Below are 288,358 nucleotides of genomic sequence, written 5' to 3'. Positions count from 1 at the left end.
AGCTCTTTTGAGATGAGGACATCTCGATTCCTCTACTGGCGAAAGGATGTAATGACCTTAACTTTAAAACTTTAGCCTTTGCTAAAGAAACATCAAAAGCCTTTTTTTTAATCTCACGGCCCATCACTAGTGTTGCTAACATCATACACATCAATCTGCCCCATCATCATCCTTGATGCAAAAGGCATATTGATCTTCCTCATCGTTATCTAAACTCCTCCATAAAAAAGCATCCCAAAAGTGTCATTGTACTTACAATTATCACTAGGAACATGATTAGCAGGAAAAGCCAGAATGCATCGTCATAGAACATGCTTAGTAGGGAGTGAGGCCAAAGGCTACAAAAAGCCTTAATCATAAGGCTTGAACTATTTGTTATTTTCTTCTAACTGCTATGAGAGAGAGAGAGAGAGAGAGAGAGAGAGAGAGAGAGAGAGAGAGAGAGTGTGTGTGTGTGTGTGTGTGTGTGTGTGTGTGTGAAGAGAGTAAGTGAGAGAGATAGAGGGGGAGAGAGTAAAAGAGAAAGAGAAGGAAGAGATAGAGAGGGAGAGAGTAAGAGGTAGAAGAGAGAGAGTTTTAGGAATATAGAGGGGAGAGAGTAGAAAATAGAGAGAGAAAGGTATAGAGAGAGATATAGAAGAAGAGAGTAAGAAGGTACAAAGAGAAGAGAGAGGAGAGATTGAGAGTCATGATCATGGATTTTCATTGCATCTTCCTCCTTGCAAGTTCCATTTCCACATCTCCCTCCATCTACCTACTCTAAGGTCAAATTCAACCCCTATATCCACCTTCTCCATGAAAATCCCATAAACCCCCCTTGTCTTCCTACTAAGCCTACTCTCATAAGCCAAAAGTTCTCTCTACTCAACCAACCTATACTTCCTTCAAGCTTGTCCTTCCAACCAAAATCCTTCATATTTTCTCTCATCTTGCTACTACCAACGCTTATTCCTCATAAGGCAAACTTTAACCAAACCTTGGAGCTTATCATTCTACCCTTGACGATTCGAGGGAGTGCAAGTCTTATAAAGACAAAAGAGAAGCAAGTCAAAGAAACACTCTAGCAAGATGGCCCTAAAGCAAAGAAACATTGGAGTTGGACGAGAGATAGCACCACATGAAAGCACCATCCCGATCATCCCAACTCAAGTCCAAGTTGTTTCCCTCATATTTTGAAATAATCTTGATGAAATAAGAATAGAAAATTGGATGAATAATATCGATAATCTAGATCGCAACTACTAGGCATTCCAAGATCCTTATGTATATCTGAGATGTCAAGTAGATGGACAAGAAATTATAAGTGCATATGAGGATATTAAAATTAAAATGCATTTCCATCATGGTAACCAATCCGTGTTTTAGAATTTTCAAACTATGCGATTTTTAAAATTGTGATGATGAAATAATTGATTCACCGAATATCAGAATCAACTTCCATTTTTGAAGCAAAATCTTTAAGGAAGCTATGATAATTAGGGATATTAATTAGAAACTACTCTAATTATCCTATAAAAATCTATTAGTAGGGAAATATCTCTTGAGCTAGCAAGGTTTAGGAAACATCAACCCTTTTTGCTAGGAAATTATCTAGTAAGATATCTCAATAAGTATCTCATTCTTGGGTAGAAATATAAACCTTCTTGAAGTTGATACAAAAAATGACTTTGGTCTTTCTAAAAAGATAGCCTTTGATGCTCGAAATAGAAGCATCATCTTGTTAGATTGAAAATATATCCCAATGAAAGGCATCTCATCAATACAACCCGTAGCACAACTACATCGCATGTCTTGACATCTTTACCTGAATATTCACACTCGTAGCACAACAATGGGGGAGGACACTAGCTCAAAGGTAAGATGTTGTTTAGATTCAAACTAATTGTGCAATGTACTTAATTCTGGTAAAGCCAATCTAGGCTGTAGATAATTGTGAGCCGAAGATTAGCAATCAAAATCATCCAACTTCACTTTTCCAAAAAGTAATTATTGTAGCAAATGCATGGCATCCCATTACCTTAAAATGGGAAGTCCTTTCATAGCCTCACTTACATGCTTTTTAAGATGGCATAATAAGTCATATGATAGCCTGGCCATATCCTAGTTTATCATTGCCTTAGCCCATTGAATTGGAATATGAACATATAAAGCTCATAGATAAGAACAACGTTAATTAAGCGAAAAAACCATCGATGTTGACACTTTTTTGAAGTTTTGGATCATGAAATCACACAAAATGCTGGCACATTGAGTCGTGTCATCCCTACTTCATAGGATTGCAATTGGTGGTAGTGTCACTTTAATATACTAACTAATTCAGTTGTTCCCTTCCTCTACATCAACTCCCCCCCCCCCCTGGTAGCACAGCAGTGAGATTGGTAGGTCCTCAGCAGAAACACGCAATGGAAACCTCTAATCAAAGACACCGGTGCATTCTATGAGTGCCCCCAGTCAAACACCTTGTGCGTCGTCTTATCTAAGGAACATCTCTTAATTGTCCATGCCACAAAGCTGAAGCTTAAAGAAACAGTGATCTTTGGTCAAGTAGTAGGACACTCCCCATCCAGGGCCTAGCTTTGGGATTGGCTTCACTCCACGTTGTGCATCGGCACATCGCAGATAGTGGAGGCAGCTCTAATGGGTCAAGGAATCTTCATGGTACGACTCACCTCAATAGATGTAGCACGTGAGCTATTGGCTAGCTCACCCTATGCCTCCACGAGGGGGGTCATCCATATGGTTCCCTAGTACAGTGGCTTCACAGGGGAGGCATTCGTGCTCCACAACAATTTCCTTAGACACCCAGTCACCCTACTCTTCACTGAACTGGTGATAGAGTATCGCTAGCTTGTGGAAGACTTTGGATGACTCTTCGGTACTATCCTTCCCGCCTCTTTTGCGAACATAGTGACAATTGCAGGAGTCTCAAAGGTACAGGTGGCAATGAAAGAGATAAAGAATATACCACAGTTTCTAGAGATTGAAACAAGTGGACACTCCTTCAAGCAGCAGGTCATTGTGACTGGGTAGCCAAGGCAGTGCCTGTGTTGCCATGACTTTGGGCATCTGGCAACAGAGTGTACGCACTTCGAAGTTAAGGCGGCTTCGTTGATAGGCCCACAGGTGGATGCAAACGGCTTTACATGAGTCCAAAGACGATAGAGAGGGAGACGACATGGGGGGCCGCAGTCAGCCCCTCAGGCACAGCCACGGCAACAGGATGCAAGGGGGCGAGCGTTGCCCCCCTAGTAGAGCACCACATGGCCCCCCCCCCCTCCCCGCTCCACCCAATAAGATCACAAGCCTACACATCCAACCCCACGGAGGCATCGCAAGCTACCTCACTTGAGGGCCCACATCCCCCTCCCCATGGCTCCCCCCCCCCCCCCCCCGACCCTAGTCCACAATCCCCCCCCTCCAAATCTACCGCCCCCCCCACACCCGTCGTGTGCATCCGTCCGACCACCCCACCATCCCTAGATCCTCCCCCTCCCCACCATCACCCCCACTGACCAACCCCCCTGATCACCATCTAGCACTGGTGACCCCCCAGCCATCCACCCCCCCCCCCCCCCACAGGAGGTGAGGAGCCCCATACGCCGACATCCTCCACTCACCGACAGTCTAGTCCCCCCTTCCCCTCCCCACACAGCCACCAGCTCATCTATCCATCCATGCTGCCCATCACATTTTCCTGAGACAGGCGCAGCTGCTACCACAGGAGTTTTTTCGTAGTGGGCCATGGTCTTACCTAAGAGTTGCAGAGCGCGGAGAGTTCCCACTACCCCTGGAGGTGGGAATCTTCGTGGTATGCAAGTCAAGGAGCGGCAAGGTACATCTACTAACACCACCAAATGGACCAAACTATGCCTTCTTTCTTCAAACCTCTCACACAAGAGACCAGATGACAACTCAAATAGAGGAGGTGAAGGGCCAGGTGGCAGACCACATCTCCCAGTGGATGGGAGAAGGTGGACTGCACTTTATTCCCAGTAGTGGCCAAGTTGCATGATGGATATTAACTGGTGGACTGGGGCTAAGGTCCCACATCTAAGCATTATCTTTCGAGCCCCTCCGCAGTGGAGAGCTTCGATGGATGTGATTGAGTGGCCCCTAGCACAAGTAGCCCATTTCTACCAGTGTACAGAGTCTCACCTCTCAACCTGGTTGATAGATGTTGTGGTGGTACCACTAGGTGCATCCATCACCCCCATGGTCCACCCGAGGGAATGAAGTTCACTGTCCAGGCCGGCAGTGAAGCGTATTCGCATACCTCATATCTCCTCTTCTTCCCCAACAGCTTCCACACCGAACAGATGCTTGTTTGGTTAATCATAGGTTTCCCTATGAGTTTACATCTTACATCCTAGAATGTGAATAGCCTCCACTATAGTGGAGCACGTGGTTCCAAGAAGTTGATTGTTCGGCAAGAGCTACAGCATGCCCTTGCCAGGGATGGATCGACATCTTACTTCTATAGGAGCACAAGCTCACTCCCGCCCAGGCCCAGAGGGTAGGGAAGGTACTCCCGAGCAGTTCACGCACATACTGGGAGCACACCATCGGTGCCCACGATAGGAGTGGAGACGTATACACCTCTATTGACCTGAGTCTCACCGCTTATGTACGAGACCACGGGACGATAGTGGCAGGGAGGGTTCTATGGATTAGATTGGATATTGGGGATTCATGCCTTGGAGTCCTCAATGTCTATGCCCCCACTGAGGTTAGGGCACGCAGCAGGTTCTGAGTGGAGATCGTAGCAAGACTCCCGTAGGTGGACTCCTGGATTGTTGGAGGAAACTTCAACAATCTGAAGGCCTTAGAGGACCAATAGGGCAAAGGAAAAAACTACTAGGGCATGGCTAGGGAGGAGCAGGAGGCATGTAAGGACTTTCTACTGGCAATAGGAGCACGCAATGCTTGGAGAGACCCAGCCTTCCATAGGAGGGAGAGGTCAATGGACTTCTCTTGGGGATACAGGTGGCTAGGTGGAGTCCTGCTGGAGCGATTGGACAAGTTCTATATGGGAGAGTGGAAATGCTCTTGCGGAGGCCAAGTAGGGAAATTGGCGAGCACCACTTTGTCCGCCGGTTCTCCTGACACTCGATCCCCCAGCATCTTCCCTAAACACACGATCTTGTCGGATCCCTGACTCAATTTATAGGAGGGACAAGATGAAGAGATTGATTGAGTAGATTTGGACCAGGGAGGGGCAGGAGGGACCATATCGCATAGGAGGTTGCAGAGGTTCTAGCCGAGTTGAGTAGTATCTGCCAAGAGGCAACCCTATAGGCCAGGTAGCAGAGCTAGGAGGAGAGCTAGGAGGAGAGAGCACTCCTACGGAACCTTGTAGCCATGCAGAGATTACTACATGAGGCACCAAGGGATCCCACCCTCCACGCACAGGAGCACACGTGAGTAGCCATCGTCGGCCTAGAGAACAGGCGCTCGGAGTTCTCATTCCCCGCATCAGTAGCCTTCTAGGTGCGGAAGGGGGACACGATGTGCAGGGAGTTTTCGGGTGCACTAGCTCCGCACCTCAAGAGAGAAAATACGCAGCCTTCGGGATCAGTATGGGAGGACTCATTCTAGCCCAAACGAGGTGATGGAGATTGCCACCGACTACTACAAGAGAAAATACGCAGCCTTCGGGATCAGTATGGGAGGACTCATTCTAGCCCAAACGAGGTGATGGAGATTGCCACCGACTACTACAGACACCTTTTCTAGCAGGAGACTGCCTTAGCTAGAGGACAACAATGTAGACAACATGTCTGGGATCACATCCCGTCCCTCGTCACAAAGGAGATGGGACACTCCCTCCTAACCCCCTTCACAGAGAATGAACTAGAGGAGGCTTTCCATACACAGGACGAGCAAAAATGCCCGGTGGCCTTTCTAAGACCTTCTTCACTACCTACTGGGAGGTGGTGAAGGACCCCTTACTACTGGCCTTCCAAGAGATCTTCACTTCAGGATAGATGCTAGAGAGTCTTTCGGCAAGTCTTATCAGTCTCCTCCCCAAAGGGGAAGACTGGTTGGAGCTATCCTAATGGAGACCAAACACCTTATTGTCAGTGGCCTATAAGGCACTGGCAAAGATGATTGGTAGGCGACTCCGCCCTATGCTTCCAGACATCATTCATGACACAAAGATACGCTTTGTCCAGGATAGGAGCATCCTAGACAATGTATTCACCTTCTTTGAGGCAACAAAGTGGGCCCAGCACAGTGGTCAGGGTCTAGCCATACTACTCCTGGACTTCGAGAAAGCCTATGACAGGGTGGATTGGGACTTCTTAGAGGGCACCATGGTGAGGTTGGGCTTCCCCCAAGCATGGATCCACAGGGTCTTTGCACTTTACAGATCGGATACCAGCAGGGTTCTCATAGGTGGCAAACGAGGGGAGGAGTTTCGGCTAGAGAGATCGGTCCAGCAGGGCTGCCCCCTGGCCTCGTACCTGTTCTTACTCTTTGCAGAGGCAATGTCTCACTTCCTCAAGTCACATGTGAGCGGGTTACGCGACCTCAGACTTCCAGTGAGAGAGGAGACAAAGCTGTTAAACTCAGAGTATACAAATGATACAACTCTACATAGAGGATGATGAGTTGATGTTGGAGAGAGTGAGATTAGCCCTCCAGGTGTTTCGTATTGTAGCAGGAGCGAAAATCAACTGGTGAAAGTCGGTTGGTTTCCTTACATACCCGGACTCTAGCACTGAGTGGAGCATCCACCTGGGATTTAGATGGGTGTGCAGAGGGCAAACCGCCCGTTACCTAGGGGTCTAGGTGGGACTCAACATCACTCCCACCCAGCAGTTTCTTCTAGTCCTCGACTCTATTTGGAGAAAGCTGACCTACTAGAGTACTGCTCGCCTTTCCCTAGCAAGCCGAGCCCTGGTGGTTAACCAGGTCCTCTTAGTGATGGCTTGATACATCGCCTCATGTTGGTGCTTCTCCTCATCCTATGTAGTTCAACTTCGCCACCTAGTGCGAAACTTCCTTTGGGCCAGGTCAGACAGTTCCAAGGATTTCCAAGCCAAGGTGGCGTGGGCGACCATCATCTGGCATCGGTCAGAGGGAGGGCTTGGGATCTTAGACCCAGAGTATCAAAGTATCCCCCTCTTGGGCAAGCTAGTAGTTCACGGCCTCACACCACGAGGGCAGACGTGGAAGGTCATACTGCAGGAGGGCCTCTAGGATTGTAGACCGAGGCTTGGCAGTGATTGGAGACCGTCCCTAAGATGGATCTTCACAACGGCCCAAATCACCCCCCCTAGATACCCCTTCCTACGCAGCCTACTTCGTGTGTGGTAGGGCCTCTGTAAGGCCCTAATTCAAAGCCCCCAAGCTACCAGCATCCTCTGCCGTATAGCACCCAGCCTTGGATGTATCTCATGGGGAGTTTTCTCCTGGTAGGCAGTCAACCAATGCCGTCATCTTCTCTAGGCTGGGATGCAGGACACGATAGTCATTATTGAGACAAGGTCATATGCAAAGGTCAGTTTGGAGGCTCTACCCATCCGCCAGGTACTGGAGCCCCCAACAGACCACTCTGAGGTATGGGAGATCATAGGGAGTCTTACCGGATGGCATGTCTAGAAGGCGTGGTGTCAGGAGGTTTTTGACGAGGAGAGACTTTCGGTATAGGCGACCTTAGCAGAGCTCCGGACCTCCATCATCCACTCCCTCCGAGGACGATGGGACTAGGTGCAGGGCGAGTCTCGAGCTCGTCAAGAGCTCTGTTTTCATTTCATATGCACTTGGGCGGCCAGGACCTGTTTTTCGTGATGCAGGCAAGCAGCCCCAAATGGTGATACACCCCCCCTCAATGGCTTCTTGCTCCCATCCCCCCTAGACTGCCTTGAGAGGCTTGTACACTTGATATATCTGTGACTCTGCATCAGCTCCAGCTACTCTGTTGAGCATGAGCACTTCCTTTGTATTCGGGGTTTTTTTCTGAAGTATAACTAGCCACACTTTATTTGCAACAAAAAAAAAACTAACTAATTACTTTGTCCTTGCTTTGCGCAACAAAAATCCTTTCTACAAAACAAATTGATGTTGAAGTCAATAGTACACCACTTTAATACTTTAGCAACTGTTGTGCAACCAGAAATTGGAGGGCGGTCTCCATTAACCCAAAAGGGGCTTTTGTATTATCGGCATTTATTGCACAAGGTAGGACAAACGCTTCAAAATCCCCTTAAATTAGGGCATGTGTGGGCATTCTACAATCTACCACATTCATTGTCCACATTCAATCAGTCTGCTCTGACTGTGATCCTTTCTTCTTGGCATGATGGTTGCTATCCACTAGAGTTACTGCTGCTGCCCATGTTCAGAGCTGCCTAGAGCTGCTGCCCTTGACAGCTGGCTGCCATCAAGCCTGTAGAGGCTGCTACACACCTGCGTTTTCAGTCTTCTGTGGCTGCCCAGCTCCCCTTGAGGTTCCATCAGCTGTCACCACACCCAGGAGCACTTGCATTGCTGCCTGCAGGTCTGATCACCCATATACACCTGCATTTTCTACATCATGAAGCTGTTCAGCCCTGCGTTTTGCAGTTACAGCAGCCACCCAGCATCCGAGTGGCTCCTCCAGCATTCGTCCATGTCACCTCGACTTGTGTTTGCTGGTTCCACCCGTCTCCACCAGCTATAGCTGCGTTTCTATCTTCAGGAGGTTGGTTGTCTACATCAGGGGCACACTTGTGCTGATGTCATCTTCTTCATCATGGACAATTCTTGAGGACTGCGTTTCACTCCCTCTACTACTGTCCTTCATCACCCAATGTCTTGTCAACATTCCCCTGCCTAGAGGACTGCATTTCACTCCCTCAACAAAGCATTCCTTCACAGGTGCTACCGCTTGATCAGCCAGAACAGTGCAGTCATCTCCAAGCTCTGATCGGAGTCATCAACTTGACTCTGCTCACCTCAATACTGGTCCTAGAGAAATGAACCCTGAGGCTGCCACTCCATTGTATCAATATTCTGCATGATTCATTGAGCATGATTTATTGCTTCATTCTTGTTCTGTGTTTCTGAGTTCTTTATCACAGTGTCTGCAGTACACACTATGTTCCTCCCCTCAAACCCTACTGTTTCTCAACACACCCTATCTGTACAGGACCATCCACAATTTGCAGGGAAGCGCAGTGCTACTGAGGCTCTTAACCGAGCAGGCCACCATGTACATTAAAACTAGAAGACTGTCAAATTGATACATCTTGATGCCCCTAACTCCATCACAGGCTTAGTTTTTGCAAGGCCCAACAAACCTAACATTTGTGCTTCCCATGGACAGAACCTTAATGGGACTTCTAATCCAAGCACTTTATTCTTGCCCTGGCTGAGTGCAGTGGTGCATTTCGAGGGTTCCAAGTACAAATGCTTGGTCACTTTGCAGGCCTACATGAAGTCTAACTCGAGTTTGAGAATTGCGCCCCTTCTTTTAGTGGTAGAGATGGGACTTAGCTGTGCCAGACATGTATTGGGTTTACAACGAATGTATTCTGCTGCAACTTTCCTTGAGTTATATCTCACATGCAGTAACTGATTTCTGATCCAGCCCAATAATCTTGTCAGTTCTTTCAATAGAGTAACATTCTAGCAATATCTCAGCCAAAATAGCCTGTGCTGCCGGACCAGAGAATACTCTTACAAATGGTCTGTCAATTGCCTTGCCTCAAAACCAATGCAATGCCTTGAACGTCAATCAGCACAATATTTCATTAGTGAATTTCTTTAACCATGATTGAAACAATACTTCATCAGTGAATTGCTCAAACAACCAGATGTCATATGTGTTGATCTTGCTGCACTCATATTCCTGAGACCAAATCTAGACCAGGTATGTATCCTTCATCCTTCACTCGTAAACTCAAAAGCTCTAAGTTTTCTGACATATACTTGTTTTGACTGGCACCCACAATAAATTCATGCAGCACTTTGTTCACCTCGATTGATGCATTACCAGGTAATTTACTGGCTCCTGCATGTTTCCTCATTTGCTCTATACGGTTTGCATCACTCCACCTACCAAAACATGCATACATGTCAGACATGAGCAAGTATGTAGCAGAATCCTCTTGATTGGACTCCACAAGTTGCTGAAAGTACCTCTCTGCATATTTCATTTTCCCATATATTTTACATGCACTCAACAGAGCTGTTAAGGCAAAGCTGGAAGGAGGACACTGCATAGCTGAAATGAATCCTTGTGCCTCGAGAACATGCCCAGATCTTGCAAGGAGATCCACCATACAGGCATAATGATCCAAAGTTGGTTCGACTTCATGTTCCTCTCTCATCAGGCTGAAATACTTCTGACCCTCCAAAACCAAGCTAGCATGGCTGCATGCAGCAAGAAGACAGGTGAATGTAGTAGAATTTGGCTTCACCCCTTGCCGTTGCATTTTCTCAAAACATTGTACAGCCTTGCTACCTTCATGGTTTTCACCATATGCCTTTACCATCGCAGTCCATGAAATAACATCTCGAGAAGGCAGGTTGTCGAATACCTCTTGACCTTCTTCGACAGAGCCACATTTGCCATACATGTCTATCAACATGTTGCCTATGGCAGTATCTCTTCCGAATTTTGACTTTCTTATTTCAGCGTGTATCTCCCGGCCTGTTTCCAAGGCTCCTGTGACACCACAAGCTTTCAAGCAGAGAGAATATGTAACAGCATCTGCAGGCACACCTTCTAGCTGCATCTGTCTGAAATAATCCAAAACTTCTTCGTTATGGCCACACTCACTATATCCTGAAATAAGTGTCGTCCATGATACTGCATTCCGAACTGGCAGCCTATCAAAGACTCGCTGTGCTTCTACGAGAGAACCACACTTGCCGTACAAATCAACAAGCGTGCTGCCTACTATAAGCTCTCGTTCCAATCCTCTCTTGGTAGCTTCAGTATGTAAAAATTTGGAACTTTCCAAAGCTTGTGTAGCGCCACAAGCTTTTAAGCAGAGAGCAAATATGCCTGCATCTGCAGGTACACCTTCCAGCTGCATCTGTTTGAAGCAGTTAAGCACCTCTACACTGAAACCCCTTTCAGCATATCCTGAAATCAGTGCAGTCCATGAGACCACATCTTTAACTGGCAGCCTGCTAAACACTTTGCATGCATCTTCCACAGAACCACATTTGCAATACATATCCACCAGTACGCTGCCTACATAGAGATCAATTTCCAAACCCCGTTTGGTTGCTTCAGCATGCAAGACTTCTCCTATTTCTAAGGTTCCATTGGCACCAGAAGCCTTAATCCCCCTGACAAACATGACAGCTTCCACAGTCAGACCTTCCACTTGCATCTGTTCCAAACAGTTCAGCACTTGTCCACGAAGCCCACATTCTACATATCCTGAAAGCTTCGCAGTCCAAGAAACTGCGTTTCGAACTGGTAGCCTGTCAAAAACTTGGCAGGCATCTCCATGAAAGCCACATCTGGTATACATTTCTACCAGCATGTTTCCCACAGGGAACTCCCCTTCAAATCCCCTTTGAATTATTTCAGCATGCATTTCACGTCCTGTTTCCAAAGCTCCTGTGATGCCACAAGTTTTCAAGTTGCAAAGATAAATGAAAGCATCTGGACACAGTCCTTCTAGCTGCATTTTGTGTGAACACTTCAGCACCTCATCATCAGGCCCATGTTCAGCATATCCTGCAACTAGTCCAGTCCACGAAACTTCATTTTTTACTGGCAACCTGACAAAGATGTGTTGTGCTTCCACTAATGAACCACAATTGCCATACAAAACCACCAGTGCATTGCCAACGTCAAGGTCACAGTCCCATCCCCTTTTCATCACTTCAGCATGCATTTTCCGGCCCGTCTGTAAATCTGCTTTAAGGCTACAAGCTCTCAAGCAAAGTGCAAAGGTGACCAAATTAGGAGCAATGCCCTTCAGCGGCATTTGTGTCAAGAATCTTTCCACTTCCTCACTGAGGCCAAGCTCAGCATATCCTGTAATCAGTGCATTAAATGAGACTCTGTCTGGAGCAGGCAATTGATCAAAGACCTCCTGTGCTTCTGCAAAGGAGCCACACTTGCTATACATTTCTATCAACATATTAGCTACAGACAAATCTTCTAGTAATCTCAATTTTCTGATTTCGGCATGTAATTCATGGCCTGTTTCTACTCTCCCTGTAGTGCCACAAGCTTTTAAGAAGATCAAATACATGAGAGCATCCCCAGACACACCTTCAGACTGCATCTGCTTAAAACAATTAAGAACTTTTTCAGAAGATCCTTGCTCAGCGTATGCTGCAATCAATGCAGTCCATGAGATAATGTCTCGAACTGGAAGCCCATCAAACAATAGCTGTGCTTCTGCAAACAAACCACACTTGCCATACATATCTACCAGTGTACTTCCCAGATGAAGGTCCATCTCCAATCCCCTGTTGACAACTTCAGCATGTATTTCTTGGCCTATTTCTAAGGCTTTGGCTGTGCCACAGGCTCTGAAACACAAAATTAACAAGACAGCATCTGCATACACACCATTCAGCCGTATTTGTCTGAAACAATTCAGCGCTTCTTGACCAAGTCCATGTTCCGTGAATCCTGCAATTAGTGCAGTCCATGACACTGCATTTTGAATTGGAAGCCCTTCAAATACCTCGTGGGCTTCTGCAAGCGCTCCACATTTGCAGTACATATCCACTAGTGTACTGCCCAAATGAAGCTCTTTTTCCAATCCCCTTTTGACTGTTTCAGCATGCATCTCTCGGCCACTTTCCACATCTTCCAGCCTAGCACACAGGCTGAGCAAAGCCAAATATGTGTGTCTGTTGGGCTGTGCAATGTTCTCTTGCATCTTATAGTAAAGCTGGAAGGCATATTGTGGTTGCCCATGATCACAGTAGCCCGAGATGAGAGAATTCCACGAGTGCTCAGTCCGATGGGGGAGCCTGTCAAATACATACTGGGCATCAGACAAGCTCCCGCATGCGGCAAGCATGGGCACGAGGAAGTTCCCGAGGACGGGATGCAAGTCAATTTGGCACTGTTGCATGTATGCATGCAGCCGTTTGGCATGTTGGAGATTCTTCTTCTGTCTGCACTCCTGCAGGAGGCCGATCAAGTTCTCTCTGAGAGATGTACTCAATTCCACCTGCATGCGTCCCCAGCCTTCCAATTAAGGGCAAGGAGGACAAATGCTCTACTCGCCCGGCAATAGCGTCTCTCCTTCCTTGTTCTAAGAAAGGGAAAGGCAGCAGCATTCTGGCGTCTGGATAGAAGCGCGAATCGTCAGAAACAGCCCCCATAGTGATGCAGATTGCATCTTTCAGCATTGTTTCCACAGTCAGGGATCGACAAAAGCTCGATGCAAGTAAAAACGAGCTTGCGTATGAACACTGTGTAATCTCTTCTTTTCGCAGTACCGGTTTAAAACTTTTAAGTGGTCACAAAAAAAAACCTGAGGTTTAATGTAAAATGATTTGACCTACAAGTTGGCTTGTGCTAAACTGCTTTACGGAAGTTATCCCCAAGCGAGGGAGAAGAAGTTTCCGTGGCGTTCTTCACTTATTTCTTTTTTAAAAATTTCTCTCTCCTATTTTTCTCTCTTTTAATTTTCTCTCTCTTTCTCTCTCTCTCTGTCTCTCTCTCTCTCCCCATCACTATCTCATACCTCCCTCGCTCTCTCTCTCTCCTTTGACACCCCCCTCTCTGTTTGTGTCTATCCATTTGTATCTCCCATCTTTTCCCTATTTCTCATTTCTTCTATCTCCTTCTCCCTATCTTTCCCTCCGTGTGTGTATCCCTCCCACTACCTCTTCCTCTCTCTCTCTCTCTCTCTCTCTCTCTCGCAAAAGGAAGGGAGCTGTAATGTAGCCAAAGGAGAGACCATCCCACAAGACCACCGTTGCCTGTCATCCAACACCCTCCTACACACCTGCCTACCACTACTGCTCAACCACCACCACCACTCAACCCTTGTGCCATTGGCCACCCCCCCACACACATACACACAGAGCTATAGCCAAAGAGCAAGATGTGTTGTTGCCAAATGGAGAGAGAGAGTGTGTGTGTGAGTGAGAGAGAGAGTGTGTGTGTGTGTGAGTGTGTGTGTGTGTGTGTGTGCACGCACACGTGCACTGCATTGTAGTTGCAAGGATTGGAAGGGCAGACTCTCCATGGAGGGACACACAGGACTTGCGGGTGCTGATCCGCAAGATCATGATGCAGTTACACAGATCCCAAGTCTAACTCTACACTCAACTCCTAAGTCTTTGCACATCAATGCTTTTTGGAAAGGCACTGAAATGCATACAGTTTTACCCATCCTAGCCTTAGGAGATATGACGCGAAAAGGAATTGTAAACACAGGCGCAGGTGTTAGTGTACTAAGCCATGCAGTCTTAGAGGCATGGGGAAACCCTCCTGTAGAGACTGCCAGGTTTAACGTCACGTTAGCAAATGGAATGAAGGTAAGACTGCCAGGTTTAAAGAATTGGCCAGTAAAGATTGCCGGTGTGCAATTTTCTGTAAACTTCATTGTCATGAAGGGAGTGGATTATGACATACTATTAGGCCGACCTTGGATGAGGAATGCACGTATCATTGAGGATTGGGGCAATGGTTTGATTTTCCTAGGGAACAGAACTAGTGCAGTAAGGGTAGAGATGGACACTTGGAAGATGACCCCTGTTGACCTAGATGCCATCTCAGCTATGCTGAAAGGCAATACTCAAACGACCAAACCCTATGGATCACTCACTAAGTCTTTTAACTCCTGCCATAAGGAATGATTCTGCCTAAGTAGGTCTTCCAAGCTTAGAGTTACTGGAGTATACAACAAGGTTGTGAGGAGGCTATTGGGCTCTTGTCTTCCCTTGAGGCTAGCATTTCTAGGCCATGCGTTCTGTCTGCCCTCGCAAGTTTCCCCTTGGCCTTGCTGCTGAGTTGCCCCCAGTGGTGCAGGTATGCTGGCATCTTGTGGTTTTGAAGGTGAGACTGGTGTGCTCACGCTGGAGAAATCGTCAATAGGATCTTCTAATATGGGTTCAGCATCCTTGAGGTGCTTTTGGGCGTCCTTGACCCACTCCTTGACCTTAGCTATAGCCTCGAGCTGCCGTTTGGGATGGGGATATTCCCCTACCTTGGCACTCCCTAGCTCGGCTGTCTTAGGAGCTGAGGTCTCCGCCTCTGCGTCTGTGACTCTCTTTCCCGTACTAACGTAGTCGCTTCCTCAGTTTTCAGAGTTATCTTTGCATCGGTTCTCTTTTCCCGTCTCCTCCGGCTTTTCTTTCCTATTGAGGTTGCGTCAAGGTTACTTGGCCCTGGCAAAGAGATGCATGCTTGTTTTGTTTGAGCTCACGTCATAACATGTAGTGGGATGGGTGTATCCTCACTGTCAAAGGTTTCCACTCCAAAAATCCCCAAAGGCACCGATGGCATGTTGGCAGAGCTGGTTGATGGCTTCTGCCTAGGAGAGTCAGGAAACAGATGTGTGATTCCACACTCTGTGCATCGGAGATCCACTTTGTCCTTGTTAGCTTGTTCTCGTTCTGGGCAGCGTGATGAAATGTGGCATGGGTGGCCGCAAGTCCAGCATGTGACTGGATCTTGGCTTGGCCCTCCAAAGCCTCTGCCTCTTCCTCTTCCTAAAGCCATCACCGGCACCGGCCGATAGTCCATCAGGACTGGGTTCCCCTCCTCGTCATAGGATATATACGGGTTGACATATGTTTCTTCCTCATTAGGCTCCTCCACAAAGTGAATAGGAGCATCGCTAGATGGGTGGGTTACAAAAGGCCCTGGTGGTTTGGGTATATACCAGTTGGGTTCATCTCCAGCCTAGGTACGGCAGGTCTTGAGTCAGTCGGTGCTGGGAGAGCTAACTGGGTTCCCCTTCCAAAGAAATTGGGTGGCCTATTACCTAAGTATGGAGGGTTGTACTGCTGCGCGTATGGGAATATCCTCGGCATTTTGCAATGCACTGCATCATGCCCAAATCTATCGCAATTTGAGCACGGCCAAGATCTAGGATCTTGGCACTCAACTGGGAGGTGATTGCCGCCGCAGTATATACATTGTACATGCGATCTCATAGGCTTCCTTACCAACTCTTGCAATCGTGTAATCTCCATTCTCATTTCTGCCATCCCCTGGTCGTGGTCTACACTCTTTCCCTTATCCTGCACACTAGCAATTGCTTTTTCCCCCGAAGTAGTTGATCTCTCAGGGTCCCTCTGGCTTGCACTCTCTTGGTTGGTAGTCGCTCTTGCTTTTTCCCCTGAAGTAGCGCTCTGTTCAACGGACGTATTGTCCAAGAGTCGCTTTGCTACCAGTTCACTCAATGTCATGTTACCCTGCTGCCCGTTCCCTCTCTACATTCAGCCCAGATTTGGCCGCTCCAGCTAGGTCTAGCACTCGTCTAGCCTCGTACATATCTACGTCTTGTTGTAGCCTTCTAGCCCTTTGCTCATGGTTGTAGGCAATTATGCCTTTTAGCGCTCTCTTGATTGCTCTTCTCTCTTCTTCCAGGTTTGCTACCACTTCCTCTACAGGTCTGCCCTAGATCACGGTCCTACGGTCCTAGTGAGTAGTTGTGGACCAGTTCCTAGACAGAGGTTGGAAATTCTCCTAAGTCTAATTGGTCCTCTCCTCATTCACCTCTTGATCCCGACATTGTTTCTGCTTCTAGCTCCACGAGGTTGTCAATAAATCCAAGCAGCTCCAATCCTCTATATTGTTGCTTTCCGTGGCTTCATGTCTTCTCCAGGTCCTACTAGTAGGGCACTCAGGCACCTGTCTAAGTCTTGGGGTCTTCTCCTACTAGTGGGTTCCTTAATGTTATTAGATATCCTGATGTGTTCCTTGTAATTCGAAAGTAGCTGCAATCCTTATTCACACGTTATACTTAGTGCTTTCGTGGTGCTTGGTGTGAAAACGGGCTTTTCTATTTTCTTGCAGTGCAAACTTAGTGGAACACAAGAGTGAAGTGCTGATGCAGAAAGCATTTAATGCGAACTCCACTCTGTTTCTCTCCACATTCTTAGCTTGATTTGAGTTCTAAGCTCGGTTCCCGACTATTCTATGGTCTTTCTGAAGGTCTGTGCTGCGTTTTCTATTCTGCTCTAAGTTTGATTGGTCTCTGAGGTTCTAATGGTCAAACTGGGTCTTGGGGGTGTTCAGGGTTATGTCCTGGAGGTCAGGTCTGTGGCAGGGTCAACTAAAGATCCTTATTTTTCCTTCTGGAAGGATGGTCTGATTCCCAGAATCGGACTATCCGATTCTGGGAATCGGACAAGGCTGGTCTGACTCTAGTAGTCGGACGGTCCGATTCTTGCAATCGGACAGGGCTGGTCCGACTCTAGTAGTCGGACGGGCCGATTCTTGCAATCGGACAGGGTTGGTCTGAGTCCAACAGTAGGACAGGTCGGGTCCGATTCCTAAAGTCTGATGGTCCGACTATGATGGACGGTCCGAGTGCCACATGGCACGTCTGATTGGACTGTTCGATTCTTGGAATCGGTCCAACTCTAGTAGTCGGACGGTCTGATTCTTGCAGTCGGACGGTCCGACTCCAGGACTCGGGTGGTTCGATTCTAGGAATCGGACCATTGGGACTTGGTCCTGGACTGCGTCTGGTGGCAGGCGCGATTTCGACGCGTTTCGATCCCACTTGACGCTTGCTACACACAATCACAAGAGACTTTCCAGATATGATTAGGGCACTACTAAGAAGCACCAGACTCACCTGGAGTAGCACAAATCGATGGCACCCAGAATCGTGATAGCGCTCCCTCTTCCTGGCAACCAGAAGCTCTCTCTCTCTTTCTCTCACAAAGCTAACCAGTGAAATGAGGTTTGCCCTGGCCTCCCAAGCCTCTTAAGGTCCTTTCCTAGCACTGCAAAACCTTAAAGGCAGTTCCCTTTTCCCTATTTTACCCAGAAATTTGAATTTGGTGCCCTGTTTCCCTGTTTCCAGCAACAGCCAAAACCTTCTGTTTTCTCTTTTCTTAACCTAATCTAACCTTAATCTAGTGCAGCCAAAATGCAAAACAGAGATGCAGAATGGTAGTCCTACACTAATGCTTCCAACAAACCAAAACATTTACTTGTTTCATGGATTAAAACCTCCTAAATCTCCTAGCTATCTCGAGCACCGGTTCGGACTGCAAACCCTACTTCTATGCTCGATTTGATGCACACGGCGCTCAAGGCTCGATTCCATCTGTCCCGGCAACGGAACCAAAATGAAGGGGAGCTAAAAGCTCTACCCCGAGACCTACGGACCACTTATTGCTCAAGTGTTTCGAACCGAGCGGCCATGGCTACCTCTCACATAGCCGATGCACAATGCCTACCTTACGGGTGTAGTGAGCTTAGCTTGATGCTCGATCGAGTACCCTCCTCTTTCTTGCACACCAGTAGCTCCACGATCCTTTGAGGCAAGCTTAAGCAACCTCAATCCCTCTCCCATGAGCTTCATCCTCCATAGCCATGCGCGAGACAAGAGAAGAGAAGAGAGGAGGGGAAGATGAAGAGAGAAGATGGAGAGCTTCTTCTCCAAGATCCCTCACTCTCACACAATCACTCCCTCACTCCCTCACACTCTCTCAATCCCTCTCTCAAGCACAAGCAAGAAGGCAAGAAACAAGAGAAGAAGAAGAAGAAACTTTGGCCACACATAAGAATGATCTTCTCATTCACTTTTTGAACTTTATATACATGCCCTACTTTTCATGGGCGGTCATCCCCTTTTTTACATGGCCGGCCATTAGCCTAGGCCCATTTCTCATTTCCCACCGTTCTAATCTATCCTATTCCCAACTAATGCATACAATTTGCACAGGAGTGAGCCTGGCACTCTTTTACAAGGATTCGGGAGCGCTTTCACACTTAATGGTGCGCTTTTTACTCTTTTACTTTCCTTGGGCGACTCTAAGACTTCCTGAGGGTCGTGTCCATGCTTTTAAATTTTTTAGGGTCTGGTTACAGGTTAAGGCGCCTTTTTCTTCCTTTTGTCTTGCGCCTTTTGCTATTTTCTCTTTTCCATTTCCCGCTCCTCTATGCTGCGATAAACACCATTGTGGGAAAGGACAAGTCTCCTTTTGGAATCCTAAGGGTGTGAGTAGGTTACAATTCAAGGAGAAGTAGGTAAACCAAAGATTCAGCTAGTTAAGGCAATGCGAATAGCTCAAGGAATAAGAAAACGATTACCTGTCTATTTGATCAAGCTAAAAAAGTTAGAATAGGTAGATGACTCCAATGAAGAACCATCATGGCTAAAAGAGTGTGTGGATGTATTCCTAGAAGAATTGACTGAATTACCACCACCTAGGGAAGTGGATCATGAGATTAAGCTAATACCAGGAGCTGTACCAATCGCAAAAAGGCCCTACAAGATGTCCATTCCTGAAGCTATTGAGTTAAAGGAACAACTCAAACAGCTATTGGGCCAAGGTTACATACGCCCCAATAGTTTTCCTTAGGGGGTTCTAGTATTGTTCCAAAAGAAGAAGGATGGTACACTTCACCTTTGCATAGATTATAGAGGCTTGAACCAAGTAACCATCAATAATAAATATCCTATCCCAAGGATAGATGAGTTACTTGATCGATTGCAGGGAGCAAGAATCTTCTCCAAGATTGATTTGAGGTCACGGTATTGCCAGATCTGCATTAAGGGAGAGGATATTCCTAAGATGGCATTCAATACTAGATATGGTCATTTCGAATTCACAGTAATGTCTTTTGGTTTGACTAATGCTCCTACCACCTTTAACATGCTAATGCATGACATTTTTAGACCATATCTTGATGATTTTATGCTTGTCTTCTTTGATGATACCTTGGTTTATTCCAAGGAAGAGGAGGATCATGAATTCCAAGTTTGCGTCATCCTTGAGACCATGAGGACTCATAATCTCTATGCTAAGAAGAAAAAGTGTGCCTTCCTCAAGAGGCAGATCGAATATCTTGGATTTATTCTGTCAAATGAAGGAATCTCCGTAGATCCTACAAAGGTTAAGGATGTCCAAGAGTGGCATCCACCAACTACTATTAAAGAAGTGCGTAGCTTTCTTGGATTAATAGGTTGGTACATGATCTTCATTAAGAACTATGCCTTAATTGCAGCAACCCTCACAAATTTGCTGAAAAAGCACGTTGCCTGACAACACCGATTCTAAAACTCCTTGACTTGAGTAAGGAATTTGAAGTTGTCACGGATGCTAGCTCACTTGCACTAGGCTCTGTACTAATGCAAGAAGGTCATCCTATAGCCTTTTCCTCGAGGAAGCTAAAAACCCATGAAAGGAATTATGCTACCCATGACCTAGAGCTACTAGCAGTTATTCATGCTCTCAAACTTTGGTGAGACTATTTGTTTGGTAACAAGTTCTCTTTAGTCACAAACCATAAGAGCCTTAAATGGATCTTCACATAGACTGACCTCAATATGAGGCAACATCATTGGATTGAGGTTCTACAATAATATGACTTTGAGATCAGGTATCGGCCTAGCAAAGAGAATGTAGTCGTTGATGCCTTAAGTCACAAAGCGTTCCTCAACTCTCTTATTATGGAGAAACCCTCGATGGCAGAATCATTCGCAACCATGGTGTCAATGCCTAGCAACCCTATCCTTGAATTAGCCAAGGAGGAAGCTAGCATGACCTAGAATATCTGAAGATGATGAAGGAGATTTTAGAAAAGGACCAAAACCATAGACTTAAGGTCAAGTATCAAGAATTTTTTGTCAATGCCTAACAACCCTATCCTTGAATTAGCCAAGGAGGAAGCTAGCCATGACCCAGAATATCTAAAGATGATGAAGGAGATTTTAGAAAAGGACCAAAACCCTAGACTTAAGGTCAAGTATCAAGAAATTTTTGTCAATGAGGGACTTGCCTATTTCAGGAGAAGATTATGCATACCCTCAAGCAAGAAACTCAAACAGAGAAATACTTTGGGAAGCACATGACTCCCCCTTTTCAGGCCATCCCAGATATGTCAAGACCCTCAACACAGTCAGAAAGAGCCACCATTGGGAAAGGCTTAAGAGAGACATGCTCAAATATGTCACGAAATGTTTGTCTTGCCAATGCATTAAGGCAGAACATGTCAAGATGCCTGGGAAGCTACAACCTCTTGACATCCCCCAAATGAAGTGGGAATTTATCAGCATGGACTTTGTTGTTGGGTTACCTTCAATTCAAGGAGGGTACAATTCAATTATGGTTATAGTAGACATGCTCACCAAGGTTGCACGCCTCATTCTAGTCAAGATAAACTATAAAGCTTCAGATATTACCAGATTGTTCATCAAGGAGATATTTAGATTCCATGGGTTGCCTGGAAGGATCGTTACTGTCCACGATTCCCTCTTCACATCTCATTTCTGGAGAGGGATATTTGAGGCCATTGGGACTCAACTCTGTTTCAAGACAGCCTATAACCCTCAAACTGATGGCCAAACGAAGAGATTCAACTAAGTCATTGAAGATATTCTTAGAGTATACTACTCTAATAATCCGCCCGTGGGGAATAAGAACCCCTCCCCCCCCTTAACTTTAATAAAATTAATAAAATTTTTCTAGTAGCCCCCCTTGTCGACGCTGCGAGTTAGCAGAGGGAGGGAAAGCCGCAGAAACTAAACAACGTGGAGGGGGAAGCCGCTAAAGACATCGAAAAAGAAAGAGGATGACGTCAATGGGAAGAAGGCGTGAATGATGTGGCAGAAGGTGGCGATGAGCACGAGGAGGAAGGAGGTGAGGATGTAGCGAAAGAGGAGGAAGTGAAGGTGATGCTGACGGGGAGGAGCAAGTGGATAATGGCCATCGATCAATCCACTACAATGCCACCACACCACCACACCACTTCTTTCCCCCTTTTTCCATTGAGAGAGAGAGAGAGGGAAAGGAAGGGAAAGGTGAGGAGAGAGAAAGAAAGAGAGAGAGAGGAGAAGAAGAAGAAGAAGAAGAAGAAGAAGAAGAAGAAGAAGAGAGAGAGAGAAGAAGAAGAGAAGAAGAATAATATCTTGATGGACTGCTAAACACGTGCTTGGACAACCGATGGGTGGACATGTTACAGTTGGTATCAGAGCAAAACTTTGTAATGCTACATGAATGATTAATGTATGGTTCATTGACATATTCTAAACAGAATAACTGAAGTAGTATGGCTTGACTATTAGGCACCTTTTGCACCCACGAATGCTGACATGCAAGAGAATAAATTCCTTCTCAAGCAAATTAAGGCACTCGATTTTGATAGAGAAGGGATAGACATCACAACAGAGGTGGAGATATGGATTGAGTCAATGAAAGATTATTTCTCTGCTTCAAGAACTACTTTCTCCAATCAAGCAATGATAGGCAAATTGAAGTTAGTTGACCAGGCCCAGTTATGGTGGAAGAAATGGTGCAAAGATCAAAGTATTTCGAAAGCCGCTGTCACTTGGGCTCAACTGAAAGATGTTGTATGCGGACGATACCTTCCACCAACCTACCAGACTTAATTCTTCAAGCTCAAGCAGCTGGAATTAACCTTGGAAGCCTACTACTCAAAGTTTCTAACCCTACTAAAATATGCGTCACCTATGGATATTGTGTAGAAGTATCCAAGTTTTTCCATGGCTTGAACACAGCAATGCATCCAATGGACTTGCAAGATGCATTATTCTGAGCAAAGCTGATTGCCCAAGAACTTAATTTGGGCAATTGTGACAAAGATGATTCCCGAGATGCTTAAGGAAGAAAATCTTGGCAAGGACGACCAAAAATCTTGTGACTCCAAGTGATAAAGCTTCACGTTGTTTCTATTGCAAGGAGCTAGGTCATTTCAGAAGGGAATGTCCAAAGCACGGTAAACACCGATGCTCTGAGTGCCACAACATTGGACATAACCACGTCAATTGTCCCAAGAGGACTCAAACAGAACTTAAACTTACAAGGAAAGAAATTGTACAACCCAAGTGATCCAGAATATACAAGATACTTAGGAAAAAAAAACCTAAAAGATATCCATGAGATGTAGCTACAATAAACTCTTCTCTTGTAAGCCAGACTCAGATAGATCTAATATAATAAGTAGTGTTTTAAAAGACCGCATGCTTATGAGTGATTAGAGTAGCACAGCGGACTCATGGTGGGTCCTAACCCACATGCCTTAAGCTTCGTTATTGCTTGTTTTTCCCAGTTCTTCTGAGATGAGGACATCTCGAGTTCTCTAAGGGGGAGAGGATGTAACACCCCACCTGTGGGGCATAAGAACCCCCTCTTAACTTTAATAAAATTAAGCAAAAATTTTTAATTGTCCCCTGTTGACGCCACTAGCTGGCGGAGGGAGGGGGAGCCGCAGAAACCAAACGATGTGGAGGGGGAAGTTGCTAATGACAGTGGAAAAGGAAGAGGATGATGTCAATGGGGAAGAAGGAATGAACGAGGTGGTGGAGGGTGGTGACGAGCATGAGGAGGGAGGAGGCGATGACACAGCGAAAGAGGAGGAAGTGAAGGTGATGATGATGGGGAGGAGTAAGTGGATGATGGCCATCGATCAGTCCACTACAGTGCCACCATACCACCACACCACCTCTTCTCCACCCCCCCCCCCAATATTAAGCTGCACCCCGCCCCCCCTAAACACCTATATAAACCACCTCATGTAGAAAGAAAGAAAGGAAGGGGGATGCCTCTAGATTGTCGTCTGCTAAGAGAGGGAGAGAGAGGGTAAGAGAGAGAAAGGGAAGGCGATACCACTTCTTCCTCTCCCTTTTGTTGTTGAGAGAGAGAGAGGGGGGAGAGAGAGAGGAAGAGAGACGAAAAGTAAGGGAGAGGTGAGAAGAGAGAGAAAAAGAGAGAGAGAGGAGAAGAATAAGAAGAAGAAGAAGAGAGAGAGAAAGAGAGAAGAAGAAAAAGAATAAAAGGAGGGAGAGAGAGGAGAGAAGAAGAAGAAGAAGAAGAAGAAGAAGAAGAAGAAGAAGAAGAAGAAGAGGGAGAGAGAGAGGAGAAGAAGAAGAGAAGAAGAAGAGGGAGAGACTCTCTGAAAGATCCCATTCCCCCTCCCCTCCTTAAAGGGTGACCACACGCGATTACCCTTAGCCTCCTCCACAAATTTATCTTTCTCCCCTTTTTTCACAATAGAAGAAAGTCGCCCCAACACGCTATTCTTTTCGACGAGGAAGAGGGAGAGAGAGATTTATAGGCTGAAGGTATGGTTCCCAAATGGAGGGAGACGCGCACCAATGTCAATCCTGGGTCAATTAATGGAGCCAGCGGTTAGGGAGTTACCGCTAATGCAAATACAATGTTGGGTACGGATAACTCATCTCCGAATACCTAGGTACAAATTGCCATCTTTCCTATTCATGAGCCATAGGCTATATCATTCGATATGCACATGAATTCATGCAAAGGAGTAGCTTGAACTTATTCTATTATTATAATTTGGCATTTTGATTGTTCCTTTTAACCCAACTTAATTGCACACAGCCTATTTGTTGATACTCCAATTACAAGGAGGAACTAGTCAAGGGTTGTGAATGGTATAGTCTCTAAAAGAACGACATTAGGAGATTGTACATATAAGTGCTAGGTTAAAGCATAGTCAAGGGTTACAATAGCATAATTGCCAAAAGAATATGACATTAAGAATGGGGAAATAGAAGGTTGTAGTTCAAATTTTGGATACTTCAAAAGTACTTAGCCTAGGAGCCCAAATATTAAGAAAAACTAGATTCTAGCTCAATGCAAGGCTTGTTGGAGTCTAGTTATTTGAAATCATCTCGCACTTATCTTATCAAGTATTTATATGTTAGGTCCTATAACATGCTTGATATATGAGAACAATTTCCTGTTGCTTCATGGCTTGGCTAAGAGTTAGTACAAGAAATTAACCACGAGGATTAAAACTAGGTTGTTTTGAGATCTGTCTAATAACTACGACTTTCACCAATCCAATTCAGGATTGGATTATCGATCAACGTTAAGTGACCTATAGAACTTATATCACATACAGTGTTAAAACCCCTAACATTTGCCTTGTATGTGTTAAAACCACTAACAACTTGTATTGTAATAAACTTTACTCTTGTTAATACAATTAACTTGAGTAATACAAATTGCATCATATTTGAGCCTAGAACTTGTAAATGATTAGAGATGCTCTAGCAAGGAATGGCAATTATAACTTGCAACAAATTTTTCTTAAGTGTTCTTCTCGACTAATGTAGATTGGGTCTTGCCAAAATGTCAAAATTTAGGAGTATTCTCTAATTTAACAAGCAAAGCCGATTGACCATGGACCTTAGTTTGGATCTAAAAAGAAGACAATTCAAAAACATAGTTTCGGTGATAAGGACCAGTTCACTATGCTGAAAGGATCCTAGGACAAATTGGTTTGAAGAAGAAAATCTTGGCAAGGACGACCAAAAATCTTGTGACTCGAAGTGATAAAGCTTTGTGGTGTTTCTATTGCAAGGAGCTAGGTCATTTCAGAAGGGAATGTCTAAAGCACCCTAAACATCAATGCTTCGAGTGCCACAACATTGGACATAGCCACATCAATTGTCCCAACAGGACTCAAAGAGAACTTGAACTTACAAGGAATGAAATTGTACAAGCCCAAGTGATCCTGAATATACAAGATACTTAGGAAAAAAAAACCTAGAAGATATCCATGAGATGTAGCTACAGTAAACTCTTCTCTTGTAATCCAAACTCGAATAGATCTAATACAATAAGTTGTGTTTTAAAAGATCACATGCTTATGAGTGATCAGAGTAGAGTAGCGGATGTAGGGTGGGTCCTAACCCATAGGCCTTAAGCTTTGTTAATGCTTGTTTTTCCCAGTTCTTTCGAGATGGGGATATCTCGAGTTCTTTAAGGGGGAGAGGATGTAATAACCCACCCACGGGGCATAAGAACCCCCCCTTAACTTTAATAAAATTAATTAAAAAATTTTAAGAGTCCCCCCTGTTGGCACCGCCATCTGGCCGAGGGAGGGGGAGCCGCAGAAACTAGATGACATGGAGGGGGAACCCACTTATGAGATCGGAAAAGGAAGAGGATGATGTCAATGGGAAAGAAGGAGTGAACGACGAGGTGGAGGGTGGCGACGAGGAGCACAAGGAGGGAGGAGGTGATGATGCAATGAAAGAGGAGGAAGTGAAGGTGATGATGATGGGGAGGAGTAGGTGAATGATGGCCATTGATCAATCCACTAAAATGCCACCATACCACCACACCACCACCTCTCCATGTTTTGCCCCCCCAATATTACCCTCCCCCCCCGCCCCCGTACCATACCACCACACCACCACCTCTCCACGTTTTTCCCCCCCAATATTACTCCCCCCCCCCCCCCCCCACAAACACCTATATAAACCCCCTTGTGTAGAGAGAAAGAAAGAAAGGGGAATGCCTCTAGATTGTTGACTGCTAAGAGAGGGAGAGAGAGGGTAAGAGACAAAAAGGGAAGGTGATACCACTTCTTCCCCTCCCTTTTGCCATTGAGAGAGAGAGAGAGAGAGAGAGAGAGAGAGAGAGAGAGAGAGAGAGAGAGAGAGAGAGGAGGAGAGGAGAGGAGAGGAGAGGAGAAGAAGAAGAAGAAGAAGAAGAAGAAGAAGAAGAAGGAGAAGAGAGGGAGAGAGAAGAAGAAGAATAAAAGGAGGTAGAGAGAGAGGAGAGAAGCAGAGAAGAAGAAGAAGAGGGAGAGAGGAGAAGAAGAAGAGAAGAAAAAGAAGAAGAAGAGGGAAAGAAAGAGGGAGAGACTATTTGAAGGATCCCATTCCCCTTCCCCTCCTTAGAGGGTGACCACATGCGATTACCTTTAGCCTCATCTCCGTGAATTCAAGGGAGGAACTAGTCAAGGGTTGTGAATGGTATAGTCGCTAAAAGAATGGCATTAGGAGATTGTGTATACAAGTGCTAGGTTAAAGCATAGTCAAGGGTTAAAACTAGCATAATTGTCAAAATAATATGACATTAAGAATGGGGAAATAGAAGGTTCTAGTTTAAAGTTTGGATACTTCAAAAGTACTTAGCCTAGGAGCCCAAATATTAAGAAAAACTAGATTCTAGCTCAATGCAAGGCTTGTCGAAGTCTAGTTATTTTAAATCATCTCGCACTTATCTTGTCAAGTATTTATACATTAGGTCCTATAACATGCTTGATATATGAGAAAAATTTCCTATTGCTTCATGGCTTGGCTAAGATCTAGTATAAGAAATTAACCATGAGGATTAAAACTAGAATGTTTTAAGATCCATTTGATAACTACGACTTTCACCAATCCAATTCAGGGTTGGATTATCGATCAACGTAAGGTGACCTATGGAACTTACGTCGTGTACAGTGTTAAAACCCCTAACATATGTCTTGGATGAAAGAAGGGTGTGCTAAGTAAATTTTACATAGAACTGCTCTTGATCCCAAGGAGGAGAGCAAAATTTACGCGATGGAAAGGTTATCGCAACTATTCCTACAATGCTAGAAAAGGATACCACTGTTTTTTTATGATTGATCAAAAAACGTCCTAAATGCTTTTCCATTAAATTGATTGTTGGAATGTGATTTGGATGATTACTCCAAGTGCTTGTGTTTGATGGTAAATGCATGGCAAGGGTCAGTGATGACAAGTTGCCATGGGGAATAAAGGAATGTTTTCATAGAAGATGATATTAGGCCGATTGCCTTGATTGTACTTGTTTCTTAATTGGATTAAATAAGAAAGGATATTTTGCATGGGTGGATCATCTCCAAGGTCACGCCACATCTCAATTCAAGAGGGCATTGCTCGATTCACGGGACAAAGGTCATGGTGAAAAGGCCATCCATGGAAATTGTGTCTCGCTCCTAGACAACTTGGGGTCAGTGGAGCTCTAGACACCCCTTGCCAAGTCCAGAGGACAAAGTTGTAGATTGCTGTGAGCCCAACGTCTAAGGCGTTGGATCCTATTCTAGATAATGGATGGAATTTGTGATGCCATGTGATTTGGATTGGTTACTTTTGCATGGTAGAATGGGTACTTCTATTGGATAGATGGGATACATAATTTCTCCTGTATGGACAGGAGACAAAGATTAACGTGAATATAAGTTAAGGAATTTGTTTGAACTTGTTTGTCAAAGGATTGCTTGCTCTGTATTTGTGTATGTGCCACAAATTACGAGAACTGATGCCAAGATGGATATTACACGGTGGATTCCGTGCTAGGTGGATTCTGTGAGGTTTTATGGTGGATTCCGTAAACTTTTATTACCGGGGCTCATACACAAAGTGGATTCTTTGTGCGAGAAGTCTATGGGGATGCCTATCCTTTTCGGGCGTTTTGTTAATTTAGTATGTACATGGGTGATTCCATAACGGGTGATTCCACAAAATACATATTTAAATTAATAAACGTTTATGAGTTTAGAGTGCGCATTCGTGACAAAATTAACGTTAGGATTGATTTCTAACCAATTGATTTATTTAGCTGAAGACTACTAGGTATTCACTTTTTTCGGTTTAATTGTATTATTTTACTAACGATTGTGAATGCTTCAGTTGATATGTAGAGATAGCAGCAGTGGCGGTGGAAAGCATTGGAGCATAGCGTGTATTCGAGTTATCATCTATATTTTGATGGGCGCATACCTTAGGCATGGCGCCTATATATTGTTGCGCCTATTTATTAAGGCGTTTGATATTTATTTATTATTTTTGTATGCGCATGGGCGTACGATTTAGATATTTGTATTTGGACATTGTATTGGGTATGCTTGACTTCTTGGACGCCCATTAGCTTTATTTCTACTTGGCATTAAAGCAAACTCAAAAGCCAAAAGCGTGCTATTTTGTAATTTGGGCTATTATTTGAGCTTAAAGATGATTAATACATAAAAATACATGCTTTGTGGAGTGCTCACATAAGGCATGGGGGGGAGATTGCACCCAATTGGTCTCTTGTTCATGTTGTGCAAGTCTTCTACATTGATTTGTGTGCAAAAAGTAGAGTTCTTTTGTTCTTGGGGACCTTCTGACGCTCACTACGCGTTCTTACAACATCCGATCTGTGCACCAGTGGTATCAGAGCGAAGCTAAGATCAAGAGCTTCCAATCGCTACTCATCTTGCGCGAAGGCAGAGCTCCTAGAACGATCGAGCTCTACAATGAGTTTCATCGCGAACGGTCGATACGGGTGGATTCCTGGCGGTCAAGAATCTCTATCTACAGCCTCTGATCGCGAAGGACTAGCGTGAGGAGGCAGAGGACCACTCATACATCTCCTTCTACAAGTCGTTTTTCAACAGAGAACAGATGAGCTTCCATATCCACAAGTTTAACTTCAAAGTTTATTAAGCTTTAGTAAAAAGCTTAATAAGAAGCTTTAAAAAACTTCAGCAATAAAATTCGTCAAAAAACAGCAAGAATATGTACTCATCGACGTCCAAATGGCAGCAGACGTCCTCTTAGACACGAAGATCACGTAGGGTTGATCAAGTCTAAAGTTCCTAAATCATATAAGATACTCTAAGTCTTCCAAGTTACTTTACTCCTGCAAGCTACTTAAGTTCACAAAAGTCAACACAAACTTATCCAACTATTTCCACAAAGACTGTTCCTACGCAGAAGCACAGAATTATGGAATTGCTCCCTGGAAGACTCTGTTCACACACGCAGACTTGCTGAACCAGTTTCAGCAAACGCAAAAGGTCATACGTAGTTTCTACGAAGATTACGAATCCCGTAATCGCAAAAGAGAAAGACCATAAAAGCCAAACAAAATACATAAGCCTTGTATACCCGACTTTGAGCTACGCTCATCCCACTAATCAGATTTCGAGAGTGTGAGGTCTTTTGGATTTTTACAGGATGACGGAACAAAATATGGACGATTTAATAGCTGAAGGTGATCTTCTTGAACCTACGATAGAACAAAAATTGGATTTGATTATGATGCAGCTTGATGAAGAACGAAGAGCCTGACAAGCCTTGCAAGTTCAATTGGCCAATTTGCAATGAACTACCACCAATAAAGATGGACCGCAACCCGAAGATCTTATCCGATGTACCATCGATGCGACACTCGAAGCCCAATCCATCTGCAAAGAAACAAAGATAAGTAAAAGAAATTTCAAATTTCGTACTTTCAATGGATCTCGAGATGGAAAGACTATACTTGCATTTATCAGTCAGTTTGATGATTACTTTCATGAAGAGACATATGCTGAAAAAGACAAAATTAAATGTGTCACTAATCATTTAGTCGATCGAGCATCTCTTTGGTGGACTGTGGTTTGCAAGAGCATTGATTGTCCCACTACCTGGGAGAGTTTCCAAAAGAAGTTTCTGCAGAATTTCCTTCCTCCTCAATTCCATGAAAAAGCCATAAAGCAATGGGATCTTCTACAGCAAAGAGAACATGAACCTATTTCCCAATACACCGAACGTTTTTGGAATGCCCTACTGCAATTATGCATGCTTGAAGATGTACCTGAAGTGACTCACAAACACAAGTTTATGTCTGGCTTACTTGGACATTACTACGCTGAAGTCAATATGTTCAAGCCTACAACCCTTGAAGATGCAATTTCTTTGGCTTATGACACTGAAGACAAGATTCGAGGAAGAGACAAGCGTCCACAACAATTTCAAGCTAATGGTAATTATGATTCCAAGCAATTCAATTCAAATTTTAGAAGATTCAATCAAAGTCATTTTCTTCCATCTTCATTTCGTAAGTCTTGGACACGACCACCTGCTTTGCCATCAAATACCAATCCAGACCCTAAGCCATCCTCACAGCCAAATTCCAATATTCCTAGACTTCCTACTATTGCCAACAATGTATCTAAATCCAAATCCATAGTTTGTTACAAATGCCATCAACCTGGACATCTAGCAGCCAATTGCCAATCGAAAAAACCACCTGTCCATATCAATTATCTTGGAGCAATAGAAGATGAAGAACATGAGGAAATGCCTGACTTTACAGAAGATGATGACGACATTGGTACTACTTCAGATACTTTGCTAGGTATGCCAACTTCACATTCTTTGTTGACAATGAAATATTTTGTGCATGGTAAAGAAAAGATTATTTTGCATTATGATGGTAGCACACATGACTTTATTTCTGCAAAGTTAGTGAAAGAATTGAATTTACAAATTGTTTCTACACATTATCGCATTAAAGCAGCATTCTTAAGCACAAGATATAATGGAACACAAGAGGTGCATAAATTAGAAATTAAAATTGGCAAATACACTGAACGAAGAAATTTTCTAGTTGCACCTTTACAGTCTAGTGATATTATCCTAGGTATGCCTTGGCGTCATCAGTATAATCCTGACATAGATTATTCCACGCATTCAATTAAAATTTATTTTCAAGGAAAACAAATTACATTGCATGGTATGCACACATCTAATAATTTTTCACTACTTACTCATACTCAAGCTAAACGTGCATTACGTAAAAGTAGTAAATCTTATTTAATTTGGGTGAATGAACTTTAAGCTAAAGAAAAACATATGCATCCTAAGCATAAACAATTTCTTGCTCAATTTAAAGATTGTTTTGCTGATGATTTACCACATGGACTACCACCTTCACGTCGTGAAGATCACAAAATAGATTTAATTCTTGGTATACAACCACCATGTAAAGCACTATATAGGCATAACCAAATTGAACAGAAAGAAATTCAAAATCAAGTAGAGGAATTGCTAAAGAGAGGATTGATTAGACCTAGTAGTTCTCCATTTGGCGCACCTGTTTTATTGGTAAAGAAGAAGAATAATACTTATCGCATGTGCATTGATTATCGTGCCCTAAATAAAATTACTGTTAAGAATAGATATCCAATTCCTAAGGTGGATGATCTTATGGATAAACTACAAGGTTCTGCCATATTTAGTAAGATAGATCTTAAATCTGGTTATCATCAAGTGAGATTGGATAAATCTGATATATTCAAAATTGTATTTAGAACACAATTTGGGCATTATGAATTTCTAGTGATGCCTTTTGGATTAACTAATGCACTTGCTACATTTAGTTGAATGATGAATCACATATTCTTGAAATATGAGCATTGTGTTATAGTATTCTTTGATGATATATTGGTATTCAGTAAAAATGAGAATGAGCATTATGAATATCTGTCTTTAGTTTTCAAGTTGTTAAAAGATAATCAATTGTGTGCTAATCCAAAAAAGAGTGAATTCTTTCAAACGAAAATTGAATATCTACGTCTTATTGTTTCATTAGAAGGTATTAAGGTTGACCCTAAAAAGATAGAAGCGATTTTAAATTGGCCCATACCCAAAAATGTGTATGAGTTACGTTCTTTTCTAGGTCTCGCTAATTTTTATAGAAAGTTTGTGCGAAATTTTTCATTACTTGCCTTGCCTTTGACTAAACTTTTAAAGAAGCGTTTTGTTTATAACTGGTCTGATAATCAACAAAAATCTTTTGATTTATTGAAATATGCATTAACCCATGCTCCTGTATTACAACTACCTGATTTCAATAGACCATTCTTTTTAGTAGTTACTGATGCCAGTGGATCTGGAATAGGAGCTGTACTTATGCAAGATAATCATCCCATAGCCTACTCTAGCTGTAAACTGAAACCATCTGAACTTAAATATTCTACATATGATAAAGAATTCCTAGCTGTAGTACAAGCCTTATGTTAATGGAAACATTACTTAATGAGTTTTGAATTTATGATCAAGACTGACCAACAAAGTATTAGACATCTCCTTAGTCAAACCCAAATATCTGACCGCGACATATCAAATGGGCAGCTTTCATTCAGAGTTTCCATCCCCTTATCCAATATCAACCAGGAAAAGAGAATGTAGTAGCCGACGCTTTAAGTAGAAGACCAACAATTCATAATATTTATGTCATATCATTTGATTCCCTTATCCCTATGAAAGATACTTATTATCAGGATATTACTTTTCAAGCTGATTGGAATAAATTAGTTGCAAATAACTGGATTCTTATTGATTCACTGTCTTACAATAATGGATTCATGTTTTATGAAAAGAGATTATGTATGACAATTTCATTTAGATCTTTTGTTTTAAATGAGATTCATTGTCCTCCATATCAAGGTCATAGAGATATTATATCTACTTTGCGTACATTGATTGAAGATTTTTATTGGCCACATATGGACACTAATGTATCTAACTTTGTTTCTGAATGGTTAGTTTGTCAACGAGTTAAAAGACATCATGGTAAACAGTATGGTTTACTAATGCCTTTATCTATTCCGTCACGACCATGGGAACAAATTTCTATGGATTTTATTACTGGTTTACCTAACACTAAAGCTAACCATGATATGATTTGGACTGTTGTAGACAGATTTAGCAAACAAGCATATTTCATTCCATGCAAGAAAACTTTAACTGCATCTCAAGCAGTTCAATTGTTTTTGAAAACTATTTTTACTAATCATGGTTTACCAAAAGTTATTATTTTTTATCGTGATTCTAGATTTTGTAATAATTTTTGGATTACTTTGTTTGCTAACTTAGGAACAAAGATTGATTTTTCATCTGCATTTCATCCTGAAACTAATGGTCAAACAGAAGCTACTAATAGTACTATTTTAGATCTTTTACGTGCTTACACTATTTCAAAACCACACACATGGGATACACATCTACATTTACTTCAGTTTGCATATAACAATACACCACACACAGCTACAAAGAAAGCACCATTTGAAGTTATTTATGGTTATAGATTGCCTACACCTGTTGCATCTTTATCAAATAAAATTCAGACTGCTGATGATATTGCTAACATGCACGCTACTATTTTTGATGAAGTTAAAGATATGATTGCCAAAGCCCAGCAATCATATATAAAGCAAGCAAATAAGAAAAGACAGGCCATGAATTTTAAAGTTGATGACTATGTTTGGTTACGTATAGAAAAGCGTAGATTACAAAGTGTAGATAAACACCCAATTGTAAAATTAGCACCTAGATTCTATGGACCATTCAAGATCATGTTGAGAATCTACCAATCACACCCTATGTATGCCCCTTTGTATGGAACAACTAGGCTAGGAAGGTGCAGTTCATTCTAGGAAGAGAGACAGATCCCATAGGCACAGTGATGAAATGTGCTACCAAGCAATCCTATATAATGATGTACTTGACTATCACTTTCATATGAAGATAATGCAATAGTACTTATCTCTTTCTATCACGTTCCTGTGTCATTGTCAGTCCTACACAAGATTGTGTTTATGAGTTCAGTCTCAATCTTGAAACCTAATTCACTTGTGTAACAGTTGTCTTCTTTGTCAATGTCAACATGAGTAGTATCTTCATCTTCCATCCTCCATAGCTTCCGTCTTTGCCATGCTCTAGATCCCGCATTTCTCACATGGTATCAGAGCCCAGTTGGGCATGGCATTGCTTCTCCAGCCTCTCTTGATTCCTCTCAACCTCTATCCAGCTCACATCCAACTCAGTGTGAGTGTATGACTTCAATCTCTCACTTGAACCCCATAGCCACTGTTTCGCAGCCATAGCCAGACATGACATACATCACTTGGAGCTTCTATATCTTACTCTACAGGCCATCTTAGCCCACAATTCCTTCTGGAGAAACATTCCTCTACTCGTGGCGAAGCTCCCTGATACATCACAGTCCAACATTGCTCATCATCGAGCCCAGCATTGCGGAAATTCGAGCTCGCTGTTCAAATCTGCGTTGTTTCCTATCGTACTGCTGGATCTCCACGCACAAGCCACGATTCACTCTGCAACCATAGGGCTTTGTAAGCCCATGACCTAAGCTACCTCCAGCTCGAGTTTGACGCCGGATGATCGTGTTTGTGGGCTGATGTAGCAGAAAACTCAATCAGGCTGAAAACCCTAACTGTGGGACTCCATAGCTTTTTCCACTCAAGCTCATAAAACCACTTCTTTTTCTTAGTCATGCTACTTGGATCACCCTATTGACATCCAAATTCACTGATTTAGTCAGTGCCACACATTAAGGAGGGGAAGTTCTTGGAGATCCTTGGATATTTTCAAAGATTGGAAGACCAAGCATTCAAACAACCACATCAAACTCCTCTTCCAACTCATCCTTCTCACTCTTCTCACTCAATTGAAGGTTTTGCTAATCTGATCTTAGTATTTACTCAGTGTTCAACAAGATTTTACCAGCAAGGAGTGGACTCAAACAACGGGTTCATCAAGAATCACCATCTTCAACTCTAGTATCCCTTGATACTTAAGAGTGTTGATTTAACACTATCTTCACTTGTGTTTTTTGACGCATTGAAGATCAAATTGGTTGCCATTTACTCACAGATTTAAAGCAGATTCTTGGTCATATCTATGATAACTAAGAAGATTTATATGTGGATACACTTTATGAAAAGTAACATGACTTATCTACGCTACATAGAAGATTTTTGTGATCTACTTGCAGAGAGACATGGAGTTGCTCATACTAAAGTGCAATCAATGATTCCATCTAAAGTTTTTGAAGACACTCTAGTTACCTTGGCCATCATGAAGAATGAGATGTCTTTGCTTGAGGGGGACAAAGACATGGACATGAAGACTAAAGCTGCAAGCAAAGTCCATGGGGAACCAGACCAAGAAGACCATAAGATCAAAGAGCAAAGGAAGAAGGACAATAAGAAGATCAGCCATGAAGACCAAATGATCACATCATTCAAAGCTGAAGAACCAAAGATGAAAGACAAGAAGATTTTCCATGCTGACAAAGAGAAATCATATGCTGAAAAAGACCACAAGGGCCTATCGGTCCTTGTCTCTCATTTTCTGTTTTAAAAAGCATTATACTTGCCTTAATGTTCCTTTCATAAGCTTGAAAAAAACTCCTCCTGTAGCCTTGTACTACAGCCTCTGTACACTTTGTGAGGCCCCTGTTATAGCCTCTGGATGTCCACCATGTTTATGGTACCCACACTTAGCCTTTTCTGCGATAGCCTCTGGTGTTTTGCCATGTTTGTGGTATGCCCACACTTTGCAGGTGCTGCTCTCACTAAAGCCTCTACACACTTTGTACTTTTAGGTTGTGATTGAGGAGGGGTGTTGAGAATCTGCCAATCACACCCTATGTATGCCCCTTTGTATGGAACAACTAGGCTAGGAAGGTGCAGTTCATTCTAGGAAGAGAGACAGATCCCATAGGCATAGTGATGAAATGTGCTACCAAGCAATCCTATATAATGATGTACTTGACTATTACTTTCATATGAAGATAATGCAATAGTACTTGTCTCTTTCTGTCAAGTCCCTGTGTCATTGTTAGTCCTACACAAGATTGTGTTTATGAGTTCAAGTCTCAATCTTGAAACCTAATTCACTTGTGTAACAGTTGTCTTCTTTGTCAATGTCAACATGAGTAGTATCTTCATCTTCCATCCTCCATAGCTTCCGTCTTTGCCATGCTCTAGATCCCGCATTTCTCACAGATCATACACAAAATCAATGACAATGCATTTAAGTTAGAACTACCACCACATTGGAAAATTCATAACACCTTTCATATTAGTTTATTACGACTCTTTAGAGGCCAATTACCTGTACATCCTATCTTTGAAAACCCATCTTTGCTAGATGAAGAGACTGAAATCCTTGAGCCTGAAGCTATTATAGATACTGACTTTATGACCACTAGAACTAGCCGTAGATATTCTAGATATTTGGTCAAGTTTAAAACCATCCTGTTGAAGAGGCCCAATGGATGCACGCTAGAGACTTAAATGCTTTCCCACTCTATTAGCTCCACATTGAGCTAATAGCAATTGAGGACAATTGCTATCCCACCCCGGGGGTATGATGCCAAGAGGCATATTACACAATGGATTCCGTGAGGTTTTATGATGGATTCCGTAAACTTTTATAACTGGGGCTCATACACAAAGTGGATTCTTTGTGCGAGAAGTCGATGGGGACGCCTATTCTTTTCGGGCGTTTTGTTAATTTAGTGTTTACATGGGTGATTCCATAGCGGGTGATTCCGCAAAATACATATTTAAATTAATAAAGATTTATGAGTTTAGAGTGCCACTCGTGATAAATTAAGGTTAGGATTGATTTCTAACCAATTGATTTATTTAGCTGAAGACTGCTAGGTATTCACTTTTTTCGGTTTAATTGTATTATTTTACTAACGATTGTGAATGCTTCAATTGATGTGTAGAGATAGCAGCAGTGGCGGTGGAAAGCATTGGAGGATAGCATGTATTCGAGTTATCATCTATATTTTGATGGGCGCATACCTTAGGCATGGCGCCTATATTTTGTCGCGCCTATTTATTAAGGTGTTTGATATTTATTTATTATTTTTGTATGCGCATGGACGCACGATTTAGATATTTGTATTTGGACATTGTAGTGGGTATGCCTGACTTCTTGGACACCCATTAGCTTTATTTCTACTTGGCACTAAAGCAAACTCAAAAGCCAAAAGCGTGTTATTTTGTAATTTGGGCTTCCTTGGGAGACCATTGTGGGAGCCGTGGACTTCGACCAGCTTCAAAAAGAGTTGGTGAAGGCATTGGAGAAGAGCCACTTGGAGCACTTGTTGTAGAGGATGTACCACTATGTGTTGTATCGTCCTGCAAAAGGAGGTAGAGAATTGTGGATGAGAATGTCCTCAGTGGGGGTACCAATTTATGATGAAGGAAATTCGGTATGGCAGCCTCTATACTATGCCAAGCTCCCTTCTGCCATAAACTGAATGAGTTAAGGACACCACCTATCAAACACTTCCTTAACTTATCTTCAGATTAATATTTGTCTCCCGCCCATACAGGAGAGTTAAGTGTTCCTTTCTGCCTCCGTAGAAAAATCCTTCCGTCTCTCGACAATAAAAACCCGAAGGTTTATCCTACCAAGATTCTGCCTTGTAACTAGTATCAAGGCCTCGAGATCCCATCTCGAGTCACATAGAACACTTGTGTAGGGTTCGGAGGCATTGGGATTTACGGCCGGAGCCCCCACTGGCATCCAAGCGTCCTCCTACGGTAAGTAATTTCCACGGAGAGACCTCTCGCGGCGGGTTCGGTCCACATTCCTGGTGCGGATTCATAACCCCCTTGGTTAGGGTTTGGCGGTTCGCGGGGGGTAGCTAGCACCATCCTTCCTTAATTATCCTTTAAGGAAAACAGCCACAACTGAAGCAACCAGTTTCATAACATTTACTAGGGAAAACATCCCTTTGTTCCCATGGCAATCAATCATCATAGACCCGGCCATGAAATCATCAACCACACCCCACTTGGGTTAATATCCAAAACTACATTAACAAATAGTTGAATGCACAACCTCTTGCTTCAAGGCATCGCAATCCCATTGCATGCACAACCAAAATTCAACTTGGATGTATCAAAACACTTTTACAACCTTTTAAACAACCAAGCATAACTTGGGTCAACAATCCATCTTTAACAAGATCAACCTTCGTTAAAACCATTTCAACAGTTCCAAGCAACATGCTTAGCATGAATCAACTACCCTAAAGTTCGCTCTCCCCCTTGGGTTAGGGCTTCGCAAGGTCGATTTAATAAGTTCCTTCTAGATCCTTTAAATGAACAAAGTGATTTCATCTTGACCTTCATTAATCCTTCTAGATCTACCCATATTGCTAGTACATCACCAACAGTACATTAACGAGATTCCAACCTGATTAGTCATAGGTTATCCAATCTTCATCTATCGGCTAGAGTTCGGATAAGGATTTCTAAACGGTATTCATTTTAGAACTAATGTTCTAACAATGTTTATCGTGCAATCCCATTATGTGTGCAAGTTAACATATATCGACATGTGCATTATCTAACTGTTACTTTAATGTACTCTATCATCCTTGCGCATGAAAAACTGGTTTGCAAACTTAGGATGCTATTGCATTTTTTTTATAAGGGAGTATTTTTATTTCTTTCGATGCGAGGCTCCAATCCTTTTCATGGAAATAATGCAAGTTTCTAGCTCTTTCTAAATGAAAACTAAGGTAATCCATTCAGTCTATAATACACAAATATCTTCTATTATTAATCAATAGAATGTTCTTCATGCAAGTGTTTGTGTCAGGCATTTCGGCATCTTATAATGCGTTTTCCTTAATCAATTTTACTTGATTGCGGGGAGAAACTTTAGTGTTTACCCTTGGCAGTGTGTTTGCATGGGTGGTGGCCTCTTGACCCGAATCTCCGTCCATGGTTGTGGGATTTCCATTCACTTGGGAAGATCTCCGCTTCAAGGCCATCCTCAATTATGAGACTCTCTCTCTCTTCTTCTCTCTTCTCTCCCTTGTTTTCTACCTAGCAGCATCTCGTCATTCCTAACTCCCACCTTCTCTCTTTCTTACTAATCGTCATCTTTTTCCCTAGCTTCTCCCTACCTCTCTCCCTCTCTCCTTCTAATATTCGCATTTTCTTCTCTCCTTCCCCTATCCTCTCTCTCCCTCTTCTTCTCCTTCTTCTTCTCCTTCTCTCTCTCCCTCTTCTCCTTCTCCTTCTTCTCCTCTCTCCCTCACTTTCTCCTTCTTCTCCTCTTTCTCTCTTCTTCTCCTTCTCTCTCTCCCTCTTCTTCTTCTTCTCCTTCTCTCTTCTCTCCTTCTTTCTCTCTCCTCTTCCTCTTCTTCTTTTCTTCTCTCCTTCTCCTACTCTCTCTCTCCCTCTTCTTCTTCTTCTTCTTCTTCTTCTTCTTGTCTTCTTCTTCTCCTTCTCTCTCTCCCTCTTCTTCTCTTCTCTTCTCCCTCTTTTTCTTTTTTATGCTCACGAGGGGGGAGGGGGGGTGCTGACGTCATGCCCTAGGGGGGGATTCTCAGCCCGATGGAGAGGGGGGCCGCTGCCTGTCGTCAAGGGAGGAGGGGGAGGTACTTCTCCATGCCCACGAGGGGCATTGCTACTGCTACTACTGACGGAGAGGGGGGCGAAGCTTCTACGAAACCGAGGGGGGGTGCTCAACGTCCTCGGACGAGGGAGGGGGGGGGGAGATTTATAAGGTGGGAGGGGGGTGGTAAGGCGGTGCCACCCACCACTTGGGGGGGCTGCATGCCTCCCCTTATTATTAACTTCACGCCCTCTCTCTCTCTCTCTCTCCCCGCCATGCACACGGCAGGGGGAGGGAGAGATTTTTAAAAAAAAGGGGGGGGAGTTCCTATGGAGGGGTTAGTATGGAGTCACAGGGGAGGGGAGGAGACATTACAAATCCCTTAGAGCGATTATATCTAATGCACATACCAAGTATGTGAGATGCATGCCCCATGTCCTTCATCTTAAAGCTCTTCTTGAGCCGAGTCTTCCAAGCATCCAGCTCATCGTGAGGACTCCCAACAATCAACATATAATCAAATATAGTACCAAAATGATAAGGGTACCATCACGGGCCTTTTTCTATAAAGACATGAATCCATTTTATTATGGGAAGAATAACCTTGTGAATGCATAAAGGCATCAAACTTATGATACCACTCCTTAGGTGCCTTCTTAAGTCCATAGAAACTCTTTCTCAACTTACAAACTAGGTATTCTTTCCACAAATCCCTTAGGCTACTACTACATATAGATATCCTCATGGAGGTCCCCATGTAGGAAAGGCATATTAATATCCATCTTGTACAAGTCTAGATCTATTTGTGCAACCATGGCCAAAACCAAGAAAAGGGTGGTCATCTTGAGCAAAGGGATATCTCATCAAAATCAATTCCCTTTTCTTGCTTAAAACCCTTAGCAAAAAAACATGCCTTATATATTGGCTTAGGGCGACTAGTGGTGCTCTTCAATGCATGGCAATGCAATAATGGAACCAAATCCCACGTATGATTCTTATGCAATGAATCAAACTCAAATTGCATGACCCTCTCCCAAGAGAGACTATCATGTAATATTTCCATGCAATAAATGTTAGTTGGTTAGTTCAAAAGTTAGTTAGTTAATTAATAAGTTAGTAAGATTACTAATTAAAGTAAAAACTAACTAATGTTAATAGCTAACATATTTTATTATATATATGTATAAAAGTCGAGAGTCATAATCCAACATTTTTCTCGGATTGACAAGGATCGTAGCCACCCTTCATAGAAGTTACAATGTGAACAAGAGTTATGAGCCATATTAATCACTAGTGTTAATGTGTATAGTATGGATGGTCCAAAAATATTAGATTTTTGGGAAAAACTAGCATTATTTAGATATTTTAGATATTACTTATTGCAATTATCCTAAAGAGATATGGAAATTCCTAGAACTAGATGTCATCCCAAAAAAAGAGAAAGTGATGTTTTAGTTAGTTTTGGGGATTTAATATAAAAAAGAGAGATTTGCAAAATCGCACATGCCGCGATTGCAGTTTGTAGGTAGTAAATAGCACTTCAAATAGGGAGAGAAAGAAGGAGTGATATGAAAGCTTTCTAACCAAGTGTCTTGGAGTTTTACCCCCCTTTTGGAGCCAATGGAACCATCGGATTTATGATCTGAGCATTAGATCACTGATTTTTCCAACATCCTCTCCACCAAGAAGTCTTGTTCTCAGCCACATCCCCTCTTCTCTAATTCATTATAAATATGAGGCATGGGGAGGCACAAGGGGGGGACAATGAGACCTTGAGAGGCTGAGAGAGAGAGAGAGAGAGAGAGAGAGAGAGAGAGAGAGAGAGAGAGAGAGAGAGAGAGAGAGAGAGAGAGAGAGAGAGAGAGAGAGAGAGAGAGACCGAGAGAGGCTGCAAGGGAGAGAGTTAGCTCAATTTCCCCTATCCCGATCTTCGCCGTCTTCTCTTACGCTCTTCTATCTCAAAATCCATTCCTTCCTTATCTCTCCGATCTACTTGTAGACGATGGCCCCAAAGCGAAGAATGCCGCGTGCGGATGGCAATCCCACAACCAGTAATGAAGCTTTGGGTGAAAGTATCACTGCCAATCCAATTGCGGTACACCTGTCGTAAGTAATGTATTTCCAGATTGATAGATGCTTGCTTTGACTCTTGCATGAGATAAATTAGGCTTTGTACATTGCCATGCTATGTGACGAATCCATGCATAGCATAAGTAGCATATGGGACTCTAAAGTATTAAACATTGATGAATCTTCGATTAATCTTTACCTAGAAAAATATTGTTTAAGGTTTGCAGATGCACATAGATGGTACATACATGGGAGAGATTATGTGAACTTTACATCAATGACTCGCGACTCCTTGCCTTAGGAAAAAAGAAGATAAAGCAAAGATAAAATGTTGCATAGTAGGGAATGGCTAAAATATAAATGTCACTTAGAGAAGAGGCATAAATACTAGATTGATTAATTTGCATTGAAATCATAGGACTTACGTCATGTACAGTACTTGAACCCTTAGCATATGCCTTAGCCGAAAGAAGGGAATGTTAAGTAAATTTTACTCTTTGGTCCCAAGGGGGAGAGTAAATGTGCAATGGAAATGTTATCATGTCTATTCTTGCAATGCTTGGAGAAGAATACCATTGTTTTGTTGGAGAAGAATACCATTGTGTGACACGCTAAATGCTTTTACAATCAACTAATTGTTGGATTGTGGTTTGGATGATTATTCCAAGTGCTTGTGTTTGATGGTAAATGCATGGTAGGGGTCTGTAATGACAAGTTGCCATGGGAATAAAGGAATGTTTTCCTAGAAGATGATATTAGGGTGATTGCCTTGATTATGCTTGATTCTTAATTGGATTAATTAAGGAAGGATATTTTGCATGAGTGGATCATCTTCAAGATCGCACCGCGGATTACCCCGAGAGGGCACTGCTTGATTCACGGGCCAAAACTCAAGTGGTGAAAAGGCTAACCATGGAAGTTGTGTCTCACTCCTAGGTCACTTGGGGTCAGTGGAGCTGTAGACACCCCTTACCTAGACCAGAACGGATTTGTAGACTATCGTGAGGTCAACATCTAGGGCATTGGAAGATCCTATTCTAGATAAAGGATGGAAATTATGGTGCCATATGATTTGGACCAGGTACTTCTGTTGGACAGAAGGGATACATAATTTCTCCCGTATGGGCAGGAGACAAATATTAACTTGAAGATAAATTAAGGAACTTGTTTGTCAAAAGGTCTGCTTGCTCTATTTTCATGTTTGTGCTATAAATTATGCGAATGAATCCTATTCCCTAAAGGTTTAATTAAGGAACCTGATTTTAAGTGTCACACATAAATGTGATAGGACCTAATTAGATAACTAAAGAATGCCTATTGAGGAGAGTGGGTGGATGGAACCCGCGACGATGGGTCTATCCTACAGCAGGGTAGTCCCAAAGAACTGGGAGGCCTCTCACAAGATTTTATCGTCATTCAACCTTTAGGTATTGTTAGGTTAGAACCTGATTCATGCTGTTTTAGGGAAACGAAATGGGACTATGCCCTACGGGCAAAGAGGTTGAGCAGCGTATCCCTCTCATTTCCCATTCTCTTTGAACCAAGTGTAGCATGGATCTGCTTCAGATTGGGTATCTCTGCGTAAAGTAGGATGTCCAAAACCTAACATTAAAATGCTGACAGGAGCCCTTGACCCTAGGAGCCCATATTTTAGGTGGATCCTAGTGGGTTTGGCTACGGACGTTTTGTTGCGAGGCGGACTTGGGAAACCCTAGGCGACAAACCTCGAAACATTCCATGGGAGTGCTGGGAGGCGACACTTAGATTTGTTTCTTGATGGACCACTAAAAACATGCTTGGATAGCCGATAAGGCACGTTACATATCACTTCTATGCATAGCCTCTTCATAAGTAAGGGGCTTACAAGAATCTGCTACCATAGACATACTCCATAGAGGACTCATAGCAAATAGGGGGACTCTAGTAAAGCATCTCAAAATTGGCTGGGGAGGCTTGTAAGCACCTCTTATGAAGAGGCTATGTCGTGAGTGATATGTAACGTGCCTTATCGGCTATCCAAGCATTTTAGTGGTCCATCAAGACAAAATATAATCAATTATTTGTTATGATTGGTTGTGCATCTTGCTCTCATGAAAAACAACATCATGGCTGTGGTTAACCTTTTGAGCTTGCAGATCCCAAACATGATATCCTATCTTACTTGTGTTATCATAACCAAGAAAGATACATTTGATGGGCCCATCTCACTTGCATATATTGGAGATGAGATTAGACCACAAACAAGTCATCCATGTGGTTTGATTTGGAAAAGAGTGGAAAATAGAATGGGAGATTCAAAGGAAGGATCCATATAAGGATCTACTTTGATAGGGGTTATCATATCATTGATGAGTCAACCTACCTAAGCTTTTATCACAGACCATCTGCAAAGTAGCTATGGAAGAGGCCATTGGGAGTGTTGGAGCTTGGAATCCTCGATGGATAAGCTACCTATGAAGATGAGAGATGACAAGGGGTTGACAGTGTTAAAATATTGAGAATGTATGCTAAGGAGGATCACTGATGAGCAAATAGAAAATCATAATGAGACATAAACATTGATAAAGAAGAACAACTGATATTATCCAAGCATAATGCAAGTACAACTGATGAGAATGACTGATGGAATGAGTGTGGGGATGAGTGCCTTTTATAGGCTTACAGTAGGTGGTATTGGTAGGTGGAAAAAGGTGGAAAGGGACCATGGTAATCACCAACTGTGGTTTTAATAAACCATGCATACATGACCTAGTCTAAGGCTTTATTTGTAGTATGATTCTTTGCCTTGTTTGTTCCATACAAAGAGGATATGGTGGATGTGATTGCACATTTCTCAAACCCCTTCTCAATCACAACCAAGAAAGACACTGAGTATCCAGAGGTTGTCATGAGTAGAACCTTGCTAAGTGTAGACATGGGAAAAATCAACCATACAAAGCTAGAGGCTGTTACAAGGCCTCACTAAGTGTGTAGAGGTTGTAGTGTGTAGAGGTTACATGAGGAGTATAGGAGCTTATGGTGGGAACATTAGGCAAGTCCACATTTTAAACTTTAAAAAGTCTATCAAAAAATGAGCTACAAAAGAGGGATTAGTGAGTCCTATCCTTTGTTCTTCTTCTTCTTCTTCTTCTTCTTCTTCTTCTTCTTCTTCTTCTTCATTGTTGTCTTCATCTTCTTTGACTGTAGCAAGTTATACTCTTTGAGAACTTTTCTTAGCATAGCGAAATTTCTCAATCTGCCCAGTTTTCTTACAAAGGTCACAAACTATGCTCTTCTTCCCTTTCACATAGAGGAGTTGTTGGTCTCCTCTTGGGATGCTTGTTTCTCCCTTGTTCTTGATCTTCTTTTCCTCTTCCAGGAGAGAGGCTTTGATATCCACAAGCTTTGATTTTGGCATGTTAACTAATGTGGTAGACACATGATCAAACTTAAGTGGAATACTCTTGAGAAGCACTCCAATGCAAATGTCTTCATCTATGTCCAAGTTGATTCTTGCAAATTGTGTCAACAAGATTTCCACATAATTCAAATGAGTTGCAAGTGAGATATTACTTTGCATGTTGTAATATTTTCACAATGAGATATTAATTGGCCCTAGACCCTACACACCCCGCACAAAAAGCAGTTTAAAATAATCTCCCCGCTACTTCACATGCATCAACGAACTCTAGCCCGCATGGGGCACAAGAGTCGTGGCTTGAAGATCACAAGCCCATGCGGGAACACCCTTCACGGGGAAAAAGGGGGATAATGGATAAATTTGTGCAATTTTTTTTATTAAATAACCCCCTCGCCCTCAGCCAATGCATGGCGGGGAGAGGGAGTATGAGTGTGAGAGGAGTTAAGTGGAGGAGGAGCATGGGGAGGGGATCATGCTAGCCGCCACTTGTGTGGCTACTCCCCCCCTTGAAGGCCTATAAGAACCTCCCCCTTAAGCTTGAGGAGGGGGAGAGGAATCGTGTGGAGACTGCCACCCTGCCACCGTGAGACGTCGCCAGCCCGCTGCTGCCCAAGCTGTTGCCTTTGCCCCCATCATCATCCTTGTCACCATCCTCGTCATCATCGTCATCGTCCTCCCCATCATCCTCTCCATCCTTATCTTCTCTCTCCATGTCATTCTGTCTTGGGCAGAAGCTTAGAAGCTTCTAAATAAGGCTTCCATAAGCCTTATTCATCCACACCTCCCGGTTTTCCTTAAAACCGTATCTGCAAGGGCCGAGTCCTGTGCGGAGGAGAAGATATCGAACAAAGGTAGTTTCGTAACGCGTAAGAGAGCCAAGAGGAAGCTGCTAAACCAAGATTTAATTCATCAATGGCTCCCAAGAAAATGGCGAGAGGCACACACACGGGAGCTTCCACCTCGAGTACACGTGTGGACAACACCCCGAACCTCAATGCCCATGTTCTTAAAAATTAATTCCGCATGAAAGGATGCATTATGCATGTTTAATTTTTGTAGGGAAGTTATAAATGCATTTATTCATTCGATTTACAAAGTTGAGTGCATGTCGAATACTGGAATTGCTCGCACTCCCGTGGACAAGGGTAGTTGCAATCTTCTTGAACATATAATGCATAACTTAGTAGATGATATTGTGCTAAGAAGGATAGAGCTTATGTCGCATGATGCGCTTATGAATTAAATTCATGGTCGTGGTTCATATAGAGGATAATCTTAGATGCCCATTGAATGATGTCCAAATTGTCGCAATGCATGGAAATGAATTACGAACTTTGCAAATTACCTATGAAGATGGTTGCATTTTAGGTCCGGTTAAGTGCTAAAGGAAGGACTAATTTAATGTTGGACTCATGGTATTCGCTCATGCATGGAGTCCTTCTATCAAAGTTTGAATGCATCTTCATTGAAAATATTAAAGCTTTGATTCCGTTGAATCATTGTAGTTTAGGGAAAGGGAAAGAAATGATCATTGTAATTCTTATAGTTGCATTGAAGGAAAAGGTTTATAGTCTTGAAATCGCAAGTTTGCATGAAATGATACATCGCATACATCTTGCAGTTCCTTGCATCTTTTAGGGAAAAGTACTTGTTGATTAGAAGGAAGATTTTCATCTTTAAAAAGGATGATTATCTCTAATCGTGGATTAGTTAAATCAACTAAGTAATTCGCGTATAGTTGAGTTGCTCACATGAAAGTCATAAAGGTACGATTAGATTGCATATGACGATCACCTCAAAGTGCTAGGTAGGGTTAAGTTACGTTAACAATTCTGCCTAGTATCGCACTTGGGATGCCAAGTCAAGACTTTCAATCCCAAAGATCCTACCCACATTCATGGAATGTTAGGGTTAGCTAAACGCCCATGAAAGAACGATCTAGGGTCCTCACCCTAAGGATCAATTGGCCAAATACTAGACTTCCGTTTGAATTTAGGATCCCTAAAGCCAAAGCGTTATTGGCCTAGTAGGGTTAGGGTTGGATTGGGTCAAGAGGACTCGCAAACCCTACATCTTGACCAAAGGTATTCTTGACCAAGGAATACCGTGTGACGGGAGAAATAATCCCACAAGTGAGGCACGACACCTATCTCGTGCAACAAGTTGCAACATCACATGGTTTTATGTCTAAACCACAAAATAGTATTGCCACTTCTTAGAACAAGGGTTGGCAAGTTCTAAGTACAAGTCTAATTTTGTAGAGGATGAGTAGACATCCTGCTACATCACCCTTCCTTGGGCTGATTTGCCAAGTTAGGGAAATTATGAATTGCCTAGCAAGCAATTGATCAATCAAGTGAGGACAACAGGGTTGTCCAAGATTTATTGACCTTAATGTAAGGAAACCTAAGGTATTTGTTAATTTGGGTTAACAGGGTATAAATCCTAACCCAAGGAAAGAGGGTAAACAAGCAACTCAACTTACGAACCCTTGGGATCTTGCCAAGATGCTACCGATCCCAAATCTAATGCTGGATGTATTCAAAGAGAAGGATTCACACCTTAGTAGTTGGCCGTACAAACGACAACTGGAATGCTTGTGTTTGTACACTTAGGAGCACTGTTTGTACTTCTTTGCTCAAGGAACTAATGCTGGAAAAAAACTAATGCTTCATATTGAAAGCCTAGAGGGAGAGGCAGCATCACTTACCCCCGACTGTCTGCCTGGCCCTATCCAAGGGGGTTGTTAGCCGCGCGAGGTACATGGATCGAACCCACCGCGAGAGGTCTCTCCGTGGGTGCTACTTGGAGCAAGAGGACGCCTGGGTGCCAGGGGGACTCTCGCCGTAAATCCCTTGCCTCCGAGTTCTGCACAAAAGGCCGACGTGACTCGAGATTGGATCTCGATGCGTGCATACTAGTCAACGGGCGGAAACTTGGAATAGCGATCCATGAGGATTGCTAGAATTGCCTTTGGGCGAATTATGGATTAGGATTAGGGCGGATTATGGAATAGCCTTCGGGTTGGATTATATGATGTATTCCAAAGACTGATAAATAAAGATCAAATGTTGAAAATGAACTTGTTTGACATTGTTTTTCTATGTCAATGCCTAAGTTACGTGAAGGAACCAGTGATAAATTGGTTAATTAAGGAAGCTGTTTTTACTTGTCAAACTAAATGTGGTAGATAATTAGACAACTAAAGCAACCCGAGAAAAGTGCGGTGGATGTGACCATGGGTCCGTCCTAGGGAAGGGTGGTCCCAGTTGGCCAGGAACTTTTCTCAAAAGATTTGACAGCGAGGCAACAATGACCTAGAATCTAGAGAGCTAGAGTCCCGGTTTATACTGTTTTAGGGGAACGAAATGGGACTTTGCCTTACGGGCAGAGAGGTCAAGCTTCACATCCCTCTCGTTTCCCATTCTCCTTGAACCAAGTGTAGTATAAATCTGCTTTGACCCTGATGTTTCTGCGTAAAGTAGTTTGTCTGGGGCTCTCGATGCTAGTTACCTCCGAGGACCTCGACCATTAGGGAAACCCTGATTCAAGTCGATCCTAAGTGGGAACGGCCGAAATGCTTCCGCTTCGTGGCAGACTCGGGAAGACCTAGATCGCAAACCCCGTGACATTTCGTGGGAGTGCCGGGCGGCACTTTCTGGACTCTGTTCCCGATGGGCTGCTAAGACATGTCCTACTAGTGAAACAGGTGGACACGTTACAGTTGGTATCAGAGCAAACCAATGAGGATCTAATATTTACAAGGGAACTTAATAAGGGGAAATAGAGCAAATTTTGCTGTTAAGAACATTTTTATTTTTACTTATCGATGCTGGCCTGTAGAGTCGCGAAGCATGGAACCAATTCTTGGTGTTCCAGGTTATGTTTATGACTGCGATGCATGCTTTGGATTATCGACGAAGGCTAGGTATGATAAATATCCTAGACCGCATCTACAATCCTTCACCCCTGTACGTGGAACGGAGATGGACGGGTGATTTAGGAATATATTACATAGCTGCCCACCGACTTGCGTACCTTCAGACCAACTTGAAGAGAATCAAGTGGATGGAGGACTTAAAGATCGTGAAGCTATTCATCTTTGTTGAGGCTCACGCAAACACAACCTTACATGTTGGTGGTTGAAAGGTTAAGCAGAACAAGTATGTCTATGAGGAAGTGACTCGAATAATCCCTGCCGACACAATCAAGGTGTTGGGATGTTATAAGAAGAATGGGTATCAAAGGAAAGGATACCCTAAGCTTCCTATGACCTATCGATCCTTGAAAATCCATGACCCCAATCCATATTATTACTCAGTTCCCGTAGCTAAATGTAACACAATCTTATTCTCCCCAAATTGATGTGCCAATCAGCTTGTTTGTCTTCCCAAAATTAATTGTACTCAGAAAGGGCTATGCCCACATGAATGAATAAGATTTTTTATCACTATCTGTCTTGGTTATAAGTGTTGGTAAAGGAGTTAAGTGATTAGGTCACTTGTACCAGGCAAACTGCTAAGGTGAGATTCCTACTGGGTGAAAATTTGACTTTGGTCAAATTCAAGGTTATGAACCTAGGTGTCCACGAGTGTTTGCTCGGAATGGATTGGCTTAAACCTAATGATGCCCACATTCACTGTGGAAAGGGCCAAGTCTCCTTTCGAAATTCTGAAGGGTAATTGGTCACAACCCAAGGAGAGGCTGAGAAGCCAAAAATTCAACTGGCCAAAGCATCAAGGAGTTACAAAGGGGCTACCTGTCTATTTGATTAAGCTAAATAAGCTAGATCAGAATCAAGAGTCTAGAGAAGAACCTTCATGGTTAAAGGAATACACATACGTATTTCCTGAAGAGCTGACAAAACTTCCTCTTCAAAGGGAAGTCGATCACGAAATCAAGCTAGCACCAGGAGTTGTACCAATCGCAAAGAGACCATATAGGATGTCCATCTCGGAAGCGATTGAGCTGAAGGAGCAACTCAAGCAACTGCTAGACCAAGGCTACATCTGTCCTAGCAGTTCACCATGGGGAGCCAGTGCTGTTCCAGAAGAAGAAAGATGGAACGCTTCGGCTATGCATTGACTACAGAGGGTTGAATCAATCAACCATTAAGAACAAATACCCCATTCCAAGAATAGATTAACTTCAAGGTGTGAAGATCTTCTCTAAGATTGATCTCAGGTCTGGATATTATCAGATAAGGATCAAGGAAGAAGATATCCCAAAGATGGCATTCAGCACAAGGTATGGACACTTCGAATTCCTAGTCATGTCATTCGAGCTGACAAGTGCTCCTGCTACCTTCAACAGGCTAATGCAGGATATCTTTAGGCCCTATCTTGATGACTTCGTACTCATCTTATTTGGCGATACCCTAGTCTACTCCAAGCAAGAAGAAGATCATGAACCCTAGCTTCGCATTGTTCTTGAAACAATGAGAGCACACAAGCCTTATGCCAAGAAGAAGAAGTGTGCATTTTTCAAGCGACAGATTGAATATCTGGGATTCATTATATCAGCAGAAGGAATTTCAATAGATTCGGCTAAGGTCAGAGATGTTTTGGAGTGGCCAACACCAACAGCTGTCAAAGAAATACGTAGTTTTCTTGGATTGACAGGATGGTACAGGGTCTTTATCAAAAACTATATTTGATTGCAGCACCTCTGACCGATCTACTAAAGAAGCAAGTATCAATTGTATGGTCACCTTCCTGAACAGTCCAGCTTTGACAAACTAAAGCAAAGCTTGGTATCAGCACCCATCCTAAAACTTTCGGACCTTAGTAAGGAGTTTGAAGTGATAATTGATGCTAGCACACTTGCCTTAGGATGTGTGCTCATGCAAGAAGGTCATCCCGTAGCATACTCTTCAAGGAAATTGAAGAGCCATGAAAGGAACTATGCTACCCACGATATGGAGCTGCTAGCTGTCATCCATACTCTCAAACTTTGGAGACACTACTTACTGGGTAACAAATTTACCCTAGTGACGGACCACAAAAGTCTTAAATGGATTTTTACCCAGAATGAGCTCAATATGAGGCAACGTCGATGGATTGAAGCTGGAGGAATATGACTTTGAAATCAAATACCGGCCTGGAAAGGAGAATGTAGTTGCCGATGCACTCAGTCGCAAAGCATTTCTAAATTCTCTGATTTTGCAAGGTCCATCAACAGCCAGATCTCTAGCCACAAAGGTATCCATGCCAAACAACCCTATTCTTGAGCTAGCTAGAGGAGAGGCATGCTATGACCCAGCCTATCAGAAATTGCTAAGGGAGATCCCCATCAAGGATCAAGACCCGAAACTACAAACAAAGCATCAAGAATTCTCTATCAATAGTGGATTTGCCTACTATAGGACAAGGTTATGTATTCCGGCAAGCCAGTCACTCAAACAAAAGATACTTTGGGAAGCCCATGATTCCCCTTTCTCAGGACATCCTGGCTATGCTAAGACCCTTAATGCAGTCAGGAAGAGCTATTATTGGGAGAGGCTCAAAGGTGACGTTCTCAAATATATCACGGAATGTTTGTCTTGTCAACACATTAAGGCCAAACATGTCAAAATGCCAGCGAAATTGCAACCACTTGACATTCCCCAAATGAAATTAGAATTCATTAGTATGGACTTTGTTGTTGGCCTGCCCCAAGTTTAAGGAGGATACAACTCCATTATGGTTGTGGTGGATATGCTCACCAAGGTTGCACATCTTATCCCTGTTAAGACAAACTATAAAGCCTCAGACATCACAAGGTTATTCATCAAGGAAATATTCAAACTGCATGGGTTACCCAAAAGAATCATTAGTGATTGTGACTCTCTCTTCACATCACACTTCTAGAAGGCTATCTTCGAGGCCATTGGGACTCAACTCTATTTCAGTATAGCTTGCCATTCCCAAACCAATGGCCAAACGGAACAAGTCAACCAAATCATTGAAGATATGCTTGGGGCACACTATTGCCGCAAACCCAAAAAGTGGATTCAATATTTGTGACTGGTTGAGTTTGCCTACAATGCTTCTTACCAACAAAGCATTCAGATGACCCCTTTTCAAGCATTGTATGGGCATGATTGTCGTAGTCCTTTAAACTTTTCAGATCCAACCTTGAGGGTTGAAGCTTCAAAGCAGATGCTGGAAGATATGGATGACCAAATCAAGTCAATAAGACCAGACATACAAGCTACCAAGGACAGACAGAAGGCTTAAGCGGACCTGAAATGGCAAGATAGATCCTTCATCGAAGGTGATATGGTCTTCATTCGTGTATGCCCAAAGAAGAGTTTCCTATCCTTGGGTGAATGCAAAAAGCTAAGTCCAAGGTATTGTGGACCCTACAAGATTCTCAAGTGCCTAGGGCCTAATGCTTACAAACTGCAACTCCCCGAAAACCTAAAAGTTCATAATGTATTCCATATCAATCTATTGAAGAGGTATGTACCTAACCCTAGTCACGTGCTTGATGATCAACAAGTTGTAATGCCTAGCCAAGGAGTCCTTGAGCTATGGCATGACATGATCTTAGATGTTAGAGAGAGACATTTGAGATCCAGAACCTTGAGAGAATACCTCGTCCAGTGGAAAGATTATCCCGAAGAGGATGCCACTTGGATGGATGAAAGCACTCTCAACCAACAATACCCTCAGATCTTCTCAAGATGAGGACATCTCGATTCCTCTAAGGGGGAGAGAATGTAATATTTCCGCAATGAAATATTAATCGGCCCTAGACCCTGCACACCCCACGCAAAAAGCAGTTTAAAATAATCTCCCTGCGACAAAAGACCCTTGGCTAAGTGCTTACTCCGCATGCATCAACGAACTCTAGCCCGCATGGTGTACAAGAGTCGTTGGCTGGAAGACCACAAGCCCACGTGGGAACACCCTTCATGAGGAAAAAGGGGGATAATGGATAAATTTGTGCAAATTTTTTTATTAAATAACCCCCTCCCCCTTAGCCGATACATGGTGAGGAGAGGGAGTATGAGTGTGAGAGGCGTTGAGTGGAGGAGGAGCATGGGGAGGGATCATGCTGGCCGCCACTTGTGTGGCTACTCCCCCCCTTGAAGGCCTATAAGAACCTCCCCCTTAAGCTTGAGGAGGGGGAGAGGAATCGTGTGGAGACTACTGCCCTGTCGTCATGAGAAGCCGCCACGCTGCCACACCGTCGCCAGCCCGCTGCCGCCTCTACCCCCATCATCATCCTCGTTACCATCCTCCTCCTCCTCCTCATCATCCTCCCCATCATCCTCTCCATCCTCATCTTCTCTCTCCACGTCATTTTGTCCTAGGCAGAAGCTTAGACGCTTCTAAACAAGGCTTCCATAAGCCTTATTCACCCACACCTCCCAGTTTTCCTTAAAACCATATCTGCAAGGGCCGAATCCTACGCAGAGGAGAAGATATCAGGCAAAGGTAGTTTCATAACGCGTAAGAGAGCAAAGAGGAAGTTGTTGAATCGAGATTTAATTCATCAATGGCTCCCAAGAAAATGGCGAGAGGCGCACACCCGGGAGCTTCCACCCCGAGTACACGTGTGGACAACACCCCGAACCTCAATGCCCAGGTTCTTAAAAATTAATTCCTCCTGAAAGGATGCATTAGGCATGTTTAATTTTCGTAGGGAAGTTATAAATGCATTTATTCATTCGATTTACAAAGTTGAGTGCATGTCGAATATTGGAATTGCTCGCACTCCCGTGGACAAGGGTAGTTGCAATCTTCTTGAACGTATAATGCATAACTTAGAATATGATATCGTGCTAAGAAGGATAGAGCTTATGTCGCATGATGCACTTATGAATTAAATTCATGGTCGTGGTTCATATAGAGGATAATCTTAGACACCCATTGAATGATGTCCAAATCGTTGCAATGCATGGAAATGAATCACGAACTTTGCAAATTGCCTGTGAAGATGGTTGCATTTTAGGTCGGGTTAAGTGCTAAAGGAAGGATTAATTTAATGTTGGACTCATGATATTTGCTCATGCATGGAGTCCTTCTATCAAAGTTTGAATGCATCTTCATTGAAAATATTAAAGCTTTGATTCCGTTGCATCATTATAGTTTAGGGTGAGGGAAAGAAATGATCATTGTAATTCTTATAGTTGCATTGAAGGAAAAGGTTTATAGTCTTGAAATCGCAAGTTTGCATGAAATGATACATCGCATACATCTTGCAGTTCCTTGCATCTTTTAAGGAAAAGTACTTGCTGATTAGAAGGAAGATTTGCATCTTTAAAAAGGATGATCGTCTCTAATCGTGGGTTAGTTAAATCAACTAAGTAATTCGCATATAGTTGAGTTTCTCACATGAACGTCATAAAGGTATGATTAGATTGCATATGACGATCACCTCAAAGTGCTAGGTAGAGTTAAGTTATGTTAAAAATTCTGCCTAGTATTGCACTTGGGATGCCGAGTCAAGACTTTCGATCCCAAAGATCCTACCCACATTCACAGAATGTTAGGGTTAGCTAAACGCCCATGCAAGAACGATCTAGAGTCCTCACCCTAAGGATCAATTGGCCAAATACTAGACTTCCGTTTGAATTTAGGATCCCTAAAGCCAAAGCGTTATCGGCCTAATAGGGTTAGGGTTGGATTGGGTCAAGAGGACTCGCAAACCCTACATCTTGACCAAAGGTATTCTTGACCAAGGAATACCGTGTGACGGGAGAAATAATCCCACAAGTGAGGTGCGACACCTATCTCGTGCAACAAGTTGCAACGTCGCATGGTTTTGTGTCTAAACCACAAAATAGTATTGCCACTCCTTAGAACAAGGGTTGGCAGGTTCTAAGTACAAGTCTAATTTTGTAGAGGGTGAGTAGACATCCTGCTACATCACCCTTCCTTGGGCTGATTTCCCAAGTTAGGGAAATTATGAATTGCCTAGCAAGCAATTGACGAATCAAGTGCGGACAACTGGGTTGTCCAGGATTTATTGACCTTAATGTAAGGAAACCTAAGGTATTTGTTAATTTGGGTTAACTGGGTATAAACCCTAACCCAAGGAAAGAGGGTAAATAAGCAACTGAGCTTACGAAACCCTTGGGATCTTGCCAAGACGCAACTGATCCCGGACCGAATGTTGGATGTATTCGGAGAGAAGGATTCACACCTTAGCAGTTGGCCGTACAAACAACCACTGAAATGCTTGTGTTTGTACACTTAGGAGCACTATTTGTACTTCTTTGCTCAAGGAACTAATACTAGAAAATCACTAATGCTTCAGGTTGAAAGCCTGGAGGGAGAGGCAGCATCAGTTACCCTCGGCCGTCTGCCTGGCCCTATCCAAGGGGGTTGTTAGCAGCACCGGGTATGTGGACCGAACCCGCCGCAAGAGGTCTCTCCGTGGGTGCTACTTGGAGTAGGAGGACTCCTAGGTGCCAAGGGGGCTCTCACCGTAAATCCCTTGCCTCTGAGTCCTGCACAAGAGGCCGACGTGACTCAAGATTGGATCTCGAGGCTTGCATACTAGTCAACGGGTGGAAACTTGGAATAGCAATCCGTGAGGATTGCTGGAATTGCCTTCAGGTGGATTATGGATTAGCCTTCGGGCGAATTATGGAATAGCCTTCGGGCTGGATTATATGATGTATTCCAAAGACTGATAAATAAAGATCAAATGTTGAAAAGGAACTTGTTTGACATTGTTTCTCTATGTCAGTGCCTAAGTTACGTGAAGGAACCAGTGATAAATTGGTTAATTAAGGAAGCTGTTTTTGCTTGTCAAACTAAATGTGGTAGGTAATTAGATAACTAAAGCAACCCGAGGAAAGTGCGTGGATGTGACCATGGGTCCATCCTACGGAAGGGTGGTCCCAGTTGGTCGAGAACTTTTCTCAAAGAATTTGATAGTGAGGTAACAATGACCTAGAATCTAGAGAGCTAGAATCCTGGTTTATACTATTTTAGGGGAACAGAATGGGACTTTACCTTACCGACAGAGAGGTTGATCTTTGCATCCCTCTCGTTTCCCATTCTCCTTGAACCAAGTGCAGTATAAATCCACTTTGACCCTGATGTTTTTGCGTAAAGTATTTCGTCTGGGGCTTGATGCTAGTTACCTCCGAGGAACTTGACCATTAGGGAAACCCTGATTCAAGTCGATCCTAAGTGGGAACGGCGATGCTTCCACTTCGTGGCAGACTCCGGAAGACCTAGATCGCAAACCCCATGACATTCCATGGGAGTGCCGAGCGGCGCTTTCTGGACTCTCTTCCCGATGGGCTGCTAAGATGTGTCCTACGAGTGGAACAGATGGACACGTTACACATGTCAAGCCTAAAAAATTCAATTAGTAAGCCATATTTGGAGGACTTTGAATGAACTCCAAAAAGGGTTTCTAATCGATTGCATGTCACGTGAGAGGTTTCACAATCATCAACATGATGAATATAGCTGTCATCAAGTTCAAGCTTGATAATAGCTTGAGCTTTATCATCATTTTTATCCCATACAACTGAAAGTGCAACTTCCCTTGGTTTTTTCTCTTGACCACTTGTGATTGACCATTAAGCCTTTCTTCATTAGGATCGTTTTGATCCTAGTTTGCCATGTATGGAATCTGACACCATTGAATCGAGTTGCCGGTGAGTCCTTGTCCATGTTGAGGTTGCACGATTAGTAGCTAATTAGCTCCAAAAATTTTAGATTTCAACAACAGAAGAGTTGAGCACAAGTGCCAAGAAGCACTAGGTGATTAGTATCAAGAGATACTAGGTGATACTAGGTGACTAGGTGACCAGTATGCCCTTTAAACTTGGGATCTTCAAGGTCTTGCAAGTCTGTGGATCGATTGTTCCCCTCCTTGATTTGATGTTGGAGTAGCAAAAAAAAAACTCAGATTTGATCAAAGGCAAAGTTGATTGTGTTAGATAACATAAGTGCTAAAAGCACTAGATGAATGTCAATGGACATTGTGCTTGTATCTTCTTGAAATGCTTGCAAATCTTGTCAAGGTCTCCCCTCCTTGCTGGTAAATCACTTGAATTCTTGTTGAAGAATGAGTGCTAAGGTAGATTAGAGAGTCAGTGGCTTGATTTGAGCCAAAGGAGTGAGGGAAAGAAGTGAAGCATGTTTATCCACAAATTATTGCAAAAACAAGGAGCACGATAACATAGAATAATGTTAGGCAAACCATGATGTACAAATATATGTTTAAGAAAAAGATTAGCATCTTGTGAAGCAGTTAGAGTTTTCTTGCACGTAATAAAATATGCTTGCTTGCTAAATCTATCAATAATAGTCCAAAGCATGTTATTTTTCGAAGAAAACAGTGGCAAACCAGTAATAAAATCCATTGAGATTTGTTTCCAAGGTGAGTTAGGAATAGGTAAAGGCATTAACAAGCCATACTGCTTACCATGATGTCTTTTGATTCGATGGCAAACAAGACATTAAAAAACAAAAGCAGAAACATCTTGATTCATATGAGGCCAATAAAAAGCTTCTTGCAAATTATGGAGAGTAGAAATGATACCATAATGACCCATATAAGGTGGATTGTAAAATTCTTGGAGAACAAAATGGCGAAAGGGTTGAGTAATGTTGCACAAATGTTTCTCATAAAAGTGGAATCCATTAGAGATAGAAAATTTATTAGCAGGAAGCCATTGTTTTTTAGACAAATTCAACCAAGCATCATGAAAATCACAGTCATTCAAATGAGTATTTTTTATAGCATCTAATGAAGATATAGAAAGAAAGAAATATTATTGATAGATGGTCTATGACTTATACATCAGCTACAAATTTTTTTTTTTTACTAGGCTGATACTAGATTAAAGGATGGAAAGACTAAATGAAAGATGCCCATTGTATATACCTATTAGAAATTTGCGATTGAGAAAGAAGGTGTTTGATACTTTGTTGATTTGTCTTAATCATAATTCTGAACCCATTAAATAATGTTTGTATATTTGTAATGCATGTACTATAGCTAAAAGTTACTTGTCATAAGTACTATACTTAAGTTTAGAAGGTTTCAATTTACAACTTGTAGAGGGGAGTTCACCCTCAATCGCCAAGACCCATGGACTGCTTATTGTTCAAGCATTTCAAGCCAACACCTATGGCTATCTCTCACCTAGCCAACACACCTTCGATCCTACTAGGGTGTAGTGAGCTTACCTCAATGCCCAAATGAGTTTCCTCCTCTCTCAGCAAGCACACCGGTAACTCCACGATTTGAGATGCGAGCTCAAGCATCCTCAAGCCTCCACCTCCAAGCTCCATCCTCCATATCCGCACATGAGATAAGATAAGAGAAGAGAAGAGAAGAAGAGAGGAGATGATGGAGAGCTTGACCTCTAAGATCCCTCACCCTCACACACACACACTCCCTCTCTGAAGCACACACAAGCAATCAAGAAGGAGAATGGAAGAAGACAAGTCCACTTTGCCACACACCAAAGAATGAGCTTCTCATTCACTTTTTGAGTTTATATACAAAACCCTAATCCCTTTTGGGCAGTTAACCCCTTTTCTACATGGTTGATCATGGCCTAGGCCTCTTTCCCATTGTCCTCCTATCCTCTTAGCTTCCTTTCTACTCCTCTTCTACCCTTACAATTTGCATAGGATGGATCCTGGCGCTCTTTTACAAAAGTTTTAGGGGCACCTTGCATTTATAAATGCACTTTTTCCTTTGACTTAGCTTTTGAGGCCACCCTTGCGCTTTTCCACTTATTTCATTTTTTCTTGTGCTAAGGTTAACATTACCCCCCCTCCTAGATGATTGCCAGCCCCATGGCACTGATGGGTAATAGTTGGAAGGTGGGATGGTTGTAGCCAGATGGCTTTTTTGAGTTTGTATACAAGCCCTCGCTGAGGATAGTGTTGGATGGATTTGCCCTTGAAATTGAAGATGAAGTTGGGGCAGGTCCCTCCTTGACGCCGACGATGGATGGATATATTCCTTGAAATTAAAGATTGTGTTGGATAGATTCTTCTCGGAGAATAGTGGATGGATGAGTCCATTTTTGAAATTGACGATGGTGTTGGGCGGATCCCTCCTCTCTCCCTTCGAGGTCGCTATGATGCAATCTTAATTTGGCTTTTCCTATTCCCTTCAAGTAGCCTTCTCCCTTTACCTATGTTCAGTTAGACTTTATGGCTTGCATAGGAGAGAGCCTGGAACTCTTATAAAATGAATTATATTGCGCCTTGCGCTCTCCTTGCGAGAGCTCTCGAAGATTCTCCCTCATCCTTGAGAGAGCATTGCTAGAATATCCGATGCTTTCCCACATTCTTTTTGAGCACCTTGCTAGAATCTTTGATGCTTTCCTTCATCCTTGAGAGAACCTTGCTTTCTCCTCCACTTTTCTTACTTGGACAAAATGAGCTTCTTCATTCACTTTTTGACTTGGGTTTAGTCCTCCCTCGATTCACTTGGGCTACATGGTGACGTGTCATGTAACATGGAACTTGCGGTTTTGAACTGATGAAGGTTTTGGGATTTTAAAGGTGGTTGTGTGAGTCGATGATGATGGGATCTTGTGTGGATTGGTCCTGGGAAGAATTGATCAACCGGGTTGAGGTGGTGGGGGCCAATAGTGAATTGAGTGGATGATGGGGCCTTCGAAGTTGGTGGGTTGTAGCATTTGTATTTACCTAAAAAGAAAAGAACTCCATTACCTATGGGGAGTATTTACCTTACCATGTGGTGCATTGTGCTCATGCTAGTGGAATTGGGAGTTGGGTACCACAGGAAAGCTTGGGTGTTGTCCCACACTTGAGGACCTAGTTTGTGCATAAGGGAGGTGCGGTGGGTGTAGCGTATGGGGACAGGTCTAACCGAGTGTGACCTCCCTAGATATGTCCTGCCCTTGATGTGCCCTAAGGCATGACGTGAGGAATCAAAAGAGGGGCTAGGGGGTTAGGCACAGAGCTTCTGATGACCGAGGCCACTTGGAGCGCCTAACTTGAGAACCCCTAGGTGTAATGGATTGTGGCCAATGTGGAGCTAACTACTTTTTCTTATGATTTCCTTCTCTTTTCATTTTTATTCTCTTCTTTCTTTTCTTTTTCTTTTGCTTTTTTTTTTCTTTTCTTTGCTCTCCCTTTTTTTTCTCCTTTTTTTTCTTTTTTTTCTCTTTGAATTACATAGTCATGACTAGGGCTAATCTTTTTCATTTGTGTTGGGAGAGGGTGGAGTTAGGGGCTTATGAGATTTACTAAGGAATTGCTGGCTTTGCATGTGTCCTTTGAGGTTCATGCATACTTGGAGAGTGGTGGTGGAAAGAAATGGATGATTGCAGCATGTGAAGTCACTATCATACATATATTCCAGGAGGGCTAAGCAAAATGAAGGAAGTAGAGCAGCTCACATCATTAAACTTGCCATGGTGCAGCTGTCTATTCCATTTGGATAAAAAAAGAGGGGTGTAAGGCGATGCTATTGTGGCATGGGATTCTATCTAAGTAGTATCCTAAGCAGTCTAAGATAATTGCAGGTCGTGTGATGAAGGCGAGATCGGGACAAGAAGAGAACTTGTCAATGAAGCAGACTATTGAATCATATAGGTCCTTTGGCGTGAAAATGAGGGCCTCTTTGGGTTTAGTAGCATTGGCGTTGTAGATCCATGAAAAGTCATACTATCGATCGTGGATGCTTGGGTTAAAATCCACTCATATCCTTCTCAGATATGGCATGAAGGTTGGGTTATTTCTCTTGAAGGGTAGGGTGTTACAAAAAACAATCCAAGCATCCATGTTTACATTAAAAATGTGCCTCCTCCATGTCGGTTTGAACTCATAGCCCTTCACAACTCCCTTGGGCACTTCAAAAACTTTATCTTGCCAAAAATCTGCATCCTCGGTCCTCCGTAGGGTGGGATTATGCTCTCTCTCCATTTGTTTTCTATCCTATCCAACATTAATCACCTCTTCCACCACCGTGACTAGCAGGAATCTATGCAAGCTAGTGAATAATCGGAAGTTAAAGTCAAAGGGCCTTCTAGTGGTCTCCTGTCACTCCCAGATCACAAGTTCGGCATTAAAGCTTGCTGGGCCGTCGTCTTGGCTTGGTGGGATAGGCATGGTTGGCACCACTACTACTAGCTTGGCATTCAATCTTCGCTTTGATTACTCCACCATCTATTGTCTCTTCCTCTTAAGCTCCGCTTTTCTTTCAACAGAGGTGTCTACTGGTTGCTGTTGTTCTTTTGGGCTTGGGGAAGGAGGCTATGGGACAAGTTCTCTTCGTGAGGTCCCATGTCAAAGCTTGTGCTAGCCTCTTCTCGTTGTTGGTCTTCCTGTTGTGCCCCCTCAGTGAACCCTAGTGCATTGACTTCTTGTGGGATCAATCCTTCTTGCAATAGATAGTTTCGTTGCTCCTCAAGGCCAAGGCTAACATCCATGGGTTGCATTGGAATTTGTAGGCCTACTCTCAGGGCCTTGCGTGCTAGCTTCTTCTTTATGGAGTCAATAGCCTCCCCTTCCTCCATTTTAGTGACATCCAGTAGTGTCTTTAGGAAGGCACATTACTAGGCTTTGAAACTCACTAGGACGGCCTCTGCTCTCTCCTTCCACTTGAGCCAGACAATGCACCAAAGCTTTGAATCTTCTCTCATTATGGTTCGCCTAGTCCTATGCTCTCTTCTTCATTTCCTCAAGGCTTTCTCTTACCTTTGAGCCAGCATCATCAACCTCTAATTTTGATCTTCAATCTCTCTTTTTAGCCTTTCTTACTCCTCTTGCTCTGAGGTTGCCTCTTTTTTCAAATCATCTATCTCTTCTTGGTACCTACGTGCTCTCTCCTCTCTTGCCTCCTCTAACTCTTCTATGGATTTATGGACCTTTTCCATCTCCCCTTGTAGGTCTTCATAGATCCCTATAAGCTTGTCATTATGGCATTGCAGGCTCATTAGGCTTGAGTCTTTTCATCTAGCCTTGCCTACCAATCGATTTCTACTTCGTCCTTGGCTTGGAGTTTCTCCTTCAGCTCACTTATCTCCCTTTGGCACATGGCTACTTGATGAGTTTTCTCTAATTGGGATGTAGCCATGGCCTCTTTTTCTGCCTCTACTTTAGCCACTCCCATCTTTTTATCTTTCTTTTCCTTCTCTAGTTTGCGAGAGGAGCTCCTTGACGTATTCGTCATAGTCTACACCAAGTGGCAGCTCTGTCGTGGGAATGGAGGTTGTGGAGGTTCCCCTCTTCTGCCTCTCTTGGGATCCTGCCTAGACTCAGCATCTTCTTCTACTGCTGGTCTTTTAATTCATGTTATGGGGGTACTCTCTCCCATTCCTTGGGCCATTTCCTTATTAACAAAGTATTGTACCCATGCCATGAGGTTGCTAGCATCTACTTTGGCCATGGAGCTTTGTGTGGATATGATTGTGGGAGTGGTAGGCACTATGAGAGTAGAGGTGGGATTGATTGGGGCCTTGCCCTTGCCTTCTTTCACTGCAGGTGGCATGATCTCTAGTGCTTGTGTGCTTGAGCTCGGGCCTTTGGGGATCATGGCACCCAGCTCGTCCTGCTGCCTACATAACTACTCTATAGATAGACCTGTTGCCAGAGCCATGTCTTCATCTTCCTTCCTTTTCAAATATTCCTCTTCTTCAACTACCTTCATTTTTCTCTCCTCCTCAGATTTTCGTAGTTCTTCCTTCAACCTCTCCAACTCCTCCTTTCTTTCTTCTTCTTCTCTTCCTCCTCCTTCTTAGACTCTCTTTTAGCTTTTTATAAGTTTGATTTTTCTTTTTTCATGCTTTCCTCCTCGGCCTTCTCTTGCGAATCCTTCTTCTTTGACTTTTTGGGTTTTTGTTGGCTACTTTGCATTTCTTGTTCTCCTTCCTCATCATCACTCACCATCCTTACACTAGAGTGTGATTGTTGTTTGTGGTGAGGAGGTGACCTCTCTGGTGTTTCTCTGACTCCTTCTTTTTCACCTTGTCCTTCCCCCAATGCTTTCCTTATTATAGCTGTCAAAACCCCACCAAATCCGATGGTTGAGCCTTTGAGGATGACTCTTTTCTTTTTTCCTTAGTAGCAATGGACCCTCCTCCTGCGGGTTTTCCTCCTATTGCCAGTGCTTTTGCTAAATGGTCTTCCACACAAAGACATTTAGGTTCAATTCTTCAAGGGATCCTATTGCAATGCTCTCTAGCATAGGCACATTGATTCGGCTCATTATTGAGTTGTACCTATGGCTAGAGAAAAATGCGTGTATAATTTTGGCTTGGAGATGGATTTTGGGGTCAGGGATGTCTGCCAAGCTGATGCCATCATTTGTGTGGACCATCACCTTGTCCATTCCTAACATGGCATACACATCCCTCTTTGGCAGCCTAGGCCCAATGATTTCTCCACCAATTCTTAGGTTAACTCGAATATGGACTTGATAAGTTTCTTCTTTTTTTCGTGCACTGTCACAGTGCCGCGGTTCCTACCAAAGGTCCAGAGAAATTCCGCACACTTCTCGTAGTTGACGGCTTGGCCGATTGCCTCCATGTACTTTTGTAGATGGCATTGTTCAACAATCTACTTCATTGCTTGTTTCTCCATGGCAACATCCTCCAAGTTCAAGATTGAACTTGAATTGGTTAAGGGCCCTTATTTCCACAAAAAGGCCATATTTTGCATGTTCTTCTTCTGAAACGGCAACAATTATTTGCAGAGGAAAAAGATCACATGCTTGCGAAATTTAAATGCTTAATTATAGAATTAAACTTCTCCCTCAAGTAGTCCATACATCCCAAATTTTATGACCCTTTTTCTTAACCATGAATTGGTTTTTGATTTGTTTTCCTTTGCTTTTGAGTTTTATTCTTATTTCCGCCTTACCCCCTCCCCCTTCCGAAAGAAGAAGAATCCTTCCTAGGATTATGTTTGAGGGGTTAATGCCATTCCTTGCATGGTTACTGTGTTTACTTTTTTGCATGAGCCACGGATAAAAATTGGGGTTGTATTCCATTTGAGCATAGTGGTTCATGTCGCAGGGTCTGATGCCTACTTGTGTGATGTAAGGTGAGGACATTGAGAAGAAATCCCCAGAGTTAACTTTGCTAGAAATATGGAGCTCCTCTTCTCTGAGGATTCAATCTAAATAGGGATGCTGTCTGATGTGGTCCTGAAGGGGTTGATTACGAATGGTGATCAACACCCTATAGGAAGTTGGAGCTACATATGTCCGGGTCGTACTCCGCAGTTTTGATCGCATGTCTCTGTTCAGCATTTGTTATGACTTGGAATCCTTCTAGTTCCCATTGAAGGCGAAGAGCATCCCATTGACTTGGAATCCAACTAGTTCCCATTGAAGGCGAAGAGCATACCATTTGCGTAAGAAAGAGGAGTCGTTGTTCGCAAGATGTTTCAGCTTCTCAATTTCTTGGTATGTGGCAAGGATTTTGCTCTTGTCATAAGATGTGATAATTCATTGTTTGCGTGCTTGTTCAATGGAAAGCTCGGTGGCAATGAGTTCATCGACTGCTTAGGAAGCTTTGACAAATACAAATTCAGATTCCTCCCATGAGTAAGGTAGTGTTTGCACTTTCGTTGTTAACATCTCGTCCAAAACACCTAAGTCTAACCGATCATAGCTCTTAGAAAGCATGCTAAACGTGGTAGCTAAGCATCTAAGACAAGCAACCAAGTCGTCGCATGTATCCTCAGCTAAGTCAGTGACCAAGGTTAGAATGGATCTTTGCTGGTAAGAGGGTCTAAGGCCAGGGTCTAAGGTTGGCACAAGTGGCTGAGGTTTGTGGTTGGGCTTGACAGTCTAGCAGTTGATGACGGGTGCAGTTTTGGTTGTGGTTTTGGCTAAGGTTGTGGCCTTGGTGCACTAGGCATGGCCAGTGTAGTGGGGGGTGTGCTACTAGATGCTTGGGTGGTAGTTTGGGATACTAGCAGGAAGATTGAGGTGGTTTAGGAGTAGCGGGCTGTGGTTTGGGTCAATAGACTTGTTGAGTCTCAATGGGTTGAGGTTTTAGAGGGGCAATGGGCCCTACAGTGAGAGGCTTTTGCGGCGTTGATGTTTGATTCGTCTCGATGCTTCATGTGGTCAAGCTTGAGGGTGGCATTTGAGAGTGTCCTTGGCCATCTTGGATTAAGGTACCCAAATCCATGTATTACCCTCATAATAGCCTTGCACTTGCAATAAGGTCTTGGGGACCCATCGCAGATTGACCATTCGTCGATGCCTGTAGTTTCTTCTAGGCCTCCTAGGTTTTGAGGGGAGATTCCTAGCCTTGCAAGCACGTGGTTGGGTGCTCCTAGGTAGTGGTCTTGTATGTTTTGGTATCCATTTGAACTGGTGTTCAAGGGTTTTAGCTTTGTGGTTGGTTTTTTGTTGGTGCTGAGGTTTGGCAGGTGGTGATGAATCATGACCCCCCTGCTTAGGCTTGATGGTGGGTTTCTCTACCGGTGGCTTTGCAGATTGTGATGGAGTCGCACAACCCTTGTTGCTGAAGGGTGTGATAATTCGTATGTTGCTGATGGCCAGGTGGATGCGCTGTGATTGGTAGTCGACATTACAGTGGGCCTACTTCTTAAAGGTTCCACTGGTTCTATGCCTACATCTTTCGTGTTTGGCAACACATAAAAGATCATGGGCAAGCTTTCAAATTCAATAGAGATTCCAACTTCACACTTTCCCATAAGTGCATATGATCGGCTTCCAAATGGGCTGAGTTTGGTGTTAGTGGGCTAAAGCTATGGTTTGCCAATTTGAGTCCAATGATTGTGAGTCGGGATTTTAAAATTGTTACCCTCATCGATCAATGCATCAATGGCGTGTGTTTGCTGGGTTGTAATAGTCATGCATAGGTAAGCTAGAGCTAGGCTTCCTCAACCTCATCTTCAATCTTCGTAATGGTGGATACTCGTACATTAACAAGGGCTTCTAGCATGGGGGGTTCGTGTAGTGGATGTGTGAGAGGGTAGTACTTCTTCATGCGGCTGCCATTAAAGAATTCTATGCCCTCACCTTCTAGGGTTTTGAGTTCTACATTACATGTTTGGCTTATGGTGCAAACTCTAAAGGGTCCTAACCCCCTAAACTTCATTTTCTGCTTATGTCCCTTGTCTGAGTATAACAATACTAAGTCACCCTGTTCAAAATCTCGCTTCGTGACGTGCTTGTCAAACCAGCTCTTGCATTGTGCCTTTTCGCAGATCAATGCATGGGTGGCAAGAATCATGTGGTGGGGGGATTTGCTCAAGATGCTGCGCCGAACACACACAGAATGCACAAGGAGAAGCTCACTCAAGAGACAAGAAGAGAGATGGAGGCCAAAATGTTTTCTTGCTAGTCTCTTCTTCTTCTTCCACACACTTTACAATGTACACAAAGTATAGATAAGATACAACATCAAGGAAAGTGGCCTACTAAGTCAAATAATGCATAACCAACTACACTAGTCCATTGGTGCTATAACTATGGCAGTTGTAAATAGGTGTAACAACCTGAATATAATAAGTAATGAGTCAGTGGCCATGTGAGAGTCATAATGACCACCAACATGCTAAGTGTAGATGTGTGGAGCCATCTAACTAGGCGGTCCATCATTAATGTCCGCATGTGTTGAGCTTGTCATCTCAACACTCCCCCTCAAGCTCAATTGCATCTCTGTAACTCCAAGTAAGCTTCGAAACTTTTGAAGCTTCTCTGTACCCAATGCCTTCGTGAAGATGTGTTGAGCTTGTCATCTCAACACTCCCCCTCAAGCTCAACTGCATCTCTGCAACTCCAAGTAAGCTTCAAAACTTTTGAAGCTTCTCTGTACCCAATGCCTTCGTGAAGATGTCAGCTATTTGATCCTGTGTGTTGACATACACCAAGTCAATCTCACCTGCTAGTACCTTCTCTCTCACAAAGTGTAGTGTACCTCAATATGTTTTGTCATGGCATGGAACACAAGGTTCCTAGCCAACTATATATTGCTCATGTTGTCACAATAAATGACAATTGGACCTTCCACCTGCACATCTAAATCAGCCAATAACTTTTGCAGCCATGCTACCTCACATGCTGCAACAATAGCATCTCTATACTCAGCCTCTGTACTCGACAAAACAACTATAGATTTCTTTTTGCTGCTCCAAGTAACTGCTACACTACCAAGAGAGAACATGTATCCGTTGGTAGATCTTCTATTAGACATACTACTAGTCCAATTTGCATTTGTGTATCCAAACACGTACATCTGTACCTACCTTATAGAAAAGTCTATAATGTAATGTGGACTTCACATATCTCAATATGCGTGACTGCATCCAAATGTGGCTTTCTAGGTACTTGCATAAACTGAATCACAAGACTAACAGCGTAGCTCAAGTCTGGCCTTGTAATGGTCATGTAGATCAAACTCCCACTATCCTCCTAAACATAGTAGGGTCTTCTATCTCATCCCCAACATTAGCACTCAACTTTACATTCTACTCCAACGGGACTGAAAGTGGTTTGCATGCTGTCATACCATACTTGGACAACATATCCAAGCCATATTGTCTTTGGGACAGCCATATACCATCATCACATCTGATCACCTCAATGCCAAGGAAGTACCTTAGCTCACCTAAATCCTTCATCTCAAACTTCTTCTTCAAAAAGTCCTTGACTTCAGCAATCCCACTATCACTATCACCTGTAATAATCAAGTCACCCACATAGATGACTATGATGACCAAACCTGCATCTCCCTTTCTCACATAAAGTGAGTGATCAGCATCAGAAACATAAAAGCCAATATTGACAAGATACTCTCTGATCTTGTCAGACCATGCTCTAGGTGCTTGCTTGAGCCCATAGAGCACCTTCTTCAACCTGCACACATACGTGGGATGCTCTAAATCTTCATAACCTACTCGTTGATCCATATACACTTCTTTCTGCAAATCATCATGCAAGAAGGCATTCTTCACATCCATTTGCTGCAACCTCCAACCTTTGGATATTGCCAAAGCAATCACACATCTGACTGTTGCCATCCTAGCAACTGGACTAAAGGTTTCTTCATAATCTATGCCATATGTCTGGGCATAGCCTTTTGCAACCAACCTAGCTTTGTACCTACTAACAGAACCATCTGCATTGTGCTTAATCTTATAAACCCAATTACATCCGATAGCTTTCTTGCCCTTCGACAATGATACTAGATCCCAAGTCTTATTGGCCTCTAATGCAGCCATCTCCTCATCCATTGCTGCATCCCAATGAGCATGACCAACAGCCTCCTTAAAACATGTGGGCTCAACATCCTCAATCACTTTCACCATATAAGCATAATGGTGAGATGAATAATCTTCAAAAGCAAATCTGTTAACAGGGTATCTCACCCTGCTAGACCTACGTACCACTGGATCACTCAATGGAGTCTTTGCATTGACACATGCTCTCTGCACACCTGGAGTCCTCACTGAAGGAATGCCAAGCTCATCATCCAAGCTCTCTAACCCACTGGAGTCTCCATCAAGAACTACATCAATGCCATCTGACACTTTATTATTTCCTTTGTCTTTACCTGTAGTGCTGCTAGATGCACCTGAAGATGTAGAGCTACTCCTTAGTCTCCCAGACCAAGGACTACTAGATGATGTCTATGGTCCACTAAGAGCCCGTAATTCTTGCTTTTCAGCCTGCACATGAGTGTCATGATCATCATCATCATCCAATGCATCACCACTAGATGCATACCAACTGCTCATTTCATCAAAGATGGCATCCTTGCACTCTGAACTTACATGTGACAGGGTTAAAACAACGATACCCTTTTTGCTCTAAAGAGTATCCAATAAAGACACACTTTTCAGCCTTTGGATCCAGTTTCTTCCACAACTCATCTGGCACATGAACATATGCAATACAACCAAACCTTTTCAAGGGTGAGACATCAGGCTTCTTACCTGTAAAACATTCTTCGGGGGTCATACCATGAGGTGCAACTGTGGGAGTTCTATTCATAATATAAACAGCAGTATGAACAGCCTCAGACCAAAAATGCTTAGACATATTCTTTTCAGCCCCATCAAGGCACGTGCAACTTCTGCAATATGCCTGTTTTTCCTTTCTGCAACTCCATTTTGATGTGGGGTATACCTGCATGTGAACTGTCTCTTTATCCCACGAGACCTCAAAAAATCACTGAATTCATTGGAGAGGTACTCTCCCCCTCCACCTGACCTCAAGCACTTTACTTTCAAGCCTATTTCTCTTTCAACTGCAGCCTTGAATGTTCTAAAGTGCTCAAACGCTTCACTCTTTTCCTTCATAAAATATACCCACAGCTTTCTAAAACAATCATCAATGAATGTGACAAAGTATGAACTGCCTCCAAGAGATACATTTTGTGTAGGCCCCCAAATATCTTTATGCACAACATCAAGGATATTTCTGCTTACATCTTTGTCATGTGAAAAGGGTTGTCTTTCCTACTTACCAAACTGACATGCTTCGCATACCTTATGAAATTTTGCAATTCTGAATGTAGGCAACCCTTTGGACTGCATTAATTTCAGCCTTTGTACATTTGCATGTCCAATGCGTTTGTGCCAAATTTCAATATCTACAATAACACCTTTTCCTTTAGCATACATAGCAGCATTTATAGTAGGAATTCCAACATCCAGAGTAAACATAAGTCCAACTCTAACCAACTTGCACTTGTCATTGAAGTCTTCTACAAAGCAGCCCTTTACATTAAATCTGACTTGCAGCCCTTGCTCTACCATCTGACCAACTGACTCCAAGTTCTTTGTAATAGATGGCATATGTAATACATCTGAAAGACTCTTTGTCTTACCATCATGCAAGGACAAGGGAACTTTTCCAATGTGTGAAATTTGGTGGCATGAATCATCACCCGTCTAGAGATAACCTACATTTTACAAATCCTACATCTCTCCAAACCATTCTGCATGGCTGGTCATATGATTGGATGCACCTGAATCAACATACCAAACATCATCACGCATTCCCTTTCCTGTAATAGCATTCAGCATATGCTGCATAACAAACAGACGTTCATTTTTGTCTTCATTCTGTCGTGAAGACGATGCATAGTTTCCTTGCTACAACTTACCATTGTGAATATCATCTTTCTTAGCATAACATTGGGTTGCAATATGACCTATTTTTCCATAGTAGTGACACACAATACCAGAGTTGTTAGAACCTCTATTCTGCCATCCACCTCTTCCTCTAGAGCTCCCCCTGCCTCTAAAGTTTGCTATGCCTCCCGAAACTTGCATTTCACCAGACTGTTGATGATTGAACTTGTTTTGCTGGTTATCGCTAGCATGTCCCATACCACGGCCTCTTGAAGAGGATCTTTCACGTCCCCTTCTTGAACTCGAGTAAAATTCTTGGACCTGTTCACCATTTCTTTCAAACGAATCACCCTGCATATTGATCTCTTCAGTAATCATGAGAGAGATCAGCTCATCAAAATCTAGAAATGGCTTCTGTACATATACTGAAGTAACAAATGATTTACATACCTTCTCATTGTTAAGGCCACTAAGAGTGGATGAAACCAAATCATCATCATCTGGCATTGCATCAACAATCACTGCTAGGGCATATGCAATGCTCCTCACCTTCAAAACATACTCATTGACAGACATTTTTCCTTTCTTCAAGGCATTCAACTCTTGCTTGAGTTGAATCTTTTGTGCCTTTGTATTTACTGGATACATGCTCTCAAAAATTGTCCAAGCTGCATGTGAAGTTTCTGCATTCCTGATGTATCCCAGCATAGTATTATCAATTACTGCAAATAGCCAGTACATCACCTTTTTGTCTTTCGCATTCCACTCTTTCCATGCTTTTAACTCATTTGCAGTCGGGGAGGGATACCCAGCTCTAGCTCCTTTTCTTCACTTGAAACAAATTCATAAAGGCCCTTTCCAATAAGGAAGTTCGTCACACGGAACTTCCATGAAGGGTAGTTGTTCTTGTCCAGCTTCTCAATAATGGGATTTCCACTGTTCTCTGCCATTATCACAAAACTAATACCAAACAGCAAGCAAATCTTCTGCAACCCTCAACCTGTAGTGCACAACAATACACCAAACAACTTTTTTCACTGTTTGCAGATAAACCTTGTGTTTATTTGCTGGTAAACACCTTTGAACTTACAGATCTGAAATCTGTAACCTGTGCACCTGTATATGGCAAATATAGCTGAAATTGCAGGATATCTCGAACTACTGTCGATAACCTTGCGAGTCTAAAACGGGACCTGAAATGACCTCGGATGTTTACGCACACCAAATCTCACTGCAATCTGAGATTTTTACTCTGCCCTGCTTCCGGTGCCTCCACAGGCACTATCCAAGAGAGAGAGTGGAAGAATGGGAGAGCTTCTTACCTGTTGCTTGCTTGCTCGAACTTTGCTTCTTCTCCTTCACTTCAACCTTCAAAATCAGCCTCTCTCAATGGCGTGGCTCTGATACCATGTCAAGAATCGCATGGTGGGGGATTTGCTCAAGATGTTGCGCCGAACACACACAGAATGCACAAGGAGAAGCTCACCCAAGAGACAACAAGAGAGATGGAAGCCAAAATGTTTTCTTGCTAGTTTCTTCTTCTTCTTCCACACACTTTATAATGTACACAAAGTATAGATAAGATACAACATAAAGGAAAGTGGCGTACTAAGTCAAATAATGCATAACCAACTACACTAGTCGATTGACGCTATAACTATGGCAGCTGTAAATAGGTGTAACAACCTGAATATAATAAGTAATGAGTCAGTGGCCATGTGAGAGTCATAATGACCACCAACGTGCTAAGTGTAGACGTGTCGACCCATCTAACCAGGCGGTCCATCATTAATGTCCGCATGCGTTGAGCTTGTCATCTCAACAATAATAAATCCATCCTAGATTGCAATCTTTCCACTTTAGCTTGAAACAACGGATATAATGTGGCCTGTCTCTGGAGAACTGCCAAGTCCTGCTGAGATATAGAAGGAATCATGGGGACACTGGGACTTAGAGGGATGGACCGTGGCTGTGCCAGTTGGTCCTTCAACTGTTTAAGCTCACTGTATTGTGAGTAGTCTGCAAAACTGACAGTTTCGTATCCAAAAGAGTCTTAAACTCTTGAGCTACTTTAGACATTTTCTCTTTCTCTTCCGAAACTCTAGTGACCTCTAACTGAGCTTCTGCTAACTGAGTTTTCAAAGAAAATTATTCTTCTCTCTAGATATCAATCATTTGTGTATGCTGCTCCATCTGCTTAAATAGATTGAAAATAGTGTCTTTAGCAGAGGCTAGCTCTGTGGTTGTCTTATATATCTAGTCTTTGTATTGCATCAATTCTTCATAGAAAGAAGCATATAACTATAAAACACAAGCTGTTACTAAGAGTTCAATAGAACTCTGGATGTCATTACAAAGGAAAGGAATGGGATCCCCTGTCACTAAGCTGTTCAGCAAAGGAACTGATATATCCAAAGAACCCTCTCAATGTGCCCTAAATAAGTTGTTGCATGTGAGGTAGATAGGGAGGTCACTTCTAGAGGTAGCAGGAAATAACACTGAAGGAAAGACTGGTGGAATTGTCTCTGCTACACGCTTCAAGCGCTTTCACTGAATGACCAATGGAGGAGGGGAATCAATATCCTCTATGTCAATGGGTTATGAATCTTCTAAAGGTGGAGAGGGAGGGATTGGATCACATGGAGGAGGAGATAAAACACCCTTCTTAAGGCCTAAATATGTTGGAAAAGCATATAAATATGAACCATAGGTTACATTAGTAACATTTCCTCTTTTCCTCTAGTCACTTTGACAAAATGCTCCTCCATCTTCATAAGAAGGTAAGTACACTAGTCAATGGCAACCCCTTTTAAAACGATCCTGGAAGCTATGAAAAGCTCCTTGGACAAATAGTGAGATGGTGTCTTGGCAGGCATGAACCTATCCTAGAGAAATTGACAGACTATCTTCCAAAGAGGATCAATTATCATTGAGAAAGACACTCCTGAAGTGTTAATCACCTTCTTAACATCAAGGACCTCTTTAGTCTGCTTCTGTAACAGCTTGAGGGTCTCTTCATTTGAGAATAACTATATGGCTGTGACAAAGGGTTTTCCTTTGTAGGGAAGAGACAAAGCCTTCCCTAACCCTCTAGGTGTTAGGACCATAGAAGTACCACAAACCAAGCCCGATTTCTTATTGTATGATGCGAGAAACTCATCACAAAGGGCTGGATCGTTTGGAATCAGAGGAAGTTGAGCAGCCACAAAAGATGCAAGGATAGCTTTCGCAATAGGCTCAAAAGTCAGTAGGGAAGAATAATCCCTACTGATTAATGGGACATACTGAACAGGAGGAGGAGCTTGAGGCACCATTCAGATGGAATATACACATACACCACACACATAGGCAATCACAATGAATTCCTGCAAAACAACAGAATATCTATAAAAAAGAAATCGATAAGAATAAACACACACAGACATGTCTAATCGACTGACCACCACAAACAATTCATATTCTAGAAAAAATTCGACATGGCCCCTACACATATGCGACCAAAAGCTTCATGCTATACAACAAACATGCACCCGAGACCCCGTATCAAGTAGAAAAGAAAACTACAGACTGCACCCATAATCGTATCATACAATCAAACCATAATACCTCAATAACCCTCTTAGGACATAACCAAAACTTCTATAAGCAATGACAGCTTGAAAGACTATGTGCCCATCCCACGAAGCGTATTTATTGAAAAGAGAAAAAAGTGTAGTGAGGAGAATGATTTTAGTGAAGGGTTTGTTTTAATAAATTATTAACTATGGTTGAAATTTTATTAGGTTGTAAACCTTAATAAGAAAACAGCGGTTCAATTTTAAATTGTTAGTTACAATTTATTAATGTGAAACGGTGCTTTTAATGAATCCCGAACTTCGATACCCAGACTCGGGTCTCTAAATGCATATTCATTGATTAAAAATTTGATGTGTCTGAAGCACTCTTCTTTTTCAGTGCATGCATTTTTGTGACGATTGGTTCATTTTTACTTCCACCCCACCGGCCCCTCCACCCGCCAAGCCAGCAGGAAGTCAAATATGCCGCTTAGAACCGTCATTCTTGCCTTTAAAAACACACACACACACACACACACACACACTCTCTCTCTCTCTCTCTCTCTCTCTCTCTCTCTCTCTCTCTCTCTCTCTCTCTCTCTCTCTCTCTCTCTCTCTCTCTCTCTCGATGCTCTGAGTGTGGACTATTGCATGTCGAGTTAAGGGACTTAGACAAGCTATTGTTAGCTTGGAGAACTGCAAGGCACGGGCCGAGACATGGATAGCACAGGTGCAATTTGGCAATAGCATGCTAGTGGAGTGATGGTATTAGGTATGAATGAGAGAAGTGCAATTGGCAATAGCATGCTAGTGGAGTGATGGTATTAGGTATGAATGGGTAGTAGAATGAGAGAAGTACAATTGGCAAAAGCATGCTAGTGGAGTGATGGTATTAGGTATGAATGGGTAGTAGAATGAGAGAAGTCATCAACAATATAAAATTTTCTAATTGCATGCCCCTTTCTCTCTATATATCGGCCCCAAAGCTACTGCTCTCTCCTACTGAACAACCCTTGCTCCCCGAAAAAATGTTATTTTGGATGGTGCTTTGCAAAGATATTAGCTCTTTGCTTCCTGAGTACCACATTTTGAATAATAAAAAACCCCATTTTCAAACAGTTGATTTGTGCTATTCCTTCTTCAATTACTTCACTAATTACTGCCTTTTGATTGGTCCTTATGCCCAAAATTTGGCATTTGGTTGTATAAAATGATAAAATGAACCAAAAAGACCAACAATGCATATTGTGTGAATATTTTGGTGGTGAGTTTTGTATCATCCCCTCATTAAGATATGGCAAACTTCTTCAATTCATGGCACATTGCAGCTATGTTGCCTCTGCTTCACTCTTGAAAATCTTCAATTGTCTTCAAGTTAGTGGCTTTTATAGGCCTACAATTAATGCATACTAGTAGAGTGACCCATGATAAGAGAATATTTGTAATTAGTTAAAAATTATAGGCATGTAAGAAAAGATAATGAATGCATTTTTGAAAGAAAATTTTGAAATCACAAGCTATAAATATATAAGAGAATATTGAAATAAGCTCCATCCAAATAGACGATGTACTTATGGTGAAAATTATAAACAAGGACATAGATTAACCCACGATTAACTTAGACACTTTCTATACATTGTAATGGTCAAATTGGGATTTTAGGACTTGAAAGGGTATAATGCATTGCCTAGAAAACATCAGTTGTTTAGTAAGGATAGATTATTGAGTATAATCAACATGCTTGAAAGACATTACATAACACTTTTTTTTTTTGGGCTAGGGAAATGGCTTCTAGTGTTTCACTAGGGATTTTGTATCTTTAGGTATAGTCATAATTAACCCTAAGGCCCTTGGCTCATTTCATCCTTAGGTACTTACAAATGTGTGTTCTGTACCTAGAAAAGGCATACCCAACATCTAGATGCAAGTGAAGTGATACCTACCATGGCTATTTGTCAAGCTCTCATCCAACTTCATTTGAAGGAATGGAGCTCAAGACCTATTATTAAATTAGACATGGATAATCTAGTTGCTATTAATCATATCTTGTTTTTAAAGCACCACTTGTGTCACAATGATTGTGACCATAACCATCACTAACTTGTCAAATATGTCATTTCAAATATTGAGTAATAAGTATATCATGGCACACCATGCATGCAAGGTTTGTGTTGACGAGAAATTTAGAATGGTTAGTGAAAATAAATGAATTTTCAAGTTGTGCATTTATGAAATATGAGTGATGATGTGTTCATACTCTTTTTTCATATCATTGTAGTATTTCTTTCAAGGTACCTAAGGATGGATGTGCCATTCAAAATACAATGTCCATCTTTTGGGCCATTTGATGCATCATCTTTAACGGGGATTATCAAATTAGATCCAACAAGACAATACCATGTTCAAACATACACATACATTCATTGGGATTGGGTTATTGGTTTCATTTTTGGGGAGAGTAGTTTGGAAACTACACCCACAAACTGCAAGAGACAAATTTATCAAAAGCGAGAACTAGAATGCTTAGCATAGCCCACTAAATTCTCATGGCTTGAGAAAATATGGTATGTACAATCTTTTAGACAATGACCTCATCTTGTTGATTTGTTTATGTATATGAAGTGATTCTTATTACTTTCAATTTCTTGTTATGGTTAGCTTTTGGTGTGCTTTTGGACCTAAAGACTTGCATAGCAAACCACAAGTGGCCCCTCATGAAAAACGGCCAAATGTTAAAGGTGGCAAACATTTAGTGGGTTGTAGATGCCATTTCTATGTGTATAGGCTCTATTTATGGCCAAGTGTAGCTTGAATGGCCATATTTGCCATGGGAAACATTGTGATGATCTATCATATTCAAGGTTTCTTATTGCACCTTGGCTATTTGAAGAGAAGAGGACTTGGGTCCAAAACCTACTCCATAGTGTTTACTCCACCACATGGTATTCCAACAACACATTGCATTGGTAGAGAGCCATGCAATGCAAAACCTTGACATAAGGTTGGGAAGAGACACATTTATAACAATGCAAGTCATTCTAAACATTGCATCAAAGATGGAATCAATCCTTACCTTCAAGTTCGATAAGGATGATTCATGCAGTGTACATAATTGGGTGCCGGAGAATAATAGTAGAACTTTCATCTACCAACAATATAATACTTATATAGGTTAACCTTTCATACTAGGCATCCAAATATATTGACAACTATACATGCTCAATAAATATGGAAAGGATAATTATTTGCCACGGATGCCACATTTGGTGTGAATTTATACAAGGTAAGATATTTTCACCATCCTAATTTTTGCTTGATTTGGTGCATGTATCTTTATTTCACCATCCTAAGTTTTGCTTGATTTGGTGCATGTTTGAATGCAATACTCTTTGTATTCTATACTTGTATTTGATTCACATTGCAATGGGGTGCCTGTGGCATGAATTATTTCCTCCTAAATGGACACCAATTGTGTGATGACTTGGCTAAAAGCATTTTGAAATCACATATTGGATTTCAATTCTTCTTGGGAGCCAAAGTTGATTTGTAAGTGAACTTCAAGATCTCAGTTGGAATTCAAAGTCAATTTATAAGAAAAATTCAAGAAAATTCAAGGTGCTGATCAACTTAAACAAAGAAACTCAAAGAGTAAAAATCATGGGCAAGGACATAACCAAAGGAAGTGGAAAACCCTAAACCAAAATAAGTGAGACCCTAAACTATGAAATTAAATGTCAAGAAACATTGGAATCCAAGGGTGCTACAAACACAATATAAGGGTAGAACTACACACACACAAGCTCATCAAAATCAAAAGTTACTTGCATTAGCAAATGAAAGCCAATGACTAACAAAGGACCAAAACTTGCAAGAGAGTGAGAGTGAACCATTACGCTAACCTAGAGCCAAGAAACATAGGTGCATGAGATTGCATAGTGGATTGGAGATTTCAACTCCCAAGGGTGTAGTAGGGCTCCTAGACCCAAATGCATCTAAGGAGAACCACATGTTATGAGCACTCATGTTCCCTTATTGATTGAAAAATTCATCAAGTTAGTAAATTAGAAATTAAGCAGGGTACAATAAAAACCATGAACACAAATAGATATAAGGAAAAGGTACCTTAGGAATCGCCTAAATCATTAAATAGCTTTAAAGATACTACTGTACTCAACCTAAGGGAAATAAGCCATGAGGTCATAGAGCTCAAACTATAGACTCAAGGGAAATAAGCCATGAGGTCATAGAGCTCAAACTATAGACTCTTGTAGACCAAGGGAAGAGTGGTCTCAATAAGATGCTAAAAATGACAAGAGACAATGAAAGAGAAAGAGGAGAAATGCAACAAGAGATTGATGACATTAGACAGTTAGTCTTGAAGCCTGGACTCTAGGCCAAATCACAAATGGTTGATACTTTGGCATTATGCCAAGAACCAAAGAGCAATCTAAATTTTGCTTGATTGCCCAACAAAGTAGAGAAATATAGAGCAGGAGATGATCCCTACTACTTTGCAGAGAACTTTGAGTAGGTGTGAGGCAAAAAATCTTAACTCTCACTTAAAGAGAGCGCAAGACTCTGGGTTTTGTTTAGGCAAAAAATTATAAATGTGGTTTGCAAGCCTAGATACCTAGAAACGATACCATTCTCCATTCTTGAAGAGCTCTTCATTATGTGCTTCACAAAGGCCAAATATGGGGATGACCTCATGGTAAGGCTAATGAACATGGAGCGCATGAGGGGGAGAACATGATATCTCAGAAGTGAGGATTATGTATAAACATATATCATCAATAGAGAGACCCAATGCTAAGGCTGGAACTAAAGCCCTCATCAAGGGTATCCCAAATGAATGGATCTACGAGACCATGGAAAATAACTAATTTCTTGTGATCGTTCCAACATCAACAGTGTACTAGAGGAGGCCACTCAAAGACATGATCTCCATAGGGAGAAAAGCAGAGGTAAGAAGGGGGTAGCATTTAGTGATGTTTTGTAGCCTAGTAGAAGAAGCATAGTACAACTTAGTACAATCCAAGACATCTTGATTGTCTTCAAAACATCAAGTGCATCCACTATGGTTGGGACTACCTATCATTAGAGTGCCCTAGGCTCAATCGAATATGCACATTGTGACCATTTTGGTCATGATGTAGCTTGGTATAAAGCCCCAAGGAAGCTTTGCTATCTTGATTCATATGCAAATGTTGGGTATCAATAGTAGCAGAATAGAGGTCCTTTTCATTTAAAAAATTGCAACAATTGGCCTTATCTACCCCACTTTAGCAAATGCCAATAGCTCCTAGAGCTAAAATTAACCCTTTAGAGATACCAAGACCTATGGGTCCAATCATAACTCACCCCCTAAGTGATGCTTCTATGCTTCATAGAGGAACCACTAGCGAAGGAGCACACATCCTTACGCCACTTATGAACAAGAGGGAAATGCAATCCCCTTGGACTATTGTTTGATTCCATTGATGATGTTAGGATGTGATCAAGGGAGAGGGATAATCTAAATCCACAAGCCTATTGAATGCTGGAATTGTGCTCAACCTAGGCATATATCAAACAAATATAAATAGAACCAATACTATCTCTAAGAAGACAAGGTTGATTGAAGATGCAATGTGTGGTATCACTCATATCTATCAAAATCGTCCTAAACACAAAGTATCCAATAGCACCACCATTGGGTCTATGGGGCCTGATATTTTAGTAAAAAAGGTCAATGACAGCTAGTGCCACTTGTATATCTTAGGTCAAGCTAATAAAAGTAAAGACGAAGCATGACACAAAGGCTCTCATCGACAAGGGTATATTCTAGCTTATAATGCATAGATTGAAATTAGACACCCTAAACTTGTGCTAACAAATGTAACTATCAATCCATATGGGGAGGTTCCATACTCCTTGCTAGGGCAGTGTAAAGTTTCTTGTGATAATAATTGAAACCATGCCAATAATGTTTTATGTGCTCCCATATCGTAAGGATGTGAGGGAGAAAATCATGCTTGGAAGTCTTGTGTAGTATCAACTTTGATATGCAATAATGTATACATCTAAACCATCCAAATGTTAAGATCATCACAACCTTTAGTAAATACAATCTTGGATATCTTCAACATAAAGGTAAACCTTCAGATCTATACCAACTGGGTGCCAAGGGACTAGCACTCCTAAGGGGGTTTAATTTTTAGTAAATACAATCTTGGATATCTTCAACATAAAGGTAAACCTTTAGATCTATACCAACTAGGTGCCAAGGGACTAGCACTCGTAAGGGGGTTTAATTTTAACCTTGAGAGGTGATGAAGGCAATAAATAATACAAAGCTTAAGTAGAAAGGCCCGATCAAAGTGCTAGATATTATTTTTGGGAAGATATGATTCATTCAAAATTCATTGTATTAATTTAGGCTTTTCTTATCCATAAGGTGCATTGGCAATTTATCCCATCTATTACTTGCATATGAGAGACCAATATATATTTTTAACATTAAGTGAGAGCCAAGCTCCGTTCCATATAAATAATTCCTAAGGTTCCATTAGGAGACCTACACAATTTATGTATGATTGCATGCAAGCTCTACTTTCTTTGACCTAGATTGTGTCCATAAAGACCCACTTGTATGTAAAAATGGAGAAGGACCAATCATGAGCCACTAAAAAAAGTAGAGTGCCCAACTTTAAGTAGGAAACCCTAACCCTAACCTTAATGCATACAATGTGTAAAAGTGAATAGGGATCTCACTCTTGTTTATGCAAATCTTGAGTCTCTACTCTATTACCTTCTTGTCTACCATCTTGTTGCACCATAGAGAGAGTGAGCTTGAATGAGGAATCATTGAGTTTGAGCTCATCTTCACCTCTTGCTTCCCATCTCTTCTTCCCCTCTAGCTTCCATAGCTTGCTTGGTAAGAGGTTTGAGTGAGAAGTTGTGTGTGAGGAAGAGATTTTGAAAGAGAGTGAGGGATTGGTAGGGGAGAACCCCTTCAACATCCTCTTCTTCTCTATCTTCTTCTCTTGGCAATGGAGTTGCTTGATGCGGATGTGGAGTTGAAATAGCAACATGAGGAGCACATCACCCAAATTGTGAGATTGTTAATGAGCCTTCAAGCTTTAAAAATACAATAATATAAATGGGTGAGAATACTACAGCTTTGAATCTTTTAGTTTCTTCCTTACATGAGGAGTGTGAAGAGGCACTTAAATGTTTTAGAGCTAGAGTGCGTGCCAACTAAGTGAGAGGTATTTGATCTCTCAAAATAATTTGAGAGACCATCCAATGCCCCATCTCTGAGCTCTCATCAAGCCTAACAATCTTAAAGGAGCCAAGGTAGTACATGATCATCATTGCATTAAGAACAAGACTAACAAGCACATCACCTCTAGTCCTTATAGCTAAGCAACTAGTCAATCTTCTCCTCCAAGCCTTATTTCTCCCACAACCTTTGGAAAAGGCCATAATAGCTTCAATATATGACCATCAATTGCTTTGAAGACTGATTGCTTAACATGAGGTTTCAAGTCAGATCCTTCTAATGGCAATGCAGAATGCAAATACTTGAAAAAACAAGTATTTAGAAAGGAGGGGGACCTTCTCTACAAGTCATAGGACATACCAAATTGCAACAAAACATTATTAGATAGTGGCTTGAAATCAGAGCATTCAACAACTCTTTATAGAGCTTCTTGGGCCTAAGCTACCATCCTCCACAATCAACGTATATTCTATCCAACCTAATAGCCCTCCATGAGAAGTCTTGATGCCTATTATACAACATGTAGGAGAGGCATGCATCATTATCCAATAGGATCACATCATTCAACAAATGCCACATGACAAAAGAATCACATGAGCTCCTCTCCTTGCCAATCCTTCTATCATACCTATGCAATCTATCTTCTACCAAATCAATCATGTTTCAATATCCTATCAATATCATGTGGCAAGTTTGAACAATTGTCATTCGGCTCAATATTGAGGTGGTGCATTCTTACTCCCATGCTTTTATTTTCAATAATCTGTATGTGTGTGCATAGATAGCATATCCAATCACCACCATACATGTATATGCATTCTTTTCTTCACCAACAAGAATAACACCTCATTAGCATTACCCACACAAAGCACCAAGGATTTAACTCCTTTAAGAAATTCATTTGCTTTAACTCAAATTTATTCACCAATGTCCCTCTTGTTTGGACACTATGGTAATCCTTAGTGATTCTTTCACCTCGTTTTGATAACCATTGTTGCTTCTCATGTTAGCTTATGCACTCTACTTTTAGAGAGCTCAAGCCCACTCACAAGTGCTTTTTTTTTCCTTGGGGAATCTTATTGTCACCATCCCTCTTACCTTTCAACATTCATAGTCAATCACAAATATGTTCGCTGGTGTCAATGTTTGCAAAAGATACTGGAGCTAACTTCATTTTTGTCATCTCTCTAATTAGATTGAAGATTCATATATTCTTACATTAGCACACAATATGGATAAGACCTTTTGATCGTCTAAAAACATGTTATCCCCCACTTGCTTGTGGGTGAGATGTTCCCACATGGCCGTGGATAAGACCAACTAATGGCTACCATTGGTGTTGGCTCTCATACTACATGACTTGTGCTTAATGGAGGGCTGTCTGAAGATATTGTTCTTCCTTGTTCATTGAGGCAAGGAAGTCCTCCCAACCCTTTATTGTTTGTTTTAGTTACTCATTCCATGTTGAGTTTATTTAACAAGTTTACCTTTGATGGAGATATTATAAAGTTGAGTAGTCATTCATAGACCTACAACTCTTTCCTTTATCTTTGAAAATAATGCAGATAGAACTATTGCTACTTGGTCTTTTGTTTGGGTTGACATCAAGATTGCATGAGGCTCCTTAAGATGTCCAACAATGATGAGATATAACAACCTACAACCTCAAATAATCTTATACACGACACATGGGTTTGCCAACCATCAACTTGGGTGGTCTTCTGCTAGGTGGAGCCATTTTTTATGACAAAGCTTGTGTTAGTGGCAATAGAGCTCTAAACAAGTCTACAAATGTCTACTCTCTATTACCATGTCGATCAACTATTATTGTTTGGGGCTAGGTCAATGAATCTCGATGTTTAAGAAACTCCTAAAGATAAGAGTCCCCAATCATCATGCAAGGCATCTTAATGCATAGTGCTTTGTCTCCACCTCCAATTGGAACCTCTATCATGTCATGTTCTCTTGTGCCTCTTCAAGGTATCTCCGTATCTCAACTCAAAGGTGGTAAGTCCCCTCATGGCTCATGGCATACTACATCCCAGATAACATGTGTACATCCATATATCCTAGAAGAACAATGAAGCGATTCTCAAAAAGCTAGAAAAGATGGTCCGCCCATATTTATACAAAGTGGCATCTCAAGGAAAAACCATCTCCTCTCAATGTTTATTGGAGTGATGTCCATCTCAATTATATGGTTCAATTCAAGTGCAATAGAGTTGTTTAATGTGCACATCTAGACCATTGAAATGGTGGTAGAGCATCGATTTGGGAAACCATGGTGCCTTAGCCATACAATAGTGTATGCAAACTGACATCTTATGTCTCCTACAAGTTGTTATGAGGTGAACCATGCAGAGTAGGGATATTTGCATGGAGTCAGCTCTATATCATGGATATATGTTACAACTTTGACAAGAGACTTAACAACCACAAGGCAACAGCTAACTTGTCAGATCTCTTTGTAAGTTCCGTTCTCTTATTATGATGTAATTCTTTAATTTGCACAACTCAAATGATCCAATGTGAGAACCTATAGTGTGTTCACTTGTATAACCCTGTGTGAGAACTGAGAAATAATCGTGTATAATAGTACATCCTTTGATGGTAGCTAAAAGAATTCTTAAATTGTAAAGTCATTGCACTTCCTTGCAAGATTACCAAACGCAATGCTTCCATTAGAATTTGTTGGACACAGATAGATTTTAGTTGAATGTTTGAAATTTGTTGATTCCTTCTCTTCATGATACTTTGACAATATATTCAGCTCCAAGTTTGGGATATAATCCCTAGTTTTTAAGCGGGAATTCAGTATATCTAATAACTCTGATATACCCTGATTTAGCTCAAATCCCACAACAAATTCATGGAGCTTTTTGCTCACCTCAATCACTGCACTACCAGGCTTTTTATTTGCTCCTACATGTTTCCTCATCTCCTTCACTCTGCCTGCATCCATGCACCTGCCTGCACTTGCATACACATCCGCCATCATCAAGTAGGAAGAGGCATCCGCTTCATCCACCTCTACGAGCTGCTGAAAGCACGTTTGTCCGACTTCCACTTCTCCATACACTTTACATGCACTGAGCAAATTTAACAATATTGCAGTTGAGGGAGTACACTGCATGGCTGCAATAAATCTTGATGCCTCGTAAACATGCCCTGATCTTGCAAGAAGATCAACCATGCATGCATAATGATCCATTGAGGGTTCAATTTCATGTTCTTTTATCATTGCCTTGAAAAATGCTTGGCCTTGAATGAGCAGGCTAGCATGGCTACATGCAGCCAGAAGGCATGAAAATGTCATAGAATTTGGCTTCACTCCTTGCTCTAGCATCTCCTCAAAACACTTCACCGCCATAATACCCTCATGGTTCTCACCGTAAGTCTTTATCATTGCCGTCCATGATACAACATCATGGACAGGTAGCTTGTCAAAGACTTTCCGTGCTTCTTCAACGGCACCACATTTGCCATACATGTCTATCAGTATGTTGCTTATAAAATGATCTTCTAATCCTGATCTCCTTATCTCAGCATGTATTTCTTGACCCGCTTCTATGGTTCCCAAATCGCTGCAGGCCTTTAAACAAACAACAAACACGGCAGCATCTGCAGGTACACCTTCCAACACCATCTGTCTGAAACAGTTCAGCACTTCCTCACCAAGTCCCTGTTTGGCAAATCCTGTGACCAAGGCAGTCCATGAAACTGCATTTCGAACAGACAGCCTGTCAAACACTCGCTGTGCTTCTGCAATCGAACGGCATTTGCCATACATATCCACAAGAGTATTGCCTATATAGGACTCTCTTTCCAATCCCCTTTTTGTAATTTCAAGATGAATTTCTCGGCCTGTTTCTAAGGCTTCTATACAGCCACAAGCCTTCAGGCAGAGCACACAAGTGATGCCATCCATTGGCACACCTTCAAGTTGCATCTGTCTGAAACAGTTTCCAACATCATTCAGCCTGCATTCAGGAAATCCTGCAATCCGAGAATTCCACGAGACTGCATCCTGAAAAGGAAGCTTCTCAAAAACTTTGTGGGCCTCAACAGGCAATGCACATTTAGCATACATGTCCACCAGCATGTTGCCCACATGAAGCTCTCTTTCTAATCCCCTTTTGATTATGCCGGTATGAAGTTCCTGGCCTATTTGTACTGCTCTCACTGTAGAAGAAGCTTTCAAGCTGCAAATAAATGTGACCGCATCAGGAGAGACACCTTGCAGTTGCATTTGTTTGAAACAATTGAGCACATTGTCATTGAGCCCATACTCAGCATATCCTACAATGAGAGCATTCCATGAGACAGCATCTTGACCAGATAAATGGTCTAACACATGGTGTGCTTCACCGAGCAATTTGCATTTAGTATACATGTGAACAAGCATGCTGCCTACATGAAGCTCTCTTTCTAATCCCCTCTTAGTTAATTCAGCATTTATTTCTTGACCTATTTCTACAGCTCCTAGGGTCCCACAAGCCCTCAAGCAAAGAAGAAATGTAACAGCATCCACATCAACATTTGCAACTTGCATCTGTTTTAAACATTTCAGCACTTCTTCATCAAACCCTTGTGAAGCATAGCCTCCAATCAATAAAGTCCACATGACTGTGTTTTGAACTGGGAAATGAGCAAACACAAAGTATGCTTCCCCAGCTGAGCTGCACTTGCTGTACATATCTACCACTGCCCCACCCACAGACAGCTCATTTTCCATTCCCCTCTTAATTATTTCGTTATGAAATCCCATGCCCATCTCCAAATCCCCTGCTGCACCACAAGCTTTCAAACTGCCAACAAAAGTCACAGAATCTGGAGATATACCATCCACCTGCATGCGCTTGCAAAAGTTTAGTGCTTCCCCATCAAAGCCATGTTCAATATATCCTGTCAATAATGCATTCCATGAGACTGTATCCCTAACTGGTAGCTGGTAAAACAATTGTTCTGCTTCTGCAAGCAGGCCATGTTTGGCGTACATATCCACCAGTGTGCTGCCCACATGAAGCTGTCTTTCCATTCCCCTTTTGGTTGTTTCTGCATGTAGTTCGTGGCCATCTTTCAAAGCTCCTACCACACCACAAGCTTTCAAGCTGCAAACGAAGGTCACAGCACCTGCAGCCACACCTTCTCGCTGCATCTGTCTATAGTGCTTGAGCACATCCTCACCGAATCCCTTTTCAGCATATCCTGCAATCAGGGCATTCCACAAAGCCGCATCACGGCCCAATAGTCCATCGAATACTTGTTGTGCCTCTGCAAGGGAGCCACATTTGGTGTAGGTAACCACGAGTGCACAGCCCAAATGCAGCTCTCTTTCAAATCCTCGCCATGTTGTTTCGGCATGTATCTGTTGGCCTCTCTCTCTGTTGTTGGTCCTTGCACAAGCGTTGAGAAGGGCCACATAAGTGTACTGGTTAGGTTGAACGCCATGTTGCTGTTCCATGGTGTCGTACAGCCGGAAGGCGTTCTGCATGTCGCCGCAGCCGATGAAGCCCGAGAGGAGGGAAGTGCAAGAGTGCTCATTCCGATAGGGAAGCCTGTCAAAGATGTGCCGGGCATCAGGCAAGTTCCCGCATTCCACGAGCACAGGGACAAGGTGGTTTCCGAGGACTGGATGCAACTCTAGGTCATGCCTGCACAGGTAAGCATGCAGCTGCTGGGCCTGATGCACGTCTTTACTGACCCTGCATTTGTGCAGGGCGCTAATCAAGTTTTCTTCGACCAGCGCAGGCAGAGCTGCCTGCATCCCCTTCCTGTTGCTCTGTCGCAGATCTTACATGAATCACATACAGGCATCCCCTTCCGCTTCCTCTGTGGCAGATCTTACATAAAGCGTGTAAGATTATCGCCATTAATACTCATACTTACGTGCAAGTTGTTGTCATTACGACTTGCAAGCATACCACAGAGCACTAAGAGCAGACTCGCAGCTTTTAACCTTGCTCGGTTCCTTATTACTTATTAGGCACCAACTTTTCCATGGTGTTTTTGTTGTAATGAGCACATTATTAGATGGAGTTATGCTGAATTATTATTTTAGGATACATATTTTAATACATGAAATTTATACACTTCATAGCATGGAAATATTATTGAAGATTATATGTTACACAACGTGAAAATATTATATTTTGTATATGCTCACAAGCGCAAGGATTTTGCATGCGCACATACGTAATAGATTTATTTTGGATGTATTTACTAGAATGGATTTTTTTAAATAAAGCTATTTATAATAGGATATGTTAGATTTATTTGCACAAAAGCAAGTCGTGCAAGAAAAGGTAAAGCAAGAATATAAAAAGATACATTTAATGTATTTTGAGCACAAAAGCTTAATTCAATACTATAAATACATGCATGGGACATATGCTCACCTATGCATAAGGGGAGATTGCATCCAATCTTGTGTTGTGCAAGTTTTTTAGATTTATCTTCTCTCTCACAATTTGTTCTTTTCATCATTTCTTTCAATTTTTGTCTATTGTATGATGAAGGCTCGCAATATTGGTATCAAAGCAAGGTGATTGGATAGCTCATCAACATCGAAGAGGATCCATCCATCTTGAACATTGCTTCATCATCCACATCATGCATTGGTCTATTATCCACCGGACACAAGCATTGCACGGCCTTTTGTACAAAGGGGTCCTATCAACATTGATTTTTATATTTATTTCTTATCTTTCTTTCAACCTTTGGTGATAAAGGCTTCTTCAAAGAGGGTGAGTAAGATCAGATTGTATCGATATCTTAGAGCCATATTAGTAGACCCAAAACCACCTTCTTTACCTACCAATTCCATCGTCTCCACCATGCCACAAGGGGGGGGGGGGGGGGGGGGGGGGGGGGGGGGGGGGGGGGGGGGTGTCACTTATAAAAACCCCTTTTCCACTAAACATTATTTTCCACATTGCCCTCTTGCCTCATATGTAGTTCATGTGTGGGACTTTGAAGTTTATTCTTCGGTACACAAGAATATCTTCCAAAGCTTCTGTTTCTACATAGTGAAGAGCAGATAATATTCAGCAACCACGATCCTATTCACACAGAGGGAATTTACTTCTACATGTTGTTTTAAATATTATTCCTGCGTTGCAAGACTTATTAAGGGTTGCTTCTATGCATTAGATCTATTCCACTATGTTGAAACCTCCAAACACTTATCAAGTAAATATGGAAAATATGAAATTGCCACTTTCGAAAATTTCTTTGCAATAATAAATCAATCTTCTCAATGCAGCTACGTAGATACTTCAAGAGCATGAATGTCAACAAAATTCCACAACCCAAGATAAAGATGATCATATTGCTCGAATTATAAAGGGTGTATCCAATGCACAACAAACCAAAAAGGACCAAAAAATAAGCTAACTTCCAACTTCCAATCAAGAAGCAACAATGTGCAAAGGTATGCAAACAACAATTTGAACAACAAGATAAAGCCTTAAACTACAAATCTCAATGTTCAAAATTAAAAGCCCAAGTTTACTTGTTATCATTGTGGAAAGCCTAGGCATTATTAATCAGATTGCCGAGTTCAACTATCATCTAGCAATGATCAAAATATGACCCAGCTGCATAACATCCAAGAGATACTAAACTACACTTCTAATTAGTCCATGTACACATTACAACAAGAAGCAATGATTGAAGAAAAACTAGGTACACCTATTTCTTTACATGCTTTATTAAATATGAAAGATTTTATGCATGATTCAAATGTGACTATTTTGCATGACAATGGTAGTTCTTATGATTTTATTTCAGAAAAATTGGTTAGAAGGTTGCAACTAGAAACTAGTCCTTCATTGTAAAGGTTAAATCTGCATTGCAAAACATTCCATATAATGGAACATAGAAAATTAAAAGGTTAGAAATTTCTATGCGTATATATATAAAGAGAAACGTGATTTCCTAGTTGCATCTCTTCAATCATCATACATTTGTATTGGTATTATTGGGGGTTCAATGTCATAGCCATCTACATTTACTTGTACTTACGATGCGCACACTTGTACACTTTGCGAGTGGCACCGCCCGTTATTGTCACTTTATTCTTTATATGACAAAGGAAAAAGAGAATGCAAATCACACATTGTGACTGTTGGAGTTCCCACATACCGTCTTGTTTTCTCTTCCTTGAACCTCCATAGCTATTGTTTGTCTCTTGCTTCCGCTTATGCTTCCACTTTTGCTTCTCCTTTCAACTGATGTCAAAGTGATGTTCGGTATTCGTAGGACTCATGCTTGGAGTGAGGAGTACGAGGATTGAAGCTTTCTCATAAAGGTCAAGGATTCAAGCTTCTTCTTCAACATTGATGTTTGATGTTCACACATGGATAGAGATACTATTCTCATTGGGAGATCTAGATATGAGTTAACTAGGTGCTTGAGCCATTGAGGCTCAATTTAGGATTGCAATAGCCCATTTTGGCATTGATTTGGATAGCCATTCATGGTTAGAAATGATGCAAAAAAGCCTGGATTTGGATACTCAAAAAAATGTTTTGGATACTCAAAGAGATTGAGCAATATTGAAGCCTTTCAAGAGAACATAAATTAACATTTTCTTTCATTTTCTTCCTCTCAAGTGTATGAATAGTAGAGAGAAAGTAGAAATACCTATCAAAAATTCAGTTTGGAGCCATTCTATCCATTTTGAGTGGATACAGAGTATGCTGCAAAAGTTGTACCTATGGCAGCTTGATAGCACTTTTATATTTTAGCCATAACTTTTGCATATGATATTGGATTGATGTGTTCTATAGCTTAAAACTAAGAGTGCCTTGAGACCTATATAGATCTGAGAAATTATAGACTAGATTCTATGTAGTTTTTGATTCTCTATTTTACACAAAATAGAACAGTTTTGGTTTGGATAATAAGTATTCATAGTTAATGTCTATGTATTGAATGCTTATATGCTACTTGAGTATGCTACATGGTTATGTTGATACTTGAGATTGTTGTTTATGCCTAGATATTCTCATGTTGAACTCTACATCTTGAATTTGAGCTTGGTTGGTTGCATATGGACAATGGCTATTTGCTTCAATGATTTCCACTTGCAAGCTTGAAGAGTTATTGAAGGTATATGCTCCTAGATGTATACATGATGTAATTTGGACACCTGGATGCTATGAGCTCTATATATTGATCTTTCTTTGCTACTTTAGATTTGCTTTAGTGAGATTACTTGGTATTTTTACTTAGATTTTGTTTCATTTGCATCAATGGGAGACTCTCTTATGCTCTCTTGGTTTATGCATATACTATTATTGTAGAGTTTATGATTATGGGCTAATATGCCTTTGATTTGGACACCTTGTATTGCTTATTTTTAGTGGGTTGTTCAGTGGTGGATATGTGCTTGGCATACATTGTGGTATACATCTACATACTGGACACCTTGGATGCTTTGACAATCTTTGGTACTCAATGGTTCTCCTACATTGCTAATGGTATTATACATCTTGATTGCTACTTGAATCTTCTTGGCAATGAAAACTTGTTTTTTTACATATTTGTCTATATCTATATATTGATGTACTATACTTTCATGGATAGATGTGCTAAAAATCACTTTTGAGCAATTATTTTGAGAGCAAATGCTTGTATTCAACACTCTATTGCTTCCTCCTTGTGGACAACAGTGTATTGGCTCAATCTTTCTTTTGTTGTACTCTTTTTAGCTTGGTTTTGGGGCTAGTTTGCTATTCTTATAGAAACTCGTTGTCGTGGCACTACGCAAACATAATGTGAAAAACCCTCGAATGTATCATCATCTGACTTGCTTATTAATCTAAAGAGTCAATGTCATATTAGTCATTAGTGTTAGTGTCCGTATTATGGATGGTTCAAAATTATGAGATTTTTAGATACTTTTAGTATTTTTTATATTCTGGATTTTTTTTTTGTAAATATCCTAAAAATGTGTAGAAAACTTCTAGAATAGGGTGTTGTGCAAAAAGCAAGCTGCTTTTTAGCTAGATTTGGAGATCTCATGCAAAAAGAAGGGCTCTCAAATTCGTGCCACACATGATCATAGTTTTCAGGCAGCAAATATCACTCCGAACAATGAGGGAGAAAAAGCGCTCCAAGAGAATTCTGAGTAGGTGTCATGTGGTTTTATCCCCCTTTCGAGGCTAATGGAACCATCAGATTTGTTGTCTGAGCAGTAGAGTAGAAGCTAGTGTTTGGTGCAAGTTTTTGGATATAACATGGTGAAACAGGGCATAGTGAAGGGGAGACTCATTGTAAACATGTTTTCTTAATCAAGGATTGGTTTTAGGATACTTTGAGCATCTGATCTCTTCTATGTGTGTTGTTTCATCTCTCATTGGTCTCTACTCTATGTAATCTCTATCATCATCTCTACTTTCATACAAGAATCTATCTAATCTCTTACTACTATTAATCCTCACTTAAGAATCTCTCTACTATCATATACATCTATCCATCCATTACTACTCTTATTCACTCTCATAGCTAGAGACCCGGTGTCTTCAACATACACACAAATTATCTTGACATCTTTTTGGTGAAGCCAACGTAAAATAGCTAGGGTGGGAATTCAAAGCTATGACAAGTCTAGCTTACTGGTGAAGGTGTTGTGCGTAGCAAGAAGACATGTTGCAGATGTTTAGGGAGAGGATGGAATAAGCTATAACAAAGGCACTTTAATCAGTGGTAAACAAGGTAGATCAATTTGAAGGTCATGATGTGTTAGTATCTCAAGACATATGCAAATGAGATGGAGTTGAACAGGGTCTCAGAGCAACAAATGATAACAAATTTTGAGTAGGTTGTTGTTATGGAGATAAAAACAAGGATTAGAGAGATACAGCATGCGCATGCTAACAATTGGGACAATTTCAAGAAGGAGCTCAAGGAGGAATACTTTATGGAAGATCTAGAGTGGGTAATGAAGGGGACTTTCTTGGAGTGGGTTGCTAAACCCAATAAAGGGCTATCGCCTATACAGAATTGCTACCAGAGTTTGAGCGTAAACACTCTTAATTATCAAACAAGGAACAACAATCTCTTGAGGTTGAAAAGACTGAACTTTTCTTGTAGGTTGCTCACCCTACACTTCAAAGAAGCCTTGAAGTACTTTTGGAAGATAAGGATGCTAAACAAGGACTGAAAATTGATTGGAAAGAGGTGGAAGATGTTATTTCCTTGCTCACAAAGAGATAGAAACGAAGGGATAAGATAGTTGTGGCTAGTATTGTTCTAGCTTCTACTTCAACGGAGCAAGTAACCAAGCCAATAAATGTAAGTCCCAAAGTTGAAGACTCAGTTTTGGATGAGTTGGTGAAAGGTATGTGAGATTTGCAATTGAAGTTTTCAAGACTTGAAGAAAAAGGCAACCCTTTGAGTAAAGACCTCAAACTCGTGGAGATTCTGTTTTGAGATTCATATGGTATGATAGTTTTGGTCACTTTCAAAAGGATTGTCATTCATTCAAAGATGCACTAGGTGAATGTATTGTCTTCTTTAAAGATGGTAAAATTCATTTGCAGAAGATAGGTTTACCTCTTGGTACCAACTTTGGAAAAGGTGGTATGAGAAAACTTGTGGATGATATGTCAGTTAGAAATGCTTTAACCATTTTGGAAGCTGCTACATATGGTTTGCATGTGGAATGTGTATCAAAGAGAGGCTAAAATAAATGAGAATTCTGAATAGGTTAATGAGCTTTGGCCTTATGTAGTAAAGACAATAGAAAGAGGGAAGGTTGCTAGGGATACTTTGTACCAAGTTGGCGATTGTATTCAACAAATAATAGGTTGGGATGATCCAGTAGACTCTTTGCTAGTGTATGCATACATTTCTAGGAGCCAAAAAAATGAAGCTATTGTTGAAGAAAAGTGCAAACGAGAAGAAAGCAATGAAGGTACATCAAAGAGAGCAACAAGGGAAGTGGAAGAAAGGAGAAAGAGTTACATCGTGATGCAACTCCACGTGATGTTCCTCCACTTGATGGACGATGCACCAAGGGAGGAAAAGCATGAGCAAAGTAAAGTAAATCTAAAACTCCAACTTACAAAATGCAATCTGAATTGGCTACAAATGTGAAAAAAGTATTGGAAGAAATAATTTTCAATAGCAAGGTGGGGTTTACTTTGGGAAAGGTACTTGGAATTGCTAAATGTGAGTTTCATGAGGAGATCATTGATATCATCAAGAGGAAGTGACAAGTTTTGGGAGATCCTACCAATCCTCACTCACAACAAGGAGATGGAGAGACCTTAAAGCCCCAAGGGATACACATTATACATTACGCACACCGGGCACATGCACATGAAGATGAATATGCAAGAAGCATGGTGGATTGTAATAAATTTTTGAGACAGATAAAGCAAGTTCGAATTGAGTATGATGAGGAATCTGAAGTCTTTGACACAAGCCATCATTCAAGGAATCATTGGGCCATGGCTACGATAGAGACTCTAGTTAAGGTTGGTGATCTTGATGAGCCATGTGTTGCACTTATAGATCGTGGTTCAGAAATTAATCTTATGTCAAAGAGTCTTCACTCCAAAGGCAGGTGGTCGATTGATACGGATCATGGGTGGAGAATTCGGGTAGTGAACAACTCATCAGATGATTTGTATGGTGCTTGTCCTGATGTGAAAGTGACTATTGGAGATATTCGAGATGAGAAAATTTTCTTTGTATAGGATATGTCTTCTTACCCTTTGATTCTTGGACAACCATATATTACTATAGTCCGTATGGAGACTAAGGTGATGGATGATGGTTTTGCTTATGCTAGAATAAGAAGTCGTGATGGGCAGTGTGCTACTCAATTCTTGACTGTATGTGTGGATCACGAGAGGAATCAAGAAAGCCTTTATGAGCATCCTTTACCAAAGATTAGCAAGGAGTTCAAAGAGCATTAAGATATGATGGGTTTGCTATATGTACAATTGTAAAGTAGAATTATGATGGTACACAAAGAAAAAGGTTCTTGCCTAATTTAGAAGGTAAGAAAGCTTTTTCTACAAGATTCATATGGCTAACAAGAGCAAGTTCCATATGTTTTTTAAAGTTTAAGACTTGCAAAGGAAGGAATAGCAATATATTGGTAATGTTCAAAAGAGCTTGAAGGAAAGTGGTGTGGTTGAAGGTAATGAAGGGATTTCATGAGTTTGAAGATAATGAAGGAAAGTGGTGTGATTGGTAATATTCCTAAGGCTCAATTACCAAAGTTGATTGAGTTTTTGAATGAAAAGATCAAGATGGGTATTTTGGAGCCCTCTTGTGCTCCATCTTTAAATAGGTGGTCCACCGTGCCAAAGAAGAATGGAGCTTTGAGGTTTATATAGGGTATGCAATCGATGAACAAAGTGACTGTTAGGAATGTTGGTACAGGTTCAATTGTGGACAACTTTGCAGAAACTTTTCTAAGAAGGGAAATTTATTCTATGGGAGATCTCTACTCTAGATATGATCAATTTGAATTGGATGTGGATAGTAGGGATTTAACAACTATGAGGACACCTTTGGGTGTAGTAAGGAAGTGTACCTTGCCTCGGGGAGCAACCAACTCGATTGCACATATGATGAATGGGATGAACAAAGTCCTTCATGACTTCATACCACATGTTACTATGTCTTTTCTTGATGATGCGCCTATAAAAGGGTGCAAAGAACGGGTAAGGATGAGACAATGGATTCGAGGCTTTTCTCGTATTCTCCACTAGCTCTTCGACTTGTTGGTGTGCTTGGTTGTGGATGGGAAGAAGTGACTGTTGATCATGGCCATGGAACCATCTTCCAGCCTTTGAGTAATCAAATGCAAGAAGATAAGTTAGGTGAGTTCACTACAACTCGAGCTAGTCTTGTCTTCTTGCTTTCTTGGGTAGGAGATGAGAATGCTTGGTTAGTTAGAGTGGAGTGTTGAGAGACAAGGTGAGAGATTGTCACGGAAGAGAGTTGCAACATTTTGAAAGAATAGAAGTCCGCCATCCAAAGTCTTGATTGTTGGTGCGTTAGGCTCAACATTTTGGTTCCATTGCCGGGACCTAGGATGGTGCAACCACCAAGGTTCTCACACTCCTACCGTGTGGTGGAATAGGAGGCTTGTGCAAGGGCATAGTGTCAAGAATCACATGGTGGGGGGACTTGCTTGAGTTGTTGCGCCAAACACACACTGTATACACAAGAGGAAACTCACTCAAGAACACAAGAAGAGAGATGGAGGCCAAAATGTTTTCTTGCTAATTTCTTCTTCTTCTTTCACACACTATACAATGTACACAAAGTATAGATAAGATACCACATAAAGGAAAGTGGCCTACTAAGTCAAACAGTGCATAACAGACTACACTAATCGACTGGCGCTATATCTTTTGCTAGCTATAGGTAGGTGTAACAAACTAAATATAATAAGTGATAAGTCAGTGGCCATGTGAGTATCATAATGACCACCAATGTGCTAAGTGTAAACGTGCGGACCCATCTAGCAAGGCAGTCCATCATCAATGTCCACACGTGTGTTGAGCTTACCACCTCAACACTCCCCCTCAAGCTCAACTCTATCTCTGCAACTCCAAGTAAGCTTCGGAACTTTTGAAGCTTCTTTGCACCCAATGCCTTTGTGAAAATGTCAGCTATGTGATCCTGTGTGCTGACATATACCAATTCAATCTCTCCTACAAGTACCTTCTCTCTCACAAAGTGGTAGTGCACCTCAATGTGTTTTGTCCTAGCATGGAACATTGGATTCCTAGCTAGTTATATGCTGCTCATGTTGTCACAATGAATGACAACTGAACCATCTCCCTGCACATCCAAATCACCTAATAACTTTTGCAGCCATACCACCTCACATGCTACCATAGCATCACCTCTATACTCAGCCTTTGTACTTGATAAAGCAACTGTAGGTTGCTTTTTGCTGCTCCATGTAACTGATGCACTACCAAGGGAAAACATGAAACCACTTGTAGATCTTCTATGTGACATGCTACCAGCCCAATCTGCATCTCTGTATTCAAAGACCTGTACATCCTTACTTGCTTCATAAAAAAGTCCATAATGTGAAGTGGACTTCACATATCTCAATATACATCTAACTACATCCAAATGAGGCTTTCTAGGCATTTGCATAAGTTGATTGACAAGGCCAACAACATAGCTCAAGTTTGGCCTTGCGATAGTCATGTAAATCAGACTCTCTACTATCCTCTTGAACATAGTAGGGTCTTCTATCCCATCCCCAACATTAGCACTCAACTTTGCATTTTGCTCCAATGGTACTGAAAGAGGCTTACATGGTGTCATACTGTACTTGGATAACATATCCAAGCCATACTGCCTTTGGGATAGCCATATACCATCATCACATCTGATCACCTCAATACCAAGAAAGTATCTCAGCTCACCCAAATCCTTCATCTCAAACTTCTTCTTCAAAAAGTCCTTAACTTCAGTAATCCCATTGTTACTGTCACCTGTAATAATCAAGTCATCCACATAAATGACTATGATGACCACATCTGCATCTCCCCTTCTCACATAAAGTGAGTGATTAGCATCGAAAATACAAAATCCAATATTGACAATATACTCTCCAATCTTGTCAGACCATGCTCTAAGTGCTTACGTTAGCCCATAGAGTGCCTTCTTTAACCTGTATACATATGTGGGATGCTCTAAATCCTCATAATCTGCTGGCTGCTCCATATATACTTCTTCTTGCAATTCACCATGCAAGAAGGCATTCTTAACATCCATTTGCTACAAACTCCAACCTTTGGCTGCTGCCGAGGCAATCACGCATCTAACAATTGCCATTCTAGCAACTGGACTGAATGTCTCTTCATAATCTATGCTATATGCTTGAGCATCGCCTTTTGCAACCAGCCTAGCCTTATACCTGCTAACAAAACCATCTGCATCATGATTGACTTTGTAAACCCACTTACAGCCAATAGCTTTCTTACCCTTAGGCAAGGGTACCAAATCCCAAGTCTTATTGGCTTCTAATGCAGCCATCTCCTCATCCATTGCTGCATGAGCATGACAAATAGCATCCTCAAAACAAGTACGCTCAACATCCTCAACTACCTTCACCATATAAGCATAATAGTGAGCTGCATAACCTTCAAAACCAAATCTTTTAACAAGGTATTTGCCCCTGCTAGACTTGCATACCAGTGGATCACTCAATGGAGCCTTTACATCACTATGAGCTCTCTGTATGCCTGGTATCCTGACTGAAGGAATACCAAGCTCATCATTCAAACTCTTTGAACCACTAGAATCTCCATCAAATCCCAAATGACTAGTAGATGCATCATTACCATCCAGCACTTTCTTCTTTCCTTTGTCTTTGCCTACAATACTTATAGATCCACCTGAAGATGTGGGGCTACTCAGTCTCCTAGACCAAGGGCTCATTGTAGATGTTGTATTAGATGATGTTTCTAGTCCACTAAGACTCTATGATTTTTGCTTTTCTTTCTACACATAGTTATCATCATCATTACCATCATCTAATACATCACTAGCAAGTGCATACCAACTGCTCATCTCATAAAACATAACATTCATGCTCACTCTAGACTCACCTGTGACAGGGTTATAACAACGATACCCTTTATGCTCTAAAGAGTATCCAATAAAAATGTAATTTTCAGCCTTTGGATCAAGCTTCTTCCATAGCTCATCTAGCACATGAACATATGCAACACTGCCAAATACCTTCAAGTGTGATACATCAGGCTTCTTGCCTGTAAAGCATTCTTTGGGAGTCATCCCATGAATTGCAGCTGTGGGGGTTTTCTTCATAATATAGACATCAATATGGACAGCTTCAGACCAAAAATGTTTTAGCATATTCTTTTCAACCATTAATGCTCGTGCAACTTCTGCAATATGCCTATTTTTTCTTTTTACAACCCCATTTTACTGTGGAATATACCTGCAAAGTAAATTGCCTCTTTATCCCATGAGTCCTCAAGAAGCCACTAAACTCATTAGAGAGATACTCTTCCCCTCCATCTGATCTCAAGTACTTCACTTTTAGGCTTGTTTCTATTTCAACAGCTACCTTGAAAGATTTGAAGTGCTCAAATGCATCACTCTTTTCCTTCATGAAATATACCCATAACTTCCTTGAACAGTCATCAATACAGGTGACAAAGTATTTATTGCCACCAAGAGATAGAGTCTGTGTAGGCCCCTAAACATGTGTATGCACTACATCAAGTATATTTCTACTCACTTCTCTGTCATGCGAGAAGGGTTGTCTCGCCTGCTTACCAAACTGGCATGCTTCATAGACTTTATGAAATTTTGTAACTCTAAAAGAAGGCAACCCTGTAACCAATCCTCTGGACTGCATTAATTTCAACCTTTGCACATTTTCATGTCCAATACGTTCATGCCATATTTCAATGTTTGCAACCACTCCTTTTCCTTTAGCATACATAGTAGCATCCATTGCAGGAATTCCAGTATCTAAAGTGAACATGTGGCCAACTCTACTTCCTTTTGTGACCAACCTGCACTTATCATTAAAGTCTTCTACAAAAAAACCTTTTACATTGAATTGAACTTGCAACCCTTGCTCTATCATTTGGCCAACATACACTATATTCTTTGTTATTAATGGCACATGTAATACATCTGTCAGACTCTTTGTCTGGCCATCATACAAGGACAAGGGAACCTTTCCAATGTGTGAAATTGGGTGGCATGAATCATCACCTGTCTGCACATAACCTGGATTTTGTAAGTTTTGCATCTCTCCAAACCATTCAACATGACTGGTCATATGATTAGATGCACCCGAATCAATATACCATACATCATCATGTGTCTCTTTTTCTGTAACTACATTCATCATATGCTGCATAACAAACAGACACTCATTTTTGTCTTCTGTTGTGAAGACGATGCATAGTTTCCTTGCTGCAATTTATCACTGCAAATATAATCCTTCTTAGCATAACAATGGGCTGCAATATGACCTGTTTTGCCACAATAATGGCACATAATAGCAGAATTTACATAAAATCACCTCTTTCTCTAGAGCTCCCCCTGCCTCTAAAGTTTTCTCGGCCTCCTGAAACCTGCATTTCACCAAATTGCTGATTGAACCTGTTTTGCTGGTTATTGCCAGCACGTCCCATACCACAGCCTCTCGAAGAGGATCTACCATGTCCCCTTCCTGAACTTGAGTAAAATGCTTGGACCTATTCACCATTTCTTTCAGATGAGTCACCTTGCATATTGATCTCTTCGGTAATCATGAGAGAGATCAACTCATCAAAATCTGGAAATGGCTTCCGTATGTATATTGAAGTAACAAATGATTTCCATGCATTCTCATTATTAAGGCTACTCAAAGTGGATGAAACCAAATCATCATCATTAGGCATTGCATCAAATTTCTTCTAAAGCATCTGCAATGCTTCTCACCTTCAAAACATACTCATTGACCTACATTTTTCCTTTCTTCAAGGTATTCAACTCTTGCTTAAGTTGAATCTTTCGTGCCTTTGTATTTACTGAAAACATGTTCTCAAAAATTGTCCAAGCTGCATGTGAAGTTTCTGCATTCCTGATATGTCCCAATATCGTATTATCAATGATTGCAGATAGCCAATACATCACCTTTTTGTCTTTTGTATTCCATTCTTTCCATGCTTTTAACTCATCTGCAGTCAGAGAGCTCTGGCTCCTTTTCTTTACCTGAAACAAACTCATAAATGCCCTTTCCAATGAGGAAGTTTGTCACACGGAACTTCCATGAAGGATAGTTATTCTTGTCAAGCTTCTCAATAATAGGATTTCCACTATTCTCTGCCATTATCACAAAAAAGGATACATCACAGCAAGCTAGTCTTCTGCAACCTTTCACAACAAGTGCACAGAAATACACCAAGCAACCTTTTTCACTGATTGCTCAATAGTACATGTAATCTGCAACCTGTTTGGAGATAAACCTTATGTTTTCTTCTTAGTAAAAACTTCAAAAATTACAGATTCAAAATTTATAAACCCACTTTCAGTCAATACAGTTGAAATCACTGTGTACCCTGAAACTATTGTCTGCAACCTTGCGTCTCTAAAACGGGGCCTGAAACGGCCCTCAGATGTCCAAAAGAACTACGGGAAAGCCCTAAAGAGCATATCTACAGAATATATAGTGCTCTACTCACACACTAAATCTCATAGCAATTTGAGATTTTCACTCTACCCTGCTTCTGGTGCCTCCATAGGCACTATCCAAGAGAGAGAGTGGAAGAATGGGAGAGCTTCTTACCTGTTGCTTGCTTGCTCAAACCTTGCTTCTTCTCCTTCACTTTAGCCTTCAAAATTAGCCTCTCTCAGTGGCATGGCTTTGATACCATGTCAAGAATCGCGTGATGGGGGGACTTGCTTGAGTTGTTGCGCCAAACACACACTGTATATACAAAAGGAAGCTCACTCAAGAACACAAGAAGAGAGATGAATGCCAAAATGTTTTCTTGCTAATTTCTTCTTCTTCTTTACACATTATACAATGTACACAAAGTATAGATAAGATACCACATAAAGGAAAGTGCCCTACTAAGTCAAACAATGCATAACAAACTACACTAATTGGCTGGGGCTATATCTTTTGCCAGCTATAAGTATGTGTAACAAACTAAATATAATAAGTGATAAGTTAGTGGCCATGTGAGTATCATAATAACCATTAGCGTGCTAAGTGTAGACATGTAGACCCTAGCCAAGCGGTCCATCATCAATGTCCACATGTGTTGAGCTTGCCATCTCAACACATAGATGGGATCGATGGGGTTTCGATCGTCCGTGTTTGTGGCTAGCATTCCAAAACCCATGTGGCTAGGTTAGGAAGGCCTAATTGGAAGAAACCGGTTCGTTGGATTGAAATTGTGAAGATAGTCATTGTTAGGGTAGGAAAAAATACAAAACAAAAACTTAAGAAAAAAACACAAAAAACTCAAAACTCAAATCTCAAACACAAAATGTAAAATTATACTCTCCTTGTTGGATTTCTAGTGTGTCAAGATTATGCATATGCGATTATTTTTTCTATCTTCTTAGAAAGCTTGCAGTTCGTCTAATGGTGGAAGAAGTATTAGAATAAGGTAGAAAAGAAGGGGTGAAGGAAGAAGATGTCAAGAATCGCGTGGTGGGGGGAGTTGCTCAAGATGCTGCGCCGAACACACACAGAATGCACAAGGAGAAGCTCACTCAAGAGACAAGAAGAGAGATGGAGGCCAAAACGTTTTCTTGCTGGTTTCTTCTTCTTCTTCCCCATTCTTTACAATGTACACAAAGTATAGATAAGATACAACATAAAAGGAAAGTGGCCTACTAAGTCAAACAATGCATAACCGACTACACCAGTCGACTGGCGCTATAACTATGCCAGCTGTAAATAGGTGTAACAACCTGAATATAATAAGTAATGAGTCAGTGGCCATGTGAGAGTCATAATGACCACCGACGTGCTAAGTGTAGACGTGTGGACCCATCTAACCAAGCGGTCCATCATCAATGTCCACATGTGTTGAGCTTGTCATCTCAACAGAAGAGATAGGAGATTAAGAAGAAAAAGAGATAGAGGTACCATTACTTTGATCATACACCGTACCCACTTGCACCTCCACAAACCTAGTACACCCCCTTTATTCACACCTACACCAAACTAACACACCCAACTTTCCATACCCACTCATCCCTCACTCACACTCATTCTCTCATACTCATCCCTCATCCCTCACTCACACCCACTCACTCATACCCACACACTCATACCTATACTCACTTACTCATATCCACACTCATACCCATAACACTCACATCTCACTTATCCTTCACTCACACTCACATGTCACTTAACCCTGAAAAATTAACTCACTCCCACACATCCATCATATCCTCTCACTCACACCACTCACTCATCAATCATCCCTCACTCTCTCATCCCTACCCACTCATCCCTCACTCACACCCACCCACTCACACTCATTCTCTTAGACTCATCCCTCACTCATACCCACTCACTCATGAATCATCCCTCACTCACTCATACCTACCACACTCATAATCTCACTCTCTCATCCCTACCCACTCATTCCTCACTTATACCCACTCACTCATCCTCACTCACACTCACTCACTCATATCGACAGCCACTCATACCCATAACACTCAAATCTCACTTATCCTTCACTCACACTCACACCTCACTTATCCCCCACTTATACTCACTCACTCACTCACTCACACTAATAAATGACTCACTCATTCACTCACTCACTCACACGCCCACTTACACACACACTATGCCTCAAGGCTCACTCATACTTGTGTTACTCACATTCTAAATTATATATTTGCATCAAAGTGCCATCCTTCCTTGCTATATTGTCAGCATGACATGGTTGTGATACTTTGAGGAATTGCACCCATGCACATTGCATTTGAAAGGAAGAAAGCATGATTTTACACTTGTGTGTTTATTTTAACTTTGAAAATTGAAATGATGAAGAGAATGTGTTTTATTTGACCAACATTGAGAGTACCCTTAAGGTACTTCACAATCCTACTCAACACAACTAAACAAAACAACAAACAAGAAAATTCCAAAATATTTGACCCATCACTCACTATAAGGACCTAGCACACATTGCGCATAGCACCTAGGGAAGCTCGGCAACACACACTAGGTTGACATTACCTTAGGTAATTTAGGATCATAGTGCACAACCACAATTGTCAACTTTCACATCTACATATAGGACACACTACAAGTCATTAGGGAAAAATTTGTCCAACCAAGCCGCCATCATCATGTGCTCCGTTCCAATCATTACAAGGGCTTGATGAGTAAAATATTGTCAACCAAGCTGCCATAAGTCCTAAGCCCCCTTTGAATCATTTTGAACTCCATTCAAAGAAAGTGCCAAGACCATAGAAATTGAGAGGAGAAGCAACTATTGAGCCCATAATTTCACCACTTGCACTTATTGCAAGATCACCACAAGACCAATTGACCAACAAGAGACAAATTTGATGGATAGAAAGTCCAAGAAACGAAGTTGCAAAATCCAAAAAGAACTGAAAAGCCTAGAGAGTTGAAAAAGAACACCCATATTATTAACCCCAGTGCAAGACAAGAAAAAAGAAAATAAATCTAGGAAATTTTTGAAATGCGGACCCAATGAAGTTAACAAGAAGGAGAAAAGGCAAAAGGTGCAAGGCAACCTTGGAAAAATGCAAAAGACAAAAGGCACATTTTTAAATGAAAGATGCCCCTAAAATTTTGTAAGAGAGCGCCAAGCTCCCTCATGTGCAAATTGTAAAATTTAGACGAGCATAGGTAAAAGGATAAGGTAAATAGAAGGGAATAGAAAAACAGGACCTTGGCAAGATGCCCGATTATGTAAAAAAGGGGATGGGCGCTCAAAAGGATTTAGGGCTTATATATAAACTCAAAAAGTGAATGAGAAGCTCATTCTTGGTATGTGGAAAAAGTAGCTCTCTTCTTCAATTCTTCTCTTCCTCTTACTTGTGCTTGTGCTTGTGCTTGAGAGAGGGAGTGCGAGAGTGTGAGGAAGTGAGTGTGTAGGGTGAGGGACCATGATGGAGAAGCTCTCCATATTCTCCTCTCTTCTTCTCTTCTCTTCTCTTCTTTGGTGCGCAAATTGGATATTGTATGCACACGTAGTGAATGTTGGAAGGTCCCCAAGAACAAAGAACTCTACCAAAAGCTCATAAAGCAAGAAGAAAGTTTACACAACATGAGACAAGAAGACCAATTGGGTACAATCTCCCCCTATGCCATGCGTGAGTGCTCCACAAGGCATGTATTTATAAATTTATTAATCTCTAAGCTAAAAAATAGCCCAATTTACAATTAGCATGCTTTTGGCTTTTGAGTTTGCTTTTGCCCAAATAAAGAATAAAGCGTTTGGGCATCCAAAAAAAAGTCGGGTTGTACCCAAATACAATGTCCAATAATGAAATATTTAAACCGAGCACCTATGTGCATACAAAATAATAAATGTTTGTCAAGTGCTTCAATAAGTAAGTGCGCTTAAATAAATATTGTTGGTGCCACACCTTTAATGATAAGGTGTGCGCCCATAAAAAATAATAATTCTTCTAGGTAATCTGAATGCACGCCATCACCTATACTGCTTCCCAACCCACTGCCTGCTCTACACATCAATTAAAGCATTCACAATTGTTAGAAAATAATAAGATGAAACCCACAAAAGTGAATACCTAGCAGTCTTCAGCTACAGAATAATCAAATAAGTTAGAACTTTGTCATAACCACCTTAATTTAATATGAGTGCACTCTAAACTCATAAACGTCCATTAATTTAAATATGTATTTTATTGAATCACCTGCCATGGAATCACCCATGTGCACATTAAATTAGCATGATGCCCGAAAAGGATATGCATCTCCATCAACTTCTCGCACAAGGAATCCACCTTGTGTACGAGCCCCGGCAAATAAATATAGTTTTATAGAATCCATCGAAAAACCTCACGGAATCCACTGTGGTAAATAAGTAGTTTTACAAAATCCACTGAAAAACCTCACGGAATCCACCATGGAATATGCCTCCTAGCATCATACCCCCAGGGTGGGATAGCAATTGTCCTTAATTACTATGAGCTCAATGTGGAGCAAGCAGTGAGGGCTAAGCACTTAGGTCACGGGCGTACATCCATTGGGCTTCTTCAACAGGATGATTTTTAAACTTGACCAAATATCTAGAATATCTACAGCCACTTCTAGTGGTCATAAAATCAGTGTCTAAAATAGTTTCAGGTTCAAGTATTTCAGTTTCTTCTTCTAACAAAGGAGGGTTTTGATAGACAAAGTGGACAGGTAATTGGCCTCTAAAAGGTTGTAGCAAACTGATATGAAAAGTATTATGTATCTTCTAGTGTTGAGGTAGTTCTAACTTAAATGCATTGTCATTGATCTTGTGGATTATTTTGAAGGGTCCATAAAATCTAGGTGCTAATTTAACAACAGGGTGTTTCTCAACACTTTGCAATCTTCTCTTTTCAATGCATAACCAAACATAATCATCAACATTTAAACTCATGGCTTTTCTTTTCTTATTATCTTATTTCGTATATGATTGCTGGGCTTTCACAATCATATCTTTAACTTCAGCAAAAATAGTAGCATACGTATTGGCAATATCATTAGCAGCTTTAACTTTGTTTAACAATGATGTGACAGGTGTAGGCAATCTATGTCCATAAATGATTTCAAAATGTACTTTTTGTATAGCTGTGCGTGGTGTATTATTGTATGCAAATTTGTTGAGATGGCAAGCTCAACACATGCGAACATTGATGATGGACCACCTGGCTAGATGGGTCCGCACGTCTACACTTAGCACGTTGGTAGTCATTATGATACTCACATGGCCACTGACTTATCACTTATTATATTTAGTTTGTTATACCTACCTATAGTTGGCAAAGACATAGCGCCAGTCGATTAGTGTAGTCGGTTATGCACTATTTGACTTAGAAGACCACTTTTCTTTATATTGTATCTTATCAATAATTTGTGTACATTGTATAGTGCGTGGAAGAAGAAGAAAAAACCAGCAAGAAAACGTTTTGGCCTCTATCTCTCTTCTTGTATTCTTGAGTGAGTTTCTTCTTGTGTATACAGTGTGTGTTTGGCGCAGTAGCTCAATCAAATTCCCCCATCACGCGATTCTTGACAAAATTAAAGTAGATGCAAATGTGTATCCCATGTTTGTGGTTTTGAAATTGTGTATGCACGCAAGAGATCTAGAATTGTACTATTAGTAGCTTCTGTTTACCCATTGGTTTTAGAATGAAATGCAGATAATAAATCAATCTTAGTACCAAAATTAGCAAACAAAGTAGTCCAAAAATTGTTACAAAATCTAGAATCACGATTATAAATAATAACTTTTGGCAAACCATGGTTAGTGAAAACAATCTTCAAAAACAATTGTGCAGCTTGAGATGCAATTAAAGTTTTCTTGCATGGTAGGAAATATGCTTGTTTGCTACATTGATTGACTATAGTCCAAATCATATCATGATTAGGTTGTGTATTAGGAAAACCAGTTATAAAATCCATTGAAATATGTTCCCATGGACGTTCAGGAATTAGTAAAGGCATTAACAAACCATATTGCTTACCATGGTGTTGCTTGACTCTTTGACAAATTAAACACTTAAAAACAAAGTTATAAACATCAGATTCCATTTGTGTCTAGTAAAAATCTTCAACCAATATTCTTAAAGTTGAAATAATACCTCTATGGCCTTGATATGGAGGATAATGAATTTTTGCAACACAAATGATCTAAATGGAACAATGACACACAATCTTTTCTCATAAAACATAAATCCATCAGAATAAGACAAAGAATCAATTGGAATCCAGTTATTAGCAACTAATTTATTCTAATCAGCTTGAAAATTGGGGTCACGGTCATAGGTGTCCTTCATAGGAATAAGGGAATCAAAAGTTAAAATAGAAATATTATGGATACTTGGTCTTCTACTCAATGCATCGGCAACAACATTCTCTCTTCCGAGTTAATATTGGATAAGTGGATGGAAACTTTGAATGAAAGTAGCTCATTTAATATAACAGTCATAAATTTGTGGCTGACTAAGAAGATGTTTGATACTTTGTTGGTTAGTTTTGATCATAAAGTCGGATTCCATTAGATAATGTTTCCATTGACGTAAGGCTTGAACCACAACTAAAAATTCTCCATCATAGTTAGAATACTTTTGTTCAGAGGGTTTAAGTTTGTAACTAGAATAGGCTATGGGATGCGAATCTTGCATAAGGATAGCTCCTATTCCTGATTCGCTAGCGTAAATGAGACTACTAGAAAGAATGGTCGATTAAAGTCAGGTAATTGTAAAATAGGTGCATGCGTTAAAGCATGTTTCAATAAATCAAAAGACTTTTGCTGATTATTAGACCAATGATACACAACACCTTTCTTTAACAATTTCATTAAAGGCAATGCAAGTAATGAAAAATTTCTCACAAATTTTTGATAAAAGCTAGCAAGACCTAAGAAAGAACGCAACTCATGCACATTTTTAGGGATTGGCCAATTCAAAGTTGCTTCTATCTTTTTAGGATCAACTTGAATACCATTAGAAGAAACAATATGACCTAAGTATTCAATTTGGGTTTGGAAAATACTGAAACCAATATATAATCAAAGAAAACAATTACACAATTTTGATACTTTAGAAATATTCGATTCATCATACGATTGAATGTAGCTGGTGCATTAGTCAAACCGAAATGCATAACAAGAAATTCATAATGACCAAATTAAGTTCTAAATGCAGTCTTGAAAATGTCAGGTGTATCCAATTGTACTTGATGATATCCAGATTTCAGATCTATCTTGCTAAAAATAGTGGCTCCTTGTAGTTTATCCATGAGGTCATCTACCCTAGGGATCAGATATCTATTCTTAATAGTGATCTTGTTTAGGTCATGATAGTCAATTCACATCTTATAGGTAATATTTTTCTTCTTAACTAATAGGACAGGTGCACCAAAAGGAGAACTACTGGGCCTAATGAGTCCTCGGATTTTCTTCAACTTGTGGTTGGATTTCTTTTTGTTCAATCCGATTACAGCTATAAGATGCTTTACTGTTGAGATATCGAGATCCACTCATGATATGCCAAGGTGACCGTTGTGCATTTATGTCACCGACTTGTCAGTTGCAGATGCGGTTGATACACCGCCCATGAATAATAGCTACATGATAGCTATCCTTATCTACTCTAGTTCGTGGCTTAGTTAGTATGCCACCTTAGTTAGTTGAGTTCTTTTGGCTTACACAACTAAGAAGAGGAAAAAGTGTTTTCAGCCTCCACCTCTGTGTGTATTCCCCCATTGTGCAAGCAAGAAAGCTACAAGTGAGACTCCTTTCTTCTCTCCCACAATCTTGACATTTACATGGTGGTTGAGAACCTGGAATTAAGTCTATTTTATGGTCTTTAGGACGTGTAGATGGTAAACTAAGGGGTAAATTAGCAACAGAACTCTCTTTAAATTGTGAAAGAAATTGTGCATGCCTAGGATGCATCTGATTTTCCTTAGCTTCAATTTCATTCACCCATACTAAGTATGATTTGCTATCTTTTCTCAATGCACGTTTAGCCTATGTGTGACTAAGCAATGGAAAATGATCAAAGGTGTGCATTCCATGTAATGTGATTTGTTTTTCATTAGAATAAATTTTAATGGAATGTGTAGAACAATCTATATCGGGATTATATTTGTGACGCCAAGGCATTTCTAAAATAATATCACTAGCTTGCAAAGGCACAACCAAGAAATTTATGCGCTCAACGTAATCACCGATTTTAATTTCTAAATCATGAACTTCTTGGGTACCATTGTATTTAGTGCCTAAGAATGCAACCTTTATGCGATAATGAGTTGGGATAGTAGATAAATTCAATTCTTTGACTAACTTTGTAGAAATAAAATCATGTGTGCTTCCATCATCATGCAAAACAATCTTTTCTTGACCATGCACAAAACATTTCATCGTTAATAATGAATGAGGATTTGGCCTACCTGGTAAAGTATCTGAAGCATCGCCGATATCATCATAATCTTCAATGAAGTTTGGCATATCTTGATGGTCTTTGTCTTTAGTCGTTCCCAAGTAATTAATTTGAATAGTTGGCTTCTTGGATTGATGGTTTACTGCTAAGTGTCCAGGTCATTGACACTTGTGGCAAACTATAGGCTTTGCTTTGGAAACATTATTGGTAATGGCTGGAAATTTGGATATGTTGGGATTTGGCTGAAGAGAAGGCTTAGGGTTTGAATTTATATTTGATGGTAAAGCAGGGGGTCGAGTCCAATGATCTACGAAAAGAAGAAGGAACAAAGTGATTTTGATTGAATCTTTGAAAGTTAGAGTTGAATTGCTTTGTACCAAGGTTACCATTAGTTGGAAATTGTTGTGGTCCCTTTTCTCGTCCACGAATTTTATCTTCAACATCATGCGCTAAAGAAATCGCATCCTCCAAATTTTTTGACTTGAACATGTTCACTTCCATATAGAAGAGACCAAGAAAACCGGACATATACTTGCGCATGTGGATCGCCTCAGGAACACCTTCAAGCTTTCAAAGTTGTAGTAAGGCACTCCAAAAACGCTCAATGTATTGTCGTATGGATTCATGATCTCTTTATTGCAAAATGGTTAGTGACACATTTAAGTTTATCTTTTTCAGCATATTGCTCTTCATGGAAATAATCATCAAACTAACTAATGAAAGCGAGAACAGTTTTGACATCACGTTGCCCATTAAAAGTACGAAATTTGAAATTTCTTTTACTTATCTTGGCTTCTTTCCTAAGAGAATGTGCTTCAAGTGTTGTATCAATTGTATGTCAAATAACATCTTCTAATTGTGCTTCATCTTGATCGACACTGAATCGTTGAAGTATAGCCAATTGTATTTGCAAATTTTGATGTGCTCTTAGCTCTTCTTAAAGTTGCATCATGATTAGGTCCAATTTTTGCTCCATGGTCGGTTTTGGAAAATCACCTTCAGTCATAAAATCTTCCATGTTTTGATCGGATATCCTGTAGAATCTCAAACAACCTCACATACTCGAAATCTTGTTATGGGGATGAGCGTAGCTCAAATTCGGGTTCACAAGTCTTGCTTTAAAAAAAAATGGCTTTTTGCGATCTTGCTTCTTTTGCAATTACAGTAGTTGATGACGGTCTTTTTCCAAATGAGAAATAGACTAGCTTGGACAAAGCGAAAAATGAATAATGATACATCAGTGTGACAGTCTGCTTGTTGTTGGAAATCGACTCTGTCAAATTGCAGGTTTGAATATAGCTTATTGAAGTTTTTGGGATTGATTCGGGAAGAGCTCAGTGTGAACACCCGCTAAGAAGGAGATTTAAGAGTGAAATCTTTAAGCTTTAGTAAAGCTTAGCTTTAAGCCTTTAAAGCTTTTGATAAGTCATTTGGCAGTGCACAGGATGAGAGAATGTCGTGATTAGAGAGTCGACGCTATTGAGAACATGTTACCGCCATCGACGTTGAATTTTGAGGCTTAAGCTTTTTCTCTTAAGCTTTTTAAGCTGATTAAACTCCAACTTAATCAACTGCTTCTTTGCCAACAAGACTACTTTGTAAAGGAGCTTGGGAGGTGGTCCTCCGCTTCCTAGAAGTGGTCCTTCGTGATCTGATAGCATAATAGTAGGGGGTTCTTCACCGCCAAGAGCACGCTAGTATTGACAGTTCGTCGCGAGACTACCTGTAGAGCCCGTTCATTCCAAGAGCTCCGCCTTCGAATGAGATGGTAAGTGATTGGAAGCCCTTGATGTCAGCTTCACTCTAATACCACTGGTGTACAAATCGGATGTTGTATGCGCATGTAGTGAATGTTGGAAGGTCCCCAAGGACAAAGAACTCTACCAAAAGCTCATAAAGCAAGAAGAAAGTTTGCATAACATGAGACAAGAAGACCAATTGGGTATAATCTCCCCCCATACCTTGTGTGAGCGCTCCACAAGGCATGTATCTATAAATTGATTAATCTCCAAGCTAAAAAATAGCCCAATTTACAATTAGCATGCTTTTGGATTTTGTGTTTGCTTTTGCCCAAATAAAGAATAAAGCGTTTGGGCATCCAAAAAGTTGGACTGTGCTCAAATACAATGTCCAAAAATAAAATATTTAAATCGAGCACCTATGTGCATACAAAATAATAAATGTTTGTCAAGCACTTCAATAAATAAGTGCGCCTAAATAAATATTGTCGCCATGCCTTTAATGATACGATATGCACCCAATAATTCTTTTAGGTAATCTGAATACATGCCATCACCCAGTGCTTCCCAATGCCACCGCTGCCTACTCTACACATCAATTGTAGCATTCACAATTGTTAGAAAATAATAAGATAAAACCCAAAAAAGTGAATACCAAGCAGTCTTCAGCTACAAAATAATCAAATAGGTTGGAACTTTGTCCTAACCTTAATTTAATATGAGTGCACTCTAAACTCACAAACGTCCATTAATTTAAATATGTATTTTGCGAAATCACCTGCCATGGAATCACCCATGTGCACATTAAATTAACATGACACCTGAAAAGGACAGGCATCCTCATCAACTTCTTGCACAAGGAATCCACCTTGTGTACGAGCCCTGATAAATAAATATAGTTTTATGGAGTCCACCGAAAAACCTCATGGAATTCACTATGGCAAATAAATAGTTTTACGGAATCCACTGAAAAACCGCATGTAATCCAATATGCCTCTTGCCTTTCTCCTACTGTGCATATGGGATTGTGGTCCTGAGCCCTCACCGCTTCTCACAAAGAGACTAAAGTAGGTGTGATTGCAAATATTTCAACACCCCTCCTCAATCACGACCAGAAGTACAAAGCGTATAGAGGCTTTAGTGAAAGCAATACTTGCAAAGTATAGGCACACCATAAACATGGCAAAACTTCAAAGGCTGTCACAGAAAGGCTAAGTGTGGGTACCAAAAATAAGATGGACATCCGGAGGCTATAGTAGGGGCCTCATAAAGTGTACAGAGGCTGTAGTACAAGGCAAACTGAGGAGTTTACAAGTTTATGTCTAAGGCATTAGGGATAGGAAATGCAAAGCTAAAAAAATTTATCTAAATAGAAGGACTGATGAGATTTATCCTTCTCCTGGTGGTGGTCTCCTCCTTCTTCTTCTTCCATTGTTCTGCTTTCTTCTTCTTCTTTTACTGCAACTAGATAGGCCTTTTGAGACCTTTTTTTGGCATGGTAGAACTTCTCAGTGTGTCCGGTCCTTTTGTAGAAGTCACACAATAGCTGATCCCTCTTGCCTTTGTACCTGTTTCCAACATATAATGCATGCACATCTCTAGAAGAGCTTGGTTCTTCCTTAGTTTTTAGCTTCTTTTACTCCTCTAACAGTGATGCTTGGATATCAACAAGTTCAAGATTTGGCATGTTGATTAAAGTTGTTGATACATTATTATATTCAGGATGCAAACTCTTAAGTAGAACACCGATGCAAACATCTTCTTCCATTTTAATGTTGATTCCTGCAAGTTGGATTAGAAGTCCTTCCATGTAATTTAGATGCATGGCAAGTGATGTGCTGGACTTCATTTCAAGATTGAAAAACTCAATAAGGAGACCATACTTTCATGATTTAAACTGTGCACCGAACAAAGGGTCAAGTCTCTTCCATGTATCTTGTGAGGTCTCACAGTTATCCACATGGTGGATATAGCTATCGTCTAGCTCCAGTTTGATAATGGCATGAGCCTTATCATCGTTCTTTTGCCAAGTGACAGCAAGATCCACATCAAGAGGCTTCCTTTCTTTTCCAGTGGTAATGGCCCAGAGGCCCTTCTTCATCAGGATGAGTTTGATGCAGGTCTGTCAGGTGTGAAACGTGAATCCTCTAAAGCGAGCAGTTGGAGAGTCTTTTCCCATGCTATACTTGTGGGAACAATAGGAAATCAACTTCATAATTATCAGATTTGAGTAATAGAAGAGTTGGTTGAGATGTGTCAAAAGACACAAGTGCTAAGAGCACTAAATGAGTGCCAATTGGCACTATGTTTCTTTCTTGAGTCTTCCAAATCTACAAAATCCTCCAAGTTCTTTCAAATCCAAATCTTTCCCTTCTTGATTTGATGTTGGGACAGTAGATCAAAGTGGTAGTGGGTTGTTCCAATGGCAGAAGAGAGAAAATGATGAGATTTTTTAGCTTCAGTGAAGTTTGGCTATGGCTTTCTGGATTAGGGTTTTGACCTAGCCCTGGATTTTTGCTAATTGTGGGAGATACATTGGCTCATTTTTTTAAAAAAAATTTATCAAAATGAAGCTTGAATGATGGGCTATCAATACCCTATGGTGGTTGTCAACATCATGACTTGTAGGACGGCAGCATCAATATGAACAACAGCATGTGCATTCTGGATAGTGACCACAAATTTAGTCAATGTTGGGCTCTAGAGTGGCCAATGTCAAGGTGTCAGGTGATAGGAATCTTCTTCGTGAGCAAAGGCACAACTCTCTAGAAGGAAGCTTCCAAAGATATGGCCTATGGAGTGAGATACAAGAGTTTCAATCTGATAGGGTGCTATTGGCTATGGCAGCCATGAAGACAAGCTTGAAGATGGAGATGGAAAGTGAGTTCATAGACTGAGACTGAGCTAAGTAGAGATGGACCAAAGGTGAAGATCTACTAAAAAAAGCTAATCCATGCTCAACTAAGCTTTGATACCATGTTAAAATACGCGGGATCTGGAGCATGGTAGATGTGGAAGCTATGGAGGTTGAAAGAGGAAAAAGAAACTCATGAAGACATTGACCCTAGCAAGGACAAATTATTACACAAGTGAATTAGGTTCCAAGATTGAGACTGGGACTCATAAGCACAATCTTGTGTATTGACAGTGACATGACACTTTACTGGAAAGAAAAGAGTTCTATCATTGCATTAGAAAAAGAGTGCAAGTGCAATGCTTTATAGGAATTGAGTGGTGGTACTTTCTCCTACTGTGCATATGGGATTTTGGTCCTGAGTCCTCACTGCTCCTCACAAAGGGACTAAAGTAGGTGTGATTGCAAATATTTCAACAAATTACCTATCTCATTTTTCTTAGTGAAAGAATTACTTCTCTTCTTAATTCATTAAGAGATAAAAGACCTTAAACCTTGACTTGTAAGGGAGAGGATGACCCCAAATGAATACAATGCTCATTATACACAAGTAAACATTCCCAGCTTTCTCGGATACATAGATAAATACATATACACACTGCTAATGCACTCCCTTTTCTTAGAACTCAATCCATCTTCATTTATGTGTAACTCCTTGGTTCTTGTGTATACTCTTACACTTGGTAGACACTTCCTTCCCCCTTCACAACTTGTACTGCATGTACTAGATATCCCCACCACAGTGCTCTGATCACCCCATTAAGTGATGGACTAGGAATACTTGTCTCTAAATGGTCTCATGGCCATGATAGATCATCATCAACACTTAAAGAAAAGTGAGTCATTAATTTATTGGCATAAATTTACTAAATAGAGAATGCGTAATAAGCAATCAATTTAGTGATAGTGACTCGAGTCTATGTGCAGTTGGCTATCTCTTGTCTCATGCATGCAGCTACGGTGGATGGAGTTTGAAGGTAGAGGGTTTAGCTTACTTGAGCTTGCATCACAGATCGTGGAGCTAACGGAGTGCTTAAGGGACGAGGCTACTCATTCGAGCATCAAAGTAAGCTCACTACACTCGTAGGACCAAAAGCGCATCAGCTAGGTGAGAGATAGCCATTAGAGCTCGCTTGAAACACTAAGCGATCCGTGGGTCTTGGCAGTCAAGTGTGAGCTCCCACTTCATTTTGGTTCCAGTGCTAGGACCAACCAATTCAAGCTTGAGCACTTGTATGCTTCAAATCAAGCATCGAAGTAGGGTTTCATCCCCAAACCGGTGCTTGATGTAGGTAGGATATTTTGGGGGTTTAATCTTCAAAGTAAGTAAGTATTTTGAGTTTTTAATGATTAGCCAAGTAGGATAAATCATTTCAGTACTTGAGCTTTAATTTTTGTTGCATTTAGAGTAGGATAGGACCAAGAAATTGAGTAAATTGCTTTAGGGTTGCTAATGTAAACGAGCCCAAAATAGGGCAAAAACAAGGGAAAAAAGGGGTTGAAATCATTGACAAGGCAAGAGCACAAATGGGGCAACACTTGGGCACTAGAACGAGGGTTTGAAACCCAAGGAAGAGGGGGTGAAGGCTTAGTTTCAGTCTCATCAGTGTGAGTGAGAGAGAGAGAGCTTGAGAGAGTCTTGGGGCAAAGCACTAATTGATAGTCGCGTACGGGTGTTTTCCAGCCGTGTCATAGGTATGTACGAACCTTGCCCCTTGACTATTCTTGCATTTTGGATGTTTGAGTAGCCTTGCATGCCCAAAATTGTTGCCATCGATTCGATTTTCATCTTGTTTGGAACCACGGCCGTTGGAATTAGATGCGCCTGAGAGAGTTCGGTTCCGAGAATTAGACTTGGATGTCCGATTTTGGATAATCAGACAGTTCGATTTTGAAAATCGGACCACCTGGACACCACTTGACTTGTTCGATCGGACATGTGACTCGTCCAATTCAGACAATTGGACGATCAGGAATCAGACAATTGGACTGACATTCAGACACTCGAGCAATTAGATTCAAACCTTCATAATCGAACACATCAGGATCCATAATCAGAACACTTGGACTTAGACTATCCAAGTGGGCCAATTGGACCAATGGAAAATTTGATTATGATAATCGGATGCCTGCAAATTAGACGTCTACGAATCAAACCAGAAAGCTGACAGGAAAAAATTGCCAAATCAAGCACATCCCAAGCTAGATAGAGCACCTCTCGCATTAGGGAAACCTTTTGATAGCCTTGCAGACACATCGGACGGCTCGTAGAGTCTCTTGATTTTAGAAAGTGTGACCTAACAACCTAAAAATAACAACTAGCAAACCTGTTAGCTATTCGCCCATATAGACCCCAAATTGACGCACAGACCTTGATTACACCTTGACCAAGCTAAGAGACACAGTAGATGCCCCGGTGAACCCATAAGAGCGGCCAACAATTGTGCTTAGAGCCATATTTGGCAAAAAAGGGAATGAGGCATTAAGAAAAAAATGAATTCACAAATGGGCCTTTTAGCCCCCCCCTTAAAACAAGGAAAAGAGGAGAGAAGAATAGTAAAATAATCCTCTTCTCTCTCCACTTTTGCAATCTCATTTTGCCTTTTTTATATTATCTACAAAGGTATACTCAGATTCCTTCTCTCTCCTCATTCAAGAAGTTTTTTTCAACCAAATTTTATATTAAAAAATGAGTTAGTTATAGGAGTGTGATGCTTCATTTTCAATGCAAAATGATAAGTAGATACGAGATAATTGATTTTTAAATCGAGAACAAGGAAAATGAAAATTTGAAAGTTCCTTTTAAGATATTTTGGGGATTTTTTATATTCTAGCTTTTGGTCAAAAAACAAACCAACTAGTCAAATTTCAAGTTTTATGGAAATGTTTTTGGAGGTAAAATAGAAATGCCTAAAATACGAAAAGTCTTGGATATCCCTACCCTCTAAGTTATTTTTCCCCATATCTATACTCTCTCATGGCTCTATTGTGACCTCTTCTCTGTGTCTATAGAACCTTAATTAATAGAGTGAATTACTTACACCCTCCTTTCCCTTGGTACCTTTGTGTGTCTCTTTGTGCATCTCCACTCTACCTCATGTGACAACCAAGTAGGCTCCCCATTTCTATTAATAGTAAAATGAATACAGGAAAGAAGGAACTGCATATTGAGGTAGAGATTGAATGCGGCCAATTATTCAAAAGAACCCAGCATACCAATGTCAACCCTCAAGTTTTGCAGAGTTACAGGCAAATGGGATTGAAACATGTGGATTTGTCGGTTGATGGGGGAATCTACCCAATTGACCCCTTAAACAATAGACCTCCAACTTTCTTAGGAATCACAAATTTGTTGAAGTATGTGTGTGAGGGTGAAAATGGGTTGCTCAAATACACTAGATGGCTCAAGTGTTCAAAGTATTTATAACTTGCCAAGCAGCCATAAAAAATTGACATGATGTGATCGCTGCACATCAACTTCATATAAAACAGCTCATAGGACAAGTGGTACAACCAAATAACACTATAATTCAACAAAACAATCAAATTATTCCAATGCAGGACACTATCCATGACATTGGTATCTCATATGAGGAGGCAAAGACACAATTGGACGACTTGAGAAATATCAACAACAAGCTAACACAAGAGCGCAAACGAAAGAAGAAGCCAATCAATGAGTTAATTGTGAATAGTGACTAAAGGAAGTGACATATCAAAGCATGTAAGGTAGCTCAAAAAGAGAACCTAGGTGAGGGTGAGGTTGAATCGTGTATTAGTAGATTGCTGAAGGCAAGTACATTGGAAAACACTTTGAGCAATCCTAAGTTTAAGGTTGTGAAGGAAAAGGTGATTGAGTACACATTAAATGATGTGTCAAATGAGTTCTCAGCTGTGGATGCACAATCTATTTGTGACAGGGCCAATATTAGCACAATGACTTACTCAAAGATATTCAAAGGTGTGAAGGCTAGGTTTGGTCGTGTGCTAAAGAGAAATACAATCGTGCCTCTTCCTCAACCTTCAAAGTTAATAGAGGCCTCGACAACAACTTAATACAAAGGTTTTGAGCTGATAGGAGATCCCATGCATGTTCAATGCATGGAAACACTAAAGGTTGGAACAAAAATGCACCGAACTCAACAATTACTATTTAGATTTGTACAAGGTGCAGTCGGCAATGGTAATGTACTACAATATGTCTGTTGAGGAATGTAATGGTAAATTGTAGTTTGTTATAAAATTAGATAAAAGTGAGGTCATCAAAGGAGTAAAGCTTGAAAGAGTTAGTGTAGCTCTAATGAATAGAGCTTTACAATTCGACAAGAACAACCCAATAAACTTTAGTGTTCAATCTGAGCAGCATGTGTGGTGGCTCGCTACATTTGAAGTTCCTAAGGAAAAATTTGAGGTGCTGTAGCTGTTCTTTATGCACACAAGCACTCCAAGCATCATCGATTGTCAGGAATATGGTGAGATGCTCTCAGTTGAAGGATATGGTCAATACTTGGTTGAATGGCATCTTGCGAGAGACTTGAAAACTTTAAAATGCATGTGTGGAATCTCCAATGGTGTAAATACAAAGAATCTATGCCTATATTGCTTGACAGAGAGGGTGGAAGGAAAGGACGGAAAGAAGAACTGGCAAAGGGTGACAAGTGCTGCACTGACATGCAATAGAGAAGATCCCACTTGGAAGCCCATCTTCAACATTCCATTGGATTGTATTCACATTTGTTCATTGCATACTTTTGTTAGAATCATGGAGAAACTTGTACATGAATACATTTTCTTTGCTTATAGGATGCAACCAGAAAAAGAAGCCATTGCAATGTGTAGGAATGTGGAGCGAGTGCTATCAGAAATTGGGCTACACAAGCATCAAGTGATGATTGAAAAAGACGAGAAGAGATAAGGAAAATATGGTAACTTGCCAAAAAATCCTTGCTTCAGAGGAGCAAAGGCTAGGACGTTTCTCTCAGCACTCATCAATGAGGAAGGGAATGTCATGATTCATAGGCCGCAGGACTAAAATGGGTGGAAAAAGTTACATTTTACAGTTCCTGATCGAATTAATTGAGGAAAAACAAGGTTGGCCAAAGCTAAGGTTTGGATAAGTCTTAACAAATTGGCTCCCTTACTTTGCAAGATGGTGTTTAACAATGAAGATAAGTAAGAATTTATCAATGCTATGCATAGCTCCTACGAAAACATGGTGGAAGCGTGGGGCAAAAGCTCTATCACACATTACATGGTGTGTACTAACTTAATATTTTAAAATTGTATGAATTATATAAAGTGTTGAGCATAGTTTTACTCATGTGTGATATGTGTCTTTGTAGCATATCCTTGAGGCACATGGGCCATACTTTGCAAAAAAGGGAAGCATTGGAATTTGATCCACACAAGGGATGGAAAATTCACATTGGATAGCGCGTGTGCATACCAAAGAAAGACTGATCATGGTGGAGGGGTGAATGGTAGCAATCCAGTGATCCAATTTCTATCTTGGTGGTATAGGATTATAGTAGCGGATGAGGCTAAACTCTCGCAAAAGAGAGCAAATCAAAGTGCTGATGAATTGGTTGCAGATATGATGGAATCATGCCATGCCACTAAAAGAGTGCATTATGAAGCCTCAAATGCCAAAGAAAACCACACCAAGTGGCTAGAAACAAGGCTTTGACAAGGCAACAAATGGGTTCGAAGAGAGCTAAGATAGTAAGATGAACAATGTGTTCAGTGTGAATGCAATTCATAGTTTAAGAGAGAAAGAGAGAGTGTGTATCTATGTGAATGAGTCTTATAGTTTAGGGTTATATAAAAGAGGGTTTCACTTTCTATCTTATTCATTGAGTTCTCACATCTCTTGTGTAGGAAAGATGGCTAGTTCTAAGGTAGTTGCAAATAAGCTTCCGCTCAGAGTCCCATATCGTGTTTAGCCCCCCTTGGAGCATCTACTAGCTCAGATGCACCCCCTTCTCAACCTAGCCCACCTTCCTCAAGCTGCCCTCACAAGGATCCTCCTCAATATCCCCACAAGAAACACAAGTGGAAGCCATGTACAGTGGCCTTGAGAGAAATGAGGAGGTACCAACACTCTTTTGATCTCATCATTCCGAAGGCAAGCTTCTCGAGACTTGTTCGTGAGATTGTGCAAGACCTCTACCACATAGAAAGTAGGAGGTGGTTTTTGGCACAAGATTAGGATAGACCTGATCGCTTCACAAAAGAATGTCTTCATGCTCTACAGTGCGCTGTAGAGGCCTTTTTACTTGACTTGATGACTAATGCTCAACGTTGTGCAATACATGCGAAGCACATCACTATAACTCCCAATGACTTCCAACTTGTAAGAAATCTTCAAGCAGTGAAGGATGCATTCGTTCCAATGGAATGAACACAATTTGTAATGTTATCATTTTTGGCATAATGTTATCCTCGTGAATTGGACATATGACTATGTCCCCGATGCAAAACTATTGTATGCGCCCTTAAAATATGAATTAATTTTTTACTCTTGTCCTTCGCTCTCCACATTGACTGTGCATCTTCGCTGTATTTTCAATTCTTACTTACAATTTTTGTTAGCACTATCAATTTCAATAGGAAAAACATGCAAAAATATGCCATTTCTTATTACAGACTTTACTCCTTATGCCTTTGTATATTCTATGTGGTGTGAAGTTTCTAAGGGCCAGTAGTCGCGATGTTGATTTCTCAATTATCAATCCACCCATAATTTTGGCGTGGGAAATACTAAACTGTATCAGAATGAGAGAAAACTTCACATGCGCACTCGTTAGGTGGCCAAGGTGGAAAGTGGCTCCAGACACTAGAGGCTTCGGACCAGGGCCCTGGTCTGCATGCATTTTTTTGTCTTTTTTTTTTTGGACTCTTGGCCATCTAACGAGTGCACGTGTGAAGTTTTGTTACATTCCGATAAAAGGTTATGGATTTACGATCACACGATGGACAGTGCGTATGAAGTTGCATTAACCCAGCTTTGGGGTTTAAATGGGTTAAAAGTTTATTCTTCTTCTCATTTTCACATCTTGCTTTCTTTGCTTCCTCCATTCTCATACCCCCAACCTCTGTCTCTTCTCCATCTTGCCCTCCTCGAGCTTGCATGGCACACACCAAGCAAGCATGTCACTATTTGCTCATGCCAAGGCCCAGCACTTGGAGCACAAGGTGGAGACTCCTCTAGTGCAACAACAGGTGCTCCTCATAGAGCACAAGGACCACCACAAAAGAAGAGGAGATGGAAAGTGGGCATTTTTGCCCTTTGGGAGATAAGGAGAATCCAACGTGGATACAAGCTTCTCATCTCGAAAAGTTCTTTTCATAAGGTTGTTCACGAAGTCATGCAAGACTTGGAGCTGAAAGGAATGGGAAGATTTTGGGTGTGAGCACAGGATGACCCACCAGCAGGAAGGTGGATTGTTGCAGCTATGGAGGACCTACAAATAGCTGGCAAAGGGGTTTCTCATCGACTTGTTTAATGATACACGGCTTGCGGCCATCCATGTAAAGCGTGTCACAATCATAGATAAAGACATGAACTTTATCATTCGGCTTCGACACGACAAGGGGACTCCTCCATAGGTTATGAGAATAATAATGCAAGGTTTTCCAATGAGTGTTATAGCACCATAACATCTTGGAAAACCAAAAAAATTTGTATACTCTACCACATTGAAATATTTATTTATATATACATAATATCTCATGCGATGTGTACTGAATTCAAATAATTGAGTGAAGTTGTTTTGTTTTGTTTCTTGAAACGCACGACTCTTAATTTTTATTTAACATACGCACACAACGAAAGTAGTAATACGTACGGATACAAGTTACGTTATTGCTTATACACAATCGGAAGTGCATTACTATGCATTGAATTATGCTAATGTATGTGAATGCATCATTCACATACCACACATTATCGTCACACTTACACAATCGCAAGTGTAGTACTATGCGTTGAATTATATTAACATATGTGAATGCATCATTCACATACCACACATTATTGTCACACTTACATGAACCACACATTTATTCAATAAATATTTATTTATAGGGGCAAAGTAAAATATATTATATTCATCAAGAAAAATGCATGCGATGGCTGATAGTGATAATAGATACAAAAAGCCGATAGCCAACAATAACTCTCAATTGTTCCTTGACTTTTTCATCAGTGGAGAAGAGGGGCTAGCTTCCGATGAAAATTTAAGTTCCTTCTTTGCTTCAAAAATGATGTGCTCCCCCTTCATCTCTTTCTCCAGGAGAAGCGGATTTGAACTTTAGCAAAGTCACCTAATGTAGCAAGCACACACATTGCTCCACCACGCATTTGGTCAAACAAGTAAAGAAGCTTTGACCACTTGATTAGCACCACCTTCTCCAAGCCAGATGTCATAAGTATCGCTTAAAAATGTCAAAAGCTTGAATTTTCATGATTATTTCTTGCCCTCTTGGTGAGCACTTCTTATGGAAGACCACCAAGTCTACAACAAGGTTGTCAATGTACTCCTTCAGAGTTGAATCCTTCTGTCAATCTGCATGCTGAGCTCCTCCTTGCCTTGATGCAAACTCATCTATATACAATATGTCTTGAATGACAAAGTCAAATCAAACAATATATTTAGTGACTAACCTAGAGTTATCAAAAAGCAACGAAACTTGATGGTAGGGTGCGTCGAGTGCCTTGGAGTTCACCAGTGAAATTAGAAAGTGGTCCTAGATGCCAGACTTCAGACAGGGTAGCTATAGGAATCATTTTTTGCCAAGATTTCACCGATGGACTCCAGGGGACACATCGCACCCTACCGTCAAGTTTCATTGCATAAAAATATATGGTTGTTAGAAATCTCACCTTCTCTAGATCATCTTGTATCTTCATTTCCTCTGTGTCAACGAGGCACCTCTTTGGGTAGAGGGATCTACAAACTCCTTGGTAGGAAGCTAGGGCCTTGGTCTAAACAGATCATGCTGTAGTGCTTCAAATTCAGCATCCGACAAAAGGTAATATTCTTCAACCGAGGTAATATGATCTTGTGTTGTTATGATGGCACTCACTGTATCTAAGCTTGTGCCATCATATCTTCCAATTTCTGCCATCATTGGATGCACATCCATGTAATCATAATCGATCAGGTCTTCTATCAAATCCTTAACTAGAATGGAAAACAACTCTTCTTCCTTCATTTCCAAGTATTGCAGCACATGCGATAGAAGCAAGTATTGTACACCATCTACTTCAATGGATGTCAAGGAGACAAGGTTGGGTTTGCCATTGTTTTGAAGAAGATGACACCATGTGTAATGTGTCCCCCTGTCCACTTGTAGGACACGTCCTAGCAGCCCATCGAGAAGAGAGTCCAGAAAGTGCCGCCCGGCACTCCCAAGGAATATCACGGAGTTTGCGATCTAGGTCTTCCCGAGTCTGCCACGAAGTGGAAGCATTCCGGCCGTTCCCACTTAGGACTGACCTAAATCAGGGTTTTCCTAATGGTCAACTTCCTAGAATGGTAGCTAGCGTTGAGCCCCAGACGAACTACTTTACGTGGAAACATCAGGGTCAAAGCGGATCTATACTGCACTTGGTTCATGGAGAATGGGAAATGAGAGGGATGCGAAGCTCAACCTCTCTGCCCGTAAGGCATAGTCCCATTCCGTTCCCCTAAAATAGTATAAATCGGGACTCTAGCTCTAAAGATTCTAGGTCATTGTTTACCTTGCTGTCAATTCCTTTGAGAAAAGTTCCTGGCCCACTGGGACCACCCTTCCATAGGACGGACCCATGGTCATATCCACTGCACTTTCCTCAGGGTTGCTTTAGTTATCTAATTACCTACCACATTTAATTTAACAAGTAAAAACAGCTTCCTTAATTAGCCATGGTTCCTTCACATAACTTAAGCATTGACATAGAAAAACAATTTCAAGCAAGTTCCTTTTCAACATTTGATCTTTATTTATCAGTCTTTGGAATACATCATATAATCCAGCCCGAAGGCTAATCCATAATTTGCCTGAAGGCAATTCCAGCAATCCTCAGGGATCGCTATTCCAAGTTTCCGCTCGTAGACTAGTATGCGGGCCTCGAGATCCAATCTCGAGTCACGTTGGCCTCTTGTGCAGGATCCGGAGGCAAGGGATTTATGGCCAGAGCCCCCCCTGGCACCCAAGCGTCCTCCTGATCCAAGTAGCACCCACAGAGAGACCTCTTGCGGTGGGTTCGGTCCACGTACCCGGCGCGGCTAACAACCCCCTTGGATAGGGTCAGGCAGACAGTCGAGGGTAACTGATGTTGCCTCTCCCTCCAGGCTTTCAACCTGAAGCATTAGTTATTTTCCAGCATTAGTTCCTTGAGCAAAAAATAACAAACAGTGCTCCTAAGTGTACAAACACAAGCACTCCAGCGGTCATTTATATGGCCAACTGCTAAGGTATAATTCCTTCTCTCCGAATACATCCAACATTCCGGGATCAATTGCAACTTGGCAAGATCCCAAGGGTTTCGTAAGCTGAGTTGCTTGCTTACCCTCTTTCCTTGGGTTAGGGTTTATACCCTATTAACCCAAATTATCAATACTTTAGGTTTCCATATATTATGGTCGATAAATCCTGGACAACCCCATTGTACTAACCTGGTTGGTTAACTACTTTCTTGGCAAATTCATACCTCCCCCTAACTTGGCAAATCAGCCCAAGGAAGGGTGATATAGCAGGTTGACTACTCATACTCTAGAAAATTAGACTTGTACTTAGAACTTGCCAACCTTGTTCTAAGGAGTGGCAATACTATTTGTGATTCCGACACAAAACCATGCGACGTTGCTTGTTGCACAAGATAAGTACCGCACTTAACTTGTGGGATTATTTCTCCTGTCACACGGTGTTCCTTGGTTAAGAATACTTTTGGTCAGGATGTAGGGTTTGGGAGTCCTCTTGACCCAACCCAACCCTAACCTTACTAGTCCGATAATGCTTTGGTCCTGGGGTTCCTAAATTCATAAGGAGGTCTAGTATTTGATCAATTGATCCTTAGGGTGAGAACCCTAGATCATTCTTGCATGGGCGTTTAGCTAACCCTAACATTTTCAAGAATGTGGGTAGATCTTTGGGATCGAAAGTCTTAAATCGGCATCCCAAGTGCGATACTAGTCAGAATTTTAACGTAACTTAACCCTACCTAGCACATTGAGGTGATCGTTAATCACAATCTAATCGTTCCTTTATGATTTTCTTGAGGATTACTTAGTTGCTCTAACCGACCCACGATTTAAGATGATCTTTCTATTAAGATGCAAATATATTCTTCTAAATTTGCAAGTACTTTCCCCTAAAAGATGTAAATAACGGGAAGATAGGTGAGATGCATCATTCCATGCGAGTATGCAACTTCAAACCATAGAGCTTCTGCTTTTATGTGACTTAGAGATCATTCTTTTCCTTGCTCCAAACTATAATGATTGACATTTAGAGCTAACTCGTATCAACCCTACGTTGATGCAACGAAGTCAAAGCTTTAATATTTTTATTGAAGATGTCTTCAAACTTTGATAAAAGGACTCCACACATGAGTGAATACCATGAGTCCGTTATTAACTTAATCCTTCTTTAAGCACTTAACCCAACCCAAAATGATCTATCATCGCAAGCAATTTGCAAGGTACATAAATCCTTTCCATGCATCACAACTATTCGGACATCATTTAAATGTCTGTTTATGATTACCTTAATCATGAGACACAACCAAGAATTCAATTACATAAATGCGTTACGAGTTATATGTCCTATCCCTTGCGAGATGCCACAAGGTCGCCTTCACACAATTTCGTCATATAACTTATGCATCATGCGTTGAAATTTGCAGCTACTCTTGACCAAGGAGGTGCAAGCAAAATACAAGTGCTCGACATGCCACTAAGCTTTATAAATTGAATGAGTAAATGCATTTAAATTTCCCTAAAAACCAACATGCTTAATGCATCCCTTTCATGTGAGAATAGTATTGAAACCTGGGCATTAAGATTCGGGGTGTTGTCCACATGCGTACTTGGAGTGGAAGCTCCCATGTGTGTGCCTCGTGACTTCTGCGTAGGAGCCATTTATGCAGTGAATTTCATTGCAGCAACTCCCTCCTTGGGTTAATTTCGTGTTCAAATCCTCTCTATTTGAGGTCTTCTCCTCCGCGTAGGACTCGGCCTTGCAGATACGATTTTAAGAAAAACCCGAAAAGCACGGGTGAATAGGCCTTATGGAGGCCTTTAATGGAAACTTCCAAAGAAGCTTCCAAGCTTCTGTCAGGACAGAATGAAGTGGAGAGAGAAGATGAGGATGGAGGTGAGAATAACGACGACGATGTTGATGATGATGATGATTATGGTGGTGAGGATGGCAATGGCATGGTGCAATAGCAGGCGGCGTGGCACAGGCGGCGCTCCTCATGGCTGCAGCATGGGCAGCACGACAGCTTCTTCCTCTCTCCTCCCTCAAGCTTAAGGGGGAGGTTCTTATAGGCTAAGGTGGGGAGGGGGGGTAGCCACCCAAGTGGCGGGTGCATGATTCCCTCCCCCATGTCCCTCCACCACTTAACGCAAGCATCCCTCTCACACTCCCTCTCCCCCGCCATGCAACGACTGAAGGGGACAGAGTTTATCCATAAAAAAATTTGCACTAAATTATCCATTATCCTTTTGCTTTTCCCGTGAAGGGTGTTACCGTCTAGGCTTGCGGTTTCAAGCCACGGTCTTCCATACACGACATGAAGCTGGAGTTTATTAATGCGCAGAGGGAGCACTTAGCCACCAACATTTATCGATGCGGGAGATTATTTTGAACCGCTTTTTGTGGTGGTGTGCGGGGTCTAGGGTCGTTTAATATTTTATTACAGAAATATTACACCATGAGAGCCAACCCTTGCTCTGCCACCACCCGATGTTCCTCTTCAACATTTATGAGCTCTTCAATGGGTTCTTCTCCCATGTATGTGATAGCAACAACCTATGGAGTTGTACCTTCATCGCTCTCCTCCTCTAGGGGTGGGTGTATCCAATGTAAGGAGGTAAATTGCCAATGCGCAATCACGCTCCACGAGATCCAAAGGTGCTGTACCTGGTGCATTGCCCATGGGAACAGTGGATACTCTACGTGAAGGATCCACATGGGCCAAACTCCTATTCACCACTTTTTGGTGATTCTTCCCTGCCTGAAATACCATGACTTGTTCCAGAGGCACCCAAGTCATGTCGGAACCCTCAATGGAGTATGTGCAGGTAGCAATGGTACTCACAAAGTCTTCCAAAACCTAAAGGGGGGGATCCAGTGATGAGAGCACACTTTCAAGGTTGAAGTTCTTAGAGAAAACCTAAAATCTCTCGTCACCCTAGTTGGCAAATATAGTCTCGTGAATCCACTCATCAAAGTATGCGCGAGCATTCATTGTAGTAGGTAGGAGGGATGTGGTGGATATAAAGAGATGAAGAGAGAAAGTGTGAAATAAAACAATGAAACAAGAACTAAACTAGCTCTACCTTAAAAACCTTGAGTTTTAAACCATTAAGGCCTGTTCGCATACGATATTTAGTTATGGCTTTACTTACGTCTTTATAAAGTTTACATGCATATGTAAATGTGTTGATGTGAAAAGTGTATAACAAGTGTATGATTTTGCATAAATACCATAATTTTTAAATATTGCAAGTTTCCAAGCGATACTATTCTATTGGCCAAAAAAATCTGAAAAATTTATAGGTGTTGGATATTACAACTTGTGGTGTTGGGATTTTTAGGGTGGCTCTACAATTTCTAAAATATGTGGAGCCACATACTTTCTGCTGGTAACAGTATCCTCAACTTGGCTTCAAATTTTTCTCCCATCTAGTTTAAAATAGAAGCTAACAGGTGGATTCTACATTAACATTATAATTTCCTAGTGCATTATACTCAAGGGCCAATCATCCTCCATTTGCAACACTTGGGGCTCGTGGCCCTCACAAATGATAGTAACATCCACAACTGCACTTTCACGCATGTATTGATCAAGGCACAACCATTTACCCTTGAGCATCCTCCATCTATGATACTTGAACACTAGGCATAAAGTCTAAGTACCTATAATTGGAAAGGAAAGTTAGCGGATTCATCCCAAAGTAAGATAATAGTCAACTAAGAGAGAAACTTTTTACCTGAAAGCCATGTCCCTTGTTGTGACTTGACACTCCACTATGTCAAGACTGTGAGTTATTTTTTATGTCCAAGTTTTACCTAGAATCCTTGTTACATAATCCTTAGATGCACTTTTTATGATGTACTTGCTTTTGGTACATCTCAAACCCTTACATTCATTGAACATGTGTGCAAAAATTGCAATTGGTATGAACCATCTTAGATGTACATTCTTTGAGCCAGTGCTTGGCTTTATAGAATTCAATATGTAAGCTGAAATTTTTGTGCTACACATGTGCAAAATGTCGCTACTACACAATGACCATTCTATGCTATTGAGATTCGATATGTGCATAGACTCAAGGGTTCCATATTCTTGACCCCCCTTGGGCAATATGTACTTGGAGTTATAGAAAAAAACAAGATCCTCTATAAGCTGCTTAGTTGTACACCCCTCAAAAAGAGAAATCTACCAATTTCAAGGTGGTAACACTTAAAAAGAACCTGTGAAACTCTCAACGTTTTTCCACTCATAGCAATCTGAAGGGTATACTTCTATAAATATGAGACAAGTTGTTAGATAGATATCATGAAATTTCTCATTCTCAATGAGTTGCAAATACTTACTGTTTGCAATGTTTCGTTGAAATGGCATAATGGGTGCAATATGTATTTGTTTTTGCATGAATACATGTTGTACAAACGCCTCTATTACAAGGTGAGAATCAACATTCCTTTGTCTGAGAGCTAAAATTTTACCCTTCCAGTGCTTTGATACATCCGTAATTGCAGATGCTTTCACCTTGAAAGCTCCCTTCATACTTGGATGCATATGTACCCAAGACGAACAATGTTACGTTTCAATGATCCAATTTCCCTTCATCTTTTCTATTACATACTTCTATCAAGAGAATGTTTGTTCTTCTCTTAGGCATTATAACCTACACATTAGATGTAAAGAAGTATGTATTAACCCCTAAATAATAAGCATTTTAAGCCTTGTAATCACCAATATGCCATACAAATCAACATGGCATTAAGAGATGTTTACACTTTTGTAAACATACATAAACATCAATATCAGAACGCATACATCGACATAAAGTATAGATTCAATTTCAAGGCATCACTTTAATCATAACATTTACATGAAATATAATAAAAAGAATAGCATAAGAATACTCATAGATTTTTTCCAAAATAAATTTTATTATAATGAATAGGAGTTTGATTTGACTCAATACATTGTATGAAATGTTGGTATTATAGAGTAGTTGTTACAAGGATAGCAGTCATATGGTATGCAAATCTTAATAGGCACATTGGATTGACACCTGAGATATTCTAAGACTCGACACATTGTGTGTTATATGGATGATATGATACAAGAGTTTCATGGATCATTGCCAATTGGAATGGAGATTCGAATGGACACATAGGACCAATAATGCAGAGGATTTTTGAACCATCGACTTTCAGCAGATCCATATCATCCAGCACAAATGAATCACTCACCACATCAAAATAGTCAATCGAGAATTATGTGCTTCAACTCAACCTTGTACACCACATCAAAATAGTCAATCGAGAATTATGTGCTTCAACTCAACCTTGTACAATATCTCATGTACAAAAAAATACATGCATGAATCTCTTTTAACAAAAATACTTGCATGGATTCCTTTTAGCAAAAAATATCTAGATAACTGCATGAATAGAAGTAATACAAAACAGGGCCAATTTACCTATAAACTGATCTGCTGACGATAAAACTGAATCGTTTTGCTGATCAAAACCCATTGCAAATGATGGACATAAGAAAACATCAATCCCATCAAACATAAAAGTTACTAATTAAATGAATAAATTTTGGCACTACAAAATATGGCGGATTTACCTATAAATTGAGCTACATAATCTCTGCTCTACCTTATGTTAAGTGCTGCAACAACAATTGATCCTTAAGTTGAAACTAGAATCAAATCATATTGTAAATATAGTAGAAAGGAGATAATGCAAAGAGGAAGAAAGAGAGAGTGTGTGAGTACGAGAGAGAGAGAAAGAAATGAGCACCTATCCAATCTTGCTCAAATTGATCTTTGCAAAAGATAATAGCAAGAGTTAGTATTTACATGAAGGTATACTGAAAAAATAGAAGAAAAGAGGAAACATAGAGAGAGAAAGAGAGAGGGAGAGAGAGATGAGCACTTATACAATGTCACCCAAAACTATCTTTGCAATAAAACAACAACAAGGGTTAGAACTAACAGTATGTTGTATTGAAAATATATTAGCAAAAAAAAACCAAATAGAGAGAGAGATTAACATCTTTGTCTCTCGCTCCAAATAAACTCTGCAAGAAAATAACAATTAGAACCAACAACAAATTCTATTGAAAACACAACATAAAAGAGAAACAACACATAGAGAGAGGGGGGAAAGAAAGGGGGGAGAGAGAGAGAGAGAGAGAGAGAGAGAGAGAGAGAGAGAGAGAGAGAGAGAGAGAGAGAGAGAGAGAGAGAGAGAGAGAGAGAGATGAGCACCTCCGTCTCCTGCCCCAAACAACCTCTGCAATAAAACAACAATAACGGTAAGAAATGACATCAAACCCCATTGAAAAAACAGCAAACAAGAGAAAATGCAAAGAGAGATGGGCACTTGTGTTTTGCCCAAAATCTGGAGTTGCATGGAGAAGAAAGTGCAGAGGTAAGCAGAACGCTCAAAACCCTAATTACTCTCAGCAGGGAGCTTCAATGGAGATGAAAATTCACGAGTATAGAGAAGAGAGGGAAAGTGGTATGTTGCTCAACTTTTGGGTCAAATTGATTTCATGAGAGGGAAAAAAATCGAAATAAAAATTCTCTAAAAAAGGGGAAAAATATAAGGTGAGAGAAACTCAAATTTTGTGTACTATTCATTCTTCCTTTTTTAAAATCCCCCACTACCCCTTTTTTTAATAGAAAACCCAAGATTTGGAGAGAGAAGATTCACCCTCCATGGATGCCAACATCTAGCCTTCCTATTGGACAATCCAAAAGGCCCACATCTTAAACTATATTATTTTTAAGGGCCCATTTGTGAGTTCATTTTTTTCCTAATGGAGAGAGTGAGAACTGCATTCATTATCTTGCATTCGCACTCCACATTGTTTGTCACTTGAAGTGCACTTGAAAGCTGAAAGCTTGATTTTGCACCATGCATGAGCATACATTGAGTGAATGTAAGCTGAGGGATGTTTGTAATAAGAAGAAACACACTTAGACATAACAAGTTAAATGAACCCACTAATAGGAGACCACCCTTAGACTTAGACAAATGATTGAGAACCCCAGATAGTAGGACCAAGAGAGAGCCAACACAGAACGCTAGAGGCATCGAAGGATTGATACCAGTGGAGGGGCAACACTACACGACCTAATCAGCCTCATCGATAGCTTAGTGGAGCAAGAAGCTGTAGGCATGCCATGACCCAACTCCAACCATGAGAATGACGAGCTCGACTTGGGAGATTTCCCAGTCGACATCCAGCAGATGGTGACTAAATACGACTTACAAACCAGGATGGACCATTGCGGTAGGCCATTTGAAGGCATCATAGTAGATCTCAAGGAGGAGATAAGATTAGCATGGCAAGCACTACAGAAGATAGCAGCTTACAACCACGAGCAGTGAACTAAGAAGTTGCAGCAAGACATTGAGATGTTGGTACCATCCAACTTAGCAATGTTAAAGAGAGCTCTATCTTTCAGATGACTAGCCATATTGTCCCAAATCAAAGCAAAAATGCAAAATTGTAGGTTGCTGTAATTAGCAAAAAATTCACTAAAACCACTACTAAAACTGGCTGAAAGAGTGGATATCACCAAGAGAACCACCTATCCACCAAATATGACCAAGATAACATCAAACAATAAGCATTACCCTCATACAAGTTCTTGAAAACTGTAGATTTTAGCTTGCTAGAATAAATTACAGCAGTATGTAACACTGTCCCAAAGTGAAGCAATCACTGATACATATGTCATTGCAACTGCCAAGTAACAAGATACATCTAACATTGAGTGTCAAGGGGCAAGAAGGTACCAAGAACTGTCAAACTAATAACCTATTAGGCAAGATACATCTCATAGGTCTAGAAGTCATGCATGTAATGGCACAAGCACAATTGATAGAGCAAGAAGCTCAATGCATAACCATCCAAGATGCATACAAAACTAACAAACCTGTGACAGAGATAGGTGCCTACCCCAATAGGCATATCAAATCAGCCTACTACAGACTAGCTGTAGACATAAAGCTCTCAAGAGAGCAAATGCATGTAACAGTCCCACAAGCTCAAGCTCAAGTGTAAGTAAAACTCTATGTACATCTGAATATGCCAAGAGGCTCCCATTGGAAGTAAAGTCAGATGCAAATAGAGCAAGCAATGCTCAAATACATCGAATACATAGCATAAGATATTCCAAATCCCAATAGGGTACATCCAGAGCATAAATCCCAAGCTATCTCAGACCTGTAAAGCATAAGCCTGAAAGCATTCAAATACCATGTAATTGACAACCAAATGTAATGTCCAGTAGGTCTAAAATGCTCAAATGCATCAAAAGATGAAGCTCCAAGTGGCTGTCATACATGGGCAAACCAAGTGGCATCCATATCTGACCAAAGCATAAATGCAAGAGGCCTAAATGTCAAGTAGTGACAATAGGCATAAACCGGTCAAAAGCATGCCAACTCAATCCAAATGCCAGTGAATGACAACCAAGATAGAGCCTAATCCAAGCTCAAAAGCATTTTGGAACAAGAAAAAAGCATTTGACAATCTCCAAATATATCGGTATGATCATTCAAATCACCGATAAGCACCCCGTATCCAAGAACCAATGCATACACCAAGTAAATGAGCTTTAGCCCACTGTATTACAATAGCATATTCATTGTCAAATGAAGATCAATTAGTGCCCAAATCTACTCCAAATCAGTCCCAAATCATAGACATAGCATCCCATAACATGCGGGCATCACCGTGCATCAATAGGCATCAAATGGGCAATGCCAAGAAGCATCAAACATCCAATGTCAAGTGCTGCCCTATTTTTGAGTCATGGGACTATGTATACAGCGTGTACATCAATGGTTGAAGGTGGAAGCACTTGCATTGATTACCGGGAGCCAAGAACCAATGCCAGGGAGTTCGAAGATGATCGGGAAGCTTGCAAACAATGCCAAGAAGCCGGGGAAGGAGCTGGAAATGCCAGAAGTGAATCAGCCCAACCCCCTAAAAATGCACCGCATTTTGCGCTAGCTGCTTCTGGGGGATGGGGGAGTCTTCAACAATGCTACTGAGCACTTAGCAATGATCAGGGGGCTCCAATATAGCCTTGCAAGGTGCCAAATGAAGGCCAAGAAGATCGGGGAGGAGGTCGGAGATTAAAACATACCTACAAATGAAGATGCCATGGCTGCCATTGAAGCTCGAGTTGAAGCTCTTCAAATCAGGGCTGAAGAGAATGCTGGGCAAGCTCCAATACCTTTGCTCTGATACTAGTTGAAAGGGAAGTAGAACCCAGGAGGAAGAAGCTTGGTGGTGAGAGCTATGGCGGATGGAGAGCAAGAGCAAGAGCAAGAGAGAGAGAGAAACTCAAAGTGGGAACTCCAACAACCACAATGTGTGGCCGGGCCTTCCTTTATTCAAATTGTCACTAAAATAATAAAGAATAAGTGATTGTGATGGGCACCTGCCACCTGCAGTGTGTAGTGGCGGGTAATGTCAGTGTAGTAAAGTGTAGTAATACACAGGCGGCCAGGTGAAGGTACCTTTACCCCCAACACAATCAACGTCAATCACACATCATATCCCAACAAACAAACTTGAACTTCATGAAATCCTCGAGCACTTGTTAAGAAAGATGGCTAGCAAACCAACGGCCAACTAGAAACCCCTTAAGGATCTTTTGGAAAGTAAGGAGTGGCACTTGACCAAGGTGCACGATCTAAATTTGTCATATAATTGGGATCTCTTGACAGGTGAGACTGCATCCATGCATAGGGACCTTGTACCTCTAACATGTCACATCAAAGAACCATGGGCCAAAAACACAAGTGGATTTCCAAACGTAAACCATAGTTTCACAAACATCAAGCACCAAGTGTGTGTAATTTCCATACCTCTTACTTTAGGCCTAAATGACAGAGTTGGAACTCCCATAGTGCACATGTGATTAAACCAACACAGGTCTCAAAGGCCTTGTTGCGAGCCCAAGGATACTATGAGGGTAAAACCTCACTATGGTTGCCCAAACTGACAAATGCTAACTTGGATCCTGGATCCCAGGCTCCACAAACTATCAAGAATCGCGTGGTGGGGGGACTTGCTCAAGATGCTGCGCCGAACACACACAGAATGCACAAGGAGAAGCTCACTCAAGAGACAAGAAGAGAGATGGACGCCAAAACGTTTTCTTGCTAGTTTCTTCTTCTTCTTCCACACACTTTACAATGTAATAAAGTATAGATAAGATAGAACATAAAAGAAAGTGGCCTACTAAGTCAAACAATGCATAACTGACTACGCTAGTCGACCGGCGCTATAACTATGCCAGCTGTAAATAGGCGTAACAACCTGAATATAATAAGTAATGAGTCAATGGCCATGTGAGAGTCATAATGACCATCGACATGCTAAGTGTAGATGTGTGGACCCATCTATCTAGGCGGTCCATCATTAATGTCTGCATGTGTTGAGCTTGCCATCTCAACACTCCCCCTCAAGCTCAACTGCATCTCTGCAACTCCAAGTAAGCTTCGAAACTTTTGAAGCTTCTCTCTACCCAATGCCTTTGTGAAGATGTCAGTTATGTGATCCTGTGTGCTGACATATACCAAGTTAATCTCACCTACTAGTACCTTCTCTCTCACAAACTGGTAGTGTACCTCAATATGTTTTGTCCTGGCATGGAACACAGGGTTCCTAGCCAACTGTATACTGCTCATGTTGTCACAATAAATGACAACTGGACTTTCCACATGCACATCTAAATTAGCCAATAACTTTTGCAGCCATACTACCTCACATGCTGCAACAACAGTACCTCTATACTCAGCCTCTGTACTCGACAAAGCAACTGTAGATTGCTTTTTGCTGCTCCAAGTAATTGCTGCACTACCAAGAGAGAACATGTATCCACTGGTAGATCTTCCATCAAACATACTACCAGCCCAATCTGTGTATCCAAACACCTGTACATCTGTACCTGCCTCATAGAAAAGTCCATAATGTAATGTGGACTTCACATATCTCAATATGCGTCTGTCTGCATCCAAATGTGGCTTTCTAGGTACTTGCATAAACTGATTCACAAGACCAACAGCGTAGCTCAAGTCTGGCCTTGTAATGGTCATGTAGATCAAACTTGTTAGATATGATCAATGCCCCACCCTCATTAGGTGCCACCAATGATCCATGGTGCTCAAATTTGTAAGGCCCCCATTATGAGGAGAAGCCAAATGTGAGCCAGTCCTGACTTGTATATCAGATGAGGTCTATGTGACCGGATAGCAAAAAGGTGACCGTTGTGGGTCTAATCTTTGGGTTAGATGGAGTGGTTAAGCTGGTAGCAACTCGAGGTGCATTGCATCGGCCCGATGGTAAAGGGAATATTCCCTAGCCGACTAGTGGAGGCTCATATGGTAGGTTAATCAGGCCGACCTAACGACCTTCGCGAGCTATAAAAGCTAAACCCCTTCACAGCCATCTATCATTCATCTTTCACCCAGTCAGAGTTGTTGTTCTAGCTAGCCTTAAGCTCTTCACCTATCTTCTATCTAGATCGCCATCTAAGCTTCACACAGTGGAAGCACACGGGTGGATAGAGCCATCTTTGTATCAGTTGTTTGGAGCTAAAGAATTTACCGATTCTCCTCTTATCTGTTGTGCACTCTCTATCTCTTTCTCAAATTTTGTCCGCTGCGCCGTGTAATTTTTACATGGTATCAGAGCCCAGGGGGCTCTAGAGATCGAAGAGTGTGCAAGAGGCAAAGGCTTCAACAGCAAAGAGAAACTATGTCGACTTTCGAAAGCGGATCTGGTGCATTAGGAAACGGTGCAGGAGGTGGTGCTATTCTTATGAGCTTCTGGAGACTGTGCTGGGGACTGATGTAGAACCACAGCCTACCCCCGACCCATCAAATTCTAGTGTGATGATTCCTCCGAATGCAGATCTTCTACGAGCTTGGAAACGAAGGAATGTAGATGCATTGTGTGCCTTAGTTACAAGCTGTTCTGACAGTGTTCTAACTTTGATTCAACATACAACCAAAGTGCCAGAGGCTTGGAATGTACTAAGGAGTCAGTATGAAACACAAAACCAAACAAGGATTCAAAACTTGGAGAATCAACTAGCAGCGGAGAAGTTTGCTGAAGGAGAGATAGTTGAAGCATTCATCACTCGGATTAAGAATTTGCATGATCAGATGGCTGGTGCTGGGATACAAAAGACTAGCGAAGAGCTAGCTCAGAGGTGTCTTCGGATTTGTCCACAAAAGTTTGATGGACTAGTAACTGCCCTTAATACTCAGGTAAGACCTCAAGCTTTGGATTTTGAGGAGTTTTGTGCATTATTGATGGAGGAGGAGTTGAGGCTGAAAGCCCGAGAAGGAAGCAACAATGGAGATGCTGCATTCTCTGCCAATGCAAAAGGCAAAGGTGGTTCCTCCATAAAAAATGATGGTGAAAAAAAGAAGAAGGGCGGCAAGAAGAAGTTTCAAGGAGAGTGCTTCTACTGCAAGAAGAAAGGACATGCAATTGCAGATTGTCGTGTCAAGAAGGTAGATGAAAAGAATGGTACCCTTAAAAGTAAAGGGAAAGAGACAACCAATACGGCTGAAGCAGAGTTGGAATTATTCATGGCTACCATTGAGGAAGTGTGCTCCTCGGTACAAGAAGAATCTACCACTAACTCATGGGTGTTGGATAGTGGGGCCTCCCGTCACATGACCAACAAGAAAGGTCTATACAGTTCTATGCAGCCTCTACAAGAATCCATCACTGTGATGGTTGGAAATGATGCTAAATGCCCTAGTGCGGGTACATGTACTATTTCTTTTGTTGCTGCAAATGGTGAAGTCAAAAAGATTTCAAATGTGTTGTATGTTCCCGAAATCAGGAGAAATCTGTTATCAGTCTGCCATAATTGATCTTGGTCATGAAGTGAGGTTCAAGAAGACAGGTGCAGAAATTCTTGATAGTGCTGGCACAATTGTTGGCAAAGGAGAAAGAAGGAACAACCTGTATGGGCTAAGTACTCTTACAACCACAGCTGGAGTGGGTACAAGTAAGCTTTGGCATGAAAGGTTTAGACACATTGGATTTGCAATGTTGAAGGAGATGCAAAAGCAAGGTATGGTTGCTCACTTGCCTATAATAACTGAATTGAAGGAACCATGTGAAGCTTGTATGATGGGAAAGCAACAGAGAAAGGCATTTCCACAATAAAGCAAGAATAGAGCACAGGCTCATCTAGAGTTGGTGCATGCTGACTTGTGTGGTAAGATGCCTACACAGGCCTTGGGGGGATCTTCTTATTTTATGTTGATTGTCGACGATTATAGTAGGAAGATGTGGGTGTACTTCCTTCGTGATAAGGCCCAAGATTTTGGTAAGTTTAAAGAATGGCTAAAACTTGTTGAGAATGAAACAGGGAAAAGTGTGAAGAAATTCAGAACAGATGGTGGTGGTGAGTTCAACTCAAAGGAGTTTGAAGACTTTTGCAAGAGCAAAGGGATCAAGCGTCAATTGACGACACCTCAACAAAATGGTGTTGTGGAACGTAGGAATCGCACCATTGTGGAGATGGCAAGATGCATGCTAAAGGGCAAGGGGTTGCCTAACCATTTTTGGGCTGAAGCTGTTAATACTGCAGTCTACATTTTAAATCGGAGCTACACAAAGGCTCTCAAGGGAAAAACACCTCATGAGGCTTACACTGGTAAGAAACCATCTGTCTCACATTTCAGAATTTTTGGATGTGAATGTTATGCAGATGTTCCAGATGAGAAGAGAAACAAGCTAAAACCAAAAAGCAGAAAATGTATCTTCTTGGGTTATAGTGATGAGCAAAAGGCTTACAAATTATATGACCAAGAGGCAAAGAAGATCATCGCGAGCCATGATGTGGTGTTCAAGGAGGAGCCGCATACAGTGGAGGAGAAGAAGGCAAGTTCTTCCACTTTATCATCAAGCGAAGAAGTAGTCCACTATGAACCTGTCCCGAGAGCTGTCCCTATCCTTAAGGAGGAGGAAGCATCATCTTCAAATGATGAGGAAAAAGTTCACCAACCTGACATCACCCCACCGGAAAAGCCATTGCTGCGCTGGGTGAAGCAACTCTATGACCACAATAATCCTATGCCTGCATCTGTTGAGGAGAAGGCAAATGGACCAAGGAGGTCTCAGAGAATAGAGGAGCAAAGGCGGGCTTCTGCTCACATAGTCAATATGGCCTTGATGGTTGAGATTATGAGAGAAGTAAAGGAGCCAACTGACTTAGAAGAAGCACTTGCAGATCCATCATGGAAGGCTACTATGCAAGTAGAGTATGACAACATAATGAAGAATGACACTTGGGAGCTAGTGGATCGACCAGCAAAGTGAAAGGTTATTGGAACCAAGTGGATCTGGAAGGTAAAGTACAAGGCTGATGGTACCTTAGAAAAGTACAAAGCTAGACTGGTTGCCCAAGGATTTTCACAAGTTGAAGGGTTTGATTTTCAAGAGTCATTAGCCCCAACTGCCAGAATGACCACTATTCGCATGGTACTTGTAATGGCTGCCCACAAGAAGTGGCCAGTGTACCAAATGGATGTTAAGTCAGCGTTCTTAAATGGTGACCTCAAGGAGGAGGTGTACGTGGCTCAGCCACCAGGGTTTGAAGCCCCCCATTCAGAGAACAAAGTGTGTAAGCTGAAGAAGGCATTGTATGGGTTGAAACCAATCAGGAACCAACTGTGCTGAGATGTGACAATCAGAGTTGCATCGCCATTGCCAAAAATCCAGTGTTTCATGCACGCACCAAACATATAGAGATGCAGTATCACTATGTGCATGATTTGATAGAGGATGGGATAGTGGAATTGGTCTACTATCCAACAGAGGAGAATGGAGCATATATCTTCACCAAAGCACTTACGAAGAATCTGCTTCAAGTTCATCTTCAGAGACTTGGCATTGGGTCGAGGAGATAGTTCACCTATGGGTGGATATTGAGGGGGGGTGTTAGATATGATCAATGCCCCACCCTCATTAGGTGCCACCAATGATCCATGGTGCTCAAAGTTGTAAGGCCCCCATTATGAGGAGAAGCCAAATGTGAGCCGGACATTGGTTGAGTCCTGACTTGTATATCAGATGAGGTCTATGTGACCGGATGGCAAAAAGGTGACCATTGTGGGTCTAATCTTTGGGTTAGATGGAGTGGTTAAGTTGGTAGCAACTCGAGGTGCATTGCATCGGCCCGATGGTAAAGAAAATATTCCCTGGAATATTCCCTAGCCAACTAGTGGAGGCTCATATGGTAGGTTGGTTAGGCCGACCTAACGACCTTCGCGGGCTATAAAAGCTAAACCCCTTCACAGCCATCCATCATTCATCTTTCACCCAGTCAGAGTTGTTGTTCCAGCTAGCCTTAAGCTCTTCACCTATCTTCTGTCTAGATCGCCATCTAAGCTTCACACAGTGGAAGCGCACAGGTGGACAGAGCCATCTTTGTATCAGTTGTTTGGAGCTAAAGAATTTACTGATTCTCCTCTTATCTATTGTGTACTCTCTATCTCTTTCTCAGATTCTGTTTGCTGTGTCGTGTAATTTTTACAAAACTCCCCACTATCCTCCTGAACGTAGTAGGGTCTTCTATCTCATCCCCAACATTAGGACTCAATTTTACATTCTGCTCCAACGGAACTGTAAGTGGTTTGCATGCTCTCATACCATACTTGGACAACATATCCAAGCCATACTGTCTTTGGGACAGCCATATACCATCATCACATCTGATCACCTCAATGCCAAGGAAGTACCTTAGCTCACCTAAATCCTTCATCTTAAACTTCTTCTTAAAAAATTCATTGATTTCAGCAATCCCACTATCACTATCACTTGTAATAATCAAGTCATCCACATAGATGACTATGATGACCAAACCTGCATCTCCCTTTCTCACATACAGTGAGTGATCAGCATTAGAAATATAAAAGCCAATATTGACAAGATACTCTTTGATCTTGTCAGGCCGTGCTCTAGGTGCTTGCTTGAGCCCATAGAGCGCCTTCTTCAACTTGCACACATACGTGGGATGCTTTAAATCTTCATAACCTGCTGGCTGATCCATATACACTTCTTCCTGCAAATCACCATGCAAGAAGGCATTCTTCACATCCATTTGCTGCAACCTCCAACCTTTGGCTACTGCCAAAGCAATCACACATCTGACAGTTGCCATCCTAGCAACTAGACTGAAGGTTTCTTCATAATCTATGCCATATGTCTGGGCATAGCCTTTTGCAACCAGCCTAGCTTTGTACCTACTAATAGAACCATCTGCATTGTGCTTAATCTTATAAACCCACTTACATCTAATAGCTTTCTTGCCCTTTGGCAATGATACTAGATCCCAAGTCTTATTGGCCTCTAATGCAGCCATCTCCTCATCCATTGCTGCATCCCAATGAGCATGACCAACAACCTCCTCAAAACATGTGGGCTCAACATCCTCAACTAGTTTCACCATATAAGCATAACCGTGAGCTGCATAACCTTCAAAACCAAATCTTTTAACATGGTATATGACCCTGCTAGATCTGCGTACCACCGGATCACTCAATGGAGCCTTTCCATTACTATGAGCTCTCTGTACACCTGGTGTCCTGACAGAAGGAATACCAGGCTCATTATCCAAGCTCTTTGAGCCATTGGAGTCTCCATTAAGAACTGCATCAATGCCATCTGACACTTTATTCTTTCCTTTGTCTTTACCTGTAGTGCTACTAGATGCACCCGAAGATGTAGAGCTACTCCTTAGTCTCCCAGACCAAGGACTACCAGATGATGTCTCTGGTCCACTAAGAGTCCGTGATTCTTGCTTTTCAGCCTGCACATGAGTGTCATTATCATCATCATCATCCAATGCATCACCACTAGATGCATACCAATTGCTCATTTTATCAAAGATGACATTCCTGCTCACTCTGAACTTACATGTGACAGGGTTATAACATCGATACCCTTTTTGCTCTAAAGAATATTCAATAAAGACACATTTTTCTGCCTTTGGATCAAGCTTCGTCCGTAGCTCATCTGGCACATGAACACATGCAATACAGCCAAGCACTTTCAAGTATGAGACATTAGGCTTCTTACCTGTAAAACATTCTTCGGGGGTCATACCATGAACTGCAACTATGGGAGTTCTGTTCATAATATAAACAGCAGTATGAATAGCCTCAGACCAAAAATGCTTAGGCATATTCTTTTCAGCCATCAAGGCGTGTGCAACTTCTGCAATATGCCTGTTTTTCCTTTCTACAACCCCATTTTGATGTGGGGTATACCTGCATGATGTGAACTGTTCCTTTTATCCCATGAGACCTTAGAAAATCACTGAACTCATTCGAGAGGTACTCTCCCCCTCCATTTGACCTCAAGCACTTTACTTTCAAGCCGGTTTCTCTTTCAACTGCAGCCTTGAAAGTTCTAAAGTGCTCAAATGCTTCACTCTTTTCCTTCATAAAATATACCCACAGATTTCTAGAACAATCATCAATGAATGTGACAAAGTATGAACTGCCTCCAAGAGATATATTTTGTGTAGGCCCCCAAATATCTGTATGCATAGCATCAAGGATATTTCTGCTTACATCTTTGTCATGTGAAAAGGGTTGTCTTGCATGCTTACCAAACTGACATGCTTCGCATACCTTATGAAATTCTGCAACTCTAAATATAGGCAAACCTGTAACCAACCCTTTGGACTGCATTAATTTCAACCTTTGTACATTTGCATGTCCAATGCATTTGTGCTAAATTTCAATATTTGCAACAACAGCTTTTCCTTTAGCATACATAGTATCATTCATAGTAAGAATTCCAGCATCCAGAGTAAACATACGTCCAACTCTACTTCCCTTTGCAACCAACTTGCACTTGTCATTGAAGTCTTCTACAAAGCAACCCTTTGCATTAAATTTGACTTGCAATCCTTTCTCTACCATCTAACCGAGATTGACACCAAGTTCTTTGTAATAGATGGCACATGTAATACATCTGAAAGACTCTTTGTCTTACCATCATGCAAGGACAAGGAAACTTTTCCAATGTGTGAAATTGGGTGGCATGAATCATCACCCGTCTGCACATAACCTGTATTTTGCAAATCCTTCATCTCTCCAAACCATTCTGCATGGCTGGTCATATGATTGGATGCACCTGAATCAACATACAAAACATCATCATGTATTCCCTTTCCTGTAATAGCATTCAGCATATGCTGCATAACAAACAGACGTTCATTTTTGTCTTCATTCTGTCGTGAAGACGATGCATAGTTTCCTTACTGCAACTAACCACTGCGAATATCATCTTTCTTAGCATAACATTGGGCTGCAATATGACCTGTTTTGCCACAGTAGTGACACACAATACCAGAGTTTTTAGAACCTCTATTCTGCCATCCACCTCTTCCTTTAAAGCTCCCCTGCCTCTAAAGTTACCATGACCTCCTAAAATCTGCATATTGCCAAATTGCTGATTCAATTTGTTTTGCTGGTTGTCACTACCACGTCCTGTACCACGGCCTCTTGAAGAGAACTTGCCACATCCCCTTCCTAAACTGGAGTAGAAAGCTTGGACTTGTTCACCACTTCTTTCAGATGTCTCACTCTGCATGTTGATCTCTTCAGTGATCATAAGGAAGACCAACTCATCGAAATCTGGAAATGGCTTTCTGACATATGCAGAAGTTACAAAAGACTTCCAAGCATTTTCATTGTTAAGTCCACCCAAGGTAGATGACATCAAATCATCATCATCGGGCATTGCATCAATCGCTGCCAAGGCATCTGGAATGCTCCTTACCTTCAGTGCATACTCATTGACAAACGTCTTTCCTTTCTTCAATGTATTCAACTCTTGCTTGAGTTGAATCTTTTGTGCCTTTGTATTTATAGAAAACATACTTTGAAGTATGGTCCAAGCTACATATGAATTCTCTGCATTTCTAATATGTCATAGCATATTATTATCAATTACTACAGACAACCAATACATGACCTTTTTGTCTTTTGCATTTCATTCCTTTCATGCCTTTGTCTCTTATGCAGTTGGAGGATCACTCACCTTCGGCTCCTTTTCTTCACTTGAAATAAACTCGTAGAGGCCTTTTCCAATAAGGAAGTTCGTGACATGGAACTTCCATGAAGGGTAGTTGTTCTTGTCGAGCTTCTCAATGATGGGGTTTCCACTGTTCTCTGCCATTATCACAAAACTAATACCAAACAGCAAGCGAATCTTCTGCAACCCTCAACCTGTAGTGCACAGCAATACACCAAATAACCTTTTTCACTGTTTGCTCAATAATACATGCAATTTGCAACCAGTTTGCAGATAAACCTTGTGTTTATTCGCTGGTAAACACCTTTGAACTTACCGGTCTAAAATCTGTAACCTATGCACCTATATACAGCAGACACAGCTGAAATTGCAGGGTATCTCAAACTGTTGTCCGCAACCTTGTGGCTCTAAAATGGGGCCTGAAATGACATCGGAGGGCAAAATAGCAGTGGAAATGTCCTAAAGGGATTATCTACAGAATACACAACGCTCTTCGTGGACACCAAATCTCACTGCAATCTGAGATTTTTGCTCTGCCCTGCTTCTGGTGCCTCCACAGGCACTGTCCAAGAGAAAGAGTGAAAGAATGGGAGAGCTTCTTACCCGTGGCTTGCTTGCTCGAACCTTGCTTCTTCTCCTTCACTTTAGCCTTCGAAATCAACCTCTCTCAGTGGCGCGGCTTTGATACCATGTCAAGAATTGCGTGGTGAGGGGACTTGCTCAAGATGCTGCGCCGAACACACACAGAATGCACAAGGAGAAGCTCACTCAAGAGACAAGAAGAGAGATGGACGCCAAAACGTTTTCTTGCTGGTTTCTTCTTTTTCTTCCACACACTTTACAATGTACACAAAGTATAAATAAGGTACAACATAAAGGAAAGTGGCCTACTAAGTCAAACAATGCATAACTGACTACACTAGTCGACTCGCGCTATAACTATGCCAGCTGTAAATAGGTGTAACAACCTGAATATAATAAGTAATGAGTCAGTGGCCATGTGAGAGTCATAATGACCACCGACGTGCTAAGTGTAGATGTGTGGACCCATCTAACCAAGCGGTCCATCATTAATGTATGCATGTATTGAGCTTGTCATCTCAACACAAACTAAGCCCCCACAACCTCAATTGAAATGAGGGAGGAGAGGAATTGAGACAGAAAGTGTTCAAATCCTTGAATGCTCAAATAGTCTACTAACCTAAAGTGCATCTCGGAGTCCAAGCACAATTGAACGTAGTCTTGCCTAAAATCTCTAAGATAATCACCAAGGCCCCTGACACCTGTGCCACAACCACTATAGATCTTTCAGTGGAAAGACCCCTAGTCAAATTGTAATGCCCAACCAAACCCCAGCCACTAGAACACCTTAAGCTACTACCACCATGATTATCTATCCTTGAAGTGGCATCCAACATGGGCATGGCTATGGGGGATGATTTGGCCATGTGTACTTGACAACTGGATTCAACTTTCACAAGTTATGAACATTTAGACCTAGGTCTACTTGACAAACCCATAGCAAAACTGAGGTACATTCCTTACCATGTTCTTGGGAAGATTACGAATTCATTTCATTAAAACTTCCGCTATTGCAAAGGAGATGATTGGCAATGAAATCTCACAAAAGAAGGTTGAAAGCTAGCATTTAATCACAACTTATAATAAAAGAAAAACTCCCATGCCACTCAAAGAACTCTCTGAACTCCAATGACTTGTTGAATCCGAGTCTAATTTCATACATAAGTGATATAATTTGCACCTTTCATGGGCCCAAGAGGGACATCAAATCATGACTAATGGGGAACAAAGACGTGCCATCAAGACCTCGGAGTATGACCCAATCTATGTGGCCCCCATCTCTTTAGGGTGTTGGCCCTAACTAGGAAATTTCGGCCTTTAGAAGATAATGTCATGCTTCACCCATGCTTGCATAAATTCTAATAGAGGAGGAATTCCATCTTGCAAGTCAGTTTGACTCAGGCAACCTCTTGACTGATGTGTTGACGTACATCACACAAGTACGGATTCCTCCATAGGATTTGGACCATTATGGGACTCTAGAATATAACCCCAAATTTTACAACTGGTTCTTGAGATAGTAAGACACATCACACACATGCCAAAGACCCATGTACTTTGTTTCCCACAATCCTAGGAAGGATTTTCATCTTTCCAAGGGGAAGGGGGGTAATGGATGAAACTCAAATGGTGAAAACTCAAAATGAGTTTTGAATTGTTATAAAAGAAAAGAATGAAGATATGGTTGAATGGTATGTGAATTCTTAACTTGCGAGTTTTTGTGGGTCATATTCCTCATGGTATGAGAGTTTTTACTTTCAAACACTGATCTTTCTAGTCAGCTTACTTTTTGTACAAGAGTCACCCTCTAAAGAGAACTAATGGTGGATGTTATGTGCCGATAAGAACCTAAATGGCAAGACAATAGGATAAAGCCAACAAGCTTCCCTTTTCAGAGCAGGAGAATAGAAGATATGGACTGGCCATGGAAATCTGGGCTTTCAACCAATTAAAGTATCACAACATCCATAACCTCAAAGGAATGGTGACAACTGATCGGACCTAAAATGGACTGGTACTGGCTATGGCACTAGTTAGACCTCATGCAAACAACAAACAACCCCACCACATGGCCTCGTGGGCCAGGAGCATCTGAGACTCGCTCTATACTAGATGCTAATGTCAATTCTGCGTTTGTATTAGGTTGTAGTCCATTAACCATCCCTTCTCCTTAGAGGGAGACCCATAACATATAGGCATATTACCTTATAACACAAACATAAGGAAGTGCCTCTCGGCTGATTGCCACGGCTCCACTACTATGACTCTCCTACACCTCGGGGATTGACCCCAAGATGTGTCGCTCCAACACAAAGTACACACAATACAAGCTCAACTCTTTCATTCTGAATGTATTCTAGGAGATACCTTGTGTCCTTACCAAAAAATTCCCAAAAAATAATTGACTAGCCTACAAATTAGGTTGTCTCACACTCTCAAGCGTAGGTCATCATAACGAAAAATAGGTGCTATACATTCAGTTCTTCATATTCCGATACCATGGTTGAAATGCACATGCAAAAGTGGATGATCCTAATGTGCTCAAACATAATTTTCAATTAGAAACATATTGTGCACAACCAAGCTTTCCAATGCTCATTCACTAACTCGTTGCGGCGATGTAAGGATAGCACTGAGACAACACTCATGCTACTATCCTCTTAATTGAAATACAATGAACCCTATATCATGATATGCTTTAGTCAAATCAACAATAATCAGCACCCAAATCGCATCATTCAAACACCCCATCCCCCACTTTTAGGTAGTACTTCCGTTGCATAGGTGTAGGGGTTCATTTTGTCATGTTTTGATGTATGAAAAGCAATAAATCACAAACTTTGACAAAGAGATAGGGCAAACTAAGGCTAAAATTCATGCTCCACCACTACCATGCATTCACAAACACTCATTATATTTTTTCTTATTTTTATGAAATATATTTTGAATTTTTTCCTATTTTTCCTTTTTTTAGCATTTTGTTAACCGGTAGACGAACAAGGTGGAAAATCTGGAAAAGCTAAAGCAACAGACAAAGGCCAAGGCAAAGTGAAACGGAAGACAAAGGCGCACAAGAAAAAGCGCAAGTGCATCATGATTTAATTTAGGGAGCACCGGGCTTCTCGGGCTCTCACCCGTGCAAATTGTAAAGGTAGAGATGGGTGGTAGGAAGGAAGCTAGGAAGATAGAAGGACAATGGGAAAAAGGGCCTCAGCCATGGCCGGCCATGTAAAAAAGGGGATAAGGGGATGACCGCCCAAAAGGGATTTAGGGTTTTGTATATAAAGTTAAAAAGTGAATGAGAAGCTCATTCTTGTGTGTGGCCAAAAGTGGGTCTCCTCCTCTTCTTGTTCTTGTTCTTGTTCTTGCTTGCTTGAGCTTGTGCTTGAGAGAGGGAGTGTGAGAGTGTGAGGGAGTGAGTGTGTGAGGGTGAGGGACTGGGGAGGAGAAGCTCTCCATCTTCTCCTCTCTTCTTCTCTTCTCTTCTCTTCTCTTGTCTTGCTCACGACGATGGAGCTTGGAGCGTGGAGATTGAGGATGGAGCTTGCTTGAAGCTTGCACTTGGATCGTGGAGCTACTGGAGTGCGCAAGAGAGGAGGTAACTCGATCGGCATGGAGGTAAGATAACTACACCCTTAGATATGGATGGCGCATCGACTATGTGAGAGGTAGCCATTAGTGCTCGGCTTGGAACACTTGAGTAGTGTAGGTGATTGCTTTGTGATTTGTATGCATTAGGGTAGGAAAAAACAAAGAGAAAGAAGAAAAACTAGCATTAGGGTTTCTGTTATCATAACAGGGCATGAGGGTTTGATTCGTTTGTCGATTTGCATTTTGGAGTTTATTGGCTATTCCAAGTATATACAACTCTTCCCCTCCATCCATAGCTTTGATCTGGGGGTGTGTATGATAGGCCATGACCTGAATTGTGTGATTCGGGCAATTTGTCATTGCGCCGGCAAAAAATGCGCCATGCTTGGCGTGTTCGAGTGACAACGATTTTGGGCTGAGTCCCAGAATCGGCCCTCGGACCACTCAAAAATTCAACCTTCGACCTTACCGACTCGGCCCACTACCACTCAAACCACTTGACTCTGCCCATTCGACTCGGACACCCATCGCTCGGCTCGTTCGAATTGATCATTCAGACCAAATTCAAAATTCAGCCTCGGCCCATTGGACTCGGCCCACCTGACTCGATCCTCGGTCCACTTGGCCCATGGACAACTAGACTCGGACTGGCCGAATTTGACATTCGGATCAGTTACATTCGGCCCTTTCTATCGGCCCTCGAATAGTCCAAATCGGACACTCGGCCCTTGTAATTCGGACCTGTTGGGCCGAATTTACATTTTTTTAAATTTTAACCTATAGATCCTGAAACTGACCGAGAGACCATATAGAGCCGAAACCATATCATAGATCGATCTCACTGGCTTGAAACTTAGACTAAGTAGTTCAAAATTTGGCTATAAACGGTCCTCCAAATTGCGCATGGTGTTTACCATAGCGGCCCTACAGGCTAGGGGGACTGCCCCCTGGATCCCCACAGAGGGGGATCTGCCCCCTTTGCACCTCCCCAGAGTAGGTTGGAGAGAAAATGTGCACCATCACAGGTCCTCCAAAATAGACCCTAGTGTAGTAATGGCTCTACACAAGCATGGATTCTCACTTGCAAAAGAGCAACCAAAAGCCTGTACCCGAACAGAGACAAACAGAGACCCTAGAACCTCAATGGGCCTATCTAGCCAGCAAGGGCAAAAAGGCCACACTGCAAAAACACATACGTGTTGCATTCCGACTGCATCTAGTCAAAGCACAAAGCAACAACATCAAGCTACAATAGCGAGAATGACTAGATATGACAGTCCTGACAATAGATGCTCCTTGAATAGCACTGCACTGACGATCCAAGACACCAGTGGAGAATCCACATCTGGTCGTGCAGTTGGGGACTCAAGGGCATTTGTTAGAAGGCTTAAATTTACAAGCCAAGACCCGAAAGATGAAGACATAGTACCACCTGCTTATCTTAGGTTCAAACTCGCCACGAAAAGAGACCATACTATGGATGCTCTGATAGATGAAGGAGCAAATTTTAATAACTTGACCTATGAATCATGGACCCTACTAGGCCAACCAGAGCTCACACCGACTAATGCAGCTCTTAGCCCTTACGGGGGACACCCACAAGCACTCAAAGGGAAGTGCAAAATCCTTGCGATAATTGAAACTGAAAGCTTTTCTATCATATTTCATATTCCTCCCAATAGTGCTAATTGCAAGAAGGGAACCCTCCTTGGAAGACCCTTCAAAAGAGCGACCAAGTGTGAGGCCGACTATGTAGCACAGAGGATACACCTGACACTATCAGGTGTAAGGATAGTCACGACCTTTAGCAAGGGTGACCTCATCGAACCTCTAGGGAAAGGCAAGGAAGGTGCTGACATAACAGTCAAGCCTACTAACAAGAGCAAGGACTTGTTGGAAGAGTTGATATAAGCACAGGTCGAATAATGAGAACCAGTGAGTGAGGCCATGCCTAAAACAAGAAGGTCAAGAGATAATGCCAAGGACAGGCTTTGGACTTACAAATATTGTAGAAGACCCCAAAAGAATCCCAAGCCTTATAGACGAAGGCAATCGATGGAGAGCCAATACAACGCCAAGATGGATATCCAAAGCGTTGCTACGTGCTCAAGGATATTATGCAGGTAATTGATAGATTTGGGTACCAAAACCCCCTGCTAAACCACCTCTATCAGTTGAAGGCCAGATTGTACCAAAAGCAATGAAGCACAGGAGAAAATCTAAGAGACACTCCAGGTCTCGAGGCAAGAAACCAAACATGAGTGTTCAAAAGAAAGAGCCTTAGCCTAGCATGCTTAATAAGCAGATGTCATATGTAACCATTGAGCGTGCACAAAGACCACTAGTGCTCAAGGAGCTTTTGACTTTCCAAGAGGATAATGAGCACCATAGGCACAATGCTGCTCGTGAGAAGACTGATTGCTCAACAAAGAAAATGGCACAATCGTCTAATAGCCTCGAGAAAATCATTCAGCCAGTGCCATGCCCACCTAAGAGTCCTAGATCTCCTACACCCTCTTTTTCCAAACAGACACAGGAAGCACAACAGTAGTCGTCGAGGGTGGCTGCTCAATCCCAATCTCTATCTCCATCTAAGCTTCCAAATATCCAAGAGGCAGGACATGTCACCACCCTTAGCTCTCAACCTAAGGATATGCCTATGCAATCCACTGTGGCTAGCTCAACTGATGCTTGATCTACACAAGTGAATGCTCTAAGGGCAAAAAAAGACACGACCACTTCCAATCAACCTAGGGACTTGACACTGCAATCTACTAATAGTAGCCAATCCACTGAAATAGCTGCTATTACTTCCAATCAGGGATCACAGTAGTCACAACCCTTGGGCGTGAGAATGCCCCTTGTGGAACGTGTCCTTAGCAATTCACCTGTGGAGGAGGTGCCGCAACCAGCATCCTTGAAAACTCCAGCACTTCCAAAGTGCTTAAAGCCTAGGCTGGAGGAGTTAAACAGAAGGGAATTGGGTGAAGAGCTAGAAGAGTATTTAGCAGGCCACGACTATGTCCCATGAGGACACACTAGAGAAAGAGAATGTTGAGGCCCAACTAAGCACATCAATGGTTAACCTAGTCCAGGGTCCTGAGTTGTTGAGGGATGTACCTTCACTTACCAGGAAAAAGAGGAGAAAACAACGAAAACAATAGCAGTTACAGGTGGCTGTGGACCCCAAGAACATTGAGACCAAGAGCGCTAGAGAGCTGAGGAATAAAGCATCGAGTCCATCCACCAATGAACCCATTGATGTCTCTCCTAGTAGCGGTGAAAACTCAAACACATCCATGTGCTCTGAAAAATCAAAGTAGTTGTTACCATCAATGGTTGCTTTCAACACTCAATCCACCAACAATAGAACTCGCATTGACCAATCAAGAGTGGATACAATGCTGTCACAACAGGGTGACAAATTTATACCGGTCACATCCAAGGAGAACCATGATGCAATAACAAAGGCTCAGGAGAAACATGGAAACCCCGAGAGCATAAGAAATCCTAGCGTTGACCAATCTTGCTCATTTAGGCCTGAGCCCCTAGCTATGCTAAAGCCTAGGCAAACTCCTAGAACCTTGCAAGAGATAGCAACCGAGCAAGCCCTCGTTGAACATAGAAGTGTCGCAGAATGCTTAACTGAGTTGGATGCTAAGCTCAAGGTGTTCGTACGTGTCTATGTCCTTATGGACATGGGTGCATTCCCTAAGGAGCAACTTGGGGAATACTTACCATTTCCCCTATCTTAGGAAGAGCAAGAACATCTTGACGAGCACTATGACAGGCTCTTGCATGAACGCATGCGACTCATCTCTAACGAGGAAACTGACAAACAACGCTTAACTGTAACATTCAATGATGTGCTTTGCCAACCAAATCTCTTAGAGATAGAGCAACTAAAGCGACAATCAGAGGGTTGAAGTCAATTTGAAGAATGTTGGTTTGAAAACCGTGTTGCAATGGCCAAACTAGGAGCCCAAATTATGACAGTCTCAAAGGAGCAATTGGCCAAATGGCTGTCTGAAAGAGACCCAACCTATGTGGCACAAACTTTCTTTCGAGTGCTAGCTCCCATTCGGGGTACGGACTTAGCTGGAACTAGCCAAGAGAACTCTTTGGCTAATAAGGTTCTCACTGAGGAGGAGCTACATGTTGCAAGTAGACTCGGACAAGGTACCATGATACTTGAAGTGGCAAAATACCTGATGTTATTAAGAAGGCTACCATGAGTACTGGATGCATGTGCCACACTCCAGTACAATCCCGAGTTCTACAATTGGTTTTTATCCTCGTGAAGTGACATGGATTCATAAATATGTACATAAATAAACAATGAATTTTATGACCCTGTATAGCTAATATCAGTACACACAAGCAATGATAGTCAAGCGCAGGGAGAAGAGTTAGGTTTAACAAGCTAAGCTCCTCAGGTCCTCCTCTCACCACACATTTAGAAGTTGTGTGACCATTCCCGCCTCTAGGTGGAGGGCATGTAAGCCTCATTACTGCCATAGGAAGCCCTGACCAACATCTCTGATGGTGTAGACGGGGTACTGTTCCTTTCTATAAACCTTTCCCTCTTTTCAGTCTATCCTTCCAAGGATGAGCCTTGCCCCACTCCATGACAACCAGTCCACGCAACTTAGCATGAGCCAAGGCCTGTTAATGGCTAGAGGCAAAATGAACATCATCATGGGGGCCATCCCTCAACAACAAACACTGCATACCTCACCTCTCCCCTCCTCATCATATGCGCTTGATAACCCACTGTATAATCCCTTCCATGCGAATAGTTTTATCCTACCTCAAGGCCTAATCCTTGGTTCACATTTTGCAGGCCCCCCTACGGCAGCCGACATGGAGCACCCAGTGCAGCTGGCTTGCAAGGATGCTATCCGCCCGTCGAAGGGAGCATGCAACACAAGCTCCTCCGCCAGGACGCTATGTACCTACCCTTAAAAGGTACGCAAAGAAACGAGGCCCTAAACGACACCGCCTAGGATGTAGGCCGAAAATCTCCCAAGCCAAGAGGAAGAGAGCTCAAGGGAGCACACAGGGCGTGGCAACATCAGTCGTGCGGGCCCCCCAACAGACACTCGGGCACCAGGTGCTTGAAAGAAGAGAGGGTAGCTCGGGACAAGCAGGAATTTGATGCATTGTTTAAAAGCATTCTGGAAACAGTTGCGGCCAGAGACTACACCATCCGGGTCCCAGGCGACATCTTCCCTGCCCAACCTCACAGGAGCCCTACACCAGCAGAACCTCAATCGTCCGACCACCCGGACTCGCCCTGCCTCGTACAAATAGAGTAGCCCCATGTGGTATAAAAGGCTTATCAAATGCTACCTGGCCATGACTTTTTGTCTTTAAAGGGTTAAGTGCTGACATGTTTCCCAATTGTACAAACATTTCATATTTGCGTTTAATATATTTCACGTCTTTAGCAAAAGAAAAAGCTAATCAAGCGCAGCTGATAAGTATCTAAGTTGACACCATGGAATTCAGATAAGCGATGTCTCCTTATGTTGCACTGGTTTATTATAGTTGCGGCATATGCCGTGCATGTACTCTCATGAAGTGACAAGTGGATGCAGGATGACAAAGGTCTTTGTGCGAAAGTGTTCAATGCCCAAGTCACTGCAAGACCACCGACCCCACAAAGAGCCATGACAAAGCTACGCTGTCGGAAATAAAAATAACCCTTGCCGACCACCCACATCGCATGACCCAAAGCATAGTCATGGGATACGCTCTCTTTCTGGGTCAAGCTCTACATTTGGCTCACGACAGTTGTTATATCAATTGTACCAACATTGCGTGTCGCAAAGAGGTTTGCAAAATCTCAAGTGTATCTCCCTATCTCAACAACTGGTTCTCTAACAATGAGGCTAGGGCACAATCATCACTGTAATACCCACTTCCTGAGCCTTCGAAGCTCGACATTTTCCGACCCATCGAAAGGTTGATAGCCTCAACATATTGCAATGGTTGTACTCAGGCAAGTCCAAAAAAAAAAAAAAGAAGAAGAAAGAAAGAAAGAAAGAAAAAAGAACAAGAAAAAGAAATAAAAAAGAAAATAGAAAAGGAAAAAAGAAAAGAAAAGAACGAAGAGATAAGAAGCACCCACGATCACAGCATAGCACCTAGGGGTCCTCAAATTAGGTACGTCCAATGACCTTGGTCGGCTGGCTCCATCCCTAGTCCCCTAGCCCTTTAGTATCACCCACAATTGTTCAGGGCACATCAAGGGCAGGACATACCTAGGGAGCTTGTCTCGCCTATGGTGAGACTTGTCACCCTGACCCATTCGCACGATTCCCTCTTTCACTTTGCCTTAATACCATTACAATCAATTGTGGTAAGCACCGCACAAATGGCCATGAAAAGTACACCGTCCTCATCAAGCAAGTCCAATAGCTCCCAGCTATCAAAAGTGTGGTGACCCTGTGTTCAATTATGCTACGTCATGCAGTCACAATGCAAAGGATTTCTCATACACCTTCACGTGTACTTCTTCTCAACATGGAAAACTTTGCTTCATCCACACATTGTTACGAGAAACCAGTCCGCAGTCTTCTAACTACGTAATATCTAAGTATGCACGAGCACTCACATAATATCTCCACCGAAATATATACACAGTTTGGGTCCTCAAGTGCAAGACAATACTCTCAGCTTGCTTAGAGTTTGACCTGTCTCCAAAACTAATTGAACTATGTCTTGTGCACGATAGAGAAGACTAGCACTACCCCTAGGGAGAGACCACCTATGAGAGGTTTTCAATTGCAGGTATTGAAGACTCCAACGAAAGTGTCGTTCGCTCTTCATCGACACTCAACTCTGAATTCCTATCCTTTATCATCCTGCAAGCCCGCCAAGAATCGTCATGTGCAGAATCCCCAAGAAACCACCACTTCTACTCCATTAGTGCAATCCCCACAAAGAACAACCCTACCACCAACTCCAATAGGCCTACCACCATCCACCTAGGCCACCAACGTGCCCCCAACGACCTTCCTCCCCACCACTACCAACACTCCTCCATGGCAACCATAGACGTCCTTGTCACCCACGTCTTCGGTGCATGCCAAAGCCTGCTATCTACAACAATGAGTGCCATGGGACTGGCACTCATCTAGGAGGGGGGTAATGTTAACCGGTAGACGAACAAGGTGGAAAATCTGGAAAAGCTAAAGCAGAAGACAAAGGCCAAGGCAAAGTGAAACGAAAGACAAAGGCACACAAGAAAAAGAGCAAGTCAATACTTTTATAAAAGAGCGCAAGCGCATCATGATTTAATTTAAGGAGCGCCGGGCTCTAACCTATGCAAATTATAAAGGTAGATGGGGAGTAGGAAGGAAGCTAGGAAGATAAAAGGACAATGGGAAAAAGGGCCTAGGCCATGGTTGGCCATGTAAAAAAGGGGATAAGGGGATGACCGCCCAAAAGGGATTTAGGGTTTTGTATATAAAGTTGAAAAGTAAATGAGAAGCTCATTCTTGTGTGTGGCCAAAAGTGGGTCTCCTCTTCTTCTTCTTATTCTTCTTGTTCTTGCTTGCTTGAGCTTGTGCTTGTGCTTGAGAGGAGAGGGAGTGAGTGTGTGAGGGTGAGGGACTGGGGAGGAGAAGCTCTCCATCTTCTCCTCTCTTCTTCTCTTCTCTTCTCTTTTCTTGTCTTGCTCGTGGCGATGGAGCTTGGAGCCTGGAGCTTGAGGATGGAGCTTGCTTGAAGCTTGCACTTGGATTGTGGAGCTACCGGAGTGTGTGAGAGAGGAGGTAACTTGATCAGCATGGAGGTAATCTCACTACACCCTTAGATATGGATGGCGCGTCAACTATGTGAGAGGTAGCCATTAATGCTCGGCTTGGAACGATTGAAACAATAAGCGGTTCGTGGGTCTTAGCGGTTGAGTGAAAGCTCCCGCACATTTATTTGATAATAATCACTATTATTTTTTTATTTTTCTTATAGCAATCATTTCAACATACTAAAATTAAATTTTATTTTTCATATTTTCCCATAGGAACACATTTTACTCACCCGAAATGACAAAACCATCATTTTACCCTTAAAAACTGCCTTTCAGGTTTTGCGGGATTTAAATAACACATGTAAATCATTATGAAATCAGAATTTTCTGATAGATAGCAATTAAACATAATGCAACCAGCACTCAAATAATTTTTCATTGCATAAGAACACCATTTCCATCATAAAATGTAAAAAAAGATTCATTTCCTTCATAAAAAATAGTCATACCGTATTTTCACAAAACCCGAGATGCATTAAATGACTATGTGACCAGCATATGGAGCCTCCATTGCTCTCAATTCCATGCTACACATCAATCTTCAGCATCTCCATTAATCTCCATCATCATTTTCTTCAATCTCCTTCCCAATTCCTCCTTCAAGATAGTGCGCATGAACAGCCCATAGAGGGGAGAGAGAGGGAGGAGACAGAAAGACTAGAACAGGATCTCTTCATCTGGATGGAGAGTGGCGATGGAGAGTGACCATGGGATAGGGCGACTCAGCCTGTCGAATCCCACGAATAAATCTGCACGTAAACACAACCACAAAGAGCATCAAGCTGATATAAGATATACTCAACAAAACACATCACAGCTCTCACCCTACCCCTTATCAAAACCAAAGTATGAAATCCACGAGGAGTAGGTCTAGCATAATCGGACATAGAGTCTAAAGCTAGTCACTAATCAAGTGTTCCAACACAGGCAAGCTAAAAAGAACTATCAAAGAGGTCATCTTAAGTGGTGGTCTGAACTACCATCCTAACGAAGGACAACTCAATTAGGAGCTCCTACTAGGCAAGGACTCCTATAGCCTGATGAAGAAGTATTGTCTTTTAGCACATTTTGCTTTTGGGAGTGTAGTTTTCATACTCAGGCGTGTAAAAAGGAGGGAACTCAGACCTATATATTGTATTATGATGGAGTGTCGAGGGGTCCCAATAAGAAAGGGAGCATTGGGGTAGTTACTAGAGATCCCTGACATAAAGTAATTTTAGCTAACTGAGCAAAAGCTGAAAATGAATCAACTGGCTTGGTCCATCCGGTTCTTCCTCGGATGCATTGACTGACAGTAGTTAAAATCATCTTTGGTTGCCTTGCCTTGCTCCATGTGATCTAAGGCCTACATCCACACTTTAGATTTTGCATCAGTTTTACATGCTTTAACAATTTCATTAGTTGGCTCAATTTGTAGCCCATAAGTTACTGCATCAACAGCTGCATAGGCTGTTCTTGTTGCCAAATCCTCCGATCTTTTCTTCATGCCACAGTTACCGAAATTTGGCTCAAGAGGAAGCCCGATTTCGGTTGCATGAATTTTACCATCCTTCCAAAAGACTAATTTTTGTGCTTCAACTTCACGGAATGCACCGCACTCCCTCTTATCATGTTGTAGGCTATCACACCAGATACAACGTCTTTTGAAGCCTTCTCGTACGCGTCTTTGGGCAGTTGACCATCCTCTTTCTTCCACTTTCACATCAAGCCTTTCCACTTTGGAATTAATCTCCATTAGATTAAGATGAAGATCCCGCATGCTCTTAATTAGCTCGTCCATGACATCCTTCTTTGGAGATGGAACAACAGGATTTCTTGGTTGCTGGGCCATAGAGACAGAAGGTCGAGAAACAGGAACAGGCTCCTTCATGGATTCAGTTGGTGCAGAGGTAGATCCCCATCTTAGGTGCAACTGCTCTCTTCGAGCAATCATATTAATTGCTTCAGTGACATCACTCCAAGCAGTCTTTAATCCCGTCTCAGAGTCAGGATCTTCAAGCCGACGAGTTAGCTTCTCTTGAAGTAAAGGGTTTGCAACCTTTAGAAATAATTCAATCTTCTGGCTTTCCATACCCTGCTGATTGTCGGGATTTAGTTGAGCAAATTTGCTTTCAAATTCGCGGTGAAGAGCAGTGGGGTGGTTAGACCCTTATTGGGCCTTTCGATCCATTCAGTGAAAACTTTCTTCATTATAAGGCTAGAATCTTCAAGAAAAAATTCTTCTCGAAGAGCCTTCTTGAATGCGGACCATCTCGCGTCTTTTTGGAAAAGACCATGAATTCGGTCATGGAGGCCATGCATGGCCAAACGAGCAAAATATCGGCTCCAGGCATGATGAGGAACTCCAAAGAAGACCATCTTGTTAGTATAGAGGTGGATAAAAGAGGACACATTTTGCCCATTAAATTGTTAGCTCTTGCCCAACTGCTTCCAAAGCTTTAATGGCGGTGGCATCATTCCGCTCTTCTTCTTGTCTCCGTTGTTGTTGCAATTGTAACTACTGCTGAAATTGCACCTGTTGTTGTTCGCTTTCTTGCATCAGACGAACCAACTGTTGTAGGGCATCTCCTCCTGAACTTGACGATTCTCCCATTGTACTTCTTCTTCCGCAGGGACCTTCACGTCGGGTTCGCCACTGTCGTCGTGTTGGGGGTTGAAGGTCTACCACCGGGGTTTAGAGCAGAAGAAGAGTATGGGATTCTAGGTTTGGAGAAGGGGAAAAATTGGGGTTTGATAGGATTCGGGTTTAAGAAATGACTTAGTTGAAGAAGAAGATATCAAGATTTCTCTGTTTATTTAGCATACATGTATGGAATGAAAGACTGTCTTGATCACATCAAATGCATTTGGGAATAATAAGCCATTACATAAGGGATAATCTCAGATTTAAACCAAATGCATATTCCAAATGCAAGTTCAAATGGTTTTATTTCATGTACATGGATGGATAACAACTCCAGGAAACAAGTATTTGATGGTAGACTCAAGTACATTCAAGGCATAGTTCAAAAGCTCATGAAATGCATTGATTAAGCATAAATTTAATTTCATCCCTGCTTTAAAATAGTAATTTCTAGCCCATAAGCAAGCTCAAAAAGTATACATAAACTCAAGAATAAGCTCCTCTAATCATTCATGAGTAAAGCCCTGATGTTAAGAGGTCAATTTCTTCTATTACAATCACATGGATCACTTGTTTGCTCATCAAAATGGACAAGAACAGTGGGCTGCCCTGTTTATGACTGGTTTTTTAGCCCATAACAGCCCATACACCTTCAAAATCCTCCCCCTTTGCTTGCCCCAAAGTCACTCAAGTACTTGGGTATAAGACGGGCTTCATTAGACCATGAATAATGTAAAAAGTTGAGAGAAGACGTACATAAGAGTAAGATGAATACTTTTCTCTCAGGTTTCCCCCTTTTATAGACTGTCATACCATTCATTTTCGTCATACCAAATGGACGGGTAAGAGGAGCTTTCACCTTTCTTGTTTGTATCTCCTTCTTCAGCTCCAGTTTGCCTTCAGTTTGCATGCTTTGGAGCATGCATCATAGCTCATAGTTCTTCTCCAGTTGCTTCAGGTATGCAGGCCTGCTTTTTGCCCCGAAAAATGCGGGCTGCATCCTGCTCAGCTCTCACTTATATTTTTGACCACTTAGGTCACTTACAAGTCACTTAAGTTCATTATTTCAGGTCCCCCATGAACCTACTGGACTTTTGGCACTTTTCTTGAGTTCTAACCATATTTTCCACTTGAATCAATGTGGTTTAGCTTGCAGACTATCAATTACTTTCAGTTGATCAAGTTGTAAGTTCCCATAGACTTAATTTTTTAATCAATATACATGGTACAACTGAAAATTGTATGCCAAATACAAAAGAACTTATGTAACTAAGTGATATCTAAGTTGGTTGTTGGGTAACAATGACTGAGTTATGTATGCAAGTTTCTCATATAAATCCTAGTAAAGTTCTTCTGTGTTCATAAGAATCCCATGATTTATATTATGAACAATAAACTCTTTGACAACGTGATTGAGCAAGAAGATAGAACCTTTGTGTGGGAGATCAAAGTCTTCTGCCATCACTACTTACGAATGTTGACAAGTATGCCTCTTGAGTTCAATGAAGAAGGTGGGATGGAGCCGTCAGTTCACCCTCTCAACATGCTAAATTTTGACTATCACAATTACGAATAGAGGATTTCGTGATGACAGGTAGTGTAAACCCATTGTGGATGTATATATTATATTTTGACGGAGCATCCAGGGGCCCTAATAAAAAGGAAAGTGTTGGAGTAGTAAACCGAGATCCCCAACGTAGAGTTATGATTAAGTTAGCTGCTTATCTCGGGGTAGGATTCACTAACAACATGGCGGAGTATAAAGCCTTGATTATGGGACTGCATATTGCCAAGCAAGGTGGTACTCGGCGGTTGTTAGTAAAAGGGGATTCCCAGTTGATCTTGAATCAGCTAGATGGGACATACACAGTGCAGAATCCCATCCTTTGTATGTATCATCGAACTGCCATGACCTTGCTTGGGGAGTTTGAGAGAGTGTCTCTTCAGCTGATTCCACGTTACTGGAATTAGTTTGCGGATTCACTGGCAAACCTTGCTTATGAAGAAGACCTTTTCTTCAATTGTGGTCCTAGTTTGGATATTGCTATCAATAATGAGACAGGACCCGGTCGCTTGTGGGGAATGTTATCAGAGCATGCAATATATGGCAGATGATGGTTGATATGGGTGATGCAAAGAGTAGCCAAGACCCATCTACCGTTGTTATCTTGGACCCATAGGCTGATTAGACAACATGTTATGCATACGCCTCTTGCCGTATATGTAGGAGGGATGGGTCATAATCTTATGCATTTAGTTTAGGGCTATGAGCCCTATTTTTCCTTCTTGAAAAGGAGCATATTATTGTATATCTGCACTATTTCGGGGAGGGATGTGTAGGTGTTATCCTACTTTATTTCATTAGGCCAAGAGGGCCAGTTGTCTGTTTAGTACAGGTGCGGTTAATGGTTTCTTGTTTTAGTCCTATGCTAGACAGATTCAAAGAAGAGCTTGGAAGGAGTCTTTGTTGTGCGGAAGCTTCTCATGGCCCTATCCAAGTGATATCTCTCCTTTACAAGTACTGTGTTTTTATGCTATGTGTGTCTGTGTACTTGTAGGGGATTTTCTTTTCTTGTTGGGGATCGGCGTCCAAGGCATGAAGTCCCAGGTTCTGTCTGAGGGAGGTCTGAGTAGTCGTTGCCTCCTGTAAAGACATTGCCAGGCATCGAAAGACATGTTTTAAAAGGCAGTTCTAGTGACCTTGTTCTGCTAGCCTGCTCGGTAGCTGTTCTAGGAGGTCTTGTTAGTTGTGAGGTAGTTAGAGAAGCCTACCGGAAGGAAAATGATGATGATAGAGAGGAAAAATAACCCTGAATATCTCAAAAGAAAATAAATATATACAAAGGTGTGTAAAAAGGGGTTCTAACCCCTATAAAAATAGAAAAGAAAAGAAATGAAAATTTATAAGTAGTTGATCATCGCCTTGCGAAGGCCTGGTAGGTTCCTGGGGACGAGTCAGACTCGGGGCCGATGCCTTGTCTTCCTAGGGGTGGCGTCTTGTTGGAAAAGAAGAAAGTCAGGAAGGTTGGAGCGAAAATAAAAGTGAGCGTCAGAAAAGGATTAAGTGTCGCCTTGCGAGGACTTGGTAGGTTCTTGGGTACCGAGATAGGACCTGAGGTCGATGCCCTATTCTCCTTGGGTCACTACGCTCAGCTCCCTCCTTTTTACATGCCCGAGTATGGGAAACTAGAAACCCTAAAAGAAGAAATATGCTAAAATAAAATACTTCTTGATCAGGCTATAGGAGTCCTCGCCTAGTAGGAGCTCCTAGTTGTGTTGTCCTTAGTTAGGTAGGTAGTTTAGACCACCACTTAGGGCGACCTCTTTGATAGTTCTTTTTTAGTTTAGCCGTGTTGGAGCAGTTGGTTAGTGACTAGCTTCAGCCCTTCTATCAGATTATGCTAGGCCTACTCCTTGTGGATTTCATGCCTTGGTTTTGTCCGGCGGTAGGGTGAGCATTGTATTGTGTTTTAATATGTATCTATTTTGTATCAGCTTGATGCTTCCTTTGGTTGTTTTATGCAGATCTGTTGTGGGATTCGACGGGCTGAGTCGCCCTATCCCTTGGTCGCCAATGAGAGAGGAGTTTTGAGCCCGGGATGTGCCTAAAATTTGTCAAAAAATCCAGAATTTAGGGGAAAAATATTTAACATAGAAGGCGGCGGCTGCAGCTAGGACGATTTTAAGCACCAAGTGAAAGACGACTTTTAAAAGGCGCCCGAGCGATACTTGTGGATTTTTCATAATTTTTCCAACTGCAGTGCAGGATGCCAGGAGCTGCCAGTTAGTGCGGGATGTGAAGTTGGACCGGAGTTTTGAGCCCGGGATGTGCCTAAAATTTGTCAAAAAATTTTGGAATTTAGGGGAAAAATATTTAACATCGAAGGCGGCGGTTGCAGCTAGGACGATTTTAAGCACCAAGTGAAAGACGGCTTTTAAAAGGCGCCCGAGCGACACTTGTGGATTTTTCATAATTTTTTCGACTGTAGTGCGGGATGCCAGGAGCTGCCACTCAGTGCGGGATGTTAAGCCGAACGCCCGGGATTTTTCAGAGCTCAAATTGGGGTACGGAGACGGGGAAATGGCCACAAGACGGTCAAGATATGAAGATGTGGACAAATTTAAGGCCAAAGGTGGGTGCCCTTTGGAACCTTTGAACTCTGCCCCCCCCCGCCCGCACCCCCCCACCCCCGGGAGCCGAACGCCCGGGATTTTTCAGAGCTCAAATTGGGGTACGGAGACGGGGAAATGGCCACAAGACGGTCAAGATATGAAGATGTGGACAAATTTAAGGCCAAAGGTGGGTGCCCTTTGGAACCTTTGAACTCCGCCCCCCCCCCCCCCCCCCCCCCCCAAAATTTATGCAACATTTCGTGGGAAAAAACGTGGGAAGAATGGCAACAGCACGCAGGCGAAAATTGCGCCCTCTCTCCTCATGATGGTGATTCCTGGCTGTGAAGAACCCATCCAACTGATATTGGGGGGCAACTTCTCCTTCTTGGCTGATGATATCACCGGCCTTCCCACGAGGAATGGCTATGTGGATGAAGAGAACAGATTCTAGTCTTTCTCTCTCCTCCCTCTCTCTCTTCTCTATGGGCTGTTCATGTGTGCCATCTTGATGAAGGAACCATGGAAGGAGAATGAAGGAAAATGGTGATGGAGATGGATGGAGATGTTGAAGATTGAAGTACAGCATTGGATTGAGAGCAATGGAAGCTTCGTCTATTGATTATGCAATCATTCAAGGCGTCTCAGGTTACGTAAAAACACGGTATGACCATTTTTATGAAGAAAATGAAGGATTTTTGATAGTTTATGATGATAATTATGTTCTTATTGGATGAAGAATTGTTTGTGTGATGTTTACATTATGAGTAATTGCTGTTCATTAGAAAATTTTGATTTTTCAATGATTTACATGCTCTATATAATTCCTGTAAACCTGAAATGTGGTTTTTTAGTGGCAAAATGGTATTTTTTCTGTTTCAGGTGGGTAAAAAGTGTTCCCATGGGAGGAAAATGGAAGATAAATTGAATGTTAGTATGCTGAAGTGATTGGAGTAAAAAAAAACCAAAAAATAGCATATTTTATTGCCAAATAAATCAAGAAAATGGGAAAAATAAGGAGAAAAATAGAAATACGTCTTGGAAAAATAAGGAAAAATATGAGAATTGTTTGTGGATGTGTGGTAGTGGCAAAGCATGAGGTTTAGCCTCAGTTTTCCCTATCTCTTTGTCAAAGTTTGTGATTTATTGCTTTTTATACATCAAACCATGACAAAATGAACCTCTACACCTATACAACGAAAGCAATACCTAAACGTAGGGGGTTGGGACGTTTAAATGGTGTGATTTACGTGCTGATTGTTGCTGATTTTCTGATGCATACCATGACATAGAGTTTGTGTATTTTTCATTAAGAGGATAGTAGCACGAGAGTGGTCTCGGTGCTATCCTTGCATTGCAACAACGAGTTAGGGAATAAGCATTAAAGCTCGGTTGTGCACCCCGTGTTCCTCATTGAAAATGATGTTTGAGCACTTTAGGATCATTCACTTTGCATGTGCATGATGATCATGGTATCAGAATATAAAACCCTGGATGCATAGCACCTGTTTTCAATGACAATGACCCACGTTTGAGTGTGGAAAGGCATCCTAAGCCGTAGGATAGACGTTCGTTTCTTGGGGGATTATTTGGAAAGGAAACATGGTATATCTCCTGGAGATATTTGAAATGAAGAGTGGAGTTTGTTCGTTTGTTTTATATGTTGAACAGTGCATCAAGGGGCCAATCCCTGCGATGTGGGAGAGCTGTAGTGGGGCCGCGGTGTTTCTACCGAGAGGTTGCCTCCCATGTATGTGATTATCATGGTATTTATGGCCAATGTGTAAGGGTTCTCTCTCTGAGGAGTTTATAGAAAGGGAAACGTTGGACTTCAAAACTATAAAACTATAAATGCATAGATTAGACTTTAGGGCAGTTTGTCCTTTAGTAGTAGATAGACGCTCCTGGTCCGCGAGGCCGTGAGGGTGTGTTTGTCTATTATGAGCATGAGGTCCGGCTAGTGCCATAGCCAGTGCCAGCCCATTTGAGGTCCCATCAGCCCTCTTGGTCTAATGAGATCAAATAGAACAACACTTACGCATCCCTCCTTGGAATAAGGCAGATATACGAAAATACGCTCCACTCCAAGGGAAAAATAAGGCTTTCAGCCCTAAACTAAATGCATCAAGTTGTGACCCATCCCTCCTGCATATATAGCAAGAGGTGTATGCATATCATGTCGTCAGATCAACCTATGGGTCCAAGATAATAGTGATAGATGGGTCTTGCCACTCTTTGCATTACCTATATCAACCATTGCGTGCCATATAACGCATGGTATGATGAAATTCCCCACAAGCGACCAGATCCTGTCTCATTATAAATAACAACATTCGGACTAGGACCACAATTGAAGAAGAGGTCCTTTTCATACACAAAATTGGCTAATGAATCCTCAAACTGATTCCAAGAACATGGGATCAACTGAAGAGAGACTCCCTCGAATTCATCAAGTAGGGTCATAGCAGTTCAATGATACATGTGAAGGATAGGATTCCGGACTATATATGTTTCATTTAGTTGATTTAAGATTAGCTAGGGATCCCCTTTTACTAATAACCACCAAATACCACCTTTCTTAGAAATATTCAGTCCCATAATCAAGGCTTTATACTCCGACATGTTGTTAGTGAATCCTACCTCGAGATAAGCAACTAATTTCATTGTAACTCTATGTCAGGGATCTCAGATAACTACTCCAACACTTCTTTTTTTATGAGGGCCCCTGGACACTCCATCAAAGTATAATGTATACGTCCATAATGGATTTACACAGCTAGGCATCAGGAACTCCTCTATTCATAATTATGATAGTCAAAATTCAACATGCTTAGAGGATGAACCAACGGCTCCATCCCACCTTCTTCATTAAACTCAATAGGGATGCTTATCAAAATTTGTAAATAGTGATGGCATAAAACTTTGATCTCCCACACAAAGGTACCGTCTTCTTGCTCAATCACTTTGTATCCTTTAGTCCACCAGATAAGCTTGCCCTGATGATATCTTTGTTCTAGATATGGGTGTTCCAGAAAGGAATTAATCGCTCCATCAACCAATTTAAGCTCTCCTACAAGTCTCAAATTAGTCCCAGCACGGATCTGCAATGCATTTAGCGTGTTAGCATACTAAAAAATAATAAGGTTTAATCTTATTAATATTAATATTATTTTTAAATTCCACTCCCTGTAGATCAGCCAGTAAAGCTGTGGACTTATTTTTACCTATTCTAACTACCTTGTAAGGGCCATCCCATCTAGGTTCCAACTTCCTTGGAAATAGCTCCCTACGTGCATTGTAATATAGAACTAACTACCCCTTTTTAAAGGTATACTTCTTCAATTTCAGATTATGCAACCGCTTCATCCGACATTTAGCTACTTTCTGGTGCAATACAAACTCTGCAATTCAAGCTCATCCAAGTGGGATATAGTCGTAAACCGCTCGAATAGGGCATCTTCATCACCCAAAGAATGTTTAATTGTAAATCTTATGGTTAGAAATTCAATTTCTAAGGGCAAGTCACACTCCTCCCCATAAACTAATTTGAATGGGGTGTGGCCAGTGGCTCGTTTAAATGTTGTGTTATATGCCCACACTGTCACATACAAGTTTGTATCCTAATCTCTTTCTTTTTGGAGACTATCTTGGATAGGATACCCACAAGTTGCTTATTGGTACTTTCAACTTGTCCAGTTTCTTGTGGATTATAGGGGGTCATATTGTTATGCTTAATTTTCCATGCTTTAGTCAGGCTTTAAATCACCTTGTTCAAAAAGTGAGTTCCACGGTCCGATACTATTTCCTTTGGTGGACCGAAATGGCAGATGATCTGCTCAAGTAGGAAATTGGTAGTCTCTTTATGCAATGTCTTGCCTCGTCATCTGTGCTTCTGACCACTTTGTAAAGTAGTTAGTGGCTACTATAATGTATCTCTTCTGAGTAGTAGACGGCGGGGTAATAGGACCCACAAAGTCGATGCCCCACTTCTCAAATGGAAGGGTAGCCATAATTGGAGTAAGTGGGCGCTTCCTATTCTCTCGACTGTCATGTCTTTGACATGTATCACATCTCTTAACATACTCAAATGAATCCTGGAAAGTACAGCCACCAATATCCAACTCTTAAAGCCTTTTGTGTCATCAACCGCCCAGCAAAGTGCCCTCCACAAGTGGAGTCATGGCACTCCTCCAAGATAAATGGAACCTCATCAGGCATCACACATCAGTGATAGATATCATCAACATGTTGCGGATATAGTGCTTCTGCAATTAAGGAAAATTTCAATGCTTGGTGTTTAATTTTTCTCTTCTCAGATTTGGATAGAGTAGCTCCAGTCTTTCTTGTAGATAGATAATGAGTTATAGCAACATACCAAGAGGGAATAGATGTCATATCAATCTTAAACAATGTTTCCATATCACTTCCTTCAACCAATACCTCTTTTGGCTCTCTGAATTCCACAAGACATTCTACAATGCCCTATAGCTTCAGTGGGTTGCTCTTAATCTTGTAATCGAACTCCTGCAAAGTGATTAACCACTTTGCTAAACGATCAAGCGATTGTAACTTGTTCAGCAATAATCGAAGCCCTTCCGCCTTCGTATAAAAAACCACCTTCTCATAAAGAATGTAGTGCCTGAACTTTTCGGTTGCAAATACCATCGCAATGCACAACTTCTTTATATAGATGTAGTTAATTTTTTATATGCCCAACTTTTGACTAGCAAAGGCTATTGGGTGGTACCACTTTTCCTCCCAAATTTGGGCCAAACAACTGATGCTATACATGTTGCTGCAAAAAATATAGAAAACATTTTGCCCCTTTTAGAGGTGCTTTTAAAACATGTGCTTTGACAAGCTCCTACTTCACATCGTCAAAAGATACTTTGCAAGCATAACTCCATGCAAACTGACAATTGAAGGACAATAGGTCAGTGCCAACAATTTTTCTGCCAAGGCATTGATAAACCTTCAATAATACCCTACCAATGACAGAAAACTATGCACCTCCTTTGGAGTACACGGCGGACTCATGGAGACTATGACCTGGACCTTTTCAGGGTTAGCCGTGATCCCTACTAAACTGACCACATGGCCTAAGAAGAGCCCACAAGGCACTCCAAAGACACTTCTGTGGGTTAAGAGCTATGCAAAATTATCTGCAATGCTCAAAATACTTCCGCAAAATAATCAACTGCCTTTCTCTTGTGGTGGTTGCCCCCAGGTCATCAATGAATACTTTCAATTCTTCAAGGGAGATGTCACCAAAGGTCTTGTCAGATGTTTTGTGCCATGAACCAAGTGCATTACACAAACCAAATGCCATCACATGGTACATGAAGGTACCAAAGACAGTAATAAATGTTGTTTTAAGCTTGTCTTGCTCAACAATTGCCATTTGGTTATACCCTATATTTCCCTATCCGTTAGTTGATCTAAAAATTAGTCAATAAATGGCAACGGGTAGTAGTCTTTAACAGTATTCTTATTCAACACTCTAAAGTCTATGCAAAGTCAGATTTGATTATTTTTCTTCTTTCTAATCACAACTGGTGAACACCATTCAGTATGCTGAATGGGGAAGATCAAACCTGCTTTTCGCAACTTCTGAAGCTCCTCAAATAGCCCATCCCTTAATTCAAAAGGCATACACCTTACTTTTTGACGTAGGGCCGACTTCCTTTCTTTAGAGGAATGGTATGCACATCCAGCGGGCTAGGAGGAATGCCACTAAGTTCAAGCGAAGATGTCATGGAGCTCCTGACTCAGGGACACATAATCATCTCTCTCTTCCAAACTGAGCCTGGAACCTAATTTGATTGGCCATGAATCAGTAGGCATACCAATGTCCAACTCAACAACTTTCGCGTCTCTTATTCAAACTTGAGGCTCTATCGGCTCATTCAATGTTATCTGATAAATGTCCTCTATAGTGGACCCTTCCTTAGATCCATCACTTGATGATGTCTCACTACCAGATGGATCATCTATCATTCTAGTTCATTAGAGGATAAAGGAGCTCTCTCACTCTGAGGAGACTCAAGGTAAGCATCCACTATTACATGATTGGCACCTCTACCTAGAATCACTCAACCAGCACAGGTATATCGACTTGGCAGTTTGTTCGTAAAATCCATGGCCTGCCTACCAAAACTCGATATCTAGGACGTCCTGCAAACCTTATCATCCTAAAGTCCAAATAGCATTCCACGCTTGCAACAGTAACGTGCACTTTAGTGATGCAACATTCTGGTTTTCGTAGACTGTCAGCATGATCGAACCAATCTTCTCCCACTAGTGCTATGCCCAAAGGTTCTAGAGTATACCCAATACATAGGATTTTCTTGAATTCCTTGCATACTCCTGGAGATAGTTTAATCAATTGTAGGAGATTCACGTTTGGTTTGACTTTGCAAAGAGAACTTGCTAGATCAAAGTTGTGGTAGTTAGCCAAAGTTCTCTTCTCTCGCCAAACCAGTCTCTCCTTTGGTTTGGATCAGCTTTGGTGCCTCTTTTTTAACTTTTGCCTTCTTTCTTGGCAATCCTTTATCCTTCTCGAGATCCAATTTACTATCAATAGGACTTAGAGGTCCATGTTCCATAATAGGATTCAGAACTTGCTTTCCCCTAGCATCTTACTTAGGGTTTCCCTCGACAGGTTTTACAAATCCTTTGTCACCCTCTTTAAACTTTTGACCTCTTGTTACGGCTCATAGATTAGAAGTTTTAGCATCATTGACACATACAACCTCAATAAGATTGACTCCATTGCCATGAGGCAACTCCTCTAAATTAGCCTTTCCTCGATGCAATATTTGTCTTGGTCCCTCATCTTGCTGGAGATTATTCTCTTGTGCGCGATGGTTAACTGGACATGGTAGTTTACTCCCTTGTTGGAGAAAACTGATCTTACTCCAATAGGTAGTAGCTAAGTGGCCAAAATTTCCACAAATATTGCATTTGACATTTAGAAAATTCCTAGGGAAATGTTGGCCACCACACTACTTACAGCTAAATCTTGAGGGGGTACCCTCTTTAGCGCGTCCATTCCCTATCAAATTTTGATACTTCTTAAGGAAATTGACATCCACACAGCTATTTGTCTGTATTGTTTGCTAACCATATCGGTGTAGCGCTTCATCATGTCCTAAGCTTTGCCAAGGACATTAGAGGCACTCGAATTATAGCGGCGATCTTTTGTCTATCACCCCATCGGCCTAACCACTTGACCAGGACTTGGCCACTGACCTGTTGGAACAACATTCGGGTTTATTGTTTGGCCTCCACCATTTAGTGGGGCCGTCTGACTAGCCATAGGAATAGTCATACTGGGAAGTGCTGGTAATATAGGAAAATTTGGCATGATACTCCCTCTTCCATTCACATTTAACATGGGGTCCCCTTGACTCCCATTGGTCAATGCCAAATTATTACCATTCCAATTTATCCTTACTACATTCACAGATGATTTTTGATGCCGAGAAGTGCTTAAAAATAGCCAAAAATTACGAATTTTAGGGGAAAAAAGACTTAGTCGAAGGCGGCGGTGGCAATTAGTATGATTTTAAGTGGCAAGCCCTTAAAGCGCTAATGCTAATTTTCATGGAAAATCAAACGGTGGCGGATGGCCGAATCCAAATGGATCTCGAATCCGATGTCGTTTGCCCCTCAAAAAGCAAAAAAACCACTTGTCGGAAGTGTGAAAGCAAAAGGAATAAACTAGATAATTTGGGTTTTAAGCTTAAGCTCTAATTAAGAGCTTAAAGAAGCTCATGAAATGAAACGTTGTGGGCGGGGGAGGGGTGGCATCAGTTTTTTGCCACCCCATTTCCCCCCCATTTTTAATCATTTTTTGATCGATCTGAGGCAGGAGGAATCCTCTTGGCCCTGAGATGCTTCTATCCTTTGCCCTCCATCGCCATAAATGGATCAAGGAATGATGCACTAAGCAAAGAGATAAAAAACTAGTCTTTCTCTCTCCTCCCTCTCTCTCTCTTGCATAGAAGCAATTCATGTGCAAGAAATCAAGAAGAAGAGGGGCTGAAGGATGCTTGTCCGACTGTGATCGGATTGCTTCAAGATGAAGAGGAGGCTGAGGAAAGAGGTTCAGCACTGAAGAAACCCGCAACACACAAGACACGCAGTATGCTCCAATTTTATGAAGAAATTTGCTTGTTTTTGTTGTTTTATGGTCCAAATGTTGTTCATATGCAATGAATGTTTTGTTTAAACCTTGTTCGCATCATTTTTTAGGGCTGCAACTACAAAAATGCAGAATCCGTGATGATTTAGAGCCGTTATTAATTCTTTAAAACCCGTAAAATGTCATTTTTAATGAAAATTAGTTATTCTTTCCGATTTTGAGTTGGGAAAAAGAAATGGAAATGGGATAAACTCAAAGAAAATGTTAAGTTTCAGTCACAATAATAAGCCAACACAAATAAATTAGAAAATACCTATTTTACATGAATAATAAATAGGAAAACATAGCAAAAAATAGAGAAAATTGGAGTTTTTGCACTCAAAAAATATGGAAAATTAAGATTTATGTGTGTGAATGTTTGGGAGGTTAAATCATGAGGTCAAGCCTTAGTTTGGCCTCATCCTTTATGCTATAGTACGTGTTTATTGGTTTTTACATACAAAAATGATACAAAACACCATTTACACCTATGCAACGCAGCAACACCTAAATGATAGGGGGGGGAGTTTGTGCGATGATCTAATTGTTGAAAAGATATAAATTATGATTTCCCTCTTTGTGCATAGAATTTAGGGATCGTTCCATAATTAAATATAGGCGACTAGTAGCACGGAAGTTCCGGTGCTAGTCCCTAAAGCAGCACAGCACGTAATGCATAGTTAAAATTCATGAAAGGACTGTTTTCCGTACCTCACATGGCTGGTTTTTTTAATCATAAAATGGTTGTGCACAATCGTCATATACCTTGCATCAAGCATGTCACGTGGTATCTCTTGGAATGCATTGCAATTGATTGATAAACTTTGACCAACATTGAGAGGACAGGAAACCTAAGTCATGGGTTAGATGGGCGCTTCCGTTGGGGAAAGTTTTGTGAGGAAAATCAACATCTCCTGGAACGATGAATTATGAAAGAGTGGAGTTTGTGCATTATGTTTTATATGTTGGAGCGACGCATCTTGCGGCCAATCCCCGAGGTGTAGGAGAGTCATAGTGGAGCCGTGGCAATCAGCCGAGAGGTGCTTCCCTATGTGTGTATTACGAGGCATTATGCCTATATGTTAGGGGATCTCCCTCTAATGAGAAGGGAAGATGAATGTTGGACTACATATTGAATACAAACGAAAAATCGTCATAAGCATTTAGTGAAAAGTGAGTTTTAGACACTCTTGGCCCGCAAGGCCGTGTGGTGGGGTTGTCTGTCGTATGCATGAGGTCCGGCTAGTGCTATAGCTAGTGCTAGCCCATTTTAGGTCCCATCAGTGGTGCGTCTATCGGGAGCCACCAACAAGTGGTGGTTCTTGAATCTAGGGCTTTTAGGGACCAAATAGTTGGTTTATGTCCTCTGACAAGGACTGTCAAACCGAAATACAAAAAGCGGAACGTGTTGAGAGGGCTAGACGGCGGTTGGAGATTGTAAGACACTATTCTCCTCAAAGTAGCAGCCCGTTACGCATAAGTGGCAGTGGTTCTAGTAACCTAGGTGTTACAACTAGCTCTTTGAGAGCAAGTGGAAGTCTTGGTACTTCCCTATTTTCAGTTAATCAACTGTAATAAAGCTAACATCTCATAAAAGAAAATACACAAGATCTAACATCTAATGTTGACAATAACAAGAAATGCTACTGCCATAGCCAAGATCCATGTTCCATATGAGATGTACAAATGGGAAAATAGATGGTGTGCTGAGAATCAAGTGATGATAAGCTGCTGTAGAATACTCACCTTCTACAATGGTGGACAAGGATACTCACCTCCAAGTAGGGTGGACCTGGATATGCACCTCCATGAATGGTGGGAGGATGTGACCTCAAGAGCTCCACAAGGAGTTGTATTTCAAAATGAACAAAAGGTTCCCACATTTGGCCATACTCCACTATTTATAGCTAACCCCAATTAATGTGTCTAGCTCCTAAGCCTAGGTTAAATTTGCTTTATTACATCAACCCACAACAAGTGGGGGTGTAGTGTTTTCTACACAAACTCTTGTCGTCAATCCGGTTGTAGCCATGGCACAACCTATCGCAATTCCATTAGGTACACCGGATTTATCGGCATTAGGAGCACCGCTGCCTATTTTTCATAGAAGAAGATGGAAAACTCCACATTAAGGAGTTTCAAACGCTCATGTTCAACTATCGAATCCAAGATGAAGGACACCTAATGATGTTCTTCAATGTGACGTTAAAAGGAAGAGCGGCAGTGTGGTATCACGGTCTAGAAGCCGAAACCATAACTAGCAATGCCTAATTCTTTATGGCTTTCTGTAGGGAGTTTGCCCCTGAGAAGGGTGGAAAATATTGGTTGCATGTTCTGAATGTAGCACGCCAAGAGCCAAATGAGAATGTCCAGGCATATGCCAAGAAACTAAAGCAAGTTCTTCACAAACTTAATGCTTATATTCCTATTCCAGCAACTGCATAGTTGCAATATTTCCTACATGGATTGGATTTTAATACCCAGGTGCAGCTGAGTAGTGTTGCTTTGGCCGATATTGACACTGCCATTACCCAAGTAGAAGGAGTAGAGTCACGCTTGCAAGTAGCTTATGCAACAAGGATAAATTAGAATGGTAATAATTTGGCATTGACCAATGGGAGTCAAGGGGGCCCCATGTTAAATACGGGTGGCAGAGGGAGTATTATGTCAAATTTGCCTATGTTACCAGCTCCTCCTAGCATGACTATGCCTATGGCTAGTCAGGTGGCCTCACTAAATAGTGGTGGAAACCAAACAATGAATCCTAATGTTGTCCCAGTTGGTCAGTGGGCCGATTCCTAATCAAGTGGTTAGGCCCATGGGACGACAGATTGACGATCGCGACTATGAGTCGAGTGCTTCTAATGTCGTTGGTGAAGTTAAGGATATGATGAAGCACTATACCGATATGATCTCTGAACAGTATCGACAAATAGCTGTGGATGTCAATTTTCTTAAAAAGCAACAAAATTTGATAGGGAGCCGACACCCTGAAGAGGGTGGCCCCTCAAGATTCAGCTGTAAGTGGTGTGGGGGCCAACATTTCCCTAGAAATTGCCTAAATGTCAAATGTGATATTTGCGTGAAGTCTAGCCACTTAGCTACTACCTGTTGGAGTAAGATCAGTTCTCTCCAACAAGGGAGTAAACAACCAGGTCCGGTTAACCATTGCGCACAAGTGAATAATCTCCAGCAAGACAATGGACCAAGGCAAATATTGCAAAGAGGAAAGGCTGTTGTAGAAGAGTTACCTCATGGCAGTGGAGTCAACCTTATTGAGGCTGTACGTGTCAATGATGCTGAAACTTCTAATCTACGAGTTGTCACAAGAGGTCAAAAGATGAAAGAGGGGAACAAAGGAATTGTAAAATCTGTTGAAGGAAGCCCTAAGCAAGATGCTAGGGAAAAGTGAGTCCTAAATCCTGATAAGGAAGGTGGACTGTTAAGACCTGTTGGTAGTAAAGTCAATCCTGAGGAGGATAAAGGATTATTAAGAAAGAAGGTAAAGGATAAAAAAGAGGCACCAAAGCCGATGGAAAGACCAAAGGAGAGAATGGTTTGGTGCAAGAAGAGAACTTTGGCTAATTACCACGACTTTGATGTAGTAAGTTCCCTTTATGAAGTCAAACCAGATGTGAATCTCTTGCAATTGATTAAACTTTCTCCAGGAGTACACAAGGAATTCAAGAAAATCATGTGTATAGGGTATATAGTAGAACCTTTGGGCATAGCTAGAGTGAGGGAAGATTGGTTCGATCATGCTGAAAAGCATTGCCCTAGGGTTCTAGCATATGTGGATGGAATATTAGTGGAGCACGCTATCGTGGACACTGGATCCTCCATCAATATCATAAGTTCGGACTTGATGGAGAGGTTAGGTCTAGAGATCCAAAAAGGCGGCTCCACACTTCTTAGGATGGATGATGATAGTCTAAGACAACCAGAAGCTTGCATTACTAAGGTCCATGTTACAGTTGCGAGCGTAGAATGCTATCTGGACTTTAGGGTGATAATGTTTGCAGGATGTCCTAGCTATAGAGTTTTGCTAGGCAGGCCATGGATTCTACGGACAGATTGTCAAGTCAACATACCCGTTGGTCGAGTGATTCTAGGTCGAGGTGCCCATTGTGTAATAGTGGATGCTTACCCTGAGTCTCCTCAGAGTGAGAGAGCTCCACTATGTTGAGATGTCGAGCTCCACTCGTGATATGCCAGGGTGACCGTTGTGCATTTATGTCATCAACTTGTCAGTTGCAGATGCGGTTGGTACACCGCCCATGAATAATAGCTAGATGACAACTATCCTTATCTACTCTAGTTCATGGCTCAGTTAGTATGCCACCTTAGTTAGTTGAGTTTGGTTTGAGACCCATATATAGGGTTCAACTATTTCTATGTACTAGAGTTCTTTTTGGCTTCCACAACTAAGAAGAGGAAAACAGTTTTCAACCTCCACCTTTGTGTGTATTCCCCCATTGTGCAAGCAAGAAAGCTACAAGTGAGACTCCTTCCTTCTCTCCCACAATCTTGACATGGTATCAGAGCCTTGTTTGTGGTAAGGAGCTCAAGAAAGCAAGCCAAGCTCGCGGTGTTCTGGTAAGAGGAGCAGTGTTGCTTTCATTTTCTGTTTTGGGAGCAGATCTCTGCAGGTAGCACAGCCGGAAATTGCAAGAGTGCATTGTCTCAGGTTGAGACACCCTTCGCGGTAAAGCAAGAGGGTAGTATATGCTGTGGGAAAGGGCTTTATCCCTAGGTGACCCTATTTTTCTGATTTGAGGCCATTTCGGGGCCTGTTTTGGAGGCGGAAGTTTTCTGCACCCACTCAGGAAAAGGCCCAGTTTTATGCTGTGCAGCCACTGTTCTACAGATCGGTGAAAAGTTGCTGTAGAAATTGCATCGTATACCTGTACGCAGAGACATTGGGAGTTACAGAATCATCCCCGTTGCCTGTTGATGCAAAAATCGTCACTAGGAAGTGACTGTGTGGTCAAATACCACTTTCATCAGTTTTGCATATTAGCCCTTGTGAGGCTGAAGTTGTGTTCTTTGCAATGACAGAATTTTTTGCAGTGTTTTGTAATGGCGTCTGATTCTCTTTCATAGATTGTCACTGAAAAGCTTGACAAGAAGAACTTCCAAGCATGGAAGTTTGGAATGATGAATTTCCTTATGGGAAAAGGATATTGGGAATTTGTTGCAGGAAATGAAGAAGAACCAGTTCTTCCTGATGTTCCCAATCAACAGCAAATGCAGGCATTCAAAGCATGGCATGAGAGAGCCAGGAAAGTTATGTACTGGCTGTCTATTAGTATTTCAGACTCTATGATTGTGCATATTCAGGATGCAAGTACGCCAAAGGAGGCATGGGATACTTTGTCAAAAATGTAGATGCACAAAATGGTAATGCTGCACAAAATTCACAGCAGCAGTCACAAAATATTAGTAGACCTGGAGCATCCTCTAGCAGTGGTTCACATTCTTTGCCATGGACAGGCAGATTGAGATCAGGAGAATCTTCTCAAAGCAATGCAGATAGTGGTATGCAGGTATCACGAAAAGGAAAAGAGAAGGTTGATCAGCCCATGTTTGATGTGAATGCAGGTCACTCTTATGTGGATGGTGAATCCAGTGGCTCAGAACAGAGCATTGATGATGAGTTGGGTATTCCTTCTATTGTTACACATGGAGTAAGGAAGACCAGGGATGTTTTGAGAGCACTTGGGAGTGAACCTATTTTGCACAGGTCTATGAGAGCTAGGTATCCTGTGGATAGGCTGAAATATGATGGATTTACAGCCATTCACTATGCATATATGGTCAAAGTGATACAGGAACCAGAACCCACTTCATTTGAGCAAGCCATGGGAAAAGAAAAATGGGAGAAAGCCATGGATGAAGAAATGGATGCCTTGGAAGCAAATGCTACATGGGAATTGGTACCTTTGCCTAAAGGTAAGAATGCAATTGGCTGTAAGTGGGTTTATAAGGTGAAGCACAATGCAGATGGTTCTATGAATAGATACAAGGCAAGATTAGTAGTCAAGGGGTATGCACAAACATATGGAATTGACTATGAAGAAACATTCCGTCTGGTTGCAAGGTTGGCAACCGTAAGAGCAGTCATTGCTATGGCTGCATCAAAGGGATGGTCTTTACATCAGATGGATGTAAAGAATGCCTTCTTGCATGGTGATTTGCAAGAAGAGGTCTATATGGAGCAGCCACTAGGTTATGTGCATGCTGTTCATCCTGAGTTTGATTGCAGGTTGAAGAAAGCCTTGTATGACTTGAAGCAAGCACCTAGAGCATGGTCTGACAAGATAAGACAGTATCTTGTCACTATTGGCTTTCAGATTTCCAAGGCAGATTTCTCACTTTATGTGAGAAAAATAGAGAAAGGTATTATGCTACTTGTCATTTATGTTGATGATTTGATTATGATAGGTGACAGCGATGAAGATATCCTTCATGTGAAAATGCTATTGAAGTAGAAGTTTGAGATAAAGGATTTGGGAGAGCTACGTTATTTCTTGGGCATTGAGGTGACTAGATCACCAAGTGGGATACAGCTCTTGCAGAGGCAGTATGGATTGGATATGCTGTCCAAATATGGGATGATAGGCTGTAAGCCTATTTTAGTTCCTTTGGAGCAGAATGTCAAGCTGAGCGCAGATGCAGGTGAGCTTCTGGAAGACCCTACTATGTACAGACTCATAGTATGAAGCTTGATTTATATGACTATTACCAGGCCAGATTTGAGCTATGCTATTGGATTGGTAAGTCAGTTTATGCAGGCTCCAAGGAAACCGCATTTGGATGCGGCTAGATGCATACTCAGGTATGTGAAGTCCACATTGCAGTATGGACTATTTTATGAGACTGGGGGTCAGATATAGTTGCATGGATACACTGATGCTGATTGGGCTGGTAGCATTTTTGATAGACGATCTACCAGTGGATATGTGTTCTCTTTTGGGAGTGCTGCAGTCACTTGGAGCAGCAAGAAACAACCTATTGTTGCCTTGTCCAGCACAGAGGCTGAGTACAGGGGTGCAGCAATGGCTGCATGTGAGGTAGCTTGGTTGCATAAGCTACTTTATGATATGCATCAGCCTACAGATGGGCCAGTTGTCATTTATTGTGACAACATGAGTAGTATACACTTGGCAAATAACCCAGTCTATCATGCTAGAACAAAGCACATTGAGGTGCATTATCACTATGTGCGGGAGAGGATTTTACTAGGTCTTCTTGATCTAGTTTATGTCAGCATAGAGGATCAGGTAGCTGACATATTTACGAAGGCATTGGGCGTAGAGAAGCTGCGCAAGTTCAGAGACCTGCTTGGTGTGCAGGAATTGGGATTGAGCCCGAGGGGGAGTGTTGAGATATCGAGCTCCACTCGTGATATGCCAGGGTGACCGTTGTGCATTTATGTCACCGACTTGTCAGTTGCAGATGCGGTTGGTACACCGCCCATGAATAATAGCTAGATGACAGCTATCCTTATCTACTCTAGTTCGTGGCTCAGTTAGTATGCCACCTTAGTTAGTTGAGTTTGGTTTGAGACCCATATATAGGGTTCTTCTATTTCTATGTACTAGAGTTCTTTTTGGCTTCCACAACTAAGAAGAGAAAAATAGTTTTCAGCCTCCACCTTTGTGTGTATTCCCCCATTGTGCAAGCAAGAAAGCTACAAGTGAGACTCCTTCCTTCTCTCCCACAATCTTGACACGCTATTCTCCACTGAACTAGAAACAGTAGATGATCCATCTAGTAGTGAGACGTCATCGAGCGATGGATCTAAGGAAGGATCCACTACAGAGGATATTTATAATATAACCTTGAATGAGCCGATAGAGCCTCATGATCGAATAAGAGATGCGGATGCTATTGAGCTGGATCTTGGTATGCTAAATGATTTGCGGCCAATTAAATTAGGATCCATGCTCAGTTCAGAAGAAAGAGAGGATTATGTATCCTTGATTCGAGAGTTCTACGATATCTTTGCTTGGAGCTATGACAACTTCGGAGTATTCCTCCTAGTCTAGCTGTGCATACTATTCTTATAAAGGAAGGTACCCGCCTTGTACGTCAGAAAGTAAGGCATATGCCTTTTGAATTAAGGGATGGGTTGTACAAGGAACTACAGAAGTTGTGGAAAGTGGGTTTGATCTTCCCTATTCAGCATACTGAATGGTGCTCACTAGTTATGATCCGGAAGAAGAATAATAATCAAATCCTTCTTTGTGTAGATTTTACAGAGTTGAATAAGCAGACTGTTAAAGATTACTACTCATTGCTGTTTATTTACCAAATTTTGGATCAACTAGTGGGTAGGGAAATCTATTCGTTTATGGATTGCTTTGCAAGGTATAACCAAATGGTGATCGCTGAGCAAGACAAGCTAAAAATGACATTTATTACAGTTTTTGGTACCTTTGCGTACCATATGATGGTATTTGGGTTGCGTAATGCACCTGGTTCGTGGCAAAGAACAGCCAACAAGACCTTTGGTGACATCTCCCCAGAGGAGCTGGAAGTATTCATTGATGATCTGGGGGCAGCCACCGTAAGGGATTGACAATCGATCATTTTGTGCAAGTGTTTTGAGCACTACAGACAATTTTGCATAGCTCTTAACCCATAGAAGTGCGTCGTCGGAGTCCCTTATGGATTCTTATTAGGCCATGTGGTTAGTTCCATAGGGATTGCGATTGATCCTGAAAAGATCAAGGTTATAGTTGCCATGAGTCCACCACATACTCCAAAGAAAGTGCATAGCTTTTTGTCATTAGTAGGGCATTATCGGAGGTTTATCAATGCCTTGGCAGAAAGAACGTTGACGTTGACCAACCTATTGTCCTTTAACTATCAATTTACATGGAGTGATGCTTGCAAAGTATCTTTTGAGGATGTGAAGCAGGAGCTTGTCAAAGCACCTATTTTAAAAGCACCAAAAAGGGGTGAAATGTTCTATATATTTTCAGCAGCAACCATACATAGTATCAGCTGCTGTTTAGCTCAAATTTGGAAGAAAAAGTGGTACCATCCGATAGCTTTTGCTAGTCGGAAGTTGGGCATATCGGAAATTAACTACACCTATATGGAGGAGTTGTGCCTTGCAATGGTATTTGCGACCAAAAAGTTTAGGCACTACATTCTTTATGAGAGGGTGGTTTTTTATACAAAGACGGAAGGGCTTCGATTGTTGTTGAATAAGTTACAATCGCTTGACCATTCAGAAAAGTGGCTAATCACTTTGCAGGAATTTGATTATGAGATTAAGAGTAAGCCTCCAAAGCTTCAGGGCATTGTAGAGTGTCTTGTGGATTTCAGAGAGCCAAAAGAGGTCATGGTTGAAGGAAGTGACATGGAGACTTTGTTCAAGATTGATACGGCATCTATTCCCTTCTGATATGCTGCTATAACACACTATCTTTCTACGGGAGAGACTGGAGCTACTTTATCAAAACCGGAGAAGATTAAAATTAAACAATAGGCATTGAAATTTTCCTTGATTGCAGGCACATTATTTCGGCAAGATGTTGTTGATATCTATCGTTGATGTGTGATGCCTGACGAGGTTCCCTTTATTTTGGAAGAGTGCCATGACTCCGCTTGTGGAGGGCACTTTGTTGGGTGGTTAACGACATAGAAAGCTTTAAGAGCTGGATATTGGTGGCCATCCATCTTCCAAGATTACTTTGAGTACGTTAAGAGATGTGATACCTATCAAAGGCATGACAGCAGAGAGAATAGGAAATGCCCACTTATGTCTATCATGGCTATCCTTCCATTTGAGAAGTGGGACATTGAATTTGTGGGCCCTATCACCCCGTCGTCTACTACTCAAGAGAGGTACATTATAGTAGCAACTGATTACTTTACAAAGTGGTCAGAAGCACAGGTGATGAGGAAGGACAATGCAAAGGAGACTGCCAGTTTCCTACTTGAGCAAATCGTATGTCGTTTTGGTTTGCCAAAAGAAATAGTATCAGACCGTGGAACCCATTTTTTAAATAAGGTAATTAGAAGCCTGACTGAAGCATGGAAAATTACGTATAACAATACGACCCCCTATAATCCCCAAGCAAATGGACAAGTCAAAAGTACCAATAAGTAGCTCGTGGGTATTCTATCCAAGATAGTCTCCGAAAAGAAGCATGACTGGGATACAAATTATATGTGGCAGTTTAGGCATATAATACGACGTTTAAACGAGTCACTGGCCACACCCCATTCAAATTAGTTTACGGGGAGGAGTGTATATTACCCTTAGAAATTGAGTTGCTGACCATTAGATTCGCAATGCCCTATTTGAGCGATTTACGACTATAGCCCACTTGGACGAGCTCAAATTGTAGAGTTTGTTGCACCAAGAGGTAGCTAAACGTCGGATGAAACGGTTGCATGATACCTTTAAGAAAGGACATTTAGTTCTATATTATGATACGCATAGAGAGCTATTTCCAAGAAAGGTGGAACCTTGATGGGATGGCCCTTACAAGATAGTTTGGATAGGTAAAAATAAGTCCACAGTTCTATTAGTTGATCTACAAGGGGTGGAATTTAAGAATAAGGTTAATCTTAATAAGATTAAACCTTATTATTTCTAAATATGCTAACACGCTAAATGCATTGCAAGTCCATGTTGGGGCTGATTGGAGACCTGCAAGAGAACTTAAATTGGTTGATAGGGCGGTTAATCCCTTATTTGGAGCACCCATATCTCAAGCAAAGATATCATTAGGGGAGGCTTATCTGGTGGAGCAAGGGATATAAAGTGATTGAGCAAGAAGACTGTACCTTTGTGTGGGAAATTAAAGTTTTTTTGCCATCACTGCTTACAAATCTTGACAAGCATCCCTGTTGAGTTTAATGAAGAAGGTGCGATGGAGCCGTCAGTTCATCCTCTAAATATGTTGAACTTTGACTATCACAATTACGAATAGGGGAGTTCTTGATGGCTGGCTGTGTAAACCCATTATGGATGTATACATTTTCCAGGGGCCCTAATAGAAAAGGAAGTATTGGAGTAGTTATCCGAGATCCCCGATGTAGAGTTACAATGAAATTAGCTGCTTACCTCGGGGTAGGATTCACTAACAACATGGCCGAGTATAAAGCCCTGATTATGGGATTAAATATTGCTAAGAAAGGTGGTATTAGGCAATTGTTAATAAAAGGGGATTCCTAGTTTGTCAAGATTGTGGGAGAGAAGGAAGGAGTCTCGCTTGAAGCTTTCTTGCTTGCACAATGGGGGAAGACACACAAGGGTGGAGGCTGAAAACAGTTTTCCTCTTCTTAGTTGTGTAAGCCAAAAAGAACTCACTTACAAAGAAATAGAAGAACCCTAAATATGGGTCTCAAACCAAACTCAACTAACTAAGGTGGCATACTAACTGAGCCACGAACTAGAGTAGATAAGGATAGCTATCATGTAGCTATTATTCACGGGCGGTGTACCAACCGCGTCTGCAACTGACAAGTCGGTGACATAAATACACAACGGTCACCCTGGCGTATCACGAGTGGAGCTCGATATCTCAACACTCCCCCTCGAGCTCAATCCCAATTCCTGCACACCAAGCAGGTCTCTGAACTTGCGCAGCTTCTCTGCGCCCAATGCCTTCGTGAATATGTCAGCTACCTGATCCTCTGTGCTGACATAAACTAGATCAATAAGACCTAGTAAAACCCTCTCTCACACATAGTGATAGTGCATCTCAATGTGCTTTGTTCTAGCATGATAGACTGGGTTATTTGCCAAGTGTATACTACTCATGTTGTCACAATAAATGACAACTGGCCCATCTGTAGACTGATGCATATCATAAAGTAGCTTATGCAACCAAGCTACCTCACATGCAGCCATTGCTGCACCCCTGTACTCAGCCTCTGTGCTCGACAAGGCAACTGTAGGCTGTTTCTTGCTGCTCCAAGTGACGGTAGCACTCCCAAAAGAGAACACATATCCACTGGTAGATCGTCTATCAGAAATACTACCAGCCCAATCAGCATCAGTGTATCCATGCAACTGTATCTGAATCCCAGTCTCATAAAATAGTCCATACTGCAATGTGGACTTCACATACCTGAGTATGCGTCTAGCCACATCCAAATGTGGTTTCCTTGGAGCCTGCATAAACTGACTTACCAATCCAACAGCATAGCTCAAATCTGGCCTGGTAATAGTCATATAAATCAAACTTCCTACTATGCGTCTGTACATAGTAGGGTCTTCTAGAAGCTCACCTGCATCTGTGCTCAGCTTCACATTCTGCTCCAAAGGAACTGAAATAGGCTTACAGCCTGTCATCCCATATTTGGACAACATGTCCAATCCATACTGCCTCTGCAAGAGCTGTATCCCACTTGGTGATCTAATCACCTCAATGCCCAAGAAATAACGCAGCTCTCCCAAATCCTTCATCTCAAACTTCTGCTTCAATAGCATTTTCACATGAAGGATATCTTCATCAATGTCACCTGTCATAATCAAATCATCAACATAAATGACAAGTAGCATAATACCTTTCTCTGTTTTTCTCACATAAAGTGAGAAATCTGCCTTGGAAATCTGAAAGCCAATAGTGACAAGATACTGTCCTATCTTGTCAGACCATGCTCTAGGTGCTTGCTTCAAGCCATACAAGGCTTTCTTCAACCTGCAAACAAACTCAGGATGAACAGCATGCACATAACCTGGTGGCTGCTCCATATAGACCTCTTCTTGCAAATCACCATGCAAGAAGGCATTCTTTACATCCATCTGATGTAAAGACCATCCCTTTGATGCAGCCATAGCAATGACTGCTCTTACGGTTGCCATCCTTGCAACCGGACTGAATGTTTCTTCATAGTCAATGCCATATGTTTGTGCATACCCCTTGACTACTAATCTTGCCTTGTATCTATTCACAGAACCATCTGCATTGTGCTTCACCTTATAAACCCACTTACAGCCAATTGCATTTTTACCTTTAGGCAAAGGTACCAATTCCTATGTAGCATTTGCTTCCAAGGCATCCATTTCTTCATCCATGGCTTTCTCCCATTTTTCTTTTCCCATGGCTTGCTCAAAAGAAGTGGGTTCTGGTTCCTGTATCACTTTGACCATATATGCATAGTGAATGGCTGTAAATCCATCATATTTCAGCCTATCCACAGGATACCTAGCTCTCGTAGACCTGCGCAAAGTAGGTTCACTCCCAGGTGCTCTCAAAACATCCCTGGTCTTCCTTACTCCAGGTGTAACAATAGAAGGAATACCCAACTCATCATCAATGCTCTGTTCTGAGCCACTGGATTCACCATCCACATAAGAGTGACCTGCATTCACATCAAACATGGGCTGATCAACCTTCTCTTTTCCTTTTCGTGATACCTGCATACCACTATCTGCATTACTTTGAGAAGATTCTCCTGATCTCAATCTGCCTGTCCATGGCGAAGAATGTGAACCACTGCTAGAGGACGCTCCAGGTCCACTAATATTTTGTGACTGCTGCTGTGAATTTTGTGCAGCATTACCATTTTGTGCATCTACATCATCAATCACATTTACTGGTTTATACCAGCTACTCATCTCATCAAAAACAACATCTCTGCTCACTGTAAACTTACGAGTAGAAGGGTTATAGCATCTATACCCTTTTTGCTGCAGAGAATAACCAATAAAGATGCACTTCTCAGCTTTTGGATCCAACTTGGATCTCAGCTCATCTGGCACATGTACATAGGCAATGCAACAAAAAATTTTCAAATGAGAAATATCTGGTTTCCTACCAGTATACCTCTCCTCTGGAGTCATTCCATGTATTGCTGCAGTGGGAGTCCTGTTCATTATGTAGACTGTTGTAGCAACTGCTTCAGCCCAATAAAAATCTGGCAAGTCTTTTTCATTGAGCATGGCACGAGATACCTCTCCAATATGCCTGTTTTTCCTTTCTGCAATTCCATTTTGTTGTGGGGTATAACTGCATGAATATTGCTGCTTTATGCCATGCTCCTGCAAGAACTTTGCAAACTCATTTGAGAGGTACTCTCCCCCTCCATCTGACCTTAGGCATTTTATTTGCAGACCTGTTTCTTTTTCAGCCATAGCTTTAAGGGTTTTGAAATGCCCAAAAACTTCACTTTTCTTTTTCATAAAATACACCCAAACTTTTCTGCTATAGTCATCAATAAAAGTGACAAAATAATGACAGCCTCCAAGAGATCCAGCTTTAGTAGTCCACACATCTGAGTGGATTAATTCCGATGACTTTTCACTCTCTTGAACATGTCTAGGAAATGGTTTCCTTGCCTGTTTTCCAAACTGACAGGCTTCACATACCTTATGCATTTCTGCAACCTTGAATTTCGGCAAACCTGCAACAATATTTTGGGCCTGCATTGATTTAAGTCGCTGTACATTAACATGACCAATGCGTTTATGCCAGATATCAATATCTGCAACTACACCGGTCCCATGTGCAAACATTGCTGCACTCAATTCAGACATGTCTGCATCCAATGTAAACATTCTGCCCTTCTTCTTTCCTTTTGCTATCAAGCGACCTTTATTTTTCATATCCTCAACAAAGCATCCATGAGGATTAAATCTGACCTGCAAGCCCTGTTCAACCATTTGACCAACAGAAACCAGATTCTTGGTGATATTCGGGACATGAAATACATCGGACATGTATTTCTTTTTCCCATCCTGCATAGACAAGGGAATTTTTCCAATCTGCACAATAGGATGTGCAGTATCATCACCAGTCTCCACAAATCCTGGTTTTTCCATTTTCCTTGCATCCTCCATCCATTCTGCATGACCTGTCATGTGGTTTGATGCACCTGAGTCAACATACCATACATCATTGCTTTCTTCTGCACTTGTCACAGAATTGTTCATGTGCTGCACCATAAACAAGTGCTCATTTCTGTCATCACCCTGTCTACTAGAAGATGCATAATTTCCTTGTTGCAGTTTTCCATTCATGATGTCATTCTGCTTTTTATAGCAGTCTTTAGCCATATGACCCATTTTACCACAGTAGTAGCATTCAACATTACTGTTTGCATTTTGGCCTCTTTGCCATCCACCACGACCTCTTTGGCTCCCCCTGCCTCTAGAGTTACCACGTCCTCCTCCATAGGACTGGTTTTCTTGAGTCTGCTGCATATTCTGATTTCTGCCACGGCCTCCAAATCGGCCTCCTCTACCTCTGCCTCTACCTCTTCCAGCATTTGAGTAGAAGACAGCTTCTTTTGAAGTTCCTCCTGAAGAAGATGCACCACCATTTCTCTGTTCCTCAGAAATTAGAAGAGCAATCAACTCCTCAAAGTCAGGAAATCTTTCACGAACTGAAATGGATGTCCGAAACTATGCATAATCCTTTCCTAGACCATTCAAGGTCACATAAACCAAATCATCTTCTTCCACTGGTGACCCAATGGAAGCAAGTGCATCTGCAATCTTCTTCACCTTCATGTGGTAGTCATTGATGCTCATATTTTCTCTTTGCACATTGTGCAACTCTTGCTTGAGCTGCATTTTCCTGGCTTGCGTATTTGTGCTATACATCTTTGACAGAGTATCCCATGCCTCCTTTGGCGTACTTGCATCCTGAATATGCACAATCATAGAGTCTGAAATGCTGATAGACAGCCAGTATATAACTTTCCTGGCTCTCTCATGCCATGCTTTGAATGCCTGCATTTGCTGTTGATTGGGAACATCAGGAAGAACTGGTTCTTCTTCATTTCCTGCAACAAATTCCCAATATCCTTTTCCCATAAGGAAATTCGTCATTCTAAACTTCCATGCCTGGAAGTTGTTCTTGTCAAGCTTTTCAGTGACAATCTGTGAAAGAGAATCAGACGCCATTACAGAATACTGCAAGAAATTCTGTCACTGCAAAAAAACACAGCTTCACCCTCACAAGGGCAAATCTGCAAAACTGGCGAAAGTGGTATTTGACCACACAATCACTTCCTAGTGACGATTTTGCATAAACAAGAACCAAGGATGATTCTGAAACTCCCAATGTCTTTGCGCACAAGCATACGATGCAATTTCTACAGTAACTTTTCACCGACCTGTAGAACAGTGGCTGCACAGCATAAAACTGAGCCTTTTCCTGAGTGCGTGCAGAAAACTTCCGTCTGCGAAACAGGCCCCGAAATGGCCTCAAATCAAAAAAACAAGGTCATCAAGGGCTAAAGCCCTTGCCCGCAGCATATACTGCCCTCTTGCTTCACCGCGAAGGGCGTCTCAACCTGAGACAATGCACTCCTGCAATTTCCGGCTGTGCTACCTGCAGAGATCTGCTCCCAAAATAGAAAATGAAAGCAACACTGCTCCTCTTACCAGAACACCGCACGCTTGGCTTGCTTTCTTGAGCTCCTTACCACGAACAAGGCTCTGATACCATGTCAAGATTGTGGGAGAGAAGGAAGGAGTCTCGCTTGAAGCTTTCTTGCTTGCACAATGGGGGAAGACACACAAGGGTGGAGGCTGAAAACAGTTTTCCTCTTCTTAGTTGTATAAGCCAAAAAGAACTCACTTACAAAGAAATAGAAGAACCCTAAATATGGGTCTCAAACCAAACTCAACTAACTAAGGTGGCATACTAACTGAGCCACGAACTAGAGTAGATAAGGATAGCTATCATGTAGCTATTATTCACGGGCGGTGTACCAACCGCGTCTGCAACTGACAAGTCGGTGACATAAATACACAACGGTCACCCTGGCGTATCACGAGTGGAGCTCGATATCTCAACATAGTTGACCTTGAACCAGCTAGATGGGACATATGGAGTCCGGAATCCTCTCCTTCATATGTATCATCAAACTGCTATAAGCCTACTTGGTGAATTTGAGAGTATATCTCTTCAGCTCATTCCACATTATTGGAAACCGTTTGTGGATTCCTTAGCTAATTTTGCTTATGAAGAGGACCTCCTCTTCAATTGTGGTCCTAGTCCGGATGTTGTTATTGATAATGAGACGGGACCTGGTCACTTGTGGGGAATGTTATCAAACCACACATTATATGGTAGGCGATGGTTGAAATGGGTAATGCAAAGAGTAGCCGAGACCCATCTACCGTTGTTATCTTGGATCCATAGGTTGATCCGATGACATGTTATGTGTATGGCTCTTGTTATATATGCAGGAGGTATGGGCCATAACTTGATGCATTTAGTTTAGGGATGAGAGCCCTATTTTTCCCCTTGGAATGGAGTGTATTTGCATATATCTGCCTTCTTCCAAGGAGGGATCTCTATGAGCTGGTTTGTTTGTTTTATTAGGCCAAGAGGGCTAGTAGCTTTAAGTAGTTAATGTCTGATTTCTTTAGGCTAAGAGGGCCAGTTAGTTTAGAGTGAAATGTGCTATTTCTTTAGTCCAAGAGGGCCCTATTTCTATTTGGTGCAGGTACGTTTAATTCTTTGTTGTTTTAGTGATTGCACCATATAGGTTGACGAAGTCCCTGGAGAGAGGCTTTGCTACAAAGGAGCTTCTTGTGGCCATTCCAGGTGGTTTCACCCCCTTTTCGAGGTTTTTCCCTTAAGCAATTAATGGTATATGTGTGGGTGAGGGTTATTTTCTTTCTTATTGGGGACCGACTCTTGAGGCATGAAGTCCCAGGTTTAGGCTCTGTATGTCTAGGGGAGGTTTGAGTATTCATTGCCTCCTTCAAGGCATTGTCAGGCATTGAAAGACCTGTTTTAGATGGGAGTTCTAGTGACCCTGTTCTACGGACCTACTAGGCGGCCATTGTAGGAGTTCCTGCTAGTTGTGAGGGAGTTAGAGAAGCCTACTAAAATAATGATGGAAAGAGACAAAACCCTAAACCTCTGAAAGATAATATATGAATATACGGAGGTGTGTAAAAAGGGGTTTAACCCCAATAACAATAGAAACACAATATTAGTGAGTTTGGGAATCTCCCAATTCCCATTTTTTGAATACTAAAAAGGTGGCACCCGGATAACATGCCCATAAGTTTTTCAAAACCATATGATGTGACCTATCATTGGAAAGCGCTTGAAAAATGGAATCTATTGAGCTATAAAGCACTCGATTTGGAGATATAGTGTTCAAGTTATGACAAATCCAAATATTTGACCACGTGTCCCAAACTTATGGGAAATTTCCATATTCCCCAATATGGTGTTTAGAAAAAGAAAAGAAAAAGTTTTGGTACGGTGTCTATCGCTATGCGAAGGCTTGGTAGGTTCTTGGGGATGAGCCAAGATCCGGGGCTGATACATAAATAAAATAAGGTTGGAGTGAAAATAAAATTGGGTGTTAGAAAAGGATTAAGTGTCGCCTCACGAGGGCTTGGTAGGTTTTTGGGTACCGATACAGGACTTGAGGCCAATGCCTTGTTCTCCTTGGGTCACTATGCTCAGCTCCCTCCTTTTTACACGCTCGAGTATGGAAAAATAAAAGCCTAAAAGAAGAAGAAATATACTAAAAGAAAATATTTCTTGATTAGGCTATAGGAGTCCTTGCCTAGGAGGAGCTCCTGGTTGAGTTGTCCTTAGTTAGGTAGGTAGTTCAGACCACCACTTAGGGTGACCTCTTTGATAGTTCTTTTTAGCTTGGCTGTGTTGCAGCAGTTGGTTAGTGACTAAGCTTCGAGCCTTCTATCAGACTATGCTAGGCCTACTCCTCATGGATTTCATGCCTGGGTTTTGTCAAGGGGTAGGGTATGAGCTGTGATGTGTTGTGTTGTGTATTTTTTGTATCATCTTGATGCTCCTTTTTGTTGTTTATGTGCAGATCTATTCATGGGATTCGACGGGCTGAGTCACCCTATCCCATGGTTGCCAATGACAAATGATTTTTGATGCCAATAAGTGCTTAAAAATAGCCAAAAATTATGAATTTCAAGGGAAAAATAGATTTCGTCAAAGGCGGCGGTGGCAATCAGTACGATTTTAAGCAGCAAGTCCTTAAAGCGCTAATGCTAATTTTCATGGAAAATCAAACGGTGGCAGATGGCCAAGCTGGAGTTTTCCTAGATGCAAAACGACGTCAGGAATCCAATGCAAGTCTCAGATCTCAATTCCAAGGTCATTTGATCCCCCATTTAATCCCTGCAAGGTTCAGGGTTGTGAAGCGGCTACTGGATCTAGAAGTCGAGAAGAGGTGACGAGGCCCAGCTTTGTAGATTTCGATGCCACAAAACCACTTGTCCAGACGGATCTCAAATTTGATGTCGTTTGCCCCTCCAAAAGTGGAAAACCCACTTGTCGGAAGTGTGAAAGCAAAAGGCATGAACTAGATAATTTCGGTTTTAAGCTTAAGCTCTAATTAAGAGCTTAAAGAAGCTCATGAAATGAAACGTTGTGGGGGAGAGGGGGATGTCACATTTTCGGTGCCCCATTTTTTCCCCATTTTTTATCATTTTTTGATCGGTCTGAGGCAAGAGAAATCCTCTTGGCCCTGAGATGCTTCTATCCTTCGCTCTCCATCGCCATAAACGGATCAAGGAATGATGCACTGAGCAAAGAGATAAAAACCAGTCTTTCTCTCTCCTCCCTCTCTCTCCTACATAGATGCAATTCATGTGCAAGAAATCAAGAAGAAGAGGGGCTGAAGGATGCTTGTCCGACTGTGATCGTTTGCTTCAAGATGAAGAGGAGGCTGAGAAAAGAGGTTCAGCACTGAAGAATGGTTGTTGGTTGCGGTCTGTGGGCTACCCGGAATAATTATTAAAAAACTTGCAATACACGCGATGTCATGAATCGCGTGGTGGGGAGACTTGCTCAAGATGTTGCGTCGAACACACACGGAATGCACAAGGAGAAGCTCACTCAAGAGACAAGAAGAGAGATGGAGGCCAAAACGTTTTCTTGCTGGTTTCTTCTTCTTCTTCCACACACTTTACAATGTACACAAAGTATAAATAAGATACAACATAAAGGAAAGTGGCCTACTAAGTCAAACAATGCATAACCGACTACACTAATCGACTGTCACTATAACTATGCCAGCTATAAATAAGTGTAACAACCTGAATATAATAAGTAATGAGTCAGTGGCCATGTGAGAGTCATAATGACAACCGATGTGCTAAGTGTAGACGTGTGGACCCATCTAACCATGCGGTCCATCATTAACGTCCGTATGTGTTGAGCTTGTCATCTCAACACTCCCCCTGATCCATATACACTTCTTCCTACAATTCACCATGCAAGAAGGCATTCTTCACATCCATTTGCTACAACCTCCAACCTTTGGCTGCTACCAAAGCAATCACACATATGACAATTTCCATCCTAGCAACCGCACTGAAGGTTTCTTCATAATTTATGCCATATGTCTGGGCATAGCCTTTTGCAACCAGCCTAGCTTAGTACCTACTAATAGAACCATCTGCATTGTGCTTAATCTTATAAACCCATTTACATCCAATAGCTTTCTTGCCCTTCGACAATGATACTAGATCCCAAGTCTTATTGGCCTCTAGTGCAGCCATCTCCTCATCCATTGCTGCATCCCAATGAGCATGACCAACAGCCTCCTCAAAAGATGTGGGCTCAACATCCTCAACTAGTTTCACCATATAAGCATAATGGTGAGCTGCATAACCTTCAAAACCAAATCTTTTAACAGGGTATCTGACCCTGCAAGATCAGCATTGTCAAAGAGTTTATTGTTCATAATATAAATCATGGGATTCTTATAAATACAAAAGAACTTTACTAGGATTTATATGAGGAATTTTCATACATAACTCAGTCATTGTTACCCAACAACCAACTTAGATATCACTTAGTTATATAAGTTCATTTGTATTTGTCATACAATTTTCAGTTGTACCACGTATATTGATAAAAAATTAAGTCTATGAGAACCTATAACTTGATCAGCTGGAAGTAATTGACAGTCTGCAAGATAAATCACATTGATTCAAGTGGAAAATATGGTTAGAACTCAAGAAAAATGCCAAAAGTCCACTAGGTTCATGGGGGACTTGAAGTAACAAACTTAAGTGACCTGTCAATGACCTAAGTAGGTCAAAAAGTGAAGTGGGAGCTGAACAGGATGCAGCCCGCATTTTTCGGCACAAAATGCGAGCTGCATACCTGCAACAACTGGAGAAGAACTGTAAGCTATGGTGCATGATTTGGAGCATGCAAACTGAAGGCTAACTAGAGCTAAAGATGAAGATACAAACAAGAAAGGTGAGAGCTCCTCTTACCCGTCCATTTGGTATGACGAAAATGAATGGTATGATAGTCTATAACGGGGGGAAATCTGAGAGAAAAGGACTCAGCCTGCTCTTATGTACGTCTTCTCTCATTTTATTTACCTTATTCATGGTCCAATGAAGCCCAACTTGTACCCAAGTACTTGAGTGACTTTGGGGCAAGCAAAGGGGGGAGGATTTTGAAGGTGTATGGGCTGTTATAGGTAGAAAAAACCAATCATAAAAAGGGCAGCCGACTGTTCTTGTCCATTTTGTTGAGCAAACAAGTGATCCATGTGGTTGTAATAGAAGAAATTGACCTCCAGGGCTTTACTCATTAATGATTAGAGGAGCTTATTCTTGAGTTTATGTACACTTTTTAAGCTTGATTATGGGCTGAAAATTTCTATTTTAAAACAGGAATGAAGTTAAATTTATGCTCCATCAATGCATTTCATGTACTATTGATCTATGTCTTGAATGTACTTGAGTCTACCATCAAAATACTTATTTCTTGGAGTTGTAATCCATCTATGTACATGAGATAGAAGCCCTTTGAGCTTGCATTTGGTATATGCATTTGGATTAAAATCTGAGAATATCCTTTATGTAATGGCTTATTTTTCCCAAATGTATTTGATGTAATCAAGTTAAAGGCATTCATTCTATTCATGTATGCTAAATACACAGAAAAAGATTGATATCTTCTTCTTCAACTAAGCCATTTCTAAAACCCAAATCTTGTCAAACTCCATTCTTTTTCCCTTCTCCAAACCTTGAATCCCATACTCTTCTTCTACTCTAAGCCCCGATGGTAGACCTTCAACCCCTAACATGACAATAGTGGTGAACCCGACGTGAAGGTCCGCTGTGGAAGAGGAAGTACAATGGGAGAATCATCAAGTTCGGGAGGAGATGCTTTGCAACAGTTGGTTCGTCTGATGCAAGAAAGCCAACAACAACAATTGCAATTTCAGCAAGTTGCAATTGCAACAACAACAGAGACAAGAAGAAGAGCAGAATGATGCTATCGCCATTAAAGCTTTGGAAGCAGTTGGGCAAGAGCTCAAGCAATTTAATGGGAAAAATGTGTCCTCTTTTATCCGCCTCTATACTGACAAGATGGTCTTCTTCGGAGTTCCTCATCATGCCTAGAGCCGATATTTTGCCCGTTTGGCCGTGCATGGTCTCCAGGACCAAATTCATGGTCTTTTCCAAAAAGACGCAAGATGGTCCGCATTCAAGAAGGATCTTTGAGAAGAATTTTTTCTTGAAGATTCTGGCCTTATGACAAAGAAATTTTTCACTGAATGGGTCGAAAGGCCCAATAAGGGTCTAACCGCCACTGCTCTTCATCGCGAATTTGAAAGCAAATTTGCTCAACTAGATCCTGACGATCAGCAAGGTATGGAAAGCCAGAAGGCCCAATAAGGGTCTAACCGCCACTGCTCTTCATCGCGATTTTGAAAGCAAAATTGCTCAACTAGATCTTGACGATCAGCAAGGTATGGAAAGCTAGAAGATTAAATTATTTCTAAAGGCTGCAGATCCTTTCCTTCAAGAGAAGCTAACTGATCCACTTGAAGATCCTGACTCTGAGATGGCATTGAAGACTGCTTGGAGTGATGTCACTGAAGCAGTTAATATGATTGCTTGAAGAGAGCGGTTGTGCCTAAGATGGGGATCTACCCCTGCACCAACTGAATCCATGAAGGAGCCTGTTCCTGTTTCTCGACCTCCTGTCTCTATGGCCGAGCAACCAAGAAATTCTGCTGTTCCATCTCCAAAGAAGGATGTCATGGATGAGCTAATTAAAAGCATGTGGGATCTCCATCTTAATCTAACGAAGATTAATTCCAAAGTGGATGTTCAAAGAGGAGAGAGAGACATGGAAACACCATATCCATGAGCCTTCAAGCTCTCAAAGTCTTTTCTTCATATATCACACATAACTGAAAAGCACACAATACAATGTAAAGTAACCTAGTCTTAGTGTTGACTAGACTGACTAACTCTAGTTAGGTCACCTACTAACACAAACCCTTATTCACTGTAGTCACATGGAGACAGCACACACCTAGCTGTCACAGATGTCGGTTACACACCAAGACAAACTGATGGGTGGAGCTTGATTTCTAACACTCCCCCTCAAGCTCAAACCAAAAACTCATACCATTTGCATCACTCCAAGTAGCTGTCTAAAGTGAATGAACTTATCTTTGCCAAGTGATTTGGTAAAGATGTCTGCTACTTGGTCTTCAGTCTTCACATGCTCCAAGTCAATCTGATCTGCTAAAACCATTTCCCTGATGAAATGGTAGTGAACCTTAATGTGTTTTGATCTTGCATGATATACAGGATTGCTTGCTAACATGACACTGCTCAAATTGTCACAGTACTGCTTGACTTTGCTGTCCAAGTGTACTCCCAAGGCATTCAGCAACTTCTGTAACCACTTAGCTTCATAGGCCGCTAAAGCCGCACCATGATACTCTGCTTTCATACTGGACAATGCAACTGTAGGCTATTTCTTACTCTGCCAACAACTGATCATGCTGCATAGCCGCTGGTGGTTGACCTCCTGTCATATGTGCAACCAGCCCAATCAACATCAGTGTACCCCATCAAGTCAAGGGGTTTCCCATATGCATAAAACAGCCCATGATCTGTGGTACTCTTTACATATCTCAGAATTCTCCTGACTGCATCCAAGTGTGGTTTGCGAGGCTTTTGCATGAACTGACTGATCAGCCCCACAACATAACTCAAGTCAGGTCTAGTGATCGTGAGATAGATCAAGCTGCCTACCATCTATCTGTACATAGTAACATTCTCAATCTCTGTCCCAACATCAATCTGCAGCTTGACATTCTGCTCTAAAGGCGTATCCATAGGCTTGCAATCAGCCATACCATATTTCTGTAACATGTCATGAGCATACTGCTTCTATAACAGCCATATGCCTTGAGGTGTAGAGACAACCTCAATCCCTAAAAAATATTTCAGCTCTCCAAGGTCCTTGACCTTAAACTCAGCCTGTAAACATGTCTTTATTTCAGCAATCCCATTTTCATCATCTCATGTAATGATTAAGTCATCAACATAGACAACTAGGAAAACATAGCCATTATCTATCTTCTTCACAAACAGACTATGATCAGCATCTCCCAATCGAAAACCATGTTGCTGCAAATAACTGCTGATACAAGCATTCCATGCTCTGGGTGCCTGTTTCAGCCCATATAATGCCTTTTTTCAGTCGACATACATGTGCTGGATGCACATAGCCTTTAGGCTGTTCCATGTAAACCTCTTCTTGTAATTATCCATTGATAAAGGCATTCTTTACATCCATCTGCCATAGTTTCCAGCCTTTAGCTGCTGCCAAAGCAATCATAGTTCTAACTGTAGCTATCTTTGCTACAGGGCTGAAAGTCTCCTTATAATCAAGACCATACTACTGCACATACCCTTTTGCAACCAGTCTGGCCTTGTATCTTTCCAATGATCCATCTGATTTACATTTCACCTTATACACCCACTTGCATCCAATAGGTGTTTTGCCCTCAGGCAACTATACCAAATCCCATGTACCATTTTCAGCCAAAGCTGAATATTCCTCATCCATAGTAGCACGCCAATTCTCATCTACAACTGCCTCATCAAACTTACTTGGTTCTCTAAAACCTGTTACTTTCATCATATAAGCATAATGACGGGCTGAATATCCAGTGTAAGTATACCTGTCAACAGGTCGTCTGACCCTCTCTAATCTCCTGAGTTGTGGCTCACTGTGATCTTGCCTCTCATGAGGCGGCACATAACGGCTTTGCCTAGCACCTGGCGTCATAACAGACGGAATCCCCAATTCACTATCTAAGCTATCACTGCTAGATGAATCATAACCTGCAGTGAGTGGACCTGTTACATCTTCAAAAACCTTTTCTTTTCCCTTATATGTTCTCCCCCTCATTGACATATCCGTGTCAGTGGATGCAGTAGTGCGACTTCGCAATTGTCCTATCCAAGGACTTACTGTAGATGATACATCACCTATCAGACCACTCATGGAAGTACTCTCTGCAGGAGTATTTTCAGCATGACTCATACTGGGTGAGCCATCAGTAGGCACTGCAACAGGATTCCCATACCAGGATGCTAACTCATCAAATACCACATCTCTGCTTATGAGTATCTCATGCAAAGAAGGTACATAACACTTATAAGCTTTACGTTCCTATGCATATCCTATAAACACACTTTTCACTGCCTTAGGATCCAATTTCTTCCTCGTCTCATTTGGTATATGCACATATGCAATGCTGCCAAATACCTTCAAGTGCGAAATATCAGGTTTATGACCGTACAGCCGCTCATACGGAGTGACATCATGAATCCCTACTATAGGGGTTCGATTCAGCACATAGACAACAGTCATCACTGCTTCAGCCCAATAACCATTTGGCAGAAATTTTTCATTCAGGATAGCTCTAGCTGACTCCATCAAAACCCTATTTTTCCTCTCTGCAATACCGTTTTGCTGCGGTGTATAACTACATGTGAGCTGTCTTCTGATCCCATATTTAGCAAGATACCTGTCAAAGTAATTTGAGACATATTCACCTCCTCCATCTGATCTCAAACATGATATGTAACAGCCCAATTCATTTTCAGCATGCTTCTTGAATTCTTTGAATGCATCAAACACATCATCCTTATGCTTCAAAATATAAAGCCAAGTGTACCTGCTGAAATCATCAATGAATGAGACATAATACCATGCACCACCAAAAGAAGCATTATGTGAAGGACCCCAGACATCAGAGTGCACCAACTGTAAAGGCCTAGTGCTATTTTTTACATGTCTCATGAAAGGAAACCGTGCCTGCTTCCCAAACTGACATGCAGGGCATACATAACCAAAATCACCATACTTGAATTTAGGTAATCCAAGTACTACTTCCTTCTACTGCATAGATTTCATCTTTTGTACATTGACATGTCCAATCCGCTTGTGCCAAATCTCTACATCCCGAATGGCACTCTCATCATGAGCAAACATGGATGCCTTAAGTCCCGGAATGGTCGCATCCAAAGTAAACATCCTGCCATCTCTTTTGCCCTTGGCAATTAGCTTGCAGCCATTTCCATACTCCTCAATGAAACACCCATCTTTGTTAAACCTCACTTGCAAATTCTATTCTGCCATTTGACCCACAGACAATAGATTCTTTGTTATGGTCGGTACATGTAATACATCATGCAGGCCTTTCTTCTTGCCATCAGGCATCATAAGAGGAACAATCCCTTTATGCTTTATGTCATGTTGGGTGTCATCCCTAGTACATACATGACCATGTGTACCTGCAACCATCTCATCAAACCACTCTCCATGTGGTGTCATGTGGTTTGACGCTCCAGATTCAATGTACCATCTGTCATCTCTATCATGTCTCGATGCATTTCTAGATACATGCTGCATGGCAAAGAGTCTGTCAACTGGCTCATCATGAGCACCACTGGAAGATGCATAGTGCCCATGTCGTCTGCCCTTTGCCTTCATATCTCCCTGCTTCTTGTAACAATCCTTTGTAGTATGCCCATACCAGCCACAATAATGGCAATCCTTGTCCCTGTTGGACTGATCAGATGACTGCCATGAACCAGATCCACCACCTCTATCTCGGGGTGATCTCCCCCTGCCTCTAAACCCGCCAGATCCACGTTGGCCTTGTGTATTTGCACCATGCCAATTACTCTGCTGCTGCTGCTGCTGTCCATAAGCATTACGAGTGTCACCACGACCTCGAAATGAACCACAACCTCTAGATCCTCTGCCACGCTGGCTAGAGTATAACACAGTGTCTCTACTCTGAGATGCACTGGAACCTGTATTCAAACCAAGTTTGACTTCCTCATGCAGCAACAAGGCAACTAGCTCTTCCCAGCTAGGGGGCTCTTCTCTGACAGAAATGGAAGTGTCAAAGCTTTGTACTCTTTGCCTAAGCCATTCAAGGCAACAACAATCATATCATCTTCTGATACACTTGAGCCAATGGTAGCAAGTTGATCAGCTATGGTCTTAATCTCCGTGGTATACACCTGGATGCTCTTGCCATTCCTAGACATGTTGTTGAACTGCTGTTTCAACTGGATCTTCCTTGCATGTGTCATGGTTCCATAATTTTTCATAAGTATGTCCCAAGCATCCTTTTGGAGTCTCACATCCAGTGATTTGAATTACCATAACATCAGATATACATAGAGAAAACCAATGCAGCACCTTGCATGCTCTTTCAAGCCTGTAAGCTCTTTTCTGTTCATTAGTTGGATTCTGTGCAGGCAACTCAGGAGCAGCCTCATCTCCTGTACATAGATCCCAATAACCTCTGCCAACCAGAAAGTTTTTCATTCTGAATTTCCATAATGCAAAGTTCTTGTTGTTCAACTTCTCTCCTATCTGAGTGATATTGTCAGTCCCATGTGCATTAGCCATGATGCAATAGACTGTCTATCAAGTGCCTGACTCCCTGCAGACCAATAAGCATGACTAACCAAGTTCAGTCCGTAACAGTTTATGACAGTTTTTTGCACTAAATTGCAAGAAAAAACATGGTATTTCAGCCCACTGACACCTCAAAACAACCCACAAACAAGTGGTCTCAACTGTAGGTATAACTGTCAATACATAAGCTATGTGTTTGCTTCAGCTTAAGCTTCTGTAACCTCACTGCCAGGATACATACATGCAATCTGAAAACTGTAAACTGTGTGTAATTAGCAACAATTTCAAGTCCAAAACTGAGTGGTAATCATGTCATACATGTTCCAAAACCTCCCAGATAGCTGCTAATACATTTGGCAGTCAAGACATGAGCATAGAGGCACAGAACAGTGCATAACCAGCACATACAAGTGTCAACAAATTTAGTTGCAGATTGCAGTCAACCAAAATTCAGCATAACAAGCTCCAAGCAGCTCCAAAAATGTCTTCCAATCATGTCATACATTTACTTTGTAGTGGCAAGTTCAATACATGAGCATCTGAGTAGGCAAAGACAACCTGTCTTCATTGACCAATGGCATAAACTTCATGAACTGTTTGTAATTAACCAAGACAGTGTGACTGCATTTACTTCAACTTCAAAATTTAGTTTTCAATGATGCTCATTGCTTGCTTCAATCCTCCATACATTCAGCATGTATAGGTCAGTTCATATAGATGATAGAACCCCCAAGATGACCTGTATTGCTTCTGTAAGCCACACTGCGTGTCATTGACTATGTATGATAGTTTTCAGTCACTAACATACTTCAGATCTAAGTGATTTCAGTGAGCAACTTCAGCTCAAATGCATTACATCCGGTACATATGGCTTCTTGACACACATCTTGGCTCCAGTGATGCTTCTGGGTATGTATGAGTGCTTCAAGCTCATGCCAGACAAGTGTATATGCTTTGTAGTGGCTGTATATAGCAGGCCACTGTTTATGACAGACTTGTGATCTCTGTTTTCAGCTCATAAGTGAGCTCTCACATAAGCATTCACACCTTGTACTCTTCAAGTACTTTCCACTAGTCTCTATCAGGCATTTAGCCACTTCATATCACTTGCATATGATGTTTCCAGCCACGATGATGTCTGCAGAAACAGGTGCAGTTTGCGCAGATCTGTCCTCTGCTCCAGCAACTCGATTTGATGATGGTGATGATGATGGAGCACACACTAGTGCTTAATACCCCCTTCACAAGACTCTAAACAAGCCACAAATTGTAGTTTGAACCATAGAGTAGGCAATCACCCAACGCCTACCTTCCATCACAATGACAACTTGTTTTATCTTTGAGAACCTTTGATCTTCCACTCCTGCAAGTCTTCTTAACTTCCTCCTGCTCCAGATTGCTCAACCTGGCAAAGCTCTGATACCATGTTCAAAGAGGAGAGAGAGACAGGGAAACACCATATCCATGAGCCTTTAGGCTCTCAAAGTCTTTTCTTCATATATCACACATAACTAAAAAGCACACAATACAATGTAAAGTAACCTAGTCTTAGTGTTGACTAGACTGACTAACTCTAGTCAGGTCACTTACTAACACAAACCCGACTTATTCACATGGAGACAACACACACATAGCTGTCATAGATGTCGGTTACACACCAAGACAAACTGACGAGTGGAGCTTGATTTCTAACAGTGGAAAGGCTTGATGTGAAAGTGGAAGAAAGGGGATGGTCAACTACCCAAAGACCTGTACGAGAAGGCTTCAAAAGACGTTGTATTTGGTGTGATAGCCTACAGCATGATAAGAGGGAGTGCGGTGCATTCCGTGAAGCTGAAGCACAAAAATTAGTCTTTTGGAAGGATGGTAAAATTCATGCAATCAAAACCGGGCTTCCTCTTGAGCCAAATTTCGGTAACGGTGGCATGAAGAAAAGATTGGAGAAATTGGCAACAAGAACAGCCTATGCAGCTGTTGATGCAGCAACCTATGGGCTACAAATTGAGCCAACTAATGAAATTGTTAAAGCATGTAAAACTGATGCAAAATCTAAAGTGTGGATGCAGGCCTTAGACCGCATGGAGCAAGGCAAGGCAACCAAAGATGATTTAACTACTGCCAGTCAATGCATTCGAGGAAGAACTAGATGGACCGAGCCAGTTGATTCATTTTTAGCTTTTGCTCGATTAGCTGAAATTAATAATCATGAAGCCATGATAGAGGAAAAGAGATGAAGAGATGAAGATGTTGCTGGTCCTTCTTCTTCGGGGCCAACTAAACGCGTGACAAGAAGTAAACCAGATCAGCAGAAGGCTGCTAAAAATCCATCACCGCCAAAGCTTGATATGCGAGATGCCCCTCAAGCAAAGAAGACAGAAGGAAAAAGAAAAAGCAAACATCCCAGCTACAAGCTGCAGTCTGACATAGAGACCGCAATGGATCTTAAGCGGATCCTAGAAGAAAGGATTCTTGGAAGTAGAATTGAATTTACATTAGGTAAAATTCTCGAAATTGCAAAATGAGGATTTCATGATGTAATAATTGATGTAATTAAACGAAAAAGACAGTACGTTGGTGAGGAAACTGAAGAATCCGTGCATGCTTTTTTGCAAGCACTTCATGTGTATTTGCAGGATGAAGAGAAGCTGAAAACTCAAGGGATTCAATTAGAGGCAATCGAAGAATTGATTGCAGCCATAGAAGCTAAAGATGAAGACATCTATGAAGCAGAAACTGAAGAAGCTATTATGGTAGGAACTTCTCAATCCAAAGTGCAGCCCATGCATAAGAAAGAAGCTCATCTTCACAACATGCAAGAAGAAAGTGATGCTCACTTTATTCCTAGAAGTCACTACTCCTGTACCCATTGGGCAAGGGCAACCACTGAAACCATTGTTAAGATTGGAGAAAAAGAGACTCCATGCATTGCCCTTATAGACCATGGCTCGGAGATTAATGTCATGTCAAGAAGTCTTTACGAGAATGGCGGATGGCCCATTGATGTGGACCTAGGATGGCGCATGAAAGCAGCCAATAACTCCTCTGGCGATCTTTATGCAGCATGCCCTTATATACAAGTTACTATTGGTAATGTAAAAAATGAATTTCATTTCTTTGTTCAAGATTCCTGTAGCTATCCTATCATTCTTGGACAACCTTTTATTTCTGAGTCTCGTTTAGAGACAAAGGCCCTTGATGATGGTTCATCATATGCTCGGATAAGAAGTAAGGATAATGACAAAGCTGTCCAATTCTTGACCGTATGTGTAAATCATCACCGGAATAGAGATCGGTTGAGAGATCATCCTGTTCCTCCTAATGCCCAAGAATTTAAGGGTTTTCGGGTAGCACTGCTATAAGTGGAGGCTATGGCAGTGCATCGCGTTATAAAAAATTGCCTCCACATATAAAGGAGGCAAGGCCAAAAGCTAACTTGCAGGTTTTTACGGCCAATAGTGTGGGCTGTTATAAACAGTTTTCAGCCATGAATAGGGCTGAAAGAAAGCATTTATGTCATGTGGAACAAGAACTGAAGCAAATTGATGTTTTGCCTAAAGATGAAGAAATTTCAGGGCTATTTTATGGGCTGATTTATAATGATACAATGGCTGAAAAATATGCAGCTGTTCATGTAGAAAATCAAGCTGGAAATCAGTCCATACATGTATGCACATTTGATATGTATGACATAATTCAAGAATTTGCAGATCATGAAGCTTATGGATAGCCAAACAAGGATAAGGTAAGAGTAGAAACAAAGTATAAGATAGTTGATAAAAAGGTCAAGTCGGTGGCTACTCCTCTACCACCCGAAAGCAAAGGACTGGCAAAAAGGGTATCCAAAAAGCCAAGCCTTCATGATCCCAAAGATATTGGTCACCAATTTACAGCAGAAAGTCTACAAGAGCTGAAAACTGGTGACGAAAAGAAAATCTTCATGCAAATATTAAAGAATCATGGCAAAGCTTTTTCATTTCAGCCACATGAAATTGGCTGTGTGGATCCAAGTGTTGTGGCACCAATGGTGATTTTTATGGTCCCGCACGTTCCTTGGAATCTTAAACCAATTCCGGTACCAAGGGCTCATTTGCCTAAGTTATTGGAGCTTCTAAATGTTGAGATATCGAGCTTCACTCGTGATATGCCAGGGTGACCGTTGTGCATTTATGTCACCGACGTGTCAGTTGCAGACGCGGTTAGTACACCGCCCATGAATAATAGCTATATGACAGCTATCCTTATCTACTCTAGTTCGTGGCTCAGTTAGTATGCCACCTTAGTTAGTTGAGTTTGGTTTGAGACCCATATATAGGGTTCTTCTATTTCTTTGTATAAGAGTTCTTTTTGGCTTACACAACTATGTAGAGGAAAACTGTTTTCAGCCTCCACCCTTGTGTGTATTCCCCCATTGTGCAAGCAAGAAAGCTACAAGTGAGACTCCTTCCTTCTCTCCCACAATCTTGACATGGTATCAGAGCCTTGTTTGTGGTAAGGAGCTCAAGAAAGCAAGCCAAGCTCGCGGTGTTCTGGTAAGAGGAGCAGTGTTGCTTTCATTTTTTGTTTTGGGAGCAGATCTCTGCAGGCAGCACAGCCGGAAATTGCAAGAGTGCATTGTCTCAGGTTGAGACGCCCTTCGCGGTGAAGCAAGAGGGCAGTATATGCTGCGGGAGAGGGCTTTAGCCCGTGGCGATCGTGTTTTTTTTATTTGAGGCCATTTCGAGGCCTGTTTTGGAGGCGGAAGTTTTCTGCATGCACTCAGGAAAAGGCCCAGTTTTATGCTGTGCAGCCACTGTTCTACAGGTCGGTGAAAAGTTACTGTAGAAATTGCATCGTATGCTTGTGCGCAGAGACATTGGGAGTTACAGAATCATCCTTGGTTCCTGTTTATGCAAAATCGTCACTAGGAAGTGACTGTGTGGTCAAATACCACTTTCGCCAGTTTTGCAGATTTTCACTTGTGAGGGTGAAGCTGTGTTTTTTGCAGTGACAGAATTTTTTTGCACTGTTCTGTAATGGCGTCTGATTCTCTTTCATAGATTGTCACTGAAAAGCTTGACAAGAACAACTTCCAAGCATGGAAGTTTAGAATGACGAATTTCCTTATGGGAAAAGGATATTGGGAATTTGTTGCAAGAAATGAGGAAGAACCAGTTCTTCCTAATGTTCCCAATCAACAGCAAATGCAGGCATTTAAAGCATGGCATGAGAGAGCCAGGAAAGTTATGTATTGGCTGTCTATCAGCATTTCAGACTCTATGATTGTGCATATTCAGGATGCAAGTACGCCAAAGGAGGCATGAGATACTTTGTCAAAAATGTATAGCACAAATACGCAAGCCAGGAAAATGCAGCTCAAGCAAGAGTTGCATAATGTGCAAAGAGAAAGTAGAGTATCAATGACTACCACATGAAGGTGAAGAAGATTGCAGATGCACTTGCTTCCATTGGGTCACCAGTGGAAGATGATGATTTAGTTTCTGTGACCTTGAATAGTCTAGGAAAGGATTATGCACAGTTCGGAACATCCATTTCTGTCCGTGAAAGATTTCCTGATTTTGAGGAGTTGATTGCTCTTCTAATTTCTGAGGAGCAGAGAAATGGTGGTGCATCTTCTTCAAGAGGAGCTTCAAAAGAAGCTGTCTTCTACTCAAATGCTGGAAGAGGTAGAGGCAGAGGTAGAGGAGGCCGATTTGGAGGCCGTGGTAGAAATCAGAATATGCAGCAAACTCAAGAAAACCAGTCCTATGGAGGAGGACGTGGTAACTCTAGAGGCAGGGGGAGCCAAAGAGGTCGTGGTGGATGGCAAAGAGGCCAAAATGCAAACAGTAATGTTGAATACTACTACTGTGGTAAAATGGGTCATATGGCTAAAGACTGCTATAAAAAGCAGAATGACATCATGAATGGAAAACTGCAACAAGGGAATTATGCATCTTCTAGTAGACAGGGTGATGACAGAAATGAGCATTTGTTTATGGTGCAGCACATGAACAATTCTGTGACAAGTGTAGAAGAAAGCAATGATGTATGGTATGTTGACTCAGGTGCATCAAAGCACATGACAGGTCATGCAGAATGGATGGAGGATGCAAGGAAAATGGAAAAACCAGGATTTGTGGAGACTGGTGATGATACTGCACATCTTATTGTGCAGATTGGAAAATTTCCTTTGTCTATGCAGGATGGGAAAAAGAAATACATGTCCGATGTATTTCATGTCCCGAATATCACCAAGAATCTGGTTTCTGTTGGTTAAATGGTTGAGCAGGGCTTGTAGGTTAGATTTAATCCTCATGGATGCTTTGTTGAGGATATGAAAAATAAAGGTCGCTTGATAGCAAAAGAAAAGAAGAAGGGCAGAATGTTTACGTTGGATGCAGACATGCCTGAATTGAGTGCAGCAATGTTTGCACATGGGACCGGTGTAGTTGCAGATATTGATATCTGGCATAAACACATTGGTCATGTTAATGTACAGCGACTTAAATCAATGCATGCTCAAAATATTGTTGCAGGATTGCCTAAATTCAAGGTTGCAGAAATGCATAAGGTATGTGAAGCCTGTCAAAACAGGCAAGGAAACCATTTCCTAGACATGTTCAAGAGAGTAAGAAGCCATTGGAATTAATCCACTCTAATGTGTGGACTACTAAAGCTGCATCTCTTGGAGGCTGTCATTATTTTGTCACTTTTATTGATGACTATAGCAGAAAATTTTGGGTGTATTTTATGAAAAAGAAAAGTGAAGTTTTTGGGCATTTCAAAACTCTTAAAGCTATGGCTGAAAAAGAAACAGGTCTGCAAATAAAATGCCTAAGGTCAGATGGAGGGGGAGAGTACCTCTCAAATGAGTTTGCAAGGTTCCTGCAGGAGCATGGCATAAAGCAGCAATATTAATGCAGTCATACCCCACAACAAAATGAAATTGCAGAAAGGAAAAACAGGCATATTGGAGAGGTATCTCATGCCATGCTCAATGAAAAAGACTTGCCAGATTTTTACTGGGCTGAAGCAGTTGCTACAACTGTCTATATAATGAACAGGACTCCCACTGCAGCAATACATGGGATGACTCCAGAGGAGAGGTATACTGGTAGGAAACCAGATATTTCTCATTTGAAAATTTTTGGTTGCATTGCCTATGTACATGTGCCAGATGAGCTGAGATCCAAGTTGGATCCAAAAGCTGAGAAGTGCATCTTTATTGGTTACTCTCTGCAACAAAAAGGGTATAGATGCTATAACCCTTCTACTCATAAGTTTACAGTGAGCACAGATGTTGGTTTGATGAGATGAGTAGCTGATATAAACCAGTAAATGTGATTGATGATGTAGATGCACAAAATGGTAATGCTGCATCGAATTCACAACAGCAGTCACAAAATATTAGTGGACCTGGAGTGTCCTCTAGCAGTGGTTCACATTCTTCGCCATGGACAGGCAGATTGGGTATTCCTTGGATATTCCTTCTATTGTTACACCTGGAGTAAGGAAGACCAGGGATGTTTTGAGAGCACCTGGGAGTGAACCTACTTTGCACAGGTCTACCAGAGCTAGGTATCCTGTGGATAGGCTGAAATATGATGGATTTACAGCCATTCACTATGCATATATGGTTAAAGTGATACAAGAACCAGAACCCACTTCTTTTGAGGAAGCCATGGGAAAAGAAAAATGGGAGAAAGCCATGGATGAAGAAATGGATGCCTTGGAAGCAAATGCTACATGGGAATTGGTACCTTTGCCTAAAGGTAAAAATGAAATTGGCTGTAAGTGGGTTTATAAGGTGAAGCACAATGCAGATGGTTTTGTGAACAGATACAAGGCAAGATTAGTAGTCAAGGGGTATGCATAAACATATGGCATTGACTATGAAGAAACATTCAGTCCCGTTGCAAGGATGGCAACTGTAAGAGCAGTCATTGCTATGGCTGCATCAAAGGGATGGTCTTTACATCAGATGGATGTAAAGAATGCCTTCTTGCATGGTGATTTACAAGAAGAGGTCTATATGGAGCAGCCACCAGGTTATGTGCATGTTGTTCATCCTGAGTTTGTTTGCAGGTTGAAGAAAGCCTTGTATGGCTTGAAGCAAGCACCTAGAGCATGGTCTGACAAGATAGGACTGTATCTTGTCACTATTGGCTTTCAGATTTCCAAGGCAAATTTCTCACTTTATGTGAGAAAAACAGAGAAAGGTATTATGCTACTTGTCATTTATGTTGATGATTTGATTATCACAGGTGACAGTGATGAAGATATCCTTCATGTGAAAATGCTATTGAAGCAAAAGTTTGAGATGAAGGATTTGGGAGAGCTACATTATTTCTTGGGCATTGAGGTGATTAGATCACCAAGTGGGATACAGCTCATGTAGAGGCAGTATGGATTGGACATGATGTCCAAATATGGGATGACAGGCTGTAAGCCTATTTCAGTTCCTTTGGAGCAGAATGTGAAGCTGAGCGCAGATGTAGGTGAGCTTCTGGAAGACCCTACTATGTACAGACGCATAGTAGGAAGCTTGATTTATATGACTATTACCAGGCCAGATTTGAGCTATGTTGTTGGATTGGTAAGTCAGTTTATGCAGGCTCCAAGGAAACCGCATTTGGATGCGGCTAGACGCATACTCAGGTATGTGAAGTCCACATTGCAGTATGGACTATTTTATGAGACTGGGGTTCAGATACAGTTGCATGGATACACTGATGCTGATTGGGCTGGTAGTATTTCTGATAGACGATCTACCAGTGGATATGTGTTCTCTTTTGGGAGTGCTGCAGTCACTTGGAGCAGCAAGAAACAGCCTACAGTTGCCTTGTCAAGCACAGAGGCGGAGTACAGGGGTGCAGCATTGGCTGCATGCGAGGTAGCTTGGTTGCATAAGCTACTTTATGATATGCATCAGTCTACAGATGGGCCAGTTGTCATTTATTGTGACAACATGAGTAGTATACACTTGGCAAATAACCCAGTCTATCATGCTAGAACAAAGCACATTGAGGTGCATTATCACTATGTGCGAGAGAGGGTTTTACTAGGTCTTATTGATCTAGTTTATGTTCAGAGATCTGCTTGGTGTGCAGGAATTGGGATTGAGCTCGAGGGGGAGTGCTGAGATATGGAGCTCCACTCGTGATATGCCAGGGTGACCGTTATGCATTTATGTCACCGACGTGTCAGTTGCAGACGCGGTTGGTACACCGCCCATGAATTATACCTACATGACAACTATCCTTATCTACTCTAGTTCATGGCTCAGTTAGTATGCCACCTTAGTTAGTTGAGTTTGGTTTGAGACCCATATATAGGGTTCTTCTATTTCTTTGTATAAGAGTTCTTTTTGGCTTACACAACTATGTAGAGGAAAACTATTTTCAGCCTCCACCCTTGTGTGTATTCCCCCATTGTGCAAGCAAGAAAGCCACAAGTGAGACTTCTTCCTTCTCTCCCACAATCTTGACACTAAATGAAAAGATAAAAATGCGAATATTGGAGCCATCCTCAACTCCATATTCCAACTGATGGTTTACCGTGCCTAAGAAGAATGGATCTTTGCAATTCATTCAAGATTTACAGCTTGTCAATAAAGTCACTATCAGAAATGTTGGTCCGGGGCCAATTGTTGATGAATTTGCTGAAGCTTTTGTAGGTAGAGCAATTTATTCCATGGGAGATTTATATACAGGCTATGACCAATTTTAGCTTGCTTTGGAGAGCCGAGACATTACCACAATGAAGATGCCTCTTGGTTTAGTCCGCATGTGTACTCTACCTCAAGGAGCTACGAATTCAATAGCTCACATAATGAATGCCATGCATAAAGTGTTGAGAGATTATATTCCCCAATTAACTCTTCCTTTCCTTGATGATGTACCAATCAAAGGATGTGAAGTTCATGATAAGAATGAAAAACTCAATGAACTTGGATGTCGCAAGTTTGTTTACGAACATATTAATGATTGTACTCAAATCTTGTTTAAATTAGAATAAGTCCATCTTACTCTTTCAGGTGCTAAATCTATTTTTGGAGTTGAAGAAGTTCTTGTAGTAGGGCATATGTGTGGTCCATATGGCCGAAAGCCTTCTCCAACCAAGATTCATGCTATCAGCAAAATGCAGGAAATATGCACAAATGTTTCAGAGGTGAGAAGATTTCTTGGTGCATGTGTCTTCTACCTTATTTGGATCCCACATTTTGCTCATGTTGCTGAAAATCTTTATCAACTGCTAAGAAAAGGCCAAAGGTTTGTATGGGAAAAAGAACATACTCAAGCTATTCAAGAATTGAAGAAAATGCTGATTTCAGCCCCCACCTTAAAGAGGGCTAATTACTCTAATGGACAGCCTATTATACTCACAGTGGACACAAGTCCTATTGGAATACGATGGGCAGTTGGTCAAGATGACCTTGAAGGCAACAGATATGCAATTCGCTTTGGAGCAAAGGTTCTTAATGAATGACAAAGAAGGTATGCTCAAATTAAAAGAGAACTTTGGGGAGTAGTAACTGCATTAAAATGTGACTGGGAGTACTTCATGGGCGCACATGTAATAGTTGAAATAGATTTCCTTCCACTCTTGGGCATGATTGCCAACTATTCCACTCTCGACATAGCTATGCTAAGATGGATAGCCTATATTAAATCCTTAAATCCTAATTTGAAACAAATTGCAGGAAGAGGTAATCCAGTTGCTGACATGCTTTCGCGTGCCAGATATAAAAATGAAGAAGAGATGATGGATGAGGAAGAATCAGAGTCTATATTTGCTAAAAATAATGTTGTAAATGTAGGTTCAGATCTGAAAACAGCAAGTACAACTATACCTAATGATGGCTCAACTGTCAAAAATGTAGGTACAACATTAATTACAGCAAGTACAACAGGTTCAGTTGCTAAAACAAATTTTACATCAACAAAGAAGGAAGAAACAACCAAAGAATGACAGTGGGCAGCTGATAGACAGCATGCTCAATGTTTTGTTATGGTTTTTTCACACTTTAAAGAAGAATATTATGCAGATGATTGGCTGAAAATTGGCTAATTTTTGAGCACTATGACAAAGAAGGAAGATTGGACTAATGAAGAGTTCAAGAGAATCAAGAGAAAAGCTTATGGCTTTTTTCTTAAAGATGGCTACCTTTGGAGGCATGCGAAAAAGAAAGGAAGGGCGCATGTTCATGTCTTAGGAGACAAAAAGACTCAAAGACAGGTCATGCAAGAATTTCATGAAAGCCTATTGGCTGGTCATAGAGGCATATGGGGCACTTTTGCCAAAATAAAAGAGAAATTTTGGTGGCATAACATGTACAAAGACATTGAGCATTTTGTTGAGTCTTGTCGTGTTTGTCAAATGTACTCTATGGTTAAGCATAGAGATGGGCTTCAGCCTACCTTTCCCTTATCCATTCACTATAGGTGGGTTATTGATTTAGCAACCATGCCTATAGGAATTTGGAACATGAGATATCTAGTACTTGCTAGAGAAGATATCACAAATCAAGTGGAAGGAAAAGCCTTGACAACAAAGTCTACTCAAGCCGTTTGTAGATTTTTACTTGAAGAAGTATTTTGCAGGTATGGCTGTGTTGCCAAAGTAACTGTTGATAGAGGAGAATTGGATGCTGATGAGGCTCGCCACTTCTTTGCTCAATTGGAAATCAAGCTATCTCTTACATCAGCCTACAACCCTAAAGGCAATGGTAAGAGCAAAAGAGGTCATCAACCAATTCTTAAAGCTTTGGCAAAATCTTGCAAAGGAAAGATGAGGGAATGGCCTAGAATGCTACCATTCGCATTATGGGCTGATAGAACTGCCCATAGTGCAGTAACAGGTTATATGCTGGTTGAACTAATATATGGACAGCCACATATTATGCCTATTGAGGAGTCCATTGTCACATGGAGTATCTTGCCTTGGGATGAAGGCATGAATAGAGAAGTTTTGCTGACTTTGCGCATAAGGCAACTTGAAAAAGGCCAGAAGATGTCAAGACAGCCATTGAAAGGCTGAAAATAGCAAGATTAAAGAATAAGAAGAGGTTTGAGAAGCATCATCGACTCCGTCCAAGAGCTATTCAAGAGAATGATTGGGTACTTGTCTTTGATAGCAACTTGGACAATCAATATAGTGCTCATAGAAAGCTAGCCAAGCGATGGTTTGGACCATATGTAGTAAAATTAGTACATGATAATGCTACTTATTCTTTGGCTGAAATGGATGGAACGATGGTAAAAGTACCAAGAGCCGGGAAACGTATCAAGCTCTTCAAACGGAGAGAATCTTCAACTTATGAGCTTGATGACTTGGATATGAGCCATCTACTTGAAGACAAGCAGGAAGGAGAAGACTTAGAGGATGAAGATGAAGATATGTCAGAAGAAGACCCTCCTTAAACCTGTAATCTTGTGAAATGGCACATGCCGGAGGATGTGTAGGTTAGGAGGGGGTGAATGTCAAAGAGTTTATTGTTCATAATATAAATCATGGGATTCTTATAAACACAGAAGAACTTTACTAGGATTTATATGAGGAATTTTCATACATAACTCAGTCATTGTTACCCAACAACCAACTTAGATATCACTTAGTTACATTGTTCATTTGTATTTGTCATACAATTTTCAGTTGTACCACGTGTATTGATAAGAAATTAAGTCTATGGGAACCTATAACTTGATCAGCTGGAAGTAATTGATAGTCTGCAGGATAAATCACATTGATTCAAGTAGAAAATATGGTTAGAACTCAAGAAAAATGCCAAAAGTCCACTAGGTTCATGGGGGACCTGAAGTAATAAACTTAAGTGACCTGTCAATGACCTAAGTAGGTCAAAAAGTGAAGTGGGAGCTGAGCAGGATGCAGCCCGCATTTTTCGGCGCAAAATGCGGGCCTGCATATCTGCAACAACTGGAGAAGAACTGTGAGCTATGGTGCATTCTTTGGAACATGCAAATTGAAGGCTAACTGGAGCTAAAGATGAAGATACAAACAAGAAAGGTGAGAGCTCCTCTTACCCATCCATTTGGTATGACGAAAATGAATGGTATGACAGTCTATAAAGGGGGGAAATCTGAGAGAAAAGGATTCAGCCTACTCTTATGTAAGTCTTCTCTCATTTTATTTACCTTATTCATGGTCCAATGAAGCCCGACTTGTACCCAAGTACTTGAGTGACTTTGGGGCAAGCAAAGGGGGGAGGATTTTGAAGGTGTATGGGCTGTTATGGGCTGAAAAAACTAGTCATAAACAAGGCAGCCCACTGTTCTTGTCCATTTTGTTGAGCAAACAAGTGATCCATGTGGTTGTAATAGAAGAAATTAACCTCTTATCATCAGCGATTTACTTATTAATGATTAGAGGAGCTTATTCTTGAGTTTATATACACTTTTTGAGCTTGATTATGGACTGGAAATTTCTATTTTAAAACAGGGCTGAAGTTAAATTTATGCTCCATCAATGCATTTCATGTACGATTGATCTATGTCTTGAATGTACTTGAGTCTACCATCAAAATACTTATTTCTTGGAGTTGTAATCCGTCTATGTACATGAGATAGAAGCCCTTTGAGCTTGCATTTGGTATATGAATTTAGATTAAAATATGAGAATATCCTTTATGTAATGGCTTATTTTTCCCAAATGTATTTGATGTAATCAAGTTAAAGGCATTCATTCCATTCATGTATGCTAAATACACAGAAAAAGCTTGATATCTTCTTCTTCAACTAAGTCATTTCTAAAACCCGAATCTTATCAAACTTCATTCTTTTTCCCTTCTCCAAACCTTGAATCCCACACTCTTCTTCTGCTCTAAGCCCCAGTGGTAGACCTTCAACCCCTAACATGACGACAGCGTACCACCGGATCACTCAATGGAGCCTTTACATTACTATGAGCTCTCTGTGCACCTAGTGTCCTGACAAAAGGAGCTCATCATCCAAGCTCTTTGAGCCACTGGAGTCTCCATCGAGAACTGAATCAATGCCATCTGATACTTTATTCTTTCCTTTGTCTTTACATGTAGTGCTACTAGATGCACCCGAAGATGTAGAGCTACTCCTTAGTCTCCCAGATCAAGGACTACCAGATGATTTCTCTAGTCCACTAAGAGTCTGTGATTCTTGCTTTTGAGCCTGCACATGAGTGTCATGATCATCATCATCATCCAATGCATCACCACTAGATGCATACCAATTGCTCATTTCATCAAAGATGACATTCTTGCTCACCCTGAACTTACATGTGACAAGGTTATAACATCGATACCCTTTCTGCTCTAAAGAATATCCAATAAAGACACATTTTTCTACCTTTGGATCAAGCTTCTTCCGTAGCTCATCTGGCACATGAACATATGCAATATAGCCAAACACTTTCAAGTGTGAGACATCAGGCTTCTTACCTAAAAAACATTCTTCGGGGGTCATACCATGAACTGCAGTTGTGGGAGTTCTGTTCATAATATAAACAGCAGTATGAACAGCCTTAGACAAAAAATGCTTAGGCATATTCTTTTCAGCCATCAAGGCGCGTGCAACTTCTGCAATATGCATGTTTTTCATTTCTGCAATCCCATTTTGCTATGGGGTATACCTGCATGTGAACTGTCTCTTTATCCCATGAGACCTCAAAAAATCACTAAACTCATTCAAGAGGTACTCTCCCCCTCCATTTGACCTCAAGCACTTTACTTTTAAGCATGTTTCTCTTTCAACTGCAGCCTAGAAAGTTCTAAAGTGCTTAAACGCTTCACTCTTTTCCTTCATAAAATATACCCATAGCTTTCTAGAACAATCATCAATGAATGTGACAAAGTATGAACTGCCTCCAAGAGATACATTTTGTGTAGGCCCCTAAATATCTGTATGCATAACATCAAGGATATTTCTACTTACATCTCTGTCATGTGAAAAGGGTTGTCTTGCCTGCTTACCAAACTGACATGCTTCGCATACCTTATGAAATTCTTCAATTCTAAATGTAGGCAAACATGTAACCAACCCTTTGGACTGCATTAATTTTAGCCTTTGTGCATTTGCATATCCAATGCATTTGTGCCAAATTTCAATATCTGCAACAACACTTTTCCTTTAGCATACATAGCAACATTCATAGTAGGAATTCCAGCATCCAGAGTAAACATATGTCCAACTCTACTTCCCTTTGCAACCAACCTGCACTTGTCATTGAAGTCTTCTACAAAGCAGCCCTTTGCATTAAATCTAACTTACAGCCCTTGCTCTACCATCTGACCGACTGATACCAAGTTTTTTGTAATAGATGGCACATGTAATACATCTAAAAGACTCTTTGTCTTACCATCATGCAAGGACAAGGGAACTTTTTCAATGTGTGAAATTAGGTGGCATGAATCATCACCCGTCTGCACATAACTTGTATTTTGCAAATCCTACATCTCTCCAAACCATTCTGCATGGCTGGTCATATGATTGGATGCACCTAAATCAACATACCAAACATTATCATGTGTTCCCTTTCCTGTAATAGCATTCAGCATATGCTGCATAACAAACAAACGTTTATTTTTGTCTTCATTCTATTGTGAATACGATGCATAGTTTCCTTGCTGCAACTTACCACTGCGAATGTCATCTTTCTTAGCATAACATTGGATTGCAATATGACCTGTTTTGCCACAGTAGTGACACACAATACCAAAGTTGTTAGAACCTTTGTCCTGCCATCCACCTCTTCCTCTAAAGCTCTCCCTGCCTCTAAAGTTACCACGACCTCCTGAAACCTGCATATCGCCAAATTGCTGATTCAATCTATTTTGCTGGTTGTCACTACCACGTCCTATACCACAGCCTCTTGAAGAGAACTTGCCATGTCCCCTTCCTGAACTGGAGTATAAAGCTTGGACCTGTTCACCGCTTTTTTCAGATGTCTCACTCTGCATGTTGATCTCTCCAGTGATCATAAGGGAGACCAACTCATCGAAATCTAAAAATGGCTTTCTAACATATACAGAAGTTACAAAAGACTTCCAAGCCTTTTCATTGTTAAGTCCACCCAAGGTAGACGACACCAAATCATCATCATCGCGCATTGCATCAATCACTGCCAAGGCATCTGCAATGCTCCTTACCTTCAATGCATACTTATTGATAGACATCTTCCCTTTCTTCAATGTATTCAACTCTTGCTTGAGTTGAATCTTTCGTGCCTTTTTATTTACGGAAAACATACTTTCAAGTATGGTCCAAGCTACATATGAATTCTCTGCATTTCTAATATGTCCCAGCATATTATTGTCAATTACTGCAGATAGCCAATACGTGACCTTTTTGTCTTTTGCATTCCATTCCTTCCGTGCCTTTGTCTCTTCTGCAGTTGGAGGATCACTCACCTCCAGCTCCTTTTCTTCACCTGAAACAAACTCGTAGAGGCCTTTTCCAATAAGGAAGTTCGTGACACAGAACTTCCATGAAGGGTAGTTGTTCTTGTAGAGCTTCTCAATGATGGGGTTTCCATTATTCTTTGCCATTATCACAAAACTAATACCAAACAGCAAGCAAATCTTCTACAACCCTCGACCTGTAGTGCATAGCAATACACCAGATAGCCTTTTCACTGTATGCTCAAGAATACATGCAATCTGCGAGTTTGCAGATAAACCTTGTGTCTATTCACTAGTAAGCACCTTTGAACTCAGATCTAAAATATGTAACATGTGCACCTGTATATGGCAAACATAGCTAAAATTGCAAGATACCTCGAACTGTTTTCCGCAACCTTGCGAGTCCAGAACAGGGCAGAATACACAATGCTCTTCACGCACACCAAATCTCACTCCAATCTAAGATTTTTTCTCTGCCCTGCTTTTGGTGCCTCCACAGGCACTGTCCAAGAGAAGAAGTAGAGAATGGAAGAGCTTCTTACCTATTACTTGCTTGCTCGAATCCTTGGCTCCTCTCCTTCGCTTTAACCTTCTAAACCAGCCTCAATCAGTGGTGCAGCTCTGATACCATGTCATGAATCACGTGATGGGGGGGACTTGCTCAAGGTGCTGTGCCGAACACACACAGAATGCACAAGGAGAAGCTCACTCAAGAGACAAGAAGAGAGATGGAGGCCAAAACGTTTTCTTGCTGGTTTCTTCTTCTTCTTTCACACACTTTACAATGTACACAAAGTATAGATAAGATACAACATAAAGGAAAGTGGCCTACTAAGTCAAACAATGCATAACCGACTACACTAATCAACTGGCGCTATAACTATGCTAGCTATAAATAAGTGTAACAACCCGAATATAATAAGTAATGAGTCAGTGGCCATGTGAGAGTCATAATGACCACCAACATGCTAAGTGTGGACATGTGGACCCATCTAACTAGGTGGTCTATCATTAATGTCCGCATGTGTTGAGCTTATCATCTCAACACGCAAGACACGCGGTATGCTCTAATTTTATGAAGAAATTTGCTTGTTTTGTTCTTTTATGGTCCAAATGTTGTTCATATGCAATGAATGTTTTATTTGAACCTTGTTTGCATTATGTTTGAGGGCTGTAACTACAAAAATGCAGATCACGTGATGATTTAGAGCTGTTATTAAATCTTTAAAACCTGCAAAATGTCATTTTTAATGGAAATTAATGGTTCTTTCCGATTTTGAGTTGGAAAAAAGGAATGGAAATGGGATAAAATAAGAGAAAATATTAATTTTCAGTCAAAATAATAAGCCAACACAACTAAATCAGAAAATACCTATTTTCCATGAGTAATAAATAGGAAAAAATAGAAAAATAGAAAAATTTAAAGTTTTCGCGCTCAAAAATATAGAAAAATAAGATTTATGTACATGAATGTTTGGCGAGGTTAAAGCATGAGGTCAAGCCTCAGTTTGGCCTTGTCCTTTGTATTATAGTACGTGTTTATTAGTTTCTACATACAAAAATGACACAAAACAGCCATTTACACCTATGCAATGTAGCAACACCTAAACGGTAAGGGAGGGAGGAAGTTTGTGCAACGATCTAATTGTTGAAAAGATACAAATTCTAATTTTCATCTTTGTGCATAGCATTTAGGGATCGTTCCATAATTAAATATAGGCGACTAGTAGCACGAAAGTTTTGGTGCTAGTCCCTAAAGCAGCGCAGCACGTAACACATAGTTAAAATTCATGAAAGGGCTATTTTTCGCACCTCACATGACAAGTTTTTTAAATCATAAAATGGTTGTGCACAATCGTCATACACCTTGCATCAAGCATGCCATGTGGTATCTCCTGGAATACATTACAATTGATTGATAAACTTTGACCAATGCTGAGAGGACATGAAACCTAAGTCATAGGTTAGACGGGCACTTCTATTGGGGAAAGTTTTGTAAGGCAAATCAAAATCTCCTTGAACGTTGAATTATGAAAGAGTGGAGTTTGTGCATTATGTTTTATATGTTGGAGCAATGCATCTTGGGGCCAATCCCCGAGGTGTAGGAGAATTGCACTGGAGCCACGGCAATCAGTCGAGAGGTGCTTCCTTATGTATGTATTACGAGGCATTATGCCTATATGTTATGGGATCTCCCTCCGAGGAGAAGGGAAGATGAACGTTGGACTACATATTGGATACAAATGCAAAATCATCATAAGCATTTAGTGAAAGTGAGTTTTAGATGCTCCTGGCCCGCGAGGCCATGTGGTGGGGTTGTCTATCGCAAGCATGAAGTCTGGCTAGTGCTATAGCCAATGCCCACCCATTTTAGGTCCCATCATGCATAAGCCGCTTGCAAGCGCGACTCTACTCCTTTGGCTTGGGTAATAGCAGTGTCAATGTTGGCCAAAGCAACATTACTTAACTACACCTGGATGTTGAAATCCAATCAATGTAGGAAATATTGCAACTGTGTAGCCGGTGGAATGGGGATATAAGTATTAAGTTTGCGAAGAACTTGCTTTAGTTTCTTAGCATAGGCATGGACATTTTCATTTGGCTCTTGGTATGTTACATTCAAGACACGCAACCAATATTGTCCGCCCCTCTCAGGAGCAAACTCTCTACGAAAGGCCGTGAAGAATTGGTCAATGCTAGTTATGGTTCCGGCCTCTAGACCATGATACCATACTACTGCCCTTCCTTTTAATGTCATATTGAAGAACATCATTAGGTCTCCTTCATCTTGGATTTGATAGTTGAACATGAGTATTTGAAACTCCTTAATATGGAGTTCTCCATCTTCTTCTACTAACCCATGGAAGATGGGAAAATGTGCTTCTAATGCCAGTAAATCCAGTGTCCCTGCTAGAATTGCGATGGGTTGTGCCATTACTACAACCGGATTGACAATAAGTGTTTGTGTAGGTAAAACTACACCACCACTTGAAGTGGGTTGATTGATTGGACGAAGGGAAGTACTAAGACTTCCACTTGCACTCAAAGGGCTGCTTATGACACTTAGGTTATTAGAACCACTACTCCTTATGCATAGTGGGCTACTCCTTTGAGGAGAATAACGCCTTAGAATCTCCAACCGCCGTCTAGCCCTCTCAGCATGTTCCTCATTTTGTATTTCGGCTTAATGGTTCTCATCAAAGGACATAAACTGAATATTTGGTTCCTAGAAACCCTAGATTCGGAATCACCACTTGTTGGCGGCTCCTAAAAAATGCACTACTAATGGGACCTAAGATGGGCCGGCATTGGCTATGGCACTAGTTGCTGGACCTCATGCATACAACATACAACCCCACAACACGGCCTCGTGGGCTAGGAGCATCTGAGACTCGCTCTATACTAAATGCTAATGTTGATTTTGCGTTTATATTAGGTCATAGTCCAACGTTTACCATCCCTTCTCCTCAAAGGGAGACCCCATAACACATAGGCATAGTACCTCGTAACACAAACATAAGGAAGCGCCTCTCCATTGATTGTCGCGGCTCCACTACTGCCACTCTCCTACACCTTAGGGATTGGCCCCAAGATACGTCGCTCCAACATAAAGTACACACAATACAAGCTTCACTCTTTCATTCTAAATGTATTCTAGGAGATAACATGTGTCCTTACCAAACAATTCCCAAAAAACGATCAACTAGCCTACAGATTAGGTTGTCTCACACTCTCAAGCGTAGGTCATCATAACAGAAAACATGTGCTATGCATCTAGTTCTTCATATTCTAATACCATGGTTGATATGCACATGCAAAAGTGGATGATCCTAATGTGCTCAAACATAATTTTCAATCAGAAACGTGTTGTGCACAACTAGGCTTTCCAATGCTCATTCATTAACTCGTTGTGGCGATGCAAGGATAGCACTGAGACAACGCTCATACTACTAGCATCTTAATTAAAATACAATGAACCATATATCATGATATGCTTCAGTAAAATCAGCAATAATCAGTACCCAAATTGTATCAATCAAGCATCCCACCTCCCACTTTTAGATAATGCTTCTGTTGCATAGGTGTAGGGGTTCATTTTGTCATGTTTTGATGTATGAAAAGCAATAAATCACAAACTTTGGCAAAGAGATAGGGCAAACTAAGGCTAAACCTCATGTCCCGCCACTACCATACATTCACAAACACTTATCATATTTTTTTTTATTTTTATGAAGTATATATATATTTTTTCCTTTTTTTCTTATTTTTTAGCATTTATTTGATAATAATCACTATTATTTTCTAATTTTTCTTATACCAATCATTTCAACATACTAAAATTAAATTTTATTTTTCATTTTTCCCCATAGGAACACATTTTACTCACCCAAAACGACAAAACCATCATTTTACCCTTAAAAACTACATTTCGAGCTTTGTGAGATTTAAATCGCGCATGTAAATCATTATGAAATCAGAATTTTCCAATAAACAACAATTAAACATGATGCACAACACTCAAACAATTTTCATCACATGAGAACATTATTTGCATCATAAAATGTCAAAAAACCTTCACTTCATAAAAAATAGTCATACAGTGTTTCTACAAAACCTGAGACACATTGAATGATTGCGTGACCAGTGTGGATGAAGCCTCCATTTCTCTCAATTCCATGCTGCACATCAATCTTCAACATCTCTATTAATCTCCATCATCATTTGCTTCAATCTCCTTCCTGATTCTTCCTTCAAGGTAGTGCGCATGAACAACCCATAGAGGTGAGAGAGAGGGAGGAGAGAGAAAGACTAGTTTCTGTTCTCAACAACTGAGAAGCCATTAGGCAAGCGGAGAACTGCAATGGAGGGTGAAGAAATAGTGCAGATCATTGATGTATTTTGTTGGGGGGTTACTTTGAAGCTCTATAGCCCCCTCCTCTCAAAAAAATCGACTTTGTGCAGAGATGTCGCCATTTTCCTCATGCTTCCTAAAACCAATCCCCCCCTCTCCCCCCCCCCCCCCCCCCCCCAAATTCATCAAATTTTGGGGGTGGAGACCCCAAGGGTCACACCCCCTAAGTCAGAAGTCCTTTTACACTTGAGTTTTTTTTTGGGCCTTGGCCTCCGGGCACTCTCGTCTCTCGTCTGACCTTCGAATCATCTCTCGTCTCTTGTCCGACCTTCGAATTGGCTTCTGAAAAATTATAGGTGTCCATCTCGAGGTCCCGCACTACTTGGCATCTCTTGGGATCCAATCTGACATCATGGGAAATAATGAAAATTTCCCAACCGTCGCTCGGTGGGTCTTTAAAGCACTTTTGGCACCCGTCTCTAACTTGTTGCTTAAAATCGTATTGACTACAGTTGCCGCCTTCGACAGAGTCTATTTTTTCCTTGAAATTCAATTTTTTTGGCTAGTTTTAAGCGTGTTTCTCGGGCAAAATCCACCACTCATTGGTGACTACGGGATAGGGCGACTCAACTTGTCCAATCCCACGGACAAATCTGCACATAAACACAACCACAAAGAGCATCAAGCTGATATAGAAAAGACTCATCAAAACACATCATAACTCTCACCCTACCCTCTATCAAAACCAAGGCATGAAATCCATGAGGAGTAGGCCGAGCATAATCTGACAAAGATTCTAAAGCTAGTCACTAACCGACTGCTCCAACACGGCTAAGCTAAAAAGAACTATCAAAGAGGTCATCCTAAGTGGTGGTCTGAACTACCTTCCCAATTGAGGACAACTCAACGAGAAGCTCCTCCTAGGTGAGGACTCCTATAGCCTGATCAAAAGATATTATCGTTTGTAGCACATTTTATTTTAGGCCTTTATTGTCCATCCTCAGGCGTGTAAAAAGGAGGGAGCTGAGTGCAGTGATCCAAGGAGAACATGGCATCGACCTCAGGTGCTGTCTTGGTACTCAAGAACCTACCAAGTCCTCGCAAGGCGACACTTAATCCTTTTCTTCCACTCACTTTTATTTTCACTCCAACCTTCCTTATTTTCTTTGCTTTTCAGCTAGCTGCCACCCCCAAGACAAGGCATCAGTCCCGGGTCTTGTCTTGCCCCCAGGAACCTACTAGGCCTTCGCAAGGCAATGAACAAATACTCAAGGATTTCTCATTCTTTCTTTTTTCTATCTTTATAGGGGTTAGAACTCATTTTTACACACCTCTGTATATTCATATACGTCCTTTTAGATTTAGGGTCTTTTTCATTGTGTGATCATTTTGTATGACAGGCTTTTCTAACTACCTCACACTAACAGGAACTCCTAGAACAACTGCCTAGTAGGTCAGCAGAACAGGGTCACTTGAACTCCCCTCTAAGACAGGACTTGCAATGCCTAACAATGCTTTTGCAGGAGGCAATGATTACGCAGACCTCCCACATACATACATAACCTAAACTTGGGACTTCATGCCTTGATCGCCAGTCCCCAACAAACAAAAAGAAAGTACTCCTTACGTACACATATATCATTAATTGCTTAAGGAAAAAGAGAAAAGACTTGGAAAGGGGGACAAAACCACCTGGAATGGCCACAAGAAGCTCCTTCGTAGCAAAGGCTCCCTCCAGCAGCTTCATCAACCTGTATGATGCAATCACTAAAACATAAAACTATTAAACATACATGCACCAAACAGACATAGGGCCCTCTTAGCCTAAAGAAATAGCACATTTTACTGCAAACTAATTGGCCCTCTTAGCCTAATAAAATCAAACATTACAACCTGAAAGCAACTGGCCCTTTTCTATGGGTCCAAGATAATAGTGTCTCGGTCACTCTTCGCATTACCCATATCAACCATCCCCAACCATATAACGCATGGTATGATGAAATTCCCCACAAGCGACCAGGTCTTGTCTCATTATCAATAACAACATTTGGACTAGAACCACAGTTGAAGAAGAGGTCCTTTTCATACGCAAAATTGGCTAATGAATCCACAAACTAATTCCAAGAACATGGGATCATCTGAAGAGATACTCCCTCGAATTCATCAAGTAGGGTCATAGCAGTTCGATGATACATGCGAAGGATAGGATTCCGGACTATGTATGTCTCATTTAGTTGATTTAAGATTAGCTGGGAATCCCCTTTTACTAACAACCACCAAATACCACCTTTCTTGGCAATGTTCAGTCCCATAATCAAGGCTTTATACTCTGCCATGTTGTTAGTGAATGCTACCCCGAGATAAACAGCTAGTTTCATTGTAACTCTACGATGAGGATCTCAGATAACTACTCCAATGCTCCCTTTTTTATTATGGCCCCTAGATGCTCCATCAAAGTATAATGTGTACGTCCACAATGGGTTTACATAGTCAGCCCCCATCAGAAACTCCTCTATTCATAATTATGATAGTCAAAATTCAACATATTTAGAGGATGAACTGACGGCTCCATCCCACCTTCTTCATTAAATTCCTCAATAGGGATGCTTGTCAGAATTCGCAAATAGTGATATAAGAAAACATTGATCTCCCACACAAAGGTACCGTCTTCTTGCTCAATCACTTTGTATCATTTGCTCCACCAGATAATCTTCCCTTGATTATCAATACCTTTGCTCTAGATATGGGTGCTCCAAATAAGGGATTAACTGCCCCATCAACCAATTTAAGCTCTCGTGCAGGTCTCAAATCAGCCCCAGCATGGACCTGTAATGCATTTAGCACATTAGCATACTAATAAATGATAAGGTTTAATCTTATTAAGATTAACCTTTTTTTTTAATTCCACTCCATGTAGATTAGCTAGTAAAGCCGTGGATTTATTTTTACCTATCCTAACTACCTTGTAAGGGCCATCCCATCTAGGTTCTAGCTTCTTGAGAAATAGCTCCCTATATGCATCATAGTATAGAACTAACTGTCCTTTCTTGAAGGTATATTTCTTCGCTTTTAGATCATGTAACCGCTTAGCCACTTCCTGGTGCAACAAACTCTGCAATTTAAGCTCATCTAAGTGGGTTATAGTCGTAAACTACTCAAATAGGGCATCTTCATCACCCAAAGAATGATTGATTGCAAATCTTATGGTCGGCAACTCAATTTCTAAGGGCAAGACACACTCCTCCCCATAAACTATTTTGAATGGGGTGTGGCCAATGGCTCGTTTAAACATCTTGGATAGGATACCCACAAGCTGCTTATTGGTACTTTCAACTTGTCCATTTACTTGCAGATTATAGGGGGTTGTCATGTCGTGCTTAATTTTCCATGCTTCAATCAAGCTTTTAATCACCCAATTTAAAAAGTGAGTTCCATGGTCTGATACTATTTCCTTTGGCGGACCGAACAGCAAATGATCTACTCAAGTAGGAAACTGATAGTCTCTTTTGCATTGTCTTGTCTCATCGCCTGTGCTTCTGACCACTTTGTAAAGTAATCAATGGCTGCTATAATGTATCTCTTCTGAGTAGTAGACAATGGGGTAATAGGACCCACAAAGTTGATGCTCTACTTCTCAAATGGAAGGGTAGCCATAATAGGCATAAGTGCTCGCTTCATGTTCTCTCTACTGTCATATCTTTGACAAGTATCACATCTCTTAACATACTCAAATGAATCTTGAAATATGAACAGCCACCAATATCCAGCTCTTAAAGCCTTCTGTGCCGTCAACTGCCCAGCAAAGTGCCCCCCACAAGCAGAGTCATGGCACTCCTCTCGGATAAATGGAACCTCATCAAGCATCACACATCGGGAATAGACATCATCAACAACCTGTCGATATAGTGTTCTTGTGATCAAGGAAAATTTCAATTCTTGATGTTTAATTTTCCTCTTCTCATATTTTGATAGAGTAGCTCTAATCTCTCTTGTAGATAGATAATGAGTTATAGCAGCATACAGGAGGAAATAGACGTCGTATCAATCTTAAACAATGTTTCCATGTCACTTCCTTCAACCAAGATATCTTTTGGCTCTTTGAAATCCACAAGACATTCTACAATGCCCTGTAGCTTCAGTGGCTTGCTCTTAATCTCGTAATCAAACTCTTGCAAAGTGATTAACCACTTTGTTAAATGATCAGGCGGTTGTAACTTGTTCAGCAATAATCGAAGCACTTCCACCTTCATATAAAAAACCACCTTCCCATAAAGAATGTAGTGCCTGAACTTTTTGATCACAAATACCATCGCAAGGCACAAATTCTCCATATAGGTGTAGTTAATTTTCGATATGCCCAACTTTTGACTAACAAAAGCTATCAGATGGTACCACTTTTCCTCCCAAATTTGGGCCAAACAACTGGTTATACTATACATGGTGGCTGCCGAAAATATATAAAGCATATCACCCCTTTTAGGTGCTTTTTAAAAGAGGTGCTTTGGCAAGTTCCTAATTCACATAATCAAAAGATACTTTGCAAGCATCACTCCATGCAAAGTGACAGTTAAAGGACAATAGGTTCATCAGTGGCAATGTTCTTTTTGCCAGGGCATTGATAAACCTTCGATAATACCCTACCGAGGATAGAAAGCTATGCACTTTCTTTGGATTACGTGGCGGAATCATGGCGACAATGACCTTGATCTTTTTAGGGCCGGTTGCGATCCCTACTAAACTGACCACATGACCTAACAATAGCCCATAAGGTACCCCAAAGATGCACTTCCGTGGGTTGAGAGCTATGCAAAATTGTCTGCAATGCTCGAAACACTTTCACAAAATAATCAACTGCCTTTCTCTTGTGGTGGCTACCCCTAGGTCATCAATGAATACTTTCAACTCCTCTGGGGAGATGTCACCAAAGGTGTTGTTGGCTATTCTTTGCCACAAACCATGTGCATTACATAAACCAAATGCCATCACATGGTATGACAGTAATAAATGTCATTTTCAGCTTGTCTTGCTCATCAATCGCCATTTGGTTATACCTTGTAAAGAAATCCATGAACAAATATATTTCCCTACCCGCTAATTGATCCAAAATTTGGTCAATAAAGGGCAATGAGTAGTAGTCCTTGATTGTCTGCTTATTCAGCTCTCTAAAGTCTACACAAAACCCGATTTGGTTATTCTTCTTCTTTCTGATGACAACCAGTGAATACCATTCAGTATGCTGAATAGGGAAGATCATACCCGCTTTTCACAATTTCTAAAGCTCCTAAAACAGCCCATCCCTTAGTTCAAATGGCATGTGCCTTAATTTTTGACGTACGGGCCAACTTCCTTCCTTTAGAGAAATGGTATGCATAGCCAGACTGGGGGGAATGCCCCTAAGTTTGTTATAGATCCAAGCAAAGATGTCATGGAACTCTCGAATTTAGGACACATAGTCCTCTCTTTCTTCCGAATTGAGCATGGAACCTAATTTGATTGGCCGTGAATCGTTCAGCGTACCAAGGTCCACCAACTCAATAACGTCTACGTCTCTTACCCTATTTTGAGACTCTATTGGCTCTCATTCACTGTTATTTGATAGATGTCTTTTGTAGTGGACCCTTCTTTAGATCCATCGCTTGATGATGTCTCACTACCAGATGGATCATCTACTTTTTCTAGTTTAGTAGAGGATAAAGGAGCTCTCTCACTCTGAGGAGACTCAAAGTAAGCATCCACTACTACACGATTGGCACCTCTACCTAGAATCACCCGACTAGCACGTATATCAACTTGGCAGCCTGTTCCTAAAATCCATGGCCTGCCTACCAAAACTCGATAGCTAGGACCTGCAAACCTTATCACCCTAAAGTCTAGATAGCATTCCACACTCACAACGGTAACGTGGACTTTAGTGATGCAACCTTCTGGTTGTCTTAGAGTCATCAACCATACTAAGAAGTGTGGAGCCATCTTTTTGAATTTCTAGACCTAGCCTCTCCATCAAGTTTGAACTCCAGATATTGACGGAGGATCCAGTGTCCATGATGGCATGCTCCACTAATATTCCATCCACATATGCTAGAACCCTGGGACAATGCTTTTCAGCATGATCAAACCAATCTTCTCCCACTCATGCTATGCCCAAACATTCTACAATATATCCAATATGCAAGATTTTCTTCAATTCCTTGCGTACTCCTGGAGACAATTTAATCAATTGCAGGAGATTCACGTCTGGTTTGACTTTGCAAAGAGAACTTGCTAGATCAAAGTCGTGATAGTTATCCAAAGTTCTCTTCTCTCGCCAAACCAATCTCTCCTTTGGTCTTTGGACGCTTTAGTGTCTCTTTTTTAACTTTTGCCTTCTTTATTGGCAATCCTTTATCCTTCTTGAGATCCACTTTACTATCAATAGGCCTTAGAGGTCCACTTTCCATAATAGGATTCAAAACTTGCTTTCCCCTAGCATCTTGCTTAAGGTCTCCTTTGACAGGTTTTACAATTCCTTTGTTACCCTCTCTAGTTTTGACCTCTTGTTATGGCTTGTAGGTTAGAAGTTTTAGAGTCATTGACACGTATAGCCTCAATAAGACTCACTCCACTGCCATGAGGAGACTCCTCTACATTATCCTTTTCTCTTTGCAATATTTGTCTTGGTCCATCATCTTATTGGCTCCCTTGTGCGCAATGATTAACTGGACCTTATTGTTTACTTGTTGGAGAGAACTAATCTTACTCGAACAGGTAGTAGCTAAGTGGCCAGAATTTCCTCAAATATCGCATTTGACATTGAGACAATTCCTAGGGAAATGTTGGCCACCAGACCACTTTCAGATGAATCTTGAGGGGGACACCTTCTTCAGGGCATTGACTCCCTATCAAATTCTGCTGCTTCTTAAGGAAATTGACATCTACAGCTATTTGTCTATACCGTTCGCTAATTATATCGATGTAGTGCTTCATCATGTCCTTAACTTTGCAAAGAACATCAGAGGCACCTGACTCATAGCCCCGATCATCTATCTGATGTCCCATCGGCCTAACCACTTGCTTAGGAATTGGTCGCTGACCTATTGGGACAATATTTGGGATTATTGTTTGACCTCCACCATTTAGTGAGGCCGTCTGACTAGCCATAGGCATAGTCATACTGAGAGGTTCTGGTAACATAGGCAAATTTGGCATGATACTCCCTCTTCCATTCGCATTTAACATGGGTTCCCCTTGACTCCCATTGGTCAATGCCAAATTATTACCATTCCAATTTATCCTTGCTGCATAAGCCACTTGCAAGTGTGACTCTACTCCTTTGGCTTGGGTAATAGCAGTGTCAATGTCGGCCAAAGCGACACTACTCAGTTGCACCTGGATGTTGAAATCCAATCAATGTAGGAAATATTGCAACCGTGTAGCCGGTGGAATGGGGATATAAGTATTAAGTTTGCAAAGAACTTGCTTTAGTTTCTTGGCATAGGCATGGACATTCTCATTTGGCTCTTGGCATGTTACATTCAAGACATGCAACCAATATTGTCCACCCCTCTCAAGAGAAAACTCTCTACGAAAGGCCGTGAAGAATTGGTTAATTCTAGTTATGGTTTAGACTTCTAGACCGTGATACCATACTGCTACCCTTCCTTTTAATGTCATATTGAAGAACATCATTAGGTGTCCTTCATCTTGGATTCGATAGTTGAACATGAGTGTTTGAAACTCCTTTGTATGGAGTTCCCCATCTTCATATGCTAACCCGTGGAAGATGGGCGAAGGTGCTTCTAATGCCGGTAAATCCAATGTGCCTGCTAGAATTGTGATGGGTTGTGCCATGGCTACAACTAGATTGACAACAGGAGTTTGTGTAGGTAAAACTACACTCCCACTTGAAGTGGGTTGATTGACTAGAAGAAGGAAAGTACTAAGAATTCCTCTTGCACTCAAAGGGCTGCTTATGACACTAAGGCCTTTAGAACCACTGCTGCTTATGTGTAGTGGGCTGCTCCTTTAAGGAGAATAATGCTTAGAATCTCCAACCACTGTCTAGCCCTCTCAGCACATTTCTCTTTTTGTATTTCGTCTTGACGGTTCTTGTCAAAGGACATAAACTGAATATTTGATCCCTAGAAACCCTAGATTTGGAACCACCACTTGTTGGTAGCTCTTGGCAAATGCACCATTGATGGGACCTAAAATGGGCTAGCACTGGCTATGGCACTAGCCAAACCTCATGCACACAACAAACAACCCCCACCACATGGCCTCGCGGGCCAGGAGCATCTAAGATTCACTCTACACTATATGCTAATTTCCATTCTGTGTTTGTATTAGGTCATAGTCCAACGTTTACCATCCTTTCTCCTCAGAGAGAGATCCCATAACATATAGGCATAATGCCTCATAGCACAAACATAGGAAAGCACCTCTCGATTGATTGTCGTGGCTCCACTGCGACTCTCCTACAACTCGGGGATTGGCCCCAAGATGCATCGCTCCAACATAAAGTACACATGATACAAGCTCCACTCTTTCATTTTGAATGTATTCCAAGAGATACCATGTGTCCTTACCAAACAATTTCCAAAAACGATCGAGTAGCCTACAGATCAGGTTGTGTCACACACTCAAGCGTAGGTCATCATAATGGAAAACAGGTGCTAGGCATCCAATTCTTCAAATTCCGATATCATGGTTGATATGCACATGCAAAAGTGGATGATCTTAATGTTCTCAAACATAATTTTCAATCAGAAATGTGTCGTGCACAACTAGGCTTTCCAATGCTCATTTACTAACTCGTTGCGGCGATGTAAGAATAGCACCAAGACAACGCCCATGCTACTATCCTCTTAATTAAAATACTACAAACCCTATATCATGATATGCATAAGCAAAATCAGCAATAAACAACACCCAAAATGCATCATTCAAACACCCCACCCCCTACTTTTAGGTATTGCTTCTGTTGCATAGGTGTAGGGATTCATTTTGTTTTTTTTTAATGTATGAAAAGCAATAAATCACAAACTTTGATAAAGAGATAGGGAAAATTGAGGCTAAAACTCATGCTCTGCCACTATCATACATTCATAAACACTCATTATATTTTTTCTTATTTTTATGATGCGTATTTCTATTTTTTTCATATTTCTCTTATTTTTTAGCATTTATTTTATAATAATCACTATTATTTTTTTATTTTTCTTATACCAATCATTTCAACGTACAAAAATTCAATTTTATTTTTCATTTTCCCCCATAGGAACACAATTCGCCCACCCGAAACGACAAAACCATCATTTTACCCTTAAAAATCGCATTTCAAGCTTTGCGGGATTTAAATAGTGCATGTAATTCATTATTAAATCAGAATTTTTTGATATACATGAATTAAAAATGATGCAACCAGTACTCAAATAATTTTTCATGACATAAGAATATCATTTTCATCATAAAATGTCACTCAATTCCATGCTGCACATTAATCTTCAACATTTCCATTAATCTCCATAATCATTTGCTTTAATCTCCTTCCTGATTCTTCCTTCAAGGTAGGGCACATGGACAACCCATAGAGGGGAGAGAGAGGGAGGAGAGAGAAATACTAGTTTCTGTTCTCAGCACACCTGGGCAGCCATTGGATGGGCAAAGAACGGCGATGGAGGGTGAAGAAATAGTGCAGATCATCGATGTAGTTTGTCGGGGGGTGGGGGATTGCTCCCCCCCAATTTGTCAAATTTTGGAGGTGGAGACCCCAAGGGTCACACCAACTAAGTCACAAGTCCTTTTACACGAGTTTTTTTTGGGCCTTGGCCTCCAAGCACTCTCGACTGTCTCTCATTCGGCCTCTAAATCAACTTCTGAAAATTTCTAGGCATCCATCTCGAGGTCCCACACTACCTGGCATCTCGTGGGGTCCAATCCAACATCATGAAAAATTATGAAAATTTCCCAACTGTCGCTCGATGGGTCTTTAAAGCACTTTTGGCACCCGTCTCTGACTTGCCATTTAAAATCATATGGGGGGGGGGGGGGGGGGGGGGGGGGATTGCTCCCCCCCAATTTGTCAAATTTTGGAGGTGGAGACCCCAAGGGTCACACCACCTAAGTCACAAGTCCCTTTACACGAGTTTTTTTTGGGCCTTGGCCTCCGAGCACTCTCGGCTATCTCTCATTCGGCCTCCAAATCAGCTTCTAAAAAATTCTAGGCATCCGTCTCGAGGTCCCGCACTTCCTGGCATCTCGTGGGGTCCAATCCGACATCATGGGAAATTATGAAATTTTCCCAACTGTCGCTCAATGGGTCTTTAAAGCACTTTTGGCACCCGTCTCTAACTTGCCATTTAAAATCATATGGTGGGGGGGATTGCTCCCCCCCAATTTGTCAAATTTTGAAGGTGGAGACCCCAAGGGTCACACCACCTAAGTCACAAGTCCTTTTACACAAGTTTTTTTTGGGCCTTGGCCTCCGAGCACTCTCGGCTGTCTCTCATTCGGCCTCCAAATCAGCTTCTGAAAATTTCTAGGCATCCGTCTTGAGGTCTCGCACTGCCTGGCATCTCGTGGTTCAATCTGACATCATGGGAAATTATGAAAATTTCCCAACTGTCGTTCGATGGGTCTTTAAAGGAATTTTGGCACCTGTCTCCGACTTGCCATTTAAAATCATATTGACTGCAGCTGCCGCCTTTGACGAAGTCTATTTTTCCCTTAAAATCTGGTTTTTTTGGCTATTTTTAAGCATGTTTCTTGGGCAAAATCCATTGCTCAAGAGATTGCTCTGGCCATTCGAAGATCCGTGATGCAACCCTCTTGATCTCAGGAAGGGGCAATGTTGAGTCCAGTGAGAGAAGACATGTCGAGTACAAGTGCAGCAATGGAGGAAGGTGGGACCAAGACTGGTGGTGGAAGGTAAGGGCAAGACCCCAATACACCCAACCCCACCAGTCTTAGCCACCACACTAAAGATCACCCCAACATAGGGTGTTGCAAAGGGAGTAGTCAATGAAAGCAACCTCATGGCATCGGTGCAGTATTTAGTTAGCAAGGTATAAGAGATTGCACCTGTACCCATCGAAGGAGCCCCTTTGGCAGGAACCAGGAGACCAGATGCAGATGCAGTCACGCCTAGGGCCAAAGGTACCCCGCTGGGAAGTCTCAACCACTTCAGTACCTTCATCCATGCACCACAATGAAGATCAAGATGACTTGGTGAAAGAATTCCAGAATCAACTCCACAAGGCAATTGAGGACAAAAAGGCTGCCCTTACTGAGCTTGAGAAAGTAAAGGTTGCATTTGCAGACTATAGGATGGATCAAGCAAGGGTGATGACGATCATTAATAGAGAAATGATTTCATTGAAAGAGTCCTTGAAGTAGAGGAAAATCTCAAAGTATGTGATGAAGAGAGGGAAAACCACATCTCCTTGGAAAACATGTGTGCTTCAACTCCTGTGAGAATAAACGCCTAGAACTAGAAATGAAGGAGCTAAAGAGGCAAAAAGAGCAGTCTACAAAGGAGCTGCAGGATGTAAAGAACTAATGGGATGAGGAGAACAAGAGGAAACTAATGGAGTCGCACAACTAGCTATAAGCAGTTCTCCATGAGCAAGACATACTAAAAAAGAGGTGATGAGAAAAACCCAAGAGGTTGAGCAAATGAATACACTGTGGTGAGAGCAAGAGCAAGTAATTGCCTCTCTACGCTAGTGTCAAAACCTAGGAGTAGAATAGATGAAGGAAAAAGTAGAAGAATGGGCAACCAAAAATGAAGATCGAGTCAAAAATTTAGGCTACAAGCTTGCCCACGCCAAGAGTGAGCACCTCCTAGTAGAGAGCAAAGCCACAATTGTCGAGATGGGGATGATGGAGCAACAATGCACATTCCTGCAAACAATGTTAAATGCCATGCAGCCAAGAGGATAAGAGACAGAGGAGTAGCTCAGGAAAAAGTTAGAGGAAAAAGTTAGAGTTGACGAGGAGGGATCTACAGCACGGACTACATGGCTTGGCACCTGGGACTACCACAAGTTTGGGACTAGAAGAGTGACGAGCTCACCTACTCTCAACTAGCTTAACCACACAAGAGCTCACCTTGCTAGGGCTCGCAGAACCAGAATAGCCAATATAACCATCACAACAAGAGCCGTTAGAGTCGGCCCAGGAGTGGTGGAAGGACTTGATTTTGAAGGAGATCATCAAGAGGAGGAGCTAATGCAGGAATCAAACCCCCCTATGTCACCACAAGAGCAACCAGAAGATCAAGGGGAGGAAGCACGACCACTCAAACGAATGGTGGAGGCAAGGTACATGTGCAAGGAGCAAGTAGAGTGGAGCTACAGAAAGTTTCAATCTAGGACATCGCAAGTTCCTCAAGTGGCCATCCCTCGGAGTGAGGACTATAATCCCGTCAACTGGGGTTAGGAACTTGCGATGTGGGGAGAACCGTGGCCCCTTCAAGTTCTCTTTCACCTTTCCTCACTCATTGGACAGAGTGCTATCTCTCGGGTGGTGGAGGATGTCATCAAGCTCTCAGCTAGTCTAGGAAGGAGATGGCTACATGACCGAATGAGGCACCCCACTAGGTGGTGGCAACAACCTGCCAACAACTACCAGGAAGACAAGGTGGTGGAGGTACCTTGGTGGACGGTGGAGGGATACGAGGCACAACCAAGGTGACACCGGAACATCTGGGACTCTAGCTTGGAGGCATGGATTGTTTTCTGCAGCATGCTACCTTATTAGCAAGATTATCCTATCTACATGACCTACAGAGTTGATTTCAACCCAAAGGTGCATGGTAGATATGACTTTCCATTGGTCTATAATGTAAATGCCTCAATCCCTAAAGAGAGCTGAAGGGGATCTCTACCCCTCCATAACAAGTTTTGTAAATGAATTCTCATCATGCCTTAACCGTGCCTTAATCACCACTTGTAATTACCTCCGCCTACTATGAGTACTATTAAAACAAAAACCTACTGCAAAGGAAGAGCAGCTACCACCCCCTCTTTTTTTACCTCTACGCTGGGATTGATAGCTGTGCAATGGTGCGCCTCATGATGAGAGCCACTCTCTTGCTATGCTCCTAAAGGACATAAGTGACAGTAGATTCACCGGGTGTAACCACCCATTTTTGTCATCTACTCCACTCAAGGTCAAAACTAGCTTAAAGGGGTATCTACAAAGTAGGGCATTCCTCAGCAAAACCCTCAAGCCACCATGCAGTTTGGCTCTAGCTCCGCAACATGATGCTTCATAGCATGCTTTCTCATTTAAATTGTTTGTTAATAAAAGGCCTAAGAAAAGGAAGGATAACAAAAAGTACGAGGATAAAAGCAAGGAAGGAAAGAAGATTAAATAGAAAGTGGGAAAACGCAACTCACTTGCCGAGTGTCATAGTCACTGTACCTAGGGGTCCTCAAGTTAGGCACGTATGGTGGCTTTGGTTGAGGCTTGCTTTGTGTCTGACCCCCTAATCCATTTTGTTCCCCACTTCATTCTTAGGGCACATCTGTTGAGAATAGCAAATGATGCTTGCCCATAGAGGCTAGATGTATGCCCTGAAGAGGCTAGAAGATAGACAAAAAATGTATGCTCTAGGAAGAGATGCTTAGAATCCCATATGCACAATGAGGAGAATGGTACTATCCAAAAAGCTATAAAGGCATGTACTTGGTTGACACTCATAACAAGGGAATGGTACTATCAGTTTGAGTCATTGTTAGTGTCATTGTCCATTTTACACAAGAATGTGTTATGAGTCCAAGCTAATCTATCTTGGAACCTAATTCACTTGTGTAGCAGTTAGTCTATCTAAGTCTATGTAATCATGAGTTGTATATTCATTTTGCATCCCCTATAGCTCTTGCCATGCTCTAGATCTGTACTTTTGACATGGTATTAGATCCCAGTTGGGCATGGCACTACTCCTCCAGCTCCGTTTCACTCTCATCTACCTTAGCTTGAGCTCAGTCCACTCAGGATAAGTCTAGAACCCCATCTCCTACTCCTTCTCACTGCCCTACTTGGCAGCCATAACCACCCTGCTTGAAGCTCTTAGATCTCTTCAACCAGACAAGATCTTGACAAGCTTTCTTCTAGAGATCTCTATTCTTGCTCTTGGAGCTCCTCTCTATCACCTCAGAGCTCAACATTAGGTCATCTATACCTAAGCATTGTCAACTGTCTCATCTTCTGCTCTATGTGTCCTCCATAGCCAAATGGGACCTACAGCCATTTGAGCTCTTGGATCTCATACTAGAGGCCATTTTAGCTCACAATTATTTTGTGGATCTCATCAACAAATCAAGGTGCAACTTCCTACCAAAACAGCTCATGACATTGAGCACTTTGCGCTCCAGCATTTCCAGAAATTGTCATCGTTGCCTGTTTGGTGCATGCGCCTATTCCTATAGCCTGCTCTCACTATGCACAACACGATTCTCACCGAGTTCATAGGGCAAGTGAAGCTCCATACCTAAGCTCTCTCCCACTCAAACGATTTTCAAAATGGTCATCTTTGTGAGCTGCAATAAGTGAAAAATTAGGGCCCTATCCTGAAACCCTAAACAGGAAGCCATAACCATTTGGGTTGAAGTTCATAAAACACTACATTTTCTCATTCCTGCCACTTGAACCAAGTTCTTGCCACTTTGATCACTTGATTTAGTAAGTTCCCAGCAAGATTTGCACATTAAACCAGCAAAGGAGTGGAAGATCTATGAAGATTTGAAGGATTCAAGCTCATCATCAAGCCTAACATCAAACTAGTATCTCTTGATACTAATTTAGTGCTTCTTGGCACTTGTGCTTTTTTAGCACGGTCAAGATCATCTAGGTTACTGATCATTTGAAGTTTATTTCCTATCATAGAATGCCAAGCATGAAGAATTTTAAACAGATGTTTCTCACGAAGAGTAACATGACTCATACTACTCATCTATACTACATGAAAGAACTAGTTGAGTCACTTGCAGGGATGGTTGGATTTACTTGTTTTGAAGAGCAATCAATGATCTTATTTGGATACCTCACAGACATTTCTGTTGCCTCAAAAATAATGATACCTTTTCTTGAGGAGGATAAGAAGAGCAAAGTCAAAGTCAAAGAAGCTGCAAGCAAAGTAAAGAGTGACAAAGCAAGCAAAATGAAGAACAAGATGTTGTATGATCTTAGAAGAAAATCCAATGTAATGTCAAGTCATGAGTCAAAGCCACATGAAATCCCAAAAGCTATGTATCCCAAGATTTATGAAATAGTTCAACAAGTCATGTCAAGTCACAGCAATGTACCCATCTCAAACTCACTGAGAAAGAAGACCACAAGGACCTCACAGAGAAGACTAGAGCACAAGATAATGAAGAGCATGAAGACCAAGAAGGAGTCCAAGAAGATTGAAGACACCCAGAAGATCGAGAAAAGCAAAGGATGCCAAAGAAGCATGAAGAAGATTAAAAAATATCCACTGCTAACAACAAAGAATATTTCCATAGTGGATCTCATATTCCCTTAGTGGATCTGCTTCCCATAGTGGATGTAACAAACCCTACCAAAAATGTAAAGTTTCAAGCTTAACCTGACTAAGGCTGCCAAAGAGCTAGTCTCTTGGTCCATGTCCGCATGTAGGGGGGGAAAATGCCAATAGGTGTAGGAACTCATCATTTGAGGGGGGTGTTGAGAATAGCAAATGATGCTTGCCCCCATAGAGGCTAGATGTATGCCGTGAAGAGGCTAGAAGATAGACAAAAAATGTATGCTCTAGGAAGAGATGTTCAGAATCCCATATGCACAGTGTGGAGAATGGTACTATCCAAAAAGCTATAAATGCATATACTTGGTTGACACTCATAACAAGGTAATGGTACTATTAGTTTGAGTCATTGTTAGTGTCATTGTCCATTTGACACAAGAATGTGTTTATAAGTCCAAGCTAATCTATCTTGGAACCTAATTCACTTGTGTAATAGTTAGTCTATTTAAGTCTATGTCATCATGAGTTACATATTCATTTTTCATCCCCCATAGCTCTTGCCATGGTCTAGATCCACACTTTTGACAACATCAAGGGTGGGACACACCTAGGGAGGCCACACTTGGTTAGACCTGTCTCCCTAAGCCGCACTCGCTGCACTTTTCCCATACACAAACTGGGTCCTCAAGTGTGGGACAATGCCCCAGGCTCTACCTATGATTCAACCCAGCTCCCAGTTCCACTAGCATCGACACAATGCACCACACGGTAAGGTAGACACACCCCCTAGGCAGGGCATTATTGATCTTCCTCCCAAAATTGTATATAGCACCAAAATGTATAAGGGACAAGATAATGAAAAGCCACAATAATTTCAGGTGGAGAAAAATGCAAAAAGTCAATGCTTGCATTTTTTGATGCATTACATACATCTATGGGGCCCCAAAGGTTATTATATTTCCTCTCTTCAATGGTGGCATATTAAGAGATATAGTTATATGGATCTGCTTCATAAAGTGTAAATGTAGAAGAACAATTGAGCATCTCCTCAAGTCCCCATATGGTTTTGAACCTAATCTTGATATGGAACTTGGTGCTAATATGAAAGCTAGAATCTTAGGTATCATTAATAATATGACTAGCATTATTGATGCACTAATGGGATGAAGGCCATGCACAATGACCATGTCATCCCTTTTGATTTACATACAAAAAACTAATTTTTTGAGTTCATTAGAGACAACATCCCTAGGTTGGGTATTTTAGTTTGCGGCCTAATGCCCATTGCACGCTGTTAAGAATCATGTGGGGAGACTTGCTCGAGTTATTACACTAAACACACACCATGCACACAAGAGGAAGCTCACTTAAGAATGCAAGAAGAGAGATGGATGCCAAAACATTTTCTTGCTAGTTTTTTCTTCTTCTTCTTCTTCTTCTTCTTCTTCTTCTTCCTCTAACAATACAATGCACACAAACATAAAGGAAAGTGGGCTACTAAGTTAAACAGTGCACAATTGACTATACTATAATTAATTGGCATTATAACTATGCCAACTATAGGTAGGTGCAATAAACTAAATATAATAAGTAATAAGTTAGTGGCCAAGTGAGGGTCATAATGACCATTGATGTGCTAACTGTAGACGTGCAGACCCATCTAGCTAGGTGGTCCATCATCAATGTTCGTTCATGTTAAGCTTGGCATCTCAACGTAGGCATGGTGAGGATAACTCATAATTGGAATGTTACAAACCTTGATGTGAACCATCATAGCATCAAAGAGTGCCTTTGGAGAGGAAAAGTGGAAATGAGATGTAGGCCATGGATTGCACTTAAGAGCTACAATCCACTTTGCTAGTCCACCCACAATAAGGAGTGTGATATCTATACAATTGGATGGCTCATCCTTTGCCTTTTTGAATTTTAATGTGTAGGCTAGCACCTATGGTTGCATAGGGAGGTGAAGGATGCTCTAGACAAAGACATCATGTGCATGCTAGAATGGAAGGCCATGGATCATATGATGCTAGAAAATAGGATTGCACAGACATCCTTTGCAAATCTTGATGACTTCTTGAGAGTGGAGCTCCATATAAATCTTATAAATGCATATAGACCCCTCATTGAGCTAGCCTATCCTCTTTGAATAGCCCAACCCATGCATTTGCTAATTTGATTTTGTAAAAGAGCTTACCAATTTTCCTAGTATGTATGGATACCATGTAAATATAGAGGGCCAAATTTTTGTAACACTTTGTATTCTATACTCTATGCAAAACAATTTGTTAAAAAGGAGTAAAAATTTGTAACTTGCATCTCAAAAATTTTGAATCAAATTGCATGGCATCGTCATTTGTTAAGTTTTCATTGTGTGAACTTATTTCTTGTTTATCATTGGATCTAATGTATCTCTCAATTCATGTTAACTTGTTATTATCTATACCAAGTTGTCATTGTGTAAACTTGTTTTCTATTAATCACTATTAAAGAGTGAGAGTGAATTTTTGGAGCTGATTAAATGCATAAAAGTGACGCGGGAGGCATAAAAGAGCAAATTTTTATGGAAAATGAATTGAGTGAGGATCAAGGAGCTAGAGTTTTCCTAGATGCATTTCAATGCTAGAAATCCAATGCAAATCTCCGTTTGTCAATCACAGGTCATTTGACCCCCATTTAATGGTTGCAAGATATGGCACTGTGAAGTGACTATCAGATTTGGGAGTTAGAAAGTGTGTGACGGAGGCTAGATTAATAGATTTCAATGTCACGAAGCCATCCATTCAGTTGGATCATTTGATCATAATTTGGAGGCCATTTACCCCTCTAATGAGGTTGAAAGCACTTCCAGAAAGTGTGAATGCATAGAAATTGAACCGGTTAATTTAAAAGTCAATGTTTAAGCCTTAATGGCTTCAAATATTCAAGAAATTCAGCATGGAGGGGGGGCATAGTTTTTTTGTGCCCTCTCGATTGGGATGAAGATGCCTCTTCACTCCAGCAAAGATTGTCAAGGATGGAAGGCAAAACTTTGATCTACACACTACGTCTCTCTCCTCTTTCTTTCTCCTCTTTGCACCTTGTTCCCATGGCTATTCTATGTGAGAGAGGGGGTAGGCTGAGATGAAAGATTTTGGATATGTGATGATGATGAAGTGCTAGGAGCTTAAATCAAAGATTGAGGATGCATTAGGGGCCATGGAAGAGCACCAATCGATGTCTTGACTTTGAAATGTGTGTGGATTCATATGAAATTAATTGCATAAGTGCTCATTTTCTTACGTTTCATGATGAATCTATTGTGTACATTATGGAAAATGGTTTCAAATGATTGAATACGATTTCCATAGCTTGAAAAGGCATAATTCTTGATCGTTTCTTGTTGTTTGTATAATAAAAATGAAAATCAAGAAAACTTGTAATGCGAAAATTATGGGATTTTGGAAGAATTAAGGGTTTTATGAGTTTTTATGGTTCTTTTGGTGTTCAAATGGGATCATATGGAATGTAATGCTGGTTTTTGGTTCATGCAAGATCTTCATATTGGAAAAAAAAAATACATCGAGAAAAGCAAGAAAAAATAGATTTTACACATGGAAAATTTACAAAAAATTATGCATCTGTCTATGAATATATGGTGGTACCAGGGCATGAGACTTAGCCTCACTTTATCTCCATTATTTATGTTATAGTGTGTATTTATTACTTTTTACATATGAAAAACACATAAAAATGCTCTTATACCTACCATACACTGCAAGCAAAACCTTAAATGGTAGGGGGAAGGGCTATAGGAAGTTGAATATCATTGGAAGGTTGATTTTATGCATATTTGACATATAGGATTTGATTATTATAAGTCTAAATAACTGAAAGAGAAAGTAGCATGAATTACTTCGATGCTGTCTCCTTGGCAATGACGCATCGCATTAGAGTGAAGGCATGAAAAGAATTGTTTACACACATCCACATTATTTGATCTATAAGTTTTTTTGTTTGTGCACTCTGTGGCATTCACTTAGCATTTGCATTTTCATATGTGGTATCATGAGAATTATGTCCTGGATGCATTCTATGGTTCCCTAAGCCGTAGGTCTAATGTTATCATTTCCTTTGGGGAATGATGTGGTAAGGTTTAAATTATCTCCTAAAATGTTTCATTAAAAGAGAGGACTATGTTATGTATGTGCTTTATGTTGAAACGGTGCATCTTGGGGCTAATCCTTGGGATGTAGAAGAGTCGTAGTGGGGCCATAGTAATAAACTAGGGGTGCTCCCTTCGTTTGTGCTACGAGGTGCTTGACATTGTTATGTTTGGATACTCCAATTGTTTGGAGTTGGAAAGGGCAACATGTTGGACTATGATCTAAAGATTTTATCTACAAACACATTCTTTGATTATATCAGTTCATAGTGTCTATATGCTCTTGGTCGTGAGGCTCTGGGATTATCTAGGTGAGTTTAGGAGGCCCTCGACTAGAGCCCTAAAGCTAGTGTTGGACCCATTTTTGGTCCCGACAGGTGGTGTGTTTGCCAAAAGCCGCTAATAAGTGGTAGTTTGACTCTTACTTAATTAGGGACTCATTAGTCATTTTAAGCCAAAGAGCATCGAAATAGACTCAGTATTTCGGGATAAACACCATCAAGACGAGATCCAAAAACAAGAAAGAGTTGAAAGGGCTAGATCAAGGATTGAAATCATTAGGAGCTATTTTCCTCAATGTAGCAGCCCTCAATATCCCTATGAGGGCAAGGTCTTAATGACCCTAGTGTCACAAACAACCCATTAGGAGGAGGAGGAAGCTCTAGTGCTCCCCTTCTCCTAGTAAGTCAACCCACTTCAAGTGGAGTTGTAGTCATACCGTTACAAACTTCGACAACAAATTCGATTGTCGTTATGGTGCAACCTATTGCAATTCCTGTAGGAACATCGGATTTGCTAGCTTTAGATTACCCCCTACCCATGTTTAATGGGTTAGCGGAGGAAGGTGTGAAGCTCCACATTAGTGAGTTCCGAACACTCATGTTTAACTGTCAAATTCAAGACGAGGGACATCTAATGATGATCTTTAACATGGCCCTAAACTGGGAGAGCTCAATGTGATATCATGGCTTAGAAGCCGATGCCATAACCACAATCCATCTATTCTTTGTAGCCTTTCGAAGGGAGTGACCTTGAAAGAGGTGGACAATATTGGCTAGAAAAAGAAAATTGAAAGAAAAAGAGGGTGCGAAGATTATCAAGAAGCCAAACGAGCGGTTGGTGTGGAAAGAGAAGAGAGTAGTGGCAAACTTCCATGAGTTTGACCTGTCAAGATTGTGGGAGAGAAGGAAGGAGTCTCACTTGTAGCTTTCTTGCTTGCACAATGGGGGAATACACACAAGGGTGGAGGTTGAAAACAGTTTTCCTCTTCTTAGTTGTGTAAGCCAAAAGAACTCCCATACAAAGAAATAGAAGAACCCTATATATGGGTCTCAAACCAAACTCAACTAACTAAGGTGGCATACTAACTGAGCCACGAACTAGAGTAGATAAGGATAGCTATCATGTAGCTATTATTCATGGGCGGTGTACCAACCGCGTCTGCAACTGACAAGTCAGTGACATAAATACACAACTGTCACCCTGGCATATCACGAGTGGAGCTCGATATCTCAACACTCCCCCTCAAGCTCAATCCCAATTCATGCACACCAAGCAGGTCTCTGAACTTGCGCAGCTTCTCTGCGCCCAATGCTTTCGTAAATATGTCAGCTACCTGATCCTTTGTGCTGACATAAACTAGATCAATAAGACCTAGTAGAACCCTCTCCCGCACATAGTGATAATGCACCTCAATGTGCTTTGTTCTAGCATGATAGACTGGGTTATTTGCCAAGTGTATACTACTCATGTTGTCACAATAAATGACAACTGGCCACTGATGCATATCATAAACTAGCTTATGCAACCAAGCTACCTCACATGCAGCCATTGCTGCACCCCTGTACTCAGCCTCTGTGCTCGACAAGGCAACTGTAGGCTATTTCTTGCTACTCCAAGTGACTGCAGCACTCCCAAAAGAGAACACATATCCACTGGTAGATTGTTTATCAAAAATACTACCAGCCCAATCAGCATCAGTGTATCCATGCAGCTGTATCTGAACCCCAGTCTCATAAAATAGTCCATACTGCAATGTGGACTTCACATACATGAGTATGCGTCTAGCCGCATCCAAATGCTGTTTCCTTGGAGCCTGCATTAACTGACTTACCAATCCAACAACATAGCTCAAATCTGGCCCGGTAATAGTCATATAAATCAAACTTCCTACTATGCGTCTGTACATAGTAGGGTCTTCCAGAAGCTCACCTGCATCTGTGCTCAGCTTCACATTCTGCTCCAAAGGAACTGAAATAGGCTTACAGCCTGTCATCCCATATTTGGACAGCATGTCCAATCCATACTGCCTCTGCAAGAGCTGTATCCCACTTGGTGATCTAATCACCTCAATGCCCAAGAAATAACGCAGCTCTCCCAAATCCTTCATCTCAAACTTCTGCTTCAATAGCATTTTCACATGAAGGATATCTTCATCACTGTCACCTGTCATAATCAAATCATCAACATAAATGACAAGTAGCATAATACCTTTCTCTGTTTTTCTCACATAAAGTGAGAAATCTGCCTTGGAAATCTGAAAGCCAATAGTGACAAGATACTGTCCTATCTTGTCAGACCATGCTCTAGGTGCTTGCTTCAAGCCATACAAAGCTTTCTTCAACCTGCAAACAAACTCAGGATGAACAGCATGCACATAACCTGGTGGCTGCTCCATATAGACCTCTTCTTGCAAATCACCATGCAAGAAGGCATTCTTTACATCCATCTGATGTAAAGACCATCCCTTTGATGCAGCCATAGCAATGACTGCTCTTACGGTTGCCATCCTTGCAACCGGACTGAATGTTTCTTCATAGTCAATGCCATATGTTTGTGCATACCCTTGAACACTAATCTTGCCTTGTATCTGTTCACAGAACCATCTACATTGTGCTTCACCTTATAAACCCACTTACAGCCAATTGCATTTTTACCTTTAGGCAAAGGTACCAATTTCCATGTAGCATTTGCTTCCAAGGCATCCATTTCTTCATCCATGACTTTCTCCCATTTTTCTTTTCCCATGGCTTGCTCAAAAGAAGTGGGTTCTGGTTCCTGTATCACCTTGACCATATATACATAGTGAATGGCTGTAAATCCATCATATTTCAGCCTATCCACAGGATACCTAACTCTGGTAGACCTGCGCAAAGTGGGTTCACTCCCAGGTGCTCTCAAAACATCCCTGGTCTTCCTTACTCCAGGTGTAATAATAGAAGGAATACCCAACTCATCATCAATGCTCTGTTCTGAGCCACTGGATTCACCATCCACATAAGAGTGACCTGCATTCACATCAAACATGGGATGATCAACCTTCTCTTTTCCTTTTCGTGATACCTGCATACCACTATCTACATTACTTTGAGAAGATTCTCCTGATCTCAATCTGCCTATCCATGAAGAATGTGAACCACTGCTAGAGGACGCTCCAGGTCCACTAATATTTTGTGACTGCTGCTGTGAATTCTGTGCAGCATTACCATTTTGTGCATCTACATCATCAATCACATTTACTGGTTTATACCAGCTACTCATCTCATCAAAAACAACATCTCTGCTCACTGTAAACTTACGAGTAGAAGGGTTATAGCATCTATACCCTTTTTGCTGCAGAGAGTAACCAATAAAGATGCACTTCTCAGCTTTTGGATCCAACTTGGATCTCAACTCATCTGGCACATGTACATAGGCAACGCAACCAAAAATTTTCAAATGAGAAATATCTGGTTTCCTACCAGTATACCTCTCCTCTGGAGTCATTCCATGTATTGCTGCAGTGGGAGTCCTGTTCATTATGTAGACTGTTGTAGCAACTGCTTCAGCCCAATAAAAATCTGGCAGGTCTTTTTCATTAAGCATGGCATGAGATACCTCTCCAATATGCCTGTTTTTTCTTTCTGCAATTCCATTTTGCTGTGGGGTATGACTGCATGAATATTGCTGCTTTATGCTATGCTCCTGCAGGAACCTTGCAAACTCATTTGAGAGGTACTCTCCCCCTCCATCTGACCTTAGGCATTTTACTTGCAGACCTGTTTCTTTTTCAACCATAGCTTTAAGAGTTTTGAAATGCCCAAAAACTTCACTTTTCTTTTTCATAAAATACACCCAAACTTTTTTGCTATAGTCATCAATAAAACTGACAAAATAATGACAACCTCCAAGAGATGCAGCTTTAGTAGTCCACACATCAGAGTGGATTAATTCCAATGGCTTCTTACTCTCTTGAACATGTCTAGGAAATGGTTTCCTTGCCTATTTTCCAAACTGACAGGCTTCACATACCTTATGCATTTCTGCAACCTTGAATTTAGGCAATCCTGCAACAATATTTTGGGCCTGCATTGATTTAAGTCGTTGTACATTAACATGACCAATGCGTTTATGCCAGATATCAATATCTGCAACTACACCGGTTCCATGTGCAAACATTGCTGCACTCAATTCAGACATGTCTGCATCCAACGTAAACGTTCTACCCTTCTTCTTTCCTTTTGCTATCAAGCGACCTTTATTTTTCATATCCTCAACAAAGCATCCATGAGGATTAAATCTGACCTGCAAGCCCTGTTCAACCATTTGACCAACAGAAACCAGATTCTTGGTGATATTCGGGACATGAAATACATCGGACAGGTATTTCTTTTTCCCATCCTGAATAGACAAAGGAATTTTTCCAATCTGCACAATAGGATGTGCAGTATCATCACCAGTCTCCACAAATCCTGGTTTTTCCATTTTCCTTGCATCCTCCATCCATTCTGCATGACCTGTCATGTGGTTTGATGCACCTGAGTCAACATACCATACATCATTGCTTTCTTCTGCACTTGTCACAGAATTGTTCATGTGCTGCACCATGAACAAATGCTCATTTCTGTCATCACCCTGTCTACTAAAAGATGCATAATTCCCTTGTTGCAGTTTTCCATTCATGATGTCATTCTGCTTTTTATAGCAGTCTTTAGCCATATGACCCATTTTACCACAGTAGTAGCATTCAACATTACTGTTTGCATTTTGTCTTCTTTGACATCCACCACGACCTCTTTGGCTCCCCCTGCCTCTAGAGTTACCACGTCCTCCTCCATAGGACTGGTTTTCTTGAGTTTGCTGCATATTCTGATTTCTACCACGGCCTCCAAATCGGCCTCCTCTACCTCTGCCTCTACCTCTTCCAGCATTTGAGTAGAAGACAGTTTCTTTTGAAGTTCCTCCTGATGAAGATGCACCACCATTTCTCTGCTCCTCAGAAATTAGAAGAGCAATCAACTCCTCAAAATCAGGAAATCTTTCACGAACTGAAATGGATGTCCGAAACTGTGCATAATCCTTTCCTAGATCATTCAAGGTCACAGAAACTAAATCATCATCTTCCACTGGCGACCCAATGGAAGCAAGTGCATCTGCAATCTTCTTCACCTTCATGTGGTAGTCATTGATGCTCATATTTTCTCTTTGCACATTGTGCAACTCTTGCTTGAGCTGCATTTTCCTGGCTTGCATATTTGTGCTATACATCTTTGACAGAGTATCCCATGCCCCCTTTGGCGTACTTGCACCCTGAATATGCACAATCATAGAGTCTGAAATGCTGATAGACAGCCAATACATAACTTTCCTGGCTCTCTCATGCCATGCTTTAAATGCCTGCATTTCCTGTTGATTGGGAACATCAGGAAGAACTGGTTCTTCTTCATTTCCTGCAACAAATTCCCAATATCCTTTTCCCATGAGGAAATTCGTCAGTCTAAACTTCCATGCTTGGAAGTTGTTCTTGTCAAGCTTTTCAGTGACAATCTGTGAAAGAGAATCAGACACCATTACAGAACACTGCAAAAAATTCTGTCACTGCAAAAAACACAGCTTCACCCTCACAAGGGCAAATTTGCAAAACTGGCGAAAGTGGTATTTGACCACACAGTCACTTCCTAGTGACGATTTTGCATCAACAGGCAACAGGGATGATTCTGTAACTCCCAATGTCTCTGCACACAAGCATACGATGCAATCTCTGTGGTAACTTTTCACCGACCTGTAGAACAGTGGTCGCACAGCATAAAACAGGGCCTTTTCCTGAGTGCGTGCAGAAAACTTCCGCCTTCAAAACAAGCCCCGAAATGGCCTCAAATCAAAAAAACAGGGTCACCAAGAGCTAAAGCTCTTTCCCGCAGCATATACTGCCCTCTTGCTTCACCGCGAAGGGTGTCTCAACCTGAGACAATGCACTCTTGCAATTTCCAGCTGTGCTACCTGCAGAGATCTGCTCCCAAAACAGAAAATGAAAGCAACACTGCTCCTCTTACCAGAACACCGCGAGCTTGGCTTGCTTTCTTGAGCTCCTTACCACGAACAAGGCTCTGATACCATGTCAAGATTGTGGGAGAGAAGGAAGGAGTCTCACTTGTAGCTTTCTTGCTTGCACAATGGGGGAATACACACAAGGGTGGAGGCTGAAAACAGTTTTCCTCTTCTTAGTTGTGTAAGCCAAAAGAACTCCCATACAAAGAAATAGAAGAACCCTATATATGGGTCTCAAACCAAACTCAACTAACTAAGGTGGCATACTAACTGAGCCACAAACTAGAGTAGATAAGGATAGCTATCATGTAGCTATTATTCATGGGCGGTGTACCAACCGCGTCTGCAACTGACAAGTCGGTGACATAAATACACAACGGTCACCCTGGCGTATCACGAGTGGAGCTCGATATCTCAACATGACCTAGCAAACACGCTTTGTGAATTTAAACCAGATGTAAACCTGCTACAAATAATCCAATTATCATCAAATGTTTGTGAGTTCAAAAAAATCCTACGAGCAGGTTACATTGTAGAGCCTTTTGTTGTCCAAATCGAGTGGATAGTGAATGGTGGGATCATGTAAAGAAGCATTGCCCTAGGCCACATGCATATGTCAATGGAATCATGATAGACAATGCTGTGATGGGTCATCCGTAAATATTATAAGTATGGATTTATTAGAGATGTTGGGTCTACCAATTCAAAAGGATATCACGATGGTTTTAAAAATGGTGATGATAGCCTAAGACAACAAAAAGGAATGGTAACGCAAGTACATGTGATGGTTGCCAATATTGAGTATGTTCTTGATTTCGTATTATCTGATTTGATGGGAGGGCAAGCTATTAGTTGGTTTCTTAGACTTTCGTGGATATTACATTTTGACTGTTTGGTGGATATCCTAGCTGGTCGATTGATTTTTGGGCGTGGGTTAAAGAGAATAATTTTGGATGCATACCTTGAGCACTTGTTGGATGAGTGAGCATTACCTCCCACTACAAAATGGGAGGCACCCAAGGAACTTTAGCTATCGGAACCTCAAGTTCTAGTGATTCTGAAGAGGGTTCTACCATTGAGGAGGTCTATCAACTTTATTTGAATGAGCCAATAGAGGCAAAGGATAGGATTCGTGATGCTGAAGTGATAGAGCTGGATCTTGGGACTCCCAATGATCCCCGCCCCATTAAACTTGGCACTATGTTATTTGCAGATGAGCGTGGAGATTATGTAACGCTCTTACAAGAGTTTAGGGATATATTTGCATGGAGTTATGATGGAATTGAAGGGGATCCCCCCCCCCCTCTATTGTTGTGCATATGATCCCATTGAAGAAAGGTAGTAAGCCAATGAGATAGAAGGTTAGACGTATGCCTTTTGAGTAGAGAGAGCCTCTTTTTGAGGAATTGATGCATTTAAGAAAGGCTAGTCTAATATTTCCTATTGAACATACAAAATGGTACTCACCAGTAGTAATAAGAAAGAAAAAGAACAATCAAATCCACTAATGTATCATTTTTAAGGAATTGAACAAGCAGACACTGAAGAACTATTAACCTTTGCCCTTTATCAATCAGATTTTAGATCTCAACTAGTAGGGAGAGAGATATACTCTTTCATGAATTATTTCGCGGGTTATAATCAGATGACCGTTGTTGTGAAGAGAATAAGTTAAAGACGACATTCATTATAATTTTTGGTACCTTTGTTGCGTGCCATGTGATGGCTTTTGGCCTATGTAATGCTCCTAGGTCTTGGCAATGAACAACTCACAATATGTTTGCCGCTATATCCCTTGAAGAGTGAAAAGTTTTTATAGATGATTTAAGGACAGCTACCATGACTCGTTATAGATAGTTGATTGTTCTACGAGCATGTTTTGAGCGATATCGCGAGTATTGCAGAGCATTGAATCATTAGAAGCGTGTATTCGAGGTGCCTTATGGTTTGCTATTGGGCCATGTTGTGAGTGCAGCTAGTCTTGCCACCGACCTTGAAAAGGTGATTATTATTGTGGCTTTAAGCCCACCCAATTTCCCTAGGAAAGCTCATATTTTTATTTCATATGTGGGATATTATCATCAATTCATTAATTCACTAGCTGAATGTTTGTTACCCTTGACAAATAAGTTTATCTCATAGCCATGTTTTTGAATGGATGGAAGCATGCAAAGTGGTGTTTGAAGATGTTAAAATGGAACTATCCAAAGCACCAGTTTTAAAGGCTCCAAAAAGGGATGAGGTTTTCTATATATTCATGGATGCGACAAGACATAGTATTAGTTGTTGCCTATCCCAAATTTGGGAGGCACAACTTTATCATCGTATTGTATTTGCAAGTCGAAAGTTGGGAATTTTAGAGCTTCATTGTTACAATTATTTGGAGAGGGTTTGGTTGGCTATGGTCTTCGCCACCAAGAAGTTTAGACACTATATTCTTTATGAGAAGGTAGTGTTTTTTACCAAGGCAAAGGGATTGTGCTTATTACTGAACAAGCTTCAACCCCCTGATCGCCTAGCCAAGTGGTTGATTTCTTTGTAGGACTTTGATTATGAGATTAGGAGTAAGCCACCAAAGCTAGAGGATATTGTAAAGTGCCTAGTAGATTTTGGTAAGCCTAAGGAAAAGTGGCCTGATATTAGTGACTGTAAGGATTTATGCAAGATTGATGCAGCCTCTATTCCGTCACGGTATACGTCCATCACACATTATCTATCAATAGGCAACATGAGGAAAACTCTTTCTAAATCTGGGAAGAGGAAGATTAAGCAGCAAGCACTTTGCTTTCAATAATAGTAGGTGTTTTATATATGAAAGGTATAGATGAGATTTATTGTTGTTGTGTGGTGCCCGATGAGGTATCCTTTATTCTAAAGTAATGTCATGATTTAACATGTGGAGCTCATTTTGTTGGATGGCTCACCTCCCAAAAAGATTTACGTGTTGGCTATTGGTGGCTGATGGTTTTCCAAGATGCTTTTGCATATGTTAAGTGTTGCGATGTTTGTCAGAGACATGATGCTAGGGAAAATCATAAGCGGCCGCTTAATCTTATTCTTGTGACTTTGCCCTTTGAGAAGTGGCGCATTGATTTTGTTGGACTTGTGCATCCTTCATCTACTACATGGAAGCATTATATCATTGTGGTGATGGACTACTTTACAAAATGGTTTGAGCCTCCAGCTACGATGATGAAGAACAATGCCAAGGAAACAACTAGTTTCATTATGGAACAAATTGTTTATTGTTTCGGTACACCTAAAGAATTGGTGTCAAGACCGTGGGACACTTTCTAAATAAGGTTACAAAAGCCTTGATTGAAGCTTTGAAAATTAAACATAATAAAATTGCCCCATATAATCCCCAAGTGAATGGAAAAGTAGAGAATACCAATAAACACCTTGTATGGATTCTATCCAAAACTATATTAGAGGGTAAGCATGACTAGGACAAGAAACTTCATGTGGTTGTTTGGGCTTATAATACTACATTTAATAGAGCAATAGGTCACACCCCATTTAAGTTGGTATACGGGGAAGAGGGTGTATTTCCCCCCCTTGGAAATTGAGTTATTGATTGTGAGGTTTGTGTTGAACCATTCTTTGGGTGAAGAGGAATCATTGTAGAAAAGGTTGAGCTTCCTAGTATATCTTGATGAGATCCAATTATATGCTTTGTTACATCAAGAGGTAGAGAAGAAGAGGATGAAAGCACTTCATGACCTTCATGCCAAAAGACATAAATTTGTGAAGGATTAGTTGGATTTATATTATGATGCACGTCACGAGTTATTTCCTGGCAAGTTAGAACCAAAATGGAATGACCCTTATAAGATTATTCATATAGGGAAGAATGACTCTACATCTCTTTTAGCAGATTTGTAGGGGATATAGTTTAAAAATAAAGTAAAATTTAATAAGTTGAAGTTTTATTATGTGTAGGTGTTGACATCAAACTTGGTACCTTTGTAGGTCTTCCAAGGTTCAACTTAAACTTGCAGTAGGTGTCAAGGCATTCAGATAGGTAGAATCATTCCTTATCTTAAACATTCGTATTTAAAGCAGTGTTACCACCAAGGTCAAGTGATCTAGTGAAGTAAGGGCTATCATATTACTGAACCTGGCATACATCCTCTCTCTCTCTCTCTCTCTCTCTCTCTCTCTCTCTCTCTCTCTCTCTCTCTCTCTCTCTCTCTCTCTCTCTCTCTCTCTCTCTCTCTCTCTCTCTCCCCTCGACTTTGACTATCATAAGTATGAGTAGACTGATTGGTATGGCATGGCCTATCAATGAAGCATGGGTCTATACTTTGTATTTTGATGGAGCTTCATGAGGACCCGCTAAGCATGCAAGTGTCGGTATGGTTATTAAAGACCCTTGATGTAGAGTCGTTATGAAAATGGAAGTTTATTTAGGCACCAATTTCACTAATAACATGGTAGAATACAAGGCCTTAAACCTGGGGCTGAATATATCTCGATGTGGTGGTATCTACCAATTATTAGTGAAAGGCAGCTCACAGCAATGAGTGACCAATCAATTGAATGGGACTTAAAGCATGAGGGATTACATTCTATAGGTGTATCATCATGCAGCCTTGGATATACTTGAGATGTTTGAGACAATGACTTGTCAATTGGTTCCTCATCGATGGAGCCGCTTTGTGGATTCATTGGAAAATTATGCCTTTGTTGAGGATGTCTTTCTCAACTGTGGTCTTGAGGGGTTATTAGAATTGCCCAACCTCATTAGCCCTGGACTACTATGGGAATTCCTTTGCTGACATGTCTTGTTATGGTTTGGCCGTTGATGGTTAGTATGGGTGATGAGTAAGTTCGCAATTGACTATCTTCCTATTCTTTCATGGGATGCATAGGATCATTAAATGATGCATTCACCGGACACCCCTTCACATTTATGTAGGAGGTCTAGCTAGTCATCTGATGTATCTTGTGTAGGGCCTAAGCAACCCATCCCTATTGAGATATCGAGCTCCACTCGTGATACGCCAGGGTGACCGTTGTGTATTTATGTCACCGACTTGTCAATTGCAGACGCGGTTGGTACACCGCCCATGAATAATAGCTACATGATAGCTATCCTTATCTACTCTAGTTCGTGGCTCAGTTAGTATGCCACCTTAGTTAGTTGAGTTTGGTTTGAGACCCATACATAGGCTTCTTCTATTTCTTTGTACTAGAGTTCTTTTGGCTTACACAACTAAGAAGAGGAAAACTGTTTTCAGCCTCCACCCTTGTGTGTCTTCCCCCATTGTGCAAGCAAGAAAGCTTCAAGCGAGACTCCTTCCTTCTCTCCCACAATCTTGACATGGTATCAGAGCCTTGTTCGTGGTAAGGAGCTCAAGAAAGCAAGCCAAGCTCCCGGTGGTCTGGTAAGAGGAGCAGTGTTGCTTTCATTTTCTGTTTTGGGAGCAGATCTCTGTAGGTAGCACAGCCGGAAAGTGCAGGAGTGCATTGTCTCAGGTTGAGACGCCCTTCGCGGTGAAGCAAGAGGGCAGTATATGCTGCGGGGAAAAGCTTTAGCTCTCGGCGACCTTGTTTTTTTTATTTGAGGCCATTTCGGGGCCTGTTTTGGAGGCGGAAGTTTTCTGCACGCACTCAGGAAAAAAGCCCTGTTTTATGCTGTGCAACCACTGTTCTACAGGTCAGTGAAAAGTTACTGTAGAAATCGCATCGTATGCTTGTGCGCAGAGACATTGGGAGTTACAGAATCATCCCTGTTGCCTGTTGATGCAAAATCGTCACTAGGAAGTGACTGTGTGGTCAAATACCACTTTCGCCAGTTTTGCAGATTTTCCCTTGTGAGGGTGAAGCTGAGTTTTTGCAGTGACAGAATTTTTCGCAGTGTTCTGTAATGGCGTCTGATTCTCTTTCACAGATTGTAACTGAAAAGCTTGACAAGAACAACTTCCAGGCATGGAAGTTTAGAATGACGAATTTCCTTATGGGAAAAGGATATTGGGAATTTGTTGCAGGAAATGAAGAAGAACCAGTTCTTCCTAATGTTCCCAATCAACAGCAAATGCAGGCATTCAAAGCATGGCATGAGAGAGCCAGGAAAGTTATGTACTGGCTATCTATCAGCATTTTAGACTCTATGATTGTGCATATTCAGGATGCAAGTACGCCAAAGGAGGCATGGGATACTCTGTCAAAGATGTATAGCACAAATACGTAAGCCAGGAAAATGCAGCTCAAGCAAGAGTTGCACAATGTGCAAAGAGAAAATATGAGCATCAATGACTACCACATGAAGGTGAAGAAGATTGCAGATGCACTTGCTTCCATTGGGTCGCCGGTGGAAGATGATGATTTAGTTTCTGTGACCTTGAATGGTCTAGTAAAGGATTATGCACAGTTTCGGACATCCATTTCAGTTCGTGAAAGATTTCCTGATTTTGAGGAGTTGATTGCTCTTCTAATTTCTGAGGAGCAGAGAAATGGTGGTGCATCTTCTTCAGGAGGAACTTCAAAAGAAGCTGTCTTCTACTCAAATGCTGGAAGAGGTAGAGGCAGAGGTAGAGGAGGCCGATTTGGAGGCCGTGGTAGAAATCAGAATATGCAGCAAACTCAAGAAAACCAGTCCTATGGAGGAGGACGTGGTAACTCTAGAGGCAGGGGGAGCCAAAGAGGTCATGGTGGATAGCAAAGAGGCCAAAATGCAAACAGTAATGTTGAATGCTACTATTGTGGTAAAATGGGTCATATGGCTAAAGACTGCTATAAAAAGCAGAATGACATCATGAATGGAAAACTGCAACAAGGGAATTATGCATCTTCTAGTAGACAGGGTGATGACAGAAATGAGCACTTGTTTATGGTGCAGCACATGAACAATTCTGTGACAAGTGCAGAAGAAAGCAATGATGTATGGTATGTTGACTCAGGTGCATCAAACCACATGACAGGTCATGCAGAATGGATGGAGGATGCAAGGAAAATGGAAAAACCAGGATTTGTGGAGACTGGTGATGATACTGCACATCCTATTGTGCAAATTGGAAAAATTCCCTTGTCTATGCAGGATGGGAAAAAGAAATACCTGTCTGATGTATTTCATGTCCCGAATATCACCAAGAATCTGGTTTCTGTTGGTCAAATGGTTGAGCAGGGCTTGCACGTCAGATTTAATCCTCATGGATGCTTTGTTGAGGATATGAAAAATAAAGGTCGCTTGATAGCAAAAGGAAAGAAGAAGGGCAGAATGTTTACATTGGATGCAGACATGTCTGAATTGAGTGCAGCAATGTTTGCACATGGGACCGGTGTAGTTGCATATATTGATATCTGGCATAAACGCATTGGTCATGTTAATGTACAGCGACTTAAATCAATGCAGGCCCAAAATATTGTTGCAGGATTGCCAAAATTCAAGGTTGCAGAAATGCATAAGGTATGTGAAGCCTGTCAGTTTGGAAAACAGGCAAGGAAACCATTTCCTAGACATGTTCAAGAGAGTGAGAAGCCATTGGAATTAATCCACTCTGATGTGTGGACTACTAAAGCTGCATCTCTTGGAGGCTGTCATTATTTTGTCACTTTTATTGATGACTATAGCAGAAAAGTTTGGGTGTATTTTATGAAAAAGAAAAGTGAAGTTTTTGGGCATTTCAAAACCCTTAAAGCTATGGCTGAAAAAGAAACAGGTCTGCAAATAAAATGCCTAAGGTCAAATGGAGGGGGAGAGTACCTCTCAAATGAGTTTGCAAAGTTCTTGCAGGAGCATGGCATAAAGCAGCAATATTCATGCAGTTATACCCCACAACAAAATGGAATTGCAGAAAGGAAAAACAGGCATATTGGAGAGGTATCTCGTGCCATGCTTAATGAAAAAGACTTGCCAGATTTTTATTGGGCTGAAGCAGTTGCTACAGCAGTCTACATAATGAACAGGACTCCCACTGTAGCAATACATGGAATGACTCCAGAGGAGAGGTATACTGGTAGGAAACCAGATATTTCTCATTTGAAAATTTTTGGTTGCATTGCCTATGTACATGTGCCAGATGAGTTGAGATCCAAGTTGGATCCAAAAGCTGAGAAGTGCATCTTTATTGGTTACTCTCTGCAGCAAAAAGGGTATAGATGCTATAACCCTTCTACTCGTAAGTTTACAGCGAGCAGAGATGTTGTTTTTGATGAGATGAGTAGCTGGTATAAACCAGTAAATGTGATTGATGATGTAGATGCACAAAATGGTAATGCTGCACAAAATTCACAGCAGCAGTCACAAAATATTAGTGGACCTGGAGCGTCCTCTAGTAGTGGTTCACATTCTTCGCCATGGACAGGCAGATTGAGATCAGGAGAATCTTCTCAAAGTAATGCAGATAGTGGTATGCAGGTATCACGAAAAGGAAAAGAGAAGATTGATCAGCCCATGTTTGATGTGAATGCAGGTCACTCTTATGTGGATGGTGAATCCAGTGGCTCAGAACAGAGCATTGATGATGAGTTGGATATTCCTTCTATTGTTACACCTGGAGTAAGGAAGACCAGGGATGTTTTGAGAGCACCTGGGAGTGAACCTACTTTGCGCAGGTCTACGAGAGCTAGGTATCTTGTGGATAGGCTGAAATATGATGGATTTACAGCCATTCACTATGCATATATGGTCAAAGTGATACAGGAACCAGAACCCACTTCTTTTGAGGAAGCCATGGGAAAAGAAAAATAGAAGAAAGCCATGGATGAAGAAATGGATGCCTTGGAAGCAAATGCTACATGGGAATTGGTACCTTTACCTAAAGGTAAGAATGCAATTGGCTGTAAGTGGGTTTATAAGGTGAAACACAATGCAGATGGTTCTGTGAACAGATACAAGGCAAGATTAGTAGTCAAGGGGTATGCACAAACATATGGAATTGACTATGAAGAAACATTCAGTCCGGTTGCAAGGATGGCAACCGTAAGAGCAGTCATTGCTATGGCTGCATCAAAGGGATGGTCTTTACATCAGATGGATGTAAAGAATGCCTTCTTGCATGGTGATTTGCAAGAAGAGGTCTATATGGAGCAGCCACCAGGTTATGTGCATGCTGTTCATCCTGAGTTTGTTTGCAGGTTGAAGAAAGCTTTGTATGGCTTGAAGCAAGCACCTAGAGCATGGTCTGACAAGATAGGACAGTATCTTGTCACTATTGGCTTTCAGATTTCCAAGGCAGATTTCTCACTTTATGTGAGAAAAACATAGAAAGGTATTATGCTACTTGTCATTTATGTTGATGATTTGATTATGACAAGTGACAGTGATGAAGATATCCTTCATGTGAAAATGCTATTGAAGCAGAAGTTTGAGATGAAGGATTTGGGAGAGCTGCGTTATTTTCTGGGCATTGAGGTGATTAGATCACCAAGTGGGATACAGCTCTTGCAGAGGCAGTATGGATTGGACATGCTGTCCAAATATGGGATGACAGGCTGTAAGCCTATTTCAGTTCCTTTGGAGCAGAATGTGAAGCTGAGCACAGATGCAGGTGAGCTTCTAGAAGACCCTACTATGTACAGACGCATAGTAGGAAGTTTGATTTATATGACTATTACCAGGCCAGATTTGAGCTATGCTGTTGGATTGGTAAGTCAGTTTATGCAGGCTCCAAGGAAACCACATTTGGATGCGGCTAGACGCATACTCAGGTATGTGAAGTCCACATTGCAATATGGACTATTTTATGAGACTGGGGTTCAGATACAATTGCATGGATACACTGATGCTGATTGGGCTGGTAGTATTTCTGATAGACGATCTACCAGTGGATATGTGTTCTCTTTTGGGAGTGCTGCAGTCACTTGGAGCAGCAAGAAACAGCCTACAGTTTCCTTGTCGAGCACAGAGGCTGAGTACAGGGGTGCAGCAATGGCTGCATGTGAGGTAGCTTGGTTGCATAAGCTACTTTATGATATGCATCAGTCTACAGATGGGCCAGTTGTCATTTATTGTGACAACATGAGTAGTATACACTTGGCAAATAACCCAGTCTATCATGCTAGAACAAAGCACATTGAGGTGCATTATCACTATGTGCGAGAGAGGGTTTTACTAGGTCTTATTGATCTAGTTTATGTCAGCACAGAGGATCAGGTAGCTGACATATTTACGAAGGCATTGGGCGCAGAGAAGCTGCGCAAGTTCAGAGACCTGCTTGGTGTGCAGGAATTGGGATTGAGCTCGAGGGGGAGTGTTGAGATATCGAGCTCCACTCGTGATACGCCAGGGTGACCGTTGTGTATTTATGTCACCGACTTGTCAGTTGCAGACGCGGTTGGTACACCGCCCATGAATAATAGCTACATGATAGCTATCCTTGTCTACTCTAGTTCGTGGCTCAGTTAGTATGCCACCTTAGTTAGTTGATTTTGGTTTGAGACCCATACATAGGCTTCTTCTATTTCTTTGTACTAGAGTTCTTTTGGCTTACACAACTAAGAAGAGGAAAACTGTTTTCAGCCTCCACCCTTGTGTGTCTTCCCCCATTGTGCAAGCAAGAAAGCTTCAAGCGAGACTCCTTCCTTCTCTCCCACAATCTTGACAATCCCTTGGTCTAGTTTTGTGCATAATGATGATTTATGTGGGGATCAAGGGTTTTTTTTCAACCATAAGATGTTGCTTGATGTCCTTTGTTAGGCCAAGAGGACTATTTCTTTTGCAATATATTGATTGATTTGAGATTGATTTCATTAGGCCAAGAGGACCATGTAATTGTTTAGTGCAAGTGCAGTTAATGGTTTCTTGTCCTAGTGCAGTACTAAACAGATTTAATGGAGTACCTGAAGCAAGTCTCTTGCTACGTAGAAGCTTCTTGTGACCAAGTCCAAGTGATGTCCTTCCTTTATGAGTTTTTTTCCCTTTGTGCTATATATGTACATGCATATGAGGGGAATTTTCTTCTTTTGGGGATCGAAAAGTCAAGGCACGGAGACCCAAATTTTAGATTGTGTGTGTATATGGGGGAAGCTTAAGTAGTCGTCCACCTCTTGTAAAGCCATTGTCAGGCATTTAAAGATCTATTTTTGAGAGTAGTCCTAGTGACCCTGTTTTGCTAGCCTCCTAGGTAGCTAGTTCTAGGAGCTTCTACTAGTTATGAGGCAAATAGAGAGCCTACCAAATTAAAAAAAGAGAAGAAACAATGAATATATGTGAAAAAACTTTATATAGTATACCGAGGTGTGTAAAAAAGGGTTCTAACCCCCGAAAAAAGAAAAGAAAAGAAAGAAAAATACCTAAAGCATATGCTCATTGCCTTGTGAAGGCTTGGTAGGTTCTTGGGGACAAGTCAAAACCTAGGGCCGATGCCTTATCATCCTGGGGGTGACATTTAGCCAGAAAGGGAAAATAAATAAGAGTGGTTGGAGAAAAAATAAAAGTGAGTGAAAATTTGCATTTTCATATGTGGTATCATGAGAATTATCTCCTAGATGCGTAGTACTTCTTTTCAAACAATTGATCCACCTTTGAGTGTGAGGTTCCCTAAGCTGTAGGTCTAGTGTTATCGTTTCCTTTGGGAACTGATGTGATGAGGTTTAAATTATCTCTTGGAACATTTCATTAAAAGAGATGACTATGTTGTGTATGTGCTTTATGTTGAAACGATGCATCATGGGGCTAATCCCTGGGGTGTAGGAGAGTTGTAGTGGGGCCATGTCAATAAGCTAGGGGGTGCTCCCTTCATTTGTGTACAAGATGCTTGACACTGTTATGTTTGAATACTCCAATTGCTTGGAGTCTGGGAGGACAACACGTTAGACTACGATCTAAAGATTTTATCTACAAATGAATTCTTTGGTTATATCAATTCATAGTGTCTATACGCTCTTGACCATGAGGTCTGGGGTTGTTTAGGTGAGTTAGGAGGCCTGAGCCCTAAAGCCAGTGTCGGGCCCATTTTTGATCTAAACAAAGAGTCACACTCCTCATATCTAATTTGTTAGAGAGTTGATATTTAGGGTTTTTCTAAGCTGTCCCTCTTTGTGATAACTTATCTTCTATCTATCATTGTGTTAATGTATCTCATTGCATGTTGTGCATTGGATGTAGTTGCTCCTTTTACAATGAAAAATGGGTGGGTAAAGACTAGGAACAACATGTTGTCTAGCACACCGGCGGCCTGCTGAAGTAAACGAGTCATAACTTTTGATAGGCTGCCCCAAATGGGGTGTACCACATGTCAAAACAGAGCTTATGACAAGTACTTTTAGCCTTAGTAGGATGCACATGCCTTAAATTTGGATAAGTACAAAACTCTTCTGAAATAGTGTGCAGTCTACAGGTAGAGGGTGGTCAAATGGGGCATAACCGGCTAGTCTTCAGGCCGTGAGGCCTCTTGGAGGTAGGGAAATTCATTGACAATGGTTGTCGGGCGCCAAGAGGCTTCTTTTAGGGGTAGGCCTTGTCATTTGATGAGGTATTATTTAATGGATCAAGATTGTAAGTTCTTATCTCACTTCCCAATGATTGCCTCAGGGATATACTGAGTGATGCCTACTTCATCTATGGAGGAAAGTTCTTCCACATAGTCCACTAAGGAGCTCATGAAGGGTTTCAGTTGGCTGACATGAAATACATTGTGGATTTTGGTGGTAGGGGGAAGTTCTAAGTGGTAGGCCAAGTCACCAACTCTCTTCAGAATTTGGTATGGGCCATAGAAGCAGTGGGCCAGCTTGTTACTACTTCTCTCCTTGAGAGTTGAGTAGCGGGACTTAGACACTTTCAAAAGGACCAATTCCCCTCCTTGGAATTCAAAATGCCTTATTTTCTCATCAGCATAGAGTTTCATGTGTGTTTGCGCCTTTTGAAGGTTCACTTTACATTGTTGAAGTATGTTAACCCCAATACGAAGAAAGCAAAAGGAAATAAAAAAGACGCAGGGCAAAGGCGGAAAAAAGGTAGCCCGACTGAAGAAAGAAGAGGAGAAAAGGCCAAAAGTGCAAGGGAAACCTTAAAAAGTCCAAGGCAAATGCAAAAGGGAAAAGGTGCATTTTCAAATACAAAAGCACACCCTGAAATCATGTAAAAGAGTGCCAGGCGGTGGAAAATCCGGAAAGCTAAAACAAAAGACAAAAACAAAGGCCAAGGCAAAGAGAAACGGAAGACAAAGGCGCACAAGGAAAAGCGCAAGTCAAAACTTTTGTAAAAGAGCGCAAGCGCATCATGGTTTAATTCAAGGAGCAACGAGTTCTCACCCCTGCAATTTGTAAATGTAGATGGGCGGTGGAAAGAAAGCTAGGAAGATAGAAGGACAATGGGAAAAAGGGCCTAGGCTACGGCCAGCCATGTTAAAAAGGGGAAAAGGGGATGACCACCCAAAAGGGATTTAGGATTTTGTATATAAAGTTGAAAAGTGAATGAGAAGCTCATTCTTGTGTGTGGCCAAAAGTAGATCTCCTCTTCTTCTTCTTCTTCTTCTTGCTTGCTTGAGCTTGTGCTTGAGAGAGGGAGTGTGAGAGTGTGAGGGAGTGAGGGAGTGAGTGTGTGAGGGTGAGGGACCGTGGAGTGGAGAAGCTCTCCATCTTCTCCTCTCTTCTTCTCTTCTCTTCTCTTCTCTTCTCTTCTTTTCTCTTACTCGCGGTGATGGAGCTTGGAGCATGGAGCTTGAGGATGGAGCTTCCTTGAAGCTTGCACTTGGATCATGGAGCTATCGGAGTGCGCGGGAGAGGAGGTAACTTGAACGGCATGGAGGTAAACTCACTACACCCGTAGATATGGATGGCGCGTCAGCTATGTGAGAGGTAGCCATTAGTGCTCGGCTTGGAACGCTTGAAACAATAAGCGGTCCATGGGTCTTGGCGGTTGAGCGAGAGTTCCCACATTTTGGTTCCATTGCCAGGACCAACGGATTCAAGCCTTGAGCGCTTGCGCACTTCGAATCGAGCATTGAAGTAGGGTTTTCCCCGAACCAATGCTTGAGATAGGTAGGAAGTGAGGGGGTTGAAGATGGTATTCGATCTCCTTGGCAAGTAGGTTTTTTGCTTTTTTGATATTTATGTTGTGAGATGGAGTAGTGTAGGTATTTACTTTGTGAATTGGATGCATTAAAGTAGGAGAAAACAAAGAAAAATAAAGAAAATAAGCATTAGGGTTTACTATTGCAAAACAGGGTAAAAGAAGGCAAAAATCGTGTAAAAAATGGTAAAAAGCTCGCTTGTGATGCCTAAGATCGGCAAGTGAGTGATTGGGGGCATCAACACCATACCCGGGAAGGGGCATAAGAGGCAAGAGGCCAAGGAAGAGCTCATTTGTGACCATTTCAGTGAGAGAGAGAGAGAGAGAGAGAGAGAGCCATCACACGATTCGCTCCGATCTCGCCATCGACGAGCCTACTGCTCTATTCAGGTACATGAATCCCTTCCCCTATCACCATAGATAGGATCTGGAGGTTTATGTTTGCTATGATTGGGTAAATTGCACGAATCGAGCAAGATTGACATCTCATTGTTGTCATCGCGCCGCGTTCGGCCTATCCGAGCGGCCGCTTCTAGGCCGAGTCCCAAAATCGGCCCTTGGCCCCCTTTCGCTCGGCCCACTTGGCCCAAAACCCTAATCGGCCCTCGACCCAGACCTACTCGGCCCATTCGAGTCGATCATTCAGACCATCGGCCGATTCAGCCCTCGGCCACGTGTCATATTCGGTCCTCGGCCCAAGTGCCTTGGCCCGTCCGAGTGACCTTGTTCGAATTGACCATTCAGCCTGTCCGGGTCTACCCTGTTCGAGTCCCAAATTTGGCCCTCGACCCATGTACCTTGGCCCGTCTGGGTGACCCACTCGAACCCTGCAATTCGGACTAGCTGGGCCGAGTGAAATTTTTATCAAATTCTCAGAAATTTGACCTGACCCAGCTGGAGCTCAGCAGCGCAAACTGTCAAAAGTCTTTCTGATGCTCAAAACTTGATTCTGGCACATGGAATAGACGGAATCGTAGGAAGCAGCCGCTTAGCAGCTTGAAGTGGGCAACAGCAAGACCCTGAGACCTAGATGCAAAACGTTGAGTATTAAAATCTGATTGGCCAAAAACAAATGAGGCAACATATTAGAAAAACCTTGAACCCCGAAATTGACCCCAAATGTTACGTAGAGCTAAAGGCACAACACAGACCCATCACTGGGCTGAAACTTAGAACATTAGTTCAAAATTTGGCTAAACGGTCCTCCAAATTGCACATGGTGTTTACCGTAACGGCCCTGCGGGCCAGGGGGACTGCCCCCCTTAGACCCGCGTAGAGGGGGCTCTGCCCCCTCCGCGCCTCCCCCAAGTAGGTTGAAGAGAAAACGCGCGTTGTGACAAGTCCCCCAAATTAGACCTTAGTGTAGTAATGGCTCTACGCGAACGTGGATCCCCACTGACAAAAGAGCAACCAAAAGCCCATACCCGAACCGAGAGAAACAGAGACCCTAGAACCTCAATGGGTCAATCTAGCCAACAAGGGCAAGGAGGCCACACTGCAAAAACACATAGGTGTTGCATTCAGACTACATCTAGTCAAAGCGGAAGGCAACAACATCAGGCTACAATAGTGAGAATGACTAGATATGACAGTCCTGACAATAGATAATCCTTGAATAGCCCTGCACTGACGAACCAAGACATCAGTGGAGAATCCACATCTGGTCGTGCAGTTGGGGACTCAAGGGCATTTGTCAGAAGGCTTAAATTTACAAGCCAAGACCCGGAAGATGAAGACATAGTACCACCTGCTTATCTTAGGGTCAAACTCACTGCAAAAATAGAGCATACTATCGATGCTTTGATTGATGAAGGAGCAGATTTTAATGTCTTGACCTATGAGGCATGAACCCTACTAGGCCAACCAGAGCTGACACTGACTAATGCAACTCTTAGCCCTTATGGGGGACCTCCACAAACACTCATAGGGAAGTGCAATATCCTTGCAACAATTGAAAGTGAAAGCTTGCCTATCCTATTTCATGTTCCTCCAAATAGTGCTAAATATGGTAAGGAAACCTTCCTGGGAAGACCCTTCAAAAGGGCGACCAAATGTGAGGCTGACTATGTAGCACAGAGGATACACCTAACACTACCGGGTGTGAGGATAGTCACAACCTTTAGCAAGGGTGACCTCATCGAACCTCGAGGGAAAGGCAAGGAAGGTGCTGACGTAATAGTCAAGCCTACTATCGCGAGCAAGGACTTGTTGGAAGGACTGATACAAGCACAGGTCGAACAATGAGAACCAGTGAGTGAGGCCACGCTTGAAACAAGAAGGTCAAGAGACACTGCCAAGGACGGGCTTTGGACTTACAAATATCGTAGAAGATCCCAAAAGAAGCCCAAGCCTTATAGATGAAGGCATCGATGGAGGGTCAGCACAATGCCGCGATGGATATCCAAAGCGTTGCTACGTGCTCAAGGGTATTACGCAGGTAACAGATGGATTTGGGTACCAAAATCCCCTGTTAAACCATCTCTATCAGAGCTGTAGGCAAGATTGCATCAAAAACAACGAAGCATAGGAGGAAATCTAAGAGAAGCTCTAGGTCACGAGGCAAGAAACCAGACATGAGTATTCGAAAGAAAGAGCCTCATCCTAGCATACTTAATAAGCAGATGTCATATGTAGCCATTGAGCGTGCACAGAAGCCATTAGTGCCCAAAGGGCCTTTAATTTTCCAAGAGGATAACAGGCATCATAGGCACAACATTGCTCATGGCAAGGCTGATCGCTCATCAAAGCAAATGGCACAATAGTCTAATAGCCTCAAGCAAATCATTCAGCTAGTGCCAAGTCCACCTAAGAGTCCTAGATCTCCTACATCCTCTTTTTCCAAACAGACACAGGAAGCACAACAGCAGCGGTCGTCAATGGCAGCTGCTCACTCCCAATCTCTATCTCCATCAAAGCTTTCGAATATCCAAGAAGGGGGACATGACACTAGCCGTGGCTCTCGGCCAAAGGATATGCCTGTGCAACCCAATGTGACCAGATCAACTCATGCTCGATCTACACAAATGAAGGCTCAAAGGGCAATGAAAGACATGACCACTTCCGATCGCCCTAGGGACCTGACACAGCAACCCACCAAGAGTAGCCAGCCCACTGGACTAGCCACTACTACTTCCAATCAGGGATCACAGCAGTCATAGCCCTTGGTTGTGACAAGGCCCCTTGTGGAACATGTCCTTAGCAGTTTACCCATGAAGGAGGTGTCGCAACCAACTTCCTTGCCAACTCCAGCACTTTCAAAGTGCCTAAAGCTTAGGCTGGAGGAGTTAAACACATGGGAATTGGTTGAAGAGCTAGACTCTCCCAAAAACGGAGACAGTTGTACCCTCACAACCTAGCGAGGCTATTCAGCAGGCCACGGCTATGTCCCATGAGGATACACAAGAGAGAGGAAATGCTGAGGCCCAACCAAGCACATCACCGGTTGACCTAGTCCAGGGTCCTGAGTCATTGAGATATACACCTTCACTGGCCAAGAAAAAGAGGAGAAAATAGAGAAAACAACAACAGTTGCAGGTGGTTGTGGACCCCAAGAACATTGAGATGAAGAGCGCTGAAGAGCTGATGAATGAAGCATCGAGTCCAATGAACCCATTGATGCCTCTCCTAATAGCGATGAAACCTCAGACACATCCGTGTGCTCTGAAAAATCAAAGCAGTTGTTACTATCAATGGATGCTTGCAACGCTCAATCCACCGACAATAGAACTTGCATTGACTAATCAAGAGTGGATATAATGCTATCAAAATAGGGTGACAAGCCTATACCAGTCAAATCCAAGGAGAACCATGATGCAATAATGAAGCCTCAGGAGAAACAGGGAAACCCCAAGAGCGTAAGAAATCCTGGCATTGGCCAAACTTGCGCATCTAGGCCTAAGCCCCCAACTACGCTAAAGCCCAGGCAAACTCCTAGAACCTTGCATGAGAGCAACCGAGCAAGCCCTCGTTGAACATAGAAGTGTCACAGAGTGCTTAACTAAGTTGGATGCTAAGCTCAAGGTGTTCGCACGTGTCTATGTCCTAGCAGACATGCGCGCATTCCCTAAAGAGCAGCTCGAAGAATACTTGCCATTTCCCTTAACTTGGGAAGAGCAAGAACATCTTGACAAGCACTATAACAAGCTCCTGCATGAACGCATTCGTCGACCCATCTCTAGCGAGGAAGCTGATGAACTGCGCTTAACTGTCACATTCAATGATGCGCTCTGCCAACCCAATCTCTTAGCTAAACCTAGCCAAGAGAACTCTCTGTTTGATAAGGTTCTCATTGAGGAGGAGTTACATGTTGCCAGTAGACTCGGACAAGGTCCCCTGCTACTCGATGTGGCAAAATACCTATCGGTATTGAGTAAGCTGCCACGAGTACTGGATGCGTGTGCCACGCTCCAGTACAATCCAGAGTTCTACAATTGGCTTTTATCCTCATGAAGTGACATGGATATATGAACACCATATTGGGGAATATGGAAATTTTCCATAAGTTTGGGACACGTGGTCAAATCTTTGGATTTGCCATAACTTGAACACTATAACTCCAAATCAAGTGCTCTATAGCTCAATAGATTCCATTTTTCAAGCACTTTCCAATGATAGGCTACATCATACGGTTTTGAGAAACTTATGGGCATGTTATTCGGGTGCCACCTTTTTAGTATTCAAAAAATGGGAATTGGGAGATTCCCAAACTCACTAATATTGTGTTCATGGATATGTATGTAAATAAACATTGACTTTTGTGACCCTGTATAGACACTATCAACACACACAAGCAATAATAGTCAAGCGCAGGGAGAAGAGTTGGGGTCAACAGGCTAAGCTCGTCAGGTCCTCCTCTCACCACATATTTAGAAGTTGTGTGACCATTTCCACCTCCGGGGGGAGGGCATGCACCCCTCATTACCACCATAGGAAGCCTTGACCAACATCTTTGATGGTGTAGATAGGGTGCAGTCCCTTTCTATACACCTTTTTCCCTTTCCGGTCTATCCTTCCGAGGATGAGCCCTGCCCCAATCCATGACCACCAGTCCGCGTAACTTAGCATGAGCCAAGATCTACTAATGGCTGGAGACTAAATGAACATCATCATGAGGGCCATCCCTCTACAACAAGCACTGCATGCCTCACCCCTCCCCTTCTCGTTATATGTGCTCAATAACCCACACTATAATCCCTTACATGCGAATGGTTTTATCCTGTATCAAGGCCTAATCCTTGGTTCGCATCTTGCAGGTCCCCCTACGAGGAAGACATGGAGCACCTAGGGCAGCTAGCTTGCAAAGACGCTCTCTGCTATCGACAGGAACATGCAGCACACGCCCCTCCGCCGGTGCGCTATGTGCCTATCCTCAAAAGGTATACAAAGAAACGAGGTCCCAAGTGACACCGCCCTTGACGTAGGCCAAAGAGTCCCCAGGTCAGGGGAGTAGAAGTTCAAAGAACCACGCAAGGTGTGACAACACCGGTTGTGCAGCCCCCAACAGGAAATCGGGCACCAGGTGCTCAAAGGCTGAAAAGGCAGCTCGAGACAAGGAAGAATTCGATGCATTGTTCAAAATCGTCTTGCAAACGATCGCGGCCAGAGACTACACCATTCAGGTCCCGGCCGACATCTTCCCTGCCCAACCTCACACGAGCCCCTTACCAGCAGAGCCTCAGTCGCCCAACCACCCAGACTCACCCCGCCTTGTGCAAATCAAGTAGCCCCTATGATATACAAGCAGGTTAACAAGCCATCCTGCCATAACTTTTTGTCTTTTGATGATTAAAGGGGCAGGCTCTCCACTTGTACACCCTTCCCTTACCTATTGTTAATATATGCCACGTCTTTAACAAGCACTAGAATAGGCATTGCAATCAGCATTATAGGATTTTGAAAAGTTATATCTTGACATGATTGCATTTGTTTGTTGTACTTGACGCATGCGGCTTGCATATACTCTCATGAAGTGACAAGTGGATGTAGGATGGCACAGGTCTTCGTGCAAACGTGTTCAATGCCCAAGTCACCGCAAGACCACCAACCTCACAAAGAACTGCAACAAAACCACGCTATCAAACGCGAAAAGCCACCCTTGCGAGTGCCCACATCGCACGAACCAAAGCATAGTCATGGGCTACGCTCTCTTCTTGGGTCAAGCTCTACAGTGAGCTCACGACAGTTGTTACCTCAATCGTACAAACATCACATGTCGCAAGGAGGTTTGCAATATCGCAAGTGTATCTCCCCATTGCAACAATGGCTTCTCTAACAACGAGGCTAGGGCACAATCATCAATGTAATATCCATTTCCTAAGCCTTCGAAGCTTGACATTTCCCAACCCATTGAAAGGCTAATAGCCTCAACATATTGCAATGGTTGTACTCAGGCAAGTTTTTTTTTTTTAAGATAAGAAAACCAAAAAAAAAAAACTAAAAGATAAGAAGCACCCACGATCATAGCACAGCACCTAGGGGTCCTCAAATTAGGTGCATCCAGTGACCTTGGTTGGCTGGCTCCTTCCCTAGTCCCCTAGCCCCCTAGCATCACCCACAATAGTTGAGGGCACTTCAAGGGCAGGACAGACCTAGGGAGCTTGTCTCGCCTATGGTTAGACCTGTCACCTTGACCCATTCACACAATTCTCTCTTGCACTCTGCCTTAATACCATTGTAATCAATTGTGATAAGCACTGCACGAATGGCTATGAAAAGTACACTATCCTCATCGCATAGGCCCAATGTCTACCAGCTACCGATAGTGCAGTATCCCTGTGTTTTATTATGTTACGTCATGCAATCACAATGCACAGGATGTCGCATACACCTTCACGTGTACTTCTTCCCACCATGGACGACTTTGCTTCATCCACACATCGTTATGTGAAACCAGCCCGCAATCTTCTACCTACGTAATATCTAAGTATGTGCGAGCACTCACATAATATCTGCACTGAAGTATATACACAGTTTGGGTCCTCAAGTGCAGGACAATACTCTCAGCTTGCTTAGAGTTCAGCCTATCTTCCAAACTAATTAAACTATGTCTTGTGCATGATAAAGACGACTCACACTACCCTTAGGGAGAAACCACCTATGAGAGGTTTTCAATTGCAAGTATTGAAGACTCCAACGAGGGTGTCATTCACTCTTCATCAACACTCAACTCTGAATTCCTATCCTTATCACCCTGTAAGCCTGCCATTGTACTCCATTAGTGCAACCCCCCCAAAGAACAGCCCTACCACCAACTCCCATTGCCCTACCACTTAACCCACCAACGTGCCCTCAACGACCTTCCTCCCCACCACTACCAACACTCCGCCATGGCAATCGTAGACACCCTTGCCACCCACATCTTCGGTTGCATGCTAACGCATGCTACCTACGACAATGAGTGCCATGGGACTGGCACTCATCTAGGAGGGGGGTAATGTTAACCCCAACACGAAGAAAGCAAAGGGAAATAAAAAGACGCAGGGCAAAGGCGGAAAAAAGGTAGCCCGACTGAAGAAAGAAGAGGAGAAAAGGCCAAAAGCGCAAGGGCAACCTTAAAAAGTCCAAGGCGAATGCAAAAGGGGAAATGTGCATTTAAAATACAAAGGCGCACCCCTGAAATCTTGTAAAAGAGTGCCAAGCGGTGAAAAATTCGGAAAGCTAAAACAGAAGACAAAGACAAAGACAAAGGCCAAGGCAAAGAGAAATGGAAGACAAAGGCGCACAAGGAAAAGCTCAAGTCAAAACTTTTGTAAAAGAGCGCAAGCGTATCATGGTTTAATTCAAGGAGCACTGGGCTCTCACCCATGCAATTTGTAAATGTAGATAGGCAATGGAAAGGAAGCTAGGAAGATAGAAGGACAATGGGAAAAAGGGCCTAGGCTACGGCCGGCCATGTAAAAAAGGGGAAAAGGGGATGACCGCCCAAAAGGGATTTAGGGTTTTGTATATAAAGTTGAAAAGTGAATGAGAAGCTCATTCTTGTGTGTGGCCAAAAGTAGCTCTCCTCTTCTTCTTCTTCTTCTTCTTCTTCTTCTTCTTCTTGCTTTGAGAGTAGAGTTTTGAGCCCGGGATGTGCCTAAAATTTGCCAAAAAAATCTGGAATTTAGGGGAAAAATATTTAACATCGAAGGCGGCGGCTGTAGCTAAGATGATTTTAAGCACCAAGTGAAAAACAGCTTTTAAAAGGTACCCGAGCGATACTTGTGGATTTTTTATAATTTTTTCGACTGCCATGCGGGATGCCAGGAGCTGCCAGTCAATGCGGGATGCCGAGATGGATGCGCAGGATTTTTCAGAGGCTGAAACATAGCCCGAATGCGACAGAGGCTAAAAATTGGCCAAGATTTGAAAAGGTGGACCAAAACTTAGGCCAAAGGGGGTGCCCTTTGGGACCTTGGATCCCCCCCCCCCCTCATTTTTTAACATGGCGTGTGGATATGGCGTCGCGATGATCAAGAAACGGCCAAAAAATGCGCCATCCCCCCCTCCCCCCAAATCATGAATGTGGGCTGCAAAGAACCCATGCAACAGAAATTGGGCATCATCTTCTCCCTCTTGCTTGACTCTATCGCCAATCTTCACGCGAGATATGGCTGTCTGGATGAAGAGATCAGAATCTAGTCTTTCTCTCTCCTCCCTCTCTCTCCTCTCTATGGGTTGTTCATGTGTACCATCTTGAAGGAGGAACCAAGAAGGAGATTGAAGGAAATGGTGATGGAGATTGATGGAGATGCTGAAGATTGATGTGCAGCATTGGATTGAGAGCAATGGAGGCTCCGTCTGCTGGTTATGTAGTCATTCAAGGCGTCTCGGGTTTCGTAAAAACACAGTATGACCATTTTTATGAATGAAAATGAAGTTTTTTGATAGTTTATGATGGTAATGATGTTCTTATTGGATGAAAATTTGTTTGTGTGCTGGTTGCATCATGATTAATTTCTGTTTATCAAAAAATTCTGATTTTGCAATGATTCACATGCTCTATTTAATTCTCGTAAACCCGAAATGCGGTTTTTAAGCGGTAAAATGGTAGTTTTTCCGTTTCGGGTAGGTGAAAGGTGTTCCCATGGGGAAAAATGAAAGATGAATTGAATGTTAGTGTGATGAAGTGATTGGAACAAGAAAAATCGAAAAATAGCATATTTTATTACCAAATAAATCAAAAAAATGAAAAAAATAAGTGAAAAAATAGAAATACGTCTTACAAAAATTAAAATATATATATAATGATTTTCTGTGGATGTATAGTAGTGGCAAAGCATGAGGTTTAACCCTAGTTTGCCCTATCTCCTTGTCAAAGTTTGTGATTTATCACTTTTCATACATCAAAACATGGCAAAATGAACCTCTGCACCTATGCAACGAAAGCAATACCTAAACGTAGGGGGTTGGGAGATTTAAATGGTGTGATTTGCGTGCTGATTGTTGCTAATTTTCTGATGCATATCATGACATAGAGTTCTTTGTATTTTAATTAAGAGGATAGTAGCACGAGTCTTGTCTTGGTGCTATCCTTACATCGTCGCAACGCGTTAGTGAATGAGCATGGGAAAGCCTAGTTGTGCACCACATATTTATGATTTAAAAATTATGTTTGAGCACTTTAGGATCATTCACTTTGCATGTGCATGTCAACCATGGTATCAGAATACAAAGGACTGGATGCATAGCACCTGTTTTCAATGACGATGACCCACGCTTGAGTGTGGAAAGGCATCCTAAGCCATAGGATAGACGTTTGTTTCTTGGGGGATTATTTGGTAAGGACACATGGTATCTCCTGGAGTACTTTCGAAATGAAAGAGTGGAGTTTGTTCGTTTGTTCTATATGTTGAGCAGCGCATCAAGGGGCCAATCCCTACGATGTAGGAGAGCTGCAGTGGGGCCGCGATGATTCTACCGAGAGGTTGCCTCCCATGTATGTGATTATCATGGCATTTATGGCCAATGTGTAAGGGTTCTCCCCCTGTGGAGTTTATAGAAAGGAAAACATTAGACTACAAAACTATAAACGCAGAGATTAGGCTTTAGGACAGTTCGTCCTTTAGCAGCAGATTGAGTCTCCTGGCCCGCAAGGCCATGAGGGTGTGTTTGTCTGTTATGAGCATGAAATCGAGCTAGTGCCATAGCCAATGCTGGCCCATTTGAGGTCCCATCAGTGGTGCATTTGACGGGAGCTGCCAACGGGTTTTGGTTCTCGAATCTAGGGTTTTAAGGGACCCAAAAGTTGGTTTATGTCCTCTGACAAGGACCGTCAAGCCGAAATACAAAAAGCAAAACGTGCTGAGAGGGCTAGACGACGGTTGGAGATTGTAAGTCGCTATTCTCCTCAAAGGAGTAGCCCGATATGCGTAAGAGGCAGTGGTCTTAGTAACCCAACTGCTGCACATAGTCAACCCACTTCAAGTGGGGATGTGACCCCATCAGTTCAAACTCCTATTGTCAATTCGATTGTCGTCATGGCACAACCCATTGCAATTCCTACAGGGATGCTGGATCTACCAGCTTTAGGAGTGCCTTTGCCCTTTTTAATGGGTTAGCCGAAGAAGATGCAGAGTTTCACATTTGTGAATTCCAAAGATTAATGTTCAATTACCACATCCAAGATGAGGGACATCTTATGATGTTCTTTAACATGACATTAAAAGGAAGGGCTGCAATATGGTATCATAGCATAGAGACTAGAACGATAACCACAATAGACCAATTTTATGTAGCTTTCTGAGGAGAATATGCCCCTGAAAGATGTGGCCAATACTGGTTTCGTATTTTGAATGTAACACGACAAGACCCCCATCTGAATGTGAAAGCCCATGCCAAGAAGCTTAAAAAAGTATTTTGTAAGTTACAAACTTACATTCCTATTCCGCCGGCTGCCCAATTACAATACTTCTTGCATGGATTGGATTTCAATATTCAAGTACAATTGAGCAGTGTGGCTTTGGCTGATATAGACACCACCATCACGCTGGCAGAAGGAGTAGAGTCACGATTACAAGCAGCCTACTCCTCTCGAATAAATCTTAATGCGGGTCTAGTACCTGGAGGAAATTTACCATTGATGAATGGAAGTCAATGGATGCCTATGAATAACCCTAATGGGAGAGGAAGCATGGTTCAAAATGTACCTTTGCCGCCAACTCCTCCCAGTGTGACTATGCCTATGGCTAGTCAGTTGGCTCCACCAAATGTTGGAGGCCAAGCTTCGAACCCTAATGTTGTTCCTGTGAGTCAACAACCGATGCCCAATCAAACTATTAGGCCAATGGAACGACGGATAGATGATCAAGGCTATGAGTCGAGTGCATCTAATGTCCTTGGCGAAGTTAAGGATATGATGAAGCACTACACTGACATGATTTCTGAACAATATTGGCAAATAGCTGTTGATGTCAATTTCCTGAAGAAGCAGCTTTAAGCTCTTTTGGATCTCATTCCTTGTTCATTCCTTGCATCTCATGAAAAGAACAATATTTGGAGCAGAGATACCATCAGGGGAAACTTATCTGGTGGAGCAAAGGATACAAAGTGATTGAGCAAGAAGACAGAACTTTTGTGTGGGAGATCAAAGTCTTCTGCCATCACTACTTACGAATGTTGACAAGTATCCCTCTTGAGTTCAATGAAGAAGGTGGGATGGAGCCGTCAGTTCACCCTCTCAACATGCTAAATTTTGACTATCATAATTATGAATAGAGGATTTCGTGATGACAGGCAGTGTAAACCCATTGTGGATGTACATATTATATTTTGATGGAGCGTCTAGGGGCCCTAATAAAAAGGGAAGTGTCGGAATAGTAATCCGAGATCCCCGACGTAGAGTTACGATGAAGTTAGTTTCTTATCTCAGGATAGGATTCACTAACAACATGGCAGAGTATAAAGCCTTGATTATGGGATTGCATATTGCCAAGCAAGGTGGTATTCGGCTATTGTTAGTAAAAGGGGATTCCTAGTTGATCTTGAATCAGCTAGATGGGACATACACAGTGCGGAATCCCATCCTTTGTATGTATCATCGAACTGCCATGACCCTGCTTGGGGAGTTTGAGAGTGTGTCTCTTCAGCTGATTCCACGTTACTGGAATCAGTTTGCGGATTCACTGGCAAACCTTGCTTATGAAGAAGACATTTTCTTCAACTGTGGTCCTGGTTTGGATATTGCTATCAATAATCAGGCAGGACCCAGTCGCTTGTGGGGAATGTTATCAGAGCATGCAATATATGGTAGGTGATGGTTGATATGGGTGATGCAAAGAGTAGCCGAGACCCATCTATCGTTGTTATCATGGACCCATAGGCTGATTAGACAACATGTTATGCGTACGCCTCTTGCTATATATGCAGGAGGGATGGGTCGTAACCTTATGCATTTAGTTTAGGGTTGCGAGCCCTATTTTTCCTTCTTGGAAAGGAGCATATTATTATATATATGTACTATTTCGGGGAGGGATGTGTAGGTGCTATTTTGTTTGATCTAGTTAGGCCGAGAGGGCTAGTTTTGTGAGGTTTTAAATGTTTTATTTCATTAGGCCAAGAGGGTCGATCAGTTTTTTTAGTGGAATGCTTTATTTCATTAGGCCAAGAGAGCCAATTGTCTGTTTAGCATAGGTGCGGTTAATGGTTTCTTGTTTTAGTCCTGTGCTAGATAGGTTCAAAGAAGATCTTGGAAGGAGCCTATGTCGTGTGGAGGCTTCCCGTGGCCCTATCCACGTGATATCTCTCCTTTATGTGTACCGTGTTTATATGCTATATGTGTCTGTGTACTTGTAGAGGATTTTCTTTTCTTGGTTGGGGACCGGCGTCCAAGGCATGAAGTCCCAAGTTTAGGTTAGGCATGTCTAGGGGAGGTCTGAGTAGTCGTTGCCTCCTGTAAATACGTTGTCAGGCATCAAAAGACCTGTTTCAAAAAGTAGTCCTAGTGACCCTGTTCTACTAGCCTGCTAGGCAGCCGTCCTAGGAGTTCTTGTTAGTTGTGAGGCAATTAGAGAAGCCTGCCAAAGGAAAATGATGATAGATAGGAAAAAAAACCCTAAATATCTCAAAGGCAATAAATATATACAAAGGTGTGTAAAAAGGGGTTCTAACCCCTATAAAAATAGAAAAGAAAAAAAAAATTATAAGTAGTTGCTCATCCCCTTGCGAAGGCCTAGTAGGTTCCTGGGGAGGAGTTAGACCCAGGGCCGATGCCTTGTCTTCCTAGGGGTGGCATCTTGTTAGACAAGAAGAAAGTCAGGAAGGTTGGAGCGAAAATAAAAGTGAGCATCAGAAAAGGATTAAGTATCGCCTTGCGAGGGCTTGGTAGTTTCTTGGGTATCGAGACAGGACCTGAGGCCGATGCCCTGTCTCCTTAGGTCACTACGCTCAGCTCCCTCCTTTTTACGTGCCCGAGTATGGGAAAATAAAAACCTAAAACAAGAAATGTGCTAAAAGAAAATACTTCTTGACCAGGCTATAGGAGCCCTCGCCTAGTAGAAGCTTCTGATTGTGTTGTCCTTAGTTAGGTAGGTAGTTCAAACCACCACTTTAGGGCAACCTCTTTGATAGTTCTTTTTAGTTTGGCCATGTTGGAGCAGTCGGTTAGTGACTAGCTTCGGACCTTCTATCAGATTATGCTAGGCCTACTCCTTGTGGATTTCATACCTTGGTTTTGTCAGGGGGTAGGGTAAGCATTGTGCTATGTTTTAGTATGTATCTATTTTGTATCAGCTTGATGCTTCCTTTGGTTGTTTTGTGCAGATCTGTTGTGGGATTCGACGGGCTGAGTCGCCCTATCCCGTGGTCGCCAATGAGAGCGGAGTTTTGAGCCCGGGATGTGCCTAAAATTTTCCAAAAATTTTGGAATTTAGGGGAAAAATATTTAACATCAAAGGCGGCGGCTGCAGCTAGGATGATTTTAAGCACCAAGTGAAAGACGGCTTTTAAAAGGTGCCCGAGCGACACTTGTGGATTTTTGATAATTTTTCCAACTGCCGTGTGGGATGCCAAGAGTTGCTAGTCAGTGCGGGATGCCGAGACGGACGCGCAGGATTTTTTAGAGGCTGAAACGGAGCCCGGATGCGACAAAGGCCAAAAATTGGCCAAGATTTGAAAAGGTGGACCAAAACTTAGGCCAAAGGGGAGGTGCCCTTTGGGACCTTAGACCCCCTCCTCCCCCCCCCCCCCCCCCCCCCTTCATTTTTTAACATGGCGTGTGGATATGGCATCGCATTGATCAGGAAACGGGCGAAAAATGTGCCATCCCCCCCCCCCCCCCCCCCTCCCAAATCATGAATGTGGGCTACAAAGAACCCATGCAATAGAGATTGGGCATCAACTTCTCCCTCTTGCCTGACTCTATCACCAGTCTCGCGCAAGATATGGCTGTCTGGATGAAGAGATCAAAATCTAGTATTTCTCTCTCCTCCCTCTCTCTCCTCTCTATGGGATGTTCATGTGTACCATCTTGAAGGAGGAACCGGGAAAGAGATTGAAGGAAATGGCGATGGAGATTGATGGAGATGCTGAAGATTGATGTGCAGCATTGGATTGAGAGCAATGGAGGCTCCGTCTGCTGGTTATGCTATCATTCAAGGCGTCTCGGGTTTCGTAAAAACACGGTATGACCATTTTTATGAAGGAAAATGAAGTTTTTTGATAATTTATGATGGTAACGATGTTCTTATTGGATGGAAATTTGTTTGTGTGCTGGTTGCATCATGATTAATTTTTGTTTATCAGAAAATTTTGATTTTGCAATGATTTACATGCTCTATTTAATTCTCGTAAACTCGAAATGCGGTTTTTAAGCGATAAAATGGTAGTTTTTCCATTTTGGGTGGGTGAAAGGTGTTCCCATGAGAAAAAATGGAAGATAAATTGAATGTTAGTATGATGAAGTGATTGAAACAAGAAAAATCAAAAAATAGCATATTTTATTACCAAATAAATTAAGAAAATAGAAAAAATAAGGAAAAAATAGAAATACGTCTTACAAAAATAAGGAAAAATATAATGATTTTTTGTGGATGTATGGTAGTGGCAAAGCATGAGGTTTAACCCCAATTTGCCCTATCTCATTGTCAAAGTTTGTGATTTATCACTTTTCATACATCAAAACATGGCAAAATGAACCTCTACACCTATGCAACAAAAGCAATACCTAAACGTAGGGGGTTGGGAGATTTAAATGGTGTGATTTGCGTGCTGATTGTTGCTAATTTTCTGATGCATATCATGACATAGATTTCTTTGTATTTTAATTAAGAGGATAGTAGCACGAGTCTTGTCTTGGTGCTATCCTTACATCGTCGCAACGCGTTAGTGAATGAGCATGGTAAAGCCTAGTTGTGCACCACATATTTATGATTTAAAAATTATGTTTGAGCACTTTAGGATCATTCACTTTGCATGTGCATGTCAACCATGGTATCAGAATACAAAGGACTGGATGCATAGCACCTGTTTTCAATGACGATGACCCACGCTTGAGTGTGGAAAGGCATCCTAAGCCATAGGATAGACGTTCATTTCTTGGGGGATTATTTGGTAAGGACACATGGTATCTCCTGGAGTACTTTCGAAATGAAAGAGTGGAGTTTGTTCGTTTGTTCTATATGTTGAGCAGCGCATCAAGGGGCCAATCCCTACGATGTAGGAGAGCTGCAGTGGGGCCGCGATGATTCTACCGAGAGGTTGCCTCCCATGTATGTGATTATCATGGCATTTATGGCCAATGTGTAAGGGTTCTCCCTCTGTGGAGTTTATAGAAAGGAAAACATTAGACTACAAAACTATAAACGCAGAGATTAGGCTTTAGGACAGTTCGTCCTTTAGCAGCAGATTGAGGCTCCTGGCCCGCAAGGCCATGAGGGTGTGTTTGTCTATTATGAGCATGAGGTCCGCCTAGTGCCATAGCCAGTGCCGGCCCATTTGAGGTCCCATCATGCTTGCTTGAGCTTGTGCTTGAGAGAGGGAGTGTGAGAGTGTGAGGGAGTGAGTGTGTGAGGGTGAGGGACCATGGGGTGGAGAAGCTCTCCATCTTCTCCTCTCTTCTTCTCTTCTCTTCTCTTCTCTTCTCTTCTCTTCTCTTGCTCGTGGTGATGGAGCTTGGAGCATGGAGCTTGAGGATAGAGCTTTCTTGAAGCTTGCACTTGGATCGTGGAGCTATCGGAGTGCACGGGAGAGGAGGTAACTCGAACGGCATGGAGGTAAGCTCACTACACCCTAGATATGGATGGCGCGTCGGCTATGTGAGATGTAGCCATTAGTGCTCGGCTTGGAACTCTTGAAACAATAAGCGGTCCGTAGGTCTTGGCAGTTGAGCGAGAGTTCCCACAAAGTAAGGCTTGCATGCGATCCAACTGAGCCTGACTCTAAGGGTTGATCTTATCATTAAATAAGACTGTGGGGAGGGGAACCTTATACCCATATAAGGCCTCAAAAGGGAAAACTCCAATACTAGAGTGTGTGGAGTTATTATATGCAAACTCAACCAAGGGGAGCCATGTATCCCAATTGTGTTGTATATCATGGCAAAAGTGCCTCAAATATGTCTTAAGCCATTTGTTCACTCTTTCAGTCTTGCCACTAGTCTTAGGGTGGTATGCAGTGGATGGAGCAAGCTTGGTCCCCATGGAGGTGAAAAATGTTTGCCAGAAGTTTCTCATAAACTTTGCATCTTGATCATGTAGTATGACTTGTGGTAAGGCATGCAACTTGAAGACATTTTTTATAAACTTAGTGGCCATCTGAGAGGCTGTGTATTGGATCTTAGTGGGGATAAAGTGGGCAACTTTGGTGAGGCGATCAACTACCACATAGATACTATTCCACCCTTTCTTGGTCGCAAGAAGGCCAGTGATAAAGTCCATTGTGATGTGAGTCCATTTCCCTTCAGGGATAGGGAGAGACTAGTGGGCCTGAGGGTACTTTCCTTGTTCTGTTGACATGGAACACATTTGATCACAAATTCCTTGACATCCCTCCATAATCATTTCCAATGAAAGGTCTTGGAAATCCTATCATATGTTTTGAAAACACCCAAGTGACCAGCGGTGGGGTAAGAATGCATCTCTTCCATGATCTTCTGCATGAAGGGGGAAGTGTGTGGGATGACAATCTTGCCATGGGACCAAATAAGGCCATGCTTGAGCTGATGTTGGGAGTTTTTAGCCATGACCCCATGCTGTAATTTTTGGAATATGTGGCTGAAGTGATCATCTAACAAGTAAGCCTCTTGAAGCTCTTCGACCCAATCACTGTGCAATTCTGAGAGATAGAGAATACTCTGCATGCCCATATTTGAGACAGTGAATCAGCCACAATATTATCCTTGCCTCGAGTGTGCAAAATGTCAAAGTCATAGTTTTATGAGGTTGCCACCCATCTCCTTTTCTTAGGAGTCAAAGTGGGTTGAGTCGAGAAGTATTGAAGGACTCGATGGTCACTTTTTACTTGGAAGTGGCTGCCATACAAATAGTGGTTCCATTTCTTGATGGCATGGAGGATGGCCAACATATCATGGTTATATACATTCATTTGCATCTCCTTCTCATGAAGCTTGTGGCTCTCAAATGGAAACACACCATGCTCTTGCAACAATATTGCACCAATACCCCTGTCACTGGCATCACAATGAATGGTAAACAACTTAGAGAAGCCAGGGCAGACAAGGATGGGGGTAGAAGTAAGCATGCCCTTTAACTGTTTGAAGCTATGATCAATAGTGGCATCCCAAAAGAATGACTCATTTTTTAAGAAATCAGTCAAATGTACTGCAATTGTGGCATAGTGCTTAATGAAGCATCTCTAGAATGAAAAGAGACCAAGAAAGCCACACAAAGAAGTGGCGCTGGAAGGAGTGGGCCGATCCCTAAGAGATTGCACCTTCTTTGGGTCAGCCTGTATGCTATTTTTGCTCACAATGTGTCCCAAGCACTCCAGAGATGTCTGCATGAAGGCGCATTTGCTCTCCTTAGCAAAGAGTTAATGCTCTCTCAATATGTCAAACACCCTTTTGACATGTGTCAAGTGCTCCTTGGACAACTTGATGTGAATGAGGATGTCATCAAAGAAAACAAGCACAAACTTGAATAGAAAGGGTTGCAGGATTTTGTTCATGAGGCTTTGAAATGTGGTGGGGGCGTTAGTCAACCCAAAAGGCATTAGTAGAAAATGATAAAGTCCGCGATCAGTCCTGAGGCCATTTTAATCTCATCTCCCTCCCTCATACAAATTTGATGGTAGCTAGAGCGCAAGTCAATCTTATTGAAAAAGCATGCCCCTTGTAACTCATCCAAAAAATCGTCAATCTGTGGGATGGGGTAGCAGTTCTTCACCGTGATTTTGTTCAAGTCTATGTAGTCAATGCACATGTGAAAGAAGCCATTTGATTGAAATCATTATGTAAACATCAACTTTGAACATTAAATGAGTCCATATCCATTACCTCTAGATTCATGTGAATGTCAATGCAATGGTGCGACTTTCACTCTCAACATTCTCAATCCCATTAGTGTTTGAGGCCTCAAATCCATAAGATCCTATCATTGCAAAACATTTATACCAGCTTCTCAGTCGTGTTTACCAACAATTTGTTTTGAATGGTATTGTGTGCATATTCATATGTACTCCAATTTCTCTTCGAGATAGAGTTACTAGCCCATTGCACTAGTATATACACAATGAGGGGTCTTAAATGTGCATAAGTCTCCTCTGCATTCATGATTCACTACTTCCATGTTAGTTGCTCCTTGGCCATCCCTTCCACAAAGGGATTAGAAAATGGACCTTCTATTAGTCTAAATCTAAACATCTCCTTGATACATTCCTTGTGTGCTACCTCATCATTAACATAGAACATGTTGATCATAGTGTAGAAGTCTCGTAGAAGTATGTACCCACCTTACTATTTCTCCATGTATCTAGGCCCCTCTACCCATCTTCTTTACTTAAGGGTGAGGTTTTCAATAATTCTATGTTTGTTTGCAATCCCAAACTCTTAAAAGAGGAAAAATTTGTGACCTAGATTAGGATTTACATGTGCCCTTATCACTCCATGAAAAAAATACATCAAGTAAAACACATATTAGTAAATTGCATCATGATTTACCATAAACTTTTATCAATTGATCATAATTATCTTTGTAACTTCAATAGTATTGTCATTTGTGAGAAAAACAAAAGAGGCCTCTATGGTACAAGATGGCTCTAACAATATCATGTAATAAAAGAGGAAATGCTTGTTTCCCTTTTTTTATGAGAGTTGTTTTCTTGGATAAATATTTCATCTTCAAGATTTCCATAAAGGGTCTAATTTTGGGAGTTGATATCATTAATCAAGTATGATGCTTTGAAGGAAAGAATATTTATAAGGCATGGATATAATTTAATTTAATCCATAGAATAGATGGTTGGCCTACAATGTCGTGCTTTGTTCTTAATTTAAGGTAGTCGTAGATTTTTGGTTGAGAAAAAATACAATTTATTTGATCCTTTTTTTTAATTACTTTTTGGACATTTTGAAGAGCCTCATGGCAATTCCGATATGTGATATTGAGAGTGGATTTTTAGAGCCCGTTTTGAAGCCGAAAAGTGGCCCGGGAAGTGCAAAAGACTTGTTTTTCATGCAAAAAGAAACGATTGCAGATTGATGAGCTGGAGTTTTCCTAAATGGAGTTTGATGCTAGGAACCCAATGCAAGTCTCAATTTGTCAATTAATCCCTGCAAGGTTTGGGGTTATAAAGTAGCTATGTGATCCAGGAGCCAAAAATTTTATGACAGAGACCAGATTTATAGATTTTGACTTCACGAAGCCGGACGTCCAGTCCCTTTCGCGAATCGGACTTCGTTTCCTTCGTTCGGGAAAAAACCACTTATGTCAAGTGTGAACATGAAAGGTGGAACTAGTTTTTTTGAGGCTTAAGGCCTTAAGCCTTGTTTAAGGCCAACAAATGAAAAGACACAAGAGTATGAAACAGGGGCGGGGGGGGGGGGGGTTATTTGGTGCCCCCAAAATAATTTAAAATTTTCATTTTTGGCCCCGTTGGAACTGAGTGGAATAAAGAAGGCAGCAAAAGGAGAAGTTTCTCGCCATCTATTGCTATGAACAGATCAAAAAATAATACACTGAATCAAGAGATCTAATTTTAGTCTTTCTCTCTCTTCTCTTCTCTCTCCTCTTGTTGTAGGTTTCTATGGGTTAATATATGAGAGAAGGGGGTGGGCAGAGATGAAAGATTTTGATCATGCGATGATGCAAGAGCATAAAGAAGTGTATATTAGGGTTGGAAGGATCATCAAGGACTGTTGAAGAGTGTTAGTGGGTCTCCAATTTTGAAATATGTACGTCCTAAGGCGCGATTTCATGAGTAAGTCGTAGATTTTATTGTTTTATGATAAATTTTGGTTGGAAATGATTGTATTTGGTTACTAATGCTCCTGTTTATAAAAAATGTTAAAGAAATCAAGGAAAATCACTCATATAATAATTGTATGCTAAACACGCAAAACCCATAATGTTGCGATTTAAGGAAAATTATGCATTTTTGGGGTTTTGTCATGCGTATAGTGTTCCTATGGGTTGAAATATGATAAGAAAATAAATATTAGTAAGATCAATCAATATAAACCAATAAATCAATAATAATCTATAAATAAATAGTAACAAATAAGAAAAAATGAAAAAAATTAGTTTTTTGCATTCAAAAAATAAGAAAAAATAAGATTTATGTTTGCGAATATATGGTAGAGCTGAAGCATGAGGTTTTCGGCCCTATGTCTATGTTAAAGTGGGTTTTTATTACTTTCATAAAAGAAAAATACATGAAAAATATTCCTAAACCTACCACCGATGCAAAAGCTTAAGCGGTAGGGAGAAGGGGGATATTAAGTGTTTAAAATACACTGAATTCTGATGTTTTTATGATTCATGGCATATATGATAGGTTCTTTGTCTAAAATTTAAAGGGTCTAGTAGCACAAGAATGCTTAGCCCTAAGCAATGCAACAATCGCGGCTTAGAAGAAAAGCATGAAAATAACTATCTTTGCACTCTCACAATGCTAATTGTTAATGAATAAACTTGTTTGATCATGATAGTCATACACAATTGCATTGCATGCACCATATGGTATCATCTTGGATACATAACAATTGATTTTATGAGTGATGACCTATGTTGAGAGTGTGAGGTACCTTAAGTTGTGGGGTTAGTACTTCAGTTCTTAGGGAAATATTCAGTAAGGATTATCTATTATCTCTTGGATCAATCAATCAAAAGAGTAGAGCTTGTTTTGAATGTGTTCTATGTATTCACGGTGCATCTTGAGGCCAATCCCCGAGGTGTAGGAGAGCCATAGTGGAGCCGTGGTAATTAGCCGAGGGGTGCTCCCTTTGTATGTGCTTACGTGGTGTATAACACCGATATGTTTAGAGACTCCTTGTGAGGAGTGGGGAAGGTTATCCATTGGATTAAAATCCATACAAACATAAAAGTTTTGTATCGAAGGTTAGGGTAGTATACCCCTTAGACGCTCCTAGCAGGGTAAGGCCGTGAGGGGTGGTTTGGGTGTGTAGTAGAGGACTGGCTAGTGCCATACAGGCAGTGTCACAGGCCAGTTTTAGGTCCCGATAGATACTAAAGAAAAAGATGAAGACACTCAAATGCTCTTCTAAGGCTATTTGGATAATATTATGCAAAACTATAGACACCCATTGGTAGACTTTGTGAGCTTCATGGATGATGAAGCTAGGAAAAATTGAATTGTGATTGAGACTATATTTAATGGAGGCCCTAATAATGTACTTAAAGGGAGAGAATAATCTTGCTTGTTTCATTTAGAACAAAGTCTAACAATATATCATCAAATTGATCCTTGTATGTCTAAAAAACCAACACCTTGCATTGTATAAGAAATGGAAACTCTCTCAAACATGTGAGGTAGCAAAGAAAAAATTTAGTTCATGTACGGAAATGGTGTCATTCACACTCCATTCACATGATCTTATACATAGGAGCAATGGTTAAGATGGTTGGAGAATATACCATCGAGCCAATCACACTCCTATGTTTTCTACCTTGCTATTTTACTTTTACTATATGATTCTTAAATATGTATTATTGGTTGATTTTTGTGAGAATTATAGGAAAAATTGAGCCCTTTGGAGCATACTCCAATTCTAAATACAAACTTGTTTGAGAGCGTGCATGTGAATTTATTGGTAGGGGAGTATGGGAAAAGAAAGATTTCTTTGTATCATGCTTATGTGACCTATTTTATAAACTCTTACATACAATAGTCTAATCAATTTGCATATATGATAGGAAGATACAATAGGAGTGTTCAAGAATCATGTGGTGGGGGGACTCGCTTGAGCTGTTGCACACACACTGTACACACAAGAGGAAGCTCACTCAAGAACACAAGAAGAGAGATGGGGCCAAAAAAATTTCTTGCTAGTTTATTTCTTCTTCTTCCACACACAATACAATGTACACAAAGTATAGATAAGATACAACATAAAGGAAAGTGGCTTGCTAAGTCGAATAGTGCATAACTGACTGTACTAATTGATTAGTGCTATATCTATGCCAATTGTAGGTAGGTGTAACAAACTAAATATAATAAGTGATAAGTCAATGGCCATGTGAGGAACATAATGACCATCGACATGCGAAGTGTAGATATGTGGATCCATCTACCTAGGCGGTCCATCATCAATGCCCGCACATGTTGAGTTTACCATCTCAACACTCCCCCTCAATCTCAACTCTATCTCTGCAACTCCAAGTAAGCTTCGAAACTTTCGAAGCTTCTCTGTACCCAATGCCTTTGTGAAAATGTTAGCTATCTGATCATGTGTGCTGACATATACCAAGTTAATCTCTCTTTCAAGTACCTTCTCTCTCACAAAGTGGTAGTGCACCTCAATGTGTTTTGTCCTAACATGGAACACTGGGTTCCTAGTAGCTAGTTGTATGCTACTCATGTTGTCATAGTGAATGACAACTGGACCATCTCCATGCACATCCAAATCACACCATAACTTTTGCAGCCATACTTCCTCACATGCTACCATAGCAGCACCTCTATACTCGATAAAGCAATTGTATGTTACTTTTTGCTACTCCATGTAACTACTACCCTACCAAGGGAAAACATAAAATCCACATGTAGATCTTCCTCCTGACATGCTACCAGACCAATCTGCATTTGTGTATCCAAACATATGTACATCCTTACCTACCTCATAAAAAAGCCCATAATGTAAAGTGAACTTCACATACCTCAATATGCGTCTAACTGCATCCAAATGAGGCTTTCTAGGCATCTGAATAAAAAATTAACTAACAAGGCTAACAACATAGCTCAAGTCTAGCCTTGTCATAGTCATGTAAATTAGACTCTCTACTATCCTCCTGAATATAGTAGGGTCTTCTATCTCATCCCCAACGTTAGCACTCAACTTCACATTTTGCTCCAATGGTACTGAAAGAGGTTTACATGTTTTCATACCATACTTAGATAACATATCCAAGCCATACTGCCTTTGGGATAGCCATATACCATCATCACATCTGATCACCTCAATACCAAGAAAGTATCTCAGCTCACCCAAATACTTCATCTCAAACTTCTTCTTCAAGAAGTCCTTAACTTCAACAATCCCATTGTCACTATCACCTGTAATAATCAAGTCATCCACATAGATGACTATGATGACCAAACCTGCATCTTCCCTTCTCACATAAAGTGAGTGATCAACATCAAAAATATAAAAGCCAACATTGACAAGATTATCACCGATCTTATTAGACATGATCTAGGTGCTTGCTTTAGCCCATAGGGCACCTTCTTTAAACTGCACACATATGTGGGTGATGGATTGAGAAATATGGCAAAAACTAAACATAATATTCCCTCTCTACATCGACAAAAACCCTTTTTACCAATTCATTTTTCATTTAAATCTTACAAAGATATGCATTTGGCTAATACTATAAAGCCACATGTACCTATTTCCATTTTAAAGCTTGTGCCTTAGTCCATGTAACTTCAAATTTAATGAAAAGTTGTGGATCATGGGTCGTGGGGTGAAGGGGTATGTCTCCTCTTCCTCTTCTTCATCCTCGACGTGCATCTCATCCCACACACTCCCTTTCATGTTCAATTTTCTCTCTCTTTCTCTTTCTCTCTCTCTCTTTTCAATGGCTATCTTGAGTGATGATGAAAGTGAGGATGAAGATGATAGTTTCTCTTTCCTTTCTCGATGATGATGCTTGCTGTGAGCATAGATTTTGCTCCCTGGTTGTTTTTTTGTGGCATTGTAGAGATAGAAGTCCAAATGAAGATGGCACCAAATAGGGTTTAAGCTTCCAAGTGATGGAAATGCAACCCCTTGATCCTTCTAATAAGTATTGTTAAGTATAAGAATTGGGGTATGGGAGTTTTCTAGGAGGATGGCATAGTGTGGCATGGGGGTTGCATGATGGTTGTATCTCTCACAATGAGAGTTCAACCTTGCTCTCTAGGCTTAAGGCATTCTAATGATAAATGGTTTCCACAACAACGGGTATAATAAATGTTATTATTTTTTGGCCTAGCTTTGAGGCTTTCAGTAATTCTCATTAGGTATTGTTTTATGTCAACCACATATTGCATTATCTCAACTTCATTTCCTTCTCCTTGCCATTTCTTAAAGTTATAATATTTGTTATCTATGTTTTTCTCTTATTTCTCTCTCTCAAGAGATCATCCACCCTAATTGATTCTTTTAATACTCCACATTACATGTCATCCATATTTGTGTTGGAGTTCTTGGAAAGATTTGTAAATATGTTTGTCCTTAATAACATTGATGAAAACTATAGTTACTATTTATAGGGGATGCTTAACTATCAATATTTCTGCATAACCAGCTTTAAAAATTTACTTTATGACGCATCTTTCAACAAGTCAAAATTGGGTTTTCCTACAATTTCCAAGTTGATAAACCATGCCCATCCCTTCTTGTTAAGAAACAATTTGAAGACTTCTGCCCCTTTTTTAATGTCTTAGAGGTTGTGAGCCTCAGAAAGTTATTCAAACCGTTTCTTAAAGCTATAAGGGTCATCTTTTTCTCTATATTTTTCCAATTGCTTTTTTATCATTACAATATTTTATTGTAGCTATTTGACTAGTGTTACAACCAAACCATTCAATAGTGTGGTTTGTATGGCCACTCTATTTTGGGTAGACATGAAGGTTTCGAGAAGTTTTTTGAGAAAAAATTCAAGTAAGGGTTCCTCAAAGATTGCTCAAACTCCTAATAGTTCAACCATTTTCCTTCATTCATTCCCTCATCCTATTCTTGTTTGGTCTCACATTGTCTAGGAAAGCTCGATGTAGATGAGGCTCATGACTTCTTCTCTTGACTAGATATCAACCTTGTATTGACATCTGTGTATAGTCCAAAGGGGAATGGGAAAGGTAAGAGAGGACATCCTCGTATCATCAAGACATTGGCAAAGTCATATAGAGGCATAATGGAATAGTGGCCATAGTTATTATTGTATGCATTATGGGTTAATTGCATGGCACATAATGAAACAACTAGATATATGCTAGCTGAACTAATCTATGGGAAATAGCCTATTATGCCTCTTGAAGAGGTGGCTACCACATGGAGTGTTTTACCTTGGGAGGATGGGATGAGTAGACAATATCTTCTTGCTCTATGCATTCATCAGTCAAAGAGAAGGCATGGGGACATAGAGATAGTAGTTGCAAAGTTAAGGGTAGCAAGGCTTTGAAATAAAGAAGTATTTAAAAAGGGGCATAAACTCAGGCCAAGGGCTATATGGGACAGAGACTAAGTGCTAGACTATGATAGCCTTAGACAATCAACCAAGGGCTATATGGGAGGGAGACCGTCTATGATAGCACTTGAGGTGATCTATAGGCCAATTAGCATGATTACATTCACTTCTTAAGTTAGTCAAGGTAACACAAAAAAGGTCAAGCTTAGTACTTCCAGAGTTTGCATCTTGTCATATTCACTAGAATCAAGGCCTTTAAAGCATATATGAATTACAAAGGGATTTTTTTTGCTATGTTGGGTGAATGTGTATTATCCTAGTTTAGTTGAAACCTTACTTCTGAAAATCCAATCAAGGTGATGATTGGCCTCACAAGATGTAGTCAAGGTGATATGTTGAATGCTTATTTGAAAGATATGCATTGTAAATGATTCATGATGCATGGATGATTACTACAAGGGATTAGACTTGTAAAGGCCCTCCGAATGCATTTTTTGAACTTTAAAATGTGTCCAAAGATACACTTATTTCACACAGTGTAATTGTGATTCTTTGCGCCTTTATAAATGCACATTTTTCTAATTTTCATGATCATATTTACACAATTGTAAATGTGCAATACAAGGGAAAAAACCAAGGAGCTATTAGTTGTAGAAGTGTGGCTAAAGCCACACTTTTGCCAACTAGTAGCTCCTTAGTTTTTTTAAATCCTCCCTTGTATGCCCATTGTGCATTGTTTTATAAAAACTTTACTCAAATAGTATTAAAATATACACTCAATACTATTTCTTGACATAACAAAATGTTAAAGGCCAAAAAGGATATGGATGACATTGTACTCTTGCTTGCATTATAACTAAAACATGAGTTTACATAAAGCCCAAGTTTCTCTTGCATATATATTTGAAAATTGGAAGCTAGTAAAGTTTTCAATAATGCATCCTTAACAAGCATGCCCTATTGTGCACATGGGGCTCATTTCCCTTTGAACTGCCTATTGTGGATGAGGATTTAGATCTCCTTGTGATGATGTATGGATCATACATGGAGTGAGCACAATGTTTTGCTCTTCATCATGTGCCTCCACCTTTGCCTGCAATGCGTTATTGAATATGTAAGCCATTGTATATGGTAGCTACAATTATGTACATGAGGATATTTGCCTCCATCTACAAAACAAGACCAAAGGAAATGAAATGAAGTATACTAGATATTAAAATAAATAGGTATGGATAAAAAACCCTAAACAATATCAAATAAGACTATAGATTCTTCCATATTCAAGAAATAGAAAACACATACCAATTTTGGAAATCCTTGGTCATAGTTGGTCTCTTTCTTCTCTCTTCCCTCATTGTTGCTCTTTGTGTGTCTATGTACATCGACAAAGTGAGATAATTAAAATTTTGAAAGGAAAATTATAACTCAAATATTTTTGTAAAGCCTTTTAAACTACATCTAGTCGTATTTTTAGTTATATGACTAAACAAAGATCCACATAGTTTGCAATTTGGGTTTCCATAGTGTATACACATTTACCAATGCATGTAATCACACATTTTACACATGGATGACCAAACAAGTAGTTTGGGGACATGCATAAAAATGTGTTTCCCATAACTCACCCATGTTGTTGTATACTCAATGACACGCTGTTAGTTTGCACAACACAAACAACTATTTTTATAAAGAGTGGCCAAACTAGTAGAGTGTGTTTGGGGATGCATGTAAAAATCATTTCATCTCCATACATTTCATGCGAATTTACCTGCTCCAACATATGTGCTTTTTGCTCTACATAATGTATGTAGAGAGCTCTTTCAAGCTCATCCTAGTCCAAAGTAGATTTCAACAATCATAACACTACCACAAAAAGAAAACATATCTAAACATTGAAAGACTAAAGGAAAAGAAGAAGAGAAATTTATCTCTGTATGAACTCATCTCGTTCAAAACCTATAAAGCTAGCCTTGCTACCTTTCAAAAATATAAAGCCTACCTCCATTGAAAAACAAGAGAAATAAGAAGACAAAAAATAAGAATATAATGAAGAAGTGGAAGAGAGGAATGGAAATAGTTATGTGTGTGGAGAAGAATAGTGGGTGAGGAGTCAAATGTCGTTTCTCCATGTGTGTAGAAGAATAGTACATGGAGAAGCATAGTGGGTAAGGAGTCAAATGTCCTTTCTCCATGAAAGATCTTGACCATGACATGTCTCATATGGGAGCTCATGATCTCATCTTGTGTCTCATCCATCACCTAGTGATGTCTCAGTCCCTCTCTCACCTTATTTGTCTCAAAAGAAGGATTCAAATGGATTTGAAAAGAAGAAAATTTATGTTTTTAAAAGGTTTTTGGCTGCGTTTAACTACACATTTTTGCAAATGTCTAGGCAATCACTTTTACATGAATTTAAATGCACTTGTCTCTTCCACTTCTTCACTATATTGCATTTAATTGCACATACTTGAGGAGCATGGCATGCTCCCATATGTCTATTCTATTGTACTAGATCCACAACCACAATTCCAACATTCCATTCAAAAAAATTGTGGGACAACGTAGTAATCCATTCTTAGATATGCAATAACCAATTGAGATGATGTTTTTCTCACAAGATTACTCCAAATCAAACTTACTAAGAGAATAAATGTGTGGAATGCAATATACATGAATCAAATTAGACCAATAGAGTTTGTTGGTAGCCCCATTAAGGTGATTTTTTCATAGATTTAAGTAGTTTTTGGAACAATCAAGGTGATTGCAAGGCTTTAAGACATGCAAAATGTACATATTTCACACATGCAAGTTGATCAAGGCATGAAATCCAAATCAATTCCAATAAATTTCTCTTTGTAAATTTATTTTCTCAAGTAAAATCCAAGTTTGAGGGTACAATTGATAAGAGGAGATACCACTTTGTAAAAAAGAAGTTGAGCAAGTTCTTCAAACCTATTGGGCACTTTTCTTGTCATTTTCAAAGTGATGGATACCTCTGTGACATGTAGAGTACATATTGGGTCTTGGCATATACCACTAGGCCTTCTTGATCTTATGCCATAAAGGTGAGGTTTGGTCCTAGGTATGGCTGATTTATCTCTATTTGAACAAGCCAATGTGAGTTTTCACCTCTTGAATGCTATTGATTACTTTTCAAATGGTGGTATTCACATTTTAAATGGGTTGGAATGCTATTTATATAATGTTTACAATGTTATAAATATGTTTTTAGTACAAAAGGTGATGCAGTAGAGGTGATAGGTGATTACCTTGGGCAAAAGATGTTGAGTCAAGGTAATTCTATGCGAGGCCCATGTTGATGATCTTGAGTGGTTCACCTTGAGTGAATTTAATGCAGTCTAGTCAACACCTTGAGTACATATGATGAGTCAATAGTGGTTGGTGATGAATTTCAACCTCTTGAATGGTAAGTTCAACTTCTATATGGTTGTGAAGATGTAGTCAAAGTGATGATCACCTTGAGTGAAATTGAGTCAAGGTAATGACTACCTTGAGTGGGGTTGATGTAGGCTTACCTTGAGTGGAGGTGAGCCAATCAAGTTAATGAAAGTCAATCAAGTTGATGATAACCTTGACTGGGTATGACCTAGTTGAGGTGATGGATGGAAGGGTAATAAGGTTCACCTTGAGTGGAGTGATGCAATAAATGTGGTAGATATTAGTCAAGATAAAGAGAAGAGATGGATTATGATAACCTCGAGTGGAGGTGGTCCACTCAAGGTGATGGAATGCAATGGAGGTGAAGAGTCTAATCAAGGTGAAGAACACCTTGAGTGGATTTGGATGTCAATCAAGGTGAAGCTCATTCAAGTGTAAGAACACTTGAGGTGGAGATGACAAATGGAATGTGGTCAAGGTGATGACCACC

The 288,358-nt window shown here is 41.5% G+C and overlaps 2 protein-coding genes across 2 annotated transcripts; both read right to left on the bottom strand.

Moving 5' to 3' along the window:
- Positions 1-9,240: 9,240 nt before the first annotated feature.
- On the bottom strand, positions 9,241-13,399 carry LOC148040219 (pentatricopeptide repeat-containing protein At5g27110-like). The gene has a single exon (XM_087697702.1). It carries the CDS (start codon positions 13,146-13,148, stop codon positions 9,828-9,830), a length of 3,321 nt encoding a protein of 1,106 aa, XP_087553828.1. The 5' UTR covers positions 13,149-13,399; the 3' UTR covers positions 9,241-9,827.
- A 70,355-nt stretch (positions 13,400-83,754) lies between these two features.
- On the bottom strand, positions 83,755-86,895 carry LOC148040218 (pentatricopeptide repeat-containing protein At5g27110-like). Its single transcript, XM_087663350.1, has one exon. It carries the CDS (start codon positions 86,893-86,895, stop codon positions 83,755-83,757), a length of 3,141 nt encoding a protein of 1,046 aa, XP_087519476.1.
- Between the last annotated feature and the right edge of the window lie 201,463 nt (positions 86,896-288,358).

Source organism: Lygodium microphyllum, chromosome 2 (assembly GCF_053477565.2).
Source record: "Lygodium microphyllum isolate KBCC chromosome 2, Lygodium_microphyllum_v1.1.10, whole genome shotgun sequence".
Lineage (NCBI taxonomy): Eukaryota > Viridiplantae > Streptophyta > Polypodiopsida > Schizaeales > Lygodiaceae > Lygodium > Lygodium microphyllum.
The sequence above is the reverse complement of the archived record's forward strand: the minus strand, read 5'-3'. Positions and strand labels throughout refer to the sequence as shown.

Bases quoted from the DNA above. Each gene is read 5' to 3' on its own strand.
- LOC148040219 (XM_087697702.1), bottom strand. From the start codon at position 13,148: ATGCAGGTGGAATTGAGTACATCTCTCAGAGAGAACTTGATCGGCCTC.
- LOC148040218 (XM_087663350.1), bottom strand. From the start codon at position 86,895: ATGCAGGCAGCTCTGCCTGCGCTGGTCGAAGAAAACTTGATTAGCGCC.